The 278192-nt window shown below is 65.7% G+C and overlaps 3 protein-coding genes across 5 annotated transcripts; 1 reads left to right on the forward strand and 2 right to left on the reverse strand.

Annotated features, from left to right (window-relative positions):
- Window positions 1–2269: 2269 nt before the first annotated feature.
- Window positions 2270–25301, forward strand: CTTN (cortactin). Of its 2 annotated transcripts, none has more exons than XM_054725255.1 (17): window positions 2270–2343; window positions 6937–7031; window positions 8009–8095; window positions 8225–8298; window positions 10730–10859; window positions 13130–13240; window positions 13977–14031; window positions 14872–14982; window positions 16423–16533; window positions 16838–16948; window positions 18976–19031; window positions 19691–19760; window positions 21466–21614; window positions 22430–22525; window positions 23460–23631; window positions 23710–23781; window positions 24169–25301. In XM_054725255.1, exons 3-17 carry the CDS (start codon window positions 8009–8011, stop codon window positions 24303–24305), a joined length of 1542 nt encoding a protein of 513 aa, XP_054581230.1. In that variant the 5' UTR covers window positions 2270–2343; window positions 6937–7031; the 3' UTR covers window positions 24306–25301. The 2 variants fall into 2 exon arrangements, with proteins under 2 accessions (XP_054581230.1, XP_054581232.1); XM_054725257.1 differs by having other exon boundaries at window positions 22436–22525.
- Window positions 25302–34828: 9527 nt separating this feature from the next.
- Window positions 34829–194469, reverse strand: SHANK2 (SH3 and multiple ankyrin repeat domains 2). 2 transcript variants are annotated; one of them, XM_054725186.1, is made up of 24 exons: window positions 194263–194469; window positions 188464–188667; window positions 187276–187347; window positions 186521–186629; window positions 184944–185095; window positions 184540–184707; window positions 182272–182388; window positions 179792–179869; window positions 172805–172871; window positions 152093–152402; window positions 148113–148279; window positions 147552–147665; window positions 120793–120868; window positions 102926–103008; window positions 101028–101152; window positions 53211–53346; window positions 52241–52321; window positions 52070–52078; window positions 51009–51029; window positions 46838–46968; window positions 46502–46613; window positions 45826–45846; window positions 42289–44695; window positions 34829–35399 (listed from the first exon to the last, which is right to left on the reverse strand). In XM_054725186.1, exons 1-24 carry the CDS (start codon window positions 194467–194469, stop codon window positions 34829–34831), a joined length of 5538 nt encoding a protein of 1845 aa, XP_054581161.1. The 2 variants fall into 2 exon arrangements, with proteins under 2 accessions (XP_054581161.1, XP_054581162.1); XM_054725187.1 differs by lacking the exons at window positions 172805–172871; window positions 179792–179869; window positions 182272–182388; ... (4 more) ...; window positions 188464–188667; window positions 194263–194469 and adding an exon at window positions 155809–155845.
- Window positions 194470–237406: 42937 nt separating this feature from the next.
- LOC103302557 (actin) lies at window positions 237407–252753 on the reverse strand. The gene is made up of 10 exons (XM_054725334.1): window positions 252715–252753; window positions 252520–252604; window positions 249778–249920; window positions 248586–248711; window positions 247951–248061; window positions 247003–247087; window positions 246641–246802; window positions 243509–243697; window positions 239191–239372; window positions 237407–237689 (listed from the first exon to the last, which is right to left on the reverse strand). Exons 2-10 carry the CDS (start codon window positions 252593–252595, stop codon window positions 237546–237548), a joined length of 1218 nt encoding a protein of 405 aa, XP_054581309.1. The 5' UTR covers window positions 252596–252604; window positions 252715–252753; the 3' UTR covers window positions 237407–237545.
- Window positions 252754–278192: the final 25439 nt, after the last annotated feature.

Genomic DNA, 278192 nt, shown 5'->3' on the forward strand with positions numbered 1-278192 from the left:
ATTTTCTAAAAAGCTAGTTTTTTAAAAAAAATTTCTTTATTGATTGTGGTATTACATGTGTCCTTATTCCCCCATTACCACCCCCCCCCCATTCATGCCCTCACCCCCCTGTTGTCTGTGTCCATTGGTTAGGCTTATATGCATGCATATAAGTCCAAAAGCTAGTTTTCTAAAAATGTCTTTTATTGATTTCAGAGAGGAAGGGAGAGGGAGAGAGACAGAAGCATCAATGGTGAGAGAGAATCCTTGATTGGCTGCCTCCTGCATGCCCCACACTGGGGATTGACAGAGCCTGAAACCCTGGCATGTGCCCCGATCGGGAATGGAATCATAGGTGGACGCTCAACCACTGAACCTCACCAGCCGGGCCCCTACGTCTATTCTTTTTTTTTTTTAATATATTTTTATTGATTTCAGAGTGGAAGGGAGAGAGAGCTAGAAACACCAATGATGAGAGCATTGATTGGCCGCCTCCTGCACATCCCCCACTGGGGATGGAGCCTGCAACTCAGGCATGTGCCCCCGACTGGAATCGAACCCGGGACCCCTCTGTCCTCAGCCCGACGCTCCACCCACTGAGCCACACCAGCCGGGCCCCTAGTCCGTTCTTTTAAAAAAAACAAGTTTCCTTTCTGAGTCATGGACCCATCGAGGCATCTTATCTTTTTTTGCTTTATTTTATTTTTTAAAATATGTTTCTTTATTGATTTCAGAGGGGAAGGAAGAGGGAGAGAGAGAAACATCAATGATGGGAGAGAATCATGGATCGGCTGCCTCCTGCACGCCCCCTACTGGGGATCGAGCCCACAACCCAGGCATGTGCCCTTGGCTGGGATCGAACCTGAGACCTTTCAGTCCGCAGGCCAATGCTCTATCCACTGAGCCAAACTGGCTCCATTCTTGAGTGTGCCCCTGTAACTGTCCAAATGTCTCTCGTGCCCACTAGCTTCTCTCCAACGTACCTGCTACCACCAGTTTGCCCCAACTGGCTGCGCTAGGTGCCTCCGGGGCCTCTTCCCAGCCATTCCCTGCACAGCCGCTAGAGGGCGCCCATTGCAATGCACACTCTACGGTGTCTGCCTAACTTCCTCCAGAGACTTCCCATTTCTGCTCTTGTGGGTGTATATATTTTTATTAGTTTTGAAATATATTCTCATTGTTGATAGGATCACAGCTATCTCCCGCCCCCCCCTTCCCGTTCCCTCCCTAGGACTTCCCATTTCTTGAAAAATAAAAGCCAAGGTCCTTGCTGTGCTCCGTCGACCTCGACATGACCTCCCAGCCTCATAAGCACACGGCCCTTCCTCCAGATCCTCCATTTTTGTCCTGTTGACCTTCTATCCCTGGCCCGTATCTTGCCTTCTCTGGATGGATGGATGGATGGATGGATGGATGGATATGGATGGATGGATGGAAGGATTGGTGGATGAATGGAGGATAGACATGTGGGTGATGGGTGGATGGGGTGGGGGATAGATGGATGGATGATGGATGGATGGAAGGATTGGTGGGAGAATGGAGGGTGGATGTGTGGGTGATGGGTGGACGGATGGATGGATGAATGAATAGTGGCTGGAAGGGTTGGTGGATGAATGGAGGATAGACATGTGGGTAATGTGTGGATGGGGGTGGGGGATGGATGAGATGGAGGGTGGATGGGGGATGGATGGGATGGGGGATGGATGGGATGGGGGATGGATGGGATGGGGGATGGATGGGATGGATGGGATGGGGGATGGATGGGATGGGGGATGGGTGGGATGGGGGATGGATGGGATGGGGGATGGATGGGGGATGGATGGGATGGGGGATGGATGGGGGATGGGTGGGATGGGGGATGCGTGGGATGGGGGATGGATGGGATGGGGGATGGATGGGGGATGGGTGGGATGGGGGATGGATGGGATGGGTGGGATGGGGGATGGATGGGATGGGGGATGGGTGGGGTGGGGGATGGATGGGATGGCTGGGATGGGGAATGGGTGGGATGGGGGATGGGTGGACAGGAGATGGCGGGTGGGGAAGCCCCCGTCCCCTCAGCCAGCTGGCGGGCAGGCACCGGTGGGGAGTCCTGGGGCTCCAGGCACCGCCCCGGCCTGGCGGCCCCTTCCTGGGCGCAGGGCCAGGAGCCCGGACCAAGGTCTCGGCAGCCCCCTCCGCGCGCGTCGGCGCTCCAGCTCCCGGCGCCTCGCCCGGCGGCGCCCCCGAGTGGCCGGGCGGGCCTTCCCGGGACCCGGATGCGGCCCCGCCCCCGCCGCGGAACCGGAAGTGGAGCGGCGCCCGGGAGCGCCGGGAGAGACGGGATCGTCGGGAGCGGGACCTGCGGCCGGACCGAGCCTCGCGGTGAGCGGCGCGGCCTCCGCCGGGCGGTCCCTCCTGCGCGCTGGGCGCCGCCGCCCGAAACGGGAAGGAAGCTGCGGCCGCCGCGGTCCCGCCGCTCTTCCGCTCGCGGTTTCGGGCGCGGGGGGGGGGCGCGGGCGAGGCTTCCCCGACCGGGGGCGGGTCCGAGGGGTGCGGGGGACGGGGGGCTGGGGACGGGGGGAGGGGGTGCGGGGGGCCGAGGACCGGGGGAGGGGGTGCGGGGGGCGGGGGGCCGGGGGAGGGGGGCGGGGGACGGGGGGCTGGGGCCGGGGGAGGGCGGGGGGCCGAGGACCGGGGGAGGGGGTGCGGGGGGCCGGGGGCCGGGGACGGGGGGAGGGGGGCGGGGTGCGGGGGGCCGGGGAGGGGGAGGGGAGGGCTCGGTCTGAGGGGGAAGGGGCCGCAGGTCCGAGGAGGTGGAGGTAGGGAGGGCCCTACGGAGAAGGGGGTTCGGGATCGGGATCGGGGGCCCAGGACCGGGGGCCTAGGGGCGGGGAGGGGCCGGGCCGAGGGGCAGCCCGGTCAGTGAAATGCCCCGGGGCCGCCGGGGAGGTGCTGGCGGGTTTTCTCGGGTTCCCGTTCCGATCGCCTCCGTGCCCAGCGGGCGCCCCCGGGCCGGAGGCTCAGGTGAGGACGTGCGGCCTCGGGGGATTCCGCTCGGCCCGCCGCGCCTCTCCCTCCCGCTCTCCCCGCGCGTCCGGGCGCAGCACCGACCTGGCCCCGGGCTCACCGTCCGGTCCGACCGCCTGGCCCTCCCCTCCCCCTCCCCCTCCGGCCGGAGGGCTGTGGTCGCCGGCCCCTCCCCGGCCCGCATTGGCGGGTGGACCGCGGTGAGTCACCGGCGCCGGAGCCGCCCGCCCTGCTCGGGAAGCTCCCCCGGCGGCCCGGGGGCAGGCGGGGCCCAGAGGCTTGGTGCTTGGTCCCAGGGACGGGGCTCGGGAGGGTGTTGGGGACTCAGGGGAGGCACCTTTAAACGCTTTTTAAAGCTTTGATTGGTTTTGGGGGGGAGAAACCTCAATTCCGCTGGTCGATGCGTTCATTGTTGCTTCTTGGGCTGCGCTGACCCGGATCAGCCCGCGCCAACACGGGCTCACATGGACCGAACCGAGATGCGACCTTGGGTCCCAGCCCCGGCTAGTTGCTCAGAAAGAGGCCGAGCGAGCGGAGTTGCAGTTCCCAGTGTCCTGGGCGCCGGGAGTCCCTCGGGGGCTGCTCCCTGTGGCCAGGTGCCCTCTGTGGCCAGGTGCCCTCTGAGGCCAGGTGCCCTCTGAGGCCAGGTGCCCTCTGTGGCCAGGTGCCCTCTGTGGCCAGGTGTCCTCTGAGGCCAGGTGCCCTCTGTGGCCAGGTGCCCTCTGAGGCCAGGTGCCCTCTGAGGCCAGGTGCCCTCTGAGGCCAGGTGCCCTCTGTGGCCAGGTGTCCTCTGTGGCCAGGTGTCCTCTGAGGCCAGGTGCCCTCTGTGGCCAGGTGTCCTCTGAGGCCAGGTGCCCTCTGTGGCCAGGTGCCCTCTGTGGCCAGGTGCCCTCTGTGGCCAGGTGCCCTCTGAGGCCAGGTGCCCTCTGTGGCCAGGTGTCCTCTGTGGCCAGGGGCCCTCTGTGGCCAGGTGTCCTCTGTGGCCAGGTGTCCTCTGTGGCCAGGTGTCCTCTGTGGCCAGGTGCCCTCTGAGGCCAGGTGCCCTCTGTGGCCAGGTGTCCTCTGTGGCCAGGTGTCCTCTGTGGCCAGGTGTCCTCTGTGGCCAGGTGCCCTCTGTGGCCAGGTGTCCTCTGTGGCCAGGTGCCCTCTGTGGCCAGGTGTCCTCTGTGGCCAGGTGTCCTCTGAGGCCAGGTGTCCTCTGTGGCCAGGTGCCCTCTGAGGCCAGGTGCCCTCTGAGGCCAGGTGCCCTCTGTGGCCAGGTGCCCTCTGTGGCCAGGTGCCCTCTGAGGCCAGGTGCCCTCTGTGGCCAGGTGTCCTCTGTGGCCAGGTGCCCTCTGTGGCCAGGTGTCCTCTGTGGCCAGGTGCCCTCTGAGGCCAGGTGCCCTCTGAGGCCAGGTGTCCTCTGTGGCCAGGTGTCCTCTGAGGCCAGGTGTCCTCTGTGGCCAGGTGCCCTCTGAGGCCAGGTGCCCTCTGAGGCCAGGTGCCCTCTGTGGCCAGGTGCCCTCTGAGGCCAGGTGCCCTCTGTGGCCAGGTGTCCTCTGTGGCCAGGTGCCCTCTGTGGCCAGGTGTCCTCTGTGGCCAGGTGCCCTCTGAGGCCTGTGCCGGCTGGTATTTGAGGAAACGGAGTGAATGTGCCGGAGGCAGCGGGGAGGGAGTCCTCTGAGTGCGGCTGGGGATGGCCCTGTGGTGACGGCGGTGACGGCTTTGGCTTCTCGGCCTCGTGTTGTCTGGTGTCTGCTCCTCTGCGTAGTGAGGTGAATGGGAAGCGGGCTCTCCCGCGGGGGAGGGGGGGGCGGGGGGGGCGACTCTGCTTGTAGGACTGCGGGCTGCTTCACTCACACTTGCACCCCCTTAATTGGTGCCGGTGCCGGTGCCGGTGCCAGGACGGGTGCCATTCATGGATTAACGGTGGGCGAGGTATGCTTTCTGAACTGCTTTTTGGTAGCAACCTGATCGAGGTATAATTCCATACCATACACTCCCCCACTTAAAGGGCCCGATGCACTAGTGTTTCCCTGTCACAGAGCTGTCCGAGCACCCCACAATCCATCCTAGGTCCATTTCATCACTGCAGGCAGAAACCCGGGACAGCCGCACCCCCACTTCCCCAACATGAGGCGAGTCTACCTTTTGTCCTGCAGACTCCCCAGTTCTGGACGTTTCATAGCAGTGGGGCTGTGTAACACGGGGCCTCTTGCCGCTGGCTTCGCTCACACGCGTGTTTTCAAGTCATCCATGTTGAAGCGTGTGTCAGGACGTCACTGCTTTCTGTTGCCAAATAACACTCCGTTGTGTGCGCGGAGCACGCGCCGTGTCTTACATAACCCGCCCTTGGGGTTTGCACCGTGGCCGGTGAGCCCTGGACGCGAGCATTCCTGGGCACGGCGCGTGGACGGCAGCTGCATTCCTCTTGGGCGTCCGTCCAGGGTCGGGTAGTAACTCCACGTCTGAACTTTTGAGGAACTGCCAGCCTGGTTTATTTCCCGTTCCCAGCAGCAGTACGCGGGCTTCTCCTTTACGCACACCTTACAAACTCGTCTGCGTTCTGTTTGTTTTTTAAGGTGTATTTTTGTTGATTTCAGAGGGGGAGGGAGAGGGAGAGAGAAACACCAATGATGAGAGAGAACCATCCATCGGCTGCTTCCTGAATGCCCACCCGGGCCTGTGCCGTGACTGGGAACTGTGACCTCCGGGTCCACGGGTCGATGCTCGGCCCCTGAGCGCAGCCCTGGCCCTCCCTCGGGTTCAGGCGTGGACTGTGGTGCTGATCGCATTTCCCCGGTGGTTAGTGACACTCAGTGTCTAGGAGCTTATCCGTCCGAGTGTCCTCGGGGAGAGCCTGTTGGGCCTGTACGACGTGGCTCGTGTCCTTTTGTTCTGAGCTGTCAGGTCCGTGTGTCCCGGCACGCGGGCTTCCCACTCGGCGGCTTCCCTCGCCTCCTTGGCACTTCCTTTGACGCGCTCAGTCCCGCGCTGTGTCCGCGTTTTCCGCTTCCCGCCCGGACCTGTTGCCCAAGTGAAGGTCAGACCGCTGAGACGTGTGCCCTGTTTTCCTGTGAGTAAGAGTGGAGCCGTCTGAGCTCAGACGGTTAGACACGTTTGAGTGAGTTGTTGTGTGTGGTGTGAGTGGGGGGCGGGGGGCATGATCTTTGGAGCCCAGGAGCACCCAGGGTTTCCGTTTTTCTAGCAGCTATTTTTGTGCTTTTATGTTAAGTTTCGAGTGTTGAGAAGTGATGAACTGGTAGAACTGAGCCCGTCACCGGTGGCTCCTGGGTAATGGTAGATGCTGGCCATGGCAGCCGTCACTGCAGTGCCAGGGCCGGACAGAGCCGCCCACACAAGTTGGGGTCTCTAGAGGGGGCTGGGGGAGAGGCAGGAAATGGAGTGCGGGGACGGCCAGCAGGCCAGCCCTGCAGCGGCCAGTTCACGCCCAGCTGCCTGAGGCTGGCTCGTTCCTGGGCCGGGGCATGTCCTGCCCCTGCTCCGTGCTGCCCAGCGGTGCGGTGCGCGTCGGGGCGGGGCAGTCGGAGCCTTGGTCTCGGCGCAGGAACCAGATCCGGCCTGGGGTGCAGCCGGCTCTCTGCGCCCTGAGCCGCCCACTGGTGCATCCCCGGAGCAGTCATGCCGCCGGGTGTCTCCTGGCCACGGACGATCCCTTCGGGGAGCGCCTTCTTCCGTCACGGTCCCCTAAGCTCGCGGCGACGGAGCTGTGCTGTCGGGTGGGTGAACGGAGCGTGGACGACCCCTGGGAAGGCGCCGGTGCTGGCCGCGGAGGCGGTCGTGTGGGTTTGCGGGAAGCTCAGTCACAGCTTTGCAAGCCTCTTCCTTAGTTTCTTAGGGAGCTCGCTGGTGAGGAAATGTGGGAAACCTCGCCGTTGGGGGTGTCAGAGGGGTAGGCCGGGAGCGCGTGCGACAGAGAGACACCCTTCTCCCGTAACCTCCCCACAGGCGGTCTCCTCGCCGGATGCCCGGGAACTGCTCACCGGATCCCTGCCGTTCCACAGAGTTCTCTGAGCAGCTGTCCGCCTTCCGCAGGAAGAAAGGTGTGTGCAAGTTAAGTTCCCAGTGAGGCCCCTGGTTAGAAAGGGAGGAGATTGCCGGGTGGTGGGGAGAGGAGGAGGAGCCGAGCTGCCTCTTCCCCGCCCCCTCCCCGCCCCCTGGAAGGCTGGGCCCCGCTCCTGGGCCTGGCGGGTCTGAAACGCCTGAGGCAGAGCCTCTGCTCTCCCCTTTGCCTCGGGGCAGCGGCCTCCTGCTTCTCGGCAGAGACGGTGGCCCTTGGGTCTGACCGCGTCCTCAGCGGTTGGAGCCGCGGGTAGGAGCCGCCGGCCGCAGGTGTGCGCCCCGGGAGACAGATACAGCCGGCAAACCATGGCCCTCGGCAGCTGCTGCTTCATTTTTACATTTTTACTTTTTTAATATGTTTGTATTGATTTCAGAGAGGAAGGGAGAGGGAGAGAGAGATGGAAATATCAATGATGAGAGAGAATCATGGATTGGCTGCCTCCTGCACGCCCCACGTTGGGGATCGAGCCCACAACCCAGGCCTGTGCCCTGACGGGAATCGAGCCGTGACCTCCTGACTCATAGGTCAACGCTCAACCTCCGAGGCCAGATCTGGGTTTCTGACGGAGGAGGGAAGCGCACACACGGCTTTATTTCCAGAAAGGTTTCTCACCTGGTCTGAAGCCAGACCATTTCTGGAACGTTCCGGTGCCGCTGGACAGCCGTGGTGGCCGTGGTCACGCCCTTTGTGCCATTCTGTTGCCACCCAGTCGTTCAGGCGCAGGGATGACGAGGGCCCTCTGGTCCTAGCGCTCCCAGCCCTCCGGCGTGTTGGGGCCGCGGTAGGGCCGTGTTAGGGCCGCGGTGGGGCCGCGTTAGGGCCGCGGTGGGGCCGTGGTAGGGCCGCGGTGGGGCCGCGTTAGGGCCGCGGTGGGGCCGCAGTAGGGCCGAGGCGGTGCTGGGCAGAGCGCACTGTGGCCTCCGCCGCTCCCGGGCCCTGACCCGCTCTGCCCCGCAGATGTGGAAGGCTTCGGCGGGCCACGCCGTGTCCATCAGCCAGGACGACGGCGGTGCTGACGACTGGGAAACCGACCCCGATTTCGAGGTGAGTCCCCGTGCACCCCACTTTCCTGTTCCTGAGCGGGGCTCCTGAGGCTTTGGTTCGGGAGCTTCTTGGTCTGTCTGTCTGTCTGAGAGCCAGGCCCTGGGGTCCACGCGTCACTCTTCCTTTCAGAACGACGTCAGCGAGAAGGAGCAGCGATGGGGCGCCAAGACCGTGCAGGGGTCCGGCCACCAGGAGCACATCAAGTGAGCCTGCCTCGGGGTGGGCGTGACGCGGGCCTGCGGGACGGCGGCGGGAGGGGCCCTGCAGGATGTCGGGGTGAAGGGGGGCCCTGCAGGATGTCGGGGTGAAGGGGGGGCCCTGCAGGAGAAGGGCCCTGCAGGATGTCGGGGTGAAGGGGGGCCCTGCAGGACGTCGGGGGGAAGGGGCCCTGCAGGACGTCAGGGGGAAGCGGGGCCTGCAGGACGTCGGGGGGAAGGGGCCCTGCAGGATGTCGGGGTGAAGGGGCCCTGCAGGATGTCGGGGTGAAGGGGGGCCCTGCAGGACGTCAGGGGGAAGGGGCCCTGCAGGATGTCGGGGTGAAGGGGGGGGCCCTGCAGGAGGGGGCCCTGCAGGACATCGGGGTGAAGGGGGGGGGCCCTGCAGGACGTCGGGGTGAAGGGGCCCTGCAGGACGTCGGGGTGAAGGGGGGGGCCCTGCAGGACGTCAGGGGGAAGGGGCCCTGCAGGATGTCGGGGTGAAGGGGGGGGCCCTGCAGGACGTCGGGGGGAAGGGGCCCTGCAGGACATCGGGGGGAAGGGGCCCTGCAGGACGTCGGGGGGAAGGGGCCCTGCAGGACGTCGGGGGGGAAGGGGCCCTGCAGGACGTCGGGGGGAAGGGGCCCTGCAGGACGTCGGGGGGAAGGGGCCCTGCAGGACGTCGGGGGGAAGGGGCCCTGCAGGACGTCGGGGTGAAGGGGCCCTGCAGGACGTCGGGGGGAAGGGGGGGCCCTGCAGGACGTCGGGGGGAAGGGGCCCTGCAGGACGTCGGGGTGAAGGGGGGGGCCCTGCAGGACGTCGGGGGGAAGGGGGGGCCCTGCAGGACGTCGGGGGGAAGGGGCCCTGCAGGACGTCAGGGGGAAGGGGCCCTGCAGGATGTCGGGGTGAAGGGGGGCCCTGCAGGATGTCGGGGTGAAGGGGGGGCCCTGCAGGACGTCGGGGGGAAGGGGGCCCTGCAGGTGAAGTGTAGTCACCTCGCTGATGGACTGAGGGTGCCCTCGGACGTTAGAAATGTGAGACGTGATGCATGCATCTGTGTGCATCTGTGCACATGGGCACACACGTGTACACACATCTCTGGAGCCCACGTGTCACGTGTGGCTTCTATCGTGACTCACGCTAACCCGGCTCGGCCGAGCGCAGGTTTCCAACCCAGGAGAGGCTTTGGACCCCGAGACCTGAAGCACCGTCGCCCTGATTTTACCAGTTTCACTCCTTTGTCCTTGGGCGTCGGGTCCGAGGGCGGAATCCGAGCCTGGGTGCTGGTGAGCCGCTCAGCGCAGGGCGCGAGGTGCCCTTGCTCCTGGCGGCCCCGCCTGACTGCCGCTCTGCGCGTGGTTCTCTTGTCAGGGGGTTCCCGTGGCCAAGTGCGCCCCGACTTCCACTGCGGCTGCGCTGGTTCAGGGGGGCCCTCCCTTCCCTGAGCACGGCGCCATCTGGCCAGGCGACCCGCTCGGGTCATCGGAGGGAGAGCTGGCCTTGCTTGGCGGTGCCCTCGCAGCGCGTCCCCCACGGGAGGAGTGTCCCGGCGGCTCTCAGACACGGTCCCCTCCTGGACGCACGCCACCCCGGCCCGCAGCCCCTTCACCGTGTCGAGGGCCGGCAGGCGGAGCGCTGGGCCGGGGTGCTGACGCGGGGCTGGCGCAGTGTTGGGCCGCGGGCTAGGCCGTGGGTTAGGCTGAGCTCTGACTGGTTAAGTCGCCCATCCTTGTCTCGCTCTGTCCCCGAGCGTGGAGGCGTGTGGGGTTGGCGGGAACTCAGAGAGGACACGTGGGGCGGGGGACGGCCCTCGGTGCGGGGCCTCCTGGGTTTTAGGAACGTTGCTGTGCCTTGGTCACCGTTGGACTGTTGTCCGGTGTGGGAGGTGGGGGGTGTGGGGGTGTGTGGGCGTGTGTGCCCCGGGCAGATCGGCCCTGGGGGAGGTGGCTTCGCCTCTGGGGCCTCCTGGTGGGACGGCTGCTCCGGCCTGGCGTTTCGGTAACCTGTGGCTTTTAGGCCGGAACCTCTGCAGGCCCTCGCTGCGCCCGCGGATGTGGGAAGCGCTGGGGTCGGGGGGCTCAGCCGTGTCCCTGGGCTCCCAGCAGGCCCAGGGCCCCGGGGGGGGGGGGGGGGGTCTGACGGCTTCCTCCTCTGCCCGGCGACGCTCGCAGCCGGTCTCCTGGCCGGTCTCCTGGCCGGTCTCATCAAGGCGAGGGCTCTGCTCGGGTGACCGGAGCGGGCACGTTTCAGGGCAGCCCCCCTCGCGTGTGGGGACGCCGTGTGGTCCAGACCTGCTCCCCAGGAGGCCTTGCCCGGGCCCAGCAGGACCGTAGGGAGGGCGGGTGGGGACCCTGGGCGGGTGGGGACCCCGGGCGCTGTCCGGCCGTGTGTCCGAGGAGGAGGCGTGCCCGCGGTCCGACCTCCCTCGCCCTGCCCGCAGCATCCACAAGCTGCGCGAGAACGTGTACCAGGAGCACCGCAGCCTCAAGGAGAAGGAGCTGGCCACGGGCCCCAGGGCCTCGCACGGCTACGGCGGCAAGTTCGGCGTGGAGCAGGACAGGATGGACAAGGTGAGTGCCGTTGGTGAGAACAGGCTTGGAGGCCGTGGCTGAGGGTGCGCTGTGCCGGGAGCAGCGGCCCGGTCCCTCGTGGCCCTGCTCACACCGCGCTCCGCCGCGGAGAGCCCTCGGGCCCGAGGGGCAGGGAGGCCCAGCTCTGGGCCGGACAGGAGGGGCCCAGGAGCTGGCGTCGCTCCGCCCGTAGTTCCGCGTGCGCCTGCCTCGTGCCACATGGGGGGTGGGACAGAGACAACCCAGCCCCGGGGCCTCGGGCACGGCCCGGCGACAGTGCCGACGCCCTCGTGCCCTCTGGCCTTCCCAGAGCGCCTGGCCCTGGGCGTGAGGTCGCTGCCCACGGGGGCAGGGCACTCCCTGTGAGAGCCGTGGGCAGGCCATGCCAGTTCCTGCTGCCCGCAGTGCCGAGCGCTTCAGTGAGGACAGTGCTGTGGGGGGGCCGCTCAGGAGGGGGCGTCCCCGAGAGGACGCGGGGGGCGGGGCGCTGTCGGGGCCTCCGCAGTCGGGCAGCTCCTTCTGGTTTGCCAGTCCCGGTGGAGGTGGCCCGGCCTGGGCAGCGTGAGCCGCGCCGACCGGGTGTCGGGTTCTGCTCTGTAATTCCACGCCGTCCCCGGGCACGGCTCGGGTTCGGCGTCCCAGCTGTGTCACAATGCTCACTGTCACCGCAGAGCAGATACGGGCTGTGGCCCCAAACCACGGCCAGAATTAGCCCGGCTGCAGGAAAGAGACAGGGCCGTGGGGCGGCGTGCCTGTCGCTCTCCGAGTCTCGGTGCCAGGCCGGAAAGTGGGAGCAGTCTGTGGCTTTCAGTGGCGCGAGCAGGCAGCCCCGTGTGCTCACAAATAAACCCCCCAAGATCAAACAGAGTAAACCCATCTGGGGCACATTTGTGAGGGGAGCGTGGCCGAGGCGCGAGCGGCGGGTGCCGTCCGCACTGCAGTCCGCGTGCACGTGCTTCCTCGGGCCCGAGGCGCCGTGTGCACACGCCGGACCACGCCTCAGCCCCGTCCTAGACCCAGGGGCCCCGCAGGCCCCGCCCAGGGGACAGCCTCCGGTCAGGAGATTGGGGGTCTGTGTCCGTGAGAAAGCGGGGCTCGCCTGCTGTCGCCCTGGCCACGCTTCCAGACCACTTTCTACACGTCTGTGTCTGTGTGGCGAGGGCCATGCTGGGAACCCGTCGTCCACGGCCTCCCGGGCTGCTGTGCGCGCTCTGCGTGGACAGCCCCCGCCCCCGAGGTGGCAGAGCCGTGGGTCCCGGGCACGGCCGTCGGCTGCGGGCGTCAGAACCACCCGGGAAGCGACGACAGTGCGACCTGCTGCCCGCACGGGAGGGGTCGCTCAGGAGCCTGCGGGCATCAGCAGGGGGGCTGCCCCGCGCTCGGCTCTGCCAGGTCCGCAGGCCGGGGTGCCGGGTGGGCCTGCTGTCCCCGGCAGCCGTGGGCGCTGCCCAAGCCGTGCACTTCCTGGAGTGACCTGCACCGGGTCCCACGTCAGCCACGTCACGTGTCCTCGCCGTCCCTGAGGGGGTCCATGACCACTGCTCTCTGACCGGGGCGGGGCCGGGCCGCTGGGTTGGGGGTAACACTTCCTGCTTACGGGCCTGGGTCCGAGGCGGCTGCTGACCGGCCTCGCAGCCCGGAGGGCGCAGACCCACGTAAGTGCCCGGTGGGCTTCAGCAGGGGCTTTCCTTCCCGGGGGCCGGGGATGGGGCCCCGCGGGGTGGGAAGCGTGTGGAAGGCCGGGGTTCCCTGCTTGGCAGACAAGGGTGACTGAGCAGGTGGCCGAGCCGGCTGCTGTGTCAGTGGGGATGGCCGCGCTGTGACCGGCCGGCCGTGCGGGCGGCTGGGGGCGGTGGTGGAGGGCACAAGTTCAGTTGACGCTGGCTGGGCTCGGACTGCGTGAAGCGCGTGTCTGTTCCTGTGTGTCCGCAGTCAGTGTTTTCCTCCTGATTCTGGGTCGCGTGGCGTGAAATGTCCCCGTGAGCAGAGTGGCTGTGCTGCCCAGTCTCCCTGGACACGGGTTCCTGGGCGGGGCCGTTCCCGAGACCCCGCGGGCCCTGCCCTGGCCTCCCCGTCAGGGTGTTTCAGTGAGGAACGCCCACACCAACGGGGTCCCACTTAGAACGGGCGGGGGGGCCCCACTTGGAACGGGCGCGGGGGCCCCACTTGGAACGGGCGCGGGGGCCCCACTTAGAATGGGGCGGGGGTCCCACTTAGGACGGGGCAGGGCGGCCGCGGCGGGGGGTCTGAGGCTGCTCTCGCTCTTGCAGTCGGCCGTCGGCCACGAGTACCAGGCGAAGCTCTCCAAGCACTGCTCGCAGGTCGACTCCGTCCGCGGGTTCGGAGGCAAGTTCGGCGTCCAGGTGGACAGGGTTGACCAGGTGAGTGGTGTCGGGGGGCCAGGGGAGCTCCCTCAGGTCAGCCTCGCTGCCCGCCACGCCGTGTCCCCTGGGCCTGTGAGGTGACACGGAAGAGCCCCCGAGCTGGTCCGAGGGGACGGCTGGGGTCAGGCAGGGTCAGCGCCGGCCGTCCTCGGTGCAGAAACCCTGCATTGCGTCTGCCCCCCCCCCCCCCGGACCAGGGCGCCGGGGCCCCTTAGATCTGCCCAGGAGTTTCTGCCGCCCGCCCTGCGGATGGCGCTGTGCTCGGCGTGGGACGCGGGGCTCCGGCGCCGTCCGGGGCTTGGTCAGCCCGGTTGCCGTCCCAGCGCTCGAGCCTGGGTTTGGAGCGGGTGTTGTCCGCCCCCATCAGGTGTGGTCTGTGGGATGGAGCTAGTCCCGTCTCCTGGGCTGTGCGGGGCGCCCCGTGCCCGTGCCGTGTTAACGCTGCTCTGGGCAGAGCTCCCCCGAGAAGCGAGTCTGGCGGGGCGTCTCCCGAGGGGCGGGGGGTGTGGAGCCGCCAGCGCAGCGGCCCCCACGGCCCGGGCAGCGGGCGGGGCTGGGAGCGGTGTGTGGGATGCGGGTTCAGACACCAGCGCTTTGGCCTTAGGCCTGCCACTGGCTTAGGGAATCCACGTTCAGAAAACGTGGTTTGTGTGTCTAAGCATCTCGTACGTATTGTGGATTCCGAGTCTGTTCCGAGACGTGTAACACGCGTTTCCCTCTTCCCCGTCCGCAGTCGGCCGTCGGCTTTGAGTACCAGGGGAAGACGGAGAAGCACGCCTCCCAGACAGGTCAGCTGGAGAGGCGGCGGCCTCTTCCCGGGGCGGGAGGGCGGGTCGTGTGGGATGATGTGACGGCGAGGCCCCGCCATGTGCCGTTGCTGTGCGGCGCCCGCGAAGCCCTCTGAGCGCAGGGCCCCACGACGCCTGCCTGTCTCTGGGCAGTGCCGCCCGAGGCCCATCCTGACGCCACTGCGCCGCTCGGCCTCGACTCCTAGGTCAGGCTCCTCTCAGAGCCTTTTTTATTTTTATTATTTTTTAATTTTCGTTTTGTTCAATCCTCACCTGAGGCTATTTTTTCCACTGATTTTTAGAGAGAGTGAAAGGGAGGGGGAGAGAGAAACAGCGACGTGAGACACAGTTGGTCCCCTTCCGCACATGCCCACACGGGCCGGGGCTCGACTCGGCAAGCAGCTGCGTGCCCCTGACCAGGAATCACACCCGAGACCCTGTGGTGTGCGGGCCGACGCGCACCGAGCAGCCCCGGCCAGGCCAAGAGCCATTGCTACGGCCCCAGCGTGTCGCCTCCTCCCAGCACCTGCCGGCCCTCCTGCCTCGTGTGTCGGCAGGTGACCAGGGACGCGCTCGGGGTGTGGACTCGGCCGTGCCGCCGGGTGTGGACGTGTGGGGTGGGCGGGCCGCTTCTGGAAGGGCCTCCGCACACGCCGACTTGCCGCGGGCCTGCGGCGTCTTCTGACCGGAGGGACCTGCCTGCCCGGCGGCCCGTGTCTCGTGTAACACCGGACGCCTCTTGTGCATTTTAAAATGTGTGCTCGGCCTCCTGGTAACTCGAACCCCGACTTAGCTTAACCCCAGGGACGGTGTCCTGACTTCGGGCTCCTGTCTCCCCAGACTACTCGAGTGGCTTTGGCGGCAAGTACGGCGTGCAGGCTGACCGCGTGGACAAGAGCGCCGTGGGCTTCGACTACCAGGGCAAGACGGAGAAGCACGAGTCCCAGAAAGGTGCGCCCGCCGCCCGGGAGTGTCCTCCCGGCCCCCTCTGGCCACCGTGCCGATGGCCCGGGCCCTCCCCCCAGGCGTGTCCTGCGGCCGGCGTAGCAGGTTCACCGCTTTCACAACGGCTGTCGTCCGTCGTGTGACGATCCCGTCATCTGTTTAACGTGTCCTCTTTGAGTGTAGAGTTGAGGTGGTTTCCAATTGGAAAAATAGAAGTTTATGTTTACTTTAAATACACATATATTAAGTGTATTTTTGTTGGTTTCAGAGAGGAAGGGAGAGGGGGAGAGAGAGAGAAACATCAATGATGGGAGTCATTGATCGGCTGCCTCCTGCACGCCCCACACTGGGGATCAGGCCTGCATCCTGGGCCTGTGCCCCGACCGGAATTGAATCGTGACCTCAGGTTCCTAGGTCGACGCTCAATCACTGAGCCCCGCCGGCCGGACTCCAGTTTTTTGATGTTGAGAATGGAATGGAGTGGTGTTTTCACACGGGGTCTGACATGCGCGCGCGCACTCAGGACACATTGACTTTAAACGTTGGTGGCTGCCGGGTCGTCCCCGGACCCTGGCTTCCCTTCCCCGGAGGCCCCGCCGACGGTCATTTGGGAACTGTCACTGGGGCCTCTGTCGGGGCTGAGGACCCCCCCCCCCCCGCCCCCCGCAGGGCACCTGCTGGCTGGGTGTTGTGCAGTGTTTGTTTTGGCCGCATGTTTACACTTTAAAGTGTATTTTCTCTTTTCTTGCGTGTTTACATTTTAAAAATAATTGCCAACACTTAAGAATCGAGCGTTCACGTCTTTTAAAAAGGGTTTTAAAAAGAGAAGCAGAACCAGCACGGGAGACACCGGGCAGCATGTCTCTGGGGGCACGGCCGTGGGCCTGAGGAGCTGCTCAGCCCTCCACCTGCTCCGGTCACTTTCCCTTCCGCCCTCCCCCAGCCCCTCCCGGCCCTCGGTGCGCAGCCCCGCCCTGCGCGTCCTCCCGTCTCCAGGAGCCCGGGGCCTTGGCTGTGTGCGCTGCTCCCTTTCTCCCTGCGGCCAGGGCAGTGGGTGCGGCCTGGGGGCCTGGGGAGCACAGCCAACGTGGGGGGTCCTGGGGTCTGCAGCACCAGTAGGGCGTTCGGGGCGCTCTGCCCATCGTGTGCCCCACCTGCGAGCAGTAACTGTTCCCGCGACTCGGCCCGGCGCGGAGCCGAGGCGGGAGTGAGTGCTCAGGGGTGTCCTGTCCCCGTGGGCGGTGCAGCCGCTGTGGCTGCCGGCTCGGGCTGTGCAGTGAGCGACCATCGCCTGCCCCAGGGGAGGGGGCGCTCGGGCCTGCCCTGCCGCTGCCGCCCCGGTGCACACAGTGGGCCTGGATGTCCTCCGTTGTCCGGGGCCTCGAGGGCTCTGTTTGGGGGACGGAAGCCCCTGCCGAGCCGCGCTCACCGTGCCCTCGTCCGCAGATTACTCCAAAGGCTTCGGCGGCAAGTACGGCATCGACAAGGACAAGGTGGACAAGAGCGCCGTCGGCTTCGAGTACCAAGGCAAAACGGAGAAGCACGAGTCCCAGAAAGGTGCCCGCCCTTCCTTCCTGTCCCCGCGGCAGCGGACCGAGCGCGGAGCCTCCTGTGGGTCCAGGCCGCCCTCAGGCCGCCCCGCCCGCCTGCACACCGGGCCGGGCTCCGGTGTCCCGGCCTGGGCGCGCCCCGGCCCTGCTGCCGGTTGGGTCGCTTCCCGAGGCCCCAGGAGGCCGCCTCCAATGACCCCCGTCGGCCAGAGACCTGGAGGCGCGGGCGGGCGGGCGGTGGCTGACGCTCACTGCGCGGGACGTGCGCCCTCGCTGCGTTGGCTCACGCGGCCGTGCTGTGTGTCACGCAGACTACGCGCGAGGCTTCGGGGGCAGGTTCGGGGTGCAGACGGACCGGCAGGACAAGTGCGCGCTGGGCTGGGACCACCAGGAGAAGCCCGAGCTGCACGACTCCCAGAAAGGTACGTCTCGGCGCCGCGTGTGCCGGCCGTGTGTGCCGGCTGTGTGTGCCGGCCGTGCTCCCGGAGCTGGGGCGGCCTCGTCCCTCTTGGGGTTGCCCTCCGCCCCCCGGTTTTGAGGGAACTCGGGCCGCTGTGCGGTGGCCCGGGCGCCCCTCCCCGCGGCGTGTCTGGCGCTGGTTCTGCCCTCGCGGTGCAGCCGCCCTGGGTGGTCAAGCGCCGCGGTCCGTGCAGGGCCACGCCTGCCCCGCGCTTTCTGAGGGCACGGGCCCGTCCGTGGGCGGCGGTGTGGCCCCGAGGGCCCGTGGCACTGCCGTGTACGCTGCGTGGAACGCGTCTCTCCACGCGCAGTCGTGTCCTCTGCTCCGCAGCATGGGGGGGCGGGGGGTAGTGAGTCCGGGAGCCCCGAGGCCAGGCCGGCGTGGGCTCTTCCTCCCGGGCCGCGCGGCGGCTCCGACCCTCCTGCCTCCTCTCGTTCCCGCTGTCGCTGTGGATGTTGGGTGTCAGGCTGGTTCCGAGGCAGACGGGGTCTCGGGGTCCCGGTCCCAGAGGCAGGACTCGGCGGCGCTGTGGGGCCCGGTCAGGAGGAGACCCGCGAGGGGAGTCCCGGCGAGGCCCCGCCCCGTCTGGCGCCTCTGCCCCCTTCCCTCCCCCCACCTTTGGGGTTTGTGTGTGTGAAGCGCGCCTGTCGTCCAGCGCGTACCCTGGCTCGTGTCTGAGTGGGGTGTCTGAGGGGGGTGTCTGAGTGGGGTGTCTGAGTGGGGTGTCTGAGTGGGGTGTCTGCAGTGGGGTGTCTGCAGTGGGGTGTCTGAGTGGGGTGTCTGCAGTGGGGTGTCTGAGTGGGGTGTCTGAGTGGGGTGTCTGAGTGGGGTGTCTGCAGTGGGATGTCTGAGTGGGGTGTCTGAGTGGGGTGTCTGCAGTGGGGTGTCTGAGTGGGGTGTCTGCAGTGGGGTGTCTGAGTGGGGTGTCTGAGTGGGGTGTCTGAGTGGGGTGTCTGCAGTGGGGTGTCTGAGTGGGGTGTCTGCAGTGGGGTGTCTGAGTGGGGTGTCTGAGTGGGGTGTCTGAGTGGGGTGTCTGCAGTGGGGTGTCTGAGTGGGGTGTCTGCAGTGGGGTGTCTGAGTGGGGTGTCTGCGTGGGGTGTCTGCAGTGGGGTGTCTGAGTGGGATGTCTGAGTGGGGTGTCTGAGTGGGGTGTCTGCAGTGGGGTGTCTGGGGTGTCTGCAGTGGGGTGTCTGAGTGGGGTGTCTGCAGTGGGGTGTCTGAGTGGGGTGTCTGCAGTGGGGTGTCTGCAGTGGGGTGTCTGAGTGGGGTGTCTGCAGTGGGGTGTCTGAGTGGGGTGTCTGAGTGGGGTGTCTGAGTGGGGTGTCTGCAGTGGGGTGTCTGAGGGGGGTGTCTGAGTGGGGTGTCTGCAGTGGGGTGTCTGAGTGGGGTGTCTGCAGTGGGGTGTCTGAGTGGGGTGTCTGAGTGGGGTGTCTGCAGTGGGGTGTCTGAGTGGGGTGTCTGCAGTGGGGTGTCTGAGTGGGGTGTCTGGGCTCCCGAGGGAGGCACCGAGGAGCCGCCTGTGCGGGGCGGAGCGGCAGTCTGGTTCGGCCCGACCCCTGCCTCCACGGGGGGCCTGGCAGCGCTCCTGGGGTGTCAGCTCCGCCTGCGCTGGTGCTCTGCCCCGAGTGGGCGGTGTTTCCGGAGGGCGCCGCCTCCGTGTGACCCCAGAGCCGCCCGGGCTGCGGGGGGACCTGCCCGGAAGCGCGCTGCGCTGGGGCGCTTGGCGGTGGATGCCCGTGGGTCCCTTTCAGAAAGCGGGGGGCCTGCAGCTGAGCCCGCTCAGTGCGCGGAGCGGGGCTGCACTGCCGGGGCGCTGCGTCCGGGGCGCTGTCCCTCCCGGGAACGCCGAGGCCTGCCCGCGCCTCTCCCCGCCGGACCCGCGTGCGGAAGGCGCCTCGGGGTGCGTTTCGGGCTGTTCCTGGGCCTGTTGGCACGCGCCTGCCATCGGCCGCGCCTGCCTGCGCCCTGACCGGTGTGCGCCCGTTTCAGACTACTCCGTGGGGTTCGGCGGGAAGTACGGGGTGCAGAAGGACCGCATGGACAAGGTGAGTCCCCAGCCCAGCGCGGCGCGGGAATTCCCGGAGCACCCCTGTGCCCCGCGTGGTCTCGGGGCGCCTGCTCGTGTTGCCACAGGGCAGGCGTTTCAGTCGGGAGGGCGGGTCCCTGTGGAGCCTCTGGGGCCGCCCGGCCCAGGACGGGGGTGTGGGCGGCGGGTCCCTAGCTGAGTGTGTGTGTGTGTGTGTGGGTGGGCGGGGGGGGGGGGAGCCACGGGTCCTGGCCCAGGTAAAGGTGGTTTGTGGTTTGAGCCGCTGGTGACGGGGCCACGGAAGGCGGCCTGGGAGGGGAGCTGGAGTTGGGTGGGTGGTGGGGAGGCCTGTGGGCTTGGCGGGCGCAGAGGCCGAGCAGGAGCCCTGGTGAGGCCTGCTGAGCCCCGGGAGGAGCAGGGGGACGGTGCGCCCCTGCGGGGGGGGGGAGGGGAGAGGCTGCAGCCGGACGGCGGGGGTGCGGGTGGGCCGCCCGGGAGCCGGCCGTGGGGAGGGCCCTGCCTCGTGGGGCCCCTGCACGTGGGTCTCGGAACGCTCCCCACGCCTCGGGGAATGGGCAGCCGGGACCTGAAGCCTGTGGGCTCCGGCTGCAGGGTGGGCGCAGGGCGGAGCCTCCACGGGGGTGGGTTCGTGCCCTCTGACCTCCGTTCCTGCCGTAGAACGCCTCCACCTTCGAGGACGTGGCCAAGGTGCCCTCCACCTACCAGAAGACCGTCCCTGTGGAGGCAGGTGAGCCAGGCCGCGGCGTCCGGGGGCCGGGGCAGAGCGCGGGCGGAGGACATGGCGGCGGCGGGGGCGCGGCTGCCAGTGAGCCTCCGGGGGGGTGAGTCCCGCGGGCGGGCGGTCGGAGGGCACAGCCCCCGGCTCCCGGGCAGGGGCTTCTTTCCCGAGCGGAGCTGGGTGGCCGGTGTCCGCAGGGCCTCCTCGCAGCTGGGCCAGGCTCAGGGAGGGCCCCGTCCCGCAGCCCCGCCGGCCAGGCTCGCAGGGTCTGTCCTCCGAGTGACCGCCGCGTGAAGGCCGCCCGCCGCCGGGGGTCTGTGGGGCGGCTCAGGGCCGGGCTGCACCCCAGAGGGCACAGTTCAGTTGGGGAGAAGGTGACTGATCGGAAGTGGTCGTTACACCCGAGGCAGAGTGCCCCCTGGTGGTCGCTGTGGACGCCCAGCCCTGGCGGTTCGGGGCTCAGCACCCGGGCAGCGGGGGTCTCCCAGGCCCCAGAGTGTCTGCGCATGTCGGGCTCTGCCGGGCGAAAATTTAAAGTTTTGTTAACTTGCTTAATAACGATAGAACTATCACATGGTAATTATGTGGGTTTAAAAAGTGTTTTTTTCCTAGAGAAAAAGGAGAGTGAGAGATAGAAACATCATGACAAACGATGGGCTGCCTCCTGCACGCCCCCTACTGGGGCAGCGAGCCCACAGCCCAGGCCTATGCTCTGACCAGGAATTGAACCCTGACCTCCTGGCTCATGGGTCAACCGCTGAGCCGCACCATCCAGGCAAAGCCATTACATCTTAGTGATACTCTCCACGCAATATTAACCACACACAAGCCATGCAGGCGGTGGCGTGCTGGGCGGCCTGCAGACCTCAGCCGAGGCAGCTGACTTCCTGCAGCCGCGCCTGCGTGCAGCCTGCTGTTCAGGAGGAGGCTCTGGGCTCCCAGATGCGCCCCGGGAAGAGGAGGTGCCCCCCGAGCCTCCGCAGGGCCTGTGGGTGGGAGCACCCCCACACGTGCTCCGCCCACAGGCCCTCCGCCGGGGCACCTGCTGGGAGGGTGTGTGTGTCCCGAGGCGTCCCCTGCGCAGGGCGGGCCACACGTGCTCTTGTTTGGGCAGCGCCGGCTGAGTTACGCTGACCTTCCGAGCGCCGAGCTCCGCCCACGGCAGACGGCACTCGGCACTCGGTGGCCCTATTGCTGGGTCGTGTGACGGCAGCTGCTGGGAGCGGGTGCCCGTGTCCGGCCTCCCGGTTGTGCCGGGACCTGGGTTTCCCGTCGGAGGCAGATACCTCGGCCGTTGGTCCGTGCAGAGGAAATGCCCGTCCCACACGTGCTGTCGGTGAGCCCAGCGCGCAGCTCAGTCGCACACGTGTCTCCTCCAGACGCCCCAGCTCCCTCCCCATGAGACGGGGTGTGCCCTCCCCCCCCCCCCCCCACACACACACACTCAGGGGCATCCCTCGGGATTTGGGCTTCCCCCGAGTGTGTGGTAAGAACACGGTGATGTTTGGAATTAAGCGCCTGGTGTCCGGGGGTGGACTGTGCTGTCGACGTGGTGCAGGCTGGGCCTCGGGGCGGGTGAGCCAGCAGCTGGGCCTCTCTGTGGGTCGGCTCAGGGCTGCCTGGTTCCCGTGGGACTGGTCACCGCGCCGGACGCTGTCCATCCGGGTGATGGCGGAGTCTGACGTCAGGGGGACCTGTCCCCGCCCCTCTGTAGCCAACAGCAAGACGAGCAACCTCAGAGCTAATTTCGAGAACCTGGCCAAGGACAAGGAACAGGAGGACAGGCGGCGGGCGGAGGCCGAGCGGGCGCAGAGGATGGCCCAGGAGAGGCAGGAGCAGGAGGAGGCGCGCAGGCAGCTGGACGTGAGTGAGGGACGCGGCGGGCTGCTCGCTGCCCCCTCTTCCTCTGCGGCTCCCACTGTCCCCGCTGAGCGTCCTTCCTGGGTGACACGCCCGGCCCGGCCGAACCCGGGAGCGCCTCCCACTTCACACCTTCCCTGCCGGCTGCTGTCCCTTTGTCACGTGACCGGACCGTCACGGGGCCTGGGGTTGGACGTCGGCCTCTTTAGGCCCTTCCGCTGTCCTCCACAGCCCGCCCTCTGGACCCCAGAGAGTCATGTCCGTCACGTGGAAAACATTCACCCCATTTAGATTCTTTCTCTTTAATTTCCCCGTTGCTTTTCATAGAGAATGGGAGGGAGGGATGGAGGGGGGGAGAGAGAGAGACATCAGTGTGAGAGAGACACGTCGAATGGTTGCCGCCCGCACTCAGACTGCACCCCGACCAGGGCCGGGAATCAAGCCTGCAACCCAGGTACATGCCCTTGACCGTGATCAAGCCCCAAACCTTTTGGTGCATGGGCTGAGCTCTAACTGCTGAGCACACCGGCCAGGGCCGTTCCCCCGTTTTAAAGTCCCCAAGAGTCTCCGTTCCTTACAGCGTTGCAGCGTCAGCCAAGCCCAGCCCCCACCGTCTGGTCCGCGTCCCGCGGTCCCTCCCTGACCGCAGGCACACAGCAGGCTCCTGTGGTGGCGGCAGAGGGCCGTGGCCGCAGGGCCTCCCCGCGAGGCAGACTTGTCCTAACACCTGCTCTTCCCTGGGGGGGGGGGGGGGGGGGCGGGGTCCGGCTCACGTGTGACCCCCCGGGGACCGGGCGCTCTGACCGCGCTCCTCTCAGTTGCAGGAGCAAGCCCGCGCCCAGAGGCAGAGCCCGCCGGCCTCCCCCGCCCCCCAGCCGGCTCCCGAGAGGCCGCCCTCCAGCCCCGTCTATGAGGTTGGTGTCCCTCGTTCTGCAGATGACCTGGCTCCCCAGGGACACTGCCCAGCTCGGTCCACGTGACCCAAGGCTGCGCCCTGGTCGCTGGGGACAGCCGGCTGCCTCTCCCCCTCCCCCGCAGGGGGCCCACCAGCTCCCCGCCAGTCACCTGAACCCCCTCCTCTGTCCCTGAGGCCGCTGTCCGGGTGCTCGCACCTGTCTCCGCCCATCACTCGGGGGGCCTTGGGACTAACGCTAGCGAAACTCGGTGAGGCGCGGGGACTCGAGTTGGGAGCCCCGCGGGACGGGGCAGGGCCTGGGCCTGGGCACCTCACACTGGGCCCTTTCCGTGAGCTGCTCCCTCAGCGCAGGGGCTGTGAACCCCACGCCCTCTCTACCCCCAGTCTGCTCCCCACCCAGGGAAATGTGCCCCAGGCACTTGAACCCTAGAGTGGCTCCAGCGTCCGACCCGGAGACGGCGCCCTCTTTCCGTTGCCGCCTCAGCGGCTCACTTGGGCCGTCCGAGCCACACTGGTCACCTTCCTTCAAAAGCCCGTGCCTGGCCCGGCTCTTACGGCTCCTCCGTGACCCCGCCTCTGACCGCGCGCTGCCCTCGGGGACCCTGGTCAGAATCGCTGACCACAGCGTGGAGTTCAGGGGCTCTGTGGACCCCGGCTCGTCGGTCCCTCCCTGACTCCCCGCAGCCAATTGGGCGGCCCAGGAGGTCAGCCTGGCCGTGACGCAGGATCTGCTCCCGACAGGCCGTGGCTCAGCCGCAGGGCGTGGGTGTGGGTGTGGGTGTGGGTGTGAGTGTGGGTCACCGGCCCTCAGCACTGCTCTGCCATGGGTGGCCGAGCTTCCCCTCCTCAGGCCCCGCCTGTTCTCGGCGCCGGGACTGAGAAGTCAGAGTCAGGGACCCAGGCGGCGTGAGAAACGTCTCGTCTCTCCCCAGGACGCTGCTTCCATGAAGGCCGAGCCCAGCTACAGAGGCCCCGTGAGCGAGCCTGAGCCCGTGTACAGCAGGGAGACCACCGACTACCGGGAGGCCGGCGGCCAGCAGGGCCTGGCCTACACCCCCGAGGCCGTCTACGCGTCCACGGAGGCCCCGGGCCACTACCCGGGAGGTACGGGCTCCTGCTCGCGCCGGGGAGGGCGCCCGCCCCTGCGCTCCCCGCGCTCACACCTTGTCCGCTTGTTTCCAGAGGAGAACACCTACGACGAGTACGAGAACGACCTCGGCATCACGGCCATCGCCCTCTACGACTACCAGGCTGGTGAGGACCCGCGGCGGCCCACGCGCCCGGCTTCACTCCCGCCAGCCCCTCGTCTCCGAGGGGTCCCGCTTTAGAGCATTATTACAGCCCTTAAAAGTCCGTTACTGTTAAATAACTTGTTACAGGAATTCCACCTCTCCGTGTAGACACACACATGCACACACACACACACACGCGCACACACACACACATGCACACACACACACACACACACACCCTTCAGTTTTCCCAAACCGCTCGAGGTCTGAAGCTACAGTTGCCTGGGTGCCCCGTCCCCTCATGACCCCAGCCCCCGGGGTGGGGGTGGGGGTGGGGGGAGCGGGCACTGGGCAGCCTCCTCCGCGGGGCAGGGAGCCTGAGACTCACTGGCCTCTGCCTCTTCCCCAGCGGGCGATGACGAGATCTCGTTCGACCCCGACGACATCATCACCAACATCGAGATGATCGACGACGGCTGGTGGCGCGGGCTGTGCAAGGGCCGGTACGGGCTCTTCCCGGCCAACTACGTGGAGCTGCGGCAGTAGGCGCCGCCCGCCCCGCCCCCTCGCCTCTCTTGGGGTTCGGGGCAAGAGGGGAGGCTCCATGTTGCTTTTATATTTAATATTTCCGCCGACGCTTTTGAAAATGTTTATGCCACAGAATCAGCTAATATATTGTAATCATGTTCCCTGGGAGGACTTTGGGGGTTGTTTTATGCATTTGGGGTGTTTCCTTTTGCCAAATTGCTGTCACGTGGAGCCACTTGGGGAACCTTAGTCCCTCTGAGTACATGCTGTCCTCGCCCCCATGGTCAGTGGGAGACCCCAGCGCAAACTCGAGACGACGCCCTGGGGGTCAGGCAGGAGTCCCTGCCCCGGAGGAGGGATGGGCCCGGGAGACACCCCGAGTTGAGGGACGCTCTAGAAAGCACGTGAGCTTCAGCCTCGGTGGAAACGCCTCGCGTGTGTGCGTGAAGTCCCACAGGACACGAGTTTAGCGACGGCCCCGTCTTTGTCCCTGTCTCGCCCTTGGTCCCCACCTCCTAACGCCTCCGCCTGTCCCCGAGCTGCGGGTCCCCTGCCCCTTAGAGCCTGCCCTCCCCGGCCCCAGGACGGCCAGGCCTGGACGCTGCCCGGGCTGACCTCGCGCGGACACGTGTCTGCCGTGCAGAAGTGGCCGCTGGGCCGCGGGAGTGCAGGAGCGCCCCTCGGGAGGGCGAGCTGTTTGCCAAAGGATCAGCCTAAGCGACAGTGAAATGCGATGCATCGACGCGGCTGAAAGTGGAGCGGGGAGCGGTGCGCTGACCAGGACACTCCGGGGGCCGCCCGCCTGCCCTCCGAGCCCGGGCCCCTGTCCGCAGGCCTGGAGAGCGCGGAGGCGGGACGGCTGGGCTGGCGGCCTTTCCTTCCGGGCCTTTCCGCAGAACCCGGTCCGCCACTCGGCTGGGTTTCCATGCAGCTGTGTCTGAGTTTCTGTAGCTCACCTCATAGGTATGATTTTTTTAAATTAAATATTCAAAATAAACTTTTTTTGATCCACTTGCTGCTGATTTGCTTTGGCATTTTTTGGTCCAAGTTCCACTTGGGGGGTGGATGCACTTCCCAGCTCCCGACCCTGACCCTGCAGTGACCCCGCTGTCGGCTGTGGGCGGCCGAGGCAATGGGGTTCCTTTCCTTTGGGCACAGCGAGCACCAGAGGAAGGGCACGAGGTAGAGCTGGGCTCCCCGCCCTCAGGCCAACCCCCCAGGAGGCGCAGCTGCGGGGATGGGCCCTCCCGGCTCGGCTCCAGCAGGGCCTCGCCTGCTACTGGACAGGAACGGCCTCGGGAGATGGCGGGGCCTCGGCAAGGTCAGCCGAGCTGCCCTGTGACCGCAGCTCCTCGAGGCCCAGGCCCCAGAGAACAGGGCTGTGCTGTGCACAGCAGCACTGCTCACGGCAGCCAGCAGGGGGCGCCAGCCCAGGGCGCTCCATCACTGAGCACTGCTGAGCCGTGGGAGGGAAGCGGCCCTGACCCCCCAACACGATGCCCTGGAAGCTTCTGCGAGTGAAACAGCCCAGGCCCCAAGGCCACGCGTAGGGTTTCACCACGTGAACGGCCTTAACAGCACATCCACACAGACAGGAAGTGGACAGTGGCCGCCTGGGCTGGGGACGGGCGTGTCGGTCGGGGTGAGAGTGGGAGGGTCACGCAGCACTGAAGGGTCTGCACCTCAAACTGCGCAGCGAGGACACCACTGGACACTCGTGACCCCCCCCCCCCCCCCCCCCGTTCCCCTCTGCCGCCTCACAGCCCCAGCTTCCTCCTGGCAGCACCGTGCCCGGCTCACCGCCCCTTCCCAAGGCCGCCCGGCTGCTGGGCTTGAGGGGTGCTCACAGACTGTTGTGGCCGATGGCCTTGGTAGACATTTCTGGGAAAGTGCTGGCCTCTGACAAGGGGGGCAGGACGGCCGACATGGTCCTCCCTGCTCCTTCCTGCCTGGGGAGGGGGTGGGTGCGAGGCTGAGACGTGAGGGACCTTAGACGACACGTGAGCCGTCAGACCAGCCAGGGACCCCCACCCACGCCCTGTCACTCACCCACTCCTCCTCCACACGCTGACGAGAAGATTCTGTTCTGGGTGCCCTCCGGGAACGTACACTTTTGTGCCGTGAAGAGTAAAGCGCCCTTTGTTTAAGCGGCCGGCCAGTGGGTGGGGTTTCTGTTATTTGTAGCCAAACATGGTATCAATGACTACAACTAAAATTTTAAATACATTTTGTTAATCCTCACCTGAGGATGCCCCCCCCCCCCCCATTGATTTTTAGAGTGGGAGGGAGGGAGGGAAGGAAGAGAGAGAGAGATCAATGTGAGAGAGACATCGATTGGTTGCCTCTTGCACGTACCCCAGCTGGGACCAGGCATCCAACCTTTGACCCATCGGTGCTCAGGGCGACTCCAACCACTGAGCCCACGGCCAGGGCTGCGCCCTAACTTAAAGGGACCTGCTTCCAGGGTCGGAGTGAAGAAGCTCCCGGGGGTACGTTGCTCCAGCAGCGAACACGTCCCGGAGCTGGGATGTGGCATTTGTGTGCCTGGACCCACTACTGTTATTTTTAATTTAAATCTTTCATTACTGACCTCAGAGAGGAAGGAAGAGGGAGGGAGGGAGAGAGAAACCTCAATGATGAATCACGGATCAGCAGCCTCCTGCATGCCCCCAGCTGGGGATCGAGCCCCCAACCCGGGCATGTGCCCTGACCGGGAACCGAACCCTGACCTCCTGGTTCATAGGTCAATGCTCACCCCCTGAGCCGCGGCCGCACAGAACCTGCCCAGGTCTGTCCCCCTGGCGGAGGCGGTGCTGGGGCCGCGGGCACAGAGCCTCCCTGAAGTCCACGCCCTCAGAGCCCCCGGGAGGCGCCGCTGTAACAGGGGAATGACCCTTCCGGCCAACGAACAGCCCAGCCCGGACACGACGGGCTCCTGCCCTCTGGGGAGTCCCCACGGCCGGGAGGGCTGGTCACCGCCACCGCGAGACGGAGGAACCGAGAGGCGGCAGGGGCCGGGGCGGAGGTGGGCGTTGAGTGGGCGGCGGGGCCCGGTGGCTGGTGCTCAGTGTAAGCAGCGCGGCCGGAGGCTCCGAAACAGCACAGCTACCGGCAGCGAACGCCCAGGCGCAGCCCAATGGGAAAGCGGGCGCCTCGCGGCCCGGCCGCTCCGAGTCCAGGGCAGCAGCGGGGTGCTCAGGCCCAGGAAGCTCCTGCCCCTGCGGGGACCACGTGGGATGGGCATGGGGACAGGTGTCGGGGGACCGGGCTCACGGACCCCTCTTCCCATGGCCTGCGCGGCCGGTCCAAGATGGGACCACGGCTCTGAGCGGAGAGGGATGGGGGGTCGGGGCGCAGCTCTCCTGTCCTCCATCCCCCGGGGCCCCCCCAAACCCGCACCACGTGAGCCACAGTTTCAGGTGCGCTGGCTTATGTCCCGCCTCCTGGCCCTGGCGATTGGCCAAAAGCCACCCCATCTGGGCCAATCATGGATGGGCATTCCTTTACCAGTCCTGATTGGCCCTCGCAGGTCACATGACCAGCGGCTGCCGGCGCCATTTATGATTGAGCTATTTGGTACACGTGACCAGCGCCCATTGCCGGTCTTGATTGGTCAATTCGGGCACGTGACAGGCGGGCCCAGCGTCCTCTGCGGGTCCTCCGGGCCTGCGCGCTGGGCTGTTGGGACGGGCGCGGCTGTTCCCGCGGGTGGTGCCAGCAGCTGCGGGGGTGGCACGGGGTCCCCCGGGGAGGCGGCCCTGGCTGGGCTGAGTGGTCGGTGGGCAGTGGCAGGGCCGAGGCTGTGTGAGGCCCTTGGGCGCCCCGTGTTCTGACCCCTCAGCCCCTGCCAGAGGCCACCTGGGCCCCCCCCCCAGGAGGGCGGAGGCCTCGCCCACGCAGACGGATGGCAGAAGGGGCACCTTGTTCCAGAAGCTGCGTTACCTGGACACCCAGCTCTGGGAGGACCACAGCACCCCGTGTGCGAGCCCCCGTCCTCCCAGCGCCCCCTGAGTGTCCATGAGGCTGTGCCCTCGAGGGAGAGGGTGGGACGGTGGAGCCGGGCATCTGCCCAGGCCACGGCCGCCTGGGAGGGACTGGGACGCGCCTCTGGCCCCACCCGGGAACCACCCCCCCCCCCCCCCGGGCGCTGCCACCCTCCCCCTGGGCACGCCCGGTTCTGCTCCAGCAGCTCGGCTGGGTGGGCTCTGGGGCGTGTAGCTCTAGACCAGTGGTCGGCAAACTCATTAGTCAGCAGAGCCAAACATCAACAGGACAACGATTTACATTTCTTTTGAGAGCCGAAAACCAACTTCTGCGCATGGGCCACGAAGTTTCATTCGCACTGTACTGCGCGCCCGCACGTGGTGTTTTGTGGAAGAGCCACAGTCAAGGGGCCAGAGAGCCGCATGTGGCTCGCGAGCCGCGGTTTGCCGACCACGGCTCTAGACCAAGGCGCCCGGTGTGTTTCCTTATTTTCTGTGACTCCTCGCCCAGGACATGCTTTTAGGAAAGAGTGGGAGGGAGGAACATGGGTGTGAGAGAGAAACATCCATCGGTGGCCTTCCCTGCACGCCCCACCCGGGATCAAACCCATGACCTTATTGGGTGTGAGATGGCGCTCCCTCCAGCCAACAGGGCCACCGGCCAGGGCGAGGAGGCGCCTGGCTCCATGGAGGGCAGGGATGGGACAGGAGACAGGACCCATGCAGGGCGGGCAGTGCCCGGAAGGAGCTCCTGGAGACACGGCCCAGGACCGGGGTGGGGTGGGGGGGAAGCTGCAGGAACGCGGGGCTGCAGTGGGGGGAGGCGGTCGGTGGTGAGGGGTCTCACAGGGTCAGGGCGGAGCGGCGGCCTCTGCCCGCGGAGCCTGTACCCGGGAAACAGCGGTGCGTGCAGTGGGCAGAGCTCCAGAGGTTGGGGATCGTCGGTAAGCACGTCGACCCGCCAATGTGAGGGACTGGTCAGTGCCACCGGCAGAAAGCGGGGCGATGGGGGGTGGGACTGGGCTGAGTCTCCTCTGAGCCTGGTGGTCCAGGAAGCCATGCAGACAAAGGGGAGAACATTCCAGATAGCAGGAGGCGCAGGCAGGGAGGAGGCCCTGAGGCGGGAAATGGCTGGAGCAAGGTGGGCAAAGAGGGAAAAGCTTGGACAGCTGGACGAGGGTCCGAGTGGCCAGCTGAGGAGGCCGGGTCACGGCAGACGTGGCCTTAGGTTGCTGCCTCGGAGCCACGGGGCCTGCTGCACGCTGGATCCAGCACCGTCTTCGTGTGGCCTCCCCGCCCCACCCAGTCCTCCAGGCGGCCCCGGAGCTGGGGCGGGAGGGGCTGGGCTGCCCCGAGAGCCTGCGGGATTGAAGGTTGCGGGCTCCGCAGGCCTGTCCCTGCCAGGCCCGTGTGGGCACGTGATAAACGCGCGCTCGGAGGCGGGCTTGTTATTTTTAGCTGCCCAGATGGGGCTCTCCCGCCCGGGCTCCGTGGGAACTTGGGAGCCGAGAGCCTCGTGTCCAGACTCACTGGCAGCTCCCGCCTCATTCACTCGCTGGGCCTTTGTCCTCGCCTGAGGGTGAGCGTGAGGGGAGGAGGGGCTGCCCGGTTCTTAGAAATACAAATGTGTGACAGGTCTGGTTTGCCTCCAGGCGGAACTGGATGAATCTATACACCTTTTAATCAGAGTTGGCATTATCTTGAGAGAGCCTCAAAAATATATTTTTTTATTGATTTCAGAGAGGCAGGGAGCGGGAGAGATGTGACATCAATGATGAGAGAGAATCACGGATCAGCTGCCTCCTGCACGCCCCACACTGGGGATGGAGCCCGAAACCCAGGCATGTGCCCTGACCAGGAATTGAATGGTGACCTCCTGGGTCATAGGTCAATATGCCACCACTGAGCCACACCGGCCGGGCTTACATCGCTTTTTTTTTTTTCTCAGAGGAAGAGACAGACTGTGTATTGCCACTCCTTTAACTTATAAAAAATGGAAATAGTTCTGGGATGAGTGGCCTCAATCACTAAAAACAAACCTTTTATTTTTAACAAAACGTGAAGGATCAGCACTGCTGACCTCCATCAGCATTGCCAACAAGACCACTGGGGGGCGACACAGCACCAGGAAGCGAGGTCGGAGAGCCGACTCCGGGCTCAGAGCTCTCTTTTCCGTGGAAATTCTCAAACACGCTCGTGTTTTAACTGAGTGAAGCGCTGAGAGCGGGGTGGTAGCGGCACTTTTAATGGAAAACTACTTGATAACGCAATCTTATGTCAACGTTCTTTTTATTTTTTCACGCCGGTGACTGTGGCCCACAGCCTGAGGCCGAGCCCGGCTCCAGAGCCACGTCCAGGTCTCCGGACGTGTCATTTCTCGAATCGCTTCCCGCTTGGCGCTGCGCATCGCTGTCGGCGTCCCAGTCCCGAGAGAAGGCACTGTGGCCGCGGCATCGGCCACGTCGGTACATTGAAGACACGGCTCCCCTCCGTGGCACATACAGCATTTGGGTACAACATGGTTTTATGCAGGGCAGGTTCACAACACCCAAGGCACACACTTTTTTTCCTGTTTTTGTTGGTTTGTTTCTGCGTTTAATCAAAGGCTTATGTTAAAGTTTCAGAGTTGCTATTGACACAGAATTCCCGAGTGGAAGCAGTGGACAGTGACTGCTGTCGATTTCAACATGAAACGGTAGACTGCGGCGTGTAGAAACAAGTTACAGGAACAATAACGAAACGGAGCCACCGAGACAGTGAGGGTTAAAAGTGGGAGGGAGCAGACCTGCCGAAGTCCGAGAAGCCAGTTCGGAAGTTACCCGACTCCCCAGCAAGCCCGGCAGCGCCGTGTCCACGCAGCTGCCGCGTCACCTCGCCACGTGGGATCCTCACCCGCGTGGGCGTGTCCATGGATATCGACACCTTGGAAACGACGTCCCAGCTCATTGGTTACTAAAATGCCTCCAAGTACAAGTGAGAGGAAAAGTCTCCCAGTAACCCTCTCTCTTCACAAGACCAGTGGGTGCTTGGCCAGGCGAGGCCGGGGAGCCTTCGGGAGGCTGGGGGAGACCTGGGGGAGCGCTGAGGCAGGAGGACGCTGACTGACAACAGGTCGGAGGAATCGGACTCTGACAACAGGTCGGAGGAATCGGACTCTGAGCACAGAGAGGGGCGGCGGCGGCTCGCATGGAGAAGGTGCCCCAAAGGAAGCAACGGGACCCAAGACGGGTTTTCGGGGTGAGGCCGGGAGGAGGCGCCCTGCTGAGGCTGACGACCCCTCCCGGCAGTGGGAGGGCCCGCCGTCCTCCTGGCTCAGCTCTGCCCCCAGCCTTCGTGCCGCTTGCTTACCAAATCCTGGCCGGCTTGACGCCAACCGGAGAGGCCGCCGATCCGCCAGCCGCTGGCCGGACAGCAGGAGGACAGGCTGTGGGTGGGGGCTTGTGCCCCAGGGGAAGGCGCAAACCTGGCTCGTCCCCGGCACCCCTGCTTCCCTCCAGCACGGGAGGAGGCAGGCGCCCGCCGCCCCGTGGCAGCAGTGCCCACAGGCGCCCGCCGATGCCTACGCGGCTCTGAACTGAGAACGGTCCCGTCCGCCGCGGAGGACCCGGTCAGGAAACGGGAGCACGCGGACTCGCTGGAGGAGCGCTACTGGCCGGAGGCCGGGTGGCTGTGACGGTCAGAGAGCCTACGCTGGGCGGGCCTGGCCACTCTGCTGAGCTCAGTCATCGCTGTTTGCAATCAGACCACGACCTTAGTGCAATAGTATGTTTATTTTTACAGTCATTTGGTTGCCATACAAGAGATGGGAGGTTGGGAGAAAGTGCAAATGACAGGGGCTTGTCTGTCTGTTTTTAATAAAGTCTAAAAAGAATAAAAGCACAAAAGTAACAGCGACATGGAGAATGTGAACACCTTATACAAAGTGTAGTGTGAAACAGATTCGTCTCTAAAAAACAAAAAAATTGGTTAATGGGGAAGAAAGATCAGTATTTGTGGCCCCCACAGAAAACGTCCTTGCCAGACCCCCCGGGCAGTGCTTGCTTGCTCAGAAGCTCAGGGGAAAGTCACCATTTTATTAACGGAAGTACCACAAACAGCTCACTGTGATATGTAGGGTTCGGCAAACCAAGTCACCCCGAGTCACCTCTGTAGTGTATGAATCAACTGAAAGTGTGCGGGTGCCCTGGGGAGGGGCCTGGCGGGGCTACAAAATTTACATCTCGAGGTTCGGTTCTGTGTACACAATATTACAGAAACTAGGCATGTAAATGCGATTTATTTAAATTACAGTATATAACAAAAGTTGATCTTGAAACCTGGGATAGTGTCCACATGATCCTGTGTGAGCAGTTTGACGTGGGTTCCGCCATGGAGCAGGGCGTGGCCCCGCCGTGTCCGGGAGGACAGGGGCGGCGGTTCGGACGAGGGGCTATTGCTGGAGCAAGATCACTGAGTGGAGCGGAGCGAGAGGTGGGTTCATTTTGGCAAGAAGGGCCCCTGTGGGTCAGCGCAGGTCCCGGCGGGTCCTGTCACTCTGCTAGAACGAGACAGGGCGACAGTAAGCGTTCCCTCGCTCTTCCGCCTCATCCGCGGCTTCTTGGGAGGGGCAGGGGGTGCATGGCAAGCTCTCACTGACACGACCCACGTTCCGTGACCCACAGCCACCGCGTCGGACCCCTCCTCCCGCCCGGCCTGGCATTGGCCGTGGCACTGAGCAGAGGTGTCGCAGACGCAAAGGAAAGCAGAGCCACGGAGCAGTGAGCGGACGGGACGTGGCGGCGTCACCGGATGGAAGACGGGAATGGCCAAACCAGTTGCTATGCTTCCAGAACTATGGCAGCCTCGCGGGCCACCCCGCGTCTGGGCTTGAAATTCTGGATGGAAAACGGAAAGCACGTGGACGGAAAGCGCCTCGACGTTCCACCGACTTCGGGTTGGGGCGGAGGTGGGCCTGCAGGAGGCCCAAACCTGGCTTCCCGTTCAGTGCCTGTGGCTGGAAATGGGTGTGTGTGTGTGTGTGTGCACGTGTGTGCGCGCGCGTTGAGAAACTGCTGCATTGTGAACTGTAACCACTTTTGAAGAAATGATTGTCCTTTGATGACGAAGTTCTAGCAGATAGAAATGTAACACAGCTCAGCTGGTTCCGATGCATCCAGAGAAGCCGGAGTGGAAGAGGTCTCCTTGGGTGACGGTTCCACAGCAGTAGCGTCATTGATCACAGACGTGGTTCTTGAACCCTCGAGCACGGAGCCAGCACAAAGGCTGCGCGGGAGGCCAGCCACGGTGGTTTCTTAAAATATTGTGCTTATGAGCTATCTGTACAACTAAACTCGCAGTGAAGAACTTAAACCGCTAAATGTTACGTGTTCGTGCTATAGCTGTTCCAGATCTAGTGAGACGCTTGGTTGTGAGCGTAAGGAAAGAAAGAGGAAATTGTGTTTTTATAATTGGAGATGGGCGAGGCTAGTTCTGAAATCATAACAAAAGCCCCAAACCTGACATCCGAGCTCCTTCCGAACGTGGGAGAATGTGCTGAAGCCCGACTGGTGACCTCCCTTGGCAAACAGGTGTCGTCACAGGGGAGGGAGCTCCGGGGGGAGGGGGCAGGGCTCAAGACAGCCCGGCCAGGAGGCGACGGGCATCCTGGGACCTCCCTGCTTCATACCCTCACCCTGCAGCCCACCCTGTCTCCCCCAGGCCCGGCCACACCCTCCGGGCCTCGAACACTGTGGTCCTATTAAGACAAGCTGGTGGGGGTCCTGGACACGCAGGGAAGGGGAAGGCCCGACGTGCCACCCGCTCAGGCCGCAGAGGACGGAGGGCCGACATTCACCTCGCATCTCGTCCCTCACGTCAGAGCGGCGCTCACCGCTCCGCCCGGCAGAACCCCACCCTCTCCGTGAAAAAGCCCGAGGCAGAGCAGCCCTCCGCACGGCGGCCCTCCTCGGCACCGTGGCTTTGTGCTTTGACCGACGCCGTGTGACGTGTTGGGCCACTTTGGAATCATGCGAGTGGATTTGCAGAAAGAAAGAAAGAAAGAAAGCGAAGCACAGCTCACGATCCCGGTCCACCCGCTGCCGGACCTCTCGGCCAAGGAGCCCTGCCCACGTGGCGGGAGGCGGGAGGCGGCTGGAAGAGGCTTCTCTACCTCCTGTCCACACGGGGCCCCGAAAGACTCGTCTGGCCACCGCACGGCGAGCGAAGCACAGGAGAGAGGAGCGAGCGAGCACGGAGCCGCAGCAGGGCGTGCGGCCTGGGTGCGCCCAGCAGGCGGCGGGAGGTATCTGGAGCACGTGGGGAAGAGCCGGGCCCACGGGACGGGGCCACCCTCTCGGCCCTGCAGGCGAGGCCGTCTGCGCGTCGCCCTCTGGGTTAGAAAACTCCCTCCCGTGCCCCTTGGTGGACACACAGCCCAGCCAACCCGCAGGGAGCGCTGGGAGCCCCGCCCGCATCTCTTTGGGTGCCAGACCAGCCCGGGGAGAGGGGCGCTCGGACCCCGCCCGCCGTGGGAGCCCATCTCTACTTCTAACGGAGTCTGTGGGGCCCGCGCAGCCGCCCTTATCTGTCCAGCAGCTGCTTCAAGGCCCTCTCTATGTTCATGCGGTGCCCGACCCGTGTCACCCCCAGGTCGATGAGGTCCTCCTTCTGCAGGTTGGGCAGGTGGCTGCCGTCGATCTCGTTGTCCAGGAAGGTCTCCTTGTGCTCGCCCAGGTTCAGGCTCTCCAGCCAGTCGGCCACGTCGGGCTTGGTCCACAGGTGCACGGGCTTCGTGGTGAAAGGCTTACCCGAGAGGGGCGGCTGCAGGACCGAGGGGGACGGCGACCGGCTGCGCCCCGTGGGGCTCAGGCCGAACAGGTCCCCGGCCGGGGGCTGGCTCGGGAGGCTGAAGACCTCGGAGAGCGTGGGGGAAGGGGACGCGGCCGCGGCGGGGAGCGGAGCGGGCAGGATGTCTCTGCTCATCTCCGTGGGCGAGACCACGGGGCTCGGGGCACGTCTGGTTCCTGAGGTCCTGCTGTCGTAGTCGGGGGGCCGGCTCTGCAGGGTGATGGGCTGCGAGGTCCCGGGGCGGACAGTGAAGGTGACCGTCGTGCTCCGTGTCCCTGAGACGGTGCTCATGACCTCTGGGCTTCTGAAACAGCAACGAGAGAGGGCGTCACAGCCAGGTCCCCGCGGGCCAGCCGGCGGCCGGAGGGGGCGGCACACACCCAGGCACACGCGAGCATCGAGCCGGGGCCGCACTGGCAGCGAGCCCGGGGAGCCCGGGGTTTGCCATGCCGGCGTCGGGCAGGGGGACAGAGCAGGAGGCCGAGTCGGAGGACACACCAACCACACGGCAGCCGCCCCCCCCCGGGCTGGGGGCTGGACGGGTGTCTGCTGGGTGAGCATGCGGGGCAGAGGGGCCAGCCGGCCAGGACGGAGCCTGCCCTCTGGGACGTGGTGACGCGGGCACTGCTGCGGGGACAGGCCGGCCTCAGCACAGCAAACAGGAGAAGCACCCTGCCAGGCCTTTGCGTTTTTACATTTTTCTTCGATCTCAGAGAGGAAGGGAGAGGGAGAGGGAGAGAGAGAAACATCCATGACGAGAATCATGGCTCGGCTGCCTCCTGCACGCCCCACACTGGGAATCGAGCCCGCAACCGGGCCTGTGCCCTGACGGGAATCGAACCCTGACCTCCTGGTTCCCGGGCCGATGCTCACACCCGCCGACAGGACAGGCCTTCAGAGCAGGGAAGGCCCCGCGGGCTGGCCCTCGTCCGGCACGTGGGAGCCCACCGCACTCGGGGGCACTCGGGGCTGAAGGGCTTTGGGGTCTGCTGTTCTCTGCTCCAGGACGAGGCCCACTCCGGTTCCAGCTGGGGCCACAGCTCAGAAGGGGGGACAGGGGGTGCCGTGGGACGCCCTTCCCGATGGCCTCCCCTCCTGTCCTCAGCTCGGGGACACCTGTGCGGGGAAGGCTCACGCGTCCCATGTTGACACGGGTGAGCTCAGACGCTGAATAAAACCAGGGGTCCGTGCAGAGCCACTGCCTCGGGGACACGCGGCGGGCTCACTCGCTGGGGGAGCAGTGCCTCGAAGGGACACTGGCGCTCCCTCTCGCGGTGACTGTGCGGTGACCGGGCCAGGGGCCCTGAGTGACAGCGGCTGCTCCGAACCCGGCGGCACCGACCCGTGTGGTCTCTCGGACGGGTGTCAGCACCCCCGCTCCTGTGCAGCACCCCTCTCCCGGGGCGCGTTCTCCCAGGAGGCCCCGAGGGCCGTGTGGTCAGAGCAGAGAGAAGGCTCCACACGCAGCAGGGACAGCACACACAGGCGGGGGCACCGCAGGCACTTACTTCCGCTCAGCACGACCCTCTTCTGCCAACGCCCGTCCCGGAGCAAATGGAAACGACAAAACGCAGGGGCTGAGACACGCGGCATCGGTCCCGGTAAAAGGCGCTGCTCCGTGGGTGGGAGGGAGGCAGGGGCGCCACACCGACCGGAGCGTCCACGCCACTCCCTCCCGCCACGGAGGGCGGCGGGGGGGGGGGGGGCAGTCCGCCCAGGATGGCGCCCCTTCCGTCCTCGGACGGGGCCTCCACCACCTGCCCTCTCGGTCCGGGGCCACGGGACGTACGGACACCACCCAGGAGAACGCTCGCAGGAGAAGCCCCGTTGGAGCGGGTGCCCCGCCGGACGCGCTCGAGAACCAGCTAGTCCCCGGCCTGGGGCTGAGCTGCTGGGGAGGGCGAGTCAGCACCCCAAGACCAAAGACGCCCCTGATGTTGGGGCCGCCCAGCCCCGGCCGCCTCAGCCGCTTGATTTACTCGGGTTCACGGCGCCCACGTTCTCCACCGCATCCGCTGGTTGCTGAGATCGCTGTTGCTAGGCAACCCCTGGGTTCCTGGGAGGAACACACGGGACCGCTGCCGATTTAGAACAGACACAGACACCCGCTCTTGGACGATCACTCCCTGTCCTGCCTCTTAAATCAAACCCAAGTGGAAACACGAGAAGTAAAACGAAAGCCGAGAGCTAACGGACACTGAGACCCGCCATCCATCAGCCAGTGCGGGCTCGGCAGGGGGCTGGCATTCAAGCGGCTTTCCCGCGCTCCCGGGTTCAGTTAGGCCGCCAACAGGGATCGCGTGTGGGCCGGAGGCCGCTGGGTTCCCACGCGTGTCCGCCCACTGTCCCTCAGGGAGGGAGCCGGGCCGCGCTTCTGTGAGGCCGCCTCTCCCAGGTCAAAGGGCACTTGTTTCCCAACTGCACTGCGTCTCCACGGGTGGGGCCCTGACCAGACAGAAGGGGGGGGCACCAAGCCTCACGCCTCTCGCTCGCTCCACGCGGGGTGTCTCTGCGCTGAGGCAGCCCCCCCCCCCAGGTGCCCACGCCTCTGAGCACCGTGAGGGGCCTGGCCCGCCCTCCGTGCTCGATCAGGGACACGAATGAGCGGTGGATGGAAAGGAAGCTCGCATCTCAGATCAGGAGGCTGTGCCCTGACCCGGAGCCAGAGCGGGGCACGTCCATGCGGAGCCCCGCGGGACACTGGCCGTCAAGGGTGACATGCTCAGGACAAGACGAGCCTCCGGAGGCCTGTCCACGGGGAAGCAGGGAAGGCGGGGCCCCGGCCCCTCTGATCCAGGTTCCTCCACGGGCGTCACTTAACCTTCCCGTCGACGCCGGGAGGTGATGGGCCACGTGGCGCCGAGGCTGCCAAGACCCGCGAGCAGCGTGTCCTCGGGGCCGAGCTCATTTCGTAAAAAGGCTCCAACTGGTTAATGTTAAAGTGAACAGGCCCTCGGGATTGTACACGGAGCGCACAGCTGGCGGTCCGGCCGGGGAGGGGCCTCGGAGGCAGCGGGCCAGAGCGGCCTGTGCTCGGCCTGCGGGACTGGGACCCGTGGCCACTCCGCTCCCCAAGCCCCTCTGCGCCTCCGGGAGGCGAAGGCCAGTCTCGGGGAGCCCAGAAAAGCGCTGGGTGACCTGGAGGGGCCCCTGAGGGAGCCAGGAGGACCCCACGCTCCCAGGGCCTGCGTGGTCCCCCGACACGCAGTGCAGAGAGGCGACCTTCCACGCCTGCAGCGCGCAGGCAGGCTCCCCTCGCTTACGGACGCCGGGCGCCCCGGGCCGCGGCCGGAGGGTTGGGCCAGGAGGTGGAAGTCGGGCAGCCGGCTGGTCCTGGCCTGGACCCCAGGCGGCCTGGACCCGAGCGCCGGGCAGCTGCCGGGAGGTCCTCGCGCCCGCCTTGCTGCCGCCCTCCGCGGCCTCCGTCCTTCCGCTCCGAAGCGCGTCCCGGCCTCCGTGTCCACGCTCCGTGCCCCGCTCTCCCGCGTTTCGGGTCCGCTCAGGCGTCAGTCGGGTGTGTCCTCCCTCCGCCCGAGGTCAGCCCCGCGGTGCTGGCTGCTCGGCAGCACCTGGCGCACTCGGGCTGCGTCCTGCCACGTCGTGTCCACGCCCCCTCGAGAGCAACGCGCCCACGGGAGGCCGGGCGCGGGGCACCCTGGGAGGGCGGGGCGCGGGGCACCCTGGGAGGGCGGGCGCGGGGCACCCTGGGAGGGCGGGCGCGGGGCACCCTGGGAGGGCGGGCGCGGGGCAGGCACTGGAGAGGCGACCCGTAATCGCCTCAGGAACGACTAGTGACTGGACCCGCCCCTCAGAGCCCGCCGCCTCCCCGCCCCTCGGCCACAGCCCTCCCTGCCGGCCCGCGAGCACCCCGGGGACTCGGGCTGCGAACTCGCGGTGGCGGAGGGGGGACGGGGGTCAGGAAACAGCAAGCCTCTGGGGGGAGGCGGTGGGAACCCCGTGCCCATGGCCTGAGGGCACCGTCCCCGCGGCCCATGTCGCCCGGCCCGGCCCGCGCTGTCGCAGACCCCGCGGCGGCCTCTGGCTGAGCTCCCGGGAGGCTCTGGGGTCGGCCCAGACCAGGCGACTGGAACCAGCGCCCTGGGCTCGGCCTGGCCGCACGCCCTGCTGCGGGAGGAGCCGACGCCGGGCGGCTGGCCGGGCTCCAGCCGGGAGTGTGCCCAGGCCGAGGGGCGCCCACACCGCCAGGCCTCGGGGACACCGTGGGCAGCAGAGACGCGTCCCCGCTCGGAACGCAGCCGAGGTTCCCGCCGCTCAGCGAGCAAACCACCGAGCGCAGCGCTAAGAACCGCCCCCCTCGAACCTCGTACCGAAACGGGGTTTGCACCACTGCTCTCGTCTCCCGGGAACCTCTCTTCCCCCGGAGCCGCCCCTCCACCGTCCCGGAGAGGCTCAGGTGTGGGGGGTGCGGCCTGTTTGCCAAAGGGACGCAACACCAGGTGAGGGCCGCTGCTCCCAGCCTCAGCCGCTTGCCCAGGGGCCTCCACCCCCACGGATCCTGGGCCGAGGCCTATGGCTGCAGCCCGTGTCCACGTAGGTTTTGCCTGGCGAGGTCACCCGCCAAATGCCCGGCTGAGCCCCGAGTCAATGGCCTTCCTGGTCCTTGGCCTCCGGTCCTGGTCCAGCTGTGGGCACTGGCCGGGAGCTGGAAGGAGTGGGAGGGAGCCAGTGCTGGCGGCCACCTGGTCACCAGCCTTGCTTCCGATCAGCCACCAGGTAACGAGAGAAGCGCTCGGCCACTCGGCCATTTGCCCTGCGATCTGGTCTGGTGCTGTCCTTCCAGCCGAGCACCGGCGAGGGCCTCCGCCCTCTGACCTGCGGCCTGCTCGGGCGCCCTGAGCACGATGCCAGCGTCGGGGAGCCTGCCTAGAGGCCCGCGCTGCTCCTGTGAGTGAGCCTGCTTGTGACAGGACCGACCAGGGGTGGCCCACGGCTGCTCTTAGGAAACCAGACAGGACTGGCCGGCTGACGTCACGCAGGGACCCAGCACCTGGGACTGCAGGCAGGAACCCGATTCCCGTGCTGCTCGGAGACCCTCTCCATGGCCCGGATCAGGGAAGGAGCAGAGATGGAGAGACCCAAAAGCCATGGAGTGGATAGGCCCTGGACCCTCTCAGGGGAACCGGCTCAGCCCTAGAGCCACCCGTCGGCATCTGCATATTCAAATGTCGTTAACGAGGGAAGGGCCATCCTCATCTGCATATTCAAATGTCGTCAACGAGGGAAGGGCCATCCTCATCTGCATATTCAAATGTCGTCAACGAGGGAAGGGCCATCCTCATCTGCATATTCAAATGTCGTTAACGAGGAAGGGCCGGTCAGGAAGCCTTGGCCCAGTCCCGGCTCTGCCTCCAGCTGGCCACGCACATGGACAAGCCACTCAGCTTCTGTGGCTCCCGAGCCCGAGGTGGTGGGAACCACCCCAAGTCTCCTGAAAAATGGGGTGTGGCCTGTGGGCCCTTCCCCCGCCCCAGCTCCCCCTCCCACCCTGCGGGAATATAGCGAAAGCCAGTGGTAAGTGCGCTGCGGGCCCTGGCAGCCTGGCCAACCCCTCGGCCAAGGAACTGTTCTCGGATGTGAGTGCGGACTGCACGGCCGGCGTCCTGCTGTCACAGCCGTGGTGCGAGCACGCCCACCCTGCGTGCGTCTGCTGTTTCCTGTGCTCTGTGCGACCCTGTATCCAGAGAGCCTGCGTGGCGGGGACGTGCCTGTCCTGCTGAACCGCGTCCTTCGCAGCCAGTCGTCCGGGTGATTTCTCTGGAATCCGACAGTGACACGCACCTTTCCGGACCTCGGCCCGCTGCGGAACACGGATGTGGAACAGCTGCCCCTGCGCCCAGCTCGGGGAGATCAGTCCTGGGTGAACGCCCTTTGTGACGCGTGGAACGCTTAAAGCGTCTTAACTGTACGCCACGTTGTCGCCGACAAAGAACTACGGTGCACAACGAGAAAGGACGAGCTACGCTCGCCAGTTTTCAAGATTTCCTCCCGACTCCTGTGTGCATGGCAGTTGCAGGTGTGTATGTACCTAATCCACCAGAGACGGGGACGGTAACGACTCCCCCCGCGGCGGCACTGCTGGGCGGCAGATAGCGGCAGGTGTCCCACCGGGAGGTGGCGGTGTGGGCGAGCTTCCCTCTGCCCAGCCGGCCAGTCCACACGCCCCCGAGAGTCCGGGGGGCCATCGAGGAGCTGCCTCCCCTCCACCCGGAAAAGCGAGCGCCGGGAGTTGTGGCGTTCGGCCCGCACCTCCAGACCCAGCCGTGGCGCGATGCCCCGATTCACGGCCTTGGCCTTCGCTGTCGGCCTGGAACGCCGCCCGGCAGGGGTGCGGAGAGAGACTTCGTCAGTCGCGTGATGAACCTGAGCGCACACACCAGCCGGGGAAATAGAATGCCGCCGCCCAGGGACCGCGAAACAGCGTGTGCCGCGGGGAAGACGGCCGGGAACCTGGAGGACCGACGGGGCACTGCGTGCCTGAGAACAACCCGGAAGCTGCAGGCGGCCGAGGGGCTGTTCTGGGCAGGCGCCCTGGCAGGGCCCGCTGGCCGGGTGTGGGAAGGACCCCTCGTCCTCTACACCCAGTTCCCACGGCAGCAACCTTGACCCCGCGCGACCCTGCGAGTGGCTGCCCGGGACAAGTGGACGCTTTGCTTCCACGAGGTCGGCCTGCTGGGGGATGGGCTGGGGGTGCCTTTCACCTGACTTACCTGCCCGGCCCCTCCCCAGCCCTCAGCCGGCGAGCGATGGGAGGAGGGAGAGGACCAGGCACACCCATCTGCACCCCTCCCCGCCCCCGCGCCTCATCCCCATTCCACCGGCACCCCGACACCCCCTCAGCCCAGTGGGGCTCGTCTCGACTGCTGCGAGGCTCCCGGGTGACCTCTGGCGGTCCTGGTGGAGATGTGGACTCGACGGAGCGAGCAGCGGGCTGTGGGAGCCACGGCGCTGGCTTGGCGTGGAGCAGGCGCACGGGCTGTGAGCCGCACTTGGGAGCGCCCTTCTGCCGGGAGGGCGGGGTCTGTGCTCGGCGCCTGCGCCCGCGTCCAGGAGAACGAGAGACGGCCACTCAGGCGTCCTGAGCCCTCTTCACGCCGCGGCCCGGGCGTCGCCTGGATGAGGCCGAGGGAGCCTGGCTGCAGAGGGGCGTCTGTCGGAGCGCCCGTGGGACTTACCTGGGAGGGAGGCCGGCCGGCTTGGTCCCCGCGGGCGCGTCCACGCCTTCGCCCGGCTTGGCCAGTTTCTCTCGGTTCATTTGCTGCAGGATCGAGTTCAACTCGCTGATCACGTTTGCCTTCGGGCCGGAGAGGATGGGGCTTCTGACCTCAGAGACGTCACCCCACAACTTGGAGGTCCTCGGCTGGATCCCCTTCACGGCCCCGGGCTGGACCCCGCCGGGCGGGGGCGGGGGCGCGGGCGGGGGGATGAAGCCGTCCGCGTCCTCTTCCGCCAGCGCGTCCTGGTAGAGCGTGTTGCTTTTGTGGGCGACGGGCTTCACTTTGGGCTTGGGAGGGACGGGGGGCTTGTCCAGCACAAACGCCTGCCCGTCCGCGTAGACCGTGCAGGTGTCCACGCCCTCGCCGCCCTCGGAGGACAGCGTGGAGATGCTGGACACGGTGGAGACGGTGCTGGTGGTCTCGAGGGGGTGGTCGCTGCCGCTGCGGCTGTCGGCCTCCTCGATGCCCGAGTCCGTGACGGTGTCGAAGCTCTCGGGGGGCGGCAGGAGCGGGGCCGGCAGGCAGTTGGGGAGGCCGGCCTGCGTCTTGCCGTCGGCAGAGCTGGTGGGTTGGCTGGGGTTCAACGCAGGGGCGGGGGAGGCGCCGTTTCTGTCCTGCTGGGCCAGGCCCGTGAGGGCGGGGACAGAGGCGATGCGGTCGTCGGGGATGTCGAAACTATTGGCGAACTCCAGGGGGGGCGGCAATGGCTCTGTGAAAGCAAAGTCCTCGTCCAGGTCCACGGACGCCAGCGGCGGGGGAGGGATGCGGAATGGCAAGATCACCGCCTCCTCCAGGGAGCCCGCCGCCACCATGGTCCTGCCGGGCGTGGTGGCCGCGGGCTCGGGGCCGGCGGCGATCTGTAAAGCACCTTCGGTTTCGGGAACACCTTCTGGCACCGCGGGCAGCGGGTGGCCCGGCGTGGCTTCGGCGTCGGCGTTCTCCTCGCCCTCCTCCAGGCAGCTGCCCGGCGCGGCGGCGTCCACCGTGTGGACCATGAGCAGGCCGGCCGGCTTCTGCTGGGACGTGTCCACGATGCTGATGAGCATGTTCTTCCGGTCCTCGCCCTTGCGGTCCCTGCCCAGGCCGCTCTCGTACTTGTTCTCCGTCTCCTGTCGCCGCAGGGGCCCGCGCGCGCCCGGCCTGGTGGCCGTGGGGAGGCCCGCCTCCACGCTGGGCCGCATTTTGGTATCGATGTAGAGAGGTTTGTTGAGGTCGGCCTTGGGGGCCTCCCCCTTGGGGCCCTGCTGGGCCTCCTTCATGGCTCGGTCCCTCGCGGAAAGCGCCAGGGCCAGCGGGGAGCTGGGGTCCAGCAGCCTCCCCGTGAGTGGGTGCACGTAGTTCTCGGGGCTCACGGCACCGCCGCCCTTGGGGGGCCCCACGGGGCCGCCCTCGGGACCCTTGGCTTTGGACGTGTTCGGCGGCCTCCCGGCCTCACCCTGAGCTCTGGCCTCGCCACCACCCACCAAATGGCTCTCGGGCTCCCTGGGCGCCGCCCCTGGCGTGGCGGGCAACACCAGCTGCTCGGCGCCCTCCTCCTCGCCAAAACCGCCCTCCTCGGGGAACGCGGGGGGCTGCACCCGGGGGGCGGGCGGCCCCAGACCCACGTCCTCGTCCCCCAGGTCCGTGGACAGGAAGGCGGGCGAGTTCCTCCTGGCTTCCAGCCGCTTCTCCCGGTCCCGCACGGCCCCGGCGATGGCGGCCGCGAAGGGGCTGCTGACGGCCAGGCCGTCGTCCGGCCGCAGCTGGCCGGGCGGCTCGGGGGCCTGGGGGTCGGTCTCCACGCTGCTGCCCTGGCTGCTCTTGCCGCTGCTGCTGGTGGAGGGCTCCTTGACGATGATGGTGGGGATGGGGATGGAGCAGGTCTTCTCGGGGCTGTCCTCCACGTTGGACTGCTTCACCAGCGTGCCCTTGCGCCGCGCGGGCTTGGCCGGCACGTACACCGCCTTGCTGGCGATCCTGCCCACCTCCGAGTACGGGTTCTCGGGCATCTGTCCCCGCCGGCCGCGGGCGCCGGCCTGGGCGGCGGGGGTGCGGCCGTAGAGGTCGTCAGAGTCCAGCGAGTAGCGGTCCAGCTCCCGGCGGTAGAACAGCCCCTTCTCCCGCATCACGGCGGCCACCGTGTCCGAGCGCGTGGCCGGCGGCACCTTGGCCGCGGGGTTCTGGTTGAAGGCGGGCTTGATGGTGCCGTAGACCCTGGGCGTCGGGGACTTGGGGCAGTTGTAGGTGGTGGGGGAGGGGGGCGGTGGGGACGGGGGCACGGACTGCGGGGGCGGGGGGATGTCCTCGGACGTGTCCGGCATGGACAGGCTCCTGGTGAACTTCAGCATCGGAGGAGCCAGGAACTGCCGCTCCTCCTCCGTTATTCCTGCGGGAGAGGCAGGGTCAGTGGGGTCGTGGCAGCCACGCCGCCCACGTCCCAGAACATAGCACAGCACAGCGCACATGCCGAGGGGACGCAGCCCATCTGAGCCAAAAACGTAAAATAAATAAAATAAAGTAAAATAAGAGGAGGAGGGAGGAGGGTGCTGAGTGCGTGCTGCTGAGGTTCTGTTTCTGCCCAGAGCCGGGCACCTGGGCCCCTCGGGCGGGGCCGTTCGCCCTTCATGTGTGTGCGTGTGGTGTGGCAGCACGTGGCGGGGGCGGGGCTGAGCTGGATCGGGAGTTGGCCAGGGCCCTGGGGTGTCTGTAGGGTCTCTGGCTGAGGTGGCCTCCCGCCCGTCTGAAACCAGGGCAGAGGCGCGTGCCGAGGTGCTGCGGCCCCCTCACCTGGGGGGCCCTGGGACGTCCTGTCCGCGTGGCGAGCCGGTTTGTGTCCTGGGCTGTTCAAGGGCTTGAGGGCCTTGGGGCGCCCCGGGCCTCAGAGGCGCAGGGATTTGTGGAGGGAGGGAGCTGGTCCCCTGGGGCCCCGGCTGCGCTGAGGGCTCCGTGGCTCCCACAACCTGACGGGCCAGGGCCAGAGCTCGGCTGACGTGGCACGAAGTCAGCTCGTGTTCTGGGACGTGACTCGTGACCCAGGGGTGTCGGATCTGCTGAGGGCGTGCAGGGTGCAGGCAGTGTCCCCGCCTCGTGGCCCCGACAGTGTGCGTGTGCATGTGTGTGCATGCATGCCCGTGTGTGTGTGTGTGTGTGTGAGAACCGTGTCCCACAGTCTGAGCTACAAGAACGACAACAGAACGCACTCCAGGAGGCGGGAGCCACGCTCACACAAGGACGCCGACAGACGTGAGGTCACGCGTGTCACGCTGGGGCATGCAGGGCTGGGAGGTGACAGACGACCACTTCAAACGACAACGACTCCCAGAGCCAGGGACAGGCACGCGCCAGGGCGGCTCCCTCGGGAGGCGTATTCCAAAGCCCACCACTCCCTGCGAGGCCGAGCGCGGCGGGGGGCCTGCGGCCTCCTCCCAGCCGCCCGACGACCCGCTCCACGGAGTGGCGGCGAGGAACACGCCTCACAGGGCGCACGGGCACGTGCCGCGAGGCCGGGGCACTGACCTGACAGAAACAGTCTGCTGTCTGGGGAGGAAAGGGTGGTTACTGACCGGCAGCCGCGGCCGCGGCGTGAGGGCTGCTCTGCGGCCGGGCCCGGGAGGGGAGGCTCAGGAGCCGCGGCCGCTACGCCTGCAACTAGTGACGAGGAGGCCGCGCCTCCACCACGCGAGCGGGTCCGTCCCTACGCGGCCAGGCCCGGGTGTCGGGCAGCGGCTGGCCTCTGAGGTTTACGGGCGAGGACAGCGCTGGGCTGGCTCGCGGGGGCGTCTGGGGGTCACGGTCACCCTCCCGGAACGTCAGTGGGAATCCGTGTGGCGTTCACGAGAAAGTGAGTGGTTTACGACACGCACAGGACAGGGCGATCAGAGGTCCAGCCCGACCAGCCACCCTCAGAGTGCCCGGGGCTCGTCCCGTGAACCGGGGCCGTGGCAGGCGAGGCAGGGGCGCAGCGACACGGGCCCCACGCCACTGCCCCCGACCCTGCCCGGCCTCCGCCGTGTGCCCGCCCCACTGGCTGCACAGGTGGCCTGGCTTGCAAAGCTGGAGAAGCCTCCTGGACTTGGCGTCCAGAGGGTGGGACCGGGGCCACCCTTCAGGGGGCGGGGCCTGGGGCGGCCAGGGCGCTGCCGAGGGGCTCTGAGCCCAGGGGCACCTCTGCGGGCGCGGCCACACTTCTTACCTATTGACTTCTGCCTTCGCATCGTACCTCGAGGGAGGCCCAGGAACGGGCCCTTCGGGCTCCCGGGCACGGTGGGCGTCATCACGGCGATGCCCTGGCGCTCATACACGGACTGCAAACCAGAGGCGACCGGGTGAGGGGCGCCGGCCGGCCTCGCCCACCGCGGCCCCGGCGCCGGCCAGCCTGGGCAGAGGGCGCCTGTCCCGTGGCTTCTCGGCCCGGGCTGGGCGCCGGGTCTGGCCAGTGCGGGGAATGTGACCCGAGGCGGTGAGGATGGCCACCCCCCAGGGGTGCTGCCCGAGGCCCGCCCACTCCCGCCGCTGAACCGCCACTCACGTTCACGTCGGAGACGGACGGGAAGCACCGGCTGGAGGGCCGCTGCTTGATGGTGGCCACGCGGGACTCCACGGCCACGCTGTCCGCGGCGCGGGAGGGCTTGGTGGCGGGCACGATCTCCTCGGGCTTATCTGCAGCGGGAACAGGCGGGCACAGGGTCAGGGCGGCAGCCCCGCAGCACAGCCAGGGGCTCAGAACAGTTTACACGGCAACTGCCTGCTCCGCCTCCAAACCGCGCAGGCCGCCGGCCCTGGTGCGGGACGCAGGGATTCTCCCACACGGCACAGCGCCAGGACCCCGTTCCCCAGCCCAGGGCGGGGAGGGGGAGGGGGGGAGGGGAGAGGAGGGGGGGGCGGCGCACGCGGACCAGACGGGAAGACCCGCATCAGTCCAGCCCTGGAGGCCTGGTGCCCGAGGGCCCGTCCCGGGCGTCGCCGCGCTCACACGCGGCACTGATTCCGATGCCGGTGCCCGCCCGGGGCTTTGTCTGTGCGGAGGTGCGGCTCCTTTGTGACCCGGTGTGGCTGCCGGGCCTAGGACCCAGCACCGGGCGGGAGCCGGGCAGCGAGGAGGGCACGAGGGGCCGGGCGGACGCGGCAGCCACCGGGGAGCCTCGACGCCCCGCCTGCGCCGCGGGAACCCCTCCCCGTAGCAGCCCAGTCCCGTGTGTGAGGAGAGCCGCGGGGCGGCGGTTACTGGTCCTTACAAACGAAGGAAACGTTTACGAAGCTGAAACGCAACCCGTTAGGCTTGTCAGGAGCCTGAAGCGCATCTGGAACGGCTGGCCCTCGCCTGCCACCTGCGTCTGGGCCTGACCGGGGCTGACCGGGGCTGCACACCCAGGAGCCCAGCTCGCCGTGGGGCCCCACGCGCGCCCAGCACCCAGCGCCCTCAGGTCGGGGGCTGCGGCCGGCACGAAGCTGGGGCGGAGTGTCCCGTGTACGACCCCTCGAGGCACGGCACTCCCCCCTCCCCCGCCTCCGGATCACGCTGCCCTCAAGCCCGAGGACTCCCGCTCAGGGCCTGTGACTCCCCACGAAGCTCAGCCATCGAAGAGGCCGGACCCCCAGCTGGGGGTCAGGGAGCAGCTGGGAGCCGGGCACCTCCCAGGGTCTGGGCCACGGCGCTCCGGGCTCCTGCTGCCTCCTCTGGGGGGCATTTCCTTCCCCTTGTGATGTTGGGGACAGTGGTGTCACCCCTCAGGGAACTGGTGGGGACACCCCAGCTGGTCACTGTCCTCAGCCCCGCTCCCCTCCTCCTGCCGCCCAGCGTCCCGTCCACACCCTGCGGCCCGGCCCCCGACCTGCTGCCGGCCCTCCTCCCTCAGACCCCCCCTTGGTCCCTACCACCCGGCGGGCCCCCCCACTGCCTCCAGCCCCCCCGCCTCCCCTTGGCGTCTGCCTCCTCCCTGAAGCCCTCCCTGCAGGTCAGGGCGGGTTCCTCCGCGGCCAGATTTAACCCGTTTCCTCGCAGGACTCTCCCGCCCCGGGGTTGCAGGACCTCGCTGCCGTGACCCCTTGTGGCTGGGTCCCCTCACGGCAGTGGCTCCGTGGCACCAGGGGACCCTCGGGGAGCCGTCAGCAGCTGGAAGCCAGGCCCTCTCCCTGGCCATCGCCTCGCGCAGGCTGTTTCTCTGAGGACAGAGCTGCGCCCCCTCACCCCTCTCGACTCCTCGACCCCTCGCCCCCCTCGCCCGGCACCAGGAGCTCGCTCCCAGGTCCCCAGGCCCCGCCGCATTCTCGGCCGCAGCGGGGCAGCTCCGCCGGCTCTCCCGGGAACTCCACGCCTAGGGGACGCCCAGGCCGGACAGCCAGAGCCCAGCCGCACCCCGGGAGGCGTGGCCGTGGTGGGGCCCCGGGGGCGAGGGCCGGCCCAGGACCGAGAGTCACGCCGTCCGGTCTTCCTTCGAGCCGGGCCTCCTGGTCCGCGGCCTTTGCACTGAACCTCCCGGCCGGTGGTGTGAGCGCCCCCCCCCCCAGGCGCCGAGGCCCCAGCTCTGGTGTTGGACCCCGGGCTGCGCGGGCGCCCGGACGCCTCCAAGGACAGGTGTGCCCGGGGCAGAGGCTCCGCGGGCCTGGGCCGCCCGCGCCCGCCCTCAGGAAGCCGGGCCGTGGGAGGGTGTGCGGAGAGGACGCTGGGCCTGAGGCCCAAACTCCTGCAGGTGGGACCTGGGGCCGGGTGGGGGCTGGGGCTCGAGTTGGGGGTCACCATCCTTTGCGCCCTGGGGAGCAGCGGGCAATGAGAGCTGCCATGGGGGGGGAGAGCCCGCGTGGGCCTGGGTGTGGCTGAAGGCGCGGCCGGAGCCGTGGCCGCCTGCAGGTGGGCATCCTCGTCCCTGGTTCAGACCGGGGCGGGGGACGTCCGGCCCGCGGGCCGTGGGAAGCCCTCGGAATCACCTGGTCTGGAGGGCCAAGGCCGAGGGGGAGTTCATTACGCGTGTGGCCCGAGGATGAGGTGGAAGTGCCCCGTGGCCGGCAGGAAACGGGCTCCCCGCCCCCGTGTTCCTCTGACCCAGGGCACCTGGCTCTGTGGGGGGCACCGCACCCCTTCCCCCCGGGCCTGGGCGCCCTCCGGCGGCTGCCACACGGGAGCCTGGGGCCTGCGGCTCAGCCGCCGGAGGGCTGGCTCCCGGAACGCGCCTGCCGTGAGGCGCTCCACCGGCTGCACTCGGAGCCGGGCCGGGCGTCCGCGGACGGATGGGGATGTGCGTGCGGCCCCCGCGGCCGGAAAGGGAAGCCCGTTGAAAACAGCCCCAGGCGGCGTGTTCACGCACACGCTCCGTAGTCCCCGCGTCCGGGACACGCGTGACGCCTGCTGTTCAGATGCACACTTCCTGGCGGGGCCAGCGTCCCCCGCGGAGGGCCGGTGTCCAGCACGGCTGGTCCGCACACGCCGGGTCCTGCCTCCCCCGAGTCCCCACCCGGGCGGGCCCTCCCTCAGGGGAACGGCTCAGCGGCCGGGGTCGGGGTACAGGCGGGCTCTCCGGAGCGCAGCTTCCAGGGAAAGGGAAGGTCAGCCGCGCCGGGCGCCCGGCAGGGGGGCGGGGAGCGCTCGACCCCGGCGGGGCCCCTGCCTGCGCTCTGCCAGGGCCGGGCCTGGGGTGCGCCGTCCTATCCCGTCCCCTCTGTCCCGTCGGCCCGCGGGCGAGCGCAGGGTGGGGCTCGGCAGCCCTGGGCACGCGGGGGGGCAAGCAGGGTTTGGAGACAGGAAGTGCGTCGGGTCCCGGTCGCTCAGTGGGAGGCGCTGCGGGGCGCGCAGGGGTGGGTGCCCAGGCCCCTGAGAGAGCGTCCCCGACGGAGAGGGGGCGCCTGCGAGCGGATCTCACCCCTCCCGGAGCCGGGACTCTGAAGCCGAGGGTCAGAGGTCAGCCCCTCCGGAGGCTGCAGGGGAGGGTCCTTCCTGCCGCTCCCCGGTGGGGGCTCCGCCTCCCCATGGCCTCAGGGGCCCCTCCTCTGGGCTGTCTCCCCGGTTTGGTGCCTCAGCCGAGGCCCTGAGACTGGCCCCCCGAAAGGCCTGTTGACTTGATGCTGCTTCTTTCCATTGTTGGGGTGTTGTCTCCGGCAACCAGGTGAGAACACCCCAAATGTGGGTGCTGCCCAGGGAGGGGCCTGCTGTCGGGGCTCATGGCTGCCCAACCTCCCCCCATGCAGCCCTGGGGGGGGGACAGGGAGAGTCCGCCTTCCGCCCCCAGATCCCCTGACCCGCCCCCGCCCCGTCCCCCGTGTAAGGACAGTTTCCTGTGGGTGCAGAGCAGGCTGCTGAAGAGCGAGGGGCTTCCTGGGAGTTATAGGGGGGCTGCCCCCCAGGGCCAAGGGGCGGGGCGGCTGGGCTCCAGCCCCATCTGTGGGCCAGGACCCCACGTGCCTGCACCTGGGCCGCAGGCAGCCCCGCGGTGACCGCCGAGCGAGGCCGCAGGCTCACACCGCGAGGATGAAGACAGCTGGGGGGCGGGGACACGTCGGGGACCACAGACGGGACAAGCGAAGCAGACGGGACAGACGGGAAGGGATGGTCCCAGCGCGGGGCCCCTCGGGAGCCGGCACAGGGAGACAGCACAGGTCACCGCACACGCGAGACGCCAGCCAACGCCACGCCAACGCCACGCCAACGCCACAGAGGGTTTCCTTCCACGGGGGTGGGGGCCGGAAACAGACAGGGGCCGTCCCCTTACCCTTCTTCTTCCGGACCGAGGCTTGCAAACAGAAAGGGGGCGTGAGTCCCGCGGGGCAGAGCTCACTGGGCCCTGGGACGGGACCCCCAACCCGACCGGCCCGACTGGTAGGACCCGACCTGCAGCTCAGGGGCCCAGACACGGACTCCAGCGAGCGGACTCGGCACCTACGCTCTCCCAGGACCCCGCCGCCCTCACCCACCCCAGGCTTCTCTTCTCCTCAGGCCCCTCCCGCCCCCGCCCCATGGAGCGCTCCGCCAGGGCCACGCAGGACACCCCAGGTCCCCCGTGGGAAGAGGCCCCTTTAAAGGGGAGCTGCCTGCTGGTCCCTCTGGGGGCGCGGCACAGCCGTCTCGGGTCAGAGGAGACAGGCCGCATTCGCACGGTGTTTCTGGGGAGCCTTGTCTGGACGGACAGGGTGGGGGAGGGGCCTTCGGGGGGTGCTGGCTCTGGGCGGGGTGATGGTACCAGCGGGCTCGCTCTCTCCTGGGACGAGGGGAGGGGGGGCGTGAGGGGTGCGGCCGGCGCAGCTGGGCCACCTGCCCCATCGTGCCCCCCACGGACCAAGTGGCTGAGACCCTCCCAGCGGCGCTGCCGGGAAGCGAGGTCGGAGGGACAAGTTCCCTGGGAGGCAGGGGCGAGGGGTAGCGACCCCCAGGCAGATGCTGGCTGGTGCTTAGACGCCCCCCTCGCCCACCCCCCCCCCCCCCGCCCCGGGCTGGGCTTGCGGGGCTGCCGGGCTCAGGGACCTGCCCTTCCCGCTCAGCAGAGCCAGCACCTCCCCACCCGTCACCGTCCGCCTCGCAAGGTGTCCCCGGCTGCGTGGCGACGCCCCAGCGTGACTGACATCGCGCACCTCAGCGGTCAGCACGGTCCGCTGGGCCCAAGGCCACGCTGCTCTGCGCACCTTCCCGCCCCACGGGGGCCACAGGCCCTCCACGCAGGCGCACCCGGAGGCCACCCCACCGCCACCTCCAGGGACCCCCAGGGCGGAGCTGCTGGTGGGAGCCTGCATGGAGGGCCTGGGGGCTTCGGTTGTGCGGACACGGCGGGCAGCTTACCTTTATCCACTGGCGAGAGGCCCAAAAATTCAAAACAAAACAACGTTAGACGAACCAAGAAGAGGCTCAACCAACGACCCCACCCCGAGGCCGGCAGGCGCGACGGAGACGCCAGCGAGCACAGGGCCGCGCGGGCGGGTGGGCGCGGGGCGGGGCGCCCACGGCTCTTACCGAGCTCCTCCAGCTCCGAGGTCATGGACTTGGAGCGCAGCGTGAGGGCCGTGGTCGGAGCACGCTTGGGAGGCGGGGGTGCTGGGGGCGGACAGGAGAGACCGAGGCGTGAGAGCCGCCCGGGCTGCGAGGCTGCCTCCCCCCCACCCGCCTTCCGGACCCCCGGGGAGCGGCTGCCGGCCTCGGTCTCCCTGTGACATCCACGAGGGCCGTTGCCCGCCCCTCGGTCGGGGACGTCACCCTGCGGGCCCCGGGCTTCACCTGGGCCTCTGTGAGTTGGGACGAGGCCCGGAGCTCAGAGGAACCGGGACAGCCCGCCCCCAGCACTCGCCCAGCAGCCCTGGCACTCGGGGGGCTCTGCCCGCGTGTCGGTGTGGGCCCGGCTGCCCGGCTGGGATGGGAGCTGCTGTGCCCGCCGGTGACTAATGGGGACGGGCGGTTCCGCAGCCTGTGTGCCCGGCTGCCCGCCCGCTCGACAGGCTGGGGGCTCTCCTCGTCCCTCCGCGGGGACGGGCCTCAGGGGTGCCCATGCCCCCTCCCAGCCTCCTTTTGAGGAAAGCCTGGGAGCGGGCCCCCTGGCGCCCCCCAAGCAGCTCTCCTCACCCCGCAGGCCGCCGCCTCCAGGCAGCCCTCCCTGCTGTGAGGCACGTTGCCCCGCGGAGAGCTCTCGGTGGGGTGGGTGGGAATGCAGGGCCGCGGGCAGGACGATGCGTGTTCCCAGCTCCATCCCTGCCGGGGACCTGGGGTGCATCGGGCCTGCCTGGGGCTCCCCCTGCCGCCTCCCGGGGGGCAGCCAGCTCTGCAAACAGCGGGCCCCGTGGACAGTAGGTCGGACAGGAGCCAGGCCACCACTGCCCGGGCCAGCTCCACAGCCACCTCCTAACCTCCCTCCCGGCCGCTCTGCCGGCTCCCGGAGCAGGTGGGACCGGCTCCCGGGGCTACGGCGGGGGAGGGCGCGGAGGGCACCCACCTTTCTTCCTGGTGGTGTCGTCGGGGTCCAGGCTCCTGGTGACCGTGACCACCTTGAGGACCAGGTGGTTCCCTCCCTGGCGGATCATGTTCACCACCTGCCGGTGCCCGACCTTCACCACGTTCTCGCTGTTCACCTGCGGGGACACAGCTGTGAGAGGGGCGGCGAGGCCGACGCGCCCGCCGTGTCCGACCAGAGGTCTCTCGGGGCACTCGGGGCGGGGAGCGCGGGGAGGGGCCGGGAGCCGGCCGGGTTCCGCTGGCAGCGCCTCCCACCGCCGCCCACTGGGCGCTCTGATCAGCGCGGAGCGCTCCCGGGGCAGCGGGCGCACGTGGTGCCACGCTCGGCGTTTCCCTCCGGGTGAGGCTGGGCCGGGAGGTCTGCCTGCATTCACCCACCACGGCGAACGTGAGTCCCCGTCCCGCTGCCTCCCTGCCCGTGAAGACACGTGTGCCCCTGTTCCCGGGCAGAGGGACCTGCTGCTCCAGCCGTGTGGGGCGGTGGCCCGCACAGAGCCCCCCTGCCCCTGGCCGCTCGCTCCCCGCCCCCGCGGCCACACCCGCCTGACATCCTCCTCCGGCTTCGCCAAGTCAAGAAGCTCCGATGGAGCCCCGCCCCCAAAGCAAGAGACGCGCCGAGCGGGGCCGTGTGGGCTCCGGGACCTGCGGCCTGGGTGCCAGGAGCGCGTGGCAGGGCGGGCAGAGGTGCCAGGAGCGCGTGCCGCGATGCCCACGAGAGGGGCCGGCAAAGGGGCAAGCGGACTCCGTGCCAACAGGAACAGGCAGGCCCAGGACGGAACGCTCAGCTCCACGCTCCTCCCCCGCGTGGTGGGGCGAGCGGCACGCGCAGCGCCACGCGTGACTCCCCCAGCCGCTCGGCGAACCAAGCCTTCAGCTCAGATGCTCCCAACTGCCCGTCGGGGACGGACCGAGGCGGACTGGCATCTCCATCCTCCCTGGGGCCCTGCCCCTCGGGAAGCCGGCCGGCGACTCCGGCACGCTGCCACCAGGGGGCGCGGTGTGCCTCCCGCGGGCCCTGCGGAGCCAGGCCGCCAGGCGCAGGGGGTCCAGTTCGAGGTGGAGCGCATGATGCGGTCCCGGCGAGGGCAGGAGCCAAGCCGTGCCCACCCGGCCCGGGAGCGTCTGAGGGCGGAGATGCCCGCCTCCCGCAGCCCTGCCCACGGAAACCCTCGCTGAAAACGTCGAACGCGTGCGGTCTAGAGACAGCTCCCCGGCTCGCCTCCCGCCCCGCCCGAGGCGCAGCCTCCCTCCCTCCCCCGCGTCTGTCGCCGCCTCTCCAAACCCGGCCCTGTGGCCGCTCGGTGTTGGGGTTTCGGGCATCACCTGCGGACGCCCCACTGTGGGGAGGGGTGGTGCCCGGAGCTCCTCAGCGGGCAGGCGCCACGGGGACCAGCGGGCGCTTTGCTTGTAGGGCCCAGCAGGGTCCCTGGGTTCTGTCACCCCCCCCACGTGACAACCGCCATATCGCCCGCCAGGTGTCCTCTGGGAGGTCAAAGTCACCCAGTTAGCGTTCTTCCTCCCCCCCCGCCCCCCGCCCGCCACGTCCGAGTGCCGGTATCTTCCAGTCACAGTTACGATTTTACCGAGATCGACGTTCCGTTCACATCACGACGTGTAATAGCTGCTTAAGGACACAGGATACACCACGGTGACTGCCTTTCCCGCACATTCCGTGTTCTCCGGAGCCAAGCAATTTGTTTATTGGTTTAATTTTCTACGTACTTAACAAATTCAAATCCAAACACTTCCTCGTTATGTAAATCGCTTCTCAAAATCTTTAAATACACCGGTGTTTTGTGGTTTGTCTTCTTTTCTAAAAAAATCCTCACCCGAGGCTGTTTCTATCGAGTTAGAGAGAGAGAGAGGGAGAGAGGAGAGAGAGAGAGAGAGAGAGGGAGAGAGAGGGAGAGAGAGAGGGGAGAGAGGACCATCGGTCGGCCGGCTCCTGCACGCTCCCTGACGGGTCACCCACAGCCCGGGGTGCGCCCCGACCGGCCGGGCATGGAACCTGCAGCCTTTGGGGAACGGGCCGCGGCTCCAGCCCTCGGGCGCCGCCCGGGCTGCCGCTGGTCTTCGTGGGGAAGCTGCTGCCGAAGCCGCCCCTGCTCCGGACGGCGGGCCCAGGGGCGTCTCGTGTCTGTGTCCCCGTCACTCACCCGCGGGATTCCTTCCGAGTCTGTGTTGGGTGTCTTGAACCCTTGACCCCATGCATTTATTTTTCAGAGGGACCCTGCCCCCCCCCCCCCATTGCCGGTTTGAGAATGGCTTCACCTGCAAACGTGAACGGCAGCCTGGCTGGTGGAGGTGAGCGTGGAGGGTGAGGACAACGAGGGGGGACAAAGGCGCCCCCACCCCGAACCCCAGGCGCACACGGTGCCCGAAGCTCCGAGGGCTGTTTTAAAAGGCGGTCGGCAGGTTCTGGGCGGGAGGGCGGCACCGGAAGCGCCGGGCCCGGGCAGTGTGGGCTGGGCCAGCGGTCGGCAGACTCCTTGGCCAACAGAGCCAACTATCACCAGCACAACGATGGAAATTTCTCTTTAGAGCCGAATTTTTTAAACTTAAACTTCTTCTAACGCCACTTCTTCAAAATAGACTCGCCCAGGCCATGGTGTTTTGTGGAAGAGCCACACTCAAGGGGCCAAAGAGCCGCGTGTGGCTCGCGAGCCGCAGTTTGCCGACCACGGGCCTGGGCCACCTCAGGCTCCGGCCGGCTTCCTGCCTCGAGACCCCAGAGGGCAGAGCGTGGGTGGCTCAGCTGCCACAGTGAGGGGCGTCCCCGGGAGCGCCGAGCCCTGCTGCGAGCTCCCCATCTCGGTGCTGCCCCCTGGTGGTCAGTGCGCTCCCACGGGGGAGCCCCGCTCAGCCAGAAGCAGGGCTCAGGGCTGGCGAGCGCAGCGGCGGGACGGGAGCCTCTCCGGCCTCCGCTGCAGGTGGGCAGTAAGGAGCTAGGGGTCTCGACTGCGAGAGGGCGCAGGCCGGGCTGAGGGACCCTCCCCCCCCGCCCCCTGTGCATGAACGCCGTGCGCCGGCCTCTAGTTTTTAATAGACTCCAGGGAAAGGGCGTCCCAGAAAGACGGGGGCATGTCCCAGCGGTGCAGGAGGCAGCCCGGAGCAGGCCCCACGCCGTCCACGCGATGCACCTGGTAGCGCCGCTCAGCCACGCGGGCTTTGACGGGGTCAGAGCGAAGCGGCTACAGTCAGCGTGGCAGCGCGCTTTGGTCGTAGCCGTTAAACCCGCCCCCCCCCCGCCCCCGCCATGCGTTTCCATTGCTGTTTAGAGCGAGTGGGAGGGAGGGGGAGAGACAAAGAGCCATCGAGGGGAGCGAGACACATCGATTGTTGCCTCCCCCATAGGTCCCGCCGGGGGCCGGGGATCAAGCCTGCAGCCAGGGTACGTGGAATCGAACCCGGGACCCTGCCGTCTGCGGGCCGACGCTCTATCCACTGAGCCACACCGGCCAGGCAGAAAGTTGCTGCTTTTAAATTTACTTTTTATTGAACCTATTGGCGTGCCGTCGGTTGATAAAGGGACACAGGTTCCGGGCGCACATTCCAAGCACGTCGTCTGCATGTTGCACTGTGTTCGCCCCAAGTCAGGCCTCCTTCCGTCACCACCTGCCCCCTCCCCCCCCCCCCCGGACCCTTGTCCGCCCCCCCTCCCCCCCCGCCGCCGCCTGCGTCCGTGAGCCTCCTGGTTCCTGTGCTTCCTCCCTGGGGGAGCTCACGGCCTCCCGCAGACGGAAATCAGCGAGGGCGGAGCTAACGGAGAGCGAGGGGTCCGCACCAACACCTCGCGGCCGCTCCCTCGCGTGCGGGACACGCGCCCAAAGCCCGCGGCGGGGACGTGCTGGGGGAGGGGCTCCTTTCCTCCGTTCCTGGGTTTGTTACGGAGGAATCTGCTCCGCTCCTGTTCTGACGCTTTTAAAAAAATATATAGTTTTTCTTGGTTTCAGAGGAGAAGGGAGAGGAAGAGAGAGAGGAACTTCAGTGATGAGAGAGAATCACGGATCAGCTGCCTCCTGCACGCCCCACACTGGGGATCGAGCCCGCCACCTGAGCACGTGCCCCGATCGGGAACTGAACCCTGACCTCCTGGTTCAAAGGTCAACACTCAACCCCCGAGCCCCGCCGGCCAGGCTGCTGTCCTATCTCGAAGCCCCGTGTTCTCTCTGCGGGATGTGGGCGCCTCTCGGCTCACTGGGCGCGCGAGCAGCGTTTCTCCCCCGTTTCCCGCGCACCGGCCTCTGCCTTCTCACCGTCTGTTCCGGGCTCTGCCCCGCACGAAAGCCGGGCGGCCCCACGAGCGGGCTCCATCCCAGCTGCTGGGTGAACGCGGCACAGACACACCTGGAAACGTCGGCGGACGCCAAGGACCCAACAGCCAGCGCGAGACGGAAGAACCAACGGACGCCCGGCATCTCCACCTTCGCGGCCGCCAGGAAGCTGCTGCCGTCAGCTACGGGGGCGCCCAGACACAGCCCCTCACCCCGAGCGTGCTCCCCGAGAGGCACAGGGGGTCAGTGCCGGGAAGGCCGCCCCTTCCCAGCGAGGGGGTGGGGGGACGCCGGGCGCCGCGGCAGGAACGAACGGGACGCACTGACTTTCGCGGGCTGGCCGCACGGACGGCCGCTGTGCCGGGACCGGCGAGCCCCCGGAGGACGACGGAGAAACCCAGGGCCGGGAGCTCGGCCGTGACTTCTCGACACGACCCACAAGCACGTCCACGGGAGGAGCAACGAAGGGCAGAAGCGACGAGACGACACCCGGCGACCGCGTGAAGGAACGACACCTGCGCGTCCCTCACCCCGTCACCTGCTCACCAGCCACCGGCCCCCACCACGGACGCTCCTGCCCACCACACGGGACAGACCCACCACACGGGACAGACCCACCACACGGGACAGACCCACCACACGGGACAGGCCGACCACACCGGACAGGCCGACCACACGGGACAGACCGACCACACGGGACAGACCGACCACACGGGACAGACCGACCACACGGGACAGGCCGACCACACGGGACAGACCCACCACACGGGACAGGCCGACCACACCGGACAGACCGACCACACCGGACAGACCCACCACACGGGACAGACCGACCACACGGGACAGACCGACCACACGGGACAGACCGACCACACGGGACAGACCGACCACACGGGACAGGCCGACCACACGGGACAGACCCACCACACGGGACAAACCGACCACACCGGACAGACCGACCACACGGGACAGGCCGACCACACGGGACAGACCGACCACACGGGACAGACCCACCACACGGGACATACCGACCACACGGGACAGACCCACCACACGGGACAGACCGACCACACCGGACAGACCGACCACACGGGACAGGCCGACCACACGGGACAGACCCACCACACGGGACAGGCCCACCACACGGGACAGACCCACCACACGGGACAGACCCACCACACGGGACAGACCGACCACACTGGACAGGCCGACCACACGGGACAGGCCCACCACACGGGACAGACCGACCACACCGGACAGACCCACCACACGGGACAGACCGACCACACCGGACAGGCCGACCACACGGGACAGACCCACCACACGGGACAGGCCCACCACACGGGACAGACCCACCACACGGGACATACCGACCACACGGGACAGACCCACCACACGGGACAGACCCACCACACGGGACAGACCCACCACACGGGACAGGCCCACCACACGGGACAGACCCACCACACGGGACAGGCCCACCACACGGGACAGACCCACCACACGGGACAGACCCACCACACGGGACAGGCCCACCACACGGGACAGACCCACCACACGGGACAGGCCGACCACACGGGACAGGCCCACCACACGGGACAGACCCACCACACGGGACATGCCGACCACACGGGACAGGCCGACCACACGGGACAGGCCGACCACACGGGACAGGCCGACCACACGGGACAGGCCGACCACACGGGACAGACCGACCACACGGGACAGGCCGACCACACGGGACAGACCCACCACACGGGACAGGCCCACCACACGGGACAGGCCCACCACACGGGACAGGCCGACCACACGGGACAGGCCGACCACACGGGACAGGCCGACCACACGGGACAGGCCGACCACACCGGACAGACTGACCACACGGCGCCGGCCGGCCGGAGTGGCGAGAGGAGCTGCGGTGTCCGGTGTCCGTAGCGACTCACACGCTCCGTTCCGAGTCCTCTGTTAGTGCCGTCGCTGGGCGTGTGGCTGTGCCCACTAAGCTACCTGCGTTTGCTTCCAGAGATTAAAGTCGCGCTGACTTAACTGCTTTAAAACGAGGCCGAACATTCACCCGGTTTGAAAACCTAACCCACGACGTCACCCCGCCCACGCCCGACGGTGGCCTCCCGGCGGGGAAGCGGCCAGGGCTGCCGGGCACGTCGGCCCCGAGCACCACAGCTCCCGGCTCGCAGCCACGGCCGCGCTGGCCGCCCCCCAGGGACCGCGGAGAACACGGGTGAGCGTTAACAGGATGTACGTACTTTATTGTTTTCTAAAACAAACTTAAAAAATACGTTTTTACTGATTTGAGAGAGGAAGGGGGAGGGGTAGAGAGACAGAAACATCCGTGAGGAGAGAGAATCACTGACCGGCTCCCTCCTGCACGCCCCCCGCTGGGGATCGAGCCCACCACCCGGGCAGGCGCCCCGACCGGGACGCCAACTGCTGGCCACCTGGTTCCTAGGTCGACGCTCAACCCCGAGCCACTCTGGTCAGGCCGCCAGGCACACGTTTCACGGAAAGAACATGTCACCCCCGCCATCCTCCGGGGCGGGGCTCACCTGTGACTGGGAACACGTGAGACCTGGGGCGCGGCGCCGGCACGCAAACCGCTGAGGCGAGGCTCACGGACGAACTCGGTCAGAGGGCACGGCTCATGGCGCGGCTCAGGTACCTGCCGAGCAGCCCCCTCCAGCTCCCCGCCTCCCCGTCGCTCCAGCAGGGCGCTGTGCCCGTGCCGCGGCCCTCTCCCGCCCCGCCGCCCGTCTGGGCCACCCCTTTGCCACCCCTGCACGCCCCCCGCTGGGCATCGAGCCTGTAACCCGGGCCTGTGCCCTGACCGGCACGGAACCGGGACCCTCAGTCCGCAGGCCGATGCTCTATCCACTGAGCCGACCCAGCCAGGGCCCAGCCCCCTTTCTGAACAGCCCACAGGAAGTAACGCAGCGTGGGCGACGCGGGGAGAGTGCACCCACACGCTCAGCCCGCGAGGAGCGGGGGAGGGCCCCGCGCACTAGGGACGAACTGCTGGTTGTGATGGCGGGGGGGGGGGGGGGGTGTGCCCACCAGACACCCGGCCTCGCAGACGGGGTGCGGCCAGAATGGGGCCACATGACCCAGGTGGCCCAGGGACGGTCGGGCCACACTCTGCAGACACCCACTCCCTCCGGCCATGAGGACGCGACCCCCCCCACGTCACCACTGTGGGCCCTCGGAGGCCTGGCCCGCATCGTCCCGCCTCCTGCTGCTTCCTTTCCGGGGGAGCTCAGCCTGGCGGACGCGGAGCAGGAGGCCGGACTAAAATAAGCCGCCGCTGCGTCAGCGTGTGGGCTGGCTCCGGCCGCTGTGCGCGGGGCTGGGGGCGAGGTGCTGCTGGGGGCGGGGCTGCCCCCCAGGCCCCCCCCCCCCCCCAGGCCCCGAGCGTCCGGAGGGGCCCAGCTGCCACTTCCTGGGGCCGAAAGGCTTGGGAAGTTCAGCTTTTCTGTCTTTAAAAGAAACATCTTACTGGTTTTTAGAGAGAGAAAGGGAGAGGGGGAGAGAAACATAGATGTGAGAGCGAAACATCGATCGGCTGCCTCCTGCCCGCCCCGTCCCGGGATCGAGCCCGAAGCCCAGGCGTGTGCCCCGACCTGGGATCGGACCAGCATACCAACCCACCGAGCCCCGGCGCCGGGAGGGCTTTTCTCAGGGAAGTGCCGGCCCCTTCCTCCAGCCTCCGGCCGGGACGCGGGTGCTCAGGCCGGGCCCTCTGCAGCCACTCTGGGCCGAGACGGGCGTCCTAGTGAGAGGCGGTGAGCTGACACGCGGAGGCGGCCGCGGGAAGACAGGCAGGGACGGGGCGATGCGGCCGCAGGCCCAGGGCGCCTGGAGCCCAGGGGGAGGAGGCGGGAAGGACCCTCCCCGGAGCCGGGCAGCCTCTGACACCTGGATCCCAGCCCGTGAGGCCGACGTCGGACCCTGGCCTCTGGCACCGGGTGAGGATCCGTCCTGCGGTCTGGTGGCCCGTGTGTGGCCACGGCTATGGCGGCCCCGGGCACCGCCCGCCGCTCGCTGACAGCTGGCCAGCCCCGTCGGCTCCTTGGCGCAGGGACTGGGGCTAGTGCAGCAGGCCCCACGCCCAGCGGCCACTGGGAGGGCACGTCCCCGTGGGACGCAGGCCAGTGACCCGCCGGCTGGACTTCAAAAAATATACACCGAGTGGCCAGATGATGATGATCTCTGAACGCATAATAATCTGGCCACTCAGTGTCTGTCCTATAGAATAAAAGGCTAATATGCAAATGGTCCCCTCGACCAGGAGTTCGACCAGCAGGCAGGCCGGCCAACCGCCCATGGCCCCTCCCCCTGGCCAGGCTGGCCAGACCCCACCCATGCACGAATTCATGCACTGGGCCTCTAATATATATATATATACACACACACACACACACACACACACACACACACACACTGAGTGGCCAGATTATTATGATCTCCGAATGCACAATAATCTGGCCACTCAGTGTGTATCTGTATTGATGTCAGAGAGGAAGAGAGAGAGAGAGAGAAACATCAATGATGAGAGAGGATCATGGATCGGCTGCCTCCAGCACGCCCCACACGGGATCGAGTCCGTAGCCCGGGCCTGTGCCCTGACCGGGAACCAAACCGTGACCTCCACGCTCAACCACGGAGCCACGCCGGCTGGGCCCATGGCTGATTAGCGTAGAGGGCGCGTGAAGGGCTCCGGTCCCCGAAGGGCTGGCTTAAGGCGCTGATGCACCGGATCGGTGCTGCGGCCCTGTGCTCACTCAGCCGCCCGGTCCCAGGCCAGCATGCCCTCGGCCAGCGAGCATGGAGCAGGGAGGTGGGGAGAGGGACCGGGTGCCATTGTCCTCTCCGCGGGGTTCAGGCTGCACGGGGCTGGGTCCAGCGTCAGCCCTGCCCCACGGGACCTGGCGGGTCCCCCTGGGGCCACAGCCAGCAGGGCCCACAGGGGCCCAGGGACCGCGTCCTCCAAGTGGCCCCCAGTCCTTCCCAGGGGCCCGCAGCTGTGACTGAGCCGCCCGCTCCGCCCGGCAGGGGAGGCCTGTGTCCAGGCTCCGATGGGGGGTGGGTCACAGGGGCGGCTGACTCGGGACCCGGGAGCCGTCCTGCCCTGAGCTGAGGCTGGGAGGTGGCCCCCGAACGCCCCACAGAACGAGCAGAGTCCTGCCCTTCAGTGTGGAGCCGTGACGCGAGGAGGGAGCCGGGCGACGCTTCTGAAGCAGGAACAGGGGCCGGGGATGGCGGGGCCGCGGGAAGAAGACACATCCCGTCAGAGACCGCGTCCGTCAGAGACCGTGTCCCGTCAGAGACCGCGTCCGTCAGAACAGCGGCCGGCAGGGCCCGCCTGGGGAGGAGCCTCGGCCCAGAGACAGCGTCACGGGGACCCCCATCTGAGCAGGGGCCCCGCCCCTCCAGGCGAGTCAGCCAGGAGCAGTGGGCTGGCTGGGAAGCCCCGAGCGGATGGCCATGTCACCAGGCCGCACGCCGGCCTCGCTCGCAGTGACCCCGCCTCCACCTGTCACGGCTGTGACCTCACCGGCTCTAACGCTCATCACGGACACGCAGGCGGGCGGGGGCGCACACGGAGAAGGCGGCTGCGTGGACACGAAGCCGAGGGCCGAGCAGGGGCAGGGGGCCCGGCCGCACGCGCCTGCCTCGTTCTGGGTCTGGAATCTGAGGCGACCCCGTGGCCGGCGTCCAGCGAGTGAGCTTTCGGGGGCGGCAGGACAGCAGATCACGGGCCTCAGAGCGCAGGAGGGGGTGGGCGGGGCTGAGGGAGACTGAGGCCTGGCCTGCGGGGCCCCCGCCTTCCCCTGGCTCAGTCACACCCTCCTCCGCCCCAGGACCTCATGGCGTGTGTTCCCCCCCCCCCCCCCCGCCCTCCGTTTCCCCTTCTCACAAGCTCACCGCCATCGCGGTCAGGGCCCCAGCCTACTCCACAGCGACCGCCCGTTCCCCAGTGAGACCACATCCTGAGGCTCAGGGGGCCGAGGGCTTTGACTGGTGGGTTTGGGGGACACGATTCACCCCACAGCAATTCTTCTACGAGGGCCTTTGATGGGGCAGTGGCTGACACTGAGTTCAGACCTCTGGCCCCCGGGGCTGGGAGGGGTGCAGGGCTGGGAGGGTGCAGGGCTGGGAGGGGGGCAGGGCTGCGAGGGTGCAGGGCTGGGAGGGTGCAGGGCTGGGAGGGTGCAGGGCTGGGAGGGGACAGGGCTGGGAGGGTGCAGGGCTGGGAGGGGACAGGGCTGGGAGGGTGCAGGGCTGGGAGGGGAAAGGGCTGGGAGGGTGCAGGGCTGGGAGGGTGCAGGGCTGGGAGGGGACAGGGCTGGGAGGGTGCAGGGCTGGGAGGGGACAGGGCCTGGCTGAGCGGACGGTGGGTGGGGAGGGTGTCCGGGTACAGCCGTGTGACCAGGGACTGCGGGCTGGCCATCCCGGGAGCAGGGCGCACCAAAGGGGCTGGGAGTGTCCAGCGCCGGCCCGGCCTCAGGGTCTGCGGGTTCGGGCCCAGCGGAGCCCCAGGAGGCACCATCCACCTGCAGGTCTCCCCACCGGGAGCGCATGAGGCCCCCCCCCCCCCCCCCCAGTGATCGAGGGCCGAGGCGCGCGCTGGCGCCAAGCGTGGGGAGACGGATGGCTGGATTCGCTCCGCCTGGCCCCCATCACGAGGAGCAATTTATCACGTGCTTCACTCACAGCAGCGGCTGAGAAGTTAATCCAGAGCAAACGGGAGCTCCCCGGGGAGGGGACGCCTCGTTTCCCAGGCGCCAGTCCCTTCGCATCCGGGAGGCGATTTCCCACCGGCTTGCAGGGGAGGGGGGGAAAGGGGGGACCGGGCAGGCCGTGGGCACCGTGGACAGTGCGGGCTCTCGCTGCCATCACGCCTGCGGTTGGACATGTGGCCAGAGGGTGGGCAGGGCTCAGCATGACAATGAGCGAGGGGCCAGCCAGCCCGGCCGAACGATCTGGGCCTGACCTCCTCCTGGACCCCCCGACCTCCCCCTGGACCCGGTTCCCATGATCCTGGCCCCCGACCTCCCCCTGGACCCCCCGACCTCCCCCTGGACCCGGTTCCCATGATCTGGGCCCCCGACCTCCCCCTGGACCCCCCGACCTCCCCCTGGACCCGGTTCCCATGATCTGGGCCCCCGACCTCCCCCTGGACCCCCCGACCTCCCACTGGACCCGGTTCCCATGATCTGGGCCCCGACCTCCTCCTGGACCCGGTTCCCATGATCTGGGCCCCGACCTCCCCCTGGACCCGGTTCCCATGATCTGGGCCCCGACCTCCCCCCGGACCCGGTTCCCATGATCTTGGCCCCCCGACCTCCTCCTGGACCCGGTTCCCATGATCTTGGCCCCCCGACCTCCTCCGGGACCCCCCCGACCTCCCCCTGGACCCGGTTCCCATGATCTGGGCCCCGACCTCCCCCCGGACCCGGTTCCCATGATCTTGGCCCCCCGACCTCCTCTGGGACCCGGTTCCCATGATCTTGGCCCCCCGACCTCCTCCGGGACCCCCCCGACCTCCCCCTGGACCCGGTTCCCATGATCTGGGCCCCGACCTCCCCCCGGACCCGGTTCCCATGATCTTGGCCCCCCGACCTCCTCCTGGACCCGGTTCCCATGATCCTGGCCCCCCGACCTCCTCCTGGACCCGGTTCCCATGATCTGGCCCCCCGACCTCCTCCTGGACCCGGTTCCCATGATCCTGGCCCCCCGACCTCCCCCTGGACCCGGTTCCCATGATCCTGGCCCCCCGACCTCCTCCTGGACCCGGTTCCCATGATCCTGGCCCCCCGACCTCCTCCTGGACCCGGTTCCCATGATCCTGGCCCCCCGACCTCCCCCTGGACCCGGTTCCCATGATCCTGGCCCCCCGACCTCCTCCTGGACCCGGTTCCCATGATCCTGGCCCCCCGACCTCCTCCTGGACCCGGTTCCCATGATCCTGGCCCCCCGACCTCCTCTGGGACCCGGTGCCATGATCTGCGTGAGCGCCCTGGGCGGCTGCAGCCACAGACTCTCCCTGCCCGTCCTGGAGGCTGGTCCCGAGGCCTCCGTCCTGGGCGTGTGGACGCCGTCTCCTCCCGGTCCCCGTGGCCCCTGCGTCCCGTGTCCTCACCTCCTCACAGGAGGACCCGTCCGTCCTACGGCATCAGCCCTCCCTGGGGCCTCGCTGTAGCGTCCGTCTTCGGAGGTTCTGCCGGCGCACACGGCCGCGCTCTGAGGAACGGGGGGGGGGGGGGGGGGGGGCGGGCTATGGGCTCAGTAGGTGGACTTGGGGGGCGGAGGGGACACCTGTGTTGTGACACGTGTTACAGCCGATGAGCCAACACGGATACACTGGTCACGGAGCCCACAGTGTACACGAGGGCCACTCCCGTCACACGGCCTCAGGGTTTGTTTGAACAGACGTGTAACGTCCCGCACCCAACCTCACCGTCCCGCTCACGTTTCACGGCCCTGAGCCCTCTGGCCCCGCCCGCCCCGGCGCCGGCCCTGTCCCTGTCCCCACGGCGCTGCCTTTTCCAGCGCGTCTGAGGTGGAGGCCACACGTGTGCGGCCTTTGTGACAAGCGTCTGCGTTCCCTCACGTCTCGGTAGCACGTGTGTTTTGGCTAATCCTCGCCCGAGGATGTTTCTTCGCCCGCTGATTGTTCAGAGAGTGGAAGGGGGAGGAGGGAGAGCGAGGACTGAGACACGAGAAACTCTGGATCGGTTCCTCCCGCACGCGCCCCGACTGGGCCAGGGGACGAACCCGCAGCCCGGGCACGCGCCTCACCGGGAACCGAACGCGGCCCTTCAGTGCGCGGGCGATGCTCTCACCACTGAGCCCCCCGCCAGGCTGGTTCCCTTGTCCCCGGACGACCTCCGCCGTCGGCGTGGACCGCCTCGCCCGCACCTGCTGAGGGACGGCCCGCCTGCCCCGGTCTTGGCGGCTGTGGATGAAGCGGCGTAGACACCGCGTGGAGCCCTAAAGCCACGGCCGGCCGAGACTCACACGACCTCGCGGCCCCACGTTCCTAGTGCCCATCGCGTACCGGCAGGCGCCCAAGGCGGCCCCCTCCGCGCCACGGAGCGCCCGCACACGGGTCTGTCTGTCGGGCCGGGCCGGGCAGCGCCGGCCGCAGGCGGCGTCATCGCAAACGGAAAGCACACGAGTGAGTGCACAGACCCCCCACACGGGGAGCCCTCGAGCGGGGCTGGACCCAGGCCCGCCCCCAAGTCCCTGTGCCGGCCCGCGGGAGGGACTGACGGGGAAGCTTCTGGAAGCTGCTCTGGAGGTGCGGCGGGTGAGGAGCCCTGGCCCCCCCATGGGGCCCCGGGGGCTGGGGCTCCGAGTCGGGAGCCTCCATGGAGGAGAGGCCGGCCAGCAGCACCGAGGGCGAGGGGAGGGGGCGGGGGGCAGGGCAGGTGGCAATGGGGAACCCCGGCTTCCACAGCCATGCCCCCCGAGATCCACGTGCTGGGCACCCCGTCATCGCAGCCCCGAGAGACGCAGAAAGCCCCACGGGTGCTGGGGGTCAGACAGACGCGGGCGCTGAACAGGGAACCCTGAGCCGCCGCGCACCCGCCCGGCGCTGCCCTCTGTCCGCGGCTCCCTGGAGACCGGCCGCGTTCCGTCTGAGGGGCTGATCTGAGCAGGGAAACCTCAGGCCTTGGAGTCCCGCGTTCACCGCCGGGACAGAGAGCTCCACTCGCCACGTCCGCCCACCGAGACCGGAGAGTCCCGCCGGGCGCCATCGGCCCCTCGGGCAGCCAGCTGTGCCCTTGGCCTTGGTTGGTGGCGAGGCTTCTGGAACCTTCCGAGTGGCTGCTGGGGGCACGGTCTGTCCAGGGGGTGCTGCCCCCACGACAAACGCACTCGGTTATCGCCGACCCCATGCGGGCCCTCGGCAAGCTTCCTCTGCTGGGTGTTTATGGGCTGAACTGCGGCCCCAAAATTCACGGGTTAGGGTCCTGACGCCCGGACCTCACACCACGGGACGTGGAGCCGGGCCTTTAAGGGGTGGCCCAGCCCGGTGGGTGTGGCTCAGTGGATAGAGCGCGGGCCTGCGGTCTGAAGGGTCCCGGTTCGATTCCTGGTCAGGACACATGCCCGGGTTGCGGGCTCGATCCCCAGTAAGGGGGAGGCGGTGCAGGAGGCGGCAGTCAATGATTCTTTCTCATCATCGATGTTTCCCTCTCTCCCTCTCCCTTCCTCTCTGAAGTCAACGTAAAAAACGAAGAGGTGGCTGGTTAAAAGTGCGACGGCACGGCAGGCCCTCCTGCGATCCGACAGGTGTCCCCGCGGGAGAGCCGGGGACACGCCCACACGGCGGCCACGTGAGGACGGCGGCCTCGGGACAGCGGCCCTTCCGCCCCCGGACCACGGGGAGCAGGCCGGCTGTGGGGCGGCCGGGAGGCTGCTGAGCACGCATTTCCCAGCCCAAGCGGCTTCGATGGGCGGGCAGGGCTGCTCACGCCAGAACATGCGGGGAGACAGGCCAGAAGGACCCGGAGACGGGGAGACCGCCGAGCTGCAGGCGGGGGGCCCCCCGATGGGCCGGAGGATGGCGCCCACCCCGGCTGGGCCGGTGTCTGTGACGCGGCGGGAGGAGCCTGTCCACAGGGGGAGCCTGGGAGCCGGCGTCCTCGGCACCGGCAGCTGCTGTCTGGGACCAGGGGTCCCCACCTCCTCTTTGACCCCCCTGGCTGGGGCCGCTGAGCTGCCCCCCCCTCCCCCTCAGCTCCCTGAGCTCCTCGCAGGGGCTCTCTGTTCAGTAACTGAGAAAACAGTCCGAGGAGGCAGGCTCCTGGGGCGGCCAGGGAACCTCCGCGGGGAGAGTGCACTCGACTCCCCAAAGCCCTTCACAGCGGAGACAGCCACTGTTCCCCGGAGGCCGCCCTGCGCCTCCTCCCACGGCGGCGCCTGCTGCTGGCCTGCCCCCCTTCCCCCCCTTCCTCCTCTTCCCCCTTCTCCTCCTCCTCCTCTCCCGGGGGAGAGTGGGTCCTGGGCAGAGCGCGGGCCATGGGTGGAGCCGGCTCTGGGGCAGTTAAGAAGGCAGCGCAGAGCACCTTGTGCGGCATGCCCCCCCCCCGCCCCCACCCCCGCTCTCCTCCTTCCTGCCTCTCCCAGGGAAGCCCCTCCTTCCTGAGCCCCGGCACCAGCTGGTCACCAGCCTGGGAAGCCTGGAGAGCGTAGCTGATGACCAGGGGCAGTGCGGGCTCCGTCCCTGAGCCGGGCAGCTTGGGGCTCACGCTCAGGCTCCATCCCCTCCTCTGAACCTGGAGGGCACCCGGCACCTCGGACAGCAGCCTCTGCCCAGCGGGTGCAGGGCTGAGCGGAGGCTTCCGGCTTCCGGGGAGGCTGTGGGGCTCCCGGAGGCGCGGCTTGGAGGCTGCGCCTGCATTCCCTCCGGAGTCCAGGCGGGGGGCAGGGATTCGGCCCGACTGGTCCCAGAGCTACAGCGGGAGAGGGGGACGGAGGGGGCAGGGGGTCCCTGTGAGGGCACAGCGGGAACTCCTGGGCCGCTGCCCGGCTGACCCGAGGGAGGCCCAGGCGGGGGAAGGGGCCGGTGGCGGTGGCATCGTGGGCCCTTGCTCTGCGTGCCCAGCAGCTCCCCATGTGCCTGTGCCCAGCCATCGCCCTCTCCTGCTGCGGTTCCCTACGAGGTCCCTCAACACCGACCCGGGAGGACATGCCTTCTATGGTCCTGAACCCACATGACCCGTTCTGGCCAATCAGAGCTTCCCACATCCCAGGCGGCAGTGATTGGTGTAAGGACGATCATGTGACCCAAGCCTGGCCAATCAGAATCTTGCCTGGGATTTTCTACTGGATTTCCTGGGGAAGGCGGTAGCCGGTCTTTCCAGGGTTGGGATGCGGGAGGGGTTCACGCCACAATGGACCCCCCTCGGGAATACGGAGGCAGGCACGGTGGGAACCAGCAGTCTTGACATGATCACGCTGAGGAAAAGAACCGGACCCCAGAAGAGCGTAGACAGCGTGGCCCCATCCACCACCCACGGGAAGCGGAGCGGCGGGGGCTGTGGGTGGGGTGGGAGCAGGGGTCACACGGCACGGGCAGCCGTGGAGCCGTGGAGGTGTTTGTGGTCTGGAACCTGCTCGTGGTTTCACAGGGTACATGTCAAAGCTCATGTAATCACACACTTTACATACATGAAGCTTACTGCACATCAATGACACCTCAACAAAGCTCTTTGGAAAACACATCATCACGTGGGACCACTGAGGCCACGAGAGGGGCTGTCCCACGCAGGGAGTGTGGCTCAGCAGGAAGAGATACGAGCGTGGGACCAGGATCGGAAGTGACCTCCCAGCGGCCCTGCCCACGTTCGCTGGGTCAAGCGTCCCAGTCCCGGCGTGGGGCCTGGCCGGGCGGCTCAGGTGCACTGACCTGTGCATATCAAAGGGTTTGGTCCCCGGTCGGGCATGAACGGGAGGCACGACCAACGTTCCCTCTCACATCCGTGTTTCTCTCTGGAGAAAGTGCCGAGTCAGGGCCAGCCCTCAGGCCCCGGTGAGGACAGGCAATGGGACGCTTACCTGCTGTTCCCGCCCTAAAATTTTGTGCTTCTCGCTCTGAGGATGTGGGCGCACACCGCACCCTGGGCCGGCACTGGAGGGCATCCTGGCAGAGCCCGGTCTCCACACGCTCCCCGAGGCTGGCCTCACCCCTCTCCGTGCCGGGCTCTCTCCGCCACCAGCCCGTACCCAGGCTCTGCCCCGACTTGTGCCTCCACCGCCAGCCCAGAGCTCCCAGTTCTGACCAGTCTGTCCTCTGCGGGCCAGGGCCCTGGCACGGCCATGCCCCCAGCTGGGCACTGATGGAGCACCCAGCCAGCCCCTCTTGTCTGGGACCTCAAGGACCCTGACCAACCCCACTAGGTCCTGCCTCAGTTTACCCCTCAGTTTTAGCCTGATCCATCTCCAGCGCCTGCTTTGTTTGGGCCTTTCTGCTAGGGCCGTGGTCGGCAAACTCATACGTCAACAGAGCCAAACATCAACAGCACAACGACTGAAATTTCTTTGGAGAGCCACATTTTTTAAACTTAAACTTCTTCTAACGCCACTTCTTCAACATAGACTCGCCCAGGCTGTGGTATTTTGTGGAAGAGCCACACTCAAGGGGCCAAAGAGCCGCGTGTGGCTTGCGAGCTGCAGTTTGCCAACCATGGTGCTAGGGTGTTGCCCGAACTTTGTATATCTTCTTTAAAATATGTATTTTTATTGATTTCAGAGAGGAAGGGACCAGGGAGAGAGAGAAATACCAACGATGAGAGAGAATCATGGATTGGCTGCCTCCTGCACGCCCCTCAAAGGGAATCGAGCCCGAAACCCAGGCATGTGCCCCAACCGGGGATTGAACCTGGGACCCTTCAGTCTGCAGGCTGATGCCCTATCCACTGAGCCCGACTGGCCAGGGCTAAACTGTATCTGAGGGGATTCCTGCAGGTGTGGGGCTGCGGGGGGCAGGGCACCGGGGCGTGGGCCGCGGGGACGGGGCACCGGGGCGTGGGCCGCGGGGACGGGGCACCGGGGCGTGGGCTGCGGGGGACGGGGCACCGGGGCGTGGGCTGCGGGGACGGGGCACAGGCTGTCCCGGGCTGCGGGCCGCGTGGGCACTGGATCTCCATGGGGACCTGGCGGAGGCACCGGTGTGGCCAGCCGAGCGGCACGTGGAGGGGCGGTGTGTGTACCGGCAGCATCTACTGCTCGGCTGTAGCAACATCTCCATGGAAACCAACTGGCAGGACGCGCCACGTGACGGCCGAACATTTGAAAAAGGCCTTTCCTTCCTGCTCCTCCGCTGGCCGCCCCCCGGGAGGAGGGCACGGGAGGCGCAGCTTGCAGCCGGCTGGTCGGGAACGCTGCCCCAGAATGCACTGCTACTGCCAACCACATGAGCAATTCGGGGGGAGAAACCCCCTTCGCCACCCCAGCCTCACCCCGTTGCCAGGGGCGACTGCACACAGGGCGCTCACGCTGCCTCTCTGGGCATCTGCACGCACACAGCGACCTGCTCCCGCGCTCCGGACGGCTCTGCTGACCTCGTGCCCACGGCCACACGGGATCCCCCCGGTCCCCGCGCACGGAACGCATACTCCCGGGCTGCGCCTCTGCACCGGCTCACGGCAGACGGGCCCCTGGAGCCCAGCGAGGCCGGCCGGCCAGGCCAGGGACGCCGGGACCCCAGGGAGGGTCCACACGTCACCGTCACAGCAACACCCCCACAGCGGGCGGGGCGGGCGGGGAATTCGCGCAGCCGTCAGGGTCACGGAAAACCGTGCCTGCCCTGTGGGCCGCGCTCTCCGTGGGACGTTTAGGAAAAGCGCGCGTGACGATGAGGCCGTGTTTCAGGGAAAGGCGCGCGTGGGAAAGACCTACAGGGAACCAGGCGGCGCGGGCTCCCGGGAGGGGCCCCTCTGGGGGCAGGACCTTCACCCTGAGGATACCCCCACTGCCCCCGCTGAGAGGTTAGTTTTCAAAAAGGAAAGAGAGAAGGAGGGGAGAGAAGGCCCAGAACTTGAATGGGACGGAAAAGGGCCAGAGAAGACGCCAAGATGGAACGTGGGACCCAAACCCACAGCGCCGCTGGCGCCGTGATCGCAGGGAAGTCCCAGGTGAGTCCCAGAGGAATCGCAGGCAGAACAGCCCTGGACTCGGCAGACCCTGCTCCAGAGGCACATGGACTTTGCTTTTCCCGAAACAAACAGACTCTAGGGCCTTGGCAGCTACCACACCCGCTGCTCCGCTGGACCCCCAGAGGCCCTGGAGGGAGGGCAGGCTCAGTCATCCATCGAGGACCCGGCAGGGCCTCAACCCCCTGGAGGCCACCATATCAAGCACCGCAGGCCTCGGCTAAACACACACGCGTGTTACAGTCGCAGCTGGGAGTCCGAGATCATCGGGGTGCCAGCCGGTCAGTCCTGTGAGAGCCCTTCCGGTGCACGGTGGCTCCGGCGTGTCCTCCGCGGCCGAAGCAGAGCTCTGGTCCTCGTTCTCCTTACAAAGGGCGCTAATCCCGTCACAGGGGCCCCATCCTCCTGGCCTCATCTAACCCCTCCTGCCTCCTAAAGCCCGCCTCCAAATCCCCTCACGGGGGCGGGGCTTCCCTGCAGGAACTCAGGGGACACAGTGAGCCCGTCACGGCCCTCCACGCTCACCTTCCTCGGCCACAACCCACTTCCCACCCGAGACACTGTCCTGTGTGCGTGGCTCTCCTCTCCGCCACCCTGCCGGGAGCGAGCTGCCCCCCCCCCCCCCCCCGCACCGGGCAATGCCCCGGAGCTGTGCACCGCAGCCTCCCCACCGTCACCGTGGAAAGGCGTGAAGCTCCCGCTACGTGGGTGGCCCTCCACAGCCTGCCCAGGGGAAGGAGCCTCTCGCAGGACCACGCACCGTGGCGTTCCACGGAATGAACTGTCCGGGCTCCCAGCTCCAAGGAGACGGGGCGTCCAGCCGTGTTGCTGGGCCGGGCAGGAGGGACGGGGTGGGAGGGGCTGCCGACAGGCACGGAGCTCAGTGTGGGGTGATGGGAATGTTCTGGAACTAGACAAGGGCGGGGGCCACTGGCGTGCCAAATGCCACGAGTTGGACACTTCAAGTGGTTCATGGTCATTCCGATGAAACATTTAAAACGTGAACTCGGCCCGGCCGACGTGGCTCCGTGGTTGAGCATCGACCTAGGAACCAGGAGGTCAGGGTTCGGTTCTGGGTCAGGGCACAGGCCCGGGTTGCGGGCTCCATCCCCAGTGTGGGGCGTGCAGGAGGCAGCCGGTCCATGATTCTCTCTCGTCATTTCTATCTCCCTCTCCCTTTCTCTCAGAAATCAATAAAAAAATATATTTCTTAAAAAGTGAACGTGAACAGACAATGATCAAGAAGGGCTCCGAGCCTGGGGGTGGGTGGGTTCTCTCTAGGGAGCCACTTCCCTGGGGACGCCACACCCGCCACACCCGCCTGCCACTTCCTGCTCCCGGGGCTGGGCTGGGGGAGGGGCCACAGCCCGGGGGAGGGCGCCGGAGGAGAGAGGCTGAGCGAGGACGGTCCCGTGGCACAGCCTGGGTGTGTGCAGCCCTCGGCACCCCCCCACTCCTCCCCCCTTCGCCAGGACTCAGCCCAGACCCCGGGCCGGTCCTCACGTGGCCCCCGCACGGAGCAGGCGACCTCCGCGCACCTGCGGGCGGGCCGAGGGCTGCAGCCCGGTGCCCCTGACGCCCGAGCCGGCTCCACCCCCCACGCCCCCAGCGGAGCTGCTGCGTTTGTTAAAAATACCCAGCACCATCTGGGCTACGTGCAACCCAACCGTTTATTTTAAAGCGGCCGAGGCTGGTTCTGAGACCAGAGCGTATCTCTGAGATGCGGCTTCCGAGGCCCGGAGGGACGTCTCACCTGGGGGAGCCCCAGCCTGGGGGCGCTCTCCGCCTGGGCCACCTGCTCTGTGACTGTGAACCAGCCGCACCCCAGTGAGGAGCGGGGCGGGGAGGGCGGGAACTGGGCCCACCAGGCCGCGGTCCTGCCCCAGAAGCCAGGCCCCCCGACCCTCAGAGGAGACTTGGTGGGAAGGAGGGTCTTGCAGCTGTGGGTTAGGCTGGAGTGGGCTGGTCCCACTCCAATGGCCGGGTCCCTATGAGCAGGGAGGAGGCCCCGAGGGAGGAGGCCCCGTGGACAGGGGTGGGCCGGGGTGACGCGGTCACAAGCCGAGGGTCGCCAGGGGCCCCGAAGTTGGCCGAGGCAGGAGGAACCGGCGCCTGACACCTTGCCTGGGACCCGGCCTCTGGGCCCCGAGCGGGTAAACCTGCTGTTCTCGGCCGTCAGGCGAGCGGTCCTTCGTTAGCGGCCCCAGGTGAACTCCCAGAAGCCCCTGCGCAGGGCAGGCTCCGGGCCGAGGGGTGCGGGTCGCACCAATTCCCTGTCCCCTGGGCCTCCCGCCCACAGCATCCAGGGAAGGGGCGTGTCTGCAGAAGGTTCCAGAAGAAACCACAAGCCACGTGGTGGGGCACTGTCAGGGTGCGGGAGGGTGGGAGGGAGAGGGGGAGGGGGAACGGGAGGGAGAGGAGAAGCGGGAGGGAGGGGGAAGGAAAGGGGGAGGGAGGGGGAGCGGGAGCGAAAGGGGGAACGAGAGCAGGAGAGAGAGGGGAGGGGAGGGAGGGGGAGGGAGAGGAGAAGGGGGGGAGGGGGAAGGAAAGGGGGAGGGGAGGGGGAGCGGGAGCGAAAGGGGGAGGGGGAAAGGGAGGGGGAGGGAGCGGGAGCACCCAGCTGGGCCCTGAGGCTGCCCTGGGCCGTTCTCAGGCAGAGGAGGGTCTGAGACGGGACCAGGCTGTGGGTGAACCTAGAGGCAAAGCCCCCGAGGGCAGCGTTAGCGGGAACGTAGCCACGTTGACACAGACCACGCGTGAGTGAGCCGTTCCCGGGGAGCCGGCCGGCCCACCAGGACGTCGATTAAGGTAATTAACTGGCCCAGGAGAGACGCCACAGGATTTTCTCAAGTGACGGACAAGGGCCCTCGATACAATCTCATCTCCGTTCGCAGTGCAGCGGGAACCGGCTCCAGGGCGAGACCGAGGGCTTCCCCGGAGGGAACTCTGACAGCGCTGGATCGGGCGGATGCGCGTCACCACCACTTTCGCTTTATTTTTTTAAGACAATCTGTTACGTTTGCCTGAGCCACTGCTTTTTTAATGTTTAAAACTGATTTCAGAGAGAGGAAGGGAGAGGGGGAGAGAGAGAATCATTGATCAGCGGCCTCCTGCACGCCCCACGCTGGGGATCCAGCCTGAAACCCGGCAGGTGCCGTGGCTGGGAATCGAACCGTGGCCTCCTGGCTCCCAGGTGGCTGCTCAACCCGAGCCGCGCCGGCCCGGCATCACCGCTCTTACTCATCGTCCTGTTGGGAGAGGCCCGGCTGGCAGACGGAGGAATGAGAGGCAGAACCGACACTAAGGGAGCAGAGTCCCCACGGCCGTGAGCACGGCGGCTGGACCAGAGGCCAGGACACCACGTCAGAGGCTTCCACGTTCCAGCGACCGCCAGCAACGGCGACGTGGAAAAATGTCCCACGGAGGACCCAACGGAACCCCCCGGGGTGCACCCAGAGCGCCGGCGCGGAGCTGACGCAGACCACGACGAGACCTGTTCGAGACGGTCAAGGAGACGAGGTCACGCCCCAGGTCAAGGAGACGAGGTCACGCCCCAGGTCAAGGAGACGAGGTCACGCCCCAGGTCAAGGAGACGAGGTCATGTAACAGGTTGACTCCCCGTGGGTCAGTACGATTCTAGTCAAAGCCCCATGGGGGGGGGGGGGTGACCTGAGAGGCTGGTTTCAGGAGGCACAGGGAAGAGGGAAGAGCCCAGAATAACCCACGGGATCCCGAAGAGGTCAGTGGGTGGGGGAGGGTGCCTTGCTCAGAGGCAATCACGGGGCCGCCCCAGCAGACCTGCACCGCGGACCCTGGGGAAAACGCCTCCGTCCACCCCATGATGCTGACATGGGCGGGGGGGGGGGGGGGCGCGGACTGGATCCCTGCCTCACGCCGCACACGAACAAAACCAGTCCCTCTAAGGACTCCCCCGCGGAGGGCTCGCCTGTGAACCCCCAGAGAGCACAGCAAGTTCCCGGAGAGGCAAACGTGGCCAGTCCCCGTGACTGGGTGGACGCGAGCCTCGGAAACAGGCCCCGAAGAGCATCCCCCGGCCTCTGACAAGCCCGCCTACATTCCGGGGGGCTGGTCACACATGGAGCGGAGCAGGGGGCAGAGGGCTCGTGCCAGGACCCGCGGGAGCACAAGCCGGGAAGGAGGCTAGGCCACCGCAGAGAGCCGGCCGCGAGGCAGGAAGGCCCCGGAATGAAGGCTTCGGTAAGCGTTCCGCCACCACCGAGCGCCCGACAACCCGGGAGCCACCCAACCCGTCGCCAGGAGGGCGACACCCACCTCACCGTCTCCTGACCCCAGACAAACCCCTTCTCACCCCCCATCTTCTTCTGTAACGTGACTGGTGGGTAGGCCCCGGGCAGTGCTGCTCAGTGGTTGGAGCTTGGCCCTCAGACCAAGGGTCTCAGGTTCGATTCCAGCCAAGGGCCCGACCCGGCCCTGGGCTGCAGGCTTGACCCCTGGCCGGTGGGGCGTGTGCAGGAGGCAACCAGTCCATGTGCCTCCCTCTCCCTGTCTCTCCCCTTCCCTCCCACGGTCTCTAAAAGCCAACGGGAAAGAGCCCGCGGGTGAGGATGAAAAACAACCAAAAGCAGCAGGAACCCCCTGGCCCGGGCAGACCCCGGGGCCTGGAGGAGCTGCTGATCCCACTGGGTGTGGCTGTCCCGCTGGTGTGACACAGACGGGCGCAGGCTGACGGCGCCCTGGACAGGGGTCACAGAACACGCAGAAGGTTCCACTCCAAGCCCAGCTTACGGTGTGAGGACGCAGGCAGGACGGCCCCCGGGCTCTGGAGAGGGACTCAGGGCCGCCCCGGGGTCCTGCCCAAGCCCCCGTGTCGCGAGGTAACCCTCGAGGCGCAGGCCGAGCGGAGGGAGCAGCCCCCGGGGCCCCAGGGGCCAGCCCCGTTCCAAGTGGGACCCAGGAGAGGCGGGGCAGGCGACCGCTCGCAGCCACGGCCCTGCTGTCCCCCCGCCCCCCACTCCCCCCGTGCCCCTCACACAGGCAGCGCCTCCCTCCCTGCTGTCTGCGGGACATGGGACACGGGACAGACCCTGTCACAGAAAGGCCTGGATGGCGACCCGGGCTCAGGCCCAGGGGCCGCTCAGGCAGCAGCAGTGGGGGGCTGTGGACCCCCCTGATCTCACCCTCCCTTGCTCCGTGCAGGCCACCCCCCCCCCCAGCTGCCCCAGGGAGAGACACGCTGCACCTAGGGAGCCTTCCCGTAGGAACACAGACCCCTCCGCAGAAGACCCTTCGTAACCATGAGAATGACACGGGGAACAGAGGGGGTGAGTGTCTTGCCTGAGGTCACACAGCTCGTAAGGCAGACTAGGAACGGGGAAGATGCCCTCCACGCTGAGCAGCCCCTCGGGGGCCAGTCTGCGCCCCACCTTGCCCCCCCCAGGCCTTGGTGCTTTCTCGAAACTGCACGAGGCCCTGGGAGAACACGGGGTAGCTGGGGAGGGCCCCCGACAGCACCCCCAGCACCCCCTTCGCAGCCGACGGGCAGGTGAGGGGATGTCCAGAGCCCTCGGCCCCGCGGAGCCGCCCTGGCCCCAGGGGACAGACAGGGACCCCGAGGACACGAGGCTGTGAGCAGGCGGTGGGTGGTCGGCGCCCAGCTCAGAGCCAGGGAGACAGACGACCCCCCAAATTCCTTGTGCAAACACGTAACTGGGCGACGCACGGATGGCGCCGAGGGGCGCAGGGGGAGAAGGCGCCCAGAGGAGGCGGAGCCCAGTGAGGGAGCGTGTCCGGCCCGGGACCTCCCTGCGGAGGCTCGGCTCACAGCCTCCACCCTGCTCACCCCCCCCCCACCTTATGAAGCTCCCCCCCGGGGCTCGGGCAGAGCGAGCCGCAGCTGGGTGCGTGGCTGCTCGTGCAGGCGGGTGGGCGCCCGGAGCTCGGCCCGCATGGCTCCCCGGCGGTCAACCCGCAGCCCGCGGTCCCCGGCGCCTCCGCCCTGTGCGCTCAGCGGCTCGGGCGGGCCGGCCCCGCTGCTCTCTGCGAGGTCTGGGCAGCGAGGGGGCCGGGCCCGCGGGCGCCGGGGAGGCGGGGCTGGCGCTCCGGGCTGTGGCACCATGATGGCGCCCATTCTGTGGGCACGGAGGGCCTGGCCACTGTGTAAGGAAGATGAGCACGCTGCACAGGACGTGGGAACGGTCACACATGTGCACGTACGAAGATACAAACGGAACACGCTAACGTCCGTACGAAGCAGCCGTGTGCCGTGTACACGGACCCCTGCGTGCTCACAGTCAGGCCGCATCGTCCCACCGCAGGACGGCCACGGAGGCCCACGGGCTGAGGGCCGTGCCCGCACGGGTGCAGCTGGCACTCCGGCCCGGTGGTCCGGCTCCGGCCCCTCACGTAACCCCGTCCACACTGCGCCCTCGGGGGGGGCGCACGGGCAGGGCGGACCGGAGCCCGGAGCCCGGAGCCCGGCACGGCCCGGGCGCCTCCGTGTGCCTGCCACGCGCGAGGGGCCGGGAGGGGCCCCCAGGTCACGGCTCGTTTTTAGGTCAAACACTGAGCGGCGAGCTCTCCCCGGGCAGCGGGTCCCACCCTCACGACGAGCGGCCACAGCGCCTGCCTGGCGTGAGCTCCCGCCGGGTTCTTAATGGCCCTGGGCCTCCGCTGCCCTTATTTTTAGCGATTTCCACTCCAATTACTGTGCGGCCGCATCAGGGCGTCCCCCCGAGGCGGATGGAGGCGAGGGCGACCGGAGCGGCCGCGGGCCCCCGGGCCACTGCACAGAGCCAGCTCCGAGGCGGATCCCCAGCCCTTTCCTGCGGGTCCTCCTGGCGCCGGAGCGGAGGGACCAGCACCCCGCCTCCCATCTCCTCTCCCTCCCGCCCCCCTCCAAAGGCAGGCGCTGCCCGCCCACGCCCCGAGGCCGCCATGCTGTCCGCCCGGCACCACACCACACCCCCGGTCGGAGCTGGATTTGAGGGAGGCGCAGACATTGCTCCGGTGGCTTCACTCCCCCCTCCCCTGCAGGAAGCTCCCAGCCCGGGGGGGGGGGGGGCACTGCGAGGCCTAAACAGTCCCTCCTGGGACCCTCAATCGGGGTCTCAGGATGGGGGGGGGCAACAGAGGGCCAGGGTCCCCAAATAGACTACAAGGGGTTGGGGTGCCTCTCAGATGCACTGGCAGGAAGGAGCGAGGCCTGCCCCAGGGCCTTTGCACGTGCCCTGCCGACTCCTCTCATCCTCCCCACCTTTTCCACCCGAGAGGCTCCTCCCAACGTCCGTGTTCACAGCCTTCACCTGCGGGCGGAGCCCAGGGCCTGCTCAGCACTTGGAGGCGGGTGAAGCGGGGGCTGGGCGGGTCCCCCACTGCTGACCGGCTCCCGGGGTGCTGAGGCTGCTGGTCAAGAGCCCCGGCGGCTGCAGGCTCCCGCTGACCTGCCTGCAGACACGGCTCACGTCACAGCCCACATGGCACCGCCACTGCCCACACGCCCACACCCTCCCCCAGGACCACCATGGCTCTCTGACCCCCGGGGCCCAGCCCAGGCCCCAACCCCGACCCCGTTACTGAGGAAGGCGGCAGCAGAAGATGCTGGAAGGAGGGAGGAGGCAGCTCGGAGCCACTTCGTTCCTGTTCTCAGGCCTGGACTTGGCCTTGGGGAGGGCGTGGCTCGGCCTCACGCCCGCGCTGAGCGTGAGGGGGGGCTGGGCCGTCGAGGGCACGTGTTCCCGCTCCGGTTCCCACAGAGCGGAGTCACCGGGAATCCTGATCCCCATGAGGGCCCAGAGGGAGGCCCCTGCAGACACCCCAGCCTCATCCCCTGGCACCAGCGGGGCATGCGTCCTCCTGGAGCCCGAGACGTAACCAGGCCACGTGCCACGGCCCTGGGACACGGAGCCCCCTGGGAGGGGGTTCACCAGAGGAAGGGGTTTCTGGGCTCAACTCTGGCCAGGCCCCTGGAAGGTCAGAGGTGACTGCCGGGCCGATGAGGACCTGGTCGTGAGGGACGCCCCTCCCGGCGCTCCCACTGGTGCCCCCCCCCATGCGGCCTGTGGACCAGCATTTGCTGGCTGAGCCCCCCGTCCGAGGACCTCCCCAAAAGCCTACATCCGTCCGGGGACCGGGGGGCCCGGCCCGAGGGAGGGAGGGGTCCCTGCTCGCTCCTGGCCTGTCCGAGGAGGGAATGGCCTGCCCCAAGGCCCACACGCACCAATGCAAACAGCTGTCCCCTGCACTCTGACCAGAGACGCTGAGTGACTCGCCCAGGGTCACACAGGACAGGCAGTGCCAGGTCCCGACGCTTCCCGCCACGTTCTCCATAGAAACAAAGGAATTCCCGACGCTTCGCTGGAATCTCACCCTAACGAGCGAGCGAGGGTCTTTCCTCGCCTCCCTGTGAGCGTGCGCCCTGTGCCGCCGCTGGCGGGGCAGGGGGGGCCTCTCGTGGCCGCCTGGGGTCGGCGACCGACCGACTCTGAAAACCTAGCTCCCGGGAGGGCTCCGTGGAGCTGGATGCGGCTCTCGGTCACAGCTCGGCTCCTCTGAGCACTGGGCGCTGGGCCAGCCACCGCCCTCCTCTGGCCTCAGTGCCCTGGGCTGCAGAACGGGTGACTGTACGGCCCTGTGGGCAGGCCAGGCGCACGTCCCCCTGAGCTCAGCATCGGGACCAGCGAGGGTCCTGGGAATCGGCCTCTCTCCGCAGCGCTCAGCTCCCACACAAGCCCGCTGGGCGGGGCCTGGGCTGCCGGGCCGCTCACACCTGCCGGGACCACTCACACCTCAGGCCTCACTCACACCGGCCGGCCCCGCTCACACCTGCCGGCCCTCCTGCTGAACCTGGTCTGCTTCCTGCGGATGCCGGAGCCTGAGCTGCACGCCTCCCGGCTCCAGGACACGTCAGCCCATCCCTCCCCCCTCCCCGAGCTGCCCATCCCTCCCCCCTCCCCGAGCTGCCCATCCCTCCCACCTCCCCGAGCTGCCCAACCCTCCCTCCTCCCCAAGGAGCTCTCTGGGAGGATGAGAGGCTAGAGACACAAACTCACGCGAACTAGCGGGTTGGTGCCCGAGGCCTGGCCACGCTGAGGAGACACAAGCGGGCGCCCATGTTTGCCCCCTGCCCCCCCTCCCCGCCTGGCTGACGGCTCCCTGCTGAGCTCCTGCCCACAGAGGCCAGGCCCAGAGGGTGCACCGCCTTGCAAGGCAGGCGTCTCCCAGGAGGAGGAGGAGCTGGGCCTGGCAGGGCAGGGGTGACTGAAGGCGTGGAAACCAGCCACGGGCAGCGGGCCGTTCTCCGTGAGTCGGCCACGGAGTCACCCTAGGGCAGTGACCGCACCCTTGGGGTCTACACCCCAGAGCCCTGAAGGCGGGTGTCCCACTGCTGTCCACACACATCCACAGCCCCACGCAGCCCCTCGGCCCCTCCAGGCGCCCTAAATATTTGGAGGCGGCAACGTGGGGGCGGGGGCAGGACCCGGGGTCCCTGGGACTCGTGCCGAGAATGGCGGGTCTTTCCCGTCGAAAACGCTCTGATTTGAAACGCCGACGCTCCTCTGAGGATGAGCACTGCTTCCCGACGGAACCTCTGGGCCCGGACGCGGAGGTCGAACCTGTCGCCACGGCGATGCGGAGGCAAACGCAGGGCCTCTGGGACTTTACAGCCCAGACCGGCTTCTCCCAGCGCCCAGCCCGCAGCGTTCGATGGAGCAGGAGCGCGTCCCCCCCTCGCCCCCCCCCCCCCCCCCCCCGTCCCGGCCGGCGCCACAGCCCTGCAGGGAGGGCTCGCCTGCAGACGCCCCGAGGACAGTTTGGGACCCACCTGTTCAGGACACACAAGTTGGGGGCCCCTCCTGCAAGGTCGGAAAAGATGCAGGGTCCGGGGAGCCCACGCCCCCCCATCATCACCCCTTCCCCCCGCGGCAGCGGGAAGTGTAGAACCCCAAGTTCATCCCTGAGAACCCCAGTCTGACTCTCAACATTTTTTTTGTTATTTACGGGGGGGGGGGGGCAGAGAGAGAGAGAGAGAGAGAGACACACACACACACACACACATCGATGATAAGAATCATTGATCGACTGTCCCCTGCACGCCCCACACTGGGGGTCGAGCCTGCAACCCGGGCCTGTGCCCTGACCGGGAAGCAAGCCATGACCTCCTGGCTCATAGGTCGATGCTCAACCCCTGAGCCACTCCGGCCGGGCTCACCCCAACATTTGATGTGGAACAGCCTCCCGAGGTCGCCGTCCCTCTGTGAGTGTCCTGGGGCGCCACAACAAGGGGCCACACGCGGGGTGGCCCCCAACCCAGGAGCCTGCTCTCCCCGTTCTGGAGGCCCGAGCCCAGAGCGAGGCGGCCGAGGCCCTGAGGGAGGCCGTGTCCCGCGGGTCCCGACCTGACTGGCCACAGCCGGGCCGTGTGCCGGCGTGAGGGGCAGAGGACGGCGTGGCTGCCGGGGACGCTGACCACAGCCTGCAGGCGGAGTGGGGGGCGCCGGGGGCATCCGTCCCTGCCAGGAGCTCAGCCAACTTCCGGTTAGAACAGTCCCGCTCGGGACACGAGGTGCCAGTTCAGCGGGTTCCCCCAGAGCAGACTCAGGTTGGACGATCCCGGGGTGCTCTGACACTCGGGGCGCAGGCTATTCCAGGAAGGCCCCCCACACAGAGCAGCCGGTGCCGTGGCCTCAGGACGTGTCCCCTCCCCTCGCCGTCACCCGCCTGTGTGCACCGATACACATGGGCTCCCACCAGGGCCGCTCCCCAGTCTCTGGCGCGGAGCTCCCCCTGGGGCTGACCACACGCCGCCACGGCCGCCCAGAGTGCCCAGCCCTCTGCCGGGTCCCTGGCCCGTCCCCTCCGCGGCGTCCGGACGGCACTGTGAGACCGTCTGGTGGCCGAAGCCCCGGGCCAGCAAAGGCGCTGCTGTCGGGTGGGCGTCCTGCGAGCAGAGGCGAGGCCAGACTATAGCTCAGGTGAGTCTTCCCTGCACAGACCCTCCCGCTTCACAGATGGGGAAACTGAGGCCCCCAGTCAGGGCACCTGCTGGGGCCCGCGCCGTGGGCGCCCACATTCCTTCACCCCAGGCCCCTCAGCTGCCCGTGCCCACACCTCCCCGCTCTGCTGCACGTCGCCCCAGCCCAGCTGCGCGCCAGCAAAACCAGGAAGTGGAATGAAAGGCCTTTGTATGAAAATGGGAAAGTGGGACATGCGCGTGCAGAAAACGCACACAGAGAGGGAGGCGTGATGGAGGAAGAGGAGTCCCTGCTCGTTCCCCCACGGCGACCGCCGGGACAGAGGGGAGCCTGGGGTCTCAGTGGACCCCTGCCCGCTCACAGAGCCCGGGGCTTCCAGCTTCCGGGGCCTCCCCTTCCTCCAGCTCTGCCTGGATCTCCTCCCCGGCAGCCTCTTCCCAGCCTCCCATCCCAGGGAGCTGGGTACCCCGCACCCACGGTTGCTAGGAGACGGTTGCCGAGAGTCACAACTCAGCTGGCAACGGAAAACACCCCCAGCAGCACCGTGTGCCAGGCCCACTCAGAAGACACATTTCCTGGTCCACTCCTGCCTCGGCTGTGCACCGGCTCCGCGGGCCCTCCTGCCTGGGGCCCAGGTTCTCGGCGGAGCAGGAGGGGCCGACGGCGCCTGCCACGGGGCAGGCAGGGGTCTCGGCTGCTGGGAGGGAGAAACCAGAGCCCCAGCCGTGCCGTGACCCCCACAGGCCACAGTGGGCAGCAGGAGGAGGCCTGAGCCCGGGGCGGCAAGGGGCAAGCGTCCCGGCCCTCGCTCTTCAGCCCACCCAGGTTTTGCCTCTGGGGACCCGGAGGCCCTGGAGGCGAGGGCGGTGGCAGCGCTGGGCAGGCTCTCGGCCTCCATCGGGCCGGGCGTTCCAGCACTTTGGGTTCTGCTCACTTCTGGGCTGGTCCCCAGAACCCCCGTTTCCCGCCTCCGGCCACGCAGTCATCCCTCCCTCCTGAGGCTGGTGTGGCCACGGAGGGGGCAGCGGTGGCCTGTGACCCCCCCCCGCCCCCCGGCAGAGCTTAGTGAGCCCACACGCCAGTTCCCACAGTTCACTTCAACCCGAGTCCCTCAGTGAGGCTGACGTGGCAGCCCCGCAGGCCGTGGGAGTGTGACCCTCGCCACGGCACCACTGCCGGCCACTGCGCCGACCCAGGCTGTGCTGACGGCCACACGCGCCCTTTAAAAAGCCAACATCTCGCCCGGCCGGCGGGGCTCAGTGGTTGAGCGTCGACCTAGGAACCAGGAGGTCAGGGTTCGATTCCCGGTCAGGGCACAGGCCCGGGGTGCGGGCTGGATCCCCAGTGGGGGGCGTGCAGGAGGCTGCCGGTCAATGATGGTGGGGGATGGGCTGGGGGTGTGGGGCGGGGAGTGGGGCTTCCCGGGGAGCACACAGGGCTGTGCGCACAGACGGGGCAGGGCGGGCGGGTCCTCTGAGCTCTGGCCTCTCACCTGCATCCTCACGCCAGAGTCTCGGGGGCTGAAACCTGGAGTGTAACTCTGATCGCCCCGGGGCCCCTCACAAAAACACACGACTCAGAAGAGGGAGGGGCTTCTCAGAGTCACTCGTTAGCCCAGCTGGCTGCTCAGCGGATAGAGCGATGGCCTGGGCCCGGTCAGGGCGCGTGCAGGAGGCAGCCCGTCGATGTTTCTCTCACGTCGGTGTTTCTCTCTGTCTCTCCCTCTCTCGTCCACTCTCTCAAAGTAGATGGAAACGTATCCTCAGGTGAGGATTAACAACACAGAAAGCAGACTAATCAGATCCCTGAGCTTAAAAAAGAATTATTTAGCCCTGACGGGTTTGGCTCAGTGGATAGAGCGTCGGCCTGTGGACTCAAGGGTCCCAGGTTCGATTCCGGTCAAGGGCATGTACCTTGGTTGTGGGCACATCCCCAGTAGGGGGTGTGCAGGAGGCAGCTGATAGATGTTTCTCTCTCATCGATGTTTCTGACTCTCTATTCCTCTCCCTTCCTCTCTGTAAAAAATCAATAAAATATATTTAAAAAAGAATTATTTATGCCTTTGAAGACGGGAGGTTGGCTCTGCTCCCGGAAACGCTCTAAGGCGAATTGTCTCCACCTGAGCAGAGTGGACGGAGCAGCCCCCGGGCTCCACGCCGCGCCGGCGCGGGAGGGGCGGGCTGGCAAGTGCCCGAGGCCGACGCAGGGCCCCTTCCTTCAGGTGATAAAAACCTAAACGTGGGTTATCTTAGAGAACCCCCGCTGACGACAAAACGCTGCCCACGCCCTGTCCACGCGTGGCCCGGAGAGGCTGGTCTCCCGGGGGCGTGGCCACAGGTGCGACGCCCGCCATCGTCCCAGCCACGCGCACTCGGCACACACGGTGACTGGCGGTGACTCTACACAGAGGAAAGGGCTTCGGGAAAACACGGCTAAGTTTCTTCTTCTTTGAAACGAGGTGATGCTGATTTGGAAGGCGATGGGGAGGGCAGGGGCCCCAGAACGGGGACGGAGGGAAAAGCCACGGGTCAGCCAGGCCGGCTGACGCTGGTCTCAGAGACTGACGGTCCCCGGGCCCTTCCGTCCCGGGAGGCCCTCGCTCAGAGCACCGGGTGAGGAGGGGCAGGGAGGGTCACCGGCAGGGCAGGGCTGCAATGGGCTGGGACACACTGCATCCCTAACCCCATGAGCCCATCGAGAGAGAGAGAGAGAGAGAGCGAGCGCGAGAGCGAGAGAGAGAGAGAGAGGGGGGGGGGGGTGGGAAGAGAGAGGTAGGAGAGAGGGCGCAATAGAGAACACGTCCGGTGCAGGCCGGGGATCCGAGCGGCCGCTGCTCACACAGCATCTGGATGGTGCGCGGGAAAGAGCGGCACGCTTACTCGGCCTCTGCACACGGGGCCGCGGCTCCGGCGGGAAGTTTCACTCGAGTCCCAGCTACAAGCTGTGGGGGACAGGTCAGGGTTAGGGAGTCACCCTTTGCGGCCACTGAGGAGGTCCCGTCAATGACCTCATCGTCGATGCTGGCAGAGCCCGCCCCCGAGACCCTGAGAACAGCTGGGGGGGCTTCGCGGCAGAGGACCTGCCATCGCCTCCCGGTCCCGTGGGCCGCTCCCGTCACCCCAGGAGGAGACGAGGCTGAGACGGTCGGGACAAGATGGGGGTGGGGGGCGGGCCCCGCCCAGGGCCACCCTGAACGCCAGGCCTCGTGGCCGTGGGCCTCCCAGAAAGACGCCATTCTCCCCAACACTCAGACGGAAGGACGAAGGGGACGACTCAATGCCGGGGGGGGGGGGGGCACCGAGAAGCAAAGAGAAACCAAGGAGACAGGTGGGCCTGGCCGGTGTGGCTTGGTGGTCAGTGCGTCGGCCCAGACACCCAAGGCTCGGGGGTCTGACCCGGCCAGGGGCACACCCCTGGGTTGCAGGTTCAGTTCCCTGCCCCAGCCGGGGCACAGGCGGGAGACAACCCATCGCGTCTCTCTCACATCGATGCTTCTCTCTCCCCTCCCCCTTCCACTCTCTCTAAGAATCAATTGAAAAATATCCTCGGTGAGGATTTAAAAAACAAAACAGACAGACGGATGGCAGTGACTTACTGGATCCGACTCCGGAGGCTCGGGCCCCAATAGGAAGAACAGACGGGGCCACATCAAAATAGACTCCTGTGCATCGCAGGACGCCGTCCATGGGGGAAGAGGGAGCCGCAGCCCGGGGGACACGCTGCAGGCTTCACAGCGGATAAGGACGGGTCCCCGGGACACGCGCGAGCTCCTGCAAACCCACGGCGCAGCCCAGAATTCAGTAAGACAGGGCGTTCCCGCGAAGGTGCTGGGCGGATGTGAACGCGCGCACACACACGAAAAGACGCTCACCATCCCTCGCCACGATGTCAACTAGCGCCAGCCGAGGATCAGCTCCACCCCCAGGACGGCTACTGTCGAAAAGGCAGGGAGCGGCAAGGGCGGCGAGGATGCGGGGACGGGACCCCGGGCTCCGCGGGGGGGTGTGAGATGGAGCAGCGGCTGCAGGTTCACCCCGGATCATGACTGAACCAGCATCCTACTTCGGGGAACAGACCCTACATCGCCGACACCGGGCTCCAGCAGACCTCTGCACACCGTCCCCCAGCGGTCCTCACGGGCCAAAACGTGGGAGCAGCCCGAGGGCCCCGGACGGAGGACGGACACACGGCATGCGGTCCCTCCGCACGCGGACCTCACCCGCCCTAAGAGGAAGGAACCCTGGCGCCTGCCCCCGGGATGGACGTGAGGACGCTGTGCCGAGTGAATAAGCCAGACCCAGGGGGACCCAAGGGGACGGACCCTGTGGGACCCGCTCAGAGGAGGTCCCCGAGTCAGATCCACGGACAGGAAGTAGGTGGTGGGGCCCGGGGGGTTGGGGGGGACGGGGAGTGAGTGTTTAACGGGGACAGAGCTTCCGTCTGGGAGGATGGCGAGTTCTGGAGAAGCCTGCGCTCACGCCTGAGCCGTGCCCGTGAGACGGAAGGTGGTGCGTAGGATCACGTTTAAGGACGATAAACGCTGGAACCGCGTGTGAGGGGGGAGGGCGGCGGGGCAGGCGAGGCGGCCTTCCTCGAAGGCCAGCTCCACGCGCGTCTGCAGAGGTGCGCACTCCCCTGCTCTCTCGCAAACCCAGGGGCTCCGTGGCCTGGGCTCCCCGCAGCCTCAACGTGGGAGGCAGCTGACTCCTCTCAGAATGTTCTAGAACACGGGGCCTTTCCTGCTCCAGGCAGGGCCTCTGCGCCCGCTCTGCGTGGCCTGCTATTTCCAGAGATATCCCTTGTCTCCACGGCTCCAGCCCGGACCACCCCTCCCTGGCCCTCAGGCGATCACATCCCGGCTGCTCTGCGTCCGGGCCTCCCGGCGTGTGCGCATGTGCGACCACACGTGTGAGCGACGTACGTTAGTCTCCTGGCAGCTGCCACACTTTGCCACGTGCCAGGCAGCTCAGGATGCCCGGCGTGTCCTCTCCGTCCCGGAGCCAATGTCAGAATCGAGGTGTCGCGGGGCCGTGCGCCCTCCAGGCTCCGGGAGGGTCCTTCCTGCCTCATCAGCTCCTCGGGCTCCAGCAACTGTGAGTCGCCTGGCACCCTGACCACAGCCCCCAGCAGCCTTGCCCCCCCGGCTCCCGGCATCCTGCACCCAGAATGCCGGCAGCCCTGTCACTCCAGCCCCAGGAGAGCTCGGGGAGCGGAGGGACAACGAGAAGGTGGTCAGGGAAGGCTCTGGAAGAGGTGAGAGAGACCCGAGGGGAGGGAGCCACGGTGAGTACGGGGCAGAGTCCGGGTGGAGGAAGGCCGTGCAGAGGGCTGGGGGCAGAGGCCCGCCTGGGTCAGCAAGGAGGCCAGAGCCTTGGGAACTGCAGGCAATGCGGGGCCGGGTCACCCTGAAGCGCGGCGACGGGAAATGCCCCTGAAGCTGTGAACGGGCCAGACGTGGAAGCAGGAGAGGGCCCGGGACCAGACTCAGCGGTGACGTCTCGCCACCGTGAGCGTGAGCACCGGCGGGAGTGTGCGGGCTTAGCGCGTGGGGCTGGGTCTCAGAGGTGCTTTGTGTCTCTGAGCCTGCTCTTTTTTTTTTTTTTAAATCCTCACCCGAGGATATTTTTCCATTGATTTTGAGAGAGAGTGGAAGAGAGAGGGAGAGACAGAGAGAAATATCGACGTGAGAAAAACACATGGATTGGTTGCCTCCAACCGGGGCCTGGGCTGGGGAGGAGCCTGCAACCGTGGTACGTGCCCTTGACCAGAATCGAACCCGGGACCCTGGTCTGCAGGCTGACGCTCTATCCACTGAGCCACACCGGCTGGGGTTGAGCCTGCTCTTTGACCTCTCTGTGCCTCAGGCTCCTCCCCTGAGAACTCACTGGGCTCTGAGGCGGCGGGAACGAGTTAGTGCCCAGAGTGTGAGCGGCACGTGGTTCCCCTGTGGTGAGGGCAGCTGGAGGCAGCAGCGGTGGCGCGGGGAGGACAGCCCCGGCCTGGCACTGCCGGCTCAGGCTCAGGGCCCTCAAGGGAGAGGCGGCCACAGACGGCGGCTATTTCCTGGTGAGCTCCTGGGCAGATCGACTCCCCCACTTCCTCCTCTCACCACAAGCTCGTCCCTCCAGGCCTGTGCGGTGCGCTGGGGAAGCTCCGCGGAACAGAGCCAAGCCGGCCGCAGCTCACATCCGACCTCACCACGGGGATGCCGCGGGAGAGAGGTTCCGGGCAGTGAGACCTGCCTCGTCGGTCGGGGCGGCTGGTCGGTCAGGAAGGCTCTCCATCCCTCTCTCGAGCTACAACAGCAGCAACAATGATAGTAACGGTTCCTCCTGCGTCACGTGACGACTTAGCTCATGCCTGGCTTTCTCTGCACGCCGATAATCTCGCAGAACCGTCACGAGACCTTAAGGGACAGGAGCTCTTCTTAGTCCCACGCTGCTGGTGAGGACACTGAGCACAGAGGGGTTGTGCAACTCGCCCGAGGCCACACAGCGTGCAGGCAGAGGAGCTGGGTTTGGACCCAGGAGGGCTGCCTCCGGGGACTGTGCGCTCAGCTCTAACCTGGACCCTTGGGCAGTGGTCCAGTCTGGTCTCTGCCTCCACCTCCCTCCTCTAGCGAGGTCCCAGCCTGGTGGCGGGCAGGTCACGGGAGCCCCTGCTAAAACTCCCGAGGCTGGCTGCCTCCGGCGACAGAGGGAGGCCTGTCACTCAGCTCGGCATTCGAGGCCCCCGTACTGTTGGTCCCGGGCAAGGCTCCTCATCCCTCCGGGGCCTCTGGGTGTTTCCTGCCTCTGAGCCTTTATCCAGGCTGTGCCCTGCGTGTGTGGGCCCGCCCATCAGTCACAGAGTGCCCGCCACGCGCTTGGCCTGGCTGGCCCTTATCTCCCGGAGTTCCTGGAAAGGCAGGGAGAGTGACAGGCGCTGTGAGTGGTTGTCGATAGAGGGATCTGCAGAAGGGCCACCGAGTGGAGGAGGAAGGGGGGGGGGGAGAGAAAGAGAGAGAGAGAGAGAACAGTGTGGGCAAGCCCGGGGGGTGGGGTGGGAGGAGGTATGACACACTCAGGGAGCCAAGGAGACAGGGCCAGGGCCAAGGCCCACCTGTCTCCTCCCAGGCCAGGCATATATGCTGCCTCTCGCACCTGCCCAGTCCAGATAACCAATCCCTCCCTCTGTGCCCCAGCCCTGAGTCCCCACCGAGGTGTGGGCCCTCTGTTCATCTCTGTGCCCCCGCCCCGCCCGCAGAGGGCTCAGCGCCAAGGAGGAGTGCAGAAAGCCTGTGAAGTAAAACGGAAGGTTCTGGGTAAGAGGATGTGACAATTTCCGGGTGGCATTTGGTCTCACGGCACCAAAGCAAGGAGAGCATCCACAAACGGCAGCACCGGCAGTGCGGTGGCCTCCCCCACCCCCTCCCCTCCCCTTCCTACTTCAACCCCACTTACTGCCGGCTCACACACGCCCTCATTCCCAGGACTGACAAGCTCCATCAATTAGAAGATCCTACGGGGCGTTTAGCACAAGGCCTTCCTTCAGTTCATTTGCCAACCTAACCGCTTGTATCATGAAACTCCCCACAAAAGGGCACTGCCGACGGAGACAAATCAATGCTAATGAGAGCCTGCTGAGTGCGCTGGGAGCCGGGCGAGTGGGAGGGAGGAGGGGCAGGGGGCGAGGACCCAGGAGGGCTCCTTCCAGGGGAACCAAGCGGCGTCCCGGAGATCGCTGAACCAGAAGCTTCCAACGTGGGGGTCTCAGCTCACCACGCCTCCTGCAGACCCCACCCTGTGTGTACTGGGCTGGTCTATAGCACCCTTTCTGGTTGAAGACGACGACGATAAGATTATATCTCAATACGTCAGGCCTTGCCCGGGACCACCAGCCAGGCCCAAGCCTTGGGGCCAGCCTAGATCCAGATCCCCGTGGGGGGTCCTGGCAAGCTACCCAATCTGTTTCAACGCCGGAAAGACGGGCACGAAACACCTCTTACCTAGGACTGCCCGTCACTGAGCACATGTCCTGGGACCTCTGATACACGCCAGGCTCTGAAAACCCAGGGGGGACCAGATCAGCAAGAGGGAGGGAGACAAACAGGAAGTCAGTCACGGGCCCACGAGCAAGCCGCGTGGGGAAGGAAGCACCGGTGTGAGCGTCAGAGAGAGGGTGCCGGGGAGGTCTCTCTGGGGCGGTGACACGAGCGAGACCTCAGTGATGAAGCAAAGGTGGGCTTAGCGCACAGGACCTGCTCGACAGCCCCGAGCTCTCCGCCCATCAGACACGCACGTTCACGGGGCAATGAGGTGCCGTGCCCAGGGAGGCCAAGGCCCAGGACTCAGGACGGAAGACGAGGGCAACGAGAGGGGAGAAATGCCGAGGACTCACATTAGGCTCCTGGGGGGGGGGAGGGAGCCCCCATCGCCAGCTCCCAGAACCCGGCTCAGAACCACGGAGAGCTCCAAACACAGCCGGGCTCAGCATCACAGAGTTCAACTACAGAGCTGGTTTCAGCACCACGGACAGCTCCAAACCCCCCAGACCAGGCCGGATCCCGCACCTCAGAGACCCCTGCGCAGAGCCGGGTTCAGAACCATGGACAGAGCCACCCTCCCTCCCCCCCACGCACAGAGCCAGAATCTCAGCACCACGGAGAGCGCCGCACACAGCCAAACGCACCCAAGGGGTAGGCAGCCCCCCAGCTATCACATGAACTTATATACTTGTATATGCATAAGCCCGTGGACACAGGCAATGGGTGGTGAAGCCTGGGGGTGGGCAGGGACTGGGAGGAGGGGGCAGTGGGAGGTATCTGTAATACTACCGACAATAAAAAATCCATAAAAAAGGACTCCCGGGAGGTCACACCCTGGAGAGGCCAGCCCCACACAGCTCCCTCACCCTGCTCCCTGCCGCCGGCCAACCACAGGAGGTGCGGCCACTGAAACGGACATTCCAGGCCCTCCCTGGACCAGCCAGTCTCCCCAACTCCAGCATCTGCCCGTTCCCCAAGTTCACCTGGAACCTTCCTGACCCTCTAAGCCGGGGGGCGGGGGGAGGGGATGTTTCAGGCCCTCAAAGTCGTTTGGTCTGGCCCTGCCAAGATGAGGGTGAGCGAGTTAAATGTTTGGCCGAGGAGAGCAGGCTAACTGTAAGTGGATGGCCTTGCAGGGCCCGAGGATGATGTTCTAAAGACCCAAACGGCCCGTGCTGAGCGCTGCCCGGAGCCCGCCCTCCCCAGTCCTGCCCGGAGGAACCACTCACTACGCATCAAAGCGCGCGTCAGCACCCTCTCTGTCAGGACGCCCTTTTCTGCTTCGTCTCGGGGCTCCCCTTTTGCTCCCCTTCCAGACTGTGGGTTCCCCCCAGAAACTGTGTCTGATCCCGGCGTGTTAAACCCCACAGCACACACCAGCCCAGTCGTGTGCCTCCGACAGGAACGAGGTCGCCAAAGCGACGCGTACAATCGCTACCCGTCGTCGGAGAATTCCTCTGCCAGGAACCGTGTTCCGGGCGTCACACACTTTATTTATTTATTTATTTACAGTTTAAGAAACTGAGGCCACGAGATGGCGGGTTTTCCTCCCCAGTTCACACAGCTAAGAAGGGGCAGAGCCGGATGCAAACCCAGATCCCACGGCACGGCCTGTGCCCTTGACCGAGGCTCCTTCCATCTCCATCGCCATCCCAGCCGGGGCCCTGCCATCTGCCAGCCCCACGGAGCAGCCGCGAGCACAGCAGCCACGGTCCCCTGAAGTGATTCGGAACCTGTTTTTTTTTTTCCAGCCTGAAATGGAAATCACTGATGCCTCAAATTAGAACCCCGACACGAGCGAGCCAAGACTTCAGATCTGCAGCAGCTGAGCCGCCCGCACCCACCTTCTCAGCAGGATTCTGGGCTGTTCCTCAGCCCGGACCACCTGTTCCCAGTCAGTGTGGAGGGCACGGCGAACCGCTCCCCGGTGCGGGAGGGGCTGCAGCCGTGTGCGGCAAGGGGTCCACCTCCCGGCTCCCGGGGCTCCCCGCAGAGCCGTGGCCTCGTTAGAGCCGTGGCGAGCACGGGCTGTGATCTGAAGGCAGACCACAGACGCAGGTGAGGCCTTCTGTGCTGACCTTTATCTGCCACTAAAGGCATGTTTTTCAACCATCCCCAAGAATTAGGCCGGAGGCTCTGACCTCAGCAAGGCCTAGGCAGGGGGACAGAGAGGCAGGGCAAGATGGCCACAGCCTCTCCTCCTGCATGGACATGGGTGCAGGCCGCCCAGGAGCAGGGGAGCCCTGGTGGGAAGCTGGCCAGGGGCCCAGAACCAGCACGGCGAGAAGCCACGGAGCTTTGGAACAGAATCAGTCCACACGCGGAGGGACCCAGGGCAGCCGCCGGGCCCTGCGGTCTTTGACGTGAAACCAGCAAAACTTGACGACCGACGTGTCAGCGTGACTCAAGGTCGAGGATGTGCCCGTCACCCTCACGTCCGCGCACTGGGTCTCTCGCGTTGTTATTGGATGAAACGCTATTTAAAACGATGTCAGTAAAACAGGAAGCGTTTCTCAGGGGAGGGTCCCACGTGGCCACCAGCAAGACACGTGGCCACGCCTGCCACGACACCCTGCGAGGCAGGAGAGAGAAGCGTGAGCTGTGTGTGTGGCCACACAGCTGGTCTGAAAGGAGGCTGGCCCCGTGGGAACCTGGAGGGCTTGGCCTCAGCCCTGGGATTTGTCGCTAGAGGGCAAACGGGAATCGTGAATAGAAATTCCAAGATTACCTAAAAGCCAGACGCGTGCCAAAACGTAATTGAGCGAGGCAGAGAGTGCCCAGGGAGCAGAGGCGCAAGCCAGATCCGGAGGCGCGCCTGCCAGGAGGCGTGGGGCGGCCCGTGCCGGGGCAGCCAGAGGCGAGTACACGGTTGGCTGCAAGTGCCCAGGGCAGGGGCTCGCGCCGGCAGGAGCCTCCGTGACTGTCCGTGCTCGGAGCGTCGCTGGGACGTGGATGGCGTTGCTTCTGTTGGCTCAACTCGTGGCCACGGGCTCCCTCTCCAGAGTCAGGCGTCCTTCGTGACGATGAAGAACAAGATGATGACCAAAGACAAATGCTGACGGGATGCCAACTCCATGCCCACTAAGACCAAGGCCAGCCCGGCCGGCGGGCTCAGGCTGATTCGATTCCGGGTCAGGGCACAGGCCCGGATGATGTTTCTCTCTCTCCTTCCCTCTCCCTTCTTCTCTGAAGTCAACAAAAATGCATTAAAAACACAAAGACCGAGGCGAACACTGGCCCCGGAGCTTGGGGGCCACAGGATTCATCTTGGTGACTATTCTCACCACCACCCCGTTTGCTGACGGGGACCTGAGACCCAGGAAGCGCGTGCGGGTTCGTGACAGGCACAGGAGGGTCAGCAATGGCCGAGCGCCTCTCCTCCGTGCGGCATTTCACTTTGATGCTGGGGGAGGTGGACCGAGTCCCCCAGGTTGTAACAGCTGTTCATAGGGTTAGCGTTAGGGCTAGGATTAGGGCTTAGGGTTAGGGTTAGGGTTAGGGTTAGGGCTAGGGTTAGGGCTAGGATTAGGGCTAGGGTTAGGGTTAGGGTTAGGGTTAGGGCTAGGGCTAGGGTTAGGATTAGGGTTAAGGTTAGGGTTTCAGCTAGGGCTATGGTTAGGGTTAGAGCCAGGGTTAGGGTTAGGTTTAGGGCGAGGGCTAGGGTTAGGGTTAGGGTTAGGGCTAGGGGTTAGGGGTTAGGGTTAGGGCTAGGGGTTAGGGGTTAGGGTTAGGGCTAGGGTTAGGATTAGGGTTAAGGTTAGGGTTTCAGCTAGGGCTATGGTTAGGGTTAGAGCCAGGGTTAGGGTTAGGGTTAGGGCGAGGGCTAGAGTTAGGGTTAGGGCTAGGGTTAGGGCTAGGGGTTAGGGGTTAGGGTTAGGGTTAGGGCTAGGGTTAGGATTAGGGTTAAGGTTAGGGTTTCAGCTAGGGCTATGGTTAGGGTTAGAGCCAGGGTTAGGGTTAGGTTTAGGGCGAGGGCTAGGGTTAGGGTTAGGGCTGCGGCTAGGGTTAGGGTTAGGGTTAGGGTTAGGGTTAGGGTTAGTGCTAGGGTTAGGGTGAGGACGAGGACGAGCGTTAGGGTTAGGGTTATGACTAGAGCTAGGGCTGAAAGTCAGGGTGCAGGGAAATGTGCCCCGTGTGCAGGCCATTTCTCGAGCCCTTTTCCCAGCTGCCATCTAAGAAACGTTTAAGAAGTTGCTCCGACAGTCTGGGGAAGCACCAGGGCTTCCCTCTTAATGGCCTCCCTCCGTGCCACTCGGATCATCACTCAGGTCCTCGCCGTCTCTGGTGCTCGGGTGGAATAGGCAGTAGAAGTGATTACCAAACTGGAGCGTCCCTTGGAGGACGAAGGATGGCGGCGCCCGCCTTTACCGCCAGGGGAAACCTCCTTAGGGAAATTACATGCCATCGGCCTTGGCGGCTTCAGGGCTCAGCAGCCGAGAAGCCGGCACCGCAGCCGTCGGTGAGCGATGGCCCCGGCACAGAGCGCACGCCCACAAGCTCCGAGCACCAACAGCCACGCCCTGGCCACGGAGGAATCATTTTCCTACACAGCTCCCTCCTCAGGAATAATTCTCTACTTATTGAATTAATACCTGTCAAAAATTAACACCGGCACCCGAGAGCATCCGAGAAACAGGAAAGTCGGAGCAGAAGGCAGCAATGGCTCCGGAGCCGGTCCCCGAGGGTTCCTCTTCCCGCCCGTCATGCCTCCCTGCGCCCGAAGGAGGGGAGCTGGGGCCACTGAGTCGATGTCGCTCGGCCCCTGTGACTCTCTTCTCCCCGCGAACGCAGTGCCCGTCCCCGTGGGTCCTGAGAACTCCTCACGCGCATGCGTCCTTGTTAACCCTCACCCCAGGGTGTTTCCCATTGGTTTATTTTTTAGAGAGAGTGGAAGACGGGGGGAGAAGGGGGAGAGAGACCGATTGGTTGCCTCCCACACGCACCCTGAACGGGGCCAGGAATCGAACCCGCAGCCCTTCAGTGTGCAGGCCGACACTCTAACCACTGAGCACATGGGCCCGGGCTTGCATGCACAATTTAAAATACACACACACACACACACACATACACACACACACACACACACACACATATTTTATTGACTCCAGAGAGGAAGAGAGAGACAGACACATCAATGATGAGAGAGAATCATGGACTGGCTGCCTCCTGCACACCCCACACTGGGGATCGAGCCCGAAACCCAGGCATGTGCCCTGACAGGGAATCCAACCATGACTTCCTGGTTCATAGGTCGACGCTCAACCACGGAGCCGCGCCTGCCGGGCACAAGCACCATTTCTCACGCTTCCGTGTTAGCCCACAGGCAGGTGCACGTCGCCCCTTGACCACTCCCGGCTGTCGGCCACCCCCGGTTTGGGCGACACCGAGCTCCCGTGTTTTAGGTAATTTCCCAGGAAGGGTTCTTGGATGCACCGCTCCTGGGTCAGCGTCCCGGTGCGCGTCACACACGGTCACACGGATGCCTGCAACGCGTACGGCAGTTACCCTTCCGCACAGCACGCGTGAGCGCTGGCACCGGCGGCGGCACAGGCATCACACGCACTCGCCGATTCGAAGGTTAACCCGGCACCTCGGCGTCTGCTTTCGTTCTCATACTTGGCCCATTTACACACCCAGCACGTGAGAGCCTCACGCACGCGTCGGAGCCGTGGAGCCGAGCCAGACCGCCGGGTGGGCCCCGGCCTCCACCCGCCTGCCGCGTGACGGCGGCCTCGGCCTGCCCGGCCTCAGCTTCCTCTCCGCACAGGGGCTGAGGACAGGGTCCCCGTGAGGTCAGGCGGCCTCGGCTTCCTCTCCGCACAGGGGCTGAGGCCAGGGTCCCCGTGAGGTCAGGGGCAGAGCGGCCTCAGCCTCCTCTCCGCACAGGGGCTGAGGACAGGGTCCCCGTGAGGTCGGGGGCAGAGCGGCCTCAGCCTCCTCTCCGCACAGGGGCTGAGGACAGGGTCCCCGTGAGGTCAGGGGCAGAGCGGCCTCAGCCTCCTCTCCGCACAGGGGCTGAGGACAGGGTCCCCGTGAGGTCGGGGCAGAGCGGGGCCGGCAGCACGCCTGCAGCCTGGCGGGGAGGACATGGGTCGTGTCTGTCCCCCGAGGGTATGGGCCTGTGTGGTGGTTACGGTTGAGCTGTATCTGGGCGGGGGGGGGGGGGGGGGGGGACGGGACTTGTGAAACAGAAAGGAGGCCTCCTTTGGAGGAACAAAGCTCGCTGCCCGCTGGGAGCGCAGGGAAGGAAGACACGGAACTAACGCGGCTCCTGCTTCCACGCTTAGTCGAGGGCCACCTCCGGGGCTCCGAAGCCCACAGCATCGGGCCGCCTGCCGCCACCCTGCCCGCCGCCCTGCCCGCCGCCCTGCCCGCCCGCTGCCCTGCCCGCCCGCCACCCTGACTGCCCGCCACCCTGACTGCCCACCTCCATCCTGACTGCCCACCACCACCCCACCTGCCCCCACCACCCCGCCTACCCAGCGGAGTGCCTGGCAGTGCCCCAAGGGGTTCTACAAACACGTCTACCCATGCTCCCGCTCATGGCGCCCGCCCTGCAGGTGTGGGCGGCCACCAGGCCTGTCCTTCTGCAGGGTCTGCGGGGGCTCTGATGCCAGCCAGGTGTCGCTGATGGTTCGCTGGACCATCAGCTCGGTGAGTCCCCGGAAGACATCAAGACGACCCCCCGACCTCCCTGTCTCCCTAATTACTCTGCAAAGCTGTCCCCCAAGCCACACGCCCTCCCGACTCACCAGCGACCTTCCCCTGGCTCGGGGGTCAGGAGACTTAACAACAGAATCTCAGAGGGAGAGGGGGACCCGGGCAGGCTCTGCCACTCACCGGCCGGAGCGGGCTCCGCTGCACCAGAGGGGCTCCTCGGGCCTCGCTGTGCCCCCGCCCCCGCCCCCGCCCTCCCATCTCACCGGCACGGAGACACCAGCCTGCCCCGCTCCCTGCTGTCACTGTCCCGGCCACTCACTCCCGCGTGTCCTCACAGGGCGCAGGGCTCCCACCGCCATCAGCGCCCCCGGGGACTCGGGCACATGGAGCTGAAACCGTGAACAGGCGTGATCTGTGGGGCTGCCACGTTCACAGGACGCTCCATGGCACCCACTTCCTGTCCACCTTCCAGAAGTCAACCACCCTCCTCCGAATCCCCCAGGGGAAGGCGGCCCCCACAGGGAACTGCACTCGCAGCTTTTGCTTCCTGGCGGCGGGTGAGGGTCGTCGACACAGAAACGATGCCAAGGACGAAAGAACCACCTCCTCCCAGGCGCCCAGGCAGGAGACGCAGCCGGGGGATCAGCACTGAGGGGCGCTCGCACGGGGCCTCGGGGCAAGGCCGCGGCCACACAGCACCGGCTCGGGGAGAGGCCTCTGTGGGTGCTGAGGGCTCCGAAGAGCCAACAGGCACCTCCAAATGGCCCCTCGTCCCCACGCTCAACTCCGGCAGCGTTTTCAGGAGAAAGGACACGTCGGACACACTTTGAGTTCCTTCCTTTCCAAGAGCAGACAGAAAGGGGGCTCGCCGGGGCGACGTGGTGGGATCCCGCACCTGCACCTGGGACCTGGGACCCCGCACATGCACCTGGGACCCGCACCTGGGACCCTGCACCTGCACCTGGGACCTGGGACCCTGCACCTGGGACCCCGCACCTGGGACCTGGGACCCCGCACCTGGGACCCCGCACCTGGGACCCTGCACCTGCACCTGGGACCTGGGACCCCGCACCCGCACCTGGGACCTGGGACCCCGCACCTGGGATCCCGCACCTGCACCTGGGACCCGCACCTGGGACCTGGGACCCCGCACCTGCACCTGGGACCCGCACTCTAGTAAAAGCTCAGAAGCCCCTCAATTCCAGGGCGGCTTCGTGCAAAAGCGAAGGCTCCGCGGAGACACGTGAGTCGACTGAAAACAGCCCCTCAAGGTCGAAGCTTTTCACTGAAACACAAAACGCCGTCGGTGGGAAAAGGCAGCTCTGAGGCCGTGAGTGACTTTAACATTCCAGTGGGGGAGCCGGCAGCTGGGAAAACAGCCCAAAGAAGATTCCTGGTTTCCCATTCAAGCCCCGAAGGAGAATGCTGAGCCCACCAGGGGCCTTGGCAATGAGCAGGGGGCTGGGCTCCGAGGTCCAGCGGTCCCGGAGCGGGGCAGGGCCTTGGCCGTGCCGGGCCGCCTCCTCCTGCCCCTGGTGACACCCTAACACCAGCAGAGCCTCCGGAACCTGCACTTCAGAGGGTCCCACAACATAAGGCCTCTCCCAACGGCGGGCGGGTGAGCAGAGCGGAGTGAAAAGCTGTCAGAGGAGGAGTGTGGCGAAGTGTGGACACTCGTCTTTCTCGTCCTCGCCTCCGTGCCCTTCAGAGAGGGAGGAGGGGCGGGGAGGCCTCACACACCCGCCCGACCTGGGATGGAACCTGCGACCCTCCGGTGCATGGACGACGCTCCAACCAACCGAGCCACACCGGCCGGGGCTAAGGGACTCGTATGCCCCCGCTTCCACGGGGCTTCCATCCGACTGGGTGGCGTGCCTTTCCGCCCAGCCCAGGCGCACCCCGGCCACGGCCGCCAACCCGGGCAGTCTGCTTCCCGGGCGAGGGGTGGCCCGGGCTCGCTCAGAGGCCGTCCTGCGTCTCTGCCGCCGAGCTTATTAAGGAAACAACCCGAGGGGCCTACACCGGGGGCCGTGCTGACATCGCGGACCGCACCGGTCATTCAATCAGCAGACCTACCGAGGCCCACACAGACCCGAGTACGGGAGACGCCTCCACAGCGCCCGCGCCCTCCCCGGGGCTGGACGGCCCCTGCTCCCGGTGCTCCATCTTGGGAAACTCGGGAGGTGAGCCAACCACATCGGGGACACGCCTGGGAAGCTCAGGCGCAACCCAGAGCAACGGCTTCAGGCGACCCCCGCCGCGGCCCGGGCCGCCTCCTCCACAGAACGGACAAGTGTCCAGACAGCCTGATGGCAGGACCACCACGTGGCCAGCGGGGCACCATACCCCGTCCCCTCCACCTGCACGTGGTTTCCCACACGGATGAGGCAGGGCTCGGAGTGAGCGTCGAGAAATGCTTTTCCAAGACACGAGAATGCCGGCGAGGGCCCGGGCACTGACCCAGCCCCCTAAAAACTCTTTCCCAAGGACGACACGCTCTTGTTTTCTAACAGCTCCGGAGAGTAACACATCCGTTTGCACAACACGATGCAAAGCAACACCTCGACCCGCACCAGGGCCCGGAGCTCAGAGGTGCTAGGGACCGGGCGCTGCTGGTGGAGGCTGCAGGGACAGGGCACCTGCGCCTTTAAGAGCACACCCCCTCCTACTGCCAGCCGGGGCTGATCCCACAGCATCTGAGTTGGCTTCCTTTCTGTGCCATCGGCTTCCGACGCCCCTCGTGCCCACGCTCCTCCGTCTTTGAAGGCCACCCTCCACCGACAGGCCAGTTCCTGCAACTTACAAATCTGCCACAGGCCTCACGCCAGCCAGAGCCACAACCCTGCCCGTTCCACCTGCCCTCCAGGTGTCCATTCCGACGGCCCCAGCGAAATGGCCTGGAGAGCCCCACGTGTCCCCGACGTCAGGCGGGCACGCTTCTCCCCCGGCCGCGTCAAGACCAGTGGCCACGTTCCACATACATTTCCACCCGCCAGAGAGTCACAGCCGCGGCCTCAAAGACAGCCCAGACACACACGTCCACAGGACACGGGAGCCACGGCGGGTGGTGACAACTGAGCGTGCGTCCACGCCAGCCTCCGCGAGCACCGCCCACGGGCCCAATGGCCACGCGGTCCAGGCCACGGACCCCACGCATCAGAGAGTCGGCGCTCTCCCCAGCAGCAAGATGCGAACCCCGCGCCCTACCTCGATCAGGAAGTCCCCCGTCCTCAGTCCGGCTTGCCAGGCCACCCCGCCTTCGTCCACGGACTCCAGGTACTGCAGGGCCGGGAACGCCGGCGTCGGCGTGAACTCCTCAATGGGCGTGTCCGCTGGGAAGGCAAGGACGGAGAGCTCGTCACAACCTGGCGGCAGCCTCAGCCCCGGGACCCTGCGAGGAAGGCCCCGTGTCCCCTGGGGGCGTGGGTGGTCCAGGCCAGCATCCCCCGGGAAGGGCTCGACGCTCGCCATCCCAGGCCAGCAGCGGCTCGAGCAGTGGAGGGGAGTGCGCTCTGGGCCCGCCACGCCCCTGGGCCTCTCGGCCAAGAGCACGGACTGGCGAGCTCCGGAGCGTGCCTGTGTGTGCGCGCCCGTCGTTTTCTTTAAAAGCACCGGTGACTAAACACTTTCGGTTCTAAAAATGGAAAAGCTCCCCCATAACCACACGGAGCTGCAGAAGCACCACAGCCAGCCACCTGCCGAGGCTACGTCTGCGGAGACCGGAGACCGCGCCGGGAACTCGCCTCGGAGCTCCCCGGGACCGGCGCTGACCCGGGGGGTGGCTGCGGGCGCGAAACCCGCTCACAGCCTGTCGCCCGGGGCACCCGGCTTCGGGGCCCCATGCAGCTGCCCCGGGAAATCCCAGGGCAAGAGGTGGCCTTTCCTGGGGTGTCCTGAGCGGCCAGGGGTGCGGGTGGGAAGATGGAGATGGCCCTTGTGGGGGAGGGGAGGGCGACCACACAGACAGAGGGACACACGGCCGGTCACCCTTTCTCTCCGGGCAGACCCGGCAGGGCCGCCTGAGCCCGGCAGGTGGGCCGGGCAGGGGCGGGAGGCACTCCACATGCTCGCCCGCGCGGCCAGCTGTCTCCTCCGTGGGGAGGCGATGCCATTTTGTTTTCTCTCCGAAGGGAAGCCCCCACGTCAAAGGCTGGCGGTGGGAGCTCCACGTGGAATGCACCCCGGGAATCCCCCTCCCCAGGCCCCACAAGGTGGGTGCTGCCGGCTCGGGCCACGGCCGAGGGACCACGTTGCCACGTTTCCTTGGCAAAGTCACCTCAGGGGCAGGCGCCCGCGCACCTGGGGCCGGAGCTCACTCCCCGCCCGCGGGCGGCCTCCAGTCCCGGACCTGAGCCCGGTCCTTGCGGGTACCGGGTACCGGAGGCTGAACCCGGGGTTTAAAAGGGTGGGGGAGGGAGCGGGAGAGGGGTGCAGGGGATGAAAGCCAGCCAGCAGCCCGCGCCTCCGAGCAGGCGGCAGGTGAAGCCGCGGTTGTCTAGCAACCAAGTGCCCAGGAAGAGGCTGCTTGGAGCTGGGGCATGCCTTCCACGCGGGCGTGCGCACACACACACACACAGACACACACAGACACACACACAGACACACACACAGACACACACACACAGACACACACACACAGACACACACACAGACACACACACAGACACACACACACACAGACACACACACAGACACACACAGACACACACACACAGACACACACACACACAGACACACACACACAGACACACACAGACACACACAGACACACACAGACATACACACAGACACACACACACAGACACACACAGACACACACAGACACATACACACACATACACACACACACACACACACAGACACACACAGAGACACACACACACGCACACACACACATACACACACACACACACATACACACAGAGACACACACACACACAGACACACACACACACACACACACACACACACACAGACACACACACACAGACACACACAGACACACACAGACACACACAGACACACACACACACACACACACACACACACACACACACACAGAGACACACACAGGTGCATGCGGCCCGGCCGGGGCCCGCGCCTACCTTTCGCCCCGCGCAGGACGAAGCCGAAGCCCTCATTGTCCTTCTTCTGCAGGACCACCGCCTTCTCCTCGACGGTGCAGTCGCTGTGGAGAGAATTCCGGGGACAGCGACCATTACCGTGGCCCGTCCGCACCGTGGCCGCTCCTCCGCCGGGGACGCTCATCATCGCAGCCAATGAACCCGGCCGGCGCGGAGGGAGCTAGGCGGCGCGGGGCGCGGGGGGCGCGCGGCGGCGGGGGCGCGGGCGGCCGGGGGCGGGCGCGGCGGGCTGGGGCGGGCGGGGGGGGCCGGGCGCGGGCGGCGCGGGAGCCCGCATGGTGGGGAGGCGCCGGCCCGGGAAGCGGAGGAGAGCGGCCGCGGGAAGGAGGCGCCGCTGCGCCAGGCGCCGGCCGAGGCGAGGCGGCTCCCGCGAGCGGAGCGAAGCAGCGGGGCGAAATGAGGCAGCGGTTTCCCGGTTCGGTTCGGGAAGGGGTTCGAGAAAACCCAGTCCCGTCTGCTCCCTGCGTGCGCCGCGCGGAGACGCAGCGACCCCTCCCGCTCCGTCCGCGGCAGCGTGGTGCCCCCACAGGCTCCGCGTCACCCGGCGGCGGGCGGGGGGCGGAGGCTCCGCGGGCGGCGGGGGGCGGGGCGCGGCGGGCGGCGGTCACTCGGAGCACGCGGCCCTGAGGGCGGGGCTCCTCGGGGAGGCTGTTTGGGGCGGGGAGAAGGGGGCTCCCCCTTTGACGACCTACAGCCGCGGCGCCCGCCTCTCGCCGCCGCATTTGCGTTAAAAGGAAAGAAACCCAAAGGCGACTCTCATTCCGGAAGGGCGCCTGCGTTCCGGGCTCCAGGCGAGGGGCCGGCGGCAGGACCTGGCTCCCCGGCCTCCCCGCCTGGGGGGCTGCTGCCCCCTCCCCCCCAAGTCGGGGCAGGGCCGCTGGAGAGGGTCCCGAGGTGTCTCCGGGGTCCTAGGGGCAGGCGTGGGAGGACTGGGTGCGAGGGGAAAGGGCCTCCGGGAGCCCCCCTACAGAAAGGCTGGGGGGGGGCGGGAGAAGGGGAGGCCCGTCTGGGAGCGGGTGGCTGAGGGCTTCTGGCCCCAGACCCTGCAGGTCAGTGCCCGCCCTCGCCTGCTGCCTGGGGAGGCCTCGCCTCCGTGCACAGCCCCCTGGGAGCAGCCCGCCCCGCAGGCAGGCCCCTCCGGAAGGGCAGGGGCCCCGGAGGTGGGCGGCCCTCGGACCAGCCTGGCAGCAGCGAGAACTTCCCAGGGCACAGGCGAGGGGGCAGCTGGAGAAGCACAAGTGTCCTCTGACCCCCCCACATCGGAGGATGTGCAGGGGACCCCGCCCTCCGGGGGACCAGCAGAGGGGACACACCCCTGACCCCTGGCAGGCCATGCGATCCAGGGTGACCGTCCAGGGCGGACTGAACACCCGGAGGTGGGGCCCAGCCCCGGGGCTCCCCCTGCTTCCACCTGGGGCACAGCCTGCGGAGGGCAGGGGCCCAGCTCCGGGAGCTGGGTCGTGACTGGGAGCCCCTGCTCGGCCCCCGCAGCCGCCAGACGAGGTCTCAGACACTCAGGAGCCCAGAGCCACGCGCCCACGGGCCGTCACTGGCTGCCCCGACGCTGAGGAACTGACGGGCTCTCAGCCTCAGTTTCCCCTCATGTTACAGAGCAGTGACCACAGGCCTCCCAGGGTTCTGTGCGGTCGGATGGGTCGATACCCATGATGGTGCAGTGGAATGGAGAGCCCCAGGGAGCCACCCCCAAACCAGCGCCAGGAACCGCAGTGGCTGTGCTTGGCCAGAACCACAGGAGCCGGCGGGACTGAGGGCAGGAGCCTCCACCAGGCCTCTCCCTCCACAGCCTCCAGCAGGCCTCTCCCTCCACAGCCTCCACCAGGCCTCTCCCTCCACAGCCTCCACCAGGCCTCTCCCTCTCCACAGCCTCCACCAGGCCTCTCCCTCCACAGCCTCCAGCAGGCCTCTCCCTCCACAGCCTCCACCAGGCCTCTCCCTCCACAGCCTCCACCAGGCCTCTCCCTCCACAGCCTCCAGCAGGCGCAGACACGGACTGCCCCTCTCCCCCTCTGAACTTCTCAAGGGAAGGCCCCGGCCCCCTGGCTCACTGCGTGCCGGGCAGGTGCAGCCGCCCAGCCCCCCGCTCCTTCTCCAGGGAAGGGCTCTCCCAGGCCCCGGCCACGCAGCCACGGCTTCCGCTCCTAACGCTGCGTGAGCCGCCCCAGCAAGCAGCCCAAACCGGCCTGGGCTGCCGGCTCGGAGGGCCCTGCGCCCTGTTCTCCTGCCTACTGACCGCAGGGGCAGGGGTTCTGCCCGTGGGCACGGATGGCGTCGGTGCAAACCCAGTCCCGCTCTGACCCCAGGGCCACGCGGCAACCACCCTGAGCAGGGTCCGAGTTTGCAGATGCCAAGCCCTCGGGGCCAATGACAAGCCAGTCCCTGGGCCCCGTCCTGGTCCGCTCAGGGTCCCCGTCCTGGTCCGCTCAGGGTCCCCACCCTGGTCCGCTCAGGGTCCCCGTCCTGGTCCGCTCAGGGTCCCCACCCTGGTCCGCTCAGGGTCCCCACCCTGGTCCGCTCAGGGTCCCCGTCCTGGTCCGCTCAGGGTCCCCACCCTGGTCCGCTCAGGGTCCCCGTCCTGGTCCGCTCAGGGTCCCCACCCTGGTCCGCTCAGGGTCCCCACCCTGGTCCGCTCAGGGTCCCCACCCTGGTCCGCTCAGGGTCCCCGTCCTGGTCCGCTCAGGGTCCCCGTCCTGGTCCGCTCAGGGTCCCCACCCTGGTCCGCTCAGGGTCCCCGTCCTGGTCCGCTCAGGGTCCCCACCCTGGTCCGCTCAGGGTCCCCACCCTGGTCCGCTCAGGGTCCCCACCCATCGGCAAACGTGCGGAGTCACCCTGGGGCGGCCACGTCCTGTCGCGCTTTCCTGATGACCTTGGTGGGCGCTCCGGGGTCCGGCCCCCGGCGCCTGGGGGTGTGGCCTAGTGAAGTAACCGCCCACCCCAAATGGCCATGCCTCACCGCTTTGCTGCTAGGGCCCACGGGCCAGGGACCACGGATCGGGGGCCACGGATCGGGTGGGGGGGAGGCCACGGTCACGCCCTGCCTTCCTGCGGGGTCCTCTCTGGCTCACGTTCACACCTGAAGTGCCCCAAACACGTCCGTATAATGCACCCCCCTCCTCGCCTCTGGGTCTGTGCAGCACCCCCAACTCACGCGCCAGGCTCCCTCGGCCTGTCCCCCCTCCCCCCGGCACCGGCTAAGGCGTGGGCCCTCCACCCAAACCTTCCGGACGAGGGGCAGCATCACCCACTCTCCCGTGAGGGGCCCTCTGAGCATCGCCCACGCCTCCGAGTGCCCTTCTGCCCACTGACCCACGCACGGCGGGCCCCTCGGGGCAAACCTCAGGCCCGTTCCTCCGTGACCCTCCCTAGCGACACCCTTCCCGTCTCCGTGAGATGCCACCCGTGTCCCGGCCACGCTCTGTTCAAATGTGTGCTCTGAACGGGACGGGGCGCTTGAAGGCACCCCAAGGCACCCCCGTTGCCAGCTTCCCCAGCAGGCCTGAGGGAGGCGACGGGGTGGGCAGCCCGCCCCGCGCAGCCGTGGGGCCGCCCACAGTGCAGCTGAGAGGACGCGGCGGCGGGGCTGTGATGGCGACTCTGGCGCAGGTGGCTGCCGGGCGCGTGAGGAAGGCCGGCACCGCTCTCGCTCACAGGATGGAGAACGGCGCTCCATCAGGTGGGTGTCCCGGCGGCAGGCCCAGGCTGCTGTGGGGGACACCGTCCGTGTCGAAACTCTCCTGGGGCCGCACGGGAGGGAGCCCCCCAGGCGCCCATGTCTCCCCTCCCCGCAGCCCCACTGCGCGCCGCGTGCCACCATGGTTCCCGGGACACACCGGAGCCGGACGCTCCCGTAGTCTGCCTCGCGGGACCCAGGAGGCCTGGCCCAAGGCTCAGGCCCGGCGGGGCCCAGGATGGGCCCAGGATGGGGCAGGTGCCAGCAATGACAGGATCTGTCAGTCACGGAACAAGCTGTCTCGGCCGAGGGCTGGGCCTGGCGGAGCCACGGGAAGCCACGCCTGGGAGCACTCGGGGCCGGCGGCTCCGTCTGTCCTGCCCCACACGGAGGACCAGGGACGACATGTAACACGGGACTGCGGGGCGGACCGCACAGCGTGGCCTGGCCGGCTGCCCCTTCTGGCTGCACGGGGTCGGGTTGGGTCTGGGCCTGGGGTTCTGAAGCCGTTGGGGCCAGTGGCTAAGCTGCCCGGTGAGTCAGTTTATGAACAGTCAGTCATTATTGCACACCAATAAGCGTCAGGGGATGGGCAGGGTACCGGCAGTTTGGAGGCACAAACCAGGCCCCGTCAGGCCACTAGGGAGCCATCAGGAGTCGTGTGTCCATTGGTGGCTCCAAAGAGACACGCCCCAGCCCGAACGCCGCACCTGTGCACGTGGTCGCGCTGGGAAATGGGGTCTTTGCAGTGCGGCCAGTTACGGGTCAAGGTGGGTCCACCTGGTTTCGTGAGAGCCTGCACCGAGGACGGGCCCTGTCCGAGGGGTGGCACGGGGGCCGACGTGGGCGTCCTGCGGCCACACCCAGGGGCCCCAAGGACGCTGGCCACCCCAGCAGCTGGGCCTTTGGCGGGCCACGCCCCCGCAGCACCAGGTCTCAGACCTCCGACCTCCGGGCAAGGTTCGCGGAAGCACTGGAACTTTGACGGCACAAAGAAGGCCCCGTGGACGGGCTGTGGGCGCGTTGAATACCAGGGCCTGCGGGTTCGGGGGTGCTGGCGCCCGGGGAGACCCGGGAGGACCCCTGTGAGAGAGATTGGGGTTCATGGCCCCGGAAAGCTCCTTCCTGGAGAGGCTGTGGGGCCCCGCCTTGTCCAGGGCAGGAAACTGAAGCCGAGAGAAGCGGTCTCCGGCGCTCACGCTCTCGCCGACAGTGGCGGCGGAACTGGGGCGCTGGGAGAAGCGGCAGCGCCAGGGACCGGGCAGGGCTGTCCTAGAAACTTCCGGGCTCTGCCAACCAGGACGCGGCGGCCGCACAGAGCCGCAGCTCCTCGGAGGGGGCCTGGGCCGCAACAGGTGGGCCCGCTGGGCACAGATGCCAGGCGTGGGCAGGCGGCCAGGTCCCCGCGCGGCGCCGGCGGCGGAGTGGACAGAGGGCCACGCCACAGGCCGTGGGGCCGGGCCAGCCTGTCCTTGGGGAGGCCGGCGGCTGAGAGCTGGCCGAGCGGTGCCCACACCAGCTGCCACTCGCTGCTGCAGGAGGGCCCCTCCCAGCCTTTGGCCGCCCGCGCCCCCGAATCCTGCTTCCCAGTCAGGTGAGGGCGTGGTGCTGCCCTCTGGCCTCTGCCCTCTGCCCTCTGCCCCGTCCAAGCGGGGGCTGCCGCGGTTCCTAGGGGACGTGAGCCCTCTGCCTCCCACCCCGGGCTCTTTGTATTTTTTTCCCTTTATTGATTTTTAGAGCGAGAGGAAGGGCGAGGGAGAGAGAAGGGAACACTGATGAGAGAGGAGCACCATGGACCAGCTGCCTCCTGCACGCCCCCCACTGGGGATCGAGCCTGCAAGCCCCGTGCCCTGATGGGGAACTGAACCGTGACCTCCTGGTTCCTAGGTCGACGCTCAACCCCCGAGCCACGCCCACCGGTTCTGAGAGCTTGTGAGGTGCTCGTGTGCCACGTGGGGGAGACGCCGCACGTGGGCGACTCATTCACAAACGACGCTGCTCCTGCTCCTGGGAGCCCACCCTGCCGCCCGCGAGCAGGGAGCAGCGTCATTTCACGTGGGCTCGGCGAGGGGCTGGGCCGTCCCCACGGAGCCCACACGCCCAGGGTCTTCCGGGAGCCGTTTCCCGATCGGATCGGCAGTTACGACTCCGCCCTGCCCGTGTTCCTCACGCCTGCTCTCCTTGCCCTGCTAACGCGATCGGCAATACGAGGCTTTCCTAATAGAAGCCATAATGTGCAAAGACTTGATTGGAATTAAATTGTCTCATTATTTCGTAATAAATCACCCAAAAGCGTTTCCTAAACACCAGCAGGCGTGTTACCTGCCAAGAGCGGCGGGCGGAGGAGACAACGTTTGGGATAATGACCGGCGATCAGCGCTCCCCGTGGAGCTGAGCAGAGATCGGCCTGAATGCAGGAGGGCGGCCTGGGAACCGGGAGGTGGGGGGAGGGGTGCCTCCCCGAAACAGCTCCGTGATCCCCACAGCAACATATCAGATCTTTGTAAGAAAAAGTTATATTATTTCATTTTATTATTTTTAAAACCCTCACCAGAGAGTATGTTTTTATTGATTTGAGAGAGAGAGAGAGAGAGAGAGGAAGGGGGGAGAGAAACATCGATGTGAGAGAGAAACATTGATTGGCTGCCTTCTGTACGCACTCCGACCAGGGATTGAACCCACAACCTAGGTATGTGCCCTGACTGGAAGTCGAACCCCCAACCTTCCAGAGTATGGGACGATGCTCTAACCCAGTGGTCGGCAAACTGCGGCTCGCGAGCCACATGCGGCTCTTTGGCCCCTTGAGTGTGGCTCTTCCACAAAATACCACGGCCTGGGCGAGTCTGTTTTGAAGAAGTGGCGTTAGAAGAAGATTAAAAAATTTGGCTCTCAAAAGAAATTTCAGTCGTTGTGCTGTTGATATTTGGCTCTGTTGACTAATGAGTTTGCCGACCACTGCTCTAACCAACTGAGCCACCTGGCCAGGGTGAAAAATTGTTATTTTAAATATAAAATGTAACATATTCTATATATCATCCTGCTTAAAATACCCCAATGACTTCTCATCAGAATCTACACTAATAAAAGGGCAACACGCTAATTGACCATACCTACGTGACACCCGCCAGCCAATCAGGAGTGAGTATGCAAATTAACCCAACAAAGATGGCGGGTTAATTTGCATACACAGGCGCTGAGCGGCCAGGGGTGGGGCAGGATGCTTGCATTGTCGCTATGGCAACGATGCAGGCGTTCCGCACCACCGCAGCTGCTCCAGGCCTCTGGGCAGCGTGGGAAGGCAGAAAGGCGGCTCCGGCCAGAGCGAAGGCGGTGCCGGCAGCCAGGGGAAGGAAGGCCCATTCTTGCATTAATCTTCGTGCATCAGGCCTCTAATGTAATATAAAACCCAAATTCCCCACCATGGCTAAGACCCTTCGTGATCTGACACCTCCTAATTCTCCGAGTTCCAGCCCTACTGCTGTCTTCTCTCCCTCCCACAGGCCGGTCTCCTCTCTGCCTCAGTGCCTTTGCACTGCCCGCGCTCGCCCCAGAGTGCTGCTACGGGACTCCCCGAGCGAGACTGCTGTCGCTGTTCAGGTCCCCAAGGTCACTCCCCCGAGGGGCCTTCCCTATCACCCCGACATGCCCTCCATGCCCCAACTCCCAGCCCTTACTCCGCTTTAATTCCCTTGTCAGTCACTGCATTTGAAATGGTGACTTGTTGGTATACGTGCTCCCAGGAAGGCTGAGCCTGCCCACCGTGCCTCTGGCCCAGTGGTTCTCAACCTTCCTAATGCCGCGACCCTTTCATACAGCTCCGCCTTTCGTTGCTACTTCATAACTGTCACGACCCACAGGTTGAGAACCGCTAGCGGGGTCGCCTAAGCCCATGGGAAAACACAGATACTTACATTACGACTCATAACAGTAGCAAAAGTACAGTGATGAAGTAGCAACGAAAATAACTTTATGGCTGGGGGTCACCACAACAGGAGGAACTGTATTAAAGGGTCGCGGCATTAGGAAGGTTGAGAACCACTGGTCTAGACGGAGCAGGCCCATCTTAAGTCCTGGCTCTGGGACCCTGGGCAGGCCCTCACCCACGCTGAGCCCGGGTTTGCTGGCTGCGGAGGGAAGATCAGAACATTCCAGAAGGTGTTTAACTGGTGCTTATTGACACAGCGAATGAAACCTAAGCCGGGACTCCTGCGTACGGTCTGTGAGGAGGAGGAGGAGGAGGAGGAGTGACCCCGGTCCTGGCCGCCGGGACAGAGGGGCCCCTGGGACAGAGGAGCCCCCGGGACAGAGGGGCCCCTGGGACAGAGGGGCCCCTGGGACAGAGGAGCCCCCGGGACAGAGGGGCCGCCGGGACAGAGGGGCCCCTGGGACAGAGCTTTAAAACCAGGCTAGTCCGGGGCCGCCGGGACGCGTTGGGAGGCCGCCCGTCCCCGCCTGCGGGAGGGAGCGCCGTGCCCGCAGCCCTGTCTGAACGGTCACCCACGCGCCCCCTCCGCGACCCCTACGGCCCTGCAGCTGGTCCGTCTCCCGAGTCCGTGCAGCCGGTGGGGACAGGGTTGTCCAGCGCCACGCGGCTCGGCCAGAGGCAGGGCCAACGGGTAACCCCTGGCCTTTGACCCTGAGTGGACTGTTCTTTAACACAAAACAAAACTACTCATCAGGGGACGGTGGAGCGGCAGGCCGGGCGCGGGTGACCTCCTCCCTCGGCGATTACAATGAGCGGCCTGGGACCTGCCCGGCCACGCTGCGTGGCGGCAGACAGCTCGTCTCGAACGGCCACTTCCCGAGTCCCGGGCAGGTGGACGTCACCCACAGGGGGAGCCAGGGGCCGTCTCCGCTCGCTCGTGGGAACCTGACTCGGCGTGACTGCCCCCCACGCCCCGCAGCCGAGCTTTGGAGACGAGGCTGAGTGGGCTGGGCGAGGGGCTGCAGGCCGGCCCTGACCCCGCGGTGCCCCCAGCAGGCCGGCCCCTGCTCCCGCCCACCCCTAGGCCACCAACCTCCCCCCACAGGGGATCTTGCTTCTGTTCTGAGTGTCAGTGCTTAGGTAAGAGGTCCCTGCACCCTGGGGGCCGTTCACACGCCCCTCAGAGCAAGAAGGGGACACGCTTCCGTGGGGAGCCCTCCCGTCCCGTGAAAGGGGCGCCCCAGGCCAGGGCTTGTCACACCCTCTCTGTAAAGGCCCAGAGCACCCGTGTTCCAGGCTCCACGGCCCACGCGGTCCCGGCTGCAACCGCCCACTCTGCTGGTTGTGGCTCCGGGAAGCCTGGACACGCGGTAAATGAATGGGCGTGGCCTGTGTGTCGATAAAACTTTATTTACAGAAGCAGGCGGGGGGCTGGATAGGGCCTGCGTCCCTGGTGTTTAAAGACACGCTCTGAATGCCCGAAAGACACGTGAACCGGCACAGATGATGCGCCTGTGCCCGTGCCTCACCGTGAACCGCGGTCGGTCCCTGGACAAAAGCTGAGACAAGCCCCCTCCTCCCACGCGAGTCACCCCTCATTGTGTCCAGGTGCCCGGCCTGGCCCCGCGTCTGAGCCTCAGAAAAGACCCAAGGGAAACGCATTTAGAAACGGGGTCACCTGTGAGATGCCCTAGAAAGACGCGGAGGATCGCACGGAGCATCCGCTCAGAAAGACCAAGGGCCCCCTCCCCGCCCCGTGACCGTGCCTCGGTGGGCATGCTGGGTCGGCTCCGGGTGCGGCGGCGCCGAATTCCGGCTTAATTAGCAACGAGAGTAAATGTCATGATCACGCCCGGCCCGGAGTGTGTGGCGTGCCAGGCCCGGCTCCAGGGCTGCGTGTGGCCCATGGACCCCTCGTGGTGACCGCAGGAGGTGGGCACTGCCATCTCCCCACTGTAGGAGGAGACCACGCACAGAGAGGGTGAGTGGTTGGCCCAAGAGCACACAGCCCGAGGCACAGCCAGGCCGTCTGGGGCTGGACGCTGCGTCCTGGGGCCTCCCGGCTGCCTGCCAGGTGGGGACAGTCCCAGGTGCTCCCAGACCCCACCCCCCCCCGGACAGCCAGCGACCTCGGCAGAGGCAGGACCACGGGAGGGGGTGCTGGCTGCAGCAGCACGTTCCCAAGAAGGAATTGACTTCCTGTCAGCCTCAGAGGGAAGATCCTGCTCCAGGTCAGACGCCCAGGACCAGCGAGGATGGGCCGCGCCGAGGGCTGGAAGGACCAAGTGGGACCCACAGCCACCGCACAGCGGGGCCGGCACCTGGAAACGGGTGCGGAACGTCTGTGTACACGTTCCCATGGAAACAGCCTGGTTATGATGCGTGTTCCGATTGACGGTCCCCGCGCCAGCACACGGGCCGTGCCCGACGGGAAGGCCGTCCCAGGCGCAGCAGAGGCGTGCGGGTCCCGAGCCCACGCTGTTACTTTTACCTGGAACCTATGCTTGCTGTCTCTGTACACCGCACTCCTACTCATTCTTCAAAGCCCATGTCCACAGCCACCGCACCCGGGAGGCCCTTGCTGCTGCCCCTCGCGTGACCGTGTGCTCAGCGCCAGGGCACGAGCCGTGCCCCTCGCATATGCCCACAGCCGGTCCTCCCCAGGTTGGCTTCCCACCAGAGGCCGGGAAGGCCGGGTTCTTGTGCTCCCGGCATCCCCCGCAGCTCTGGGGGGTCTAGGACGTGGTCTGGGCAAATGAGACGAGAGGGCAAGTCTCCTGGGGCCTCGGGAGGAGCTGACCTGGGGAGAGAGACTTAGAGGCGGCTCCCGGGCTCCAGCGTCCCTGCCTCCCCGCACGGGATCGGCCCCGAGGGTGAGCTGCCTGGAGCGGTGGCTGCCACCTTGTGACCCTGAGGGAGAGGCCACGCGGCTGCGGGGATGCCCCAGGCCGTGGACAAACCCCTCTGGGCTCGCCATGGTGGCCTCAGCCACCGTCAGGGGGGCTGCCCTGTTCGCAGCCAAAGGCTTCCTCATGGACACGTGGGGGCGCTGCAGGGAGGCGGGCAGGTTGGTACGCGGTGAGGAGACACGGGGAAACGGCCAGCAGCGGGTGCCGAGACGCCCTGGTAGACCAGCAGCCTCCGCGTTCTGTCTGCATCGGGCAAGATTCACCCGACGGCCTCGCACTGGCAGTGAGGACCCCGGAGCCCCGGCGAAACAGCCCTGCGTCTCCCCACCTCCATTTCCCAGGAAGACGGGTCAGCCCAGTTCAGGAAGGGAGAGCGAAGTGAGAGCGGCTTCCTCGGTCTGAGCCACGACTGATTTCCTGCCAACCACGACCCGGCCTCCCCAAGCGCCCGCCACTCGAGCCACAGCCAGCACGGTACGTGGCTGGGGACAGAGACGCACCACAGCCGGCCGTGAATGACAGGTTTCAGACGTGGCTGGGAGGAAGGAAAGGGTCAGCCATTTCCTTTCTCCTCGGGGGTGACTTGACCCGAGATCCTAACCAGAGTCCAGCAGCCGCTGCTGGCAGGGCAGGGGCGAGCCTCACACGCTGCACGTCAGGGAAAAGCCAGGGCCGGAGCTGCCGGCCTCCTGCACTGTGTTCCCGCCCCTGAGTCACCCTTCGAGGAGTTCCTGGTGTCTCTTCAAGAAAAAAATATCTATGTTTTTATTGATTTCAGAGAGGAAGGAAGAGGGAGGGAGACACACACATCAATAATGAGAGAGAATCACTGACTGGCTGCCTCCTGCACGCCCCACACTGGGGATGAGCCCACAACCAGGCATGTGCTCTGACCGGAATCGAACCGTGACCTCCTGGTTCCTAGGTTGATGCTCCACCCCTGAGCCTGGGGGCTGGGCCCTGGTATTGCTTTTGACCAATGGGCTATGCCCTTATTTGCATACACATTGACCAATCAGAGCTGCTCTATAACAACCAATCAGAATGCATGATTCTGACCAATCAGGACTGTGCTATTGGGACCAATCCGAACTCTGTGATTTGGATTCCTCATTTGCATAAACATGGACCAATCAGGAACTGGGGCGGGACTTTTCTCTATAAAAGGTGCCCCACTCCCCAGGCTGCGCTTCCCAGTTTGCAAATGTTCCCTTTGGAAACGTGTCCTGGTCCCACACCTCCGATTGGGAAGTTGGGGTGGTGGGACCAGCCCCTCGGACGGGCCTTCTCCTCTTGAAATCAGGACTCGCGGAGCCCTCTCTCCCCCAAGCCGCCCAGGACACGGGCTGGCGCCTCCCACGTGACCACCACCCGCGACTGCGAGTCCCCCTCCTCACGCCAAGCCCACACGCCCCGACCTTCAGGTTGGCACAGACAGGGTCAGAGGCCTGGCTCCTGAGCTGGGGAGACCCCCCCCCCCCCCGCTGCTCCTGGAGGGCGGGCCGGGACTGTCCTGTTTCTCCCTAAGGAGGCACAGCCCCTGCTGGGTCCCTTCCCCATGCAGAGGCCCCTCTGTCTTCCTTTCCTTTCCATCTCCACCTGGAGTGCCCTACCCGCCCGCCCGGGGCCGAGCCCGGCTGGCGCTGGCTGTCCCCAAGGCCCCTGTGCTCCGAGGTGTCCCGGTTCTCCCCTATTTCCCATCCTTCTTCGTTAAAGCGCGAGGCCCGCCACGTGCCGGCCGCTCCCGGCCACCCGCCTGGCCTTCCCCGGGCCGGGGCGGCAGCCGGCTCCCGAGGCTCCGTGACGATTTGCTTGTTTCTGGTTTTCCCCAAACAGACATTTTCCTAACCAATCTGTGTGGTTCCGGCGCCGTCACCGTCCACACTATATTTATTCCTTCCTTCCTGCCTGCCGGCCTCCGAAGCTCTTATCTTCAGCGAGATAAGCCGCCCGCGTCCAGCCGCCCGCTCTCATCGCCGGAGCATCTCAGGCGCCTGGGTTCATCGGCACCCATTTCGGCGGAGACACGCTCGCTGCCTCCCCCCTCCCTCCCCCGATCCCCCCACATCGCGGGGAAGAGCCGGACAGGCGCTGACGGGACGGGGACTCACGAACGGGAGCACAGATGATGCACACAGCACCCCGCCCCCCGGTCCAGGAGCGCACCCCGCCAGGCCCTCTTCTCCCTCACAGCCCACTGGGGCGGAGGCACCGCTCCCTCCCTCCCCCGCTCCACAGACAGGAAGCGGGGCCCAGAGAGGTTCAGTGACTGGGCCAGGGTCACACAGCGGGTGCAGCGAGGACCTGGGCTGCGGAGCTGGGCCGTGGCGGCAGGAGCCCGCCCCTCCCCGAGCGCGGGGCAGGCCTGTCCGCGGCCACCGCGGAGGGAGGGAGGCCACCGAGCGCCCGGGGCGGCCCTCAGCACCCTCTGCAGGGACAGCGCCTTGTGCCCTGCAGCACTGAGGCCTGGGCCCACCTGCGGTCGCCCATGGCGAGTGCACTGGAGGCGGGCAGGGTTGGGCCGAGCTCTGTACCAACCACGGAGCCTCTGGTCTGGGGCAGTGGGCCCCTGGGCGTCCCGGGCACAGAGAACCGCCGCCTCACAGGCCTGAGTTCTCTGGGTCTCCCGAGGCCCTGGGACTGGGTGGCCCTGGCGTGGCCCTGGCGTGGCCAGCTCCCGGCTGGGGAGCGTGAGAAGGCGCGCAGCTGCCTGAGGGAGGCGGGGGGGGGGGGCTGCCCGTCCCCCAGTTGGCGAGGAGGGCCTCGCTCTAGGCGTGGCAGCCTGTGCCGTGCGCTGTGCCCTGGCCGAGCCTCCGTTCTCTCGGCAGGAAATGCCGCCGTGACTCAGCCGGGGTGCGTGGAGGGTGCTCCCCACGGGCACGGGAGCCCAGACCTTGTCTCCCATCCCACTTCCCCCGGAGACGACCGGGGCCCCTCAGCGGGGGCAGGTGGCGCGGCGAGGAAGAGGAGCTCCATCGCGGGTACGACCCGCGTCTAAACGGTCAGATCCCGGCGCCGGGAATGCTCACCCGTGTGTCCTGCGGCTGCTGTGACCACGACACAAGCGTGGCGGCTGGAACACACCCTGACCCTCGCTCAGCCCTGCCGGCCGGGGTCTCCTGGGCTGATCCGGGTCCCAGGGCCGTCCCGGGGGGTCCAGGGGCAGCCTGTGCCTGGCCTTCCCCTGCTCCTGGAGCCCCCACATTCCTTGGTTCGTGGCCCCTTCCTCCGTCCTCCAGCTTCAGCTCAGTTGTCACGTCCCCCTCGTCCTGTGATCGCCTGGGGCCCCTCCGACACCCCAGGACCCCCTTCCCGTGCGGAGGTCAGCGACCCCTCACTGGTCCCATCTGTGTCCTTAACTCCGGGGGCCGAGGGGCACCTTTGCAGGTCCCAGGGACGCGGGCAGGGGCATCTGGGGGGCATTACCGGACCCACCACCCCATACAGGTTACCCCTCCCTCCCCGGGGAGACGGCGCAGGCTGGGGATGTTCCCAGGAAGCCTCGCCGATCATGGCTGACTCATCGCAGCCCAGGGCGGCCCGGGACGCGGAGGGGGCCCAGCGGGCAGACGGGCCCCGCAGCGGAAGGCACCGCTCCTTCCTCTGAGTCGTATTCTCTCCTCGGAGGGACAAAGCCACGTCCCTGACGGTGCCCCCTGCAATCACCCGGGAACGGCCACGCTGCCACGTCTCCCCAAGGCCTTGCCTCTCCGTGTTCGGGCTCAGAGCAGGGGGGGGGGGGCTGCAGAAGGCCCCGGCCGCACCCGCACGTGGCGCTGCGGAGTTCCCACCGGGCAGCGGCTCAGCGTGAGGTGGGGGAGTCCATGGGACTCGGGCAGAGACCGTTAGATGAAGACGGAGCCCCGGCCCCGGGAGTTGTCTCCATGGAGGGGAGGCCGAGAGGCACACTTCGCTCCCGGCCCCGCCCCCCCGCCCCACCACCACCCCGCGGGGGACTGGATGCCGGGGCGCTTCCTCGCTGACCTGTGGCGGGTCGGGCTCCTCCTGCGGCCCCATCCTGGCTCCGCAGAGGACTCGCAGCTCCGGACCTGGGAGCAGGGAGGGGTCTGCCGGCTTCCGGATCACTGGCTTCCCTGCCTGCCCTTCCCTCCTGGCGGGAGCAGTGGCCCAGGCCCACCCCCTAACCATGACGGGGGGGGGGGGGGCGGGGGAAGCAGGGGACCCATCCACCTGGGCCTGCCAGTCGGGCTCTGAACTTCAGACATGCCCACCTCGGCCTCCGATGTGGCTGCGGGATGAGGGAGCTGGTGGCTGAACATCACCCGGTTACACCCTGGGCCTGGGAGCTCAGGTGGCAACGTGGGAGCAGGGCTGGGGCGTGGCAGGGCCCCCCAGCGAGAGGGGACCACGTGGGAGCCCAGGGCTGCTGGAGGCGAACAGGCCAAGCACACCTGGCCAACGGCTGTGGTGAGGACCTGACGTGACGGGAGAGGCCCTCAAGGGCCCCGCGAGGCGTGTGCGGCGAGGTGACACACATCGCCACGCCGGGAGCCACAGGCTGCCCACCAGGAGGAGGAGGCCGGCTGGGACCCTGGCCCAGGCCGTGGATGGGGTGAGGAGGAGGAGGTCTCCCTTAGGTCCTCCTGGGGCCGGCACCTCCTTCTGCCCCCTCTACCCCAGGACACGCACTGAGTGCCAGGCCCGGCTCGGCTCCCTGCGGGATCCGTTAAATCTGAACCGCGAGCTCCCGATGGAGGCAGAGTCGAAGCTGCCGTGTGCTGGTTTTCACAGGACCCCAGGCCCTCGAGGATGGATGGGTGGGTGGATAAGCTCATGGAGAGATGGATGGGTAAATACAGGGACAGATGGACAGGTGAATAAATGCATGAATGGATAGATGATGGATGGATGGATGGATGGATGGATGGATGAATGAGTGGATGGATGGATGGATGAGTGGATGGATGGATGGATGGATGGATGGATGAGTGGATGGATGGATGGATGGATGGATGGATGGATGGATGGATGGATGGATGGATGAGTGGATGGATGAGTGGATGGATGGATGGATGAGTGGATGGATGGATGGATGGATGGATGGATGAATGGATGGATGAATGGATGGATGGATGGATGGATGGATGGGTAGGTAGATGAGTAGATGGGTGAATGGGTGGGTGGGTAGGTGAGGGGGTAGGTGTTGGGTGGGTGGATGAGGGGGTAGGTGTTGGGTGGGTGGGTGGATGAGGGGGTAGGTGTGGGTGGGTGGAGTCTGTACAGTCCAGAGTGAGACCTTGAGGCCCCTGCCTGTTCCGGGGAGACCCTCTGGATGCCCTATGCCAGTGGTCGGCAAACTCATTAGTCAACAGAGCCAAATATCAACAGTACAACTATTGAAATTTCTTTTGAGAGTCAAATTTTTTAAACTTAAACTTCTAACGCCACTTCTTCAAAACAGACTCGCCCAGGCCGTGGTATTTTGTGGAAGAGCCACACTCAAGGGGCCAAAGAGCCGCATGTGGCTCGCGAGCCATAGTTTGCCGACCACGGCCCTATGCTAACGAGGCTGGGACCGGATCTAAGAGAAGTGGGAACGTGAGGCCCGATCCCTGTGTGGAGACGTGTTTTACAAGAAGACGTGAGACGTCTGGGAGGCTCTGTGTGGTCATGGCCAGGTTCTCTGCCCCCTGACCTTGGTCGTGTGCCCACAGCTCCAGACCCTCCATCGGGCATGCCGGGTGGTGGAGGGGGCTCTGCGGAGGGGCGGCCGAGCGGCTGGACACGCCCACAAAGCACAGGAGTGTCTGACCACTCGGCGCGTCAGCTCGTCCCTGACCAATGGTGGGAGCGGAGAAACCTCCCGCTGACTCAGGAATTCTCCCGAGTCCGGCTCCCCGTTCCCTTTAGTTGCAGCTGCATTTCAGGGGTCACCGCTGCCCAGATGGCAGCCCCGCCGCCCACGGGGATCACCGGCCCGGCACCCAGGCCGTGCGGCTCATGGGCCCGTCCACGTGGATTCTGCTCTGGCTAAAGGCGCTGGGCTGGGCTGCCCCGCACTGCAGCCAGCGCTCCCTCGGGGCGGCCGTGTCACCCCGTCCCCCAGCACCTGCCCAGAGCCGTACACGCCAGTCTCCCGGGTCACCACAGCACGTGGGGCCCACCAGCCACCCCCTGCCCGCCCTCCATTGCCGGTGCCAAGTTCACTGTGGCTCCGTGTTCTGTCGGCCCAGGGTCACGCCTGGGCTCAGACACACGTGAGGCCGAGGGCGGAGCTGCCTCAGGGCCTCCACTTGTTAAATGACACGAGGGAAAGGTCGCGGGAGGGTCGCCGGCCGTGGTGCTGGGAGCAATGTCGCGGGAGGGTCGCCGGCCGTGGTGCTGGGAGCAATGCGAGGCCCAGGTCCCGGCACCGCGCAGGCGGCCAGGACGCACGGAGGACAGCGGCGCTGGTCTGTGCCCAGGACCCGGGGCTGGCGGGACCTTGGAGGTCACCTGGTCCAACCTCCCGGCCAGAGGACGCCCGCCCTGCGTGATTCCCTCCCACGGCGGGAGCTCACCCCTCACCGGACGGCTCTGTCCTGTCCTGTCCCTGAACAGGCCCCGCGGGCCACACGTCTCCTGCCGGCCGCGCTGCCGTGCGCCCTCCTTCATTCCGCACCTGCGGTCAGGCACGTGACCAGCCTGCCCCAGGGTCACGTCCGGCCCTTCAACCCCTCCTCTGCGGGGAAGCGGCCCGAATGGGGAGCCGCCCATTTCAAAGGCAGAGCACGTGCACACGCCGGCCCTCACACGCGTGCACACCGGGCGGCCTGCAGGCTGCTCGCCGCTCTCCGCTCTCTGGTCAGGGACGGCTCTGCAAAAGCCACAGCCCACGGACGAGCTGCTGCCCGGACCCTGCGGCTGTCAGAGGCCCCTTTGTCCCGAAGCCCCACTCCCAGCTGGACAGCCCTCCAAGTAACCATGGCAACAGCTCTCGGCGCTCCCTGGCTCTCAGGCACCCTCCCTGCCAGAATGGAAGCGGAGTGTGGCTGTGACCACATGTCCAGGGTCCACTGTGCCAAGCGCCGCCGTCGGTCACACCTGCACTGCCTCCTCCTGGGACACGCCCCTGGGCCCCCCAAAGGCCGCTCCGTCAGACCCCAAAGCACAGGCGCATGGAGACCACCTCTCGGGCAGGTTCTCCGGAACGCGGCGGCTTCCACCATCCCGGCCCACGTCCACGGGGCACGGGGGGCACGGTGGACACGGGAAACCAGCCCAGGGGCCCGAGGGCGCCATGCCAGGTGGTCCGGGCGCTGGCGGCACGTGCGCTGGCCCAGGGCCGGTCGGGGAGCAGTCTCACCTGCCGGCGTCGAAGCTGTCGTAGGAGCCCACCGTGTAGTGCCGGAAGAGCTTCTTGCTGCGGTCCGCACGCGTGTCTGCACGGGGAAGAGAAACATCGCTTAGCAACGTCACGGGCCCCGGACGTGGGGACCACACCAGGCGGGCCGGGCCTCGCATGCGTCTGACCTACGACGCCCGAGACCCGCTCTCCCAGGAGGTTGAGGCCTCACTCTGGGGCCCCACTTTGCAAAATTCGGGGGACGCATATGAACCCCAAGGCACAAGGCTCAGGAGCTCTGTTCCCAAACAGGGCAGAGTCCCAGGGTCCTCAGCACGTGGGGGCGCCAGGAGGGAGCGCCAAGCAGCGCGCAGAAGGACTGTCCGGGCCCGGCTGGAGGGCGGCTGCCCCGCGGCACGCAGGCCACCAGCGCGGTGTTCTCGGCTGCGCTGCCGCAGCCCTGGGAGCCGCGGATGACTGCCTTTGGGAAAAAATGTTTATTGTTCTTTTCCTGATTGTCATTGCTTTCTCCTACACACACACACACACACACACACACACACCAAACAGCCATGATTAACGTTCCTAATTAAGCTCCCCGCTTGCTTCCCTTGCTCAGCGGATTCAGACGTAAATTTCACGGGAAATGATATGGACGAGGTAATTAGATTTAATAGATCGCTCAGGGCTGCGGGGGAAGGCGGGGGTGGGGCGACCCACGTCGACACAGATACAAGAAATACGGCGGCTGGTGATGTGCTGTTTGGCTATCTCCCCTCCGTCATAACCCCCCCAGACAATACCCTCCTGAACCCTGGGAAAACACAGAAATGATGTGCCGGCCTCGGGAAAGGGCTCCAAGTCTCTGGAAACCCCTGTGACCTCCCTGCTGCCCGGTGTCTTCAACGCGGTGACGTCAGCAACAACATGAGTTCCCTTTCTACCCAGCTGGAGCTGCCTTTGGGGCTTGGGGTGGAGCAGAGGTCCCACCGAGGACTACATTTCCCAGCACCCCTTGTACCCAAGCACGGCCATGTGACTATTTCCCACCAATGGGATGTGAGCATGTTCTATGGGGAGGGGGGAGGGTCCCTTCTCAGCTTGGCACTGCCCGCTCTACCCTCCAGGCTTCTCCCAGCTCAAAGCCGCCGGACACCAGGCCCGGGAGGAGGCGGGACCCTCTCGGATCCCTGGAAGCGGCCGGCCTCTGCGCACTGCGCCGCTGCCGTGAGCGGGAACCCAGCCTCGTGGCATTACGTTGCACGTGCTCCAGGAACGTGTGGGTACGGCAGCCAACACTGCCCGCGGGCGGGCGGGCCAGGGGCCCCGTGACCGGGCTGCCGCCTGCCTCTCCACGCGTTTCCGCATCGCTCCCTGTGGCTCCGACGCTATGAAACGCGGATTCCCCGGGCAGTGACATCATCGCCGTCACTGTCACCGCGGACACGGATTGGGTGCTTCCTGTGTCCCAGGCCCCGCTCTAGGCGCCTCTCCCGTACTCACTCACTGTCCCCTGGTGACGGGGCAGAGGCGGAACATCGGGAGCCAGCTAGAATGGTAAGACGCGTTGATCCTGCGCTGTCCACCGTGATTGTTTTGCTCTGACTAAAGAAGGCACGTTCTCGCCTGGCGGGCGGTCACACACGGGACCTGGGCGCTCACCTCTCGGGCAGCCCGTCCTCCCCATGCGGAGCCGCCTGTGACCACGGAAACGTGAACCCCCCGAGGCAGAACCAGGGCCGCCAGCCCTTGGAAGACGCCGGCCGCGGCGTGCCCGCAGGCCTTTGCACGTCTCCAGACCTGAACGCTGCCATGTGGCATCCCTTTGGCTATGTCCCCACGTGGCCTCTGTCCTTCTCCCCCCGAGAAGCAGCTGGCTGCTGGGGGCGCAGAGGTTTCTGTGGGTGACCCGCTGCCGGCAGGACTGAGTAAACGCTCACGTAGGATTCGCTCCGTCTCTGCTGATTGGCTCGAGTAGTGACCGGCAGCCCGGACCCACGGATTGCCTGGTTACGTTAGGACCCCCCGGGGAGAGGGCACACGCGGGTCTGCAGGGTCAGCCGCGTCCCCCAGGGGCAGCCCCTCTGATTTCTGCTCCATTTCACGCCGCCCTTCAACCCCACGGAGCGGCCACTCCGATCATCCCAGCCGCCGTCCTCACCGACGTTCCCCGGGTGGGAGGACTAGACCCATTTCATGGACGGTGACGGTGATGCGCAGGCAATGCCACACCCGCTGACGGCAGGGCCGGGATGAGCGCCTCAGCCAGCAGGCGGCTCCCGGGCCCACTCCCTGACCCCTGGAGAGGGTCCGCGTCTCCCAGGCTCCCTGTGGCGCCCGGGGGGCTGGGGGAACTGGCCTTGCTCCTCTTTACCAGCCCTGGCGTCGAACTCCTGGCGGACGGTTGAACTCCTGGAGGACGCCAGTGTAAATGCTCGCCGACCTGATCTACACGATCCACTGTGCCATTAGCATGTGCAGCACAGCACACACCCTCCGCGTGGGCGCCGGCCCAGCCCGGCTGCACGCACCTCCCCAGGCTGGGCCCCTGGACCAAAGCAGCCCCGTGTTCCGTGCGCTCCTCCCCCTGCTCGCTGGCATCCTGCGTCGGGCACACGTTCCATTCTAGTCGTTTACTGAGCCCCCTGTGCCCCAAAGGCAGGGACTGGAAGGAGACTCAGAGGGGACGGGGCCCAGCACCCCAGGGCTGGGGAGAGGGCGGAGCCTGAGGATGCTGGCCACCCGGGGCTGGGCTGAGGGCCCCGCAGCCACATAACGGTGAGGAGGGAGCCCGTGGGCCAGGCCAGGCCTACGACATCCGTGTGGAGCCGCTATGTGCCAGGCCCTGGAGGGCTAAGTGGGATTTGAACCTGTGTGTGGGTTCACTGGTAAGCAGAGGAGCTCAGGAAGCCAGGAGGGACCGGGGACCGGCTGTTAAATGTTATTATTGCTCTTAATTGCTTTTGTTGCTTAAGCCCCAGGGGCAGCTCTGAGCTGGTTGTCTAGGGAACCACTGGGCGCCGAGAGCTGATTGGTGCAGGTCCCAGCTGAGGTCAGAGGTCCCAGGTTCCAGGAGTGAGAGGGTGTGCAGTGACGCACGCGTGTGTGCGTGTGTGTGCGTGTGCGTGTGCGTGTGTGTTTGCGTGCATATGTATGTTTACTAGACAGAACCCGTTTCTGAAAGGGGAGTGCTTCTAGGCTCCGCCAGTTACCCCGGCTCCCAGGCCTCGGGATGGTACCTAAACGCTGCTGTTGCTCTGATCCTCACCCGGGGGTAGTTTTCCATTGGTTTTTAGAGAGAGAGGAAGGGAGGGGGAGGGAGGGGGTGGGGAGAGAGAGAGAAACATCAATCTGTTGCCTTCCGTACCCACCCAGACAGGAGACTGAACCCGAAACCCGGGCCTGTGCCCTGACGGGGAATCGAATCATGACCTCCTGGCTCACAGGTCAACGCTCAACCACTGAGCCGCACCAGCCGGCTGCCCCTTCCATTGCTGTAAGTCCTTTCTCCTCTCCCGGAAACAGTCACAGGCGAGGATCCGAGGCCCCGGGGACCTCCGGCCCCTGCTGCTCCCTCCCGGGAGGGGACCCCGCCCCCAGCGGCCCTGCGCCAAGGGCGGTCTCGGTGCTGACGGCTGGAGCCCGTCACCGCGATCTGTCACGGCCCTTCCGCGGCGCCTGCAGTGTTTCACTGGGAGCCGAGCTTTCGGGGCTCCTCTGAAGGCCCAGCGCACGGCTCTCGGGGAAGGGGTCCCCCAGTCACAGCCTCCGGGTCACCTCGCGGGAGGATATCTTCCCATTGGTTTTTAGAGAGAGCGGAAGGACGGAGGAGGGACAGAGAGAAACATCGTTGAGAGAGACACAGGGACTGGCTGCCTCCTGCACTCGCCCCGACCGGGGCCAGGGGTCGAACCTGCCCCCGAGATCCGAGGTCCGTGGCCTTGGCGGGGAAGGGAACCCGAGACCCCTCAGCCTGCAGGCAGCGGTCTAACCACTGAGCACCCGGCGGGGCTCCCTTGCCTCTCTGACTCCTGACCCCAAAGAGGCAGAGATCACAGGCAGACACCTGGCAGGGCGGGGGGGGGAGGGGGTGTCCCCACAGGCTCTGCGATCCGGTGGGTTTAAATCACAGGCCTCATGCTGCCCCTGCCCCGCCGCCCCCCCCCCCCCCGGGCACACCAAACGCAGAACGAGAACCCCAGGGAGGAAAGAACCAGCGATGAAGATGCAGACAGAAATAACTCGTCTTTTTTAAAACCGAGGATGCAACGGCTCCTTGCAAAGAGGAGGAGCAGGCGGAACTCGGGGAGAAGCTGGTGGGGGCGGGGGGCCGCCGGGCCCTGGTCCGCGGGGCTGGGTGGCAGGACTGGGGGGCGTTGGGCCGGAGGGCGCCAGGCTCAGTATCATCTCCACCCCAGGCCGCAGACGGGGCCGCTGGCGTGTGGACAGGGCCGTGGGCGGGGAGCCTGTCGGACGTCCCGGCCACTCCAGCCCTGCAGCCGCCATCCGCTGCCCACGGGGGCGCCGACCAGGCGGGGGGGGGGGGGGGGGCGGGCGGGCACAGAGTGATGGGAAACGTGGCGTCTCTCCCACTGGCTCCGCCTCGGCTGGGCCCCTCGATCCGCTTCGTCCACTGCACGTGGGCTATCGGGCGCCTCTGGGCGCGGGGCTTGGCCTCGCGGGGGAGGGGAGGGGGGGAGGGGAGGGAGGGGGGGGGGAGGGGGAGGGGGGAACCGGGACCCTGTCTCTTCTTTCTTTTCTGTTAGTCCTCACCCAAAAAGGGAGGGGGAGAGGAGAGAGAGAGAGAGAGGGAGGGAAACATCGATGTGAGAGACACAACGACCAGCTGCCTCCCACACACGCCCCAACGGGGGGTCGGGAATCGAACCCGTGACCCTTCGGGGCCCGAGCTGACGCTCTAACCACTGAGCCAGCAGCCAGGGGCCCGGCTCTTAGTGGCACAGACGGCTTCCCGGGCGCCGGTCTCGGGGCGGAGGCGTCCTCGCTTCCCGCGGCCGCTGTCACGGATCACCCCCCACCGAGGGGCCTAACGCACCTCGCGGCTCTGCACCTTGGAACTCACACCCGACCGGGGCTCCCCGGGCTCCCTGTGGGGGCAGGGCTGGTGCCGCCGGGCCCGGGGAGAGTCCGGGCCTGGACTTGCCCCACAGGCGCCCGCATGCCGTGGCTCGCAGCCCCCTCCCAGCTCCGCAAAGCCGGCCCCGGCGGTCGAGTCCCATCACTGGTCTGACTCTCCCTCTCCCACTGAGGGCCTCTTTCAGAGAGAGGAAGGGCGAGGGCGAGAGCTAGAAACATCAGAGAGAATCGTCGACAGGCTGCCTCCTGCACGCCCCCTCGTGGCGGTCCAGCCCGAAACCTGGGCATGTGCCCTGACCGGGACTCGAACCCTGACCTGCCGGTTCATAGGTTCACACTCAGCCACTGAGCCGTGCCGGCCACCGGGATGCCTCCCTGTCCTGCAGACGGTGAATGAACAGGTGACCTTCCGGCCCTCGGCCCTGCACCCCAACACCTTCACAGGCCCCGGGGTTAGGACGGGGCGTCTCGGGCGCTGTTCTGCCACCAGGTCCAGAGAGGGCACTCGCGTGGACAGCGCGGGTGGGCAAGGCTTGCTGGGAAGCCGTTCATTCCCGGGTGAGGAGGACCTGGGAGTCTGCTTTCAGCTCAGACACGCGTGGGCCCCGCCCAGAACACAGGGGCCTCTGGGTAATTCCCGCGACCCCGGCTCGTGAGGCTGGGAATCCAGATCCTGGCTCCGTGGCGCAGGGTCGTCCGTGCCCTCGACGGCTCCCACCCCACGTCCCCTTTAAGGGACACATTTCAGAGACGGTGGTTCCCTGGAGATGATGCTTTACGCTGTGACCCCGAGAATTCTCAGGGGACGGGGACCAGGGCTGGCAGGCCGCAGGGTGAAGGACCCCACCTGGGACCAGGGGGCTGGCCCACCGTCACCCCGAGGGCCCCGCCTCACCCTGGGCTCTCACACCGCTCTGCTGCCTCTCCCATCCCCCAGCGGGCACTCCCCCTGCACCCAGTGCTCGGGGTGGGGTCCCCAGCCCCGTATGCCCTGTCTCCCTGACAGTGGGGTCCCCTGGGTCAGGGAGCTGTTCCTACTCGCGTGAGAGGCGGCCTTGGTCAGAAACGCCAGCCGGCGGTTAGTGACCAAGGAGTCCCCGCCGGGGTCGCCCGTGCCGCGGAGCAGGGCCCCGTTTCCCATCCAGGGGGGACCCACAGTGGCCGGGGAGCCAGGCTCCCCTCTGGGCCCAGAGCTCGGGGCTGGGTGACCGTGCGGGGGAGGGGCAGGATCCCAAAAAGGCCGTCCTGGCCCTGCCCCCAGCCGGGCGCCTTCTCTGCGGCACCACCCACACCCTCGGGCTGACCCCGGAGGACCTGTCTCGGGCCCACTGCCGGCCTCTTGCCCTGGCCGAGGGCCCCACACCCGAGGCGACTGGAACCCCGTGTGCGGTGCCTCGGCCTTCGGAAGCCCCGCCGCCCGCCAGGCGGACGTGCACCCCGAGCCGGGCCGGGCCCGAGGGGAGGCAGCCTGGACAGAGCCCAGGAACTAAAGGAGGGCGGAGGGCGGAGGGCGGAGGGCAGGCGGGAGGGCCCTCGGGGTCGGTGTTCTGTCCTCTTTAAGGGCTCAGGGGGCGGGGCAGGGAGGGGGACCTGAATCAAGGACACGCCCCAATGGTGTGGGAGACTCAGAGAGGGGGCCCAGCACTCACGTCCGGGGCCGACACCCAGCACAGGGCAGGGGCCTCCCGGGGGGACCAGGTGGCTGGGGTGGCAGGTGGGTCCCAGGGGCATGAACAGGTCCCAGAAGGACCCTCCTGGGCCATGATCCCCCCTCCCTCCCTGCCGCCCCTGCAGGAGGTCAGCCCCCCCCCAAAGATGCCACCGGGTCCCTGGAGTCACTTCACCTCACGGCTCCATGTCCCCCTGCACACCGCACGGCGACCTCTCCTCCGACCAGATGGCCGAGCCCTCCCCCCCTTCCCCCGTCCCCGCCATCCAGCTGCCGCCTCCTGTCCCCCCACCCCGCCCCCCGCTTCCCTGAGGCAGGGCGAGGCTGCTAACGACCCACTACAGACGGAGGATGAAGCAACTTGAACCGAAAATGCACACGGCGCTTTCCTGCTCGGCGGCGGTCACACCCTGGAAGCACACAGCCGGGCACCCTGCCTGCTCCTGTGGCCGGGCAGACACACAGCCACCCGGACAGACACACAGCCACCCGGACAGACACACAGCCACCCGGGCAGACACACAGCCACCCGGGCAGACACACAGCCACCCGGACAGACACACAGCCACCCGGGCAGACACACAGCCACCCGGACAGACACACAGCCACCCGACAGCGCACTGGTCGCCGAGACGCTGGCCCGCCCTCTGCGGGAACGGCTCACTAGCAGCGGTCGGGGAGGGGGTCCTGCCAGCCCACCCCCTGCCACCTCGGCGGGCACGGAGCCGTATGCAAATGACAGGCTTTATGGGGAAGCGCGACCAGCCCAGAGCCAGCAATTCCACACACGCCGAGCGCCCTCCCCGCCGCCCGCACCGCCCACCACCCTCGCCCGGCGCGCCCCGCCCGCAGGACCCAGCCCCACAGCCTGGTCCCCCCTTGCTGGGAACAAAGGCTCGCGGCGGCGCGTGGGGGAGGGGCACGCACCTCGGAAGTGAACTTTCTTCCTGAGCCGGGACTGCTCGGCCATCGTCTCCAGGGCGTGACCATCTCACTGCGGCCGGCTGCCCGGCTCCGCTGGGGCCCCGTGGAGACAGCGGTCCCGGGGCCACAGGGCCGGCCGCAGCCACGCCTGCCGGCCCATCCACCGGCGGCGAAGTGGCCGCCCCTCCCGGGCCTGGGCCGCAGAGGAGGGCGGGCCCCGCGTTCAGGCTGCAGGGAGGCTCACGTGTGGACGGACCCGCGGGGACGGCGGCGGCCCGGCGGACAATTCGGGTTTCCCGCACAAGTTGAGAGCTCCGCGGCGGAGCCGCATCCTTCCCGCCGCACCAGCGACAGTGTGCTGGGTTTTTGCCCTAGCGCCGGTTTCCATGGCGATGCATCAGTCACTAGTCTAAATAAGTGCGGGTGAAGGACGCCGAGAAGCCGAGCAGTTACACGCTCGCGGGAGCGGAACGTGATTCACCCGCTGTCAGTGGGGGCGCGGCGACACCCGGTGCTGCCACCGCGTCCGCTCGCTGCTTCCCGCCACGGGACGCGCGGCTGCTCCTGCGGCCGGCGGTTTCAGGGCCCCCTCCCGGGACTGGACGGCCCAGTCTGTCGGCCGCACGACGCCACGGAGCCGCCGCCACAGGGAGGGGCTGTGTCTCGGGCCGTGGGTCCCGGCCAGGGCGTCCGCAGGGTCTTCTGCCTGATGTGTCCCTGGAGGAGGCAGGGAGTCTGGGGACTTGGGGGGTGTAGAGGGATTGGGGGCGATTCCGGGCACTGAATTGAGGGCGGGTGGGGAGCGTCTGCAGCCGGAGGGGGCGAGGGCTCGGTCTGGGCTGGGGGCTGAGCCCGCCTCCTTCCCCGCGAGGTCCTCCTCACTTCTCCGCTTCCAACGCGCCTCCCGGCCCGGTCCCTCCCGGCCCAGTCCCTCCCCGCCCGGTCCCTCCCAGCCCGGTCCCTCCCTGCCGGGTCCCTCCCCGCCCGGTCCCTCCCGGCCCGGTCCCTCCCGGCCCGGTCCCTCCCCACCCGGTCCCTCCCGCCCGGTCCCTCCCGCCCCGGTCCCTCCCCGCCCGGTCCCTCCCCACTCGGTCCCTCCCCACCCGGTCCCTCCCGCCCGGTCCCTCCCGCCCCGGTCCCTCCCCGCCCGGTCCCTCCCGCCCGGTCCCTCCCGGCCCGGTCCCTCCCGGCCCGGTCCCTCCCCGCCCGGTCCCTCCCGGCCCGGTCCCTCCCCGCCCGGTCCCTCCCCACTCGGTCCCTCCCCGCCCGGTCCGGCGGGAGAAGGGACGCAGCAGCCATGGGGCAGGAGCTCTCCTCTCTTTTTGTCATTTGTCATCGCTTTCTTTTCCTTTTTTAAACTTAATTTATTTTTTAGCTCAGCACGGCACCCGAGTCCACAGCCTGGGCCCCACACCACACCCTGCACATGCCGGGCCAGGCCACCTGAAGTCGGGTCACCTGAGGTCGGGTCACCCGCGGTCGGGCCACCTGAGGTCGGGTCACCCGCGGTCAGGTCACCTGAGGTCGGGTCACCTGAGGTCGGGTCACCCGCTGTCAGGTCACCTGAGGTCGGGTCACCCGCGGTCGGGTCACCTGAGGTCGGGTCACCCGCGGTCGGGTCACCCGAGGTCGGGTCACCTGAGGTCGGGTCACCCGCGGTCGGGTCACCTGAGGTCGGGTCACCCGAGGTCGGGTCACCTGAGGTCGGGTCACCCGCGGTCGGGTCACCTGAGGTCGGGTCACCCGCGGTCGGGTCACCTGAGGTCGGGTCACCCGAGGTCGGGTCGCATCCGGGCGGCTCCGGTCCTGGCTCCAGCGGGAGTGGCAGGAGCAGGAGCCCCGCGGACCTGCTGGGTCTGGGACAGACGCCTCTCTCCGCCCCACACGCTCCTGCTCCTGAGGCCACGACGGACGTCCGAGGGGGCGGCCCGGCCTCTCTACCCCCCGGGAGGGCACATTTGGGGAAAAGTCTTCGAAACCCAGCCGCAGTCCAAGAGGGAACCGACCCGGCGGGAGGCGCCACGCCAGGAGCTCTCAGCGCCCAGGAAGCGCAAACAAAGACGCGTTCGGAATCGGGGCTTCGAGGCCGACGCTGGGCCTTCAGGGGAGACCGAGGCCGTCCTCAGCCTCATCACGAGGCGAGCGAGTGCGCGGAGCGAGCGGGAGGGCTGCCCTCCGTGGAGATCTGAGCGAGTAAACGTCCCCCACAACATCGAGCACCAACACCCCGGGTTCTGTCTCATCTCGGTGAACCTCCGCAGCGTGCGGGCCGGTCCCGGCGGAGGGCGGGGAGGGTCCTGGGTTCAGGCAGGAACGCAAGCGCAGAGCTGGCCGGGCAGGGCGGGCCCAGTCCTCAGGGCCTCCGCCTGCTGCTGGGCTGGAGAGGGCGAGCGCGGGCGCCGGTGGGTGCCAGGGGCTGCTGCGGCGGGGTCGCTCGGACCAGCGCGCATCGCTCACACGCGTGGACCGCACAGGCCCCTGCTCCCTGACCATCACCATGGAGACGCGTCCACGAACCGGCTGAGGACAGGACAGGGCGTCACCGCTCGCTGAGGACAGGGGCGGCCCAGGCCTCCGGGACGCAGGGGGGGCTCAGTGGCCCCGGGGCCTCAGCAGCTGGGTCTGTGGTTTGGGAGAAGGAGATGGGTCCCTTCCCAGCCGGCGGGCTGGTCCAGGGCACGTGGTCGGGGACATCACTCAGCTCATCCGGTGGACGGCGCCCCTCCCACCTGCACTCACTCAGCCGAACGTGGCAGCCTCTTGGCCCCCAGCCTGGGGACAGAGCAGGGCCAATGGCAGGGCTCCGAGGAACCCTCAATGAGAACCGCAGCCTCGGCCATCCGGGGGCAACGAAGCTGGGCTCCTCGGCTTGAAGGGCAGAGAAAATGTCCCTTTTATCTTTAACCGTTTTAATTTTAAAATGTATATATATATTTTTTATTGAAGTCAGAGAGGAAGGGAGAGGGAGAGAGAGAAACATCAATGATGAGAGAGATGCGTGCATCGGCTGCCTCCTGCACGCCCCCCACTAGGGATCGAGCCCACCACCGGGAATCGAACCCTGACCTCCTGGTTCACAGGTCGATGCTCAGCCCTGAGCCACGCGGCCGGGTTGAGAACATGTATTTCTACTCAACGCCTCGCGCCTGAGCGGGCTCGCTCCCTGCTCCTGCTCTTCTTCCTAATCCTCACGCGGGTGCGTTTCCCCCGTTGCTTTAGAGGAAGTGGAGGGGAGGCAGGTGGGGAGAGGAACACGGATGTGAGAGACACATCGACGAGCTGCCTCCCGCACGCCCAGCCGGGGCCGGGAGTGAACCTGCGACCCTGCCGTCCGCGGGCCAACACGCTCGCCGCTCTGACTGGTGGTGACGCTCACCTGCTGCCCGGGGCACCTCCGATGGGACAGAGCAGACAGACACACAGGCCCCGGGGCTCGGGGAGGGGACCCTGCAGGTGTGAGCGGTCAGAGCGGGTACGTGGGGAGGGGGAAGGGCCGAGCGGCCTCCGGACGAGCCTCCCCACCGATGCAGTCATGGCCTGCGGCTCCGCTCCTACGGAAAGTCCCGATGTGGAGGCCGGAGCGGCGTGGTTAGGGGGCGGGAGGGCAGGGAGGGGACCGCCGATAGCCGGGCCTCCTTTCGGGAGGAGGAGAACGATCTGGAAGCAGACAGTGGCGGTGGCACGAGGTTGTGAATGTCCTGGGTGCCCGGAGGGCGCGCTTCCAAAGGGCACTTCCCCGGCATCCGGACTTCACCTCCATCGAGGATTTCACCTCCATCGAGCTCATAAACAACGAGGCAGGAGGCAGCGCGTGCGTGCCAGAGGGGCCAGGGAGAGCGAGAGAGCGAGAGAGACATCGATCGGTTGCCTCTCACACACCCCAACCCAGGGTCAAACCCGCAGCTTCCTTCTGGGGGTGATGCTCCAAGCCCTGAGCCCGCCCCCCCCAGGGCTGAGCCCCGGCTTAGGTTCCCCTGGACACCCACTTTCCCGAACCCTCCACTCGAGACCTCACGCCGCTCCCGGCCGGGCGCCCACGCACTGGGGTGACGGTCGGTGTGCGGTCTCTGCCGCCGCTGCCCCGCGTCCTCCCGGACACACCGTGCCGGGCCGTGTACCCCGGCCTCGGGCCCAGGGAGCCGGGAGCCGCCCGCGAACGCCTGATGTCACAGCCTCCGCTCAAACCCGACGGCCTCGCCTGTCGGAACCAAGCCGGTGCTTCCTGGGCCCGCAGGCCCCCGGCCCCCTGCCCCTCGCGCTCGCCCGCCAGGAGCTCCTGTGTCCCGAGACGCGAGCCGGGCCTGGTCGGGGCCTTTGCACCCGCTGCTGCGCCTGGAACGCCCCTTCATTTCCTCTGAGTTCAATATCCGGCCTGCGAGCCATAGTCTGCCACGTGACATGCAGCCCGCCCCTCCCGCCGGCGCCCCCCCCTTCTGTGCCCGCCCCCCCCCCCCCCCGCACACAGCGGCTTCCCCCCGCAGGTGCCCGGTCACGGTGAGGCAGGGACTCGCCCTTTGCTGCCGTGACCCCGGCTCCCTGTGACCGGCGCTGCCACAGCCCGCCCCACACGTCACGTCTTCGCTGAATGAATGAACCCGGGCCGCTCTGCCTGTCAGACGCACCACGGAGAGATGACTCAGCCGTCGAGGGCACAGGCGGGAGCAGATCACAACAGAGCGGGCGCGAGGCGGCAGGGAGGCGTGGGTGCCCTGGGAGCCACAGCAGAGAGGGCGGCCTGGAGGGGCGTGGGGAGGGGCGCTCCGGGCGGGGTCTTGCAGGCTGAGTAGGAGTTCGGCAGGCGGACAGGGAGGGAAGGCATTGCAGGGGGGGGGAGAGGGCGCCGCAGAAGTGCTGGGTGTGAGAGCAGCGGCACAGGTCACAGAGGCGGAGCCGAGGGCTGGTTAGCGCCTGCCTTGGGCGGCCTCAGTCCCGCGGCCCTGAGGGGTGGGAATGAGGGCCGTTTTCATCTTAACGTGGGACCGAGATGCCCCTCACAAGAGCGGGGGAGCCGGGCCTGGACGGAGTTGAGGTTGGGTGGGAATTCGGGGGCCAGGGGAGGGGGGCCTGCATGGGCTGGGGAGGGAGGTGCAGAAGGGGGACCAGGGGTCGGAGGGGACACAGGCCCTCGCAGGCAGGGAGGTGACCCCCAGCACCGTCACCCTTTGGTGGCTGGGACTGGAACGGGGTGGGGGGGGCACCCCGACAAACAGTGGGGCTGAGGCCGACCCCCGGCACCCATGGGCTCTGGGCTGCCCGGCGTGGGAATGTGTGGCTGGTGCTGAGCGGATGTGGCAGCATCAGAAAGTTAAACTCTGAGCGAGCGAGCGAGCGGCGTTAAGGGGTGAGTGTGTGAAGGTCACACTCCGAGGGGCGCCTGGAAGCCATCGGTGCCGGTGCCGAGCGACAGGGAGCAAGACGGAGCAGCCTGGGCCGCCCTGGCCAACGCCGCCCCCGACGGTGGGGACGGTGGGGACGGGCAGGGCCCGGACTGAGGATCCAGAGGGCAGGCGGGGGCTGGGCAGGAGGCCCCAGGGTGGGGAGGAGGGCAGCCGCCCCCTCCTGCCAGCCAGAGGCTGGGCCTGGGTCCCGGAGGCCACAGGGGCACCTGGGGGCGGCCGAGAGGGGGACTGGGGACGGTCCCTCCACACCCACCTCCACCCCTGCTGGGGAGGCGGTGCTGCGGGAACAGCCACAGGCCGCTGGGCTGGGAATGGCAGGATATTTTAAGCCGCCCGGGGGGTGGGGTGGAGGGGGAATTCTGCGTTACCCTGGAGACGGGGCGGATGCAGGCTTGTGCGGCGAGCACATCTGTGCTCAGCGAGGGGCCTGCACGGGGCTACGGGCCTCCCCCAGCGGGGGGGTCGGCGTGCAGACAGAGCGGCCGTGCCGCCCTGGGGAGCAGCTGCACCAGCGCCAGCCCTGCTCTGGGAGGCACCTGCCGACCCGGGGGCCCTGGGGTCCTGGCGCCAGCCTCGCGCCAAACCTGACAGGAGACTGCGGGGGCGGGAGGGGGTGTGATGGCGGGAGGTCTTTTCACCTCCCTTGCCCTGGACACACGCTCCTTATGATGTGGCCTCCGACTCTGCTGCTCACCAAGTGTCCTGGCCCAGGCCGTTCACCTCCCTGTCGCCAGCAGCCTTCGTCTCCACTAACTGGCAGCCACGAAGGGGTGACCTCGCCGGACCCAAGCCTGGCCCGGGTCTGAGGCCTATGGGTCAGGACCCCGCGGGCCCCGGGGGCAGAGGAACGAGCCAGGCCAAGGCCGATGCTGAGCCTCCCAGAGGCGGCCCCGAGGCCTCCGCGGGTTGTATTCACACCGGCCTCACTCAGGCCTGCGACTCAGGCCTCGAGGCGCCTGCTGATCCCCACAGGCCCCTGCTGTCCCCCTGCGCTCGGCATTGCGCTGCGTCCTCCGCGGCCCTGGCCCTGGGCGCTGACCCACCGCGCCCGCCACCCTCCAACTCCAGGCCATCACCAGGCTCCTCGACTCGTCCGGGCCGGGCCGGCCCCAGCCTGGTATCTTGTCTCAGCACCACGGACGGGCGGGGCGTTGGTGTCCCCCAAGTTCCTGTGCTGCAGCCCTGCCCCCACGGGGACAGCTGGGAGGCGGGGCCCTGGAGGGTTAGGGTTCGGCGAGGTCACAGAGGTGCAGGAAGAGGGACCAGAGCTCGCTCTCTGCCACGCGAGGACACGGGGCGTACCAGGCACCCCGGCAGAAACGGGCGGCGCCAGCTCCGGCTGCAGCACCTGCTCCACTGTGGACCCACCGGCCCCGAGGAGGCCGGACCGAGCCCATTTCACAGACGGGAAGACCGACTGTGTGGGCTCCCGAGGGTCCCGCCTGGGAAAGCAGGGAGCGCCGGGCCAGGTGGTTCCCTGGCGCCCTCACCCGCACACTGCACACCACTGGCCACGCCGGCATCCTCAGGACACCGCGGCCTGTCCTGGCACTGGCCAACACCTGCGCACAGCGCGCGACCCACAGCCCGGGACACGGGAGGAACCCGCGTGGCCCCCTCCTCCGCGTGGCCTCTCCTCCACGTGGCCTCTCCTCCGCGTGACCCCCTCCTCCGCGTGGCCTCTCCTCCGCGTGGCCCCCTCCTCCGCGTGGCCCCCTCCTCCGCGTGGCCTCTCCTCCGCGTGGCCCCCTCCTCCGCGTGGCCTCTCCTCCGCGTGGCCCCCTCCTCCGCGTGGCCCCCTCCTCCGCGTGGCCCCTCCTCCGCGTGGCCCCCTCCCGGAAGGGGTGTCCGTCTGGCTGGGTGGGGCAGCTGAGCCGCTGGATGTGAAGGGGCGTGTGAACCCCCAGGACACCACCCGGACCTGCTTCTTCGCGCTAACGGCCGGGGAGACCGGCCAGCCCGGGCGCTGTGGGCTCCCGTGTCCAGCAAGACGGGGCCGTGCCCAGCCACACACTCTCACGGCTCAAACATGTCCGGGCACAGATGATTCTAGGACACAGGCTCCGGGGGCCGGCTCTCCCGCACACAGATGGCGAGAGGCTGAGGGCTGCCCAGCAGCAGTGACAGTTGGCACAGGAACGAAAGGGCAGAGGATGCGTTGGTGGAGGCTCCACCTGGGCGTGCAGGACGGAGAGCGCGTGTGCAGGGCGGCCACGGCGGCCACCTCTCCGCCAGGCGAGGCGAGGGGCTCCCGCCGCGGGACGCCCACGCGCCGGGTGTGAGGCCCGGCGGAACGGGAGCCGCTCCCCGCCCGTGACCGTCCTGTGAGCAGCGCCCGGGGGGCCTGCCCTGCCCCAGGTCACAGCTGCCCAGTGAGGCCCGAGCGGCAGCTTCTCTAGAGCCCTCTGCCTGGCCGGCGCCCGCACCGTGCAGCACCCCGAAAGGGCCCTGCACACAGCAGGTGGCCAGCGAACACCCGCTGAAGGAATGACCACGTGGCCTCCCCCGATCTCCCCCTCACATCTGCGTGAATGAGACAGAACAGCCTACTGCGCTAGGCTCCTGTGACGCCCGAGAAAGGCCCACAGGACGGGCACACAGGAGGCGGCAGTCAGTGCCCTGTGCTCAGCGGCCTCAGTTCCCACCTGCTGGACCTCCTGGCGGGACCACCTTCTGAGGGGTGACACGATCCTTCCGGGGCTCCTCCATCCTGCGCTTGAGAACAGGGGCCGTAGGCCAGCCCCCCGCCCCGGGCAATGCGCCAGGGCCCGGGATCGAGGAGGTGCCCCTCCCCTCCCCCGCCCGGCCAGACGCAGGGGCACAGGTCAGCCACCCGAGCTGTTTCCGGTCCCACACCACCCGGGGTCGTTGTAATTGGGGCCTGCCGCACTCCGCACGCCCTCCCGGAGCCGCAGCCGGAGCTCAGCGGGCGCCCTGGCGGCAGCGATGGGGGGGCGTGGCCCGGGGCTCCCAGCACCCACAGCCAGTCTGCCCCACCGGGCGGAGGGGGGGTGGGGGGGAGTGCCTCCCGGAAGGGAAGCTCCTCAGGCCCTGCAGCCCTGGGCTGGGGTCTCACCTGGGTGTGTGATCCCTGCTCACCTGTCCACCACCCCTCTACCCAGCCCCTCCACACACACGTCTGTCCATCCGTCCATCCATCCACCTATCCACCCCTCCATCATCTGTCCATCTGTCTGTTCACCTATCCATCCGTCTGTCCATTCATCCATCCATCTATCCACCCCTCCATCATCTGTCCATCTGTCTGTTCACCTGTCCATCCGTCTGTCCATTCATCCATCCATCCATGCATCCATCCAATCACCCTTTCTACTCAACCACCCACTGATCCATTGTTCACTGTGCACCTACCAGGAACCTCTCTGACCTTCAGACCCACTCAAATCCCCAGAAGTGCTGCCCACTCGCCCACCCACCCTCCATCCTATACATTCATTCACACACCCACCCTCCATCCTATACATTCATTCACCCACCCTCCATCCTATACATTCACTCACCCACCCTCCGTCCTATACATTCACCCACCCACCCTCCATCCTATACATTCACTCACCCACCCACCCTCCATCCTATACATTCATTCACCCACCCTCCATCCTATACATTCACTCACCCACCCTCCATCCTATACATTCATTCACCCACTCTCCGTCCTATACATTCATTCACCCACCCTCCATCCTATACATTCATTCAACCACCCTCCAATCCTATACATTCATTCACCCACCCCTCATCCTATACATTCATTCACCCGCCCACCCTCCATCCCATACATTCACCCACCCACCCTCCATCCTATACATTCACCCACCCACCCTCCGTCCTATACATTCACCCACCCACCCTCCGTCCTATACATTCACTCACCCACCCTCCATCCTATACATTCACACACCCACCCTCCATCCTATACATTCATTCAACCACCCTCCATCCTATACATTCATTCACACACCCACCCTCCATCCTATACATTCATTCAACCACCCTCCATCCTATACATTCATTCACCCACCCACCCTCCATCCTATACATTCACCCACCCACCCTCCATCCTATACATTCACTCACCCACCCACCCTCCGTCCTATACATTCACCCACCCACCCTCCATCCTATACATTCATTCACCCACCCTCCGTCCTATACATTCACCCACTCACTCTGTCCTATACATTCATTCACCCACTTTCTGTCCTATACATTCATTCACCCACCCACCCTCCATCCTATACATTCACCCGCCCACTCTGTCCTATACATTCATTCACCAACCCTCCATCCTATACATTCACCCACCCACCCTCCATCCTATACATTCATTCACCCACCCTCCATCCTATACATTCACCCGCCCACCCTCCATCCTATACATTCACCCACCCACCCTCCATCCTATACATTCATTCACCCACCCTCCGTCCTATACATTCATTCACCCACCCTCCATCCTATACATTCACTCACCCACCCTCTGTCCTATACATTCACTCACCCATTCGCCATCCTATACATTCATTCACCCACCCTCCATCCTATACATTCACTCACCCACCCTCCGTCCTATACATTCATTCACCCACCCTCCATCCTATACATTCATTCACCCACCCACCCTCCATCCTATACATTCATTCACCCACCCTCCATCCTATACATTCACCCACCCACCCTCCATCCTATACATTCACCCACCCACCCACCCTCCATCCTATACATTCACCCACCCACCCTCCGTCCTATATATTCACCCACCCACCCTCCATCCTATACATTCACCCACCCACCCTCCATCCTATACATTCACCCGCCCACCCTCCATCCTATACATTCACCCGCCCACCCTCCATCCTATACATTCACCCGCCCACCCTTTGTCCTATACATTCACCCGCCCACCCTCCATCCTATACATTCATTCACCCACTCTCCGTCCTATACATTCACCCGCCCACCCTCCGTCCTATACATTCACCCGCCCACCCTCCGTCCTATACATTCACCCGCCCACTCTGTCCTATACATTCATTCACCCACTCTCCGTCCTATACATTCATTCACCCACCCTCCATCCTATACTTTCACCCGCCCACCCTCCACCCTATACATTCACCCACCCACCCTCCGTCCTATACATTCACCCGCCCACCCTCCATCCTATACATTCACCCGACACCCTCAATCCTATACATTCACCCACCCACCCTCCGTCCTTTACATTCACCCACCCACCCTCCATCCTATACATTCATTCACCCACTCTCTGTCCTATACATTCACCCGCCCACCCTCCGTCCTATACATTCACCTGCCCACCCTCCGTCCTATACATTCACCCGCCCACCATCCATCCTATACATTCATTCACCCACCCACCGTCCATCCTATACATTCACCCGCCCACCCTCCACCCTATACATTCACCCGCCCACCCTCCGTCCTATACATTCACCCGCCCACCCTCCGTCCTATACATTCACCCGCCCACCCTCCATCCTATACATTCATTCACCCACCCTCCGTCCTATACATTCACCCGCCCACCCTCCATCCTATACATTCACTCACCCACCCTCCATCCTATACATTCATTCACCCACTCTCCGTCCTATACATTCATTCACCCACCCTCCGTCCTATACATTCATTCACCCACCCACCCTCCATCCTATACATTCATTCACCCACCCTCCATCCTATACATTCACCCACCCACCCTCCGTCCTATACATTCACCCACCCACCCTCCATCCTATACATTCACCCGCCCACTCTGTCCTATACATTCATTCACCCACCCTCCATCCTATACATTCACTCACCCACCCTCCATCCTATACATTCACTCACCCACCCTCCATCCTATACATTCACTCACCCACCCTCCGTCCATCTTGTTCACTGAGCACCTACCGGGCACCTTCTCGGACCTTTAAATCCACTTGCTTCCTACGAGGTGGGGCCTCCTCTCTGCTCCCAGCTGCGGGTTCTCTGTGTCTCCCACCCCCATGTCGGTCCCCTGCCAGGGTTCTGACCTCCCCACCCACCCCTCCTCATGGCTTGAGCGGCTGGTGCTGCCCTCAGGGAAGGAGGGAGGCCGCCGCTGCTGTCGGCTCGTTAACCGGGGCCAAAGCCCTCAGGGTGCCTGCCCCTGGCTCCTCCCAGCAGACAGCTGGCCGGGAGCAGGAGGAGGACTGGGGTGCCTGCTGGACTCCGGCCAGGATCCCTCCCACCAGCCCCAGGGCCCCATGGGGAGCAGCCCTCACGGTGGGGAGCCCTCAAGGGCCTCAGGGACAGACTCAGCCTCCCAAAGACCCGGGTTCCCACCTGGTCCCAGCATTGTCCCGGCTAAGGGACTGGACCCCTCCAAGTCTCCGTTTTCTCCTCTGAAAGATGGGGCGACACCCATCTTAGAGGGTCAAAGGTTACCTGCTGTTATTTTAGCCGTCCACCTGGGCAGCTGCAAATTCTAACAACTTTCTTATTCTTTTAAAGTTATTCATTTAAAAATTCTCTCAATGTACCCTCTGTGGCCTTACAGGCCAGGGAAGCAGACAGCTTACATCCTCCCTGCAGAGGACCTTTCCCTCTCCTCCTCCTGGCGAACTCCTATTCATCCTTCAAAACCCCAGGCAAGTGTCACCCCCCGGGAGGTCGTGGCTGCCCAAGCCCAATTTTCTCCTGGTGCCCACAGTCTGGCCTTGCGCCCACAGGGCTAAAGGCAGGGGGTCCCCCGCCCCTCAAGCCGCTGCACACAGGGGCTGGTGCTTGGCACCGGGACGCTTTTCCCGAGAGAGGAACCGTTTCCGTGCCCGGGTCCGGCCCGTTCTTGGCAAACTTCTTTTACGAGGAAACACCGGAGACCAAATACGAGAGAGGCGTGGGATCCCAATCGTAGAAGCCACCTCGCAGGCCCGCCCCTGGGTGTGCCCCGGACTCCGGGCCCGGCCCCACGGACGGCAGGGCTGCGCGGATGGAACCTGCGTCAGCACAACGGGCTCTGGCTCAGAACGCGGCGGACTCCGAGCGCCGGGCCGCGTGGCTCTGGCCGCCAGAGATAAGGCGTGAAGGAGGGCACTGGCTCTCGGCCGCCCCGGGCCGGGACAGGACGCCGGGCCTCCTGAAGCCTCCCGCACAGGTGAGCCCAGCGCCGACAGGAGAAACGGAAAGCAGGGCTGCCCGGGCTGGAGCTGGGACAGCCGCACCTCCGGGGATCGCAGGCGTTTTATAAACCGGCTCCTCGAGTCCCGGGACCGGAAGCACCTGCGGAACTCCAGGAGGTGCAGCGAGTTTTGCCTCATGGCGCACGCGCGGCTGTGGAGCCAGAACCTGGGACGGGAGGGGGAAGCCAGGACCTGTTCCCCCGCCGCAGCTGCAGTGTGCAGGGGGGTGGGGGGGGCAGAGGGGGGGGTTGGATGACCAATGACAGCGCTGGGAGGTGCTCTGGCTGCACCCACACACTCGGGGGCACCCCGTGTGCACACGGGCACACTCACAGACACATGCACGCCGGGAGGTACCACGCACACGCGTGCACCTCGTAACTATCAGCGAACATCGGAGGAAGAAGGGAGAGGCAGCGAGAGAGAGAAACATCCGTGCTGAGAGAGAATCATGGACCGGCTGCCGCCTGCACGCCCCCCAGACCGGCATCGCACCAGAACCTTTTGGGGCGCAGACGGTACCCAACCGAGACACTCGGTTCTTATTCACATTTCCTAAGTCAGTGATCGTCACAACGGAACGGGGCAAGCCCGTTACCCCATCTAACGCGCGAGGAAGCGAGGCCCAGAGGGCTGCGCCACGGCCCGTGGCATCGTGCGGCCCGCAGGTGGCGAGGCTGGCATTCGGAGGCAAGCTCTGGGCCCCTCGTCCACGCTGACCGTCTGAGATGAAAACCCACGGTCAGTCACGCCCTGTGCGCCCAGCCTTCCTGTGCCTGCTGCCACGGAGGCCATGGGGGCCACGAGGGCCACGGAGGCGTCCAGGACAAACGGAAAATCCGCCCGCAGCCTTCCTCACGGGGGTGCCCGGCCTCCCTTGAGGATCGGAGTGTGCGGAGGACTGCCCTGCGTCCCCCCGCCCTGCAGCCCCGTGCCCGTCACTGCACAGCGACTGTCCATCCCGTCGGCCTCCTGGTGGCCCCGGCCCGACCGGGCCCTGCGGGCAACAGCACCTCAGGCCTCCGGCTCCGAGGACTAACGCTGAGAACGAGTCCCTGCTCTCGGGAGGAAGTGGAGCCCAGGCCCCCCGGAGCCGGATTCCGGGGTTTGTGCCCAGCCCCAGGGCCCCTCTCCCGGCTTCTGTGCCCAGCGACTGCCATCTAGTGGCCGAGGGAGGAACCACAGGCCGGGACCCTCCTGCAAGGTGCAGGAAGGACCCAAAGGAAGGTGGGGCCCCTGGGAGGTTCCTCTAACGGCAGGGCTTCCTGACGGGGCTGGGGGGGCGCAGGGGGAGGGGTTCTAACAGGACAGCTCTGCGTGGCGCTCTGATTCTCGGAAACTCGCCGCCTGTTACAAAACGGCTCAGTCACCTGGGCAACCCGCACCCGGGCAGAAACGAGTGCTCCCTGGTCAGCTGGGGGTGTCCTTCCGTCTCCAGCCGACTCAGTGGGGGGCACGGGCCTGTGTGATCTTGGGGAGGGGCCACCTCTCTGAGCTCAGTTCTCCCAGAAGCTGATTCCGGGAGGGGCTGCGATCTTCGGGGCCCGAGCCTCAGGCCGTCAGGTGGGGGGTGGGGTGCAGGGTGCGCCAGAGCACATGGGGATCCACCTGGAGGGACGGGCGCGGGGCCAGGGAAGGCTCCGGCAGACAGGCCGTGAGCCAGACCGAAGGGCGAGCCGTCGGCCAGGGGAGAGGCTGGGCAGGCCCCTCCCTGGGACCAGAGAGCCCGGATTCACGCTCACTCAGGACGATGCCCAGCTGGCCGGGCTCCTGCCAGGCCCCCCGACAGGAGTGGCTTAGTGCCACCCACTCCATTGAACTCCCTCTATGAGGCCGAGCGAGAAAGTTAAATGACGGCACATTGGACTGCATGTCGTTAACAGGGCTGTGTGACCCAGCAAGTCTGTCATCCGTCAGCTAGCCATCTGCTTACAGAGTCACCCACAGATCCCCCGCCCACCCACTCACCCACCCACTCACCCATCCTCCACCCATCCATCCATCCATCCTCCATCCACCCATCCATCCATCCACCCACCCATCCATCCTCCATCCACCCATCCATCCACCCACCCATCCATCCATCCATCCACCCATCCACCCTCCATCCATCCACCCATCCACCCTCCATCCATCCATCCATCCACCCATCCACCCACCCATCCATCCTCCATCCACCCATCCACCCATCCATCCACCCACCCATCCATCCACCCTTCCATCCATCCACCCACCCATCCATCCATCTACCCTTCCATCCATCCATCCATCCCCATCCATCCATCCATCCACCCATCCACCCATACACCCACCCACCCATCCATCCATCCACTCATCCACCCATCCAACCATCTACCCTTCCATCCATCCACCCACCCATCCATCCATCTACCCTCCCATCCTCCACCCATCCATCCATCCATCCACCCATCCATCCATCCACCCACCCATCCATCCATCTACCCTTCCATCCATCCATCCATCCATCCATCCATCCATCCTCCATCCACCCTCCACCCATCCACCCATCCATTCATCCAACCAACAACTCATCCATCCACTCATCCATCATCCATCCATCTGCTCATCCATCCTCCATCCTTCCACTCATCCATTCATCCAACCACCCACTCATGAACCCATCCATCCACCCATCTACTCACCCATCCATTCACCCACCCATCCACCAACCCAAGCACCCACCCACTCACCCACCTGCTCATCCATCCTCCATCCATCCACCCACCTACCTTCCCATCCATCCATCCATCCACCCACCTACCCTCCCATCCTCCATCCATCCACCCACCTACCCTCCCATCCATCCATCCACACTTCCACCCACCCATCCATCCTCCATCCACCCACCTACCCTCCCATCCATCCATCCACACTTCCACCCACCCATCCACCAACCCAAGCACCCACCCACCCACCCACCTACCCTCCCATCCTCCATCCATCCACCCACCTACCCTCCCATCCTCCATCCATCCACCCACCTACCCTCCATCCATCCATCCACCCACCTACCCTCCCATCCTCCATCCATCCACCCACCTACCCTCCCATCCTCCATCCATCCACCCACCTACCCTCCCATCCTCCATCCATCCACCCACCTACCCTCCCATCCATCCATCCACACTTCCACCCACCCATCCATCCTCCATCCACCCACCATCCTCCTGGTTCTCTGCGCTCACGGGAAGCAATACCTGTTGACCGATGGGCCTCGCCAACGTGTGCTGCAAACTCGCAGGCCCCCGCCTTCGCTCCCACCCTTTGCACCGATCCAATCGGCTCCAGCTCAAGTTTCTAGGTTCCAGCTCATCACACACCACCTGGGAAGCCGGTGGCTGGGCTGGGTGCCGGGCCACGCCCTCACGTTCGGCGTGTGTGTGCAGGTGTGGCGTGTGGGGTGACGGGGACCCGAGAATCCATGTCCAGTGAGCATGTCTGAGAGCCGGCCTGCTGGGCGGTCTCCACGCGGGATTCGCCCACACTCACGGCAGCCCTGCTGGGAACGCACGACCGCCACTGCCACTCCACAGAGCAGGAACCGGCGGCTCCGAGGGGCTGACGCACGTGCCCATGGCCGCACAGCCAGGGATCGGTGAAGCTCTGGCCCAGCCCTGTGACCTCACATCCGAGTCCCGGACTCCAGGGGCGTGTGTGCTGTGGCCGGGCCCTGAGGCATCGAGTGCTCACAGGCGAGCTCACACCTGACCAGGTAACATCACAGGACAGTCACTGCCCTCGACTCAGACAACAAATGCCCTCCTTCCCCCCGCCCCTGGGACGGACTGCGTGGCAGGAAGGAGACGGAGGGAGGCGTCCACAGAACGTGGCAGGGGAAGCAGAGCCGGCCGTGGCCACGCCTCCTCCCGCGGCCGTGGACGGAGCTGTGCTCCCCAGGCTCACGGCTGAGCTCAGCCCAGCATGGCTGCCCGGAGACGGGGCCTCCAGGGCGCAATCGGGGTTAAGCGAGGTCGTAGGGTGGCACCCGATCCTATGGGACTGGTGTCCTGTCAGGAGGGGAGGGGACAAGAGCTGTGCGTGGCGGCCACGCGAGGGCACAGGCGGAGCGCCGGCCGTCCACAAGCCGGAGGAGAGGCCGCCGCCGCCCGACGCTGCCCACACCGGGCCTGCGGGTTTTGTTGGTTTTTGTAACCCTCCCCCGAGGGTACTTCCCATCGGCTTTTAGAGAGAGTGGAGGGAAAGGGAGACACAGAGAGGGAGACGTCGACGTGCGACAGACACATCCACTGGCTGCCTCTTGCACACGCCCTGACCCCGGCCAGGGATCGAGCTTTCATTCGGGCGACATGCCCTTGACCGGAATCGAACCTGGGACCCCTCAGTCCACAGGCCGATGCTCTAGCCACTGAGCCACACTGGCCAGGACACTGTGTGTAGTTTGACCCCCCAAGAAGGTCGTGTTTTCATGGGAGGCCACTGTACCACTCACGGTCGCCCGCCCGGGTGGGCGTGAGAGGGTCCCCACGCCGAGGCTGAGCCACACCCCCCTTCCCTCCAGAAGCCCGGCCTGTGGTGCGGCCGTGCAGGGCGACCCTCAGACGCAGCCGCACGTCCCGTGGAGGCAGGAGGGGCCGTGGGGAGAAGGGTCGGCACCAGCATCCCTGGGTTGCCATGGGAACCAGGGCCGACCACCCAACGGCTGGGAGGGGCGGGGCGGTGGGGCCTGGGTCCCAGGGCGTCACCGAGGACTGGAGCTCCGCGGGGAACCGGCAACGGCAGGCAGACCCGGCAGGACTCCATTTCGGGGCTGGCCCGGGTGGGAGGCGTGGGAAGCGGCATTTCAAACACAAAGCAGCCGTTTGGAGACCAGGGCGCCCCCAGGCCGCCAGGCTCCACGCTTCAATGAAATGGCGTGAAAGCAGGAAGGGGTGGGGGAGTTAACACAGCCAGGGGTCCGGACGGTTCCTGAGGGACCACCCCCGCCTCCGAGGCCGGCCCTGTGGCTGCCGACGAGGCTCAGACGAGACGCCGAGTCCCCGCCCACACGATACAGAAACCTCCTGCTTCTGAACCCACCGCGCCTCCGTGACGTCTCGCAGAGGGCGTGTGCCCACATGACGACGGGACTTGTGTTCGCTGGCGGGACTCGGCGAGCCCGCCCTGAGGGTGCCACCAGACCCCCCCGGAACGTGGCGGCAGCTCCCAGAGTCCTTGCCACCAGGCAGAGCTCCGAGCTGGGAGGAGGCAGTCCCGGCAGTGGCCTCCCCGCCCTCTGGGGCCGCGCCCCCCTCCCCCGCCCCCCCCCCCCCCCCCGACTCCAAGGCGGCCTGTCCCCCCCACGCCCCAGTCCTGGGCGCGGGCTCAGCAGCAGGAAAAGCGCCGGGCCTTCACCTCCGAGGGCGGCCGGGCCGGACGTGACGGGCCCTGGACAACGGGGTGAGAGCCAGAGCCCCTCGCGTGCCTGCGGCTGGAGACAGAGGCTCCGGGCGAGAAGGGCGGCCTGGCCGGAGTCACCGCGTGGAGAGAAGCCGCTGGCCGCTGGCCCACGGGCGGCAGGAAACGCAGACCGCGCAGCCCCCAGGCCGTGGGCCCGCCCGGCTCACACTCCGCTGCAGCCACACGAGGCGGCCTTCGGCCTCCTGCTCAGGGGAGGCCGGGGGCCTCCTCTCCACAAACCGCGGACCCCCGGACGCGCACTCTGTCCCGTGTGAGGGGCCGTGCAGGACGCGTGACTGACCGGCGTTTCCCGCAGGATGCGGCCGCGGGGCCCACACTCCGGCTGAGTCCGCACAGAGGTGAGCTGCCGTGAAGCGGGGCTCACCGTCTCTCACACCCAGAAACACAAAACCACAGCTTCCCGCCCGCGACCCTGTGCAGGCACCACCTCCGCCTGCGCGCCACGGCACCGCCTTTCCGGTGGATGACCGACTCCGCGTCCTTTCGGGACCTGTGCGGGGCCAGCCAGGAGCCAGCAGCCCGAGGCGAGCGTGGCCGCCCGACACCCGATGCCCGTGCCGAGCCAGCTCCACCCAGAGCCCGGGCGGCCCGGGGCCCGGCTGCTCTAACAAGACACCGGCTCCGCCTTCCCCGACCCTCACGCTCTGCTCAGCGCCACCAGGCAAGGGGCCTCCTCTCAGCCGCTCCGTCGATGGGACCCTCGACCCCAGTGTTAAAAGGTTCCAGCGGGGCCCCCTCGGGAGCCCCAGACCGGGGCACCGCTTCCTTCGAGAACGCCGCGCTTTGAGCGGTTTCTATAGAGACGTGGACGCCTGTTTGCAGGTGGGCACAGGAGGCCCACGGAGCTCGAGCAGGTGCCCTGGCACGGGCCCCGAGCAGCCTCCTCCGTACACGCGCCACGCCGCCGCCGCGCACTGGTCTCCGGTGTGGACAGAGCCCCGGGCTGCACCCACCTGCGGGGTCCTCGTTCTGAGCTCGGCTCCTCCCACACCCACCGCCTCCCCCGCACGCGCCACGCACCCTCCGCCCCTCGGACCGCAGCCGGCCGCCGAGGCGCCTCACCTGCCTGGCTGTCCCGGGGCCTGCCCTGCACCTCCTCCACGCACTCGGCCGGGAACCACCCGATGTGGCCGCGGGCGCTGCCTTCCCAGAAGCCGCCTTCGCCGATGCTCAGGACTGGAGACAGGATGGGACAGGATGGCGTCAGGGGGAGTGGCCAGGCTGGGAGGGCCTGGGTTAGTGGATGTGGGGGGCTGGTGACAGCCAGGCTTGGGGGGTCAGCAGGTCGGCGGCCAGGCCTGGGGGGTGAGGCCTGGGGTCAGCAGGTCGGCGGCCAGGCCTGGGGTCGGCAGGTCGGCGGCCGGCTCTGGCCCACCGACCTGTGCCGGGACCTCTGCCAGCGCAGCTTCTCCGCGAGGCCCTCAGGTTTCCCTCGGCCCCTGGGCGTCCCCGCCCTGCTCTCCGCAGTGGAGTCTCGTCTCCCCTAACACAGCGGGGACCCCGAAGCTGCACCCCCAGAATGGCTGGGAGCCTCACGCTGCTCCCTTGGCCCAGGGCTCCGAATCCCCCACGGGGGCCTTGGCCGACCTCGTCTCAGAAGCAGAGGATGTCCTGGACACTGACCTTTGACCCTGTCCCCCCGGTGGAGGGGGATCTCGCCCTCGACCTGGGGTTGGTATGGCTTGACGACGACGAAGAGCCTCCCGGGCACGGCGCTGTACAGCTTCCGCTTGGGCCCCGGGTACTGGAAGGCGGAGGGCGTGTCCTTGGCTCCGGGCGGGAAGGCCGGCCTGCGAGGGAGGAGCAGGGAGGTCACGGCTGGTGACAGGACAGGGCACGCGGCAGACCTGCAGCCCGTCCGTTCTCAACGACGCCCTGTCGCCAGCAGTCCCATCGCAGCTCCGGTTCTAGCTGGGGCGAAAGACGCGGAAGGGCCCCGGGGCAGCGTTCGAGCTTAAAAGACTGAAGCAGATCCAGGGACCCCCCTGGGTGTGTCCCCACAGAGTGCGAGCAGGGACCCACACAGGCCTCTGCGCACCCACGTTCACAGCAGCCTGAGTCACAGCAGCCACGACGTGGGAGCAGCCACGTGTCCGTGGACGGAGGGTGGTACACAGCACGCGGTCCACCCACACGGACTGTTACGCAGCCTTCACGAGGAAGGACGTTCTGACACCCGCTCCCGATGGATGGGCCTTGAGGGCGTTACACTGAGTGCATCGGCCAGAGCAGAGGGACAAATCCCCGTGGCTCTGCTGGAGGCCAATTCCGGCAGGGCATAATAAAATGCGAGAAGTTCCTCCGAAGGCTGAAGGGCTGCATGTAATTGCCTGCTGCCAGACAGCTGAGGGCAGTTCCCCAACCTGATGGTCCCTTACTGTTCACCAAACCTTACCTTTGATATGTACATCTGCTTTGCTGAAGGGCAAAATGTGTGAATAAAAAGCCCTGGGTCCCGAGATTCGGAGAGCTTAGTCACTAGAGCTAAGCCTCCCCTGGCTCCCTAAAATGCCTTCCAAATTCACATTTCATGTCTAGTTTATTAATTTACGTCGCAGCCCTTCCCCTTGTAGATGCGGAAAAGACCCCAGCAAGTTCGCTCACCGGAGGCCCTTAAACGTCAAATTCATAGTAGGAAGTAGGTGGTGGATCCTGAACGCTGGACATGGGACAGGCAGCCTGAAGGGGGGAGGGGAGGGGCTGGGCGGGGCAGGGAGGGCCGGCTGACAGGGGTCACTAGCAGGGGTGCTGCCTGGGCCAGGACAGCCTCCTGGTTGGACATACAATGGCCCATGTGCAGGGGGCTGACCGCCCGGGGTTGGCAGCGGGTACACGGCATGTAGTCCTGCATCGGGCGAACCAGAGGGCCGGCTGCTCCACCCACAACCTGGTACAAAGGGAGCGGCTGGCCCCACCCGGCCTTGGACGTGGGTCTGAGCTTCCCGAGGGCCAGCGTGGACCCGCACGTCCTCCGTGCGAGGCCCCTGGACGCACTCATGGGTCCGGAAGACCCTGGAGCAGCCTCTCCATGACCCTCACCTCACAGGCGCCAAAGATGAGGCCCCAGCCCAGGGGGGTCCAGGCCACGTGTCAGGGAGCCCTGGCGTCAGCCCTCAGGGCAGGCTGGCTGCTGTGATGCTCACACACACACAGTGCATGAGCACAGACACACACATGCAACACAACTACACGCACATGCACACAGTGCGTTAACACACACGTACACATGACACAAATGCATGCACACACACAAGTACATGCACCCACATGCACAGTGTATGAAAACACACATACACATGACACAAATGCATGCACACACACAAGTACATGCACCCACATGCACAGTGTATGAAAACACACATACACATGACACAAATGCATGCACACACAAGTACATGCACTCATGCACACAGTGCATGAAAACACACATGTGCATGACATGTGTGCGCACATACACACAAGTGCACACACAGTGCATGAAAACGTGCACACAGTGCTTGAAAACACAAATGCATGCACACATACATGCAAGTACATGCAGACATGTGCACACGGTGCATGAAAACACATGCACATGACACAAGTGCATGCACAACACATACAAGTGCATGCACACATGCACATGCAGTGCAAGAAAACACACGTGTGTACAGCGCAACTGCATGCACACATGCGCACAAGTATATGCACACACATGCGCACCCCGTGTGTGTACACACACGTGTGTGCAGTGCCATGCATGCACATGTGAACACAAATGTGCGCCCATGCATACAGAAACACAGAGAGACACAAAGGCACATACACACGCACACAACACAAGTGCATACACACACACACACGCACATACACCCACAACGCGCACCCGCACAGGAAGCCAGGGGCACCAGGCAGGCCCCGTCACAGGCCTGCTGCGGCCCGCGCTCGTGAGCAGTGTCTGCTCTGCCGCAGCCGCAGGGCCCGCAGGCGCCCGTGGGGGTCACTGGCTCTCACACGGAGGAGGGACTCACAGCCGTGATTCCCGCGAGGGGTGCGCAGTGGGGTTCCTGCCTCGGGGGGACCTTTAGTTTAGTTTTGACCTGTTCTTAGCACCGGGGACCCTCCCTTGGGGGACCAGAGGGGGCAGTGGTCTCACATTCGGGAGACGGGACTCCGTGGGGTGCGTCATGGGCTGAAGCACGGATGTGGGCCGGGGTGGGCGGCATCGGGAGGACCAGGCCCGCGGCCCCCGCGGAGGCAGGAGGCGGGGGTGGGCTCCCACGGCACAGCGTCAGCCCATCCCCAACGCGTGGCGCACCGGGCCCTCCGCCAGCCTCCCGGCCCGAGCCTCCCCTCCCCGCACCCCGATCTCGGCTGGGCTGTGGTGTTGGCCGGGCAAGACTCACGGGGCAGCCGGGGAGGAAAGGTAAAGGCGGGTGGGGCATCGCGGGGCGGGGCACGGAGTGGCCGACCACCAGCGCCGCGCCACAGGCCCTCCCGGGCGCCGTGGGTGAGGACGGAGGTCAAGGGGAGACCCCCTCGCGAGCCCCAGGCGTGCACTTGGGGACCCGGTCGCAGGCCTGCCCTGGAGACGTACTGGCTGTGTCCCGGGCACGGGCCTGCCATCCGAGAGCTGGGGTGCACTGCCCCTCCTGGGCGCTGTGGGGGCGGGCCCGGCGGCCATTAACCGTGGACCGCGTGACCGCGCAGTGGGGTTCTTGGCGACGGGCTGTCATTCCTCTGATGCGCACGCCCCGCCCCAGGCCTGGCCATGAGCGTCCGCCCCGGGAGCCCCATCCTGGCCAAGACGCCCGGGAAGGGGTGACAGGTGCAGACTGTGCCCGGGAGTCGGTGTCTGAGGGCGAGGCAGCTCCCTGGGTGCAGGGACACGGTGGTGGTGGGGGGGCATCCAGGGTCCCATGCTCCCTCCCCGCACCGCCTCGTGCCCTGTCTACCCCCCCCCACCCCCCCGTGCACCAGGCTGCGGTCCCCGGAGCCGGCCTGGCCCGCTGGGCCTCGCTCTCTGTGCCCGCTGGGCGCCGACGCTGGGCAACAGGGGGCGCCTGCCAGGCGGGCCGCGAGGAGCCTCCGCGCTCTGCGCATGCGTCACTGTCAGGAGCACGCGCCTGCGCAGACGCAGACGAGGCCCGCGCCCCGGAGCTTCCGGCGCCTCCCCCATCGCCCTGAGCGGGGTCCGCGGGCCTGGCCGCCGCTCTCGGGGGACAGTCCCAACTGGGGCAGGAGGCGGGACCTGGCCCGGTGCGCTCCCTGCTGGGATGAAACGAGACGGCACCCCCGGGTCCCGGCCCGGCCGCCCGCACCCCGAGTCCCAGGCCCACCCGCACCCCCAGGTCCCGGCCCAGCCGCCCGCACCCCCGGGTCCCAGACCGGCCGCCCGCACCCCCGAGTCCCGGCCCGGCCGCCCGCACCCCGAGTCCCAGGCCCGCCCGCACCCCCGGGTCCCGGCCCGGCCGCCCGCACCCCCGGGTCCCAGACCGGCCGCCCGCACCCCCGGGTCTCGGCCCGGCCGCCCGCACCCCCGGGTCCCGGCCCGGCCGCGTGATGGGCGAGGTCCTCCTCTCGCCGTCCCCACGGAGCCCACCCCACGCCCTCGCCCTCCTTACCCCACGGGCCAGGGCTGCAGGGGCCTCCTGCCATCCTCGCCGGCGCCGCCGAGCCTGTTGAGCGACGGGGAGCGGCTGCGGGGCCCGGGCACGTAGCTGCCCACCGTCCTGGGGCCCCCGTCGGCCTGGGGCGCCGGCTGCAGCGGCTGCGGGGAGAGGCTGCGGGGCGCGGCGGGGCCGGCGGCCCAGTCGGGCGCGTTGGCGTGGAGGTTGTTGTCGCTGTTGGAGCGCAGCAGGACGCGGGGGGCGGCCAGCGTGCTGGGGGGCCGGCGCCGGCGGTTGGTGTAGGCCGGGGCCTCGCGGAAGGGCACTGGGGAGAGAGCGGGGAGGGGCCGTGAGCACGCGGCGGCGCGGCCTCGAGGGGGCGCAGCGAGCCGAGTGGAGGGCGCGGTGAGTTCTGTGCGGCCGCGCGGGACCGGGACAGAACGCACCGACACAGAAGCACGGACGGACGGACGGACGGGAGACGGCGTGGCCGCGCTTCCCCGAGGCGCGAGCCCGGCGGGGGATGGAAGGGACGCGGGTCCGGCTTCCATGCGGCCAGCGCCCTCCGGAAGCAGCGCACACACGTGTGAGGACGCGGCCGTCTCACCACGTGGCCAGGACACGGAGCAGCCACAGTCCCTCCTGCAAGACCCGGACGGGGCCCCGGGATGGGCCGAGGGTCCCCTGATACCAGGTATTGGAGCCCGAACCCCAGAGCTCAGCGCGCGGCCCCATTTGGAGGTGACCGAGGTAACGTGAGGTCACGGGGCCCTGACCCAGTGTGACTGGGTCCTCGTGGGAAGAGGGGCTCGGACACAGACACCCACAGAGGGACCGCGGGGACTCGGGGGGACACGACTCGCCCTCAGACCTACCGGGTGGAATTCGCCGGCTCCAACCCCCAGCACGCTCCTCCCTCCGCCACAGACGGGGACCCCGCAGCATGAAGGGATGGGGGTGCCCTCACCCGGCTTCTTACTGAGCGAGGACCTCAGGGCCTGGGGAATCGGCAGGGACACTGCCCCGGGTCGGGGATGGGGATGGGGGGGGGGTCCCAGGGCCGGAGGGGAACCAGGAAGAGGCGGCTAAAGAAGAACAGCCGTCCAGGCTGGGGGGGCGGAGGGGAGGGGGATAAGACCCAGTGACCCCGGCCGCAAGGGGCACGGCTTCCTTCACGCTCCACGCCCAGGCAGCTTTCCCGCCGCCACACGCCTGCAGCTGGGCCCGGCGCTCTCCCGCGGGCGGGCACGGGCTCCCGCAGCTCACCGGGAAGAGGCTCGAGGAGCTCAGGACAGAGTCCTGGACAGCCCCCCACCGGCTGCCCGGCCAGAGGCCGCGGAGAGCAGTCCTCGCCCGGCCTGTGAGACGCCCCTGCTGCCAGCCCGCCCACAGGGCGCCAGAGCTCGGCACCGCGGCGGCGCCGCAGAGACCACTGTGAGCCCGCGCACCCTCGCCACCTGCGGGGTGCAGGGCCGCCTGGGGGCGCAGAGGGGAGGCCCTGGGGGCACGGGGGGCAGGCGTTTCCTGAGGACGCACGGGACGAGCTCGCGTCCTGGGGCAGCGATGGGCCCTGGGAGAGGGCACGTGGAGGTCACACTGCTTCCTCTTGCGGCCTCGGCCGGAGGAGATGCCCTGCTGAGGGGGTGGGGAAGGGGTGCCCGTCTCCCCGCCGGAACCACATCCACGCGGCTCCTCAGCGCAGGACTCGGGCGCCCGCTGCCCGGGAGGCGGCCCGGGCAAGGCTGCTCCCCCATGGCCCTGTCCCAGCCTGAGGCGTCGGCCAAGGCCTTTCCCACCGACTGTCAAGTCCCGTTGGGGGCCCCGAGCATGTGCCTTGCTGGTCGTGAGGGAGGACACACGGCACAGCCGTCTCGGGGCAGCGGGCCGGGGGGACTGCGGACGACGGCCGCTCGTGCCGGTGGAGGGGCGCGGCTGTGGGTGGCGTGGCCGCCCGGGCACAGGTCTGCGGACCGGAGGTCACAGCGAGAGCCGGCACCTCCCACGGGCGGGCAGAGCGGGAGAGAGCGGCCAGGGAACCCCCGTCCCCGAGGCCTCCCGGCCAGAGCTGGAAAGGCCTGCACCCCTCGACCCCAGCTCCCAGCTCCCGGGGGCAGTCACTCTGCTCTTGGACCCACAGTCGCTGGGCAGGTTTAACGCCCTTCACAGAAGGGGGCGGGCGGGGGAGTGGCTGCTCGCACTCAGACGGACTCAGAGGGGAGAGACGGCTGGAAATAAGGGCACAGACCAGAGAGCACCTCCCCCCACCCTCCCCACCAGAGGCCCCGCACTGGCCCGGCCGGCGTGGCTCAGGGCTGAGCGTCGACCTAGGAACCAGGAGGTCCCGGTTCGATTCCTGGTCGGGGCACAGGCCCGGTGGTGGGCAGCGGGGGGCGTGCAGGAGGCAGCCGGTCCGTGATTCTCTCTCCTCTCCCTTCCTCCCTGACATCAATAAAATAAATAAACACGTAAAAAGTCGCCCCGCTGGGAGGGTCACAAACCCGGAGACCCAGAGGGGGCCTGGTTACTCGTCAAGAAGGAGCCGGCACAGGCTGCACTGCTGGCTCCAGGCACAGGCTGCGGGCGCCGGGCGGAGACAGGGGACCCGGGAGGGGAGGGGCGGTGCCGGGGAGATGAGGGGTGGGTCCTGCCGGGCCCCCGGCGAGTGACTGAGTGACCAGCACAGGTGGCGTGGGGGAGCCCCTCTCGGTCCCCGAGACCCATGGCACCCGCTTCCCTGTCTCCCGTCTATTTCACGGCCGGGGCGGGGCGCCTCCCCAATCCCTCTGAAGCGCCCCAATCTTCATCAGCCTGCCCAGCCCGAGCCCCTCCTCTGACAGGCTCCCCGGAGGGCGTGTGTGTGTATGTGTGTGTGCATGTGCGTGTGTGTGCGTGTGAGAGAAAAGGGTTAAAAACACCTGCTTTCCTGCCTGGCAGTGGCTCCCATCCCCCGCAGCTTCCTTCTCCCGAGCGGCGACCCGTGAACTCTCCCCGTGGGGCTTCCCTCCGTCTTCCTGGCACTTATGACACATTTCTGTCCCCGATAAAAATGACACTTTCCGCCGAAACCGGTTTGGCTCAGGGGATAGAGCGTCAGCCTGCGGACTCAAGGGTCCCAGGTTCGATTCCGGTCAAGGGCATGTACCTTGGTTGCGGGCACATCCCCAGTAGGGGGTGTGCAAGAGGCAGCTGATCGATGTTTCTCTCTCATCGATGTTTCTAACTCTCTATCCCTCTCTCTTCCTCTCTGTAAAAAATCAATAAAATATATTAAAAAAAAAAAAAAAAAAAAAAAAAAAATGACACTTTCCCAGTCCCCCGAGAGGCGTCCCCCCGCCCGCCACTGCCGCCTGGAGCCCGCCCGCCGTGCCCGGCGCGTCCCGGCCTCCCCGGTTTCCCCGTCCCGGGCTCACCAGCCTGCGGGCAGCGGGCAGACCGGAGCCCAAACTTCCCTGATTTCCCTGGAACTTCGTTCCGAACGCGCCCCGGGCCGTCTCCCGGCCGCACGCTCTGGAGTGCGGTCCTGCCAGGGACGGGGACTCGCGGACAAAAATACACCGACAGCAGGGTCCAGGGGTCGCCACGCCAGGCGCGGGACAGAGCCCGCCCGGCGGTTACGCCCTCACACGGGGTGAAGGACGAGCGGTTCCAGGAGGAGCCGAGGCCCCCCCGCCCCCCCCAACCCGCGCGAAGGGCTCGCCCCGGCTCCGCACGCCCGAGGCTCCGGGTCTTACCTTCCCTCTTGCTGAAGGCATTTAACAAAGACTTCATCTTCCCTCCGGCGCGGGCCGCCTGCCGCTCATTACATAACCTGCTCGGAGCGGGGACAGGCGAGCAGGGCGGCCCGGGCCCTGGGCGCCGGGGCAGCGTGGACCCGGGGCGCGGCGGCGGGCGTCTGGGCGCGGCGTGCCTCCGGGCATCGCCGGGCATGCCAGCCCCGGCGCGCCGGCGACGGAGCCCGCCCCATAGTCCGCCTGTCAGCGGGGAGCGCTCAAGCCCGGCGGCCTCTCCCCGCGCCCGTCATGTGAGCGCCGCTACTCTGCCTTTGTGGTCCGCGCGGCGCGGGGCGGGGTGCGCAGGGGCCGGGCATCCTCGGGCATCTGCCAGGGGAGCCGGGATCCCAGGGAAGCCGCGGTGCCGGGCCCTCGCTAACTAGAACGCACGCTCGCTCGCTCGGGGCATTCCTGATTTATTTTCCTAGAAAAAGCCAAGTTTCCTCTTAAAGTGCCGGTGCTTGTCGGCTGCAGAGGCAGCGAGCGAGCCGGAGGCTCACGCGGGACCCCGCTCTGGGCAGCCCTCGCCGCCTCCGGAATCTGCCGTGACCCAGATTTCCCTTCAAAGGACGCAGCCACGGAGCCCGCTCCTCCCTGGCTCGGCCCCACGGCGCGATTCCCCGGAGAAATCAGAATCCCCCCTTTAAAGGGAGATGAGACAATTAGACGGGCTGGCGCGCCCTGATTCCGGCGGCGGATTAATGAGCATCCTCACGGTCACGTTAGCATCTCCACCGGCAGGATCCCAGAGGGACAGAGGGGGCCGGGAGGGAGGAAGGGGGGTCAGAGGGGATGGAGGGGGGCCAGGAGGTTCGGAGGGGGCCGGGAGGGAGGGAGGGAGGGGGGCCAGGAGGTTTGGAGGGGGCCGGGAGGGAGGAAGGGGGGTCAGAGGGGATGGAGGGGGGCCAGGAGGGAGGGAGGGAGGGGGTCAGGAAGGAGGGAGGGGGGGCCGGGAGGGGGATCAGGAAGGAGGGGGGGCGGGAGGGAGGGGGGGTCAGGAAGGAGGGAGGGGGGGCCGGGAGGGAGGGAGGGGGGTCAGGAAGGAGGGAGGGAGGGGGGGCCGGGAGGGAGGGAGGGGGGTCAGGAAGGAGGGAGGGGGGTCCGGGAGGGAGGGAGGGGGGTCAGGAAGGAGGGAGGGGGGTCAGGAAGGAGGGAGGGGGGGCCAAGAGGGAGGGAGGGAGGGGAGCCGGGAGGGAGGGAGGGGGGTCAGGAAGGAGGGAGGGGGGGCCGGGAGGGAGGGAGGGAGGGGGGCCGGGAGGGAGGGAGGGGGGTCAGGAAGGAGGGAGGGGGGGCTGGGAGGGAGGGAGGGGGGTCAGGAAGGAGGGAGGGGGTTACGCTCTCCCCGTAACACACGCCGATGGGCAGGACGCCCGGGCAGGGCAGTGGCTGGGTCACCCCGAACACTAAGGGGCGCCAGGGGCCGGTCCTCCACCTCCGCGTCTGCTGCCGGCTGTGAGCGAGCCGGGGCTGCTGTTGCTAAGAGAACTGCCTCCCAGATTAGAGGGGGGAGGGGGGAGGCAGACACAGCAACCAGGACGTGTGAGTGGAGGTCGTGGGTGACAGACCTGTGACCAGGGCGGCGTGGCCCGTGTGGAGACTCTCTGCACCTCCCACCGGCCGGGGACCCCGCCCCGGCACCTCAGCCCGGTGCCCCGGCACCCCAGCCCGGAGCCCTGGCAGCGCTAAGAGGTGCCTGGACGCTGGCCTGTCCGCGTGTCACCTCCTCGAGGTCAGAGGTCAGTCCCGGCACGCACACCCAGGACACGTGCCCGGGACACGGCCGCGCTCCCCGAGCCCCTCCCCAGTGCTCAGGCGTCCCCAACACGGGCCGGCCGCGCCTGGGGGAGCCTGCAGCCGGCCGGGCAGAGGCCGCGTGGGCCGGGCAGGCCGGAGGGTCATGGGGCTGTGCGGGGACCCCTCAGCGGCCAATGCAGGGAGCTCCTCTGGGGGGGGGGGCGGCCACGTGAGCCCCAGGAACACGCCAAGGCCCAGGGAACCCTCCGGGGGCGTGGGAGGCTCGCGATGCTCACCCCGCCTCCATCTGCCTCACGGACGCCCTCCCAAACACGGAGCGCGCTGCTCGCCAACTTCCCTCGCGGCCGGGCGGTGAGCAGGGGCGCGGGGAGCGTGTGCGCAGACGGGCGGGGGCCTCGCCGAAGGCCCACGGAGCCCCCACCATCCCGGGCAGCCCCGCAGCCCACAGGGGACACGGGGAAGCAGCTTCCCTGGGACCGGTGACGGCCCACCCCTCCCCACGGCGGACGGAGGAGGACAGGGGCGGACGGGTCCCCAAACACGCGGGTCCCAGCTCGGGCGCCCTGTGCTCCTCCACGGCCCTCCAGGGAGGACGGCGGCGGCGGCGGACACGGCGCTGGTCCGTCCCCCCGGGGCAGAGGTGAGGCTGGGTTTCATTCCAGACGAGGGGGTGGGCGTGGGAGGGAACTCGGGGCGAGCTGGCGGCGGTGAGGCCAGCGGCAGGGGGTCAGATGCTGCGGGGGGACCCGTCCCCCTGCTCGCTCACCCACGGCTCCTGCCCACCCTCCCCGGGGCTGTTCCAGAGGCCGAGACGCAGGAGGGACGGTGAGCTGGAGGCCCCTCCGTGAGGGACTTGCCAGGAAGGAGAGGGTCCCCCCAAGTCACCCCACACGGTCGGCCTCCACGCCTGGCCTTGAGCCACCACGGGCGACCCCGTGCCCACCCCCAGGGCCAGCCCCTCGGAGAGAAACGGGAACAATAACACACAAATGAGCAGTAAAAATAGGAGATGTGGAAGCCCTGCGCTCCCCGCCCCCAGGGCCCGCGGCTGGCGCTCTGCCCCGCCCCCCAGCCCTCACGCGCTCAGCCCTTTATTTGCCCGTCTTTTGACAACTGCCTGACAACAGGCTGAAAATAATCCCGTCTCTTGTACAAAAAAAGGCTCTTCCCACGACAGACAGAACGTTCCAGGGCTCCCTCCTGGTGGGGAGGGAGCGCCAGGTGCCGCGCGCCTGGAGGGTCTGGTGGGCCTGCGAGGGCCCCCTCCCTGGCCCCGGTCCTGGGGCAGGAACGGGGGGAAGACTCGGGCGTGGGAGCCCAGCAGACCCGGGGCTGGCTTTGTCTGACTTCCTCGGTGGCCGTTGGTGGCTCAGGCACCCAGCCCTCAGTTTCCCCATCTGGAAAATGGGAATCACCCAGCTCATTCCCGGCGTTGGTGGTGGGGTCACCGGAGGCGTGTTTGAAGCGCAAAGGGGTGGGGCGTTCAACTTCCAGGTCAAGGCCCGGCCCCTCCCCGCCCTGTGGCCCCTCCCAGCCCTGTGGCCACGGCATCTCCCTGTGCCTCGGTTTCCTCATCCGTCCAACGGGGACTGCACGGTGCCGCCTCATGGCGGGCGGGAGGGCCGCGTCCCTCGCTGTGGGTGAGAGTGCGCGGGCTGTGTGGGTGTCAGCATCGCTAAATGCACACGGTAACTTGGAAACATCCGTGAGCAGCAGCAAGCTGGCCTCCCCTGCCCCCACGCCCGGCTCCGTGTCCACAGTAAGCCCTCCCACATGTCCAGGATCCTCGCCATGTTGCCTCCTCCAGGAAGTCTGCCTGGCTAGCCAGTCACTCACTGGACAGGCCCCTTCTCAGGGCTCCCTGGCGGCCGTCTGGCTGTGGCGCATTTCCCGGGCCCAGGAGCCGTCCAGCTGCTTGAGGCCCAGCAGCCTCCCCCCCCCCCCCGCCGCCCCCGCGCCCTGCAAACTGGAGGTGCTCCCTACAGCTCTGGCGTGAGTGAACGGATGAGTGAGCGAACCAGTGGAGAGAGAGGGGGAGCCCCGGCTTCGACTGCGCGGGGTGCGAGGTGCTATTCGGGGCACGGCAGGCTGGTCCCCTCGGACTGGTCCCCGGCACCCAAAGCCCCCTCACTTCTCCGCCCCGTGGCTGCCACCTCCCCCCTCTGCCCAGGGACCTGCCGCTCCACAGAGGCCACACTGCCCTGCTGGCCCGGCACCTCCACGGAGCAGCTGCATGTGGCGGGACCCCCGGCTGGCCACCCCGTTCCCAGGCCTGGGCACCGGGGACCCCCCCCCCCCCGCCCCACAGCCTTCGGGACCTTCTTTTCCTGTGTCAACAAGACAGAGCGGCCCTGGCTGGTGTGGCTCAGTGGATAGAGGTCGGCCTGCAGAACAAAGGGTCCCGGGTTCGATTTCGGTCAAGGGCACGGACTCGGTTGCAGGCTCCTCCATGGCCCCAGGAGCAACCCATCGATGTGCTTCTCTCACATGGATGTTTCTCTCTCCCCCTCTCCCTTCCACTCCCTCTAAAACAATCAATGAGAAAATATCGTCGGGTGAGGAGAAATGATAATAGAAACAAATAAAATTTAGAAAACAAGACGGAGCGGACCCTGCTGCCACTGAGGCCCCGGCCGGGCGGCGCCGGGCCCTGGGGTCCCAGCTGGGGGTGCTTCCCCGTCCCAGAGGCCAGGCCAAGGCCGGGTTAACTGCGCCCCGCTGCGAAAAGGGGGGGGGGGCAGATGCTCCGGTGGAGACGCGGGGGAGCGGGGAGGCCTGGGCAGTTTCCGTCTCAGCACACACCCCGGCGTGGCGCTCGCCGGTCACCAGAGCCAGTGGGTCTCGGTGGCCCGGCCACGCCTGCCCTGTGCCTCCCAGAACCGAACCAAAAGCCCGGGAGACGGTGAGCGAGGCCGGGCCTTGCCCGGAGTGGAGGCAGGTCCCAGGAGGGCGCCAGACCGGATTCCGCCCGCCCGCCTGCCCGCGCCCACCTCTCGGCTCCTTAAATATTAGTCGGCAGCGCGTCTCCATCGCACAGTAACCGCTCAGTGAATCATGCTTTATAAATAACACGCCGTCTAAAGAGGCGGCTCGGCACGACGCGGGGTTAACTGAGCAAAGCTGGGGGTGTCTGCGGCGCGTTCCCGCCCCGTCGGCGGGGGGAGGGGGGGGGGGGGGACAGGGCGCACGGCGGGCTCTCGCTCTCTTCCTGTCGCGGGGGTCCCCACCCACAGCCTGTCTGCCTCGAGTGGCCTGGCAGTGCCTTTAAGCAGTTATCGCTGCTATTTTTATACATTTTATCCAGGGTTTGTTATTATTTTTAATATGTTTTTTATTGACTTCAGAGAGGAAGGGAGAGGGAGAGAGAGAGAGAAACATCCATGATGAGAGAGAACCATGGATCAGCTGCCTCCTGCTCGCCCCCCACTGGGGATGAAGCCCGCAGCCGGGCCTGTGCCCTGACCGGGAATCGAACCGTGACCTCCTGGTTCAGAGGTTGACGCTCAGCCCCTGAGCCACGATGGCCGGGCAGGGTTTGTGATTATCATCCGTAGGAGGGTTGGGTCTGACATGAGCTGCTCAGCTATCCACGGTGGTGAAAGTCATGGGCACAGAAACATACATTAAGCTAGGAGAGACCCCCATCACACACCTACACTCACGCACACGCGCACACACATACACACGCACATGTACACGCTATCTAGCAGCGAGCGCCTACCTCCATGCACAGAGGCAGCATGGGAGCCTGGGGTGGAGGAGGTGAGGGTCAGAGCAGCCAGAGGCGGAGCGAGGCGGCCTGGGTGTGCGTGACCACGGACCGCGCGAGCCGAGGGGCCGGGGCCGGCGCTCCCAGCACCTGGGCGTCCTCGCAGCCCCGCGGGGAGGATCGCGGACACGAGGGGGCTTCTTTCAACCCGAGAAGCCAACCTCCACCACTTCCCCGCGGCCCAGGAGGCTGGACGCTCAGGCAGGTGCTCGCGATGCCCCCTCAGGGCGCGGTGCTCGCCGTGGGAACCTGGGCCGGTGCCAGGACAGGACGCCTGGCGCATGCGCCCCGCGCCAGCCGCCGCCTCGCTCCCGCCTCGCTAGCAGATCCGAGGACTCGGGCTCTGGGAACTAATGACGCCTCGGTGACCGGTTTAACCTCCAAATGGATCCTTCCGGGCCCGGCCGGCAGCGTGGTTTTTATTAGTTGCCACCTTCAGGAAAACGCCCCTCCAGGGAGAGCCCGACCCCAAGGGCCAGGAGCGGGCAGCCACCCCCCCCCCGCCCGCCCCCGTGGAGAAGCTCAAGGGCCTCCCTGGCCTGGCTGCGTCGGCACACGGCTCCCGTGACACGAGAGGCCACGCAGGAGCGAGGGACCCGGGGACTCGCCGTGGGGACTCAGACCTGCCCAGAAACAGCGGGATGGCCGTGCCACCTTTGTCTTCCTCCTCGGCGCAAAGAGGTGGCCTCAGCGAACCCTCCCGGACCCCCTGACCTCCCTGGGAGGGGCCCCCACTGGGGCGGTGCCATAACTGTCTGTGCCCCCACCCCGTGCCCACCGCGTGCCCGTCCGCACACTGCCGGCGACATTCCCGTCTCTGGATGGAGAGAACCTTCCGGCAGCAGCAGCTCGACTCCTTCATCCTCTGCTTCAAACACCCACCAGCGCCCCATTTTCCTAACGGGGCCCGCAGGGCGCACCCCGGAATAAAACGTGAGCTGCTCAGGGTTTCCACCGGGCTGTAGCGTGTTTTCCCATTTCAGGGGGACGACCGACCGGGCGACGGCAGCCACTACTTCTCTTACACGAAATGATTCCTTTCCGGAGAGAGAAGTCGAGAGTGTGTGTTCCAACCAAGGAACGAGGCACAGAGAAAAGCAAGACCAGCCCGGCCCGCCGGCGTGGCTCCGTGGCCGAGCATCAACCCAGGAACCACGAGGTCGCTGGTTCGACTCCCGGTCAGGGCACAGGCCCAGGCTGTGGGCTCGATCCCCTGTGGGGGGGCGTGCAGGAGGCAGCCGATCGATGGTGTTCCTCTCTCATCCATGTTTCGACCTCTCCATCCCTCTTTCTCAAAACCAATAAAAATATATTAAAAAAAAAAAAGGCAAGACCACCAGGTGTGAATCAGCGTGCGTGCACACCGGAGGGGGCGGGCGGGCCCACACTCTGCCGGGCCCCCCGGGACCCACTGGGGTACGCCAGCCAGCCCCTCCCGACCTCCCATCAGCCTGACATTTCTCCACGCGTCTCTGTGAGCTCCCGCGGGCTGTGCTGGTCAGCCCCCCCTCCCCCCCCCGCCCCACAAAGGGGGACGGCCGTGGTGGCCGAGGCGTGGGCCTGGCAGCCGATGGGCGTCCAGGGCAGGACACTGTCCTGGCCCCCAGGACACGGAGAGGCCCCGAATCCCCCACCAAGATGGCACCTGAGGCCGGCAGTGGGGGACCTGCTCCCGGAAGAAATGGGATCTCAGCGACGAAGAGAGACGAGCCCAGTGAAACCGAGAGTCGAGCGGGGCCGTGAGTGAATCACGTGATTCCCGTGACTACAGGGACGGGGCGAGGGCACCGACAAAGGGGAGCAGCCGTGCCTGCCAGCAGCTCGCAGCCCGAAACAGCCCGCAAGGGGCTGCGTCACTGCGGCGGCTCCAGCTTCCTGCGGCCCGACAAGAAAGCCGGCCCCCGGGGCAGACATGGGCCCACGCGGGGAAGCGCCAGGCGCCCCATCTCCCCCGGGAACCGTGTGGCCGGGGCAGGGGCTCTACGGCCAAAGGCTCCCCCAGCTGCGTCCTGGCGGCATGGCAAGGCCGCGGTCTCCTCCCAACGGCCCCTGCCCACCCGGCTGTGCCCGAGTGGGTGACCCCTGGGCAGGCGTCCACTCCCAGGTGATGGAGGGGTGACCTTCCACGGGTGTGACCTCTGAACTGCTGTCCTGGGGGCCCCGGGCCGCGGGGACGGACCCTCGCCGTCTGGACCAGAGGAGCCCTGTCCAGGCCGCTCCCTCCGGGGGCTCCGGGGAGGGTCCTTGCGGCCTCTTCCGGCTCCAGGGGCTCCACGGTCCCTTGGCTGCTGGCCGCACCCCTCCCACCGCTGCCTCCTCGGCCTCGGCTCGCCCACGTGCCTGGGGTCTCTGTGGCTGCAGCTCCGGCCTCTCACAGACACAGCAGATGGGCCAGGGCCCACCCCCACCCCCACCCCCACCCAGGGCGGCTAATTTTAACTGAACTAATTAGCTCTGCCGCTAGCTCAGCTCCTAATAAGGTCACGGTCGGTCGGACGGGTAAACAGGAATTTGGGGTGGGGTGGGGTGGGGGGCGGGGTCTCCCGGGAAGGGAGGTGGGCGGCGTTCTCTGTGCCTACACGCCCCGACCGCTCTGTGCGATTTCCAGGAAGACCCAGTACGCCCTCGCCGCGAGGAAACGCCACGTACAGGACGAACACACACAAACACGCCTGCCGAAGAGCACACTGAAGTCCCAAAGGCCCTTGTTAGCGGCGAAGGGAAGGGGGGCGCCCCGGGAATGTTGGCATGAGTCCCGGCGAGTCCCCCAGGAGGCGGCGACAGCTGAGGCTCGAGAAGCCTCGGCGCCCGTCCTGTGCTTTCTGTCGCCGCCCGGACGGACCTGGCGCACACCTCGCACGGGGCTCGGGGAGAGACCGAGGGAGCGGACTGAGCCGCTGGCCATGGGGCGTCCGCTCGGGGCCTGCGTCCTGCCCTTGAGCGCCTCTCCTTTCTCTCATCGTAACTTGGGGGAGGAGCTGCATTCTAGCCGAACTGTATCGGGTTCAATCGTCCACAGCATGGCGGCGCCGGCCACAGCGTTCGGACAGGTCCCAGCCTGGGGCTAAGGAGAAGGCACGGTCCTCTGGTGGCAAAGCCACGTGCCAGTCCCAGCACAGTTACAGCCAAAGGCTGTGGCTGTCAGCTTGGCCTTATGGTCCGAGCCTGTGGCCCCACGTGGCTGAGTGGTGTGGGCTGCGGGAGGCGCAGCCGGTAAACAAAGCTGGATCAGGTGCGTGTGATCGAGTGGATTCGAAACCGAGAGAATGTTGTGAGCATGCCCTTCCTCTGCCTCCTGGGATCCGGCTATGAAATAAAGACTCGGCGTGCAGGCCGTGGCGCTGTCTCTCTAATCAGAGGGCAGAGTCCCTCCCAGCCCCAGCTTTATTCTCTCGCCTGTCTGCTTTAATCCTTCACCGCCCTCCGTCCTCAGGTTCACCCCTGGCCGTGCTGAGCGCGGCACACAGCATCGCCTTCCTTCCCTCCCTCCGTCCCTCCAAACACCCACCCACCATCCATCCATCCCTCCAAACACCCACCCACCCACCATCCATCCACCCATCCTCTCCTTCCTTCATCCAACAAATAGGAGCACCTGCTGTGTGCCAGCCCCTCGGGATCCGGTCACGAATGAACCGCCTCAAGGAGCTCATCTGCATAGTCTAGGCCAGCGGTCGGCAAACTCATTGGTCAGCAGAGCCAAACACCAACAGGACAACGATCGACATTTCGTTAGAGAGCCAAACCTTTTAAACTTAAACTACATAGGTAGGTACATTGTTATTAACTTAATCAGGGTCCTCCTGAGCTGGCCTTTGCTAAACACTCAAGGGGCCAGAGAGCCGCATGTGGCTCGCAAGCCGCAGTTTGCCGACCGCTGTTCTGGCGGGAGGTGAGCGCTACTGAGGAAAATGGGGTGTGAGTCGTTCCAGGATTCCTCTTCCTTCAAAACTGCCGCCACCCCAGGCGCCCGGAGCGGGCCCCGAGGTCGCTCTCTCCCGCCAGCGCCCTCAGCGTCTGGCTGCGCGGTGGGCGTGCGTGTGGGGAGCGCTGACACGCTCCCTGCGCAAACTCTGCAGGTCCGAGGGGCCGACACCGCCAGGCGCTTCCATCAGGCCCCGGGTTCGAGAGCCCACCTCGGAAGTGGGTTCCGGAGCAAGCCCGCCCCGCGCCTCTCGTCCGCTCACACAGAAGCAGCCCCACCACCCGCCCCGGGGTTCACTCCCCCACCGTCCTGTCAGAGGGGTCCTGGGGGGCTCCCGCTTTCACAGCTCAGCGCGGCCGGGAGGCTCAGGGCCTCGGACGTTATTAACACGGAAAGGCCTGTTGCCCTACTTCGCAGAGATTCAAACCAGCTGAGACGCGGGCCGGACCCTCCCGCCTCCAGACGGAGAAGAAATCCCAGCCCCACCCGCGGCCAAACCCAATCAAATCACGGTTTCAATCAAATTCCCATCAAAAACCTTATTTGGTGGAAAGCAGGTTTTTTAGATGAAAATTGGTGAGAAAAAACACACACCCAACTCCTGTGCGATCCCCGCCCAGACGCAGCTGCACGGAGCCGGCCTCCCACACCCGGCCCCTCCCTGCGGCTCAGAGCGGGGCAGGCCACCTGCACGTGGTCCTGGCTCAGGTGGGGACCCCCCACGCCCCAGCTCGGGAGCAGGGCAGGGCTGCTCCCCAGGAGGCACCAAGGGAGGGGGTGTCACATTAGGTGAGGGGCCCGACTGCCCCACGCCCCAGGGGCACACGCAGCAGAGACGAAAAGCAAAGGGATCGTGGGGGCCAGACCCGAGGAGTGAGGCCTTGGGCCAGGAGGTGGCCCACCCCACGGCCCGCTGCCCGCTGGGGCGCACTCTGTGGGTGCTGCCTCCCCCAGGAACTCGGCCATGTCCCTGTGGCCGGAGCAGATGCCACCTGCCGGGTGCCGGGCACACAGCTGGGCCCAGCCTGGGCCACGGAGGCCCGGAGAGCCTCGGCCAGCCAAGGGCATCCTCTGCGGGAGCCCTGGACGCTGGGAGTCCCCAGACACACGCTGTGAAACCGGGGGTGCTCGGGGGTTCCTTTTCTCCCGGGCTCGCCCGCCAGCCCTCACACCAAAGCAGAGACGCGGTTTGGAGTCTCCGGGGCCGCGGGCAGGTGGGCGCCCCTCAGACACCCGCCTCCTCTCCCCGGCACCTTGGCTGGAGCCCGGGGAGAGGCACCTGGCACCCCACTGTGACCTCTGGTACCCGCCACCAGGAATGTGATGGGTCACACTGCATCCCCCAGGTTCCCGTCTCAGTCCTCCCCCAGGCCTGGGGTGAGCTTCCCGAGAACAGGCCCCTGAGGGCAGTGAGCGAGGGCCTCACCCAGCAGGAGAGGCGTCTGAGGGGAAGAGGAGACGCCCAGCGGCCTGGTTCAGGGGCTGAGCGTGGACCTATGAGCCAGGAGGTCAGGGTTCGATTCCCGGTCAGGGCACAGGCCCGGGTTGTGGGCTCGATCCCCAGTGTGGGGCGTGCAGGAGGCAGCCGATCTGTGATTCTCTCGCATCATGGATGTTTCTCTATCTCTCCCTCTCCCTTTCTCTCTGACACCAATAAAAAAAGCCCTGGCCGGTTTGGCTCCGTGGATAGAGCATCAGCCTGCGGACTGAAAGGTCCCGGGCTCGATTCCGGTCAAGGGCACGTACCTTGGTTGCAGGCTCCTCCCCAGCCGGGGCCCTGGTCAGGGCACATGCAGGAGGCAGCCAATCGATGTGAGAGAGACACAAGTTTCTCTCTGTCTCTCCCTCTCCCTTCCACCCTCCCTAAACATCAATGGAAAGTATCCTCAGGTGCGGATTAACAAAAATTAATAATAAAATGAAATCAATAAAAATGTGGTTTTTTTTTAAAAGAAGAGGCGATTTGGACACACAGACAGACAGACACACACACACACACACACACACAGACACACACACACACAGGACACACACACACACAGGACACAGACACACACACACATAGACACACACACACACACACACAGGACACAGACACACACAGGACACATAGGACACACACAGGACACATAGGACACACACACACACAGACACACACACAGACAGACACACACACACAGACACACACACACACAGACACACACACACACACACACAGACACACACACACAGACACACACACACAAACACACAGGACACAGACACACACACACACACACACAGACACACACACACACACAGGACACACACACACACACACACACACACACACAGACACACACACACACACACAGAACGCCACGTGACCTGGAGACGGGGTCTGCACCCCCGGAGGCTGGGCCAGACCCTCCCGCACCCGGATCTGGGACGTCCGGCCCCGGACACACCAGCTCCCGCTGGTTCCCGCCCCGCCCGCAGGCTCCGCCCCAAATGACAGCGACACCTCCGAGGCCCTGTCCTGACCCCCTGCTCCCAGCCGCCCGCCCCGCCCGCGGGGGGAGACCCACCCCGACGTCCACTCCGTGACTGTGGACTGTGCCTCCAAGGGGCCGGGCCTGGGACGCGAGGCCCAGCTGTTGCTATGGCAACCCCGCTGGGACTCGCCATCTGCAGGGTTTGACACTGGAAGGGGGGTGTGGGGGGGGAGAGGGGCGCGGGGAGGACAGGAGTGTCCGGCGGCGGCGGGAGCAAAAGGCAGAAGCCGCGCCCGGTCGTCTTGCTTCCGTCTGTGCCGCGGAGCTCAGGCCGAGGTCCGCCCCGGCCCCTCGCTGTCGGGAGGGGAAACTGAGGCCCAACAAGACGTGCCCTGGGCGGGGTTCTCCAGGAGAAGCAGCGGGCTTCGGGGAAGGCTTCTGTCCTCGCAACAGGCCAAGGGCGCCCCCCAAATTCTTCCAATAAAACCCTAATCCCACCGAGCTGGTATTTGGGGGCGCGGCCCTTGGAGGTCACGAGGGTGGCCCCAGTGCAAGAAGCAGCCATGGCCGCCGGCCCCGTCCCCGCCACGGGAGGGCGGAAGTGCGTCGGGAGGGGCCGTCGCCAGACCCGACCTGCTGGTGCCCCGACCCGGACTTCCAGCCCCCCGGCCGGCCTCGGGGAGGGGAAGTGAGCATCCAGGCCGGGGGGGAGGGGCTGGGACAGGGGCGCCCCAGAAACAGGGCGGGGTGCAGAGAACCGGGAGCAGACGTGGCTGAGACCCACACAGGGGACACCCCTGTGAGCCCCGCGGGTGCGCAGAACCCCGCCACGGTGGCTCGTCCCTCGGTGGGCCCGGCACGCGGTGGCTCATGTCCACGGCGGGTCCAGGCCGCCATCGCCGGGAGCGTCGCTGCCAGTGGGAACGACAATGGGGGGTCACCTCCCACCCGTCGGAATGGCCACATCAACACATCCACCAACTGGGGCGCCGGCGAGGACGCGCGGGGGGGGGGGGGGGGGGGGGGCGTGCACCGCGGGGCGCACCTCAGCCCGGGCCTGGCCCGCGTCCCCTCCGCACTCGCCTTTCTGGGTTTTGATCTCACCGAGGGTGCTTCCCCAGGTTTTCAGAGCGAGTGGGAGGGGGAGGGAGACAGAGAGGAGCACGTGACTGCTGCCTCCTGCACTCGCCCCGACCCGTCCCGGTGCGAGCCCTGGAACAGAACTGGACCCGGGACCGAACGCAGTTCTACCCACTGAGCCACACCGGCCGGGGCTCCAGCTCAGAAAACGGCCTCAGGGAACCTGGACAAGAGGGGCGCGGGGCCTGCCTCCCTCCAGCCCGAGCCCCAGCCCGGCGCGCACAGAGGGGCCCGGGCGGTGCCGACCCGGACCGGCCATCTGACGAGAGGACACAGCTCAGGGCTGGGGCCCTCCCGGGACCTGCGGGCCGTCCCCGCGAACACAAAGGGAGCCGTGTCTAGCTCCCGCCGGCGTCCGCGTCCCCGGTCAGCAGCGCAGGTCACGGTCGCCAAGCCGGGGACTCGGGGCGCTGCTCCCCGATCGGGTCTGTTTCACTTCCCACAGCGGCTCTGCCTCCGCTCGGGCTCCCCAAACACACCGCCCTCAGCACAGCGTGGGTTACCTCCTCTCCCATAAACACGCACACACGCGTGCGCACACACAGGCACACGCACGCACACGCACCCACCCCCTTGCATTGAGAAATCTGTGTGAAAGCACCGCCCCCTCCACGCACCAGCGCCCCGTCTCCAAAGCATAATTACCGGGCGCCCGTCCCGAAGCCTAGCAACAGTAACCAAGCGCCCTCCGTGGGCTCATCAGACGCCCGGCTCACGGAGCGCACGGGGGGAGCCGCTCCCCACCCTGCGCCGCCGCGAGGACAGACGCGCGGAAGGAAGGACAGACGCGCGGAAGGAAGGACAGACGCGCGGACACCGACCTCGCCCGGCTGACGAGGAGCAGCCCATGTCATCTCACCCATCTGCCTGCGCCGCCCGGAAGCCGGACACAAACAAAAACAACGGAGCGGGAAACGAGGTTACCCCCGGGCAGAGCTTAACGTCCCCGTGACCTCAGGGACGCAGGCTCCCCAGCTGCCCACAGCCCGGCGTGGGGACCTCTGCCTGCAGCAGCCACAGCAACGCTCCTGAGACCGGGGCGCTCCTGTCGGCAGCCAGCCTGGCCGGGCGGCAGGCGGGGTAAACGTGGGTGTTCACGGCGCCACTGAACCGTCACCTTCTCCCCGTTGGCAAATAAAACACCCCGTGGAGATCACAGCGGCCTGTGGGGGTGCCCCTGTCAGAGGACGGCCCTTCAGTTCCAGTAAGTCACTGATCAGAAGGCGAGTTGTAACTACACTGTATCCCCGTCAATGTAGCTGTATCACTAGTAGCTACACTGTATCCCCATCACTGTAGCTGTGTCACTAGTAGCTACACTGTATCCCCGTCACTGTAGCTGTGTCACTAGTAGCTACACTGTATCCCCGTCACTGTAGCTGTGTCACTAGTAGCTACAATGTATCCCCCTCACTGCAGCTGTGTCACTAGTAGCTACACTGTATCCCCCTCACTGTAGCTGTGTCACTAGTAGCTACACTGTATCCCCCTCACTGCAGCTGTGTCACTAGTAGCTACAATGTATCCCCGTCACTGTAGCTGTGTCACTAGTAGCTACACTGTATCCCCCTCACTGCAGCTGTGTCACTAGTAGCTACAATGTATCCCCGTCACTGTAGCTGTGTCACTAGTAGCTACAATGTATCCCCGTCACTGTAACTGTGTCACTAGTAGCTACACTGTATCCCCGTCACTGTAGCTGTGTCACTAGTAGCTACACTGTATCCCCTTCACTGTAGCTGTGTCACTAGTAGCTACAATGTATCCCCGTCACTGTAGCTGTGTCACTAGTAGCTACAATGTATCCCCCTCACTGTAGCTGTGTCACTAGTAGCTACACTGTATCCCCGTCACTGTAGCTGTGTCACTAGTAGCTACAATGTATCCCCGTCACTGTAGCTGTGTCACTAGTAGCTACAATGTATCCCCGTCACTGTAGCTGTGTCACTAGTAGCTACACTGTATCCCCGTCACTGTAGCTGTGTCACTAGTAGCTACACTGTATCCCCCTCACTGTAGCTGTGTCGCTAGTAACTAGGAGGTGTTCACCCAACCAGCAGGTATTACTTCTATCCTCAGCCAGAGCCCCTCTGCTTGGAAAGGGGTGTTGGCCTCCTGGTAGGAAAGCTACTTACACCCCAAATGGAAGAGACGAGCCAGGAGCCGTCCCATCCTGGGCTCTAAAGCCCCCTCGGTGCCCCCCGGCCTGGCGGCTCTGGAGTTGGTGTTCGAGGGCGACAGGTCAGAGGCTGGTCCTTAGCTTTGAGGGGGGCTGGCGAGGGCTGGGGGTCTGCAGGGCAGGGCTGGAGACTGGGGTCACAGTCCCCAGAGTTTCTCAGCTCCTTTCCGAGGGCCAGGGAAGGAAGCCACGTCCCACCTTCCTCCACGGGGGGCGCCCCATCAAGGGGGCACTAAACAAGGACAATGAGGGTGTCCCCGGGTCCACTAGCCATCGCCACGGTCGTGCTGGGGCCCTGCCTAAAGGATCCCGGGGCCCGGACGGCAGCGGCATTCTTAGAGGCCAGACGCCGTGTCTTTCTGTCCTGCTCTCTCGGGCCGGGGAGGTGGGGGGACTCTGAGCCACTTCATTTGCTAAATCCCTTTGCAGACTCAGCGCGGGGCACGGCCGGGCAAGGGCAGCGACTTGCTCTGCGGCCTGGCAGCTCCCAGCGGCAGGGGGGGTCCAGCCACACCACACGGCACAGACTCGACAGCCAGACTGAGGCCTCGCCTCCCCTGACCCCGACCACGGGGCGAGGGGCGCAGGCAGGGAGACACAGACGCACCGGCTACCTCTCGGGGCGCCGGGATCCCCGCCCCCCCCCCTCGATGGGATGGTGCCACCCATCGGCGGACGCTCACCGCTGCCGGTCCAGGGGGCCTGCTCCCCGCTGCGGCTCCTGTGCAGGCCCGGGGCCGGGGGACACAGGCCAGCCGGCTCCTCCGCGATGCAAGGCGGGGCCCAGCCGCCGGCAGGGCAGTGGGAGGGAGGAGGTGCCCCAGAGACGGTCCTCCTGGTTGGCGCGAGGGGCACTGGAAGGGGAGCGGGGTCAGCAGGCGGCCGGCGGCACCAGTGCTGGGACGATGCCGAGGAGGGCGGAGGGGTGCCCCCGGCCCATCTCGCCGCCTCTCCGTGTGAGTCAGGGGTCCGCCTTTTCTGGCCACGCCCCACCTAAGCGTCTCTCAAATCCTGATCCCCCCCGCCCCATATAATTCTTACTATTCCCAAAGCGAACCCCTGTTCACGTGGAGGAAGCCTAAAGGGCCATGAACTTGGTCTAAACAAGCCTCCACAGAACAGGGCATCCACGAAGGAGGAAAATCCAAGAAGGCCAGGACAGCGGAAGTCCTGAGGAGGAAAGCACTGAGAAACGGTTAAAAATAGTGATCACAGGAAGGGATAGAAAAATAGCAAATAATGTTTCAAAACATGAGAGACCTGGAATGCACACACGTGTCACAATGTGTATTTACATGCTGTACGTGAGGCCCTGGGACCAGAGAAATGCACACCACTCACTGGGAGTAACTCATTCTCGAGGTGCCCCCCTTAAACGTCACGTGGCCCCCGTGGGCGTGCGCCCCACGCCGGGAAGCGCTGGTCTGTGGAGGCCGGCGTGTGACGGAATCTTCTAGCGAACCCGCCGGGGTCCGTCCTGGCTCAGCAGCTGGACAGCGGCCCCGACCCGAGGCCCCTTCGCCCATTTCCTCCCCCGGCTCCCGGTTCCCCGAGCCCGACCCGCCACGAGGTGAGACGCCCGGGACACGGCCGGAGGCATTGCCACTGCGCTCTCTGCCACGTCTCCTAAACTCGGACTCAAACCCCGTCTGCGGAGGATGGGCGGGGGAGAGGGGGCCGCCCACGCCCGCCAGCCCGCGCCTCGCCCCACGCACCCACGTCCGTCTCCTTGTGGCTCCTGATGTACTCCGCCAGCTCGAAGTTGCCCGCGATGATGGCCACCTGCGAGAGAGGAAGGCGTTACGGCCCGGGGACCCGCCTCTGCGCGTGGCGACAGCCAACGAGCCGATCGGCCTTTTAAAAAAAACGGCCGGTGTGGCTCCGTGGATAGGGTGCCGGCCTGCAGACTGAAGGGTCCCGGGTTCGATTCCGGTCAGGGCACCTGCCCCGGTTGTGGGCTCGATCCCCAGTGTGGGCGTGCAGGAGGCAGCCGATCCGTGATTCTCCCTCATCACGGATGTTTCTCCCTCCCCCCCCCTCCTCTCTGACACCCACAGAAATGCACTAAAAAGCACACAAACGAGCTACACCTGTCTCAGCGTCACTGAGACAACCCGCGGCGCCAGGAGGACACGCGCCCCGCACTGAGGCTCCTCCCGCGCCGGCCTCGCGTGTGCTCGGTGCCGGCGTCAGCGCGCTGGGAGGCTCAGGGCGCCAACAGCACCCCCGATCCCACCGCTAAAGTGTATGCGGGGCGTGGGGGACATTCAACCGATCACACAACGTAAACTGGCGTGTCAGCGCCTTCGGGAACGAGGACAACCCGAGGCCGGCTGCGTGCCGGGAGTGGGTGCCAAGCCGAGTGGGGGGGAGCTGGGGAGGAAGAAAGCGGAGGGTGGGGAAGCGGCAGAGGGGGGAGCGGGGGGCGGAGACGCCACAGAAAGGGGCACTTTCCTGACATGCGCTCCTGGCATCATCGCAAACCATTCTAAACCAGAGCGCAGACGCCCGGCACGCACCTGCCCGCTCTGGCCCATTAAAAACCGGCCCCAGCCCGGCCGAGTGGCTCAGGGGTGGAGCCTCGACCTAGGAACCAGGAGGTTGAGGCTCGATTCCCGGTCAGGGCATGTGCCCGGGTCGCGGGCTCCATCCCAGTGGGGCGTGCGGGAGGCAGCCGGTCAGTGATTCTCCCTCATCGCTGATGTTTCTCTCTCTCCCTCTCGCTCCCTTCCTCTCTGAGATCAATAAAAATATTTAAAACACACACCTCCAAGTCCCGCCAAGCCTCGCCGGCCGACGCTCTAACCCCCGAGCACCCGGCCAGGCTCATCCCTGGTCCTGAAGCCGCCAGCAACAAGCTGGTCTCTGTTCCCAGGGACCGGGTCCCCGCACGACACCTCGATGCCGCCCACGCCCCTAGCAACAGCCCTTCGGCACGAGTCACGGCGCCGACCGGGGACAGACGGCGAGACAAGAACCGAGAACAGGGGTCGGTCTGCGCCACGCCAGGGCTGGGACTGACCGGGCGGCTCAGACTGGCCCGACCCTGTTCTCCCAGGACCCGACCGAGGGTCCTGGGACACAGGCCCACGAGGGACCCTGTGAAGCCCCGACTGCCCCCCCCCCCCGGGAACCAGGACCCCATGGACCCAGGACCACATGGAACCAGGACCCCATGGAACCAGGACCGCATGGAACCAGGACCACATGGAACCAGGACCCAGGGAACCAGGACCACATGGACCCAGGACCACATGGACCCAGGACCACATGGAACCAGGACCCCATGGAACCAGGACCCGGGAACCAGGACCACATGGACCCAGGACCACATGGAACCAGGACCACATGGAACCAGGACCCAGGGAACCAGGACCACATGGACCCAGGACCCCATGGAACCAGGACCCAGGGAACCAGGACCACATGGACCCAGGACCCCATGGAACCAGGACCCAGGGAACCAGGACCACATGGACCCAGGACCCCATGGAACCAGGACCCCATGGAACCAGGACCCATGGAACCAGGACCACATGGACCCAGAACCCCATGGAACCAGGACCACATGGACCCAGGACCACATGGAACCAGGACCACATGGAACCAGGACCCAGGGAACCAGGACCGCATGGAACCAGGACCCCATGGAACCAGGACCCCATGGAACCAGGACCGCATGGAACCAGGACCCCATGGAACCAGGACTGCATGGAACCAGGACCACATGGAACCAGGACCGCAGGGCCACAGCCCGCCACAGGAGCAAGGGCCAGTGTCCAGGAAGAGCCAATGTAGAAACCGTCTGAACCTCCCCTGAACCCTGGACCAGGAGGCGGATGTGGGCCCCGCCTCCTCTGTCTCCTCGCCGGCCCATCGGCAATAATAAAAGTGCACCATGCTAATTAGACCGGACGACCTTCCGGACGACCTTCCGGACGAAGCCGCGGTGGCGGGGGCCGAGCCCCTTGCACAGACTGTGTGCGCCGGGCCTCTGGTCCACAGATAAAAGCTGCTTTCGTTTCTCAAAAGGGCCGTTGCTGGGCTCCCGCGGCGTCGGGCGGCGAGCCCTTGCTCCGTCAGCAACAGCCCCAGGGCCCACTGTGGCACCCCGTCCTCAGCCACCCTCAGACCAGGACACCCAGAGCCGGAGACGCCCGGCCGGCTCCTTCCCTGACGTTGGGCCAGCGCCCGCCCACCGGGTCCCGGGCCAGGGCAGGGCGACCCCGGCTTCTCAGCGGGAGAATTCCTGCCCATCACGTGGCCTCAGTGGCGGCAAAGCCAGGGGGGTCGGTCCGGCGATGGCAGTGCGGGCGGCGCCGGGGCCTCGCCGGGGAGTTGGCGAGCACGTCCCCTGTGGCCCTCTGTCCCGAGCTCCCTGTCCCCCCGCGTGGACGCCCCACGGCCAGCTGCAGCCTCCCGGGGACCCAGCGGGCGTCCCCCCAGCACCAACACTTGGGGGCCCCAGACGGCGCCCTCCAGCTTCCTGGTCTCCGGCCGCCCACCCAACCTGCAAGGTGGGCCCGACCTCCCTCCCAGCGCCGTCCTCCTCTCCTCACGGGCGGCCGCCGCCGGACGGCCACTCGGCGCCTCTCCGAGGGGAAGGGCAGCGCCAGCTGCGGCAGGGCGGCCGGCGACGCAGGGGCAGGCGCGGGGCCCACCGGCCCCGGTCCCATCGGCACGTCAGCGGCCCCCGCCTTTCCCGTGCGTCCGGGAGCTCCGGGTAACCCCGGCCCCTGCCCCGCGACCGTGGGATAAGCGTCCCCGGCTCCGAGGGGAGAGGCAGGTGCGCTTCATAGACGCCCGCCCGCAGAGGGAAGGCGCCCCCCGCGCCCGCGGCCAGGCCCGGAGATGGCGCCACCTGGCAGCCCTCCAGCGGCTGCGTGAGCAACAGCACGGCCCGGCGTGCCGCGTCCTGCGGACCCTCCCTCCTGGCCGGGCCGGACCCTGCGCTGTCCCGCCCCTGGACGCCGACGGGCGGGGCCGCTCTCGGTGGCTGCAGGCTCCTCTGTCCGCCCCGGACGGCCAGCGCGGGGCCCTCGGACGGGCTCTGGGCTGAGCTCCAGCCACAGGTCAGCCCCCCGGTCAGTGCGCTCAGGGGTGCACGTGGCTCCCCACGTCCAAGCCGGGAAAGGTCGTTAGCAGCGCGGCGTGGGACAGCGCTGAGAGGGCGTAACAGCCCCCCCCACACAGGGCCGGGGGGGGGGCCTTGGGGGACAGGCAGCCGTGGTGGGTGATCCTGTAAGACAGCGACACGCGTGAATCACCCGTCTTACACCTCACACTCAGCAAGGTCACGTCGGCTAGATCTCCATGAAGCTGCGACAGACACCAGCGTGTTCTCAACCCCTGCCCCCCGTCTCTCTGTCCCCCCGTCTCTCTGTCCCCCCGCCTCTCTGTCCCCCCGTCTCTCTGTCCCTGTCTCTCTGTCCCCCCGTCTCTGTCTCCCCATCTCTCTGTCCCCCCATCTCTCTGTCCCCCCATCTCTCTGTCTCCCTGCCTCTCCCCTCATCTGTCTGTCTCCCTACAGGCCTCTCCCTCCGTGTGAGGCCCGGGAGGAGGCAGCCACGTGCCAGGACCTGGTGACCACCGTCCTCGTCGGAGACGGAGCGGCGGCACCCTGTCCTCCCCCAGCCCCGGCGCCGGGACAAATCGATGTCGGCGGTTGGCGCCCCGCGTCTGTGGCTCGCGTGCGACACCCAGGCGACCGAGCAGGGGCGTGTCCCCTTCCTTCCGGTTGGTGAGCAACCAAGGGCTCACCTTCAGGAGCAGACAGGTCTCTGCAAACTCCCTCCACCTCCCCTCAGCGCCCGGGACGCCCAGCCTCCCTCTCAGCCCCGCTGGCCCGCGCCAACACTGCCACCCAGTGGCCGGAGTGAGAAACTACAGGGAGCTGTGTGTCCAGGCCTCTGCCCGCCACAGCGCCTTCCAACTGACCCGCCCGGGACTGGGCCCGGGACTGGGCACGAGGAGGGTGGGACGCGGAGCCTCTTCCCGGGACATCGGGGGAACTGACAGAGGCCGCCATTCTAACACGACGGAAAAGGTACAGACCGAGTAACACGGGCCAAAGGCTGCAGGACGCCCCCTGCCGAGGAGGAGCTGGGCTTTGCAGGGTGAAGAGGAGTTCACCGGGGACCGTGCTGAGGGGTGAGGGTGTTCTTTAAAACATGGAGTCAAGTTGTCCCTTCCTGAGCGCCGTCCAGCGGGACGGGCGTTTCTAGGAGTCAACCCGCCCCCACTGGGTGCAGCTGCTGCTCCGCCCGGCCCCCGCCACACCCCGCCACACCCCGCCTCACCCCCCACACCCCCCCCCCCCCGCCACACCCCGCCACACCCCGCCTCACCCCACCTCACCCCGCCACACCCCGCCGCACCCCGCCTCACCCCACCTCACCCCGCCACACCCCGCCACACCCCGCCTCACCACCCCACACCCCGCCTCACCCCGCCACACCCCCCACACCCCACCACACCCCCCCACACCCCGCCACACCCCCCACACCCCACCACACCACCCCACACCCCGCCACACCCCCCACACCCCGCCTCACTCCCCACACCCCGCCTCACCCCGCCACACCCCGCCTCACCCCGCCACACCCCGCCACACCCCGCCACACCCCGCCACACCCCGCCACACCCCGCCTCACCCTGCCACACCCCCCCACACCCCGCCACACCCCCCACACCCCACCACACCACCCCACACCCCGCCTCACCCCCCACACCCCGCCTCACCCCCCACACCCCGCCTCACCCCGCCACACCCCGCCTCACCCCCCACACCCCACCACACCACCCCACACCCCGCCTCACCCCCCACACCCCGCCACACCCCCCACACCCCGCCTCACCCCCCACACCCCGCCTCACCCCGCCACACCCCGCCTCACCCCGCCTCACCCCGCCACACCACCCCACACCCCGCCACACCACCCCACACCCCGCCTCACCCCGCCACACCCCGCCACACCCCGCCTCACCCCGCCACACCCCCCACACCCCCCACACCCCCCACACCCCGCCTCACCCCCCACACCCCGCCTCACCCCGCCACACCCCGCCTCACCCCGCCTCACCCTGCCACACCACCCCACACCCCGCCACACCACCCCACACCCCGCCACACCCCCCACACCCCACCACACCACCCCACACCCCGCCACACCCCCCACACCCCGCCTCACCCCCCACACCCCGCCTCACCCCGCCACACCCCGCCTCACCCCGCCTCACCCCGCCACACCACCCCACACCCCGCCACACCACCCCACACCCCGCCACACCCCGCCTCACCCCGCCACAGTCCACGCCTCACCCCGCCACACCCCGCCACACCCCCCACACCCCCCACAGTCCACGCCTCTCAGGGCTTTGCCTCCTGTTTCCGTGGCACATTCACACCAGGGAGTACCGCGCACCAGGAAAAAGGAGGCTCTTACCCTCTGAGACAGATGGAGGGACCGAGAGCATCGTGCTAAGCGAAAGAAGCCAGTCAGAGAAAGACAAGTATCACGTGATCTCACTCACATGTGGAATCTAACGAACAAAATAAACTGATGAACGGAGTGGACCCAGAGCCACGGAACAGGGAACAGAGCGCGGGATCTCGGAGGGCAGGGCCGGCGGGGGAGGGTGGGTGGGTGGGACCTTGTGCAGATACGTGTGGCCCATGGCCACAGACAACGGGGCGGTGAGGGCCTGGGGGGGGGGCGGGCTAGAGAGAGTCAATGGGGGGAAATATGTGATACTTTCAACAATAAAGAATTATTTTTAAAAAATAAAATATACTTTTATTGATTTCAGAGAAGAAGGGGGAGAGAGAGAGAGAGAGAGAAAACATCAATGATGAGAGAGAATCATGGATCGGCTGCCTCCTGCACGCCCCCTACTGGGATTGAGTCCACAACCCGGGCCTGTGCCCTGACTGGGAACGGAGCCATGACCTCCTGGTTCCTAGGTCGACGCTCAACCACTGAGCCCCACAGGCTGGCTGCCCCCCGTGTCCAAACAGCACAATCCTGGGACCTGTCCTGATTCCTTTCCGTCTGAGTATTAGTCACTGACGCTCGGCCAGGGAGACAGGGCCCAGCTCATCGGTCGCACGGCCCGACTCAGCCGTGTCCAGGCCGAGGTCACGCCCTCGGTTTCTGTGGTGCCGACTCTGTGCCATGTCCACACCCCAGAGCGCCGGCCCCACCACGGCACCGCCTCTGAGTGAAGAGCCACGTGTTTTTGTGTGTTTTTTAACATGTTTAATATGTGTGTTGTTTTTTAATATGTTCAATTGATGTCAGAGAGGAAGGGAGAGGGAGAGAGAGTTAGAAACATCCATCATGAGAGAGAATCATGGATCGGCTGCCTCCTGCAGGCCCCACCCTGGGGATCGAGCCTGCAAACTAGACCTGTGCCCTGACCGGGAATGGAACCTGGGACCCTTCGGTCTGCAGGCCGACGCTCTATCCACTGAGCCACACTGGCCAGGCTGGGCTTGAAGTTTCACTGGTAGGAAGGAGCTCCGGGAGCCGCCGTCCCTGGGGCACAGGGACACAGAGGCGCCGGGCACAGCTCCCAACGCAGGTGGCATCCCCCACGGAACCAGCCCGCCTGGTGTCGAACGCACGCGATGCTCAGAGACCCGCGGTCTCGGCCCCACCCCGCCCCGTCCGTGCGGGGTGTCCCGCGAGGGCTCTTCTCACCTGGAAGGGGGTCTGGCTGTTGTAGTTCTTCAGCTCCTTGTCCCCGCCCCGGAACAGCAGCACCCGCGCACAGCTGTCCTGCAGGGCACACGGGACACGCGGGTGAGGGACAGGTCCCCGGGAGCCGCTGCGGCAGATCCCCGCCCCCGGCTCCAGAAGCTCCCTCCCGAGAATGCAGAGAAACGCACGCCACGTTAGAGGGCGGGCGGGTTCCTCCCTCCGCGAGGCCAGGATCAGGGTGACCCCCCGCCCCCCCGCCCAGGGCTACCGGTTGAAGTTTCACTGCTACACACACGTGGGACTTGACAGAACCTACAAAAGTTTAAAGTGTGTGCACCCCTGGGCCAAACAGGGGCCCTTTCTAAGCTACATTCTGCAGGCTTGCACGTGCGCGTGCAACGTATCCGAAGCGAAACACGCCGGCCGGCGTGGCTCAGTGGGTGAGCATCAACCTAGGAACCAGGAGGTCACAGGTCGATTCCCATCCAGGGCACATGCCCAGGTGGCGGGCTCGACCCCCAGCAGGGGGTGTGCCAACCATGGCCCACAGGCTCAAGCGGGCCGCTGCCGCTTTGTAAATAAAGTTTTACTGGCACACAGCCACACAGTCATCTGTGCTGTCTGTGGCTGCGCTCATCCTCAGCGGCAGAGCGGCGTGGCCGTGGCCGTCCCTGTGGCCTCTGCAGAGAGGGTTCGCTGTCCCCTCCCCTAACCTAAGGCACCAGGGGCAGGGCTTTCCTGAGAGCCGGGCCAGCTCTGGAGCCATCGGCCAAGAGGCAGGACAGACCTGAGCAGGGACAGTGGCATGGGTCACACCCAGCCCCGCCCAGCACCGGCTGCGGACGACAGAAACGCCGTGCCAGTGGGACCACCCCACGCTCAGAGACCATCGTTGCCGGAAGCCAGGTCCAGCATGTCATAATTGCAAGAGTTTCATCGAAAGGTTGACGGAACTTGGGGGCTCAACAAGGGCTGAGTCACATATGCAGTCACCTGTTGGGAATGGCTGAAGGCACTTCCCCCAAACCTGAATAGGATGATTGTTTGCTGCCAGACAGCTCAGGGCATCTCAGTCTACGTTACTGCCTCCTGCTGGCCAAACACCTGAGCAGCCGAAGGCAATTCCCCAATCTGACAATGCTTCTGTAAACCCTACCCTTGGAAGTATTATCTCCACCTCGCCTTAGGACAAATCGTGTTAATAAAAAGCAAGGGTCCTGAGACAAGGAGGACTTTAGCTCCTTTAGCGAAAGCTCCTCTGACCCCCAATGCCTCTCAAAATTATCTTTCGTGTCTGGACTCCGATTTAACCTACACACGGCCTTTCCCCAGATTGCTGGACGCTTCTTAACGCCGGAACAAGAACCGCGGCACATCTTGGCCACAATTATTTCAAGTGACAGCAAACATGTTTATCCCGGTGCTTGTGTCACGATGAAACACGCGTGAAGTCTCCTGGGGACAACAAAGGGCTGTTTCCTGTCGCGGCCGTAAGCCGCACACGTCGGCACAGATGTCTTACCAGCTGCGGCCAAGCCTCGGGGTGTGCTTTCCGAGAGCAGCTGGGCAAGGTACCCCAGGCTCACACAGCTATTCCCGTGCAAACGCCAGGGTCCCCCAGGGAGCGCCCCAGCTGCTCACAAATCCCACTGTGGGGGACGGGGGGGGGGGGGGAGGCAGCTCCATGAGCAGGAAGCCAGGTCCCCGCCTGCCAATACTTCCTGAAGCTCCGCTGAAATGCTCCCTGCCCCGCAGGCTGAGCTGCTCTCCGGTGCCTGGCCGTGTGGAGACCACGAGCCACGGCTGTTCATGCCCCTGAGAAGAGGGGCCCAAGGCGGGGGTGCCAGCAGGAAGAAGAGGTGAGTCACCACGACCTGCCCCTGGCGGTTCACCCGGCAGTCCTGCACAGCACTGCGCAGCGAGAACCACGGCTGGCGCTATGAGGAGCTCGTCCAGGGGAGGCCTGACCGAGGGCGGGCTACCTGAATGGGGTCTTGAAGGATGTGTAGGAGTTTTCCAGGGTTGACTAGCTAGAAGCAAACTGGGGTTTCAAAGTGGCTGGAAGGGCCTGGGCGGGGACGTGCCCGTGGACTGGGCAGGGAAAGGGCCTGGTTTCAGGCGGAGGCTGGAGATTTCACCCAAAGACGGAGGCCCTGAGTGGGCTGGGAAGACACCGCTGGTGGCAGAGGACGCGCAGCTGCGAGACCCGTGGGCCCAGCAGTCACCCTAACCGGGGTCCGCCTCTGTTCCTCCAGGTAGCAGAGCCCCCCCGCCCCCGCCGCCGCCCCCCGGCTCATGTAGTGTCCACACCCCACCCCACTCTCCAGGCGACTTCCTGGAAGTCAGAGAGCAGGAAAGAAGGGGAGGAGGGGCAGGGACCTCCCACAGCGATGTCCAGGACCTGCCTCGGCCCGGGCCCCAGGGGTCCCTGCGCCCCGCCCTCGGCTGTGGAAGGTGGGTGCCCGCGGGCCCACACTGACCTGGTTGTAGAGGGCGCAGATGTGCAGGGCCGTGTTCCCCGAGGCGTTCTGCGCCGCCATGTCCGCCCCGTAGAAGAGCAGGTGCTCCAGGTGCTGCACGTGCCCGTACCTGCAGGCCTGAGCCGGACCTCCCGTGAGACCCGCTGTCACCGGAAGCCGCGGACACACCCGCTCCGCACCTGCCGGTCCCACCCCAGGGGGCAGGAAGCGAGGCAGCATCTGCCCTGGCGGGAGGGCGATGGGGGCGTGGCCTGAGGGTGATGCTGGCCTGGTGGGGGCGTGGCCTGAGGGTGATGATGACCGTGGTGGGGCGTGGCCTGAGGGTGATGATGACAGTGGTGGGGCGTGGTCTGAGGTTGATGATGGCTGTGATGGGGCGTGGCCTGAAGGTGATGATGGCTGTGGTGGGGCGTGGCCTGATGGTGATGATGGCTGTGGTGGGGCGTGGCCTGAGGGTGATGATGGCTGTGATGGGGCGTGGTCTGAGGTTGATGGTGGGGGCGTGGCCTGAGGGTGATGATGACAGTGGTGGGGCGTGGCTAGAGGGATGAGCAAGGTGATGGGGCGTGGCCAAGTAGTAACTATGACAATGATAATGGCGGGCACACACTGTGCCGTCACTAGATGCCAGGTGCTTCCCACGAGTTTCCTCACTAAACTGTCCTGAGCGAGGAGTTAGGACTGACTGACTCCGCGACCTGCAGGCAAGCTCCGAGCGGGAAAGTCCCTGGCTCAGCGGACCCGGCTGCACCGCACCCAGGCCAGACACAGAGTCAGAGAGACGGAGAGGGGGGTCCGGAGGGGGGCGCCCCACGGGGGCCAGTCACGTGTCCCGGCTGCACACGAAGGTGGTGGGAAAGAGCCCGGCCCCTCGGCCCAGCGGCTGGCCTCAGTGCACAGCCCCTCGGGTCCCCAGGCGGGAGCGAGGGGGCAGGGAGGGGGCAGGCGGACCTGAAGCTACCCAGCAACGAAAACTACAAGGAATGAGTCCTCCAAGTTCTCAGATTGTGGGGAAGCATCTGGTGTTTCTTCCTTCTTCTTTAGAAGAATAAACGTTATTGAAACAAATAAAATATAATAAATGTTATTGATTGCAGAGAGGAGGGGAGAGGGAGAGAGATAGAAACATCAACGATGAGAGAGAGTAACTGATCGGCTGCCTCCTGCACGCCCCACACTGGGGACCGAACCTGCAACCTGGGCACGTGCCCTGACCCGGAATCGAACCCTGACCTCCTGGTTCCGAGGTCGACGCTCAGCCACTGAGCCGCGCCGGCCCGGCATTACTTCCTTCGTTCTACCTCGTTCACGGACGATCTCCAGCTGGAGGGGTATTTCCGGAAAATACTGGGGGGATTTGAGTAACAACTTTTAAGACCCTTTGCAGACCTGAGCTCAAAACACTGCTCTTCCCGAGTCAGCCTGCAGGGGGCGGGCACCCCAGCGGCGGTGCCTGGAGCCGCTGGATGGGGAAGCCTTTTTGCAATGAAGCAGGTTTCCTGGGCGATGCCCCCTGCAGCACCCGTGGGCAGGCCTGGCGTGGGCCCCCGGGATCCCGAGAGAGGAAGTGAGCCAGGTACGCTGGGAAGGAGCTGTCCACACCCCGGGGTGCTAGACGGGGGGTGGGGGTGGGGGGTCAGACTTGAATTGCAGAAGCCAGAAGCCCCAGAAAGCAGAGCGGAGCCGCCTGCCCGTTCCCTCCTGCCCGGGGCGCCCTGCCCTGTCATGCGGCTCCTGTTGGAAGCCTGGAGGAGAGGAAGAGCCAGGCCTCGGCGTGGGAGGAGCGGGCGCGGGAGGAGCGGGGGGGGGGGCCCCCTCGGGCAGGCCCCTCCGCCTCTCTGGGCCCCAGAAGCCCCTGCACAGAGGAGAAAGCGAGGGCTGCGGGGCTGCTCCCGGGGAGGGCGGTGGGCGAAGCGGGAGGATGACAACTCCCAGGAGCGCCCGGGCCGTGTCAGCACCGCCTCCCACCGGTCAGCACCGCCTCCAGCCGCAGGAGGCAGCTGGGCTCTGCAGCGCCCGCCTGGGGACCTGCCTGCCCGGGGACCTGCCTGCCTGGGGCCCTGCCTGCCCAGGGACCTGCCTGCCCAGGGACCTGCCCGCCTGGGGCCCTGCCCGCCCGGGGACCTGCCCGCCTGGGGCCCTGCCCGCCCGGGGACCTGCCCGCCTGGGGCCCTGCCCGCCTGGGGACCTGCCTGCCCGGGGACCTGCCCGCCCGGGGACCGTCCCGCGAGGGGGCCGGGAGGCGCTGTGCGGCGGGCGCGGGCGCACCTGGTGGATCTCGTGCCAGCCGTTCTCGTCCCGGCAGCACACGGCCGCCCGCTCGTGCAGCAGCAGCTCGCAGCAGTAGGGGTCGCCGCCCACGACGGCCGTGTGGTACAGCGGCGTGAGGCCGCAGCTGTCCTTGTAGTCCGGGGACGCGCCCAGCTCCAGGAGGGTCTAGAGAAACGGAGGGTCGGCGCTGGCCGCGGCGGGACACAGCCCGTGCCGGAGCGGCACAGAGGCCGGGCACCGCGCTTCCAACGGCCAGAACACCAGGAGGCGCGGACGGCCAGACCCGCTCCAGCGGGCAGTTCAGGGTCACCTGGCGTGGCTGTGCGTGGGGGGGGGGGGGACGGGGGGGACCCAGGGAATCTGGGGGGGGGGTTCCCCGGGCGAGACGGGCCGCACCGTACCTTGAGGGCCACCTGGTTCCTGGCGCGGGCGGCCTTGTGCAGGGCCGTCATCCCGTCTTTGGCGCGGAAGTCCAGGTGCGCCCCGCCGTTCCTCAGCGCTTTGAGGACCTCCACGGAGTCGTCCAGCTGGGCCGCCAAGGTCAGGGGCGTCTCTGGGGGGGACGCACACCCCTCAGAGCCAGCCCTCGGGGGAAGCCGCTCAGTCCCGGGGATCACGTAGCCACGTCTAAAGGGACCCCGAGTAGCGCATCCCCCCCACACAACGGGACGTTGACCCGACATAAAGGAAGGAGGAGATCCTGCCGCTGCAACAATGTGGAGGGACCTTGAGGGGAGGAGGCTAAGGGGGGGCCGACAGACAGACAGACAGACAGATCCGGGGCCACAGCCACAGAGGGCGGGCTGGAGGCCGCCGGGGCGGGAGGGGCCGTGGGCGGCGGGAGCGCACACTCCCTCCGGCTGTGCGGGGAGCGGTCCCAGGGCCTGTGTGTGCAGCCGGGGGAGGTGCTGCATTTTGAAAGTTGCTGCTGGGCCGGTGTGGTTTGGGGGGTGAGCGTCGACCTATGAACCTGGAGGTCAGGGTTCGATTCCCAGTCAGGGCACACGCCCGGGTTGCGGGCTTGGTCCCCAGTGTGGGGCGTGCAGGAGGCGGCCAATCAGTGATTCTCTCATCATTGATGTTTCTCTCTCCCTCTCCCTCCCTCTCTGAAAACAATAAAAATATAGTTAAAAAATAAAAAGAGTTGCTAAGAGAGCAGATTGTCGTAGGAAAGACACTGTAACCACGCGAGGTGGGCGTCCCACAGACACACACAGCCTGCGGCACCCAGCACCGACACTGCTGCAGGTCACTCCTACCCCAGCCAAACGGAGAGGAGAAAAACTAAGATTAAACAAAAGCTGGTGCTCATTAGGAATTTTAAAAAAAAAAGAAAAAGAAAAAGAGCCCTAGACAATTTGGCTCAGTGGTTAGAGCATCGACCTGCGGACTGAGGGCCCCGGGTTCGATTCTGGTCAAGGGCATGTACCTCGGTTGCAGGCTTGATCCCTGGCCCCGGTCAGGGCACGTGCGGGAGACAACCGATCCATGTGCGTCTCTCACATCGATGTTTCTCTCCCTCTCCCCCTTCCACACTCTCTCTCTCTCTCTCCCTTTCTCAAAAAATCAATGGAAAAACAATCCTCGGGTGAGGATTAACAATAAAGAGAGAAAGAAAGGGAGGGAGGGAGGGAGGGAGGGAGGGAGGGAGGAAGAAACCCCCAGCCCCCCAATGTCACTAGGCACCTGAGAACCCGTGGCCATTTCATCCACACGAGGGAGGGGCTTGGTTCCCAGCAGGGGGGGCAAGACCCTCACGGACACACAGCAGCTCCGTGCACGGCATCATTCATTCATTCATTCATTCACTTAGTCCACAGGTGTGTACTGAGCACGTGCGGACGCCGGAGACACCGTGGAGCGAACACGGGCAGCACGGTGGCACGTGGATGCCGCACACGCGTGACTCGGAACCGTCACCTGTGCGCGCCCCGAGCCTGAGCCTCCGGAGGCCCGCGGAGGCCCCGGCCACGCTTACCGCCGGTGTCCAGGTCGTGGAAATTGGGGTCCAGGCCCCGGTCCAGCATCTTCACGATCTTCTCCACCGAGCGGTGCTGGACGTAGTCCATGCACTTCCGCAGGTTGGTCTGCGGAGGAAACGGAAAAGCGAGAACGTCCCCACGGGAGACGCCTGCAGGGGCCACGGGAAGGCTCCTCACGGGCGCCCGCGGGCCTCCGCCACGGAGGGGAGCCGCCCCTGACGGGCCCTGCCGACCCCGGGGCGGGCCAAGCGGCGGCTTTCTGCCCGGATCCCGGGAGGAGCCCGGAGCCCACGCGGGGCTGCCGCAGCCGGCCTGTCCCGGGTGCGCCCTCCCGTTTCCTGTCCTGTCCTCGCCGGGAGCCCCGCAGAGCCGCCCTGAGCTCAGAAGAAGATGCCGCAGACAGACAGACAGACAGACAGCGCGGTGGCCGCCGGCAGACAGACGGACAGACAGACAGACAGGCAGGCAGCGCGGTGGCCACCGGCAGACAGACAGACAGAGCATGGTGTCCACCAGCAGACAGACGGACAGACAGACAGCGCGGTGGCCACTGGCAGACAGACAGACAGACAGCGCGGTGGCCACCGGCTGACAGACAGACAGACAGACAGCGCGGTGGCCACCGGCAGACAGACAGACAGACAGACAGCGCGGTGGCCACCGGCTGACAGACAGACAGAAGCACGGTGGCCACCGGCAGACAGACAGACAGACAGACAGACAGAAGCGCGGTGGCCGCCGGGCCGCCTACCTTGCTGTGGAGCCTGGCCAGCTGCTTCTCGTCCGGAGGGCGCTGTCGGTACACCCGCTTCTTGTAGCGGAACTGGCCGGAACCGGAGAAAGGACGGTGAGGGTTTCCCCGGCGGCTCAGAGGACCGCCTTCTCCGCCAGCCACCGAGCAGGGCGCCCAGCGCCGCCCGGGGCTACAGAACCGGCCGTGCCGCACACGGGGCCCAGCACACGCCCGGGAAGCACGGGGAGCGCCCGCAGCCGCGCTGCGAGGCCCGGGAAAGACCAAGCGACCCCGGGGCGCAGGAGGCCCTCCGTGGGGGGCGGGCGCCTGCACCGGGGGCTGCCCAGGAGCCGCGCCTCCTGCCCCCAGCCAGCAGGCTGCCTCTGACCCGGAGGCCGCACCGGGAGCCGAGCCCGTTCTGTGGAGGCCGGAGGCGGAGGACAGCGGGAGAGGGAGGCGCAGTGTGGGTGTCGGTGTCGGGCGGCCTCCCGATCCCCAGGCCTCCACCTCCTGCCTCCCGCGGCCCTGACCCCTTCGGGCAGCCGCGCCGGGGACGCTCCAGGCTTAGGAGGGCCTGACCCGTGGGAGGCCTGAGTTCTGAGCTGGGACCTCCGCTTAACCCCCGCCACACGGCATCTCACTGCAGAGCCTCCCCCCCCCCCGCCCCCGGCTGGGAGGCTACAGACCCCCCAATGGCTGCAGACCCCCCAATGGCTGCAGACCCCCCAGTGGCTCGCGTGCGGGCTGCGATCCACACGGAAACGAACGCAGTCACGTCACGCTGGCAACGGGTTGTGAGAGGAGCAATGGCCATGTTGCGGCTGCCTGTGTGCGGTCCTAACACGTGGGAACACGCCCTGCCCCTCGGGGTACACCAGGGCTCAGAAAGGCGGGGCCGGGACACTAGGTGGCCGTGGATAAGGCTGCTCAGCACCTCGCCAGGGAGGCGCAGGGGCGGCTCAGAGCGCCCCCTCCCCCACCGGTCACCCCGAGGGCCAGGAGGAAGGCGGGCTCGGGAGACAGGCCAGCTGGACTCCGGGTCCTGGTGACGTGAGCCCGAGGGGGGCGGGGGGCGTGCTGTGCGCACCCCAAGTCCCGCCTGCCAGTCCGATCTACGCGGGAAACAAGCGTCTGCGAACCGCTCCGCGTCGGGAACCCTCAGGCGCCCCCTCAGGGCCCGGCTGGTGCTACCGGGCTCCGTCGTACCTCCAGGGAGGGCACGCCCTGGCCCGCGGGCTGCGGGTACTCGCGCAGCAGCCGCTCCTCGTCCAGGAACTTGCCGTCGCGCCCGTTGCTGGCCGGCTGGAACAGCCCGTAGTTGAGCACGTCCTTGAGGCTCTGGTTCAGCGAGCACAGGATCCGCTGCTTCGCCGCCCACACCGTGGCGTCGGGGTCGAAGCGCAGGCACTTCTGCGGGGACGAGACACGTGGTCGGTGACCCAGGCCCGGAGCGGCCCGCCGGGCCATGTGGCCAGATGGCAAAGGTGTTTCCGTCCAGAACCACCCTCCCTGCCCCCCAGCTTCTCGGGATGGACGGCAAGGCCCTCTTATTGCTGGGGGGGGGGGGCACCCGGTCACTGTAAACGGGAAACGCTGAGATGGAGACACTGGTTCCTGTGGTCTTGGCCCTCACCCCTGACCTCACCACTGACCTCACCATGACCTCACCACTGACCTCACCACTGACCCCACCACTGACCCTCACCGCTGACCCTCACCCCTGACCTCACCACTGACCCTCACCCCTGACCTCACCCCTGACCTCACCACTGACCTCACCCCTGACCTCACCCCTGACCCTCACCGCTGACCCTCACCGCTGACCTCACCCCTGACCTCACCACTGACCTCACCCCTGACCTCACCACTGACCTCACCACTGACCCTCACCGCTGACCTCACCGCTGACCTCACCACTGACCTCACCCCTGACCTCACCCCTGACCTCACCCCTGACCCTCACCGCTGACCTCACCGCTGACCTCACCATGACCTTACCATGACCTCACCGCTGACCTCACCGCTGACCTCACCACTGACCCTCACCGCTGACCTCACCGCTGACCTCACCGCTGACCTCACCACTGACCCTCACCACTGACCTCACCATGACCTTACCATGACCTCACCGCTGACCTCACCACTGACCTCACACTGACCCTCACCACTGACCTCACCCCTGACCTCACCGCTGACCCTCACCGCTGACCCTCACTGCTGACCTCACCGCTGACCTCACCACTGACCCTCACCAATGACCTCACCATGACCTCACCACTGACCTCACCATGACCTCACCACTGACCTCACCACTGACCTCACCCCTGACCCTCACCGCTGACCTCACCGCTGACCTCACCGCTGACCTCACCACTGACCCTCACCACTGACCTCACCATGACCTTACCATGACCTCACCGCTGACCTCACCGCTGACCTCACCACTGACCCTCACCACTGACCTCACCACTGACCTCACCATGACCTTACCATGACCTCACCGCTGACCTCACCGCTGACCTCACCACTGACCCTCACCAATGACCTCACCACTGACCCTCACCAATGACCCCACCACTGACCCAAATCTCCGGTCCTCAATGACCGCCTCCACCCTGGGCGCCTCTCTCCTGTCTGGGCCTCTCAGAGTCCAGTGCCGCTGGACACAGACCGTCCACCCTCCCCACAGGAGAGTGTCTGACGCCGGTCAGGCCGGGGCCGCCGGTCTGGAGACACACCTGCAGGACCACGGCGGGAGCAAACCGGGCGACTTCTGTACGCCCAGATCCGGGTGGGCGTCCGCCTGGGCCCTCACGGGGTGGGGGGGGGGGGCAGCCCAGCCATGCCCACCGCTCACAGCTTCCCGCACCCCGACACCACCCGCCCACACGGGGAGGCAGGTGGGGAGCCACAGAGCTGGACTTCACAAAGCTCACCACGCGGGCGGCGCCTCCACCCCCATCAGGAGCGCCTGCAGCGCATGGAGAGCAGGCGGGACTCAGCGCCCCCGTCCCCGCCCTGAGACTCCCCGACCGGCCAGGGGAGCAAAGGCCAGGCCGGCCCCGGCTCCTGTGCCTCCGCCGGGTGAGGGTCCGCTCTCTCTCCTGCCCAGCACGGGCCGGCCCTGCTGCTTCCCGGACGCATTCCGAGCACAGGAGGCCGGACTGGCCCCGGGGCTGGGACCGGTTCCCACGGGGGTATCTGGGGGTGCAGGCAAAGCCCCGCTACTGTGCCCCAGCTCAGGCCGCTCCGCCTGCTGGGTAAGGTGATCCGATCCCGCGACCATGAGCTTGGTTCATCGGGCGGCCCCCGCCCGGGAAACGTGGCCCCTCTGGCCCCCTCCCGGGTCAAAGGCTGCGCGACTCGGCAAACTGGCCAACAACCAACAACAACAGACTTCCAATGGGCGGGTCTGAGCTATAAATGAGACCTGGATACAGTCTGTTGAAGGTGACCCCTGGCCGAGGGCATGGGGGGCGTTAGAGGCTCAGGGCATCTGCTGTGCCGGAGGGAGCGCTCAGCCTTGGAGCGAGAAGGTGTCAAGGTGGAAATGAGGTCTGGGCCCTCCGGGGAGGCGGGCGCTAGAGATCTCAGCGAGGACACCCACGCCCTTCGCTCAGGTGTGGCAGGAGGGCTGGGTGTGCGAAGAACAGAGAGCGGCCCAGGCCTCCCCAGCCTCATTGTGAGAGATTGGGGGGGAGGGGGGCTCTGCTGGAAGGGGAGACCAGCCGGGGAAGGAGGGAGCCGGGGCAGGAGGGAGCCGGGGCAGGAGGGAGTCCAGGGCAGGAGGGAGTCCAGGGCAGGAGGGAGTCGGGGGCAGGAGGGAGCCCTGGGGCAGGAGGGAGTCCAGGGCAGGAGGGAGCCCGGGGCAGGAGGGAGTCCGGGGCAGGAGGGAGCCCTGGGGCAGGAGGGAGCCCGGGGCAGGAGGGAGTCCAGGGCAGGAGGGAGCCCTGGGGCAGGAGGGAGCCCTGGGCAGGAGGGAGCCCTGGGGCAGGAGGGAGCCTGGGGCAGGGGGGAGCGGGTTGGGGGGGTGGGGGGGCAGGAGGGAGCCGGAGCTGCAGAGAGCTGACTGGGCCGTCCTGCCCACCTCTCTGGCCTGGGCCTCCTCGAGCTCCAGGCGCTGGGACGCCACAGGGAACGAGGCAGGAGGCACCCCACCCGCTCCCCTCTGGACAGATGCCCCGGGACCACGGACAGGCCTGGGAATAACGAGGGGCTGCACGCAGACTCCCGACTCCTGGAAGGAGGCAGAGCTCTACCCCCCAGGGGCTGAGGGGACTGAATCAGACACCCGCCCAGCAACGAGCCAAAGGGAGTTTGTCAAGGTCACGACCGCTCCTGTCAAGGTCACAACCGCTCCCGCCCAGGCCTTCCAGAACCCTCTCCCACCATGGAGGCCCCTCCGCGTCTGTGCAGACCAAGAGGCCGACGGGGGGCTTGGTCCTCGGCCGCCGCCTGAGGCGATGGCTCAGAAAGGGAGACGGGCCGGCCCCCAAGTCGGAACCCGGGGCCTCGGACGCAAAGGCAAGTGGCCACCGTGTCCGCGAGGAGACGGTGAGGAAGGGCTTACAGGCCGGGGAGGGGGGGGGGCCTTGCTGCAGGGGATCTGTTTCCATCAATGACAAGCCCATGGGGCATCCATTCGGGAGCAAGTGATGGATTAGGGAGGTCAGTCAGCTGACGGGGGGCGGGGTGGGGAGAGGCAGGGCCTGGCAGCTGCTTTGGGGAGAGATTGGGGGGCGGGGGGGGGGGGCGGGCAGGGGCTGGATGACCCTTGAGGTCAGGGCGGCAGCTGCATGCTCCTTCCTGCATGAAAGCAGACTCGAGCGCATTTACCGAACGGACGGGAACACTGACGAGAGCTCACTTTCCCGGGCACCTGCTCCTCCGTTATCTCGTGGGCACGCGCAGTGGGACGGGCACGCGCAGTGGGGACGGGCACGCGCAGTGGGGACGGGCACACGCAGTGGGACGGGCACGCGCAGTGGGGACGGCACGCGCAGTGGGACGGGCACGCGCAGTGAGGACGGGCACGCGCAGTGGGACGGGCACGCGCAGTGGGACGGGCACGCGCAGTGGGACGGGCACGCGCAGTGGGGACGGGCACGCGCAGTGGGACAGGCACGCGCAGTGGGACGGGCACGCGCAGTGGGACGGGCACGCGCAGTGGGACGGGCACGCGCAGTGGGGACGGGCACGCGCAGTGGGACGGGCACGCGCAGTGGGATGGGCACGCGCAGTGGGGACGGGCACGGGCAGGGGGACGGGCACGCGCAGTGGGGACGGGCACGCGCAGTGGGGACGGGCACGCGCAGTGGGACGGGCACGCGCAGGAGGATGGGCACGCGCAGTGGGGACGGGCACGCGCAGGGGGATGGGCACGCGCAGTGGGGATGGGCACGCGCAGTGGGACGGGCACGCGCAGTGGGGACGGGCACGCGCAGTGGGACGGGCACGCGCAGTGGGGACGGGCACGCGCAGTGGGGACGGGCACGCGCAGGGGGACGGGCACGCGCAGTGGGACGGGCACGCGCAGTGGGACGGGCACGCACAGTGGGACGGGCACGCGCAGTGGGGACGGGCACGCGCAGTGGGGACGGGCACGCGCAGTGGGACGGGCACGCGCAGTGGGGACGGGCACGCGCAGTGGGACGGGCACGCGCAGGGGGACGGGCACGCGCAGGGGGACGGGCACGCGCAGTGGGGACGGGCACGCGCAGGGGGACGGGCACGCGCAGTGGGGACGGGCACGCGCAGGGGGACGGGCACGCGCAGTGGGGATGGGCACGCACAGTGGGGATGGGCACACGCAGTGGGAACGGGCACGCGCAGTGGGAACGGGCACGCACAGTGGGACGGGCACGCGCAGTGGGAACGGGCACGCGCAGTGGGACGGGCACGCGCAGTGGGGACGGGCACGCGCAGTGGGGACGGGCACGCGCAGTGGGACGGGCACGCGCAGTGGGGACGGGCACGCGCAGTGGGGACGGGCACGCGCAGTGGGACGGGCAGCGGGGATGGGCACGCGCAGTGGGGACGGGCACACGCAGTGGGACGGGCACGCGCAGTGGGGACGGCACGCGCAGTGGGACGGGCACGCGCAGTGAGGACGGGCACGCGCAGTGGGACGGGCACGCGCAGTGGGGACGGGCACGCGCAGTGGGACGGGCACGCGCAGTGGGCATGGGCATGAGGCAGCGGAGCTGCTGGTGCCACCCGGGGGTGGAGGTGGGCCCGGGGCCGAGTCGCACACACGCAGGAGACCCGTCGCCGTCTCACACCTGCCTTCTGGGCTGTTCTTGGGACACGACGCTCCGTGTGGATTCGAGACGGGGCAGCTGTGCCGGGGGGAGGGGTCCCACTCCCTCACTCGCCGTCCCCCAGAAACAGCCACCGGGGAACCAGTCTCCATCGGTTCTGGCGCACGCCGCTTGCTCAGGAGGCCCAGTGCACGCACCGGTGCCAGCGCGCACCGCACGGGGAGCCCTGCGTGCTGCCGTGCGGATCCGGAGAGCGGAGGCCACCGCCCCGCCAGCCGCCCGGCCACTCCCTGCCCCACGCCTCTGCTCTCACCCAAAGGAATCTAACTCCAGGCCCCCTGGAGGGGTGAGGCTCAGCAAGGGCGAGAGGGCATGCCTGCCCCCCTCATGAGACCCCACGGGGCGGGGACCTGACGCCCTGGAGGTGCCCGGGCTGGTGACCGTCCAGGAACGGCATCTGCACGGCGTGGCCAGTAGGTGGCGCAGCGGGACTGGCCGCAGTTTTCCTCTGACGGGAGCGACCCCTTCCCTGCTTCCTGCCTCTGGGAGGGGACTGACCGAGCCAGGCCCAGCTGCCAGGCAGCGAGCAGGTGTGGGGGGAAGGCCTGCTGTGTGTGCGTGTGTGTGTGTGTGTGTGTGTGTGTGTGTGTGTACAGGCTCCCCCACCCCGGGGGACAGGCTCCCCCACCCCGGGGACAGGCTCCCCCATCCGGGGACAGGCTCCCCCACCCGGGGACAGGCTCACCGTCTGCTGCAGGTCCTGGATGACGATGCGGATGACCAGCGCGTGGCCCTGGCCCCCCTCCGTCCTGGCGCCGCCCGGCTGCCCCGCCGCGGCCCGGATGGTGTCGTAGACGGTCTCCTCCTTGGAGCTGTCCGACTCGGAGCCCAGGGAGTCGTCGGAGACGCTCGGGGCCATCTCGTCCTCGCTGGACGTGGGGCTGCGGGGCATGGTGCCGGCGGCTGGGGGGAGACGGAAACGTTACGGGGACGCCCGGGCGTGGGGGCGCTGGCGCCGGTGTCAGGCCGGCACTTGTCGCTGTGGGCGCCGCAGGGCCCCGTGTGAGCACCCACGGTCTCAAAGGGGGTGAGAGCGGGCGCCCACGCCTCCCGGGGCCGAGTCCCAGCCAGGCACGGCCGGGACCGGTGAGGCCCCGCGAGCTCTGCCCAGTGCTGGCACCGGATTTAAAGGAGCCCTCGCCCAGCTGGCCGGGGGCTCAGTGGTGGAGGGTGACCTCTGAACCAGGAGGTCACAGTTCATTCCCAGTCGGGGCACAGGCCTGGGTTGTGGGCTCGATCCCCAGTGCGGGGCGTGCAGGAGGCAGCTGATCCATGATCCTCTCTCCTCATGGATGTTTCTCTCTCTCCCTCTCCCTTACGAGCCGCAGCCATGGCCAGTGCGCGGGGACTAACCGGGGGCCGGGCAGTTTGAAACTTTCCAGGACTTTCCGGGGTGAGAGGAAACGCTCGCCCTGTGGCGGCAGGAAGGGCGGCTCAGGTCGCCGCGGTGCCACGTTCCCTCCACGTTAGCCCTCCGCCCACGCACAGAGCAGGGACAGGAAACTGCAGAACTGGGGCCCCCGGGCAGGGCCCGCCCAGGACTGAGCAGGCGGGGAGGCCGCCCAGCCGGGGCCTCGGGGTCCCCGAGAGTCCCTCGAGCTGGGGCGCAGCCTCCTCCCATCCAGGCAATGACGTCCCCGCAAAGGCCCAGGCGGGGGCGCCGACCGCCCAGCACGGCCCAGCGGGCGCCCAGGACTCCGTGACCCCAGCTCTGGGCCGGGGTCCAGGAAGGGGGGACGAAAGCCGGTGAGAACCAGGGCTGCCGGGAGCGGGTGGAGGCCAGGCCACCGGCGCCTCCTCTTCTCCGAGGACTCTGATACGGAGGTCAAGGCCACACGCCCAGGCGCGTCCCCTGGCTGGGCGTGATCTCTCTCCCACGGACGGCACAGCCCGGGGGGAGCGGGCCCCCTGCACGTGGGGACCCCGCACATACACTCCTGAGGAGAGGACAGCACCCACATTTACACACGTGACCTGAGGGGTGACGGAGGGACAAGGATGGACGTGGGGGGTCGGCGCAGAGGACCCGGCAGGAGACACAGCCGCGGAGTGGCCGGGCCCAGGAGGCTGAGACGCCACTGGTAACACTGTTTCCCTTAAGAGGTCCCCGCAGACCAGACCGGGCAGGAGGTCGAGCTTTGATAAAGCCGGGGGGGGGGGGGTGAGCTACATGATGGCTGCACGTCTTCTCTGCTCCCCGGAGAAGGGAGGGCGGGGGGGGGGGCGAGGGGCGGGGAGGGAGCATCCCAGGGTCTCCACTGCGCAGCCTGCGGAGCGGGCGCTGGGCCGGAGCGGCCAGGTGTGCGCCACCCCCACCCCCCCCACCACCACCACCATCACCACCGCCACCGCCCCCCCACCCTCACCGCCCCCCCCACCGCCACCATCACCACCGCCACCATCACCACCGCCACAGCCACCCCCCCACCCCCCCCCCACCGCCACCCCCACCGCCGGGGGCGCTCCCAGCCCCTCCCACTGTCCCAGGGACTCACAGGCACGGGCAGGGGCCACCCCACCCACGGAGACACGGAGGAGCCACCCGGAGACGCCCGCCCCGAGGAGACCAGCCGGTGGGGCCCTCCTGCCGAGAGGACGGGCTGCGCACGGGAAGCGGCTGTTCCGCGGCGCTCAGGGCGCTCCGGGCCGCGTGGTCTGGCGGTTCCACAGGAAAACCACGTGGGACCACGGTGACCTCTGGCCTGGGCCCCCCCCGCAGGTGCCGGCACCGTCACTGGCAGGGCCCCCGCGGGGCCTCAGAACACAGGCCGTCCATCCCTCGGGCGCCTCCTTCCGTCCCTCCCCACCCCCTCAGACCCGCCGGGGTCACCGGCCGGACGACTGGCTCAGACAGCAGCTTTTCTTTCTTTCTTTTTTTTTTTAAACTACTTTTTAATATATATTTTTTATTCATTTCAGATTCCATAGAGACATCCATGATGAGAGAGAATCATTGATGGGCTGCCTCCTGCACGCCCCACACTGGGATCGAGCCCGCAACCCGGGCCTGTGCCCTTGGCCGGAATCGAACCCGGGACCCTCCAGTCCACAGGCCGACGGTCTATCCACTGAGCCACACCGGCCAGGGCAAATCCCACAGTCCCCCGGGCAACGCCGAGTAACCGTCAGAGCGCGTGGGAGACCCCACGCCACCCGAGGCCCCGTCCTTTCAGCGGAAGGTTTTCCCGCCACGAGAGCGGGAACCGCGAGGGAAGAGAGCGTGGGGGGCGGGATCTGTGCCGTCCATCTGAGCGGGGTGGCAGCCGGCGGGACGCCTGCGGGTGACGGGCCCAGCGGTGCGGCCCCTCCCCCAGGCCGTGGAGCCGGGCGTGCGGGCGCCGGGCAATCACAGGCGGCAGCACTGGCACCGCCCGCGTGGCACCTAACGAGCCGTCGGTGCCCTGGAACGGGACGCGAGGTACGTGGCAGGCGCCGCGCCGCTCTGTCTGCGTCACCATTCCCCACCCCGGCCCGGGCCCCGGGGGCGAGGGCGCGGCTCCCCGGCGCAGGCAGGGGCCTGGGAGCTTTGAACCCACGCCGCCCAGGGACTCCAGGGAGGGTCCGGGAGGCCCGTGTCCATGTTGTCGCTAAGCTCCCGGCGACGGTGGAGACAGTCACGGCGCCAGGTGCCCTCGAGCCACGTCTGCAGCTGAGACTTCGAAGACTCGAAGCGGCAGAGACACAGAGGTGCACCCAGCCTTCCCTGGTGTGAAGGTCATGACCTTGGGTTCAGGGTCATGACCTGGGTGCAAAGGTCATGTCCTAGGGTCAGGGTCATGACCTGGAGATGAGGGTCGTGATCTGAGGATGAGGGTCATGACCTGGGGGCAAAGGCAAAGGTCATGTCCTGGGGGTCAGGGTCAGGACCTGGAGATGAGGGTCGTGATGTGATGGTGAGGGTCATGACCTGGGGGCAAAGGTCATGTCCTGGGGGTGAGGGTCGTGATCTGATGGTGAGGGTCATGACCTGGGGCGCGGGGCCCTGTCCTGGCGCCCTGGACGGCAGGAGAGGTGCAGCGTCACACGTCCGAGGGACCACCCAGCAGACACCGGTGCTGGGTCCTGTCGCTCCGGCTCAGGTGGCTCCTCCTGCCCCGCTCACCCTCCGCTGCCTGCGACCCCAACGGGCGCCGAGAGAAAGCGGAGAGGACGCGAGGACGGGGCCGTCCCCCTCCCAGCGAGGGCCATGTTAACGAGGAGCCAGGCCCACGGGTCGATGGGAAGCCAGTTCGGGCAGGAGTGGCAGCTAGTGAGGCAGGCTGAGGCACCCCGCCCGCCCGCCCTCCAGCCAGCGCTCCCTCGCCCGAAGGAAGCCTGTGAGCTTCGGGGCAGCGCAGGCCTCAGTGTCAGCATCTGGAAAATGGGCACATGCAGGGCCCAGCCCGGAGCAGACACCGCACACGGAGCACACGGAGCTCGGAGGAGTGGGCGGGCTGGGGCCGAGGCACAAGGGGCGGAACCACAGGGCCCGGGACCGGCCCGGGCGGGCGAGACAGCCGGACGTGAGGGCGCGCCGGGAGGGCGTCCACGCTGCGGCCGGTTACACTCCCGGTCACGTTGCAGGCCGCGTACCACACGTCTCCCTGTGACCGGGTCTGAGCAGGGCGGTGTGAACCCAGAGGGTCTCCAGAAAACCGGGGGGCGGGTCTTAGGGGGTTTCCGCTAAAATCAAACTCAGCTCCAAACCAAAACTGACAACCCGGAGGCAGGCCCGCGTCGCCCCTCGCAGTGGCTGGGTGACGGTCACACGTGGCACATCAGCTGCCGAAGCTCAGAGGCCGGGCCCTGCTGGACGGGCTGAGGGGCCGGGCGGCGGCCGGAGGCGGAGAGGTGGCCGTCTGCACCCCGGTTCATTCCAGAACCGCCCGGGGGGCACGAGGCCGAGACCTGCGCGGGGGTCCTGACCTGACGCGGGCCCGGCTACCTGGACCGGCAGGTCCCTGAGAAAGGCAAACACGGGGAGCGGTTACTGATTAACGCCCGTGGGACGGTGCGGCCCGCCCGCGTTCCGGGTAAACAGCAGCTCCGTTTCACTGAGCATCCCCCACCCGTGGCGTGAGGAAGGCCGTGAAAAGATCCATCTGAATCCCCACGGAACCGGGGCCTGTGTCTCAGCAGACCCCGCCGTGGGGGGCGAGGGGCCCTGTGCGCTCTCTCACCCGCCCCCCCCCCCCCCGCCCCCCGTGGTGGGGGAGGCTGCACAGAGCGAGGGAGGAGCCGCACAGCCTGGGCCCGCTTCCCGGGAAGAGTCTGCCAGCTGGGAGGCCGGTAAGGCCGCTGTGGGCCAGCTATGTGTGGGGGAGGGGCGACCTCAAGCCAGAAAAACAGGTCGATAAAGTTCAATGACGCTCGGCCGTGTTTGGTCTCGCTGACCCTGCCGAGGTCCCAGGTGACGAGGAAACGGAAAACGGCGGCAGGAAGCCCCGGCCGGTGTGCCCGGTGGTCAGAGCGCCAGCCTGCGGACCAAGGCTCTCACGTTCGCTTCCGGGTCCGGGGCTCGGACCTCGGCTGCAGGTTCGACCCCCAGTCCCAGTCGGGGCATGTGCAGGAGGCAACCCATCGACGTGTCTCTCACATCAATGCATCTCTCTCTCTCTCTCCTCCTCCCTCCCTCCCTCCCACTCTCTCTAAAGATCAATGGAAAAATAACCTCGGGAGGGTTAGAAAAATAATAAGGAAATAAAGCGACGGCGGGAAAAGCGAGTTTAACAAAGACTCCGTGTGTGGCTGCGAAGGTGCCTGAGGAAACCCAAGTCTGAACGCGGCCCTCGCGGCCCCGATGTGTCCGACGGACAGACAGCCGGATCGGCGTTCCTGCTCGGGGCCCTCCAGCCACAGCCCAAAGAGGAAACGGCCCTGAGACAGACGCAGGAAGGACAGCCACGTCCCGCCGGCGTGGCTCAGGGGTGGAGCGCCCACCCATGAACTAGCAGGTCAGGGTCCGATTCCCGGTCCGGGCACATGCCCGGCTTGCAGCCGATCGGTAAGTCTCTCTCCTCATGGATGTTTCTCTCTCCCTCCCTTTCCCTCCCTCTCTGAAATCAATAAAAAAAGACACAACCCACCCCCTCCTGGCGGAAGCCGGCTTCACCAGGTTAGAGCGGCTAGGCCCACGCAGGTTGCTTCTGAGAATGTGAAGGCGCCGTGGGCTCTGGTTTATAACATTTTAGAAGTCGCTTTATTCGAGGGGAACCGCAAATAGACGCCCGATGTGCTTGGGAGCGAGATGGGGTGACTGCCCATTTGTCCTGTGCGTTCAGATGTACAGAACTCACTCTCCCCAGAGCAGCGAGGACCGGAGGGGCCGGCACGGCTCTGCACAGACACCAACACTCAGGGTCACGGTCAAGGTCAAGGCCAAGGCGGAGACTGAGTGCAGCCCGCGGGAACCTGTGGGACCGGAACTGAATACGCGGTTCTGTCCATTGTTGGAAATCACCGAGAGGAGAGGACGGGGAATGCCGGGCTGGCGGCAGGTTTGGGGGTGTGGAGGGGGCGTGGTTCGGGGAAGAGTGGGCGGAGGGGGGGGTGAGGGGGGGAATGAAGGTCACAGGAAAGCCCCTGGTCTCCTGGGGTTTGTTTGATCCGTGTCTCCGCCCGCTGGCAGCCTCACAGCGGCCACTGCGAGGCGCCTGTGACAGCGGCCAGGGGGCGGGGCCGCGGCTGAGAGTCCTCTCAGTTAAACACCCAGCACTGCGGAGGCCCCCCCCCCCCGTCCCTCCCCCCATAACGGAGGCTGTGGAGAGAGGGCTCCTAACCGGGTGGCTGAATGAATATCCCCTCTCCCGGCCCCCCTCTCCCTCGTCAATAAAAGATGGCAGGGTAACATTTCAAATCAACAAACGCACACCGTGCCGGCAACACCCGCCTGGGCCTCCGCACACCCCTCGGCCCCCGGCCGCCATCTGGAGCCCCGGGGATGGGGTGGGAGGGAGTCCACCCGCGGGGGCGCCCACAGGACCCCCAGTGATGCACTGGGTGGGGCCTTATCCCGATCCCTGTGCCCACGGGTGACGGAGCCCTGGTGGCCCCAAGGCTGCCCACGTCCCCACAATGACAGCAGGTGACTTGGGAGGGGGCTGCCCGGTCCCCAGCACCTGAGCCCCCACAAAACTCAGCGCTCGCCCCCAGAGCAGGCCAGAGGCTGTGCAGGGAACAGGGTGGAGCGGGAAGCCACAGGGGGCCGTGCCTGACCCCAGGGTCCCAACAGACCCCAGCTCACGGGGGCGGGGCGGGGCGGGGCGGGGCCAGCGACCAGAAAGCAGGTCCAGCCCCCCCTCAGCGAGGCTACAAACCCCGTCTGGCAGCCACGGGGTTCCAGCCACAAAGGCCATTCCCTGGTGGCCACGGTTTTAGGAAGAAAAGAAAAAGGAGCCATGGAAACACATACTCAGAAAATATTTTCTTTGACCCAATGCCTGCAAAACGCCGTCACTTCACCACGTGGCAGCAGCCACGTGTCCGGGGCTCACAGCCACGTGTGGCTGGTCCCCCCCCCCCCCAGGCACAATCACAGACAGAGGGGCCGGGCGCCGGTCTGGGGTCCCTCGTCAGGAAGCTTCTGCCCCGAGGCTGAACGTGACGCCCCCTCAGCACTCCGTGCCCCTGGGCTGAGCAGCGGGGTCCCCGCGTCGGTCCCCACGGGCGCCCTGGGCTGCCCACCCCTGAGCTGGGTGCTCTCCTCCACCGGGACAGGCAGCGATGTGCGAGGTGGCTGCGCGGTCTCGCCGAGACCAGAGCTTGTTTTTAAGGGACGGGAAACGCCGTGTGGACTTAGAGCTGGGACCCAGAGAGCAAGGACAGAGGGAGGCCCAGCCAGAACCAACCCCCAGATGAACCGGGGGCTGGGCCCAGGGCGGCCGGCGGGGTGGGGCGGGATAGGGTGGAGTGGGGGGCAGGGCTGACCAAAATCAGGGGCCGGGCCAGAGGAAAGAGGCCTCGGGACCTACCTCACACCAGACCCGGCGCTGACTGCTGATGGATTTTTAAAAAGCAAATGAGAAGCAAGAATTAAAACTGTTAGCGAGAGGGCGCAGGAATGTCCTGTGGCGACGGGGAGGGGTGACCGCACCGGGAAAGGGCAAGACTGGGACCCCATCCAAGCGTGAACTTCCCTTTTCCTCCTGCGAATCCGCACCTGAGGACGTTGTTTCTCCATTGATTTGTTTAGAGAGAGAGAGACATGGATGTGAGAGAGACACATGCCCCAACCGAGGCCGGGGGTCAAACCTGCAATCCAGGTACGTGCCCTTGACTGGGAATCCAAACCGAGACCCTTCCGTGCGGGGACCGATGCTCTAACCACTGAGCCCACCAGCCAGGGCCCAGTGTAAGCCTCTTCAGCACAGAAAGCTACGCTCTCAGCCAAGGCGAAAAGGCAAGGCGGCCCGGTCGACGCGGATCCAGGATGAGCGCAGAGCGACTGCGAATCAGCCCATCGGCCCATCGTAAGGAGCGGGGAGATCGGGACGTTCAGAAAAGGGGGGGCGGAGTGGCCGAGGAGCGAAGACGCTCTGTCTGGATCAGAGAAAGCCCAAGTCCAAACGAGAGGGCCTTGGCCGCCGTGGGCCCGGCGTACCCGGACAGCGCTGCCGGGGCCCAGGGACCCCGCACCCCTGGATGACAGCGTGGGCGCCCCCTCGGGGGACAATCAGGGAGAGGCATGAAGGTAACCCTGGGGGCTCCCCCTCTGCAAAGCGGTCAGTCTCATTTGAAATCGTCACCCTTGCCTGCCCGCCTGGCGTGGCTCAGGGGCTGAGCGTCAACCTAGGAACCAGGAGGTCACGGTTTGGCCCCGGTCAGGGCACAGGCCCGGGTGGCGGGCTCAGTCCCCAGTGGGGGGCGTGCAGGAGGCAGCTGATGGCTGATCCTCGCTCCTCGTCGATGTTTCTATCTCTCCCCCACTCCTTCCTCGATCCCTAAAGTCTAATAAAAAGCATATTTTTTAAAACATCGTCCTGCCTGCCCTTCTGCTCTCTCCCCCCGAGCCCCCCCCACACACACACAGTGCAGGGCCCCCCTCGGGCCTTGGAGAAAATGCCCGGATGAACGGAAGCCCAGGGCACCCTGCCCGGTGCCGTCTCCCCCAACCCGAGCACAAGCCCGAGAACTTCTGCTCCCGCGATCCCCAATACTCTGGGTGGGGGGGGGGGCGCCTCGGGTCACACTGGGACTTCCCGGGCCTGGCTGCTGGGCACCGGGACCCGCCCGAGGTCCCCGGGGAGCCTGGGGGAGGCAGAGGCCGGGCCAGGGCAGGCTGCTCCCACTCCCACTCAGGGGTGACAGGAGTGGCTGGGGGACAGGCACTGGTCTGGGGCCCTCTGGACTTCAAGCCCTGGCCCCACACTCCTCCCTCCAGCCCCTGGGAACAATCTTCACCCCAAAGCACTGCAGGGCCGGCTCGGCCCGGCCAGCACAGCGCCAGGCAGCCTGAGGCGGCAGATGACTAAATGGCCGCAGGCTGCGAGCTCGGGCCCACGGCCTGGCGGTCACTCTGCCCACGGCCCCTCTGCCCACCCTCAGCCCCCTCTCCTGAGGACACCCCTCGGTCGCGCATCGGGAGCGTGGAGAGCTGCTCTCCCGTCGGGCCACGTGCCTCCTCCGGGTCCCCCAGCCCCGCACACGGACCCCTCACTGGCGTCTGCACACGGCCTCCTCCTTCCCGAGGCTCCCGGGAGCCGCCTGGTGACAGCCGTCACCGCCGAAACGCCGGAACGGTGACACCAGATCACAAGTTCCACCTTCGACAGTGAAGGGCCCTCTACCACACCCAGTGTGGGCCCCCCAGCTGCACGCCCCCCCCCCACATCCCAGCCCCCGGGACTCTGCCCACGGCGGGCCTGGCCCTCGGAGTGCAAACCCCGACCAAACCTCAGGACGCGGCCTCGGCGACCAGCAGCACGTGCAGGGCCAGGCGCCAGCGCAGCGCCGGGAGGACCTGCCAGGCTCGGCGGGCACCTTGGCAGGCCCCCACCAGGCCCAGGCCGGAGCCCTCACCGGGCGGCGCCCCCCGGGAAGGAGCCCAGAGAATCAGAACACGGGGAAAGCAGGCAGCCCCCGGACAGGCAGGGTCTCCTGATCCCTTTTTTTAAAAAAATTCTATTTATTTTTTAAAAATATGTTTTTATTGATTTCAGAGAGGAAGGGAGAAGGAGAGAAACATCAATGATGAGAGTGAATCATTGATCAGCTGCCTCCTGCACCCCCCACACTGGGGATCGAGCCCACACACCCAGGGTCACCTCCATCACAGCCCCTGCCCCGCTGTGCGCTAACTGTCCCCGCCCCGGGGCTCCGGACGGACAGACCGACGCAGCAGAGTTGCATTTCCCTGGGGCTGCCGGCCCTCAGGGGACCTGGGCCTCCAGGCTACGGGCAGGAGGCCGGGATTCGTGGGAGAGAGAGTTCAGGGTCCAGAGCCAGGGACCCGGACAGGAGCCTCACCCCCAGGTCCTGGGGAGCAGGAGGCACCCCAGCCCCCCAGCAACTCCCACACCGAACCCCACCTGGGGACGGGCACCGATTCTGCCCCGCTGGGGAACAGTGAGTGAGCGAAGGGACTTCCTCCAGAGCCGGTTTGGGGCGCTTTCCTCTCTGGGGGCCAGCTCCCGCCCCGATCTCTGCAAAAGTCCCGGGCTCTTGCCTCCACGTGTTCCCGTCACCTACAAGATACAGATGCCAGGCTGCGCGGGAACTCCCTTATCAGCCGCCTGGGGGCACGCCTCACCCCAGACCCCCGCCTGCCAGGGTCCAGGCGCCTCCCAGGGGCCCACAGGCCTGAGCAAGTCACCTTCCCAGGGTGACCCCTGGAGGCGGGAGGCGGGGCCGTGAACAAAACCCCAAGCACTTGCCAAGCACATGCGTGAACGGACGAAGAATGAGGGAGCACCTCTTGGAACGCCTGGATAGGAACCGGGCTTCCTTTTTATTTTATTTTAAATATATTTGTATTGATGTCAGAGAGGAAGGGAGAGGGAGAGAGACAGAGAAACACCAATGATGAGAGAGAGTCATGGATCGGCTGCCTCCTGCACGCCCCCCACTGGGGATGGAGCCGGCAACCCGGGCCTGTGCCCTGACCGGGAGTCGAACGGTGACCTCCTGGTTCATAGGTCAACGCTCAACCCCTGAGCCACACCTGCGGAGCCGAAGTGGCCTTTGGGAAGTAAACTGTGCCTGGAGCCGGAAGCCACAGGACCCACCACCACCACCACCAAAACGGGATCTAATTTGTCCCAAGCGGCCGGGTGCCCACCGCGAGCTGCCTTTTGGGGTAAAATCGCCAAATCCACAAAGAGCGCCTTCCCTGGCTCCTCCCAGGGGGCCACCTGTCACCGTTCGTCCCCCAGGAGAACCAGGCGTCCCTCAGCACGACCGGGCGCTCCCCATCCGGCCACCTGAGGACACCCCATCCCTAGAAGACAAGGGTCCCCCGCGGGCCCTGGGGGCGCTCACCTCCTGTCCACATAGGAACCGCCCCATCACCACGGAGCCCCGCGGGCGCAGAGCTCCCGGCCGGCCGCGGGTGATCGCCCACAGGGCGTGAAACGGGGGTCGCCAAGGACAGCTGCCCCCGGGCGTGTGGGACACCCTCCGGCCCCCAGGGCATCCAGGGGCCTCACTAACCACTCTTCCTGTGGGCACCCCACACCAAGGCCAGGGCTCTCCCTGCCCCGCCAGCGAAGTCCAGTCGGGGACAAGGCCCAGGTAGCGCTCAACCCCCCCCCCCCCCACACACACACACACACACCAGGGACAACTTCCAAATCGCCCCCGCGTGGGGCTCCCCTAATTAGCAGTGGCCTCGTTAATTCCACCTTGAGTTCCAGACAAAAAGAGGTCACGGAACTACCAATTTACTCCCTCGAATTTCCAGGGGAAGCACTTTATTTCCAGATGGTCTCTGGGGCCCCCCTGCCCCAGGCCTCCAGCCCTGCGGCCTGAGCGCAGTCCCATCCCGCCCCCAGGGTGGCCTTCAAGGCTCGGCCGCCAGAGCCCACGGTCAGGAGCGCGGCCTCCGCCCCTGTGGACGCTCCCAGCCCCACGGAGACACGAGCCTCGCCCGCCCGCCCGCCCATCCGGTGCGCAGACCCACCGCGAGGGCAGCCGGCAGCCGCCCGCACCCTCCGACCCGGGGCGGGGAGACCCTCGCGGGGGTCGCACCTGCTCCGCGATCCAGCGGCCCCAGCTCAGGGGCAAAGGGCGTGGTGGGTCCCCGGTGCGCGCCCTGCGGAGGCGCCTGGGCCGGGCCGCGGGGAGGAGGGGTGCGGGCCGCGGGGAGGAGGGGTGCGGGCCGCCGGGAGGAGGGGTGCGGGCCGCCGGGAGGAGGGGTGCGGGCCGCCGGGAGGAGGGGTGCGGGCCGCGGGGAGGAGGGGTGCGGGCCGCGGGGAGGAGGGGTGCGGGCCGCCGGGAGGAGGGGTGCGGGCCGCGGGGAGGAGGGGTGCGGGCCGCCGGGAGGAGGGGTGCGGGCCGCCGGGAGGAGGGGTGCGGGCCGCGGGGAGGAGGGGTGCGGGCCGCCGGGAGGAGGGGTGCGGGCCGCGGGGAGGAGGGGTGCGGGCCGCGGGGAGGAGGGGTGCGGGCCGCCGGGAGGAGGGGTGCGGGCCGCGGGGAGGAGGGGTGCGGGCCGCGGGGAGGAGGGGTGCGGGCCGCGGGGAGGAGGGGTGCGGGCCGCGGGGAGGAGGGGTGCGGACCGCCGGGAGGAGGAGTGCGGGCCGCGGGGAGGAGGGGTGCGGGCCGCGGGGAGGAGGGGTGCGGACCGCCGGGAGGAGGGGTGCGGACCGCCGGGAGGAGGGGTGCGGGCCGCGGGGAGGAGGGGTGCGGACCGCCGGGAGGAGGGGTGAGGACCGCCGGGAGGAGGGGTGCGGACGCGGGGAGGAGGGGTGCGGACCGCCGGGAGGAGGGGTGCGGGCCGCCGGGAGGAGGGGTGCGGGCCGCGGGGAGGAGGGGTGCGGACCGCCGGGAGGAGGGGTGCGGGCCGCCGGGAGGAGGGGTGCGGGCCGCGGGGAGGAGGGGTGCGGGCCGCCGGGAGGAGGGGTGCGGGCCGCGGGGAGGAGGGGTGCGGGCCGCCGGGGAGGAGGAGTGCGGGCCGCGGGGAGGAGGGGTGCGGACCGCCGGGAGGAGGGGTGCGGGCCGCCGGGAGGAGGGGTGCGGGCCGCGGGGAGGAGGGGTGCGGGCCGCCGGGAGGAGGGGTGCGGGCCGCGGGGAGGAGGGGTGCGGGCCGCCGGGAGGAGGGGTGCGGGCCGCCGGGAGGAGGGGTGCGGGCCGCCGGGAGGAGGGGTGCGGGCCGCGGGGAGGAGGGGTGCGGACCGCCGGGAGGAGGGGTGCGGGCCGCCGGGAGGAGGGGTGCGGGCCGCGGGGAGGAGGGGTGCGGACCGCGGGGAGGAGGGGTGCGGACCGCCGGGAGGAGGGGTGCGGGCCGCGGGGAGGAGGGGTGCGGGCCGCGGGGAGGAGGGGTGCGGGCCGCGGGGAGGAGGGGTGCGGGCCGCCGGGAGGAGGGGTGCGGGCCGCCGGGAGGAGGGGTGCGGGCCGCGGGGAGGAGGGGTGCGGGCCGCCGGGAGGAGGGGTGCGGGCCGCCGGGAGGAGGGGTGCGGGCCGCCGGGAGGAGGGGTGCGGGCCGCCGGGAGGAGGGGTGCGGGCCGCGGGGAGGAGGGGTGCCCGGAGAAAGTTGCAGGGAAACTTGAGAAGCGCGCGCCGGTGCCGCCTCCTGCATAATTCACGGGCGGCGGCGGGACCGGGCCGGCACCCCCATCCCGGCTGGGGCGCGTGGCGGGCGAAGCAGAGCGCTTTGCGGGGACTCTGCGTGACCCCGGGGACCCGGGTGCCCATCCTGTGACCCCAGAGCCTACACCGGGGACGCCGGACCGGGCCTTCCAGGGCCCGCTGCACCGACCGCGCGCGCCGGGGTGGGGGTACGGGCGCCAGTGCGGGGCCGGGTGACCGCAGCTGGGTCTGCCCGTCCCGAGACCGCGGCGAGGTCCCCGCTCCCCGCGCGCCCCCTGGCGGCCCCGCGCCGGCTCCTCGGCGGGCAGCCTGACCCAGGTCACCGGGTCGGCGGGCGGCGAGCTGGGGCAGGGAGAGGGGGGGGGGGGGGGGAAGGAGGGGGGAGGGGAAGGGGGAGGGGGGCTGTAGGTAGATCCACCCGCCTTGCCCCAGGGGAGGCGCCGGGCGAGTTAGGGGTGAGGGGTTCGCGCGCGAGGGAGACAAAGGGGGTGTCCCGCGCCCTGCGCCCACGTCGCTTCCAAAGCGTCTTACCAGCCCCCGATCCAGAAGCAGCGGCGGGAGGGTCTCTGCAGAGAAGCGACCTCCACCGGCGCGCAGACCCCCCACCACCCCACCCCCCAGCCCGGACTCCGCGGGTCCAGGACGACGCTCACCCGGTAGTTGGTGCTCCCGGAGTCCAAACGCACCCCAAACGCAGCCGGCGCGCAGGGGCGGGCGCCCAGGGGCACCTCCAGACCGTGCCCGGCGCCCAGCCACCCCCACCCCGCGCCCCCGGCCGCCGCCTTACCTGGTGCCTGGCCTCCGTCGGCTCCCGGCGAGTCGGTCAGATCGGAGCCCCCTGGGGAGGGCGGGCGGCCGCGCGCACCTGGCAGGGCCGCGGGGACCGAGGACCCAGCGGCGCCGCGCCCAGCCGGCCGGAGCGCGCGAGCCGCCGCCGCGCAGGTGTCCGGGCGGGGGGAGGGGAGGCTGCGGCCCCGCCCCTCGCGGCTGCGGGAGGCCGGGAGCGCCTCTCCGGGGGCTGGGCCGTCCCTCCGCTCGGCCCCGCGCGGGCGGTGGGGGCCGGCGAGGGTGGGGGAGGGTCCGCTGGCTGCCCAGGGGCGCGCGTGGCCCAGGACCCGCGCGGATCTCTGCCCGGCGAGACCGCGGACCCGCCCCACCTGCTCCACCTGCTCGGGCCCGGCGGCCGCTCGGCTCGGCGGGCGCGTCTGTTGTAGCAACGCCGGCCCGGCAGCCCGGCCGCCCCGCCCCCGCCCCGCCCCGCCCCGAGGCGCGCGGCCGCCCCCTCCGCGGAGCGCCCCGCGGACCTGCGGGTCCCGGTTCTGCGAAGCGCGGCTGCGTTCGGGCGCGGTTATCCCGGACGCAGGGGGCTCCCGCCCCAGAGCATCGGCGTGAACGGGGCTCGGGACACCGAGGCCACCCGTCGGAGGTGTGCAGGGCCCGGAAACTTGGTGCCCGGTGCCCGGGAACGCGCCGCCGCCGCTCCCAGGCCGCCTCCCACCCGGCGCCCTCCGCCCGCGGCGCGCCCGGCCCCCGGCCCCCGGCCCGGGGCTGAGACTCGGCGGATCTCCTCCTCCCGAGGCCGGAGCCCTGGCTGACAGCTGTCCCCAGGCCCTAAGGTCACTCCCTGGGAGCTGCACCCTCACGTGCTGTGTGGCTCCGAGTAAGCCACGGAGGTCTCTGGTCCTGAGTTTCCAATCAATATTCCAGTATTCCCGCCTCCAGATCTGCCCTGGGGGGCGGGGGGGCGCGTCCAGGTGTGTAACAGCTGCTCCCAGGACAGAGCCTCCATGACACAGAACCCCAGTGGCCCCCCGTGGAGGAAAACCACGCATGTAACATGCCATAGACGGTTTTGTACTTTAGAGGCATGTTTTTAAGTTATTTTTTAAGTATATCTTTTTATTGAGTTCAGAGAGGAGGGAGAAGGGAGAGGGAGAGAGAAACATCCATGATGAGAGAGAAGTATTGATCGGCTGCCTCCTGCACGCCCCCCACTGAGGATCGAGCCCGAAACCGGGCATAATTTTAACATACATTTTACACGTATTTGTTAAGTCAATCTCACAGGACATGCCTGAGAGAGCTGCATGGGCCAGTGACTCCAACATACCAAAGGCAAAGTTAAATATTTGCTCTAGATACTTTTTCCCCTGCTTGCATAATTGTCCCACATTTCACAGAAGTCTTTAAAAGCACTTAGGTTAAAACAAAAAAAAACAGGTTGTGTTTGTGTTCGGGGCCGAACGTTTCTGGCCCAACCCAGGGCAGCTCCCAGATGCCCACTCCTCCCCCCTCCCGTCCTCACCCCGGGCTCCGTGAAGTGTTTGCTGACGGGATAAAGGAGGCAATCCATCAGGTCAGAACAACCCTGATCCGGGGAAGGAAGCCTAATCCTCTGGCCGGGCCTGCGGAGGCCGGCCCAGCAAACCTGCCCGTTCTCTGGGTTTGTCTGGCAGATCCACAATATGGCTCTTTAGGGGGGAGGGGGGCCACTTCCCCTGACTTCTATCAGTCCCTCCCATGAATGACCCCAAATAAATCGGGTCAGCTGAAGCGAAGGGCTGTGTGTGCCCTACAACCCCAACTCAAAGACAAGTGCCACCCTATCACCCGCCGGCACCCAGATGCCCCCCACCCCCCCTCCCCGTTTCTAGGATTATCTCCCCAGTAGCTGGGGAGGCAGCTGGCCAGAGCTCAGCCAGACACCTCCCCGCTGTCCCCACAGAGCGTTCAGACGCCAGAGCCCCGCTGTCTCCAGAAATACTTCTTCCCCAGGGACCCAGGCCTGTCAGCCCGTCGCCCCCGCCCCCCACACACCCCTCAGCCACCCCCCAGCCCCTCCGATCTGAGGCCCAACAACAGCTCTGTGAGCGCCCCGTCTTCTGGCATCTTGAGGGCGGCTTCCTGCTCTCCTCCCAGTTTCCCCGCCGTCAGAGACGCCCCGTTCAGCCGCGCCCATGAGGCAGCATCCTCCGGCCTCTCAAACCTCCTGTGGGCAGGGGGGTCGGGCCGGCAGCAGTGCCTGCTCACCCTGGTGCCCTGGAGGGATGTCAGTGCCGGGCACCTCCGGCCCCGCCGGGCAGCCGGCCCCGCCGGGTGCGGGCCTCGGACGGGCACTGCGGGCTGGCATTGGAGGCCTCCTCTCCGCGGCCTGCGTCCCGCCCCGGGTGAGTGTCCGCGTGGGAAAAGGCAACGCCTCCTTTTGGCGTCCGGATTTCGGAACTCCGTGTGCCGGCTCCCGAGGCCGCCTTGTCCGGGCCCCCACGGGCCTGCTGAGGTCTGATAGGGCCTGCCTGTCAGAGAGAGACCGTTTCCACCGACGGGCTTTCTTTTTTTCTTTTAAATATTTTTAAATTTATTTCAGAGAAGAAGGGAGAGGGAGAGAGAAACATCACGGATGCGAGAGGATCATTGATCGGCTGCGTCCTGCACGCCCCCCCCCCCATGGGGATGGAGCCCGCAACCTGCACACGTGCCCTGACCCGGAGTCGAACTGTGACCTCCTGGTTCCTAGGCCGACGCTCAGCCCCTGAGCCACGCGGGCTCGCTGGCACAGAGCCCGCCTCCCGGGAAGAGGAAGCGTCACAGAACCGGAGACGGGCGGCGTGCCGTGAGGGGGACGTGGAGCATGACCGACTCGCTGTCCCGGGAAACAGGAGACACATCTGTGGCTCCGTGAGCCCCGGGCAGCTGCAGCCGGAGGCAGGCCCGTCCCTCCCCGGGAGGCGCTCTGGGTCGGGACCTGGGGCCAGCACCGTTTTGGAGACGGAGCCTCAGGCTGGCCCAGTGGAGCGACCCAGCCCATCCCCCAGCTTACAGGGGGAACTGAGGTGCCAAGAGAGATGGGGTGTGCCCAGGTCCGTGAGGCCGGAGCCGGGGAAAGGCAGGTGTGCCCGGGTGTGCCCGGGTGTGCCCAGGTCCGTGAGGCCAGAGCCGGGGAAAGGCAGGTGTGCCCGGGTGTGCAGGGCAATGCAGGGAAAGCCAAGTGCTCCGCCATCCCTGCAGACGCTCCATGCTTTTGCAGTCCTTTCCTCCATGTTTTCATTTTATTGTACACTAGAGGCCTGGTGCATGAAATTCATGCACTGGAGTGGGGGGGGTCCCTCAGCCTGGCCTGCCTCCTGCATGCCCCCCACTGGGGATGGAGCCCACAACCCGGGCATGTGCTCTGACCGGGAATCGAACCCTGACCCCCTGGTTCCTAGGTCAAAGCTCAACTACTGAGTGATGGTGGCCGGGCCCGCAACCTTCCTGATGTTCGTCATGTCAGCAGCGTGTTCAAACGGGGTGGGAGGCGACCGGCGATCAGGGGAAGGCGACGCCCCTCACACCTCTGCTGCTGCCACTGCCGGCAGCACAAGCCTCGGCGGGCCCTGGTTACCTGCACCTCGGGCCGGCCCTGGGCGGCTGGGGGGCTGAGGGGACTGGGGGACTCCGGAGGCAGGTGAACAGAGGGGCCAGGCCCAGCCTTGCCACGTGCCTGCCGCCCCTGCGGGGCTGAGGGGACTGGGCGCTTCCATCTTTGAGGGCGGGGCAGTCAATTAGCATGTCCCCTCCTTATCGGCTGTGGGCGCCGCCATCTTTGCAACAGCGTGAAGGTCAATTAGCATATTCCCTCTTTATTGGATAGGATACTAGAGGCCCGGTGCACAAATTCGTTCATGGGTGGGGTCCCTCGGTCTGGCCAGTGATTGGGGCCAATCAGGGCCGATCGGGGCCGGCTGGCTGGGGGAGGGACCGCAGGAGGTTGGCTGTGGGAGCATACTGACCACCAGGGGGCAGCTCCTGCGTTTAGCGCCTGCCCCCTGGTGGTCAGTGTGCATCATGGCAGCCAGTCAACTGGTCATAACGGTCTCTTAAGCTTCTATATATATAGATTTTTATTGATATCCAAGAGGAAGGGAGGAGAGATAGAAACATCAATGATGAGAGTCACTGATCGGCTGCCTCCTGCACGCCCCACACTGGGGATTGAGCCCACAACCCGGGCCTGTGCCCTGACCGGAACCGAACCCGGGACCCTTCAGTGTGCAGATGTATGCGCTATCTACTGAGCCACACCAGCCAGGTCTTTCCTCGGTTTTTCTCCACAGCAGGAGGTCTGCTTTCCTCCTGCGCCCTCACAGCGAACACTGGACAGCTCTCCCGGTTCTCCGTAAGCCCTTGGCCACTGCTGGCTGTGACGAGGATGAAGCGGAGCTGGGACGGCAGAGAGGGCCCGGAGGGGACTGGACCGTGGGCTCCGCGCGGCCCCAGAGGGTGGGCGGCTGCGAGCCACACCTGCAGCTTGACGCCGTCAGTGGGCAACGCAGCCCCTCGGCAGAGCCCTTCTCCCTGAGGAGAGAGCGACGGTGGGCACCCCCGGACGGAGCCGTTCGAACACGCTGCCGACATGACGAACATCCGGAAGGTTGCGGCCCGGCCAGCATCGCTCAGTAGTTGAGCTTTGACCTCGGAACCAGGGGTTCAGGGTTCGATTCCCGGTCAGGGCACATGCCCAGGTTGCGGGCTCCATCCCCAGTGGGGGGTGTGCAGGAGGCAGCTGATCCATGATTCTCTCTCTCTCATCATTGATGTTTCTATCTCTTCCTCTCTGAAATCAATAAAAGTTTATTTTTAAAAAAAATTTTAAGCCGAAACCAGTTTGGCTCAGTGGATAGAGCATCGGCCTTCGGACTGAAGGGTCCCAGGTTCGAGTCCGGTCAAGGGCATGTACCTTGGTTGCGGGCACATCCCCAGTTGGGGGGTGTGCAGGAGGCAGCTGGTCGATGTTTCTCTCTCATCGATGTTTCTAGCTCTCTATCCCTCTCCCTTCCTCTCTGTAAAAAATCAATAAAATATATGTTTAAAAAATTTTTAAAAGGAAGGTTGCACCCTAGCTGGTTTGGCTCAGTGGATAGAGTGCCAGCCTGTGGACTGAAGGGTCCCGGGTTCGATTCCGGTCAAGGGCACATACCTCGGATGCAGGCTCCTCGCCCTGGCCCGGGGCAATCTGGAGACAACCAGTGGATGTGTCTCTCTCACATCGGAGTCTCCTGTCTCTCCCTCTCTCTTCCCCTCTCGCTGAACATCAGCGGAAACACCCTCGGGTAGGAAGACCGCTCCTCTCGAACTTGCCGGGAACGTCACGCTTTCTGGGACCTTTGGAACTTTCTAGTCTCGGACGATGGACATGCAGGGACCCTCCAGGTACGCCCCTGAAGCACCCACAGGCCCATCCACCTGTCGCCCACCCGACACCCACCACCCAGGGTGACCGGGAGGTAGACCTGGCGCCCGTCCTCCAGGCCACCGGGCAGCCACCGGCCCGGCCGCCTGCCACCTGGCGATCGATCGCCGTCCCGGACCAGCCCCAGATGGAATCCCCCCGCATTCCTGGGCTCCCGCCCCTCCCGGGTCAGGCCAGACCCTCTGAGAGCCTTGGGGTTCCCTGCCTTCTCACCCCACCTTTTCCTCAGCCCCTCAGGAGTGGCTCCCACATGCCCACCCTTCAGAGCACCTGCGCGTGGGGCCCCTGCCCCTGCCCACCGGGCCGGCCGGCCCTCGATCCCGGAGACCCCTGCTCTCCCCCACCGGGCGGGGCCTCCGGGGGCGGCTCCCTGGCCAGGGCACCTCGTGGTGCAGGGCGGTCAGGGGGGGCTGCGCCCAGGTCCAGGGGCGGGTTAGCAAACCCTGTCCCGTACTCAGCGGGCAGGAGGAGACACAGGAAAGAGGGGTTCCTCCGGGGGGAGGGGCAGGTTAAGAAGTTGGGGAACCTCGAGCCAAGCCCAGGAGACCCCTGCCCGCCCGCCGAGTCTTACAGGCACACAGGTCCCCCGGGGCCGGCCCGAGCGCCATCAGTGGCCTCCACGCCACCACTGCCTCCGCCTGTGACCCTGGGCAGCGCCCGCCGTGGCCAGAGGGCAGAGGACAGGGCGGGCCAGCTCCAAGGTCAGTCCAAGGTCAGATGCTCGGGGGACCTCCTCCGACTCCGGGTCTCTGAACTAATTTCACGTGAGAAACGCGGTCGAGCTGCTGCGGGGCCCGTGGACCAGGCCCGGAGGAGGACACGCGGGGACCAGACACGCGTTCGGCTGGAGCGGCTCAGAGTCAAAGGCTGAAAACAGGCAAAGTCCCCAAACAAAGGCGACGGGGCCACATGTGCCTCAGGAGCCCGGCCGCGGGGCTCGGGCTGAGCGACGACCCAGGAACCAGGGGTCACGGTTCGATGCCCGGTTGGGGTACAGGCCCGGGTGGCGGGCTCGGTCCCCAGTGTGGGGTGTGCAGGCGGCAGCTGATCAGTGATTCTCTCTCATCACTGATGTTTCTCTCTCTCCCCCTCTCCCTTCCTCTCCCTCTAAAAAATCAATAAAACGTATTTCAGCCAAAGCCGGTGTGGCTCAGTGGATAGAGTGTCAGCCTGCAGACTGAAGGGTCCCAGGTTCGATTCCGGTCAAGGGCATGTACCTTGGTTGCGGGCACATCCCCAGTAGGAGGTGTGCAAGAGGCAGCTGATCGATGTTTCTCTCTCATCAATGTTTCTAGCTCTCTATCCCTCTCCTTCCTCTCTGTAAAAAATCAATAAAATATATTTAAAAAAATAAAAAATAAAAATAAAACGTATTTCAATGTGTCGCAGGGGTGGAGGGGAGGGGCCCAGTCTGATGACAGGTGCTGGGGTGCAGGGGTGGAGGGGAGGGGGCCTGGTCTGATGACAGGTGCTCGGGGTACAGGGGTGGAGGGGAGGGGGCCCGGTCTGATGACAGGTGCTGGGGTGCAGGGGTGGAGGGGAGGGGGCCCGGTTGGACCACAGGTGCTGGACAGGGAAGACACCTGGTCACAGCCTCGCCGACCGCACAGCGGGGTGTTGGGAGGACCCCCTGCTCGTGCCCCCCCACTCCCCCCCCCCCCCACCCCTGCTCTGCAGGCACCGTCTGTAAGAGTGAGATTTAAAGGTGAAACCAGCTCGTTACTGACGGTAATGACCATGAACCTGGCCCGGCCGCCGTCTGAGAGGTGGGGGACCATCTGGTAGGGTGCCCCCTGCTAAAGAGGCTTCCTCCCGGGAGGGAGTCCAGGAAGTTACTTCCAGGGGGGTGGGGGAGGGGGGAGGGGGGATTTAAAGTCAAAGGGAACGTCACGCGGTGACTTTCTCTGGCAGCCCCTGAGCGCCTCCCTGCTGGCTGCTGGCTACGGTGGTGGTGGTGGGGGGGGGGGGGTTCCAGAGCCTTCCCTCGGTAGGGCCTCCACCCCGAGCTCCACCTACCTCACCCCGGGGGCGGGGCCCTAGATAGGGGCTGCTGGGGCTGGGCTGGGGCTGGGCTGGAGCTGGGGAGCCCGGGAATCCGGGCTGGCGGCCCGCCTGCGCCCTGTCCCAGGGGCCCGCTCACCCCACACTCAGCATCCTTCACACCCCGAGTGCCCGTCACCGCCACCGCCAGAGCTCAGACCGGGGCCCAGAGGTGCCCGTCCAGGCAGAGGGGAAGGCGGTGCAGGGGAGACAGACGCACTAAAGACACAAACACGGTGTGGAACGTGCCATCGGCTGTTTTAACCTCAACGAAGCACGGGCCGAATGTTTAAAAGTGTATTTGTATTGACTTCAGAGAGGAAGGGAGAGGGAGAGAGAGAAACATCCATGAGGAGAGAGTCACTGACCGGCTGCCTCCTGCATGCCCCACACCGGGGATGGAGCCCGCACCCGGGCCTGTGCCCCGACCGGAATCGAACCGTGACCTCCTGGGTCATAGGTCGATGCTCCACCACGGAGCCACACAGGACGGGCAATACCTGGATATTTTTTAATTTCCTCTTGATTCTGTCTTGAGGGCTCGGATAGCTTTACAGGCTCGTGCGGGCTGAGTGTTTGTTGCCACATGTGTTGTTAAAAATAGCAACGTAACAGCAGGCGGCGCGTTCAGAACGCAAAGCAGCTGGATGAGTGCCTCCTGCTCGCTCAGGCCCATCGCGGCCCAGGCCCATCGAGGCCCCATATCGGCCCAGACCCATCGAGGCCCAGGCCCATCGAGGCCCCATCGAGGCCCAGACCCATCGAGGCCCAGACCCATCGCGGCCCCATATCGGCCCAGACCCATCGAGGCCCAGATCCATCGCGGCCCAGACCCATCGCGGCCCCGGCCCATCACAGCCAGCCTTCGGGAGCGTGAGGTGGGTGAGGCGGGAGCTGGGCCAGGGCGGGTGCGGAGGCCAGGGCGGTGGCTCAGTGGATAGAGCGTCGGCCTGCAGACTGAAAGGTCCCAGGTTCGATTCCGGTCAAGGGCATGTACCTTGGTTGTGGGCACAACCCCAGTAGGAGGTGTGCAGGAGGCAGCTGATCGATGTTTCTAACTCTCTCTCCCTCTCCCTTCCTCTCTGTAAAAAATCAATAAAGTATATTTAAAATAAGTAAATAAATAAATATGATCTGTGTCCCTGAGTCTTGGGATTAAAAACCACAAAAACTGCCCGGAAACAGCCCCCAGCGCATGGTGGTGCCGGTGGCCACGGCGGAGGTGGGCTGAGGGCGGTGGCGCCCGCTGGCGGCCCCTCGGTCGGGGCTCCTGCACGCCAGTCCTTCTGCCGGGCACACGGGAGCACGGCACGTGGCTGAGGGAGGGGCCCGCCTGCTGGGCCGGACGGCCCGTCGGCAGCTGTAAGCCCGGTCGGGGGACGGAAACATTGTCCGGGGTCCCCCTGCCTTCCTTCTGGGAGACCCCGGCCCGCACCAGCCTGGCTGCCCACAGGGGCCGAGCTGGACCCCGTCAGAGGCCGAGCACTGCAGGCCGGGCCCCGTCTGCACCTTTCTCCTTCCTCCTCCTCACCAGGGCAGGCTCTCCGTGGGTCTGAGAGAGAGGGGGAGAGGGAGAGAGGGAGGGGGAGAGAGGGAGAGAGGAAGGGAGAGGGAGAGAGGGAGGGGGAGAGGGAGAGAGGGAGAGAGGGAGAGAGAGAGAGAGGGAGGGGGAGAGGGAGAGAGGGAAAGGGAGGGAGAGAGGGAGAGGGAGAGAGGGAGAGAGGAAGAGAGGGAGGGAGAGAGGGAGAGGGGGAGGGGGGAGAGGGAGAGGGAGAGAGGGAGAGAGGGAAAGGGAGAGAGAGGGAGAGAGAGGGGGAGAGGGAGAGAGGGAGGGAGAGAGGGAGAGGGGGAGGGGGAGAGGGAGAGGGAGGGGGAGAGAGAGGGAGGGGGAGAGAGAGGGAGGGGGAGAGAGAGAGAGAGGGAGGGGAGGAGGAGAGGGGGAGGGGGAGAGAGGGAGGGGGAGAGGGAGAGGGGGAAAGAGGGAGGGAGAGAGAGGGAGAGAGGGAGAGAGGGAGGGGGATAGAGAGGGAGGGGGAGAGAGAGAGAGGGAGGGAGAGAGAGGGAGGGGAGGGAGGAGAGGGGGAGGGGAGGAGGAGGAGCGGGGGAGGGGGAGGAGGAGAGGGGGAGGAGGAGGAGGAGAGGGGGAGGGGGAGAGAGGGAGGGGAAGAGAGGGAGGGGAAGGGGGAGAGGGAGAGAGAAGAGAGGGAGGGAGGGAGAGGGAGAGAGGGAGAGGGAGAGGGAGAGGGAGAGAGTGGGGAGAGGGAGAGAGAGAAGCATGGATGTGAGACAGAAATGATTGACCGCCTCCTGCACGCACCCACCCCGGACCCACAGCCAGGCATGTGCCCTGCCCGGGGATCGAACCTGCAGCCGTCCGGGGTGCGGGACAGCGCTCTGACCACCAAGGCGCGGCTCACCTTTCTTTCTGACGTAACCTGCTTTAGGAGCCCTCAGCAGAGCAGAGCGTGGACGGAGCGAGGACGGCGCGGGGGTGGGGGGCGGGGGGGGCGGAGGTGCGGGGGGGGGCACACCAGCCGGCTGGGCCCGGTGATGCCATGAGGAGTGAGGGCCCCGGGGGGGGGGCGGGTCTGGGGGCTGTCAAAGGCACAGAGACGCGGAGGCCCCCACCGGCTCTTTTTGTAAATGTGTCTTTGTTGATGTCAGAGAGGCAGAGAGAGAGAGAGAGAGAAACATCAGTGACGAGAGAGAATCGTGGACCGGCTGCCTCCTGCACGCCCCACTGGAGATGGGCCGGCAGCCCCGGGCCTGTGCCCCGACCGGGAATGAACTGTGACCTCCTGGTTCCTAGGTCGACGCCCAGCCCCTCAGCCACCGGCTGGCCACACCGGCTCCTAAATGCCCCGCACCTGCCTGCGCTGCTGCCTCAGCACCGGGCGGGCCCACCCAGCGGGAGGCGGATGGACCGCTCCTCTGTGGGATAACATTACAATATCACGCCCAGGACTAATTCTTCCTGCCTCCGCAGTAATCTGCTTCTCACTAAGGTTCCGGATTAAACTTTGACCCCGCGTTTCTAGAAACGAGAAAAAGGAGCTTGGCACCGAGATGGGCCCACCGCGCCCGCAGCTGTGTGCTCGGCGCCGAACGGAGAAGCCGCTGGGCCAGGGCTGGGCGGCTGGGCCGTTCTCCGGGCCATGCCGCGGCCGGCCCTGCCTGAACCCTCCCGTGTCCGTGGGCTTCGCGGCAAGATCCGGAGCCCCGGGAGCGGGGGAGAGGAACGCTCTCCGGAACCTTCCTTCCTACGACCCCACGGTTCTCCCCGGGGCAGCCGAGGGGGGAGCGTGAAGCAGAAACTGACCCTGACCAGTAATGAAACGGCCGTGCGGACCCTGGGCAGGAGCCGGCCGGCGCGGCTCAGGGGCTGAGCGACGACCCAGGAACCAGGAGGTCACGGTTCGATCCCGGTCAGGGCACATGCTGGGGTTTCTGGCTGGATCCCCACCGATGTTTCTGTCTCTCTCTCCCTCTCCCTTCTGCTCTGAAGTCAATAAAAATATGAAAATAATAACAACGTTGTACATAACATCCTCTCCATTTGCTTAAAAAAAAAATACGGACGCAGGAGAGTGGGCTCCTGGGAAGATGCTGGGAAGTCACGCCCCTGCAGGAAGCAAGGACCTTGGGGTGACCTTGAGGCCTGGCTTTCAGCCCGACCCCACCAGGAAATACGACTTGGATGAGATTTACGTGAAACTACACACACGTCACGTTTGGCCACGCCTGTCACCCCCGGGCGTCAGCCAGAGCACACTCCGGAGAAGTCACCCAGGAAAATCCAAGAGGCTTGGCCGTCTCCACGCCGAGCCCGGTGCCCGGGAGGCTGTGCCAGGGCTGATGAGCTCACCTCTGCAGGTGAGCCTGAGCCCCGGGGGTCGGGGCGCTGCCCACGCCGCCCCGTCCCCTGCCCCTCGAGGGAGACACGGGGAGATGGGCGGGGCGGGGCGGGTGGCGCCCTCAATGGCCCTTTGTTCGGGGAGGAAGGCGGGTGGGAACGAGGAGGCCTGGCAGCCGAACACAACACCTTTGTCTTCTCCCAGCGCCGGGCGCTTCCGCACCAGGTAAGCGGCCAGGGCGCCTCCCGCGGCCACAGCGGCTCTGAGCCCCTGGGTCCCTGCCGAGGGCTGTCTGTCCCTGGGAGGGAGGAGCCGGGCCGGGAGGGAGCACCGGAGCCAGGAGGGAGGGAGCACCCCGGCCAGGAGGTAGGACCCAGGTGGGCAGGGAGCACCCGGGCTGGGAGAAAGCACCCACGCCGGGAGGGAGCACCCAGGCCGGGAGGGAGCACCCAGGCCGGGAGGGAGCACCAGGCCGGGAGGGAGCACCCAGGCCGGGAGGGAGCACCCAGGCCGGGAGGGAGCACCCTGGCCGGGAGGGAGCACCCAGGCCGGGAGGGAGCACCCAGGCCGGGAGGGAGCACCCAGGCCAGGAGGGAGGACCCAGGCCGGGAGGGAGCACCCAGGCCGGGAGGGAGGACCCAGGCCAGGAGGGAGGACCCAGGCGGGGAGGGAGGACCCAGGCCGGGAGGGAGCACCAGGCCGGGAGGGAGCACCAAGCCGGGAGGGAGCACCAGGCCGGGAGGGAGCACCCTGGCCGGGAGGGAGCACCCAGCACATCCCTAAGGCGCAGCGGGGACGGGCGTGGTCCCCACCTGCTGGAAAGTGGTCCCAGGGGAGAAGAGCAGCTCTGGCTTCTACCTGCGCCCACCCCGCGCCCGCCCTGCGCCCGCGCTGTCGGCAGAATAAGCCTCAGGGGCTCCAGGTTGGGAGGTCAGCAGCCCAGCGGCCTCGGGGCGCACAGCCGGCCCTCGCTCTTGCTGCTGGAGGGAGGGGGGGGCGGCGGGGACTGAGGCTGGAAGCCCCGTCTTTGCCGAGGGGGTTGCTTTGCTGAGATGGCCTGACCCGTGTCCCCTGGGTGACCCCGCCCTGTGTCCTGTCCAGGCCCCTCCCCCAGCGAGACCAGAGGGGCCGGGTCCCGGCGCTGTGTCCCCGGCGGGCAGAGCCCTCGCCCGGTTACAGACGGGCTCGGTGGGGGCTGAACCAAACTGGCTGCCTACGGGGACGGGGACGGGGACGTGTGGTCTCAGGAGCCAGCAGAGGGGACACGCCCGCTTCCCAGAGGCCCCTGGCCAGCGATCACCGTCACTCGCCATCCCTGTCGCGAGGCAGCTTTTGGCGAGAGGAGCCGCGGAAGCAGCCGGGTGCCAGGGGCCGGGGGCCGGGTGCAGAACAGGCCGGGCTGGTTGGGTGGGTTGTGTGGGCCAGACTCGGAGAAGGAGGCTGTTCTTTATAATCCGCTTGTCGATCCAACAAACAATGACACAGGCGGCATTGTCCGCGGACGCTGCCTCCCTGAGAAGGACCCCACCCGCGGCGAGGTCTGTCCAAGAATGCGGAGCCTGGAGCCAGGGAGGACGGCCCGGGGTGGGGGGAGAACAGGGGTGGCCGGGCCGTGGGCGCCGAGCCTGGCGCTGGCTCGAGAGTCCCAGCTCTTCCCGGCTCCGAGGCCAGTGATCCAGTGATGCCCCCATGTGGGAGGGCCAAGCTTCTTCCTTTAATATAGTTTTACTAGAGGCCCGGTGCACAAAATCCGTGCACATTAAAAGGGGATTAATTGGAGGAAATAATTTAATATCGCTATTTGCCCTTTCTCTATAATAGAAGTGTCAGAGATGAGAGAAAATTAGTAAAATGTATATGAAAACCTTCCTCCTGTTAGAGTCTGGGGCAAACCACGGGACCCAGAGTCAAGTCCCCACCCACCCACATGCACCTCAAAATCACGTGAGACCCAGACCCGGCCGCCCCCCCCCCCCCCACATTGGGCTAGATCCAGACCCGGCCAGTCCCACCCTTGTCAAGCTCTGCCAGGCAGGGGACGTAGCCTCAGGTCCCCTGGCCCAGCACCAGGACGGGGGCGGGGAGGCATGGCCTGAGGTCCCCCAGCCCAGACCAAGGCAGGGGGCGTGCCTTGAGGTCCTCTGTCAAGCCCCGCCAGGTGGGGGGCATGGCCTGAGACTCCCCTGTCAAGCTCTGTCAGATAGGGGGGCGCAGCCTCAGGTCCTCTGGCCCGGTGCTGGGGTGGGGGGCGTGGTCTGAGGTCCCCTGTCAAGCCCCACCTGGTGGGGGGCGGCCTGAGGTCCCCCATTAAGCCCCACTGGGCAGAGGGCATGGCCTGAGGTCCCCTGGCCTGGTGCCAGGGTGGGGGGCATGGCCTGAGGTCCTCCAGCCTGACCCCAGGGTGGGGGAAAAAGGCCTGAGGTCCCCTGTCAAGCCCCACGGGGGTAGGGGAGGGCGTAGCCTCAGGTCCCTGCTGATTGCTCATTAAGGCTCCTTATGGGAACTTGGCCTCAGCTGTGGGTACAGTCACTTTGTGACGGAGTGATGGTCAATTAGCATATTCCCTCTTTATTAGATAGGAGGATTGCTTTCAGAGAGGAAGGGAGAGGGAGAGAGAAGAAACATCAATGATGAGAGATAATCATGGATCCGCTGCCTCCTGCATGCCCCACACTGGGGATCGAGCCTGCAAGCTGGGCATGTGCCCTGACCGGAATCGAACCCTGACCTCCTGGTTCCTGGGTCGATGCTCAACCATGAAGTCACCTCAGGCTATAGTGACATGTCTCCACTGGGTCAGGATGGGCCCAAGTCCAGGAACCTGTCCTTCTGCGAAAGGAGGGGAGGACAGCCAGGAGGTGACGTGCAGACGAAGGCAGAGACGGGAGGGATGCACCCACAAGCCCAGGACTGCTGGCGGCCGCCAGAATCGGGGAGACGCGCAGGGGGTCTCCCTCGGGCAGGAGCCAGCCTGCCCACGCCCCCCCGTCAGCCCTCTGGCCTGCGAGAGCCCTCACCCTGGGGCTTCCCTTTTTCCTTGTCCTCACCTGAGGGCAGCATAGAGAGGAGAGCGAGGCCGACGTGAGGGAAACATGGATGGGTTGCCTTCATACACACGCACCAACCGGGACCAAACCTGCGACCAGGTGTGTGCCCTGCCCGGGAATCGAGCCGGCACCCTCCCGGGCACAGGAAGACGCCCACCCCACGGAGCCCCCACCCCCCCGCGCCGGGCCCCTTCCCGCAGTGTCAGGCCCTCGGTGTGTGGTCAGCTGTGACGGCGCCACGGGACCCGGGACGGGCTGCGATGCAGATAAAGGACTAAACCGGCAGAGCGGGCACCGCGGGCCCTGGGGCCCCGGCCGCCCCTGGACGGCGACGGGGCAGCGGGCGGCACCCTTTGCCACCCCAGGAGCCCGCGGCGCAGGAGCGGGCAGGCGCCGGGCACAGCTAGGCCAGGACAGCGTCACCCGCTCCGGCGCCCAGACTCAGCGATCGATGAGTTTTTCTTTCCTTTTTCTTTTTTCCACCCGAAAAGATCATGCTGCAGGAGCTCAGGGTTCCCGGGACCAGAGAAAAGGCAGGAGAACATGTTAACACGGCTCCCCGGTCGGCGTGGTGCGCGCCCAGCTTCCCGGCCGGCCGGCAGCGCGACACCCTGGAGGCGGGAAGGCCGGGATGTGACCTCTGAGCCAGGAGCCCGGCCTCTTCCAAAGCGGGTGCCACCCCAGCCCCAGCCCCCGAGGCGTCTGCTGGCCTGCGGCTCCGTGATGAGCGCGCCTGTGTGACGTGCCGTGACGCGTGTCGCTCCCGTGTCACCGCTGACCTGTACCTCGTGGCCCGGAAAGGAGAGCAGCTGGGCGGCCTTTTCCTCGTCTCCGTGGGTGAAGCGCCGCGTCCTGAGCACCAGGGGGCGCTGGGGTGAGGGCGCTGCCCAGTGCGGCCAGGCGCTTGCCCCACCCTTTCCTGCTTCCAGCTCCGGCGGTTATTCCAGGCCCCCCGCCCCCCCATCCCCCCATCCCCCCATCCCCCCTTCCTCCTCAGCACAGAAAGCTGCTCGCTCCATGAGCTTCTCCAGCCCCAGCTCGGCCCGCAGTCCCGCTGCGGGAAGTCTCAGCAGGTGCCCCCTGCGCTCCATCCGCGTGGAGACTTCTCACCAGATGTGGCCACTTTCTCCCCCCTCCCCCCGCCCCCCGCACTGGGGACTTGACTGCGTTTTCTTCCATATCCCTCTGCGGTTGGTAAGGCCACGTGGTGGTTTTGTGTTTAATATTTGGGGGGATTTCAAGGAGGATGGGCAGACCTGGACCCCAGGTTCCGTGTGCTGTGGACGCAGCCCAGGTGACGTGGATTCCCACTGGGGTCGGGGCTTTGATCTCGCGGCGGCCGATGGAGTGTGTTTTATGGGGGTTTTTAAGGAAACGTAACTCCCTCTCGCTCCCCTTTGGACATTGTTTCTGTCCGACAGCCTCGGTCTCCGACGATGGACGACAGTGACAGAGAGGAGAGGCCGTGGTGATGGGATGACAGTGACAGAGAGGAGAGGCCGTGGTGATGGGGTGACAGTGACAGAGGGGAGGCCGTGGTGATGGGGTGACAGTGACAGAGAGGAGAGGCCGTGGTGATGGGGTGACAGTGACAGGAGAGGAGAGGCCGTGGTGATGGGGTGACAGTGACAGAGGAGAGGCCGTGGTGATGGGGTGACAGTGACAGAGAGGAGAGGCCGTGGTGATGGGGTGACAGTGACAGGAGAGGAGAGGCCGTGGTGATGGGGTGACAGTGACAGAGGGGAGGCCGTGGTGATGGGGTGACAGTGACAGGAGAGGAGAGGCCGTGGTGATGGGGTGACAGTGACAGAGGGGAGGCCGTGGTGATGGGGTGACAGTGACACAGAGGAAAGGCCGTGGGGGCAGGGAGGTGGTTTCCGTGTCGCTGAAGGGGGTCAGGGAGCCCGGCTCCTGGTCCAGTGTGAACCTGTCTCTGCAGCCACCACTCTGGGGCCCTGATGCCTTCCCGGGTAGCAGGGAAGGGGCGGGGGAACGCTCAGCAACATCAGGATTTGGGGTGCGGGTCCCCCTGTCCCACGGGGGCTCCTGTGGACTGTCGGCTGGAGAGAGGCCTTTAACGTGTCTGAGTGTCAGCGCCGGGAGGCTATTCTGTCTTTACAAGAAAATAACAGGAATTCACCGATCGCGTCCGTATGAGACTCAGCACCGCGTCTCGGTCCGGTGATGCCGACAGGAGGGTCCCTGCAGCCCCGACATTCCTCTCAAAGAGGCACTTCTGAGTCACCTCCCTCCCCCAGGCTCCTCCCCCACGTCCCCTCCTGGCCTTCCACACCACCAGGGTGGTCACCTGCTGCCCTCCAGGCCCCGTGCCCTCCACGCTCACGCCTCCCCTGGGCTCAGCGGCATCTGTGTCTCAAGCTTCCGTGGTCCATGGTGGCCTCAGTCTCTCGCCTGCTGCTCTGTGGGTGTGACATCGGAAGAGGCCGCCGTTAAGGACCCTGGGCGGCCACGGAAAGGCCTCTTTGTCCAGGAGAGAAGAGCTGGGCCGTCGTTTTAAGTCCAAATCCAAGTGAGACTCATTTGGAGTCGCTCTGGCCATTGCATCCAGAAAGGAAGCCTGAGCGCCGCCTGGTGGCGGGCGGTAGACTGCACGTGTCCAGGGAGGGCCCGGGTTCTGCATGGAACGGCGCCCCCTGGTGGGCAGGGCTCAGTTGCGCTCCGTCTAAGGAAACCTCAGGCTGTTCCCCCTGTGTGCCTGTCCCCCTGGGGACCTGACTGCCCCTCCGTACCCCACGATCCATGTAAAAGGGCCGACATCCGGGAAATGAGAGCCACAGAGGAAGTGAGTGAAACTAAGGGGACCGTACATAGTTGAATCAATAATCAAGGAGCAAACGCCAAACCGATGAGACATCCCCACCCGGTGAAGAAGCCCACCAACTCCCACTTCTGCCGATGACCCTGCAGCTCGTGTGAGACCAGCTCTTCTCTTATTTTTTTTTTATTTATTTTATTTATTAAATATACTTCTTTATTGATTTCGGAGAGGAAGGGAGATGGAGAGAGAGAAAAACATCAATGATGAGAATCATTGATCGGCTGCCTCCTGCACGCCCCCTACTGGGGGTCGAGCCCACAACCCGGGCATGTGCCCTTGACCAGGGATCGAACCTGGGACCCTTCAGTCCGCAGGCCGACGCTCTATCCACTGAACCACACCAGCCAGGGCCCAGCGTTCCTCTTCTTGACCAAAGAGTTCCACCTGCGCAAGCACCGGCCGCAGGCCTCCCACCCCTTCCCAGCGGACCGCCTACACCTGGCCGCACCCGCACCTGGCCCCCCTGGCCCCCCTGGCCCTTACCAGGGACATAAACACCCGCTCCCCCTGCTCGGCCCCGCTGATGCCATTTAGGTCTCAGCCCTTCCGCCAGCAGATGTCGCAATACACTTACAATCCGTCACCCCTTTCGGCCTCCCCGGTCCTCCTTCCGCGACCTTAACAACCCCCCACCCCGACCCCCGCCGCCAGCCGCCTGCGCACACTCACCCGCGCACACGCTCTCGGTGGCACCGGTTCCCACGTGCTACTCAGGCCCAAGTCCAGCGCCCTCTCGACTCCCGAACTCTAAGGCCCCCGGATCCTGGGTGCAATGGGGCTCAGGATCTCCTTCGAACCCCACCACCCATCTTCGCAAACTTATCTGGGCGGCTGCAAAGCTCTACGCCGGTTGGATACAAGAAAGCGCCGGTCCGGCCCCCTATTGGCTCCTTGGACTGCCAATCTGCGGGGCTAAGAGGCGGGGAAAGGAAGCCTTGACACTTTCACTGGCTCTCCCCGCGGCGGCAGCTGGACGCTCAGGACTCCGCACGCCGGGACTACAAGCCCCAGCATGCCCCGCGAAGGGCCGGGGGGCGGGGCGTGGGAGGCAGGTCTGGAGGCCTCGTGGTGGGACCCTCCGGACCTCGCGGGGGCCGCCGGCCCAGGGAGCCCGGTGCTTCGCGGCTCCGGCTTTGCCGCCAGCGCGGGAAGGGTTGGGCAGGGAAAGCCCTACAGGACCTTAGAGGTTTCCCAGGGCGGCGGTAGCCCAAGCTCCCCGGCGGGGCTTCGCGGACGGAGACACGGTCCTCACTCACACTCTGGGGACCGGACGTCCGAGACCCAGGACTTGGGCGGAGGTGGGCCCTTCCGAGAGCTGCGCGGGAGACCGGTCCAGGCCGCCCTCCCGGCTCCCGGGGGCTCGCTGGCGGCGCTGGCAAACCCGCTCTTTCCTCCTTCCCGTCCCGCGGCGTCCTCCCTGGGCGTTTGCCGTCTTTGGCCGCATGGCTGTCCCCGAGGCGCCCTCCGCAGCCACAGGTCCAGGCCGGGGTGGCACCCCTCTCTGCCTGGCACAGGCATCAGCCGCGCCAGCACCCAGGAAGTCCGCAGAGCCACGGGAGTCCGCGGCCTCACGAAGCTGCCTGCAGCGCCCGGGGGCGGGATGGGCCGGGACTGGGGACGCGGAGCCCTGGACCCCCCCTGTGACTTGGAGCGTCTACATCCCGCCTGCAAAGTGGAGGAGAGGAAGCAGGAGGCTTCTTAAGGCCCCTCCAGCCCCGAGGGTGAACTCTGGCAGCGCCTGGGAAATGGTTAGAGTCTCGATTTGGAGCCGAGCCCCGCGCGGTGGCCTCTAGGAGGCAGGAACTGCGTTTGGATCCACGGCCCCGGAGCAGCGTCACATCCCTGAAGCTTGGCCCCGAAGACCGACGTAGGATCCAAAAGGAAGCGTGTCAGTTCAGAAGCGAGGGCCGGACAGACTTCCGCAGCATTAGCTGGAGCAGGAGAGAGAGAAACACCATCGATGTAGGAAAGTCACTTTCCCGCGGCTCTGTGGCCCCGGAACCAGACCGGAACCAGGGCGGGAAGGGCTCCTCGGTGACAGTGCACCTCCCCCAGGCCTCACGGCGCCAGGTCGCAGAGCACGCAGCCAGGAGGGCGCCCAGGTGACGCCCTGGTCACTCTCGCCCGTTGTCACGTACACCCAGGGCTTCCCAGATTCCCGGCTGTGCCCGTCACTGTCCCTGGATCTCAGGCTCAGCTCTGCCTCCCATAGAGCCCCTCCTGGCCTTGTCTGGCTCCGGGGGAGGGAGCTGTTAGCCGTCAGCCTTCCAGGAAAGGTGGAGGGAGGTCCTAGCAGAGGGCCCAGAGGGGGACAATACAGGCGGAGAGGAGGGGGGAGGCTATGAGTGAGGAGGGGGCTCTGGGGCTCAGTCCACCACTAGGACCAGGTCATGGGACGGAGAGGGCTCCGCTTAACCAAGGATGTCTGTGAGGTCACATCCGACGCTGATGCCCCGACCACGACTGGCTCCTTGGCTCCGCCCTGATGGACAGACCTCCCCTGAGGGTCGCAGGGACTGGGCTGACTTTCCACCCAGTGGGTTGTGCTGAGACCTGCAGGAACCACCTTCAGGGTCTGGATTCTCCATCCCCACCTTCAGGCCTCTGCAACCGCCTGCAGCTGGGACTGCGCCCCACTAGGCCCCTCCCACCTGGGAGACAGCCGCCTGCAGGGAGGTGGCGGGGTCAGTTGATGGAGGGGAGCCCCTGGGATTCAGCTCCTTCAGTGCGGACAGGGTCCGGTTTTGCTCATTTTCTCAGCCCAGTGCCTGGAGAGCAGGATGGGCCACACCAAGGAGAGCCTCCCTGAGCCCGGAGCTGGGGGGGGCGGGGGGGGGGAAGGGGTGGGCCCCAACTCCACGTCCTGCCCAGGGCCTCTGTCTGTGTCTCAGACCCCAAATCAACATCACAGGGGTTTTCACCCCCATTGCCATGGCTGCTGTCCAAACAATAACAATAAAAGACAACAAACTGTAAAACAAGGAAAATTGCAAGTGTTGGCACGGATGTGGGGACTAGAAACACGTGTGCACTTGGGGGGCGGGCATAAGTTGGTGCAGCCCCTGAAGTGCCGACCTTGGACTTCCCAGCCAATCAGATCGCCTGCCCTGAAATAGTGGGCCAATCAGATGTGACTCCTGAAATGACTGGCCAATCTGATGTGCCTTTCTTGATCTTCCCGGCCAGTCGGATCGCCTGCCCTGAATTGGTTGGCCAATCGGGTGTGGCTGTCCTGCTAAGGGCCGGCCTGCAGGCGGCCCGGCTGGGACGGTTGTTGCTGGGGTCCCACCCTGCACCCCTCACCCGAGCGGTTCTGCAGCTCCGCCTGTCCAGCTGGGAGCAGCGTTTCCCACGCGTGGGCCCCTGTTTTCCTACCACATTTCTATCCCGCCTGCACCGTCAGAGCCGTTCCCCCCTCACTTCCAAGACGCTGTGCGATGAGCTGTGCGCGGGGACCCCTGCCCTGCTCTGAGCCTCACCCCGAGGCTCAGGTGAGCGCGCACCCGGCCTGCCCATGGCCCTGGCCCTGGCCCTGGCCCTGCCCCTGGCCCTGCCCCTGCCCACGGCCCTGGCCCTGGCCCTGCTCCTGCCCTGGCCCTGGCCCTGGCCCTGCCCCTGGCCCTGGCCCTGGCCCTGGCCCTGGCCCTGGCCCTGGCCGCGCTGGGCGAGCGGGACGGACGCACAGGGTGGAGCTGCCGGCTGACCCAGGTTACAATGTTCAGAAACAAAACGTCACCTTCAGGGACAGCATGGAGCCCATGTCAGACCCCCCAAAGCGCTCTGCCCCCCGCAGGAGGCCAGGGAAAGGCAGGGCCCGGGGACACTGGGGTCTCCAGGAAACAGCGCGCAGTCTCCCCGCACACGTGCGCTGAGAGGGGTGCGGGCACCTGGGAGCGCGGAGGGCGTCCTCCGTCTGTGGGCCCCGCCCCGGCCCTCCTCCGGGCCCCTCCCGACCAGCCCGCGCTCGGGAGGGGGCGCTCTGTACCCCCCAGTGGGTGCTTCGTTCGCCTGTCCCTGCCGGTGCCCGGGGCTCATTAGGACCAGCCGGGCTCCGGCGCGGGGGCGGGGGCGCACGTACAGCCGCGCGCCAGGCTCCGCGGGTCCTGATGGCAGGATTGCAGGCGTCCTCACGTCCTCGCCACGGGCGTCCTCGGCCGCATTAGCTCCTTCCTGGGCCATTAGGGCTCATTTCAGCCTCAGAGAGCCGCTCCCGGCGCCTCTGATCCTCCCAGCCCCCCTCCGCCTCGCACCGCACCCCGCACCGCACTGCCCCCCACGCACACACACACCCCGCCGTGGCTCCTCCCCCCGCTGCTCATGTCCCCGCAGCTGCCCCAGAGGAAAGGCCCGGCTCTCCAGGCCTCGAGGCCACCCCAGGGCCTTGCTCCGTCCGGGAAAACGGGTCCCAGCAGCCGCCTGTCCCGGGAGAGAGCGAGGAGCGTGAACAGGAGCCGAGTCACCAAATGAGCGCTATTTTCAGACCACGTGCACCCGGGGAGGGTGTGGGGCTCCCCCCAGGCCAGACCCCTCCTCCCCGACCTTGCCCACTGGGGGTCCCACATCCCCTCCCCCAAGCTGGCGGCCCTGCCCGCTGGCAGCCGGTCACACGCGGCCCCAGGACGGGAGCCCTTGCTCTTGAGCCGCAGGCGCTGCCTCCCTTCTGCCCGAGGAAACGTGTGAGGAAGCAGCGTGGGCTCCGGCCTGGTGTTTGTCAACGTGTGATTTTGTCTGTTCCTTTGCCGGGGGATTAGGGGGTTCCCTATCTCATCGAGGGCTTGGGGGGAAGGAGGCCCCAGAAAACGTGAGAGGAAGGAGATGCAGAGGCCGCTGGGCCCTGAGTGCAGTGGCTGGGGGTGCAGGGGGCTGGGGTGCAGGGGGTTGGGGGGTTGGGGTGCAGGGGGCTGGGGTGCAGGGGAGGGATTCCAGAACCACTCTCCACCAGCAGCGCTCTCAGAAATCAGGGCACAGGCCCGGGTTGGGGGCTCCATCCCGTGTGGGGCTGCAGGAGGCAGCGGGTCCGTGACGCTCTCACCATGGATGTGTCTGCCCCTCCCTCCCTCCTTCCTCTGACATCAATAAGCACATGCTTTTCACAAAGAAACCTGGGAGGAGGGGCAGGCAGGCTCCTGTTCTCAGGGACTTGGGCAAACATCGCTTTGGTGTTAACCCTGGGCCCACGCAGCCCGGCCAAGGCCAAGGCCAAGTCTCCCAGGACGAGTCTGGGCCGCGGGCAGCCCTCGCTCACAGCCTGTGCTCACACCCCGCGCTCACAGCCCGCCCTCTGCAGCGGCCGCGCTCCCCTTTGGGGATAGTTGTTGCCTCTCAAGCAGCAGACTCTGCGGGTTTGGGGCAGATGGACCGGCGCCAGCAGAAAGCCATTCACCCCCCTCGTCCACCAGTCTCCCCAAACTCCCTCCCGCCCTGCACACAACTCTGTGGGCTGCGCCCCAGTGGGGCCGAGCCCCTGGGTCCATAAAGGCCAGCGCGCCCTGGAGGCCCGGGACGTGGAGACGGGGCCCCGTCCCTCGGCCCTCGGCCCCAACGCTGCCGCCGGCAACCTCTGTTCCGTCCTTAAAGACGATGTAGCCATTTTCCCTGTAAGATCTCCAAGAACTGAAAACAGCTTCCATGGTGCAATGTCACCGGGCGGCTATTGTCTTAGCTTGCTGCCGCCGCTGAGCGTCAGGTGGGGAATTAGGCCTTTCTATTTTTGATGTCCCCGTTTCTCAAAATAGGAGACGGTGAGCAGCGACATGCTGGCCCAGATCGCCGCCACCACCCCTGTTGTCCCCCCGCCCCCCCCCCCCCCCCCCCCCCCCCCGCCCTGGGGTCTGAGCCGGTACCCGCCTCGCCTTCCAGCCCAGCTCAGAGCTTTGCTCACGTGCGAGCCAGGGTCCAGGGCACCGTCAGCATCCCCGGGACCTGGGGCCGGGCCAGGTAAGCCCCCCACCCCGCCGCCACCTCCCCGCCCCAGAGTCTCAGAGGGAAGAGACTGGTCAGCGTCCTGTGTAGCCACCGAACGAGGCAGGAAGTGCAGAATGCTCTCTCGTTCTTGTCCTTCACCCTCACCCGGGCTATTTTCCCACTGATTTTTAGAGAAAGTGGAAGAGGAGGGAGAGAGAAACACATGGATGTGCGAGACACAGCCATTGGCTGCCTCCCGCACGCGCCCCGCCCGGGCCGGATCACACGTGCAGCCACCTAAGGGCCTCCTGCCAGCATTCGCCTAGACCCGTGGTGGGCAAACTGCGGCTCGCGAGCCACATGCGGCTCTTTGGCTCCTTGAGTGTGGCTCTTCCACAAAACACCACGGCCTGGGCGAGTCTACTTTGAAGAAGTGGCGTTAGAAGAAGTTTAAGTTTAAAAAATGTGGCTCTCCAAAGAAATGTCAGTCGTTGTGCTGTTGATATTTGGCTCTGTGACTAATGAGTTTGCCGACCGCGGGCCTAGAACTTTCCCGAGTGGCTGGTGAACTCCTGTCTCGTTAGGATCTGCAAACACGTGTAGACGAGCCCAGGTGGCCCCGAGGCCCGGGTGCCTGTGAGAGCAAACGGAAGAGAGTTCTACCTCCGCCTCCGAGGCCGGCTCGGCCCGGCCACCATCCCTCGGTTCTAGGCCGGCCCTCGCTCAAAGCCACCGGCTTCCCGACACCTTCCGGAAGCTTCCCCGTCGGCCAGTGGCGTGCGCAGGCGCTCCCCCAGGCCCTCTGAGGGCGACCCACTTCCTCCCCGGTTCTGGGACACGCCGGGCTCCCATTAATCACGGCGACCTGGCTCAGCGCCTCACCTTCACCCACCTCGGAGCAGAGGACGCTCCGGGCGCCTGGCGGGAGCGGGGGACTGAAGGGGGGGTGCCACCCCCAGACGGGCTCCCGAAAAGGTCACGCAATGACAGAGCCAGGACGCCACCAATGGTGACCACCAGTGGGGTCACCGGGGAGCGGCCTCGGGCTCCGCCACCCCGTCTCGGCCGGTCCCGCGCTCTGTGAAAGCTGGGGAAACCGGTCCCAGCCGGACTGCGCCTCCCGTGGGCGTGGGCGCGGCGACAGGGCTGGCCCCAGCCCCCCTGGTGCTCTGACCTTGGGGTGCGGTCGGGGCCCTGCTAGTGAGGCCCCCTCCCCCTCACGGCACAGACACGGGAACACCCCCAGTCATAGGCTCCCCGCTCCTCCGGGGCCAGGCTCACTCCGAGGGCGGCCGCACCCAGCACACGCACGGCCCTCCCTTCCCCACGCGCCTGTGGAAACGGCACTGCCCCTGACCGGCGGCTCAGTGGTTAGAGCGCCGGCCCGTGCACCGAGACGTCTGGGATTTGATTCTCGGGCAAAGGCAGGGTCTCCTCCCCCCCGCCCATGCAGGAGGCAACCAATCAGTGTCTCTCTTTTTCTCTCTCTTCCCCTCCCTCCCTCCATTCCACTCTCTCTACAAATCAATGGGGAAACATCCTCGGATGGGGATTAACAAAAAATGCAAAACACAGAAAGGAAAGGCAGTGCCTGCCTCCCGGCTTAGCCCAGTGCAGGCGCCGCACTGCCAGCCTTGTGTCAGGGCGACCCCTAGCGGCGGGCTCCGAACCCCAGGCCGCTCCTCCCTGGGGCCTCCCCACCCCCCTCCCCGTCCCCGTCTCGCCTCCAGGAGTCCCACTGTTGAGATCCCACACCTGCGTGGGCTCCCGCAGCCCTGTCCCCTGCGCCCGGCTCAGTTCACTGAGCACGTGTCCCCCAGGCATGGCCGTGGCCGGCACAGGCTCGGCCGCTCCTCTGCGCCAGCGGAACCCGCCCCAGAGCAGGGGGCCCGGGCGAGGCTCACCCAGGGCCATGGCCTGGTGAAGGGCCCGCGTCCTCTCAGACCCACAGCCTCCAGGCCCCGCTGGCCAGACGGACGGACAAGGGCCAGACAGGCTGCCGCTCCACCTGCCTGGGCGGCTCTTGCACCAAAGGACCAACCTGCCCCACGTGGCCCAGCAGCAGTGCTGGCCCCTTTCAGACCGGACGGAAGGTTCTAGAAGGCTAGCGCGCGGGCAGTCAGGCCTCTATTCTAAGGCACACTGGGCGGGGGGGGGGTTGGGGGGGGGTAGACTCAGTTCTGGGGGGGGGGGTGGCTTGTGCTTCTTTCGTGACTATCGGGGCTCAGCAGGAACGTGGGCGCAGAGGGGGTGCGGCGCCCACACCCGGTGCCTAACTGCCGGCCATTCGCGGCTCAGGGTCAGGGTCCCGGTGACGTGAGCGGGCGGTTCTTCCGTGGGCCCCGGGGTTCACCCGTGTGTGGGCAGCTGGTTTGCACCCGTTGGCGCTCGCTGCTGACCGGCCGTGGTCAGCTGGCGTCCCGGCTCCCGGGCCGGTGCCTCCGTCACCGGCTGTGCCCACGGCTGGCTGGGTGGTGGCTGCAGCCCAGGCACAAGCCTTTCCCAGCCCTGCTCCCCGGGCCCACGGCATCACACGGCATCACACGGCCGCCCACAGCGGCGGAGGGAGCAGCAGCAGCCCCTGGGGGCCGGGAAGGACGCCCCCGTCTGCGGTCGGCCGAGCGGGTGCTCAGGGCTGGCGGGTGCCTCGCCCTCGCCTGTCTCCACCGGGGCAGGGCCACCTGAGGCCACCAAGACCCGCGTGGCGATGGCTGGTTTCCCGGGGTCTCCTCCTGGGATAACGGCAGGCGTGTCTGTCCCAGATCCAGCCCAGGGCCTGGGGGCTGAGCGTCTACATGAGCCGATGAACCTGCTGAATTGAATGGGAAGCGAACATGCTGTCGGGGGCAACGTACCAACGAGACGCAGGATCTGAGCTCCGGACACAGGGTGCCAATTAGCAGCCTTCTCAGAACTGGTTCCCAAACCGCAAGTTCACAGCCACTCAATTCCCTCCAACATCCAGGACACCCGCCCTGACCCCGCAGACACCCACCCTGACCCTGACACACCCACCGTGACCCCGACACACCCACCCTGACCCCGAGACACCCGCCCTGACCCCGAGACACCCACCCTGACCCCGAGACACCCACCCTGACCCCGAGACACCCGCCGTGACCCCGCAGACACCAGCCCTGAACCCGAGACACCCGCCCTGACCCCGAGACACCCGCCGTGACCCCGAGACACCCGCCGTGACCCCGAGACACCTGCCGTGACCCTGACACCCGCCGTGACCCCGAGACACCCGCCGTGACCCCCAGATACCCGCCCTGACCCCGAGACACCCGCTGTGACACTGACACCCGCCGTGACCCCCAGACACCCACTGTGACCCCGACACCTGCCCTGACCCCGCAGACCTGCCCTTAGACCGCGGGCGGGCGGGTGCCATCCTGGCCTCTCCTGTCACCGCCCGGCAGGAAGCTGGGGGACATGGCGCGCCCGCTCCGCCCAGAAACCGCACACCTGTGTCCTGCCGGTCAGGGCTCGGCCGCACAGGGAGGGCCTGGCCAGTTACCTGGGGAGAAAGGAAGTCATCAGGGTGGGCGGGCTCAGCGGCTGAGCATTGACCTATGAACCAGGAGGTCAGGGTTCAATTCCCAGTCAGGGCACAGGCCCGGGTCGCCAGCTTGATCCCCAGTTGGGGGCGTGCAGGAGGCGGCCAATCAATGATTTTCTCATCATTGATGTTTCCATCTCTCTCTCCCTCTCCCTTCCTCTCTGAAATCAATAAAAATATATTAAAGAAATAAAACCACCGTACCCAGCTTACAATGACTCAGCAAATATTTAATAACAACGTGATTACTAGTAACAGTTACCATTTTATATATATATATATATATATATTTTATTGATTTTTACAGGGAGGAAGGGAGAGGGATAGAGAGCTAGAAACGTCGATGAGAGAGAAACATCGACCAGCTGCCTCCTGCACACCCCCCACTGGGGATGTGCCCGCAACCAAGGTACATGCCCTTGACCGGAATCGAACCTGGGACCTTCCAGTCCGCAGGCCGACGCTCTATCCACTGAGCCAAACCGGTTTTGGCAACAGTTACCATTTAAGGAGCGCTTATTACCCATAAGGCACTTTTCTAAGCCCCTTGTATGGTTGACTCTTTGACTCCATTGCCATTATATTACTTTCCCCATTTTACAGATGAAGAAACTGTGCTGCATAGCAAGTTAGGTAGCTTGCTTATGGTCACACAGCAAGTCTGAACCAGACTTCTAACACAGGTGGCCTGACTGCACACCTGTACACGTATGTAGCGTGAGCTCAGTGTTTGGGGAATGAGTGAGAGATGGATGGGTGGGTGGAAGGGAGGGAGGGAGGGAGGCAAAGAGGGGGGGAAGAGTAGATGGGTGGATGGATGATGGATGAACGGATGGTTGGATGGATGGCTGGGTGCATGGATGAATGGTTGGTTGGATGGATGGTAGATGGATGGTTGGTAAGATGGCTGGGTGGATGGATGAACAGATGATGGATGGATGGATGGGTGGATAGATAAATGATGGATGGATGGATGGATGGATAAAGGATGGATGGATGGATGGATGGATGGATAAAGGATGGATGGATGGATGGATAAAGGATGAATAGATGGATGGATAGATAAATGATGGATGGATGGATGGATGGATGGATAAAGGATGGATGGATGGATGGATAAAGGATGGATGGATGGATGGTTGGATGGGTGGATGGTAGATGAATGGATGGTTGGATGGATGGGTGGGTGGTAGATGGGTGGCAGATGGATGGTAGAATAAACGATGGATGGATGCTGGTGAAAATAAGAACAGAAGTGGTACCTGTGGTCGAATCTGGCCTGGCCCCTGCCTCCCTGAGCAGCAGCACTGAGGGGCACGGATGTGGCCCGGCTGGACCAGGGCTGCACCCAGAGCTCAGGGCACCCGTGTGTGTGTGTGGAGGGGGGGGGCAGGCGCTGCAGTTACCGTCACAGTCGGGCCAGGAAGTCCTGGCGGTGGCAGACGACCCCAGCTGAGCCTCCCGCCCTCCCTCACGGCCGCTGTCCGGGTTGAAGTGCACGGAATCCCACAGCCTGAGACCTGGTCGGGCTGAGCTGGTGACTGTCCCTGGGGTCTGAGCTGCCCATGCACGTCACCTCCCCCCCCAAGCCCCACCCCCCAGCCCCAGGCGGGCCTGAGAGCCCAGCCCAGGTGAGGAGGGCGCTGCAAGGCCAGGAACCGCTCGGGGCTGAGTTAGCTCTTTACCGCCACCTGCCGGTTGGCTGCTAACAACGCCATTTCCGCATCTGCTTAGCGGAAGGGGCATCAGGATGGCTGTGGGCTGCGGGCTTCCTGGGAGGGGCAGCAAGGGTCACGGTTGCTGAAGGCCAGCGATGACACTGCCCTGGGAGCCCGCCAGCCGCCTGCTGGGCACCGTGTGGGGGCCCACTGCCGAGGAGCCCTAACTCCCTGGCTATAAACACGGTCGTTTTCCAGTCTCTGCGCCGCCAGGCCCCGCCTCACCCCTGCGCTGCCCACCGCGGCACGGACCCTGAGGGGGTGGCAAGGCCGGTCGCTGTGTGGTCTCTACAGAGTGGCACGAACCGCACAGGATGCGCCCTGAGCGGGGGTCCGGCCACGTGGCGGGAGCCAGGGCCCCGGCGCTGAGGCTGGGAGCGCCTGGAGGCGGGGGAGGCGGGTGGCGTTGGCCTCTCCGTCCGTCCTCCCACACGTGGGCACTCCCGCCTCCGGCTGTCCTGAGTGACGCTGCCATGAACTCGGGTGCAGGTGTCGGTTCCAGTCCCCCTTCCACTTTGGGGGGGTTCCCAGAAGCAGGATTGCGGGGTCATGTGGCAATTCCCTATAAGCCTGAGCCACCCCACACGGTTCCCCACGGCGGCTGCCCGACTCGCATTCCCACCAGCAGGGCACGGGCTCACTGCCCCACGTCCTTGCCAACCTGTTCTGTGTTTGAAAACAGCCACTCCCGCTGGGCGTGCGGGGGGCGGGGGGGACTCCCCGCGGTGCACAGAGGCTGCCAGCCGAGGCCGCCCTGGTCACACTGGCGTCTGTCACCCGCTCTGGCCGCGGGGTGGACGCAGGGAGCCTGGGGCCGGAGCTGCGGCAGGACGCGGGGAGAACAGGCCGTGAGAGCGCGGGATGCGGGGAGTGCCCTGTGAGCACCCGGACCTGCCGGCCTCGCCCAGACCGTGTCCGTCCCTTCCTGCCCCTTTATTGACGTCGGGGTGGGAAGGCAGCCGTGTGGAGCGGCTCCGCGCTGCGTGGATTCGGCCTCGCCGAGGCTCAGCCGGGCGTGGGCGCCGGGACGAGCGGTGGGTCCCGGAGCCGCCGTCAGAAGGACCTCTTGCTCACGGCGGAGGGACCCTTCTCGTTGTAGTCGTCGCTGGTGACCCACATGTCCTTGAAGGTGGAGAGCGAGCACAGCACGGAGCCGCCCACCCAGGCGCTGTACACGGAGCAGGGGCAGGTGGACACCTGGGGGGGCAGAGAGGGGAGGGCGGGGGGCGGGGTCAGAGGCCAGAGAGCGGGAGAAACCAGAATCAATCCTACTCTAAATTGGGGGCGCAAGCCCTGCCGGCGGGCTCAACGGTTGAGCGTCGACCTACAAACCAGGAGGTCACGGTTCGATTCCTGGTCGGGGCACAGGCCCGGGTTGGGGCTCCATCCCCGGTGTGGGGCGTGCAGGAGGCGGCCGGTCCATGATTCCCTCTCACATTCATGTTTCTCTCTCTCCCCCTCTCCCTTCCTCTCTGACATCAATACAAATATATTTAAAATAAAATAAAATAAATTGGGGGCACAAAATACCAATTCCTGAATGGACTTCTTCCCCCTGCGCCCCCCCCATTCAGATGTTGAACAGTCCACGTCCCCCTGCCCCTCGCTGCCTCCCTGCAACCTGGCCGTGGCCTTCGACGAGCGCCTGGCGCCGGGCTCACCCCACCCTCACTCTCCCCAACCCCCGCCTGCTCTGAGCCACCAGCACCCCTCTCCCGAATCACAGCATCGCTGCCACCAGCATCCACAGCCTGCCTCCTGTCCGGCACCTGCTGGGTGGGGCCTGCTGGGTGGGGCCCGCTGGGTGGGGCCCGCTGGGTGGGGCCCGCTGGGTGGGGCTCTGCTGGGTGGGGCCTGCTGGGTGGGGCTGCTGGGTGGGGCCTGCTGGGTGGGGCCCGCTGGGTGGGGCTCTGCTGGGTGGGGCTCTGCTGGGTGGGGCCCGCTGGGTGGGGCTCTGCTGGGTGGGGCCCCGCTGGGTGGGGCCCCGCTGGGTGGGGCTCTGCTGGGTGGGCCCGCTGGGTGGGGCTCTGCTGGGTGGGGCCCGCTGGGTGGGGCTCTGCTGGGTGGGGCCCGCTGGGTGGGGCCTGCTGGGTGGGGCCTGCTGGGTGGGGCTCTGCTGGGTGGGGCTGCTGGGTGGGGCCCGCTGGGTGGGGCCTGCTGGGTGGGGCCCGCTGGGTGGGGCCCCGCTGGGTGGGGCCCGCTGGGTGGGGCTCTGCTGGGTCTGGCATTGCTCTGCTCAGCAGGGTCCCACGGTCTCTGGGGGGAGGCGGGGGGGGGGGGGCGCCTTCCCTGGCTTTTCTGAGCTCCTCTGCCTCCCGAGCTCTCAGCCCGCCAGCCCCTCCCAGCGCCCTCCAGACAGCAGCCTCTGGGCCGCCGCAGGCGCGGTTCCCTCTGCCCCGTGTGGTTCCCGCCACCCCCACGGCTCCCCTCTCCTGCAGGCATTTCTCACCGGCACCTCCCAGGAGCCCCCACCCCTCCGTCCTCAGCTGCGTGTGGCCCTGTGACGCTGACGTCAGGGGTCAGGGGTCAGGGCACGTGGACTTGCTCTGTCCATCTGTCCCCCACTGGAAGGTGAGCTCAGGGGCGCCCCCCGTGCGCTGTGCCCCACGCGCCGGGCAAGCACCTGGCACCTCAGAGGCTCCGGAAATGCCTGCCCCACGCCCGGGGAAGCCCCGCGGCGGGCGGCGGGAGGACCTACCTTCACGTTGGTTGTAGGGGACACCAGGGCGGACAGCTCCCTCTGCATCCGGGCCCTCAGGCTGGGGGAGGAGCCGGTGCCTCCGGACAGCAGGACGTTCCGGAAGAGGGGTCTGTGGAGGTCGGGGCTGCAGGAGCTGATGCTGCGGAGGGCGATCATGTGGGCGCCAAGGCTGCTCCTCCCTGCGGGCGCAACCACACCCGACCAATCCAACTGCGGGCGCAACCACACCCGACCAATCCAACTGCGGGCGCAACCACACCCGACCAATCCAACTGCGGGCGCAACCACACCCGACCAATCCAACTGCGGGCGCAACCACACCTGACCAATCCAACTGTGGGCGCAACCACACCCGACCAATCCCACTGCGGGCGCAACCACACCCGACCAATCCAACTGCGGGCGCAACCACACCCGACCAATCCAACTGTGGGCGCAACCACACCCGACCAATCCAACCGTGGGCGCAACCACACTGACCAATCCAACTGCGGGCGCAACCACACCCGACCAATCCAACTGTGGGCGCAACCACACTGACCAATCCAACTGTGGGCGCAACCACACTGACCAATCCAACTGCGGGCGCAACCACACCCGACCAATCCAACTGCGGGCGCAACCACACCCGACCAATCCAACTGTGGGCGCAACCACACTGACCAATCCAACTGCGGGCGCAACCACACCCGACCAATCCAACTGCGGGCGCAACCACACTGACCAATCCAACTGCGGGCGCAACCACACCCGACCAATCCAACTGTGGGCGCAACCACACTGACCAATCCAACTGCGGGCGCAACCACACCCGACCAATCCAACTGTGGGCGCAACCACACTGACCAATCCAACTGTGGGCGCAACCACACTGACCAATCCAACTGCGGGCGCAACCACACCCGACCAATCCAACTGCGGGCGCAACCACACCCGACCAATCCAACTGTGGGCGCAACCACACTGACCAATCCAACTGCGGGCGCAACCACACCCGACCAATCCAACTGCGGGCGCAACCACACTGACCAATCCAACTGCGGGCGCAACCACACCCGACCAATCCAACTGCGGGCGCAACCACACCCGACCAATCCAACTGCGGGCGCAACCACACCTGACCAATCCAACTGCGGGCGCAACCACACCCGACCAATCCAACCGCGGGCGCAACCACACCCGACCAATCCAACAGCGGGCGCAACCACACCCGACCAATCCAACTGCGGGCGCAACCACACCTGACCAATCCCACTGCGGGCGCAACCACACCCGACCAATCCAACTGCGGGCGCAACCACACCCGACCAATCCCACTGCGGGCGCAACCACACCCGACCAATCCCACTGCGGGCGCAACCACACTGACCAATCCCACTGCGGGCGCAACCACACCCGACCAATCGAACTGTGGGCGCAACCACACCCGACCAATCCAACTGCGGGCGCAACCACACCCGACCAATCCAACTGCGGGCGCAACCACACCCGACCAATCGAACTGTGGGCGCAACCACACCCGACCAATCCAACTGCGGGCGCAACCACACCCGACCAATCCAACTGCGGGCGCAACCACACCCGACCAATCCAACTGCGGGCGCAACCACACCTGACCAATCCAACTGCGGGCGCAACCACACCCGACCAATCCAACTGCGGGCGCAACCACACCCGACCAATCCAACTGCGGGCGCAACCACACCCGACCAATCCAACTGCGGGCGCAACCACACCCGACCAATCCAACTGCGGGCGCAACCACACCCGACCAATCCAACTGCGGGCGCAACCACACCCGACCAATCCAACTGCACCGTGGGCGCAACCACACCCGACCAATCCAACTGCGGGCGCAACCACACCCGACCAATCCAACTGCGGGCGCAACCACACCCGACCAATCCAACTGCGGGCGCAACCACACCCGACCAATCCAACTGCGGGCGCAACCACACCCGACCAATCCAACTGCGGGCGCAACCACACCCGACCAATCCAACTGCGGGCGCAACCACACCCGACCAATCCAACTGCGGGCGCAACCACACCCGACCAATCCAACTGCGGGCGCAACCACACCCGACCAATCCAACTGCGGGCGCAACCACACCTGACCAATCCAACTGCGGGCGCAACCACACCCGACCAATCCAACTGCGGGCGCAACCACACCCGACCAATCCAACCGCGGGCGCAACCACACCCGACCAATCCAACTGCGGGCGCAACCACACCTGACCAATCCAACTGCGGGCGCAACCACACCCGACCAATCCAACTGTGGGCGCAACCACACCCGACCAATCCAACTGCGGGCGCAACCACACCCGACCAATCCAACTGCACCGTGGGCGCAACCACACCTGACCAATCCAACTGCGGGCGCAACCACACCTGACCAATCCAACTGCGGGCGCAACCACACCCGACCAATCCAACTGCGGGCGCAACCACACCCGACCAATCCAACTGCGGGCGCAACCACACCCGACCAATCCAACTGCGGGCGCAACCACACCCGACCAATCCAACTGCGGGCGCAACCACACCCGACCAATCCAACTGCGGGCGCAACCACACCCGACCAATCCAACTGCGGGCGCAACCACACCCGACCAATCCAACTGCGGGCGCAACCACACCTGACCAATCCAACTGCGGGCGCAACCACACCCGACCAATCCAACTGTGGGCGCAACCACACCTGACCAATCCAACTGCGGGAGCAACCACACCCGACCAATCCCACTGCGGGCGCAACCACACCTGACCAATCCAACTGCACCGTGGGTGCAACCACACCCGACCAATCCAACTGCGGGCGCAACCACACCCGACCAATCCAACTGCGGGCGCAACCACACCCGACCAATCCCACTGCGGGCGCAACCACACCCGACCAATCCAACTGCGGGCGCAACCACACCCGACCAATCCAACTGCGGGCGCAACCACACCCGACCAATCCAACTGCGGGCGCAACCACACCCGACCAATCGAACTGCACCGTGGGCGCAACCACACCCGACCAATCCAACTGCGGGCGCAACCACACCCGACCAATCCAACTGCGGGCGCAACCACACCCGACCAATCCAACTGCGGGCGCAACCACACCCGACCAATCCAACTGCGGGCGCAACCACACCCGACCAATCCCACTGCACCGTGGGCGCAACCACACCCGACCAATCCAACCGTGGGCGCAACCACACCCGACCAATCCAACTGCGGGCGCAACCACACCCGACCAATCCAACTGCGGGCGCAACCACACCCGACCAATCCAACTGCGGGCGCAACCACACCCGACCAATCCAACCGCGGGCGCAACCACACCCGACCAATCCAACCGTGGGCGCAACCACACCCGACCAATCCAACTGCGGGCGCAACCACACCTGACCAATCCAACTGCACCGTGGGGTCTCACACCTGACCAATCCAACTGCGGGCGCAACCACACCCGACCAATCCAACTGCGGGCGCAACCACACCTGACCAATCCAACTGCACCGTGGGGTCTCACACCTGACCAATCCAACTGCGGGCGCAACCACACCCGACCAATCCAACCGCGGGCGCAACCACACCCGACCAATCCAACTGCGGGCGCAACCACACCTGACCAATCCAACTGCACCGTGGGGTCTCACACCTGACCAATCCAACTGCACCGTGGGGTCCTCGGCTGCTGAGCGGGGTACGGGGGTGGGTTACAGGACACAACCCACAACCCACATAAAACCGTCAGCAAAGTGGCGGGCACACAGTAGGTGCCTAATAAGTGACAGCTGGCTCCAGAGGCACTTTTAAAATGGGGCCTAAACTCGCTATTACTTGTTACTCAAAGCACAACCCTCTCCAGCTGCCCCAGCTCCTTCTCCGGCACGGCGTCTGCATGTCCGTGTTCACCTGTCCCTGTCCGCCTGTCCACATCCACCTGTCCACATCCACCTGTCCACATCCACCTGTCCACGTCCACTGTCTGTGTCCACCAGTCCCTGTCCGCCTGTCCACGTGTCCGTGTCCACCTGTCCCTGTCCGCCTGTCCACCTGTCCACGTGTCCGCCTGTCCGTGTCCGCCTGTCGTGTCCGCCTGTCCGTGTCCACCCGTCTGTGTCCACCGGTCCATGTCTGCCTATCTGTGTCCACCTGTCCATGTCCACGTGTCCATGTCCGCCTGTCCACGTCCACATGTCCGTGTCCGCCTGTCCATGTCCCCTGGTCCATGTCTGCCTGTCCATGCCCACCTGACCACGTCCGCCCGTCCACGTCGCCCGTCGCTCAGCTGGGCCCTCCCCTGGCTCACCTATGAAATCCGGCTGGAAAAGCGCCTCCATGCAGAGGAACTGCTCCGGCCCGAACTCGATCTCCCGGCCGTCGGGCAGCTGGTGCTTCTGCACCAGGGCCACCGAGAGGGCTGCCGCCTTCTCCTTGTCAAAGTCCAAAGCCACGTAGCAGCATTTCTCTTTCATGTCCCGGATGTACTCCCGGTCGCCTGGGGAGGAGGGAGAGCCCCGCGGGAGGAGGGAAGAAGGTGAGGCGGCTCACCAACTCGGCTCGCTCCCCGCGGCAGGGACGCTATTTCTACTTTGGTCTCGGATCCCAGCCCCTCTTGGTGGATGCGTGCTGGGGCCTGGGTTCGTGGACTAGAAAGCAGAATAGTGATGCCTGGACGAGGCTGCACACATGCCCGGCCGGCGTGGCTCAGGGGCTGAGCATCGACCTATGAACCAGGAGGTCATGGTTCCATTCCCAGTCAGGGCACAGGCCCGGGGTTGTGGGCTGAAGCCCCAGTGTGGGGCGTGCAGGAGGCAGCCGATGATTCCCTCTCATCATTGATGTTTCTCTCTCCCCCTCTCCCTTCCTCTCTGACGTCAGTATACATGTATATAACATGCTTTTTTTAAAGAAAACTTTTTGAGGGTTAACCCTCACCTGAGGACATTTTCCCATTGATCTTTTAGAGAGAGTGGAGGAGAGAGGGAAAGACAGAAATTTCAATGTGAAAGAAACACATCGATGGGTTGCCTCCTGCACGAGCCCCAGCCAGGGCCCGGGCTGGGGAGGAACCTGCAACCATGGTACATGCCCTTGACAGGAATCGAACCCAGGACCCTTTGGCCCACAGGCCTATGCTCTATCCCCTGAGCCAAACTGGCTAGGGCAATGTGTGTGTGTATGTATATGTATGTATATTTATTTCAGAAAGGAAAGGAGAGGGGAAGAGAGATAGAAACATCAATGATGAGGGAGAATCATTGATAGGTTTCCTCCTGCACATCCCCTACTGGGGATCGAGCCTGCAACCGGCCATGTGCCCTTAACCAGAATCGAACCCGAGACCCTTCAGTCTGCAGGCCCACGCTCTATTCACGGAGACAAACCAGCTTGGGCAAAAAATATGTATTTTTTAAAAAGGTAAAAGCCCTAGTTGATTGGGCTCAGTGGATAGAGCTTTGGCCCATGGACTGAAGGGTCCTGGGTTCGATTCTGTTCCAGGGCATGTACCTCAGTTGCAGGCTCGATCCTTGGCCCTAGTCCAAGGATGTGGAAGTCACTCAACCCTCTTAAGCCTCTTCCTCTGCAATAGAGATCATTGTTCCCCCTTGTGGCATGAGCAATGCGAGAATGTATGTAAGACGCTCACTCAACCCAGTACCTGCACAGGACAAGTACTCTGTAACCCTTAAATCATCATAAGGGTCAGCACCATTATCATCATCACATCACCATCATCATCACCACCAAAATCACCATCATCACCACCATCATCACCACCGTTATCATCACATCACCATCATCATCACCACCATTATCATCATCATCACCACCATCATCACCATCATCACCATCATCATCACCATCATCACCATCACATCATCACCACCATCATCACCACCAAAATCATCATCATCACCACCATCATCACCATTATCATCATCATCATCACCATCATCACCACCATCATCATCATCATCACCATCATCACCATCATCACCATCATCACCACCATCACTGTCATCATCATCACCATCATCACCATCATCATCACCATCATCACCATCACCACCATCACCACCATCATCACCACTATCATCATCATCATCACCACCATTATCATCATCATCACCACCATCATCACCATCATCATCATCACCACCATCACCACCATCATTATCTCCACCATCACCACCATCATCACCACTATCACCATCACCATCATCATCACCACCACCATCACCATCACCACCATCATCACCATCATCACCATCATCACCATCATCATCACCACCATCATCACCATCACCACCATCACCACCACACCATCACCACCATCACCATCATCACCCCATCATCACCACCATCATCGCCATCATCATCACATCACCACCATCATCACCATCATTATCATCATCACCACCATCATCACCTCCATCACCACCATCATCACCACCATCACCATCACCATCACCATCATCACCCCATCATCACCACCATTATCACCACCATCATCACATCATGATCACCACCATCACCACCATTATCACCACCATCACCACCATCATCATCACCACCATCACCACCACCATCACCACCATCATCATCACCATCATCACATCATGATCACCACCATCACCACCATCATCACCACCATCACCATCACCACCATCACCACCACCATCACCATCATCACCACCATCATCACCATCATCACCACCATCACCATCACCACCATCATCACCATCATCACCATCATCACCCCATCATCACCACCATCATCACCACCTTCACCACCATCATCATCACCACCATCATCACCACCATCACCATCATCACCATTATCACCATCATCACCACCATCATCACCACCATCACCATCATCACCATCATCACCACCATCACCACCATCATCACCATCATCACCATCATCACCTTCACCATCATCACCACCAGCATCACCACCATCACCATCACCATCATCACGACCATCATCACCATCATCATCACCATCATCACCTTCACCATCATCACCACCATCATCACCATCATCATCACCATCATCACCACCATCACCATCACCATCACCTTCACCATCATCATCACCATCATCACCACCATCACCATCATCATCACCACCATCACCTTCACCATCATCATCACCATCATCACCATCACATCACCATCATCATCACCACCATCACCTTCACCATCATCACCACCATCACCACCACCATCACCTTCACCATCACCACCATCATCATCTCCACCATGACTGTCATCGTCGATCAGCCAGCTGTCCCTGGACAGAGATGGTTGTTTCTGGAACTCGGATGATGGGTAAGCAGCCTTCGCTTCAGAACCGCGGGCTGAGGGCTGAACGAGCCACAAAGGGTGTCACCGCGGGGGCTGGGGTATCGGCCCGCCATCCGCTCCCTACCTGTGCCGAGCAGCGAGTTCCCCCTTCTGGACAGCAGCTGCATGAGGTACAGGGTTATGTCCTGGCCCGCCACGTCCATCTGCATGGTGGACAGGTGCAGCGGACAGCCCTCAATGATGGGCACGAAGTGTGTCATTCCTTCTCCACATTCGATGGTGGTTCCTACGCAAGAGAGCACACGGCATCGCCATGTGGGGGCGCGGCACCCCTCTCCAACCATCAGGTCGGTGGGAAGAGATGGCGAGGGGCGGAGGCTGGGAAAGGGCTGGGGGCACGTATTCTTTTCTTGCACGATTTGCAGGGAGGTGTGGGCAGCGGAGGGCGGGGGTGGGGGGGCTCCAGGGGCTCCCGGGGCCGCTCACCCGAGGTCAGGCCGGAGGAGAAGAGAGACAGGACCCCTTGGTTGACTATGTACAGGGCTGGCACGCTGAAGGTCTCGAACAGGACCTGTGGGGGATCGGGCGGCGCTGCAGCCAGGCCGGGGCGGGCCACCTTCTCTGCCCTGGCTCCCCGGAGAGATGCAGACGGGGGGTCAGGAGCAGGGCCTCGGCACCCCGCCCGCCCGGGACTGTTTTCCAGTCTAACTGGGCTCACACCCTCCCGGGTGCCCCGCGGGGCGCGGAGGCCTCTCCTGGTTTATCGCGAAGGACGATGCTGAGCCGCTGCCTCAGCAGAGCCGCTGTCCCTGCTGCTCTTGGGGGGCGGGGGGCGCTGGCCAACATCCCCCAAAGCCCCACAGGAGACTCGGGGCGACTCACTCGCTTCCTAAGGACAGTAACGACAAAAGCAAAAGCCGCGCCCCGGGTGCCGGCTCCGTGGGTTGGAGCCTGGCCCTGCGCGCCCAGAGGCTGTGGGTTCGATTCCCGGTCAGGGCGCGTGCGAGGTGGCGGTTTGCTCCCTGGTCTGCGGGAGGCAGCCTGTGGGTGTTCCTCCCTCATCAATGCTTCTCTCTCCCTCCCTCTCTAACAGCAATAAAAACATACCCTTGGTTGAGGATTTTAAAAAAGCTGACAGCCGTGTGTTAACTGCACACCAGACGCTCAGTCCCGAGGGGCGTGGTCAGGAGAAGGTGCTGACTGTGCACAGGCGGGAGGGACGGGGCGGGAGGGACGGGGAGGACGGACGGATGGACAGGGAGACACTGCTGAGGGGGCGCCAGGGTGCGGGGCCAGGCGGGGACCCGGCTGCTTCACCAGCGCATCCAAGTCCTCACGGGAGAAGCTGAGGGAGTGACTGGCACGCGGGCACCAGCAGCCCCCACAGCGCCCCCCCCCCCCCGCCTTCCTGCCCAGCCCGCCCCGGCCCCTCACCTGGGCCGTCCTCTCCTTGCTGGCCTTGGAGTTGGAGGGCGGCTCTGTGAGCAGCATGGGGTGCTGCTCCGGGGCCACGCGGAGCACCTGGTAGAAGGAGTGGTGCCAGATCTGGGGGGACAGTGAGGGCGCCGTGAGCGCAGGCCCCGCCTGCGGGCCGACCGGCACCTCCTGTGGACGTGGCCCTGACGGGACGGGGAGCACGCGCCCGGGCAGAGGGCCTCGTGGTCTCCCTGGAGGGCGGTCCCGGCCCTGAGGCCACGGGGAGCCCGGGATTGGGGTGTCACCTGAGCACCCGCAGAGTCCCCACCCACCGCCCACGGGTGGCGGGCAGGTGCTGGGCCTCACGCGCCCGTCTCCTGTCTGCAGGCGGCAGGCGCTCCCTCCTGGGAGGGGCGGGGGGCACCATGATGTCCGTGGGCCTGTCTGTTCGTGTCCTGCAGCCACATAACCAAGCCCACAGGAGGTACGGCTCCCCGCCCGCCCGCAGGCTGGAGGCCGAGGCCCAGGTGCGGCTCCCCGCCCGCCCGCAGGCTGGAGGCCGAGGCCCAGGTGCGGCGGGGCCGGGAGCGGAGACGCCAGGGAGCAGGGTGCCCGGGACCTCCCTCTGGCGCCGAGCCGTGGGCGGAGCCCACCTTCTCCATGTGGTCCCAGTTGGTGACCTCGGCCCGCGACATGGGGTACACCAGGTTGAGTTTCTCTCGCTGCTTCTGAACCTCGTCGCCGATGAACCAGACCTTCTTGTCCAGCCCCACCAGGTCCTGGAAGGCGGGACCGGCGTCGGAGGGCTACCTGCGCCAGCCTGCGCGACCGCTGTACGGCTGGCTCTGTGGCCTCGCAAGCCTGCACCCCATTTCAAAATGCCCCTGAGAGGTGTCAGCCAGTGACCCCAGGGGCGGGGCCGCCGGGGCCACTGCTTGGACGCGGGTCCTGACCACGTCTGGGGGGAACCGCGAGGAAGTGGGGAGGGGCGAAGGGGCCGTGTGGGGGGCAGGCACCGGCTTCCACATGCGCTTCGGGGCGTCGGCGGGGGAGGGCCTGCCGTCTGCCCTTTGAGGAGGAGGAACCCAGCCTCTTGCAGACCCGCCTTCGGGGTCACTCCGGGGGTGCCAGGGGTCCCTGTGGGACCTGTGCTGCCAGCGTGGCCCTGGCTCTGGGGGTCAGGGGTGACCTACGCCACAGACCTGCTGAAGCAGAGAGCATGGGGACCGGCCCCCGCCTCCGCCCTCACTGCCCCTGCTGCCCTCGGCCCCACCTGCTCAGAGGGCTCCGCGGGAGGGACGGCCCAGCTCCCAGCCCCCAGTGCCCAGCCCAGCCCTAGCACCCAGCACCCAGCGCCCAGCCCCAGCACCCAGCACCCAGTGGCCAGTGCCCAGCGCCCAGCACCCAGCACCCAGCGCCCAGCCCCAGCACCCAGCCCCCAGTGGCCAGTGCCCAGCGCCCAGCACCCAGCGCCCAGCCCCCAGTGCCCAGCACCCAGCCCCAGCACCCAGTACCCAGTGCCCAGCACCCAGCACCCAGCACCCAGCCCAGTGCCCAGCACCCAGCACCCAGCCCCCAGTGGCCAGTGCCCAGCGCCCAGCACCCAGCGCCCAGTGCCCAGCACCCAGCACCCAGCACCCAGCACCCAGCACCCAGTGCCCAGCGCCCAGCCCCAGCACCCAGTACCCAGTGCCCAGCACCCAGCACCCAGCACCCAGCCCCCAGTGCCCAGCACCCAGCACCCAGCCCCCAGTGCCCAGCGCCCAGCCCCAGCACCCAGTACCCAGCGCCCAGCACCCAGCACCCAGCCCCCAGCGCCCAGCGAGGACGCCTGCTGTCACTCACGTCGTCGTCGTGGCGGAGCTTCCCGAGGACGGTGGGGAAGACGGCCAGGGGCCCCTCTGCCCCCGCGAAGCCCACCTTGCTGGAGCCGGAGCCGAAGTCGCAGATGAGGGGCACGCTCATGGCGTCCTGGGGCCCCGACAGGGCTGCGGGGAGACGGGACGGGCGTCCGTGCCCCGTGAGGCCTCCACCCGCCACCGATCTGCCAGCGCGGCCTCGGGCTCTGAGCTCGCGGGCGGCTGCGCGTGGCCGGGCGGCTGGCTCCCCACCCCCGGGGCCGGGCCTGCGGGGCGGATCCCCCGCCGGCTGCCGAGGGCCATTGGCTGGGAAGGGGCACCTTTCTGGGGGCCACTGGCAAGGGCCAGGCCCACGGTGAGCTCCGGAGCTAACACGTCTGCCCCCGCTCCCCGCTCCTGGCGGGCCGGGGCCTGCTCCCCGGGCTCCTCTGAAGCAGCCCCTCGCTCTCCTGCTCGCTGACAGGTCTGGGAAGGCCCCAGCAGGCCCGGCCGGCACAGCCCGCCCCCCTCCCCCCTCCAGTACCGCCTCCCGGGCCGGCGCTGGCCGCCTGCCCCTTGGACACAGACCCTCCCCTCCCCCCTTCCAGTCTCCGTTCCGTGGCTGCGCAAGTTCAGGAAACACGACAAAACCACAGAGAACAGGGTTGTGACCGCCCATGGCCCTGCCCCTGCGGCTGCCAGTCATATGTATTTATCCTATTCTAGAGGCCGGTACACGAAATTCGTGCACGGAGGGGGGGGTGTCCCTTAGCCCAGCCTGCACCCTCTCCAATCTGGGACCCCTTGAGGGATGTCCGACTGCCCGTTTAGGCCCGATCCCGATAGCCATCGGACATCCCTCTCACAATCCAGGACTGCTGGCTCCCAACTGCTCGCCTGCCTGCCTTCCTGATTGCCCCTAACTGCTTCTGCCTGCCAGCCTGATCACCCCCTAATCACTCCCCTGCCAGCCTGATTGCCCCCAACTTTCCTCCTCTGCCAGCCTGATCACCCCATAACCACTCCCCTGCCAGCCTGATTGATGCCTAACTGCTCCCCTGCCAGCCTGTTTGCCTCCAACTTCCCTCCTCTGCCGGCCCGGTCACCCCTAACTGCCCTCCCCTGCAGGGTTGATCACCTCCAACTGCCCTCCCCTGCTGGCCATCTTGTGGTGGCCATCTTGTGTCCACATGGGGGCAGGATCTTTGACCACATGGGGGAAGCCATATTGTGTGTTGGAGTGATGGTCAATCTGCATATTTCTCTTTTATTAGATCCTACCTAATAATAGTCAAATATGCAAATTGACCACACCTTCGCTATGCCCAAGCCACGCCCACCAGCCAAGCCACACCCACCAGCCAATCAGGACGAGCATGCAAATTACCCCAACCAAGATGGTGGCTAATTTGCATATCAAGACAGCGTAGAAAGAAGCCAAGAGCTGCAGAAGGGAGCAAAGCTGCGGAGAAGCAAGCAAGCCGGGGGGGGGGGGGGGGGCGGGAGGAGAAGGGAGGAGCGGGGGTGGGGCCGGGGGAGAAGGAAGGAGAGCAGGCGGGGCAGGGTATAGTGCAGCAGGAAACCCTATTGCAGGATTTTTCCTGCAACGGGAACGCTAGTAGGATAATAAAAGGCTAATATGCAAATTGACCGAATGGCAGAACAACTGGTCACTATGACACACACTGACCACCAGGGGCGACGCTCAACGCAGGAGCTGCCCCCTGTGGTCAGTGCACTCCCACAGGGGGAGCGCCGCTCAGCCAGAAGCCGGGCTCACGGCTGGCGAGTGCAGCGGCAGTGGCGGGAGCCTCTCCTGCCTCCGCGGCAGCACTAAGGACGTCTGACTGCCGGTGGGAGGCGGCCTAAGCCGTCAGTCAGACCTCCCCCGAGGGCTCCCGGACTGCGAGAGGGCACAGGCTGGGCTGAGGGACCCCCCACCCCCACCCCCTGAGTTCACGAATTTCATGCACCGGGCCTCAGTCTAATACATTTGTATTATCTCAGAGAGGAAGGGAGGGCGAGAGAGAGAAACACCAACGAGGAGAGAGAATCACTGATCGGCTGCCTCCTGCACACCCCACACTGGGGATCGAGCCTGCACCCCGGGCCTGTGCCCTGACCGGAACCGAACCCTGACCTCCTGGTTCATAGGTCAACGCTCAACCGCTGAGCCAGCCAGCGGAGCTCCCCGTTACATTTGAGTTGGCTTTAACCTGTCTAGGAATCATTTTAAAAAGGAATTTTGCTCAAAGAAGGAACCCATCCTCTGTAACCAAAGCTGTCTCCTGACCCGTGTTTGCTTTGGAAGCGATTTTCATTCCTTTTCAGGTGGAGGAAGACCCAGGTTCCCCTCCAGGTCCCGCTGACACCGACGCCATTGTGACCGCGGGGGGCGCCCTCCGGACCTTCATACAGCACAGCCTGTGCCCCTGCCCAGCCCCGCGCCCCGCGCCCCCTGCCCATCCCCGCGCCCAGCCCCGCGCCCCATCCCCGCGCCCCATCCCCGCGCCCCAGCCCCGCGCCCCATCCCCGCGCCCCCTGCCCAGCCCCGCGCCCCGCGCCCCATGCCCATCCCCGCGCCCAGCCCCGCGCCCCATCCCCGCGCCCCGCACCCCATCCCCGCGCCCCGCGCCCCCTGCCCATCCCCGCGCCCCGCGCCCCCTGCCCAGCCCCGCACCCCAGCCCCGCGCCCCCTGCCCAGCCCCGCGCCCCATCCCCGCGCCCCGGCAGCCGCGCCCCCTCGCACCGTGAGCTCTGCCCATGGCCGGGGCCAGCGGGGAGTTCCTGGTCGCTAAGCACTTGGTGGTCGGGCACCAGGACATGGTCTCTTCCTGGGAAAACGTGCTTTAAGGAAGATTCTGGAAGCTTTCCAGACCCTGGACACACCGAGGCCGAAGCAGAGCCGCTGAGAACCGCCCCGCCCGCCCCGGCCGCCCCGCACCTGCCGCCCCGCCCGCCACGGGGCAGGCCGCCGCCGGAAGTCCCGGGACTCTGTCCAGAGGCGCCGGCCCCGCCCGAGTCCCAGGCCCCCCGCCCCCCGCCCCCCGCCCCCACCCAACAATCGCCTGTGTGCTGTAACAGGGGCGCCCGCCCGCTCCCCCTGCCCGCTCCCCGCGGGGGCACCGGACCCCAGCCCCGCCAGCGCCCGGCCTCCCCGGGGAGCGGGCTCCGCGGGCTAAGACCGTGGGCAGAAGCGCCCAGGCGTCCATCCGGGACCGGCGGGGGCGGGAGAGGGAGCGGCCCCCTGGGGGGCGGGGCGGGGCGCCCCGCGCTGGAGGGAAAGCGGGGTGCGCCAGGTGTGGGCAGGAGGGGCGCTAGCAGGGACCCCCCACGCCATGGCCACAAACCCTTCAGAATGCCGCCTGGATGCCGACCGTCACCCCGGGACCAGGCCCAGCTGGGGGACCCCCCCCCCCCCAGGTCGCTGTGCAATGACGACTCAGACCGAACTTGGGTGGTTGTTGGGCTGTGTTTGCTGTTCACCGTCACCTGAGCGTGTTTTTCTATGGATTCTTCCACAGAATCCCGGCTTCTGTCAGGGCTGTAGTTCTCCATCTGTAACCCAGACCACCATTCCGTAACCCAGAGTCCAGGTGAGGGACCAGACCGCCCCCCGGGGCCAGACATCCCTCCCTGGACAGAACGACCCTCCCAGAACCCAGACCTCTATTCGGGGCTCAGACCTACATCAGGGTCCCAGGCCACAAACACCAAATCCAGTGTTCTATTCGGGGACTAGATCTCAATTTGTAACCCAGACCACTATTCCGTAACCCAGAGTCCAGGTGAGGGACCAGACCGCCTCCCGGGGCCCAGTCCTCCCTCCCTGGTCCAATTGCCCTCCCAGGACCCAGATCTCCACCAGGATCACAGACCTACATCCGGGTCCAAGGCAACAACACTGAACACTGTGTTGTATCAGGGTACTAGTTCTCCATGTGCAACCTAGACCACTACTGCATATCCTAGATGGCCAGGCGAGGGACCAGACCAGTCCCCGGGGCCCAGACCTTAATTCGGGGCAAAGACGTCCATACGGGTCGCAGACCGAGAGGATTATCCCTGGGCCCTGTCCTCAGACAGAGAATCCAGTCTTGTATCAGGGGTGTAGTTCTCCATGTGTAACCCAGACCATCATTCCGTAACCCAGATGACCACATGAGGTACCAGAATTCCCCCCGGGGCCCAGACCTCCCTTTCTGGCCGAACTGCCCTCCCAAGACTCAGACTCCATACGAGGCTCAGACCTACATCCGGGTCCCAGACCATCATGGCGACTCAAAGAAGATTTACGCCATTGTGACTGCGGGGGGCGCCCTCCGGACCTTCATACAGCACAGCCTCAAACACAGGATCCAGTCTGGTATCAGGGTTGTAGTTCTCCATCTGTAACCCAGACCGCCATTCCATAACCCAGATGTCCAGGTGTGGCACCAGACGGTCCCCCGAGCACAAACCTCCCTCCCTGGTCCTAAATGCCCTCCCAGGACCCAGACCTCCATCCGCGGCTCAAACCTACATCCAGGTCCCAGACCTTTATGGCAAGGAGCAGATTCCCATTCCGGGGACCCAAACTACACCCCAGTACCTATTCCTTTATTGGAGTCTAAATGTCCAGGCTAGTCCTGACCACCATTTCATCATCCCGAGGTCCTGCCCTTGACCCAAACCACCCACCTGGGCCCATAGCGCCCCCTAGTGACCATACCTCTCTCCCAACACCGAGACACAAGTCCAAGTCCAAGACCTTCATGGTGGGGCCGAGAAGGCCAACCCGGGACCCAGGCCTCATACACAGAATCCAGTCTTGTATCAGGGACTGGATCACCATCCGTAACTTAGACCACCATTGTATAACTCAGATGTCCAGCTGAGGTACCAGACCTCCCCGCAGCATCCAGACATCCCTCCTTGGCCCGGAAGACCCTTCCATAATCCAGACCTATATCCGGGGCTCAGAACAACTACATTCGGGTCACAGGCCACACACACAGAATCCATAGCTGTATCAGCGGACCAGACCACTATTCCATAACCCAGATGTCCAGGTGAGGTACCAGACCGCCCCCGGGGGCTCAGAGCTCCCTCCCGGGCCCGAACTGCCCTCCCAGGACACAGACCGCCATTCGGGGCTCAGACCTCCATCCGGGTCCCAGAACTTTATGACGAGGTCCAGATGGCAATTCTGGGACCAGACTAGAACTCGGTGATTATTCCTTTATTGGAGTCTAAATGTCCAGGTTAGTCCTGACCACCATTTGATTATCCCGAGTTCCTGCCCTTCACCCAAACCACCAACCAGGGCCCATAGCGCCCCCTAGTGACCACAGTTCTCTCCCAGCACCCAGACCTACATCCGGGTCCCAGACCATCATGGTGGTGCAGCTCAGGCCAACACGGGGCCCAGCACACAAACACCAAATCCAGTTTTGTATCAGGGGACCAGACCACTATTCCATAACCCAGATGTCCAGGTGAGGTACCAGACCGCCCCCGGGGCTCAGACCTCCCTTCCGGGCCTGAACTGCCCTCCCAGGACACAGACCTCCAATCCGGGCTCAGACCTACATCCGGGTCCCAGACCATCATGGCGGACCAAGAAGATTAACCCGGGACCCAGGATTCAAAAACAGAATCCACTTGAACAGGAAGGGGTGTAGTTCTCCATCTGTAACCCAGACCACCATTCCATAGCCCAGATGTCCAGGTGAGGTTCCAGACCGGTCCCCGGGGCCCAGACCTCCATCCCTGGTCCAAATTGTCCTCCTAAAAACCAGACCTGCATTCGGATTCAGACGTACATCCGGGTCCCAGACCTTCACGGCGAGCACCAGAATGCCATTCTGTGGATCCAGACTAGAACCCAGTGCCTGTTCCTTTATTGGAGTCGAAATATCCAGGCTAGTCCTGACCACCATTGCATCATCCCGAGGTCCTGCCCTTGACCCAAACTACCCACCTGGGCCCATAGCGCCCCCTAGTGACCACACCTCTCTCCCATCACCCGACCTACATCCAGGACTCAGACCTACATCCAGGGCTCAGACCTACATCCGGGGCCCAGACATTCATGGTGGGGCTGTGAAGGCCAGCCCGGGACCCAGGCCTCAAACACAGAATCCAGTCTTGTATCAGGGACTGGATCACCATCCGTAACTTAGACCACCATTCCATAACCCAGATGTCCAGGTGAGGTACCAGACCTCCCCCCAGCGTCCCAGACAACTCTCCATAACCCAAATGACCTTCCCAGAATCCAGACCTCTCTCAGGGTCTCAGATCTACATTCGGGTTCCATGTCACAAATGCTAACTCCATTGTTGTATCAAGGGACCAGACCACTATTCCATAACCCCGATGTCCAGGTGAGGTACCAGACTGCCCCCCGGGGCTCAGACCTCCCTCCTCGGCCCGAACTGCCCTCCCAGAAACCAGACCTCTATTCCGGGCTCAGACCTACATCCGGGTCCCAGACCATCATGGCGGGCTGAGAAGATTAAACCGGGACCCAGGACTCAGAAACACAATCCAGTCTGGTATCAGGGGTGTAGTTCTCCATCTGTAACCCAGACCACCATTCCATAGCCCAGACATCCAGGTGAGGTACCAGACCGGTCCCCGGGGCCCAGACCTCCCTCCCTGGTCCAATTGCCCTCCCATAAACCAGACCTGCATTCGGGTTCAGACGTACATCCGGGTCCCAGACCAGAAGGTCAATCCAGGGTCCAAGATTAGAACCCAGTGCCTATTCCTTTATTGGAGTCTAAATATCCAGACTAGTCCTGACCACCATTGCATCATCCAGAGGTCCAGCCCTTGACCCAAACCTCCCTCCTGGGGCCATAGCGGCCCCGAATGGCCACACTTCTCTCCCAGAAACCAGACCTCCATTCCGGGCTCAGACCTACATCTGGGCCCGAGACCATCATGGCGGGCCGAGAAGATAATTCTGGAGCCCAGGCCTCAAACACAGAGTCCAGTCTGGTATCAGGGGTGCAGTTCTCCATGTGTAACCCAGACCTCCATTCCATAACATGTGAGGTGCCAGACCTCCCGCCGGGGCCCAGAACTCCCTCTCTGGCCCGAACGACACTAACAGAACCCAGACCTCCATCAAGGGCTCAGACTGACATCCGGGTCCCAGACCATCATGGAGTGTCCAAGAAGATTATCCCGAGGCCGAGTCTTCAAACACAGAATCCAGTCTTGTATCAGGGGTGTAGTTCTCCATCTGTAACCCAGACCACCATTCCGTAACCCAGAGTCCAGGTGAGGTACCAGACCGGCCCCGGGGCCCAGTCCTCCCTCCCTGGTCCAATTGCCCTCCCAGGACTCAGACCTCCATCTGGGGCTCAGACCATATCCGGGTCCCAGATCTTTATGGCGAGGACCAGATTGCCATTCTGGGACCCAGACTAGAACCCAGTGCCTGTTCCTTTATTGGAGTCTAAATGCCCAGGCTAGTCCTGACCACCATTTCATTATCTAGAGGTCCTGCACTTGACCCAAACCTCCTACCTGGGCCCATAGTGCCTCCTAGTGACCACACCTTCCTCCCATCACCCAGACCTACATCCGGGTCTCAGACCTACATCTGGGTCACAGACCTTTTTGGAGGGGCTCAGAAGGCCAACCCGGGGCTCAGGCCACAAAAACCGAAAAGTGTTGTATCAGGGTACTCGATCTCCATGTGCAACCCAGACCTCTATTCCATATCCCAGATGTCCTGATGAGGTACCAGACCCCCCAGAGCCCTAACCTCCCTCCCTGGCCAAACTGCCTTCCCAGGACCATCCGGGGCTCAGACCTACATCCGGGTCCCAGACCTTTATGGCGATCACCAGAATGCCATTCCGGTCTCCCAGACTAGAAACCAGTGCCTATTCCTTTATTGGAGTCTAAATATCCAGGCTAGTCCTGACCACCATTTCATCATCCCGAGGTCCTGACCTTGACCCAAACCTCCCACCAGGGCGCATAGACCCCCTAGTGACCACACCTCCCTCCCAGCACCCAGACTTTCATCCTGGGCTCAGACCTACATCCGGGGCTCAGACCTACATCCGGATTCCAGACATTCATGGCGGGGCTGTGAAGGCCCACCCGGTACCCAGTCCTCAAACACAGAATCCAGTCTTGTATCAGGGACTGGATCACTATCCGTAACTTAGACCACCATTCCATAACCCAGATGTCCAGGGGAGGTACCAGACCTCCCCCCAGCGTCCCAGACAACTCTCCATAACCCAAATGACCTTCCCAGAATCCAGACCTCTCTCAGGGTCTCAGATCTACATTCGGGTTCCATGTCACAAATGCTAACTCCATTGTTGTATCAAGGGACCAGACCACTATTCCATAACCCCGATGTCCAGGTGAGGTACCAGACTGCCCCCCGGGGCTCAGACCTCCCTCCTCGGCCCGAACTGCACTCCCAGAAACCAGACCTCTATTCCGGGCTCAGACCTACATCCGGGTCCCAGACCATCATGGCGGGCTGAGAAGATTAAACTAGGACCCAGGACTCAGAAACACAATCCAGTCTGGTATCAGGGGTGTAGTTCTCCATCTGTAACCCAGAACACCATTCCATAGCCCAGATGTCCAGGTGAGGTACCAGACAGCCATCAGACGCCAAGACCTCCCTCTCTGGCCCAACTGACCTACCAGGACCAAGACCTCTATTCGGGGCTCACACCTACATCCGGGTCCCAGGCCATCATGGCGGGGCCGAGAAGAGTCTCCTGGGGCCCAGTCCTCAAACAGATAATCCAGCCTTGTATCAGGGGTGTAGTTCTCCATCTGTAACCCAGACCACCATTCCATAGCCCAGATGTCCAGGTGAGGTTCCAGACCGGTCCCCGGGGCCCAGACCTCCCTCCCTGGTCCAAATTGCCCTCCCAAAAACCAGACCTGCATTCGGATTCAGACGTACATCCGGGTCCCAGACCTTCACGGCGAGCACCAGAATGCCATTCCGTGGATCCAGACTAGAACCCAGTGCCTGTTCCTTTATTGGAGTCGAAATATCCAGGCTAGTCCTGACCACCATTGCATCATCCCGAGGTCCTGCCCTTGACCCAAACCTCCCTCCTGGGGCCATAGCGCCCCCTAGTGACCACACCTCTCTCCCATCACCCAGACCTACATCCAGGACTCAGACCTACATCCAGGGCTCAGACCTACATCCGGGGCCCAGACCTTCATGGTGGGGCCGAGAAGGCCAACCCGGGACCCAGGCCTCAAACCCAGAATCCAGTCTTGTATCAGGGACTGGATCACCATCCGTAACTTAGACCTCCATTTTATAAGCCAGATGTCCAGGTGAGCTACCAGACTGTCCCCCGGGGCTCAGACCTCCCTCCCGGGCCCGAACTGCCCTCCCAGGACACAGACCGCCATTCGGGGCTCAGACCTCCATCCGGGTCCCAGAACTTTATGACGAGGTCCAGATGGCAATTCTGGGACCAGACTAGAACTCGGTGATTATTCCTTTATTTGAGTCTAAATGTCCAGGTTAGTCCTGACCACCATTTGATTATCCCGAGTTCCTGCCCTTCACCCAAACCACCAACCTGGGCCCATAGCGCCCCCTAGTGACCACAGTTCTCTCCCAGCACCCAGACCTACATCCGGGTCCCAGACCATCATGGTGGTGCAGCTCAGGCCAACACGGGGCCCAGCACACAAACACCAAATCCAGTTTTGTATCAGGGGACCAGACCAGTATTCCATAACCCAGATGTCCAGGTGGGTACCAGACTGCCCCCCGGGGCCCAGACCTCCCTCCCGGGCCTGAACTGCCCTCCCAGGACACAGACCTCCAATCCGGGCTCAGACCTACATCCGGGTCCCAGACCATCATGGCGGGGCCAAGAAGATTAACCCGGGACCCAGGACTCAAAAACAGAATCCACTCGAACAGGAAGGGGTGTAGTTCTCCATCTGTAACCCAGACCACAATTCCATAGCCCAGATGTCCAGGTGAGGTACCAGACCAGTCCCCGGGGCCCAGACCTTCCTCCCTGGTCCAAATTGCCCTCCCAAAAAACCAGACCTGCATTCGGACCTCAGACGTACATCCGGGTCCCAGACCTTCACGGCGAGCACCAGAATGCCATTCCGTGGACTCAGGCTAGAACCCAGTGCCCATTCCTTTATTGGAGTCTAAATATCCAGGCTAGTCCTGACCACCATTGCATCATCCCGAGGTCCAGCCCTTGACCCAAACTACCCACCTGGGCCCATAGCGCCCCCTAGTGACCACACCTCTCTTCCATCACCCAGACCTACATCCAGGGCGCAGACCTACATCCGGGTCCCAGACCATCATGGCGGGGCTGTGAAGGCCAACCCGGGACCCAGGCCTCAAACACAGAATCCAGTCTTATATCGGGACTGGATCACCATCCGTAACTTAGACCACCATTGTATAACCCAGATGTCCAGGTGAGGTACCAGACTGCCCCCCAGGGCTCAGACCACCCTCCTCGGCCCGAACTGCCCTCCCAGAAACCAGACCTCCTTTCCGGGCTCAGACCTACATCCGGGTCCCAGACCATCATGGCGGGCTGAGAAGATTAAACCAGGACCCAGGACTCAGAAACACAATCCAGTCTGGTATCAGGGGTGTAGTTCTCCATCTGTAACCCAGACCATCAAAACATACCCCAGATGTCCAGATGAGGTACCAGACCTCCCCCCGGGGCCCAGACATCTCTCTCTGGCCCGAACGACACTAACAGAACCCACACCTCCATCAAGGGCTCAGACCGACATCCGGGTCCCAGACCATCATGGAGTGTCCAAGAAGATTATCCCGAGGCCGAGTCTTCAAACACAGAATCCAGTCTTGTATCATGGGTGTAGTTCTCCATCTGTAACCCAGACCACCATTCCGTAACCCAGAGTCCAGGTGAGGTACCAGACCGGTCCCCGGGGCCCAGACCTCCCTCCCTGGTCCAATTGCCCTCCCAGGACTCAGACCTCCATCTGGGGCTCAGACCATATCCGGGTCCCAGATCTTTATGGCGAGGACCAGATTGCCATTCTGGGACCCAGACTAGAACCCAGTGCCTGTTCCTTTATTGGAGTCTAAATGTCCAGGCTAGTCCAGACCACCATTTCATTATTTAGAGGTCCTGCACTTGACCCAAACCTCCTACCTGGGCCCATAGTGCTTCCTAGTGACCACACCTTCCTCCCATCACCCAGACCTACATCCGGGTCTCAGACCTACATCTGGGTCACAGACCTTTTTGGAGGGGCTCAGAAGGCCAACCCGGGGCTCAGGCCACAAAAACCGAAAAGTGTTGTATCAGGGTACTCGATCTCCATGTGCAACCCAAACCTCCATTCCATATCCCAGATGTCCAGATGAGGTACCAGACCCCCCAGAGCCCTAACCTCCCTCCCTGGCCAAACTGCCTTCCCAGGACCATCCGGGGCTCAGACCTCCATCCGGGTCCCAGACCTTTATGGCGAGGACCAGAATGCCATTCCGTGGACCCAGACTAGAAACCAGTGCCTATTCCTTTATTGGAGTCTAAATATCCAGGCTAGTCCTGACCACCATTTCATCATCCCGAGGTCCTGACCTTGACCCAAACCTCCCACCAGGGCGCATAGACCCCCTAGTGACCACACCTCCCTCCCAGCACCCAGACTTTCATCCTGGGCTCAGACCTACATCCGGGGCTCAGACCTACATCCGGATTCCAGACATTCATGGCGGGGCTGTGAAGGCCCACCCGGTACCCTGTCCTCAAACACAGAATCCAGTCTTGTATCAGGGACTGGATCACTATCCGTAACTTAGACCACCATTCCATAACCCAGATGTCCAGGGGAGGTACCAGACCTCCCCTCGGGGCTCAGACCTCCTTCCTTGGCCCGAACGACCCTCCCAGCACCCAGACCTACATCCGGGTCCCAGACATTCATGGTGGGGCCGATCAGGCCAACACAGGGCCCATTCCTCAAACACAGAATCCAGTCTTGTATCGGGGACTGGATCACCATCCGTAACTCAGACCACCATTCCATAACCCGATGTCCAGGTGAGGTACCAGACCTCCCCCCCAGCGTCCCAGACAACTCTCCATAACCCAAATGACCTTCCCAGAATCCAGACCTCTCTCAGGGGTCTCAGATCTACATTCGGGTTCCATGTCACAAATGCTAACTCCATTGTTGTATCAAGGGACCAGACCACTATTCCATAACCCCGATGTCCAGGTGAGGTACCAGACTGCCCCCCGGGGCTCAGACCTCCCTCCTCGGCCCGAACTGCACTCCCAGAAACCAGACCTCTATTCCGGGCTCAGACCTACATCCGGGTCCCAGACCATCATGGCGGGCTGAGAAGATTAAACCGGGACCCAGGACTCAGAAACACAATCCAGTCTGGTATCAGGGGTGTAGTTCTCCATCTGTAACCCAGATTACCATTCCTTAACCCAGACATCCAGGTGAGGTACAGACTGGTCCCCGGGGCCAAGACCTCCCTCCCTGGTCCAATTGCCCTCCAAAAAACCAGACCTGCATTCGGATTCAGACGTACATCCGGGTCCCAGACCAGAAGGTCAATCCAGGGTCCAAGACTAGAACTCAGTGCCTATTCCTTTATTGGAGTCTAAATATCCAGGCAAGTACTGACCAGTATTTCATCATCCTGAGGTCCTGCCCTTGACCCAAACCTCCCACCAGGGTGCATAGACCCCCTAGAGACCACACCTCTCTCCCAGCACCCAGACCTACATCCAGGGCTCAGACCTACATCCGGGTCCCAGGCCATCATGGCGGGGCCGAGAAGATTCTCCTGGGACCCAGTCCTCAAACAGATAATCCAGCCTTGTATCAGGGGTGTACTTCTCCATCCGTAACCCAGACCACCATTCCATAGCCCAGATGTCCTGGTGAGGTTCCAGAAAGATCCCCGGGGCCCAGACCTCCCTCCCTGGTCCAAATTGCCCTCCCAAAAACCAGACCTGCATTCGGATTCAGACGTACATCCGGGTCCCAGACCTTCACGGCGAGCACCAGAATGCCATTCCGTGGATCCAGACTAGAACCCAGTGCCTATTCCTTTATTGGAGTCGAAATATCCAGGCTAGTCCTGACCACCATTGCATCATCCCGAGGTCCGGCCCTTGACCCAAACCTCCCTCCTGGGGCCATAGCGCCCCCTAGTGACCACACCTCTCTCCCATCACCCAGACCTACATCCAGGGCTCAGACCTACATCCGGGGCCCAGACCTTCATGGTGGGGCCGAGAAGGCCAACCCGGGACCCAGGCCTCAAACCCAGAATCCAGTCTTGTATCGGGGACTGGATCACCATCCGTAACTTAGACCACCATTCCATAACCCAGATGTCCAGGTGAGGTACCAGACTGCCCCCCAGGGCTCAGACCTCCCTCCTCGGCCCGAACTGCCCTCCCAGAATCCAGACCTCCATTCCGGGCTCAGACCTACATCCGGGTCCCAGACCATCATGGCGGGCCGAGAAGGTTAAACCGGGACCCAGGACTCAGAAACACAATCCAGTCTGGTATCAGGGGTGTAGTTCTCCATCTGTAACCCAGACCACCATTCCATAACCCAGACATCCAGGTGAGGTACAGACTGGTCCCCGGGGCCCAGACCTCCCTCCCTGGTCCAAATTGCCCTCCCAAAAACCAGACCTGCATTCGGACCTCAGACGTACATCCGGGTCCCAGACCTTTATGGCGAGGACCCGAACGCCATTCCGGTCTCCCAGACTAGAACCCAGTGCCTGTTCCTTTATTGGAGTCTAAATGTCCAGGCTAGTCCTGACCACCATTTCATTATCTAGAAGTCCTGCCCTTGACCCAAACCTCCTACCTGGGCCCATAGTGCCCCCTAGTGACCACACCTTCCTCCCATCACCCAGACCTACATCCGGGTCCCAGACCTTCATGGTGGGGACGATCAGGCCAACACAGGGCCCAAGCCTCAAACACAGAATCCAGTCTTGTATCGGGGACTGGATCACCATCCGTAACTTAGACCACCATTCCATAACCCCGATGTCCAGGTGAGGTACCAGACCTCCCCCCCAGCGTCCCAGACAACTCTCCATAACCCAAATGACCTTCCCAGAATCCAGACCTCTCTCAGGGTCTCAGATCTACATTCGGGTTCCATGTCACAAATGCTAACTCCATTGTTGTATCAAGGGACCAGACCACTATTCCATAACCCCGATGTCCAGGTGAGGTACCAGACTGCCCCCCGGGGCTCAGACCTCCCTCCTCGGCCCGAACTGCCCTCCCAGAAACCAGACCTCCATTCCGGGCTCAGACCTACATCCGGGTCCCAGACCATCATGGCGGGCTGAGAAGATTAAACCGGGACCCAGGACTCAGAAACACAATCCAGTCTGGTATCAGGGGTGTAGTTCTCCATCTGTAACCCAGACCACCATTCCATAGCCCAGACATCCAGGTGAGGTACAGACTGGTCCCCGGGGCCCAGACCTCCCTCCCTGGTCCAATTGCCCTCCAAAAAACCAGACCTGCATTCGGATTCAGACGTGCATCCGGGTCCCAGACCAGAAGGTCAATCCAGGGTCCAAGACTAGAACTCAGTGCCTGTTCCTTTATTGGAGTCTAAATATCCAGGCAAGTACTGACCAGTATTTCATCATCCTGAGGTCCTGCCCTTGACCCAAACCTCCCACCAGGGTGCATAGACCCCCTAGAGACCACACCTCTCTCCCATCACCCAGACCTACATCCAGGGCTCAGACCTACATCCGCGTCCCAGACCATTATGGCGGGGCCGAGAAGATTAACCTGGGACCCAGGACTCAAAAACAGAATCCACTTGTACATCAGGGGTGTAGTTCTCCATCTGTAACCCAGAACACCACTCCATAGCCCAGATGTCCAGGTGAGGTACCAGACAGCCATCGGACGCCAAGACCCCCCTCTCTGGCCCAAATGACCTACCAGGACCGAGACCTCCATTCGGGGCTCACACCTACATCCGGGTCCCAGGCCATCATGGCGGGGCCGAGAAGATTCTCCTGGGGCCCAGTCCTCAAACAGATAATCCAGCCTTGTATCAGGGGTGTAGTTCTCCATCCGTAACCCAGACCACCATTCCATAGCCCAGATGTCCAGGTGAGGTTCCAAACCGGTCCCCGGGGCCCAGACCTCCCTCCCTGGTCCAAATTGCCCTCCCAAAAACCAGACCTGCATTCGGATTCAGACGTACATCCGGGTCCCAGACCTTCACGGCGAGCACCAGAATGCCATTCCGTGGACCCAGACTAGAACTCAGTGCCTATTCCTTTATTGGAGTCGAAATATCCAGGCTAGTCCTGACCACCATTGCATCATCCCGAGGTCCGGCCCTTGACCCAACCTACCCACCTGGGCCCAGAGCGCCCCCTAGTGACCACACCTCTCTCCCATCACCCAGACTTTCATCCTGGGCTCAGACCTACATCCGGGTCCCAGACCTTCATGGTGGGGCCGAGAAGGCCAACCCGGGACCCAGGCCTCAAACACAGAATTCAGTCTTGTATCAGGGACTGGATCACCATCCGTAACTTAGACCACCATTGTATAACCCAGATGTCCAGGTGAGGTACCAGACCTCCCCCCCAGCGTCCCAGACATCCCTCCTTGGCCCGGAAGACCCTTCCATAATCCAGACCTATATCCGGGGCTCAGAACAACTACATTCGGGTCACAGGCCACACACACAGAATCCATAGCTGTATCAGCGGACATGACCACTATTCCATAACCCAGATGTCCAGGTGAGGTACCAGACCGCCCCCGGGGGCTCAGACCTCCCTCCCGGGCCCGAACTGCCCTCCCAGGACACAGACCACCATTCGGGGCTCAGACCTCCATCCGGGTCCCAGAACTTTATGACGAGGTCCAGATGGCAATTCTGGGACCAGACTAGAACTCGGTGATTATTCCTTTATTTGAGTCTAAATGTCCAGGTTAGTCCTGACCACCATTTGATTATCCCGAGTCCTGCCCTTCACCCAAACCACCAACCTGGGCCCATAGCGCCCCCTAGTGACCACAGTTCTCTCCCAGCACCCAGACCTACATCCGGGTCCCAGACCATCATGGTGGTGCAGCTCAGGCCAACACGGGGCCCAGCACACAAACACCAAATCCAGTTTTGTATCAGGGGACCAGACCAGTATTCCATAACCCAGATGTCCAGGTGAGGTACCAGACTGCCCCCCGGGGCTCAGACCTCCCTCCCCGGCCCGAACTGCCCTCCCAGGACACAGACCTCCATTCCGGGCTCTGACCTACATCCGGGTCCCAGACCATCATGGCGGGGCTGTGAAGGCCAACCCGGGACCCAGGCCTCAAACACAGAATCCAGTCTTATATCGGGGACTGGATCACCATCCGTAACTTAGAACACCATTGTATAACCCAGACGTCCCCGTGAGGTACCAGACTGCCCCCCGGGGCTCAGACCACCCTCCTCGGCCCGAACTGCCATCCCAGAAACCAGACCTCCATTCGGGGCTCAGACCTACATCCGGGTACCAGACCATCATGGCGGGCCGAGAAGATTATACCGGGTCCCAGGACTCAGAAACACAATCCAGTCTTGTATCAGGGGTGTAGTTCTCCATCTGTAACCCAGACCACCATTCCATAACCCAGAGTCCAGGTGAGGTACCAGACCGGCCCCCGGGGCCCAGACCTCCCTCCCTGGTCCAATTGCCCTCCCAGGACTCAGACCTCCATCTGGGGCTCAGACCATATCCGGGACCCAGACCTTTATGGCGAGGACCAGATTGCCATTCCAGGGACCCAGACTAGAACCCAGTGCCTGTTCCTTTATTGGAGTCTAAATGTCCAGGCTAGTCCTGACCACCATTTCATTATCTAGAGGTCCTGCACTTGACCCAAACCTCCTACCTGGGCCCATAGTGCCCCCTAGTGACCACACCTTCCTCCCATCAGCCAGACCTACATCTGGGTCTCAGACCTACATCTGGGTCACAGACCTTTTTGGAGGAGCTCAGAAGGCCAACCCGGGGCCCAGGCCACAAAAACCGAAAAGTGTTGTATCAGGGTACTCGATCTCCATGTGCAACCCAGACCTCCATTCCATATCCCTGAGGTCCAGATGCGGTACCAGACCCCCCAGAGCCCTAACCTCCCTCCCTGGCCAAACTGCCTTCCCAGGACCATCCGGGGCTCAGACCTTTATGGCGAGGACCAGGCCATTCTGGGGACCAAGACTGGAACCCAGTGCCTATTCCATTATTGGAGTCTAAATATCCAGGCTAGTCCTGACCACCATTTCATCATCCTGAGGTCCTGCCCTTGTCCCAAAACTCCCTCCAGGGCCTATAGACCCCCTAGTGACCACACCTCCCTCCCAGCACCCAGACTTTCATCCTGGGCTCAGACCTACATCCGGATTCCAGACATTCATGGCGGGGCTGTGAAGGCCCACCAGGTACCCAGGCCTCAAACACAGAATCCAGTCTTGTATCAGGGACTGGATCACTATCCGTAACTTAGACCACCATTCCATAACCCAGATGTCCAGGGGAGGTACCTGACCTCCCCTCGGGGCTCAGACCTCCCTCCTTGGCCCGAACAACCCTCCCAGCACCCAGACCTACATCCGGGTCCCAGACATTCATGGTGGGGCCGATCAGGCCAACACAGGGCCCTCGCCTCAAACACAGAATCCATTCTTGTATCGGGGACTGGATCACCATCCGTAACTCAGACCACCATTCCACAACCCCGATGTCCAGGTGAGGTACCAGACCTCCGCCCAGCGTCCCAGACAACTCTCCATAACCCAAATGACCTTCCCAGAATCCAGACCTCTCTCAGGGTCTCAGATCTACATTCGGGTTCCATGACACAAATGCTAACTCCATTGTTGTATCAAGGGACCAGACCACTATTCCATAACCCCGATGTCCAGGGGAGGTACCAGACTGCCCCCCGGGGCTCAGACCTCCCTCCTCGGCCCGAACTGCACTCCCAGAAGCCAGACCTCTATTCCGGGCTCAGACCTACATCCGGGTCCCAGACCATCATGGCGGGCTGAGAAGATTAAACCGGGACCCAGGACTCAGAAACACAATCCAGTCTGGTATCAGGGGTGTAGTTCTCCATCTGTAACCCAGAACACCATTCCATAGCCCAGATGTCCAGGTGAGGTACCAGACAGCCATCAGACGCCAAGACCTCCCTCTCTGGCCCAACTGACCTACCAGGACCGAGACCTCCATTCGGGGCTCACACCTACATCCGGGTCCCAGGCCATCATGGCGGGGCCGAGAAGATTCTCCTGGGGCCCAGTCCTCAAACAGATAATCCAGCCTTGTATCAGGGGTGTAGTTCTCCATCCGTAACCCAGACCACCATTCCATAGCCCAGATGTCCAGGTGAGGTTCCAGACCGGTCCCCGGGGCCCAGACCTCCCTCCCTGGTCCAAATTGCCCTCCCAAAAACCAGACCTGCATTCGGATTCAGAAGTACATCCGGGTCCCAGACCTTCACGGCGAGCACCAGAATGCCATTCCGTGGATCCAGACTAGAACCCAGTGCCTATTCCTTTATTGGAGTCGAAATATCCAGGCTAGTCCTGACCACCATTGCATCCTCCCGAGGTCCAGCCCTTGACCCAACCTACCCACCTGGGCCCATAGCGCCCCCTAGTGACCACACCTCTCTTCCATCACCCAGACCTACATCCAGGGCTCAGACCTACATCCGGGTCCCAGACCTTCATGGTGGGGCCGAGAAGGCCAACCCGGGACCCAGGCCTCAAACACAGAATCCAGTCTTGTATCAGGGACTGGATCACCATCCGTAACTTAGACCACCATTGTATAACCCAGATGTCCAGGTGAGGTACCAGACCTCCCCGCAGCATCCAGACATCCCTCCTTGGCCCGGAAGACCCTTCCATAATCCAGACCTATATCCGGGCTCAGAACAACTACATTCTGGTCACAGGCCACACACACAGAATCCATAGCTGTATCAGCGGACCAGACCACTATTCCATAACCCAGATGTCCAGGTGAGGTACCAGACCGCCCCCGGGGGCTCAGAGCTCCCTCCCAGGCCCGAACTGCCCTCCCAGGACACAGACCGCCATTCGGGGCTCAGACCTCCATCCGGGTCCCAGAACTTTATGACGAGGTCCAGATGGCAATTCTGGGACCAGACTAGAACTCGGTGATTATTCCTTTATTGGAGTCTAAATGTCCAGGTTAGTCCTGACCACCATTTGATTATCCCGAGTTCCTGCCCTTCACCCAAACCACCAACCTGGGCCCATAGCGCCCCCTAGTGACCACAGTTCTCTCCCAGCACCCAGACCTACATCCGGGTCCCAGACCATCATGGTGGTGCAGCTCAGGCCAACACGGGGCCCAGCACACAAACACCAAATCCAGTTTTGTATCAGGGGACCAGACCACTATTCCATAACCCAGATGTCCAGGTGAGGTACCAGACTGCCCCCTGGGGCTCAGACCTCCCTCCCCAGCCCGAACTGCCCTCCCAGGACACAGACCTCCATTCCGGGCTCAGACCTCCATCCGGGTCCCAGGCCATCAAGGCGGGGCCAAGAAGATTAACCCGGGACCCAGGACTCAAAAACAGAATCCACTCGAACAGGAAGGGGTGTAGTTCTCCATCTGTAACCCAGAACACCATTCCATAACCCAGAGTCCAGGTGAGGTACCAGACTGCCCCCCAGGGCCCAGACCTCCCTCCCTGGTCCAAATTGCCCTCCCAAAAACCAGACCTGCATTCGGACCTCAGACGTACATCCGGGTCCCAGACCTTCACGGCAAGCACCAGAATGCCATTCCGTGGACCCAGACTAGAACCCAGTGCCTATTCCTTTATTGGAGTCTAAATATCCAGGCTGGTCCTCACCACCATTGCATCATCCCGAGGTCCTGCCCTTGACCCAAACTACCCACCTGGGCCCATAGCGCCCCCTAGTGACCACACCTCTCTTCCATCACCCAGACCTACATCCAGGGCTCAGACCTACATCCGGGTCCCAGACCATCATGGCGGGGCTGTGAAGGCCAACCTGGGACCCAGGTCTCAAACACAGAATCTAGTCTTATATCGGGACTGGATCACCATCCGTAACGTAGACCACCATTGTATAACCCAGATGTCCAGGTGAGGTACCAGACTGCCCCCCAGGGCTCAGAACACCTTCCTCGGCCCGAACTGCCCTCCCAGAAACCAGAACTCCTTTCCGGGCTCAGACCTACATCCGGGTCCCAGACCATCATGGCGGGCTGAGAAGATTAAACCGGGACCCAGGACTCAGAAACACAATCCAGTCTGGTATCAGGGGTGTAGTTCTCCATCCGTAACCCAGACATCCAGGTGAGGTACAGACTGGTCCCCGGAAGCCAAGACCTCCCTCCCTGGTCCAATTGCCCTCCCAAAAACCAGACCTGCTTTCGGATTCAGACGTACATCCGGGTCCCAGACCAGAAGGTCAATCCAGGGTCCAAGACTAGAACTCAGTGCCTATTCCTTTATTGGAGTCTAAATATCCAGGCAAGTACTGACCAGTATTTCATCATCCCGAGGTCCTGCCCTTGACCCAAACCTCCCACCAGGGTGCATAGACCCCCTAGTGACCACACCTCTCTCCCATCACCCAGACCTACATCCAGGGCTCAGACCTACATCCGGGTCCCAGACCATTATTGCGGGGCCAAGGAGATTAATCTGGGACGCAGGACTCAAAAACAGAATCCACTTGTACATCAGGGGTGTAGTTCTCCATCTGTAACCCAGAACACCATTCCATAGCCCAGATGTCCAGGTGAGGTACCAGACAGCCATCGGACGCCAAGACCCCCCTCTCTGGCCCAACTGACCTACCAGGACCGAGACCTCCATTCGGGGCTCACACCTACATCCGGGACCCAGACCTTTATGGCGAGGACCCGAACGCCATTCCGGTCTCCCAGACTAGAACCCAGTGCCTGTTCCTTTATTGGAGTCTAAATGTCCAGGCTAGTCCTGACCACCATTTCTTCACACCGAGGTCCTGCCCTTGACCCAAACCTCCCTCCTGGGGCCATAGCGGCCCCGAATGGCCACACCTCTCTCCCAGTACCCAGACCTCCATCCGGGGCTCAGACCTACATCTGGGCCCGAGACCATCATGGCGGGGCCGAGAAGATAATCCTGGAGGCCAGGCCTCAAACACAGAGTCCAGTCTGGTATCAGGGGTGTAGTTCTCCATGTGTAACCCAGACCACCATTCCATAACATGTGAGGTGCCAGACCCCCCGCCGGGGCCCAGACATCGCTTCCTGGCCTGAACGATCCTCCCCGAACCCATTCATCTATCGGGGCTCAGACCTACATCCGGGTTCCAGGCCACAAACACCGAATCCAGTATTGAATCATGGGATTAGATCTCCATCTGTAACCCAGACCACTATTCCATAACTCAGCTTTCCAGTGGAGATACCAGACTGCCCTCCGGGGCCCAGACCTCCCTCTCTGGCCCGAAGCACCCTAACAGAACCCAGACCTCCAACCGGGGCTCAGACCTACATCCGGGTCCCAGACCATCATGGAGTGTCCAAGAAGATTATCCCGAGGCCGAGTCTTCAAACACAGAATCCAGTCTTGTATCAGGGGTGTAGTTCTCCATCTGGAACCCAGACCACCATTCCGTAACCCAGAGTCCAGGTGAGGTACCAGACCGGTCCCCGGGGCCCAGACCTCCCTCCCTGGTCCAATTGCCCTCCCAGGACTCAGACCTCCATCTGGGGCTCAGACCATATCCGGGTCCAAGACCTTTATGGCGAGGACCAGATTGCCATTCCAGGGACCCAGACTAGAACCCAGTGCCTGTTCCTTTATTGGAGTCTAAATGTCCAGGCTAGTCCTGACCACCATTTCTTCACACCGAGGTCCTGCCCTTGACCCAAACCTCCCTCCTGGAGCCATAGCGGCCCCTAATGGCCACACCTCTCTCCCAGTACCCAGACCTCCATCCGGGGCTCAGACCTACATCTGGGCCCGAGACCATCATGGCGGGGCCGAGAAGATAATCCTGGAGGCCAGGCCTCAAACACAGAGTCCAGTCTGGTATCAGGGGTGTAGTTCTCCATGTGTAACCCAGACCACCATTCCATAACATGTGAGGTGCCAGACCCCCCGCCGGGGCCCAGACATCGCTTCCTGGCCTGAACGATCCTCCCCGAACCCATTCATCTAACGGGGGCTCAGACCTACATCCGGGTTCCAGGCCACAAACACCGAATCCAGTATTGAATCATGGGATTAGATCTCCATCTGTAACCCAGACCACTATTCCATAACTCAGCTTTCCAGTGGAGATACCAGACTGCCCTCCGGGGCCCAGACCTCCCTCTCTGGCCCGAAGCACCCTAACAGAACCCAGACCTCCAACCGGGGCTCAGACCTACATCCGGGTCCCAGACCATCATGGAGTGTCCAAGAAGATTATCCCGAGGCCGAGTCTTCAAACACAGAATCCAGTCTTGTATCAGGGGTGTAGTTCTCCATCTGGAACCCAGACCACCATTCCGTAACCCAGAGTCCAGGTGAGGTACAGACTGGTCCCCGGGGCCCAGACCTCCCTCCCTGGTCCAATTGCCCTCCCAGGACTCAGACCTCCATCTGGGGCTCAGACCATATCCGGGTCCAAGACCTTTATGGCGAGGACCAGATTGCCATTCCAGGGACCCAGACTAGAACCCAGTGCCTGTTCCTTTATTGGAGTCTAAATGTCCAGGCTAGTCCTGACCACCATTTCATTATCTAGAGGTCCTGCACTTGACCCATACCTCATACCTGGGCTCATAGCGCCCCCTAGTGACCACACCTTCCTCCCATCACCCAGACCTACATCCGGGTCTCAGACCTACATCTGGGTCACAGACCTTTTTGGCGGGGCTCAGAAGGCCAACCCGGGGCCCAGGCCACGAAAACCGAAAAGTGTTGTATCAGGGTACTCGATCTCCATGTGCAACCCAGACCTCTATTCCATATCCCAGATGTCCAGATGAGGTACCAGACCCCCCAGAGCCCTAACCTCCCTCCCTGGCCAAACTGCCTTCCCAGGACCATCCGGGGCTCAGACCTCCATCCGGGTCCCAGACCTTCACAGCGAGCACCAGAATGCCATTCTGGGGACCCAGACTAGAACCCAGTGCCTATTCCTTTATTGGAGTCTAAATATCCAGGCTAGTCCTGACCACCATTGCATCATCCCGAGGTCCTGCCCTTGACCCAAACCTCCCACAAGGGCGCATAGACCCCCTAGTGACCACACCTCCCTCCCAGCACCCAGACTTTCATCCTGGGCTCAGACCTACATCCGGGGCTCAGACCTACATCCGGATTCCAGACATTCATGGCGGGGCTGTGAAGGCCCACCCGGTACCCAGGCCTCAAACACAGAATCCAGTCTTGTATCAGGGACTGGATCACCATCCGTAACTTAGACCACCATTCCATAACCCAGATGTCCAGGGGAGGTACCAGACCTCCCCTCGGGGCTCAGACCTCCCTCCTTGGCCCGAACGACCCTCCCAGCACCCAGACCTACATCCGGGTCCCAGACCTTCATGGTGGGGCCGATCAGGCCAACACGGGGCACACGCCTCAAACACAGAATCCGGTCTTGTATCGGGGACTGGATCACCATCCGTAACTTAAACCACCATTCCATAACCCCGATGTCCAGGTGAGGTACCAGACCTCCCCCCCAGCGTCCCAGACAACTCTCCATAACCCAAATGACCTTCCCAGAATCCAGACCTCTCTCAGGGTCTCAGATCTACATTCGGGTTCCATGTCACAAATGCTAACTCCATTGTTGTATCAAGGGACCAGACCACTATTCCATAACCCCGATGTCCAGGTGAGGTACCAGACTGCCCCCCGGGGCTCAGACCTCCCTCCTCGGCCCGAACTGCCCTCCCAGAAACCAGACCTCCATTCCGGGCTCAGACCTACATCCGGGTCCCAGACCATCATGGCGGGCTGAGAAGATTAAACCGGGACCCAGGACTCAGAAACACAATCCAGTCTGGTATCAGGGGTGTAGTTCTCCATCTGTAACCCAGACCACCATTCCATAACCCAGACATCCAGGTGAGGTACAGACTGGTCCCCGGGGCCCAGACCTCCCTCCCTGGTCCAATTGCCCTCCCAAAAACCAGACCTGCATTCGGATTCAGACGTACATCCGGGTCCCAGACCAGAAGGTCAATCCAGGGTCCAAGACTAGAACTCAGTGCCTATTCCTTTATTGGAGTCTAAATATCCAGGCAAGTACTGACCACCATTTCATCATCCCGAGGTCCTGCCCTTGACCCAAACCTCCCACCAGGGTGCATAGACCCCCTAGAGACCACACCTCTCTCCCATCACCCAGACCTACATCCAGGGCTCAGACCTACATCCGGGTCCCAGACCATTATTGCGGGGCCAAGGAGATTAATCTGGGACGCAGGACTAAAAAACAGAATCCACTTGTACATCAGGGGTGTAGTTCTCCATCTGTAACCCAGAACACCATTCCATAGCCCAGATGTCCAGGTGAGGTACCAGACAGCCATCAGACGCCAAGACCTCCCTCTCTGGCCCAACTGACCTACCAGGACCGAGACCTCCATTCGGGGCTCACACCTACATCCGGGACCCAGACCTTTATGGCGAGGACCCGAACGCCATTCCGGTCTCCCAGACTAGAACCCAGTGCCTGTTCCTTTATTGGAGTCTAAATGTCCAGGCTAGTCCTGACCACCATTTCTTCACACCGAGGTCCTGCCCTTGACCCAAACCTCCCTCCTGGAGCCATAGCGGCCCCTAATGGCCACACCTCTCTCCCAGTACCCAGACCTACATCCGGGGCTCAGACCTACATCTGGGCCCGAGACCATCATGGCGGGGCCGAGAAGATAATCCTGGAGGCCAGGCCTCAAACACAGAGTCCAGTCTGGTATCAGGGGTGTAGTTCTCCATGTGTAACCCAGACCACCATTCCATAACATGTGAGGTGCCAGACCCCCCGCCGGGGCCCAGACATCGCTTCCTGGCCTGAACGATCCTCCCCGAACCCATTCATCTAACGGGGGCTCAGACCTACATCCGGGTTCCAGGCCACAAACACCGAATCCAGTATTGAATCATGGGATTAGATCTCCATCTGTAACCCAGACCACTATTCCATAACTCAGCTTTCCAGTGGAGATACCAGACTGCCCTCCGGGGCCCAGACCTCCCTCTCTGGCCCGAAGCACCCTAACAGAACCCAGACCTCCAACCGGGGCTCAGACCTACATCTGGGTCCCAGACCATCATGGAGTGTCCAAGAAGATTATCCCGAGGCCGAGTCTTCAAACACAGAATCCAGTCTTGTATCAGGGGTGTAGTTCTCCATCTGTAACCCAGACCACCATTCCGTAACCCAGAGTCCAGGTGAGGTACAGACTGGTCCCCGGGGCCCAGACCTCCCTCCCTGGTCCAATTGCCCTCCCAGGACTCAGACCTCCATCTGGGGCTCAGACCATATCCGGGTCCAAGACCTTTATGGCGAGGACCAGATTGCCATTCCAGGGACCCAGACTAGAACCCAGTGCCTGTTCCTTTATTGGAGTCTAAATGTCCAGGCTAGTCCTGACCACCATTTCATTATCTAGAGGTCCTGCACTTGACCCATACCTCATACCTGGGCTCATAGCGCCCCCTAGTGACCACACCTTCCTCCCATCACCCAGACCTACATCCGGGTCTCAGACCTACATCTGGGTCACAGACCTTTTTGGAGGGGCTCAGAAGGCCAACCCGGGGCCCAGGCCACGAAAACCGAAAAGTGTTGTATCAGGGTACTCGATCTCCATGTGCAACCCAGACCTCTATTCCATATCCCAGATGTCCAGATGAGGTACCAGACCCCCCAGAGCCCTAACCTCCCTCCCTGGCCAAACTGCCTTCCCAGGACCATCCGGGGCTCAGACCTCCATCCGGGTCCCAGACCTTCACAGGCGAGCACCAGAATGCCATTCCGTGGACCCAGACTAGAAACCAGTGCCTATTCCTTTATTGGAGTCTAAATATCCAGGCTAGTCCTGACCACCATTGCATCATCCCCAGGTCCTGCCCTTGACCCAAACCTCCCACCAGGGCGCATAGACCCCCTAGTGACCACACCTCCCTCCCAGCACCCAGACTTTCATCCTGGGCTCAGACCTACATCCGGGGCTCAGACCTACATCCGGATTCCAGACATTCATGGCGGGGCTGTGAAGGCCCACCCGGTACCCAGTCCTCAAACACAGAATCCAGTCTTGTATCAGGGACTGGATCACTATCCGTAACTTAGACCACCATTCCATAACCCAGATGTCCAGGGGAGGTACCAGACCTCCCCTCGGGGCTCAGACCTCCCTCCTTGGCCCGAACGACCCTCCCAGCACCCAGACCTACATCCGGGTCCCAGACCTTCATGGTGGGGCCGATCAGGCCAACACAGGGCCCAAGCCTCAAACACAGAATCCAGTCTTGTATCGGGGACTGGATCACCATCCGTAACTTAGACCACCATTCCATAACCCCGATGTCCAGGTGAGGTACCAGACCTCCCCCCAGCGTCCCAGACAACTCTCCATAACCCAAATGACCTTCCCAGAATCCAGACCTCTCTCAGGGTCTCAGATCTACATTCGGGTTCCATGTCACAAATGCTAACTCCATTGTTGTATCAAGGGACCAGACCACTATTCCATAACCCCGATGTCCAGGTGAGGTACCAGACTGCCCCCCGGGGCTCAGACCTCCCTCCTCGGCCCGAACTGCCCCCCCAGAAACCAGACCTCCATTCCGGGCTCAGACCTACATCCGGGTCCCAGACCATCATGGCGGGCTGAGAAGATTAAACCGGGACCCAGGACTCAGAAACACAATCCAGTCTGGTATCAGGGGTGTAGTTCTCCATCTGTAACCCAGACCACCATTCCATAACCCAGACATCCAGGTGAGGTACAGACTGGTCCCCGGGGCCCAGACCTCCCTCCCTGGTCCAATTGCCCTCCCAAAAACCAGACCTGCATTCGGATTCAGACGTACATCCGGGTCCCAGACCAGAAGGTCAATCCAGGGTCCAAGACTAGAACTCAGTGCCTATTCCTTTATTGGAGTCTAAATATCCAGGCAAGTACTGACCAGTATTTCATCATCCCGAGGTCCTGCCCTTGACCCAAACCTCCCACCAGGGTGCATAGACCCCCTAGAGACCACACCTCTCTCCCATCACCCAGACCTACATCCAGGGCTCAGACCTACATCCGGGTCCCAGACCATTATGGCGGGGCCGAGAAGATTAACCTGGGACCCAGGACTCAAAAACAGAATCCACTTGTACATCAGGGGTGTAGTTCTCCATCTGTAACCCAGAACACCACTCCATAGCCCAGATGTCCAGGTGAGGTACCAGACAGCCATCAGACGCCAAGACCTCCCTCTCTGGCCCAACTGACCTACCAGGACCGAGACCTCCATTCGGGGCTCACACCTACATCCGGGTCCCAGGCCATCATGGCGGGGCCGAGAAGAGTCTCCTGGGGCCCAGTCCTCAAACAGATAATCCAGCCTTGTATCAGGGGTGTACTTCTCCATCCGTAACCCAGACCACCATTCCATAGCCCAGATGTCCAGGTGAGGTTCCAGACCGGTCCCCGGGGCCCAGACCTCCCTCCCTGGTCCAAATTGCCCTCCCAAAAACCAGACCTGCATTCGGATTCAGACGTACATCCGGGTCCCAGACCTTCACGGCGAGCACCAGAATGCCATTCCGTGGACCCAGACTAGAACCCAGTGCCTATTCCTTTATTGGAGTCTAAATATCCAGGCTAGTCCTGACCACCATTGCATCATCCCGAGGTCCAGCCCTTGACCCAAACCTACCCACCTGGGCCCATAGCGCCCCCTAGTGACCACACCTCTCTCCCATCACCCAGACCTACATCCAGGGCTCAGACCTACATCCGGGGCCCAGACCTTCATGGTGGGGCCGAGAAGGCCAACCCGGGACCCAGGCCTCAAACACAGAATCCAGTCTTGTATCAGGGACTGGATCACCATCCGTAACTTAGACCACCATTGTATAACTCAGATGTCCAGCTGAGGTACCAGACCTCCCCGCAGCATCCAGACATCCCTCCTTGGCCCGGAAGACCCTTCCATAATCCAGACCTATATCCGGGGCTCAGAACAACTACATTCGGGTCACAGGCCACACACACAGAATCCATAGCTGTATCAGCGGACCAGACCACTATTCCATAACCCAGATGTCCAGGTGAGGTACCAGACCGCCCCCGGGGGCTCAGAGCTCCCT

This window comes from Eptesicus fuscus, chromosome 13 (genome assembly GCF_027574615.1).
Source record: "Eptesicus fuscus isolate TK198812 chromosome 13, DD_ASM_mEF_20220401, whole genome shotgun sequence".
Classification (NCBI taxonomy): Eukaryota; Metazoa; Chordata; class Mammalia; order Chiroptera; family Vespertilionidae; genus Eptesicus; species Eptesicus fuscus.

Coding starts and splice junctions, on each gene's coding strand:
- CTTN (XM_054725255.1), top strand. CDS start 8,009: ATGTGGAAGGCTTCGGCGGGCCACGCCGTGTCCATCAGCCAGGACGAC. Junction 19,032..19,690: donor AGAAGGACCGCATGGACAAG/GTGAGTCCCCAG, acceptor TTCCTGCCGTAG/AACGCCTCCACCTTCGAGGA. Junction 21,615..22,429: donor AGGCGCGCAGGCAGCTGGAC/GTGAGTGAGGGA, acceptor CGCTCCTCTCAG/TTGCAGGAGCAAGCCCGCGC.
- SHANK2 (XM_054725186.1), bottom strand. CDS start 194,469: ATGCCCCGCAGCCCCACGTCCAGCGAGGACGAGATGGCCCCGAGCGTC. Junction 103,009..120,792: donor GACAGCTTCGACGCCGGCAG/GTGAGACTGCTC, acceptor TTCTCTCCACAG/CGACTGCACCGTCGAGGAGA. Junction 53,347..101,027: donor CGGGGGACTTCCTGATCGAG/GTAGGGCGCGGG, acceptor GTGTCCCCGCAG/GTGAACAGCGAGAACGTGGT.
- LOC103302557 (XM_054725334.1), bottom strand. CDS start 252,595: ATGTCCTGGTGCCCGACCACCAAGTGCTTAGCGACCAGGAACTCCCCG. Junction 249,921..252,519: donor GGCCATGGGCAGAGCTCACG/GTGCGAGGGGGC, acceptor GTCTCCCCGCAG/CCCTGTCGGGGCCCCAGGAC. Junction 248,062..248,585: donor ACTGGGACCACATGGAGAAG/GTGGGCTCCGCC, acceptor CTGTCCCCCCAG/ATCTGGCACCACTCCTTCTA.